This window comes from Oncorhynchus masou, chromosome 12 (genome assembly GCF_036934945.1).
Source record: "Oncorhynchus masou masou isolate Uvic2021 chromosome 12, UVic_Omas_1.1, whole genome shotgun sequence".
Lineage (NCBI taxonomy): Eukaryota > Metazoa > Chordata > Actinopteri > Salmoniformes > Salmonidae > Oncorhynchus > Oncorhynchus masou.
In genome coordinates, this window is record NC_088223.1 from 60,530,106 (window position 1) to 60,765,194 (window position 235,089).

Sequence of the window (235,089 nt, forward strand, 5' to 3'; positions counted from 1 at the left end):
GAAAAGAGATTTGCACTTGCACTACCGGAAGCCAATCAAAATCAATTTTACAGTGTATCCACATCAACAGCCTACAGTCAAAGACCCATGTGGATGTGAGTTTCTCCAATATGGGGTGAGGAGGAAAATGCCCCTGAGAATGTGCCTGTATCCGGGAGAAAAAAAAGGAACATGACTGTGGGACCAGAAAAGGCACAGGATGCAAATATGGGGGAGCAAGAGCCTGGGGAGCGATAAAACTGTGACATGATGTCAAAGGGGAGACAAATGCTTTTGCTCCATGTACTGTGAACCCAGTGGTGGCTCAGAAAGAGGAGGAATGTCCTGTTACTATGGAAATGACACTGACTCATCTGAAGCTATGTATAGATAGAATTAGGATAGAGGTAACTTCATCCGTTCTCACATGTTAATGTCCATTGGGAGCATCTGGCAATGACTAAGGCCTAATAGTCTTTAGATAGACCTGCTGTCCTCAAACTATTCTCAGTTGGCAGCAATTCACATGTTTTCATGTAATGTCAGAAAATAGACCATGTCTAGAAAATAGACCATTAAATACTTTATAATGTATCATTGTTTGTAACAGCTACCACTAGTCATCACAATCTTCCCATTGTATTTTTAAAAAATCTTGTAAAAGAGTTAAGGGGCACAAGTAAATTCCTGTAGAATCTTCACGTGTGAACTGTGAGCCTCACGGCTATCCAAGAGAAACAGATGTCTCCCCTGTGAGTATAGACCCAGTTGGATGGAAGTACTTGGGAATGTTTAAGCAATTTTGAGATTTCCATAAAAACACAAAAATCATAAATCATTGGGGTTTTCCTGGCTTTACAAAACGGTGATGCATTGCAGACCAGGGAACCAATCCCCTACAGAGATCAAAACACCAGTTTTCCTCAATATTCATAAGTACCCTCAAAGTAATTGATACATAAGCAGTTAAAGAGAACACTAACATAAGATTCTCTCTGGCCATTCTGGCATTGGAGTATATAGCATAGTAACGTGTTGAACATGTTGCAATAATCAAAACCAGGAAAGGGGATCTTATTTACCAGGGTCTAATATTCCAGTTCCTAGTGCCTCAGACTGGCCAGGGTCAGACCAGGGTCACATTCCATAAGCAACCTTCATGCTGTGTTTACGGATGGTGTATCTGGGAGGGTATCAGCTTCAGAGACCAATTAAATGGAAGCTCGCCTGGAATACGCCATGGAGCCAACAATAATTAAACACAGGATATGAAGGCACACTCACTGCAGTCTATCAAGTCCCAATGACCAGTCAAATTAGTATTCAGTAGTCCTACTACTGCGTAAATGTTTTGATATGAAAGAAAATCAAATGTCTTTCCTTTCCATACCCCTATTTTTCTTCATTTTAAACCACTTCCTCTAAACATGGACATGGTTCATAAAAATGCTGGTTTTGCCTGAATGGCAAACACTGTCGCCCTCTAGTGTTTCATACCAAATACTCCTCTTAAATCATCCACACGTCTTTACATGACTATCACAACACTTTTCCATTTGCACGGTTTCACTCGTCGGATTAAAAAGTGAGGAGAGTGGAGATCGAGAAAACTGCCTTTATTCCATATTGATTATTCTAATGAGCAAAATAAAACTTTATCATGGTGAAGATTGATATCCAACAGCTGAATTCAGGGAAGTGTTAAAACATGTTAAATTGTCAAATATGTTCTCCTATCTGTAAAATACCAAAAAAATATGAAATTACATTGATAGCTCTTTAAAAAAAATTTTTTTTTTTTTTTTTTACATTTTCAAACTGACATCAAGTACTAGGACATCATTCAAATGATTCCAACACACATACACTACATGACCAAAAGTATGCGGACACCTGCTTGTCGAACATCTCATTCCAAAATCATTCATATTGAGTTGGTCCCCTTTGCAGCCAAAACAGCCTACACTCTTCTGGGAAGGCTTTCCACTCAATGTTGGAAAATTGATGCAGGGACTTGCTTCCATTCAGCCACAAGATGTTGGGCAACTAGGCCTGGCTCACAGCCTGCATTCCAATTCATCCCAAAGGTGTTCGACGTGGTTGAAGTCAGGGCTCTGTGCAGGCCAGTCAAGTTCTTCCACACCGATCTCAACAAACTATTTCTGTATGGATCTCGCTTTGTGCACGGGGGAATTGTCATGCTGAAACAGGAAAGGGCCTTCCCCAAACTGTTGCCACAAATTTGGAGGCACAGAATTGTCTAGAATGTCATTGTATGTTGGAGCATTAAGATTTTTCACTGGAGCTAAGGGGCCTTGCCCGAACCATAAAAAACAGCCCGAGACCATTATTCCTCCTCTGCCAAACTTTACAGTTGGCACTATGCATCGGGGCAGGTAGCGTTCTCCTGGCATTCGCCAAATCCAAATGTGTCCGTGGGACTGCAAGATCACTCTTGAGAATGTCAAATCTCTGCCATGCTAGAGCTGCCCCGGTCAACTGTAAGTGCTGTTATTGTGAAGTGGAAATGTCTAGGAGCAACAACGTCTCAGCCGCCAAGTGGTGGTCCTGCTCCAGAGTTCAATGGAGGCAAGCTTTACACCACTCCAGCCGACGCTGGCATTGCGCATGTATACAGCTGCTCAGCCATGGAAACCCATTTCATTAAGCTCCCAACTAACAGTTCTTGTGCTGATGTTACTTCCAGAGGCAGTTTGGAACCCGGTCGGGAGTGTTGCAACCCAAGGAAAGGTGATTATTACGGGCTATGCGCTTCAGCACTCGGCGGTCCTGTTCTCTGAGCTTGTGTGGCCTACCACTTGGCGGCTGAGACGTTGTTGCTCCTAGACATTTCCACTTCACAATAACAGGTACTTACAGTTGACCGGGGCAGCTCTAGCATGGCATTGATTTGACGAACTGACTTGTTGGAAAGGTGGCATGCTATGAGGGTGCTATTTTGAAAGTCACTGAGCTCTTAAGTAAGGCCATTCTACTGCCAATGTTTGGCTATGGAGATTGCACGGCTGTGTGCTCAATTTTATACACCTGTCAACAACCGGTGTGGCTGAAATAGCCAAATCCACTTTTGGCCTTGTAGTGTATCAAACCAGTCAGTCCATAACATGTCCTCCAGGTGCCTCTAGTATGTGGGCATGTTGGGAAGTGTCCATCTTGCGCAAGAACTGCACACATCCATATACGTTGGGTTTTTAGAAATTAAAAAAGGTTCAACTCCAGTTCTACGGTGATATAAGGTCTTACAAATGCTATAAAAACAGGAATGCGTTTTAAAACAGCTCACTTGACAAAATGCCACATGGAAAATATTTGCATAGACTGACCTGACTAATAGGAGAAGGTAAATTCGCAAGACAGAAAAAGCGACAGCGTAGCAGTGAACTAAGTAAATGACAAGTCCCTAGTAAAAAAATAAAGAAGCCTATTAGGAATTCTTATTGTATAAATGGTCCAGTTTGGTTAGTAACGGAATTTGTTTGAGTAACTTCTTTCACAGTATAACAGTGTTAACGAGCTCCACAAATAAATCTATTCGGTGACCAGTTTATTAGGTACACCATCCAGTTCACAAAAATGGTCCGCTCTTACAGACAAGACTGCGTGGCCATGGCTCGCTATATAAAACAGGCAGTGAAGCGCTCAGTTACTGTTCGATTGAACGTTAGAATGGGCAAAACGAGTGACCGAAGCGACTTTGAGCATGGTATGATTCTAATATCTCAGAAACAGCCTATCTCCTGGGCTTTTCACAAATTACAGTGTCTAAGGTTTACCGAGAATGTTGCGACAAACAAAAAACATCACCCACATCAGTCCTGTGGGTGAAAACAGCTCGTTGATGAGAGGTTGAAGGAGAATGGCATGAATCGTGCAAGCTACCAGGCGGGCCACAAACAGGCAAATAACGACAACGTACAACAGTGGTGTGCAGAACTGCATCTCGGAACGCACAACTCGTCAGTCTTGGTCACAGATGGGCTATTACAGCAGACAACCACACCGGGTTCTACCCATCTCAGCTAATAAGAAGCGGCTCCAGTGAGCACGCGATCACCAACACTGGACAATTGAAGAGCGGAAAAACATTGCCTGGTCCTGCGAATCCCGGTTCCTGTCACGTCATGCTGATGGCAGAGTCAGGATTTGGCGCAAACAGCATGAGTCTATGGCCCCAACCTGCCTGGTGTCGGCGGTGGTGTAATGGAGTGGGGAATGTTTTCCTGGCACACGTTAGGTCCCTTGATACCAACTGAGCAACGTGTCCACACCCCGAACAATTCAGGCTGTTCTGGAGATAAAGGGTTGTCCGACCCAGTACTAGAGTGTACCTAATGAACTGACCACTGAGTAAGTATTGGTAAGTAAACCTTGTGTAGTGGCTCTGGAAGTAGGGTGTAAAGATGTCCGTTTGTGCCTGTGGATGCAGATGATGACCTGCACCCTGTTCCCTGTGGGTGTTTACATGTAAACTGCAGACCATGCAAGGAAACAGATGACTCCAGAGGTCAAAATTCCAACACACTATGGCTGCAACCTGATTCTCAATCCTCCTCCCTGACATGGATACAAATAGTTAAATCCATGACCGGTAGTATGCAACTGCACACTTGGGGAGAAGGGTGGATAATCGGGACACAGCCTGTATAGGACTAACTGTTCCCCATCACTGAGGTAAAGAGAGAAATAGGCACCTAAAAAAAGTGTTGCTTTATTATTTTTTAATTTCTGGAGATTACCCTTAACCTTCCCCTCCCTCCCACATATCCCCCACCTTCTCCTCCTGTCATTCTTCATCCACGGGTGCTGTACAGGTCCGCATCCTCAGGGCTGGCCTGGCCAAGGTCAATTAACTTAGGGTCTGGTGCAAATTTGGGTTTCCCTGGAAATACAAAAATATAATTTTATAGTGGACATCAATATCTGATAAAGAAGATTAAGCCAACTATTTAGATGAAGATATCTTCTAAGAGGCAGCTGGTAAGAGGAGCTGTAGGAGAACGAGCTCATTGTAATGGCTGTAATGGAATAAATGGAACGATATCATGCATAGAGAAACCATGTTGGACTCTGTTCCATTCAATCCATTACAATGAGCCCGTTCTCCTATTGCTCCTCCCACCAGCCTCTACTGCTTCACATTGATTTGCGTGACTCACCAGCAGTTTTTGTTACAATCCCAGATGGCTCCTCTGTTGTAGCTGGAGGAGTAGCATCGTCAACAGGAGCAGGTGCAGTCTTTTCAGCTACAGGAGGTGGGTCAACAACCCCCTCTATAGGTGCAGGGGCAGACTCTTCTGCTGCAGGGGGTGAAGGAGCAGCATCCTCCTCAACAGGTGCAGGGGGTGAAGGAGCAGCATCCTCCTCCTCAACAGGTGCATGGGGTGAAGGAGCAGCATCCTCCTCAACAGGTGCAGGGGGTGAAGGAGCAGCTTCCTCCTCAACAGGTGCAAGGGGTGGAAGCTCTGTCTCTTCAGCAGGAGGTGGGAGAGGAATAACTTCCGCTGCTGGGGGAGATACAGGGACAGCCTCAACAGGGGCAGGTGCAGGAATCTCTTCAGCAGGTTCCTCAACAGGAGGTGCAGGGGCAGGCACAAGGGCCGTCTGAACAGCCTCTTGCTCCACCACTGTGACTGCCCCAGGTTCAGCTGTAGCAGGCTCAGTGTCAATAGAACCCTCTGCAGGGGCCACCTCTGTGGTGGACTGAGGGGCAGGTTCAACCACAGATGGAGCACCCTCTACGGGGCCTGAGGCAGAACTAGGTTCAGTGGGGGAAACCTTGTCAACAGCAGGCGTGGCTGGTTCAGATGATTCAGCTTCAGGGAGGGGCTTTGCCTCTGATACGTCTGGCTCAGGGATGGTAGCTTGGGGGGCTTGCTGCTTGTAAACAGGAAAACGTTGGTCAAGTTCTGTTTAATCCATAAAAAAATGCTGTTCAAACTCAAGTTTTCAACTCCTGAGAGAGCTTTAAACAGTTTGTTAGATCTATAAATCATTGACCTACAGTGGGGAGAACAAATGCAAATGAAATGCAAATGAATTACTTAAAAATCATACAATGTGATTTTCTGGATTTATGTTTGAGATTCCGTCTCTCACAGTTGAAGTGACCCTATGATAAATATTACAGACCTCGACATGCTTTGTAAGTAGGAAAACCTGCCAAATCAGCAGTGTATCAAATACTTGTTCTCCCCACTGTAGCTAGAACGCTGGTACTCAAGTTTTCCACAGTGAAAACCATTTAAATATAAGAACAAGACTAGATGAAAAAAGCATCAGTAATGTCAATAGTCTGTTGTACCTCAAGACTGACAGTTGGGGGGGTCACTTCTTTGGGCTTTGATTTAAATATGGATGCCATAGATGTAGTGTACTGGCTTGCTGCATACATCTTCTGCCCCGTGATCTGCAGAAGAACAGAAACACATTGTTAGGCACCTATGGCATAACACAGGGAATCCACAAGTTTCAGCTTAAATTTTAGCTCATATGCACATGGATGTTACAAAAATGTACATACAGTTGAAGTCAGAAGTTTACATGCACCTTAACTGAGTTTAAATGTATTTGGCTTTCATAATTCCTGACACTTAATCCTAGTAAAAATTCCATGTCTTAGGTCAGTTAGGATGACCACTTTATCTTATTTTAAGAATGTGAAATGTCAGAATAAAAATAGAGAGAATGATTTATTTCAGCTTCCCAGTGGGTCAGAAGTTAACACACACTCAATTAGTATTTGGTAGCATTGTCTTTAAACTGTTTAACTTTGGTCAAATGTTTTGGGTAGCCTTCCACAAGCTTCCCACGATAAGTTGGGTGAATTTTGGCCCATTCCTACCTGACAGAGCTGGTGGAACTGAGTCAGGTTTGTAGGCCTCCTTGCGCACACATGCTTTTTCAGTTCTGCTCACAAAATTTCTGCGGGATTGAGGTCAGGGCTTTGTGATGGCCACTCCAATATCTTGATTTCGTTGTCCTTAAGCCATTTGGAAGACCCATTTGCGACCAAGCTTTAACTTCCTGACTGATGTCTTGAGATGTTGCTTCAATATATCCACATAATTTTCCTCCATCATGATGCCATCTATTTTGTGAAGTGCACCATTCCCTCCAGCAGCAAAGCACCCCCACAACATAATGCTGCCACCCCCGTGCTTCACTGTTTGGATGGTGTTCTTTGGCTTGCAAGCCTCCCCCTTTTTCCTCCAAACATAACGATGGTCATTATGGCCAAACAGTTCTATTTTTTTCATCAGACCAGAGGACATTTCTCCAAAAAGTACAATTTTCATCCCCATGATGTGCAGTTGCAAACCGTAGTCTGGGTTTTTGTATGGCGGTTTTGGAGCAGTGGCTTCTTCCTTGCTGAGCGGTGTTTATACTTGCGTACTATTGTTTGTACAGATGAACGTGGTACTTTCAGGCATTTGGAAATTGCTCCCAAGGATGAACCAGACTTGTGGAGGTCTGCAATTTTTCTTCTGAGGTCTTGGTTGATTTCTTTTGATTTTCCCATGATGTCAACCAAAAGAGGTGCTGAGTTTGAAGGTAGGCCTTGAAATACATCCATAGGTACACCTCCAATTGACTCAAATGAGGTCAATTAGCCTATCAGAAGCTTCTAAAGCCATGACATCATTTTCTGGAATTTACCAAGCTGTTTAAAAGGCACAGTCAACTTAGTGTATGTAAACTTCTGACCCACTGGAATTGTGATACAGTGAATTATAAGTTAAATAATCTGTCTGTGAACAATTGTTGGAAAAATTACTTGTGTCACGCACAAAGTAGATGGCCTAACCGACATGCCAAAACTATACTTTGTTTACAAGAAAGAGTGGTTGAAAAACTAGTTTTAATGACGCTAACCTAAGTGTATGTAAGCTTCCGACTTAAACTTTACATCTGCATTAAAAAAAAAAACGATATTGTGCAATAATAGAAAAGGGGTCTAAACAGTCTAAAGTATTGGATCTCATTATATTTATATAATAATGTGTAAAAAGATCTTAGTGACACTCAAAAGGAAGCTGGGGCAAAAGTGTCCCTGTACATTAATCTGTGGAATTACTATACCTTTACAACACCCACTGTCTGAGTGGGGTAGCACACGGAAGTGCCTACAGTGGCCATACCCAGTGGAACCCCCAGCCTCATCAGACGTGACCCTGCAGAGAAATAACCAGTCAGCTACTGTACATAGTGGAACATGATACCAAAGAGACATTTGGCAACCTGCTTTTTCAGACATTTTACTCCAATGTGTACATTTCAGATCTATAATAATGGTCAATAATCTGGGCCGTATTCAGTGATGTGAAACGTTCTGTACATTGCATAGATATAGAATGATCAGACACAATGCCCTATTATATCGGAGACAATCATCAGTTTTACACAACACATTTCTTTCTGAACTATCTGTAATGTCAAATCCTCCTGAGCAGTGGACTTCCCGCAATATCTTTAATGCAGCAACTCATTACCTTTCCTTGCCAGGATCAGACCCGCTAACCCAGAGACTGTGATTACACCGACCCTCGGCATAAAACCAGGAGAAGGATCTCTCAGGAACTCATATGTATCTAGGTAAAATAAAGATGGAAAAAAGGTTTTGCAGAGATAGCAGAACAGACCTACTCATGTGTCAACAGAACTCCCCCACTCCTCACCGTGTCCAGCAGTATAGACTGTTACAGCTCCGACCTTGACAGAGGTATAAGCATTCTGGAAAAACAATGGTCAGAAATTAGCACAAAATACAACTTGTTTGCAAAACAAACCAACTGAGATATTACATAAGTTATACCACAAAAGCAGCCATTTTGATAAAGTCCCTCACCTTCTATCGATCTCATGGCATCTAACACAAAATTAGAGTTCTCAGTAAGAGTCGATTTTTACAATAACTGAACTAAAGAGCCATTCCAAAATTTCCTGCAAGTCATTCTTAAAAACGTATATTGATGAATATTCAACATCAGCCAACACATCCAGTCAAGTCTAGTGAAAGAGACCATCAGAACCAGTTAGTGTTTCTATACCTTAACAGCAGTAACGTATGGTTGCAGCCCCACCCGGACCACACCCAGCCCGTTCTGCAGAGCTCCAGGCTGCTCATTCATGTAGTGCGTTGCTGGAGGGTCTGGAGCATAGATGGACAACTGAGGACAGTACAATAGATCAATAGGATCAACAAAGGTGGCAATAGTCACATACATCAGGTTTCAAGTTCATTGTCACGTGCACAAGCAGAGCGAAATGCCCTTCTTGCTTGCTCTTTCCCAACAATGTAGTTATGAATATCAGTAGTAATATAAACTATGTATAAAAAAGTAAAGTACAATAAAAACCACAAGAGAAATAGAAATAAGTAACTGTTCTTGAGTAAATTACCTCTCTAGGGGAGAGCAGCACAGTCTCTGTTTTGTACTGACTCATGGCATAAACTCGAAATGAGGCCAATCCCATTGCTGCTGGTATCACCGCCAGCTTCACTACCTGCAGAGAGACACACAAACACAGACCTTTGTCAGGATAGGCCTAAAGTGGTTTTCCAGTCTGAAATTCACATCAACAGTTATTGATGAAGCACAGTTGAATCCAGTAAAATACACCCGTTTTGTGCCAGCCAGTCCTACTTTGGACCTTATTGGAAAATATTTTACTGTAAATTATGTTGAAAAGAATAGGCCTAAAGATAATTATAATAATGAAAATGATGATACTGCATCATCATTAGTGATTAATATATCGATATTTGAATCCAATTATCGATATGTATTTTTTTTGCTACTGTAGGTAGCACTTTTATTTCCCTGACTGATCAAAACTTGTTTTCTTTCAGCAGGCATATAGTTAGCCCATTCATAGATGCTAACTACCGTATCATGCAGACCAGACCACTTGCATGCATGCATGCATGCATGCATGCATGCATGTTGATTTTGTCCACCAACACCAGACGCGATCAGGACACGCAGGTTGAAACATCAAAACAAACTCTGAACCAACTATATTAATTTGGGGACAGGTCGAAAAGCTTTAAACATTTATGGCAATTTAGCTAGCTTGCTGTTGCTAGTTAATTTGTCCTGAGATAAACATTGGGTTGTTATTTTACCTGAAATGCACAAGGTCCTCTACAACAATTAATTCACAGATTTAAAAAAAAAAAAAAAAAGGAGGGTAAAAGTTTGTTTCTAGTAATCTCTCCTCCCTCAGGCTTCGTCTTCTTCGGACTTTATATGGCGGTTGGCAACCAATTTTAAGGTGCATTACTACCACCAACTGGACCACCAACTGGACTGGAGTGTGGACCTCAGTTCATCTTTCAATCACCCACGTGGGTATATTCTCCTAAAATCCTCCTATAACCAAGTTCTATTTTAGCGTCTGACTACACAGATGCTAGCGAGCAGTGTGGGTGCAACGATTGAATAACGTGTACATTTATTTTGCAATGCTCGCGCACACAACATGGGCGGTGTGGTCAGCATGTTAGCACCTATTGACAACGACATCTTCCGGGGGACTTTTATGAAGAGCCCTGAAAGTTACCAAAGCATCGCCTGTAGTATGGTTTTGTAGAAATAAGGAACGTATCCTTCATTTCAATGAGAAATGATTTCCCCAAAACAATAGGTTCACTTACTACACACCTGTATAGGGTTAGTGTTCCCTATGGCCATATATCCATGTTACAGCGCTTGTACAGAAGACAGGGACTACCACCTATGTTAATTAGCTAGGCTATCTACATCCGGCGCCGACAGAGATGGCCGCCTCGCTTCGCGTAACTAGGAAACTATACAGTATTTTGTTTATTTCTTACATTGTTACCCCAGGAAATCTTAGGTTTTATTAAATACAGTCGGGAGGAACTATTGGATATAAGAGCATCGTCAACTCCCCAACATTACGACCAGGAGTACGACTTTCCCGAAACGGATCCTCTGTTTGGTCCACCACCCAGGACAATGGATCGGATTCCAGCCAGCGACCCAAAACAACGGCACCGCAGAAAGGGCAGACGGAGCGGTCTTCTGGTCAGGCTCCGTAGACAGGCACATCGCGCACCGCTCCCGAGCATACTACTCGCCAATGTCCAGTCTCTTGACAACAAGGTAGACGAAATCCGAGCAAGGGTTGCCTTCCAGAGAGACATCAGAGACTAAGTTTCTTTGTTTCACGGATACATGGCTCACTCGAGACACGCGATCGGAGTCGGTACAGCCACCTGGTTTCTTCACACACCGCGCCAACAGAAACTAGCATCTCTCTGGTAAGAAGAAGGGCAGGGGTGTATGCCTTGTGATTAACGAAACGTGTCGTGATCATAACAACATTCAGGAACTCAAGTCCTTTAATTCACCTGACTTAGAATTCCTCACAATCAAATGCCGACCGCATTATCTACTAGAGGTCGCCCAATTAATAGGGTCGATTTCAAGTTTTCATAACAATTGGAAATTGGTATTTTTTTTACACCTTTATTTAATCTTTATTTAACTAGGCAAGTCAGTTAAGAACAAATTCTTATTTTCAATGACGGCCTAGGAACAGTGGGTTAACTGCCTGTTCAGGGGCAGAACGACAGATTTGTCCTTGTCAGCTCGGGGGTTTGAACTTGCAACCTTATGGTTCCTAGCCCAACGCTTTCACCACTAGGCTACCCTGCTGCCCCGGTTACCCAGACTATTTGTATTGTGTGCCTCCTCCCAACCCCTATTTTACGCTGCTGCTACTCTCTGTTCATCATATATGCATAGCCACTTTAACCATACCTACATGTAAATACTACCTCAATACGCCTGACTAACCGGTGTCTGTATATAGCCTTGCTACTGTTAATTTCAAATGTCTTTTTACTGTTGTTTTATTTCTTTACTTACCCACACACACACACACACACACTATTGGTTAGAGCCTGTAAGTAAGCATTTCACTGTTGTATTCGGCACACGTGACAAAAACTTTGATTTGTTCATCGACTACAGCTCAGCATTTAATACCATAGTACCCTCCAAACTCATCAATAAGCTCGAGACCCTGGGCCTCGACCCTGCCCTGTGCAACTGGGTCCTGGACTTCCTGACAGGCCTCCCCCAGGTGGTGAGGGTAGGTAACAACATCTCCACCTCGCTGATCCTCAACACTGGGGCCCCACAAGGGTGCGTTCTCAGCCCTCTCCTGTACTCCCTGTTCACCCATGACTGCGTGGCCATGCATGTAAGTATCTTTTTTATTTGAAAGATTAATTCTCACTGATATAAGGGCTATATGTTTCAAACCAGTGACATGATGATTATTGAAGTTTCTAACAATTAAAACACAGCAACATGATTGTCGTTCACATGGAGCCAGACGCGGGAAAAGCTAACCATTGAAAACCCTACAGAGTAGTTATATAGTGAGCAATATGTTTGGAACATCAAATCACATTTAAAATATCAGTATGGAATCGGCACCCAAGTATCATGATAATAATATAAGTTTCTGGCAAGTCCCAGCCCTAATTGTCATGAATAGTATTACAGTTACCAGAACAGTATTTTCTTATTTAATCATGATTGCATGTTTTTTTTAAACCAATAATGCAATATTAATTTGATCCTCATCAGAGAGATAAGACATTGAGCTTGTTGAGCAGGATCTTCTAGAGCGAAATAATGAACGTTAAATAGATACAATTAAGCTAGCTAACAAGTTTAGGAGAGATTTCGAAGGTCACCTTAATCTTCTTTAATCATATTTAAAGAGTAGGCTACCTACAACCTTAATCCTGAAATACAGAGAAACACTGGGCTAAATTACTATACAATTTTAGATCTACTTTAAACTCCACATTCATAGATAGCTATAACATGGACATAGTTCTACCACAATAATTTGCGTTTGTACAACATGTTCTAAAAGGGGCGTGTAGCAAACTGCATGTTATACTGACGCCATTCTGGTCAATTTATACACATAGCTAAATACACAAATGTAAATGGGTAAATTATTCGACCTTTTTAAAAGACCTTAGAGTCCCAGCTCAATCTCGAGGTAAACATGTTTTAGGATAGGTTTGCATGGTAGAAAACTTACCGTGGCAGCCATGATGGTAACTCCACCTCAGAGTCTTACCGGTGCCGATAAGGAACCAACTTTATCATAGGAAAACGCGTTAAATCCTGTGAGACTGTTTCTGCCGCTAAATTGATTTTACTGGTCAGTGTATATGACCTCGAAAGTAACAATGCTATACAGAAAGCAACGTTAATAATCAGTTCTCCTCTTTATTTAAAGAGTAGTGTTTTCATTCCTTGTCCTATCATCGAAAAATCCTGCACATGTGGGTCCCTGAAGGGTTGAATAACTGCTTCAGTTCAGGGTAGCCTCATTTTGTAACGTTTTATTATCGAAATAAATACACAGAAATGCATTAATTTGTGCGGTAATTCAGTTTATTGGTTTTACAACTGAGATTTTTACAACCTTGTACTATATATATTTCTGAGAAACAAAAGCTACTTTTGATTCATAGGAAGAATAAATGTATTTCTCTTTCTCAAGAACAATGTTTTTATAAGTTAATGTACAGATAAACAGATAATAATATACTTCCAAAAAAGAGCAATATGTTCCTTTTTTAATGTCGCAGTGCAACTTACATCTTAGCTACACACCTGCGCAGTTGTACTATGAGGTGCACACCTCCAAAATAACACAGTGGAACCCTGGACAGATTGGACAGATTTCATGTAATGTTTTAAAACATTGTGAGAACAATTACATTCTGGTTAAATGAAATACATTCTACAATACATGTACTGCTCTTCATAAAATTTGAGAATTTAGAGCAACAACTGCGGACATTTTAGAAGTGTTAGTAGTATGTCTATTATGACATGTAGCCGGGCCAGTGTAGTTATACTGTATAACAAATGTACTGACACGTAAAAAGCATTTTAAGTACCAGGACACAACACTGGATGATAATTGCAGGTGAATTGAAGCAATGTCAATATCCTGCCAGGAATAGGGTACAAGTATTAAGCGGCGCAAAGAAAAACATTATCATTGAAATTTGTTAGAAGTAAAATAGAAACAAGTAAAAGAAAGTCAAGTAAATAGGCCTAGAAAAGAAACAACCAAGTGTGTCAAATATTAAAAATGTGTTATGAGTTGTTGATCATGTATTTTGCGCAGATAGAATGCAGTCACATTGAAGTACTACAGTACTACTTCTCAACCTGTAGAAATAAACAACTTAAGCAGATACATATACGTTGACAATTTCCGGGATCCTTTTTAAAATAAACCAGTACATTCACATATAAAAATCAACAGAGACACAGAAAGGGAATAGAATACATGAGCAGAACTGAATGAATCCTGAAGATTAGGAGGTCATTTCTGTAACAGCTGGAGTGAAGCAAAAACAGTCATTCAGGAGACTCAATGCTTTTTGTATTTTATATAATTTTTCTAAGAAAAATATAAGTAAAAAGATTCTGTGGTCACAGAATCTAAAGATTGCATTCACAAGTATATAGTTCACAGTTTTAAATAGAGGGTGCTGCTATGCAAACAATATAATATTTTTCTTTAACACATTTCTCAACCCCAATGGCCACATGTACATGTTAACTACCATGCAGATGTTTGATTTTAAAAAATCAATTTCACCAACAAATTCTATAATGATGGCCAAAATCATAATAGCTACAAAGATATATCAATAAATGTAAAAGTTTCATTCCGGTGAGCTGTGTTTGGCTAAACTACTTTGTTTAAATTTCAAACAAAATCTACATAATTATACATACATGTTAAACATGCAACATCCGTACATACAACAGAAATGCATTATAAAACCCTACTGAGCCTCATACACTAAAAGGCCAAATACCTCCATCTCTCTCTCTCTCTCTCTCTCTCTCTCTCCCTCACACACCCATCTTCTCTCCACACTTATACATACATACAGTACATATTTTTAAACAGATTGGGTCTTTCTTTCCGTGGGTTTCAGGGTCACACAGTACCATGGTGCCCCAGTAGGGGGTGCATTGTTGTAATCAGAATGATGCCTATTAGCCAGTCTCGACATAGCTCTCTCTTAAAGCAGCATTAAAGGTGAAATAAAAAGGAAATAAAAACTAAACTCCCTTCCTCTTAAGCAAGCAATGAAATAAGAAAAAATACAATAGAAGAAAAAAAATGCTTTTGCATCAGCCAAAAACAGTTACAACTTTTTGTTGTTAAGTTCTCTTTCAATCTATCATTTGTTGCATTTTCTGTTTTAAAGATAATGAATGATAGTTTCTCTTCAGGCATGCAGAATGGCACCCCGTGGGGGCCTTATTTTATCCAATATACAGTATATACACCAGCAGTTACTCTTATGTTTGACCTCAGTGCAGTATGTACACATATTACAGTGATTGGTTTGTCAGTTAGTTTGAAGGGAATGATGATGGTAGACCCTGGCTGCATAAACGATTGCGGGGGAAGAGATAATGGCATGATTCCACAGTGTCTCCTTGTTACTCTGTCTCTGAGTACTCGTGTCTCAAACGTGAGTTTCGATGAAGGAGTGGGTGTGCATCATCAGTGGTGGGGACAGGGGTGAGAGGTCGGATCCCTCGGGGTGGGGCTCTGTCGGGACGGAGCTGAACTCACAGATGTCCACAAACAGCTCATGGTGCTGCTGCTTCCACTGTTGGAACTTCTGGGAGTTTAGACCGGAGTCGTCCAGCACTTGGCTGATAATGGCCAGATCACCCTCTTTGGCCTGTGGGAGAACATCAGTTAGTGTTTGGCTTACATACTACCCCAATGACCCCACTCATATGCCACCTCACTCTCATCACCATAGACAGCCACCTACTGGACCTGTACCACCCTCTGTACCTCCATAAGACTCCACCCTGCCCTATGACCCATACCTGCCCTATGACTGGGCCAAAGCCTGCCCTGTGGCTGTGTCCCGCCCTCTCCGTACCTTGAGTGTGCTGCGCAGGGCACGAATGCGGTGCAGCTTGTCGTTGATGACAGGGTCGTTGCAGCGCTTGACAAAGGAGCGTCTGAAATCCTGTTTAGTGGAGGGCCTCTGCTCCCCCAGGGCAGACAGGCTGGCCCGCTCTATGGAGCGATACAGCTCCTGGAAGCCATCCACTCCCTCATGATCATGACCTCGCTCTTTAGACTGAGAATCTGAGGGGGGAAAGTAGGACAGGATTTCAAAGCTCTGTGCTAAACCTAATTCAACCATTTTAACTTGGATAAAAGCTTTACAATGTACCTTGTCATCAAATAAATATATAATCAAGGCATAACAAGGTATATGTGCAACTTGAAGTCTGAGGAGTCCTAAAGAGAAGCCTGGCGAGAGCAGGAAGTGCTAGAGTGCATCCTTACCTTGGTGTTTCTTGGAGTTGTGCTTTCTGAATGGCACCTCGTCATCCTCACTCCTCTCCTCTGAGGGTCCTGCTGAGTGCAGGCTTCCCTTGGTGCCCTGCACGTCCCTGTTCCGGGGCAGGCTCTGGCTGCGCTGCTTGTGGGCACAGTGAAGGCGCTGCTCGCGCTCCTCTATGTCCACCAATGGGAAGGGCCCATCTCTGTCGGGTTGTCGACGCCTCTGTGTGGGCAGTGTGGCCTGGCGTCGGCGCTCAGGGGACATAAGCAGCTGACCCATTCCCATGTGGCCGCTGCCGTAGCCCCCGTCACCCCTGTCACCCTCCCCCGGCACGGTCTGCAGAAAGTGGAGGCCCGAGCTGGTGAGAGGAGTCTCAATCAGGTCCTGCCAGGAGCGGCGTTGGGTGTCACGGAGGGTGGGGCGGAGGGTGGGGCGGCAGCCGGAGGACTGGGTGCTCCCAGGGACATCCGGACGGGAGTCCTCAGCTGAGGAGTGGGAGTACGTGGACTCACTGGAGAAGTGGCGCTCAGGGAACGGACTGGAGGAGTTCACCTGGAAGGGGGCCAGTGTACAGAGGTATTTAATGATATTGATAGAACCACTATGTACAGTGCCTTGCGAAATTATTCGGCCCCCTTGAACTTTGCGACCTTTTGCCACATTTCAGGCTTCAAACATAAATATATAAAACTGTATTTTCTTGTGAAGAATCAACAACAAGTGGGACACAATCATGAAGTGGAACGAAATTTTTTGGATATTTCAAACTTTTTTAACAAATCAAAAACTGAAAAATTGGGCGTGCAAAATTATTCAGCCCCCTTAAGTTAATACTTTGTAGCGCCACCTTTTGCTGCGATTACAGCTGTAAGTCGCTTGGGGTATGTCTCTATCAGTTTTGCACATCGAGAGACTGACATTTTTTCCCATTCCTCCTTGCAAAACAGCTCGAGCTCAGTGAGGTTGGATGGAGAGCATTTGTGAACAGCAGTTTTCAGTTCTTTCCACAGACTCTCGATTGGATTCAGGTCTGGACTTTGACTTGGCCATTCTAACACCTGGATATGTTTATTTTTGAACCATTCCATTGTAGATTTTGCTTTATGTTTTGGATCATTGTCTTGTTGGAAGACAAATCTCCGTCCAAGTCTCAGGTCTTTTGCAGACTCCATCAGGTTTTCTTCCAGAATGGTCCTGTATTTGGCTCCATCCATCTTCCCATCCATTTTAACCATCTTCCCTGTCCCTACTGAAGAAAAGCAGGCCCAAACCATGATGCTGCCACCACCATGTTTGACAGTGGGGATGGTGTGGTCAGGGTGATGAGCTGTGTTGCTTTTACGCCAAACATAACATTTTGCATTGTTGCCAAAAAGTTCAATTTTGGTTTCATCTGACCAGAGCACCTTCTTCCACATGTTTGGTGTGTCTCCCAGGTGGCTTGTGGCAAACTTTAAACAACATTTTTATGGATATCTTTAAGAAATGGTTTTCTTCTTGCCACTCTTCCATAAAGGCCAGATTTGTGCAATATACGACTGATTGTTGTCCTATGGACAGAGTCTCCCACCTCAGCTGTAGATCTCTGCAGTTCATCCAGAGTGATCATGGGCCTCTTGGCTGCATCTCTGATCAGTCTTCTCCTTGTATGAGCTGAAAGTTTAGAGGGACGGCCAGGTCTTGGTAGATTTGCAGTGGTCTGATACTCCTTCCATTTCAATATTATCGCTTGCACAGTGCTCCTTGGGATGTTTAAAGCTTGGGAAATCTTTTTGTATCCAAATCCGGCTTTAAACTTCTTCACAACAGTATCTCGGACAGTGCAGGTGCATTTATACGGAGACTTGATTACACACAGGTGTATTGTATTTATCATCATTAGTCATTTAGGTCAACATTGGATCATTCAGAGATCCTCACTGAACTTCTGGAGAGAGTTTGCTGCACTGAAAGTAAAGGGGCTGAATAATTTTGCACGCCCAATTTTTCAGTTTTTGATTTGTTAAAAAAGTTTGAAATATCCAATAAATGTCATTCCACTTCATGATTGCGTCCCACTTGTTGTTGATTCTTCACAAAAAAATACAGTTTTATATCTTTATGTTTGAAGCCTGAAATGTTGCAAAAGGTCACAAAGTTCAAGGGGGCCGAATACTTTCGCAAGGCACTGTATGTGTGCGTGTGCGTGTGTGTTTGTGCGTGTATGCGTGTGTACGTGCGTGCACAGTGAACGTGTACATGTGAGTGTGTGTTCCAGAGTGTGAACCAGTGGCCTGCACTCACAGATGGGGTGCGGTGGTAGGTGTCACAGCGAGATGACATGCCCTCTTGTTTCAGAGTCATAGAACCATCCATCTCATCCTGGTCACTCTCACTCCAATAATCTGAAACATCAAAGTTAAACATCAATAAACTAAACCGCTTGGGTGACCTCATCCATACCAAAACTGTATGTCTTGCACTACAGTACAATAGGCATTGATCTAATACAATTACCTAACATCTCACTTCAATGTCCTTAAATCAATTGAGTTACACATCACAACAATGTTGTTTGATGTCACTAAGTATGTAGTCAGATTGTCCTACCTTCATCGGGCCGTGGAACCTTATCGTCAGGTGTGTAGCCAATCGCCGCCAGCCCTAGCCGGTTCATCCATCTACATGGGTAACAGGACAGGGTGCAGACACACAACATGAGATGGTTAACTGACTAACTGATACCATACTGGGTGTGGTAGGAGGTTTGATGTGTTATGTAGTCTATATTTCTTAAGAATATTAATTATTAACAGTTTGCATTGAAGACAAGAAAGTATATCAATGTTATGATATGCAGTCTTTCTGAATCCTCTCAAATCCTTTATTTAGCTAATGCTACTCAATCAATAAAGGGCATTTGTGATCAACACTGCCACATAATTACACAGAAAAGAGCCAGAGATAATACCAAGTCAATCAGTCACAACCCAAGGGAAGATGAAACTGCTTCTGATAAACAAAGCAGTAGCTGCTGACCCAGAGGGGTCTTTGAAACAAGAGACTTACTGCTCTTTATCATCTTACACTATCTCGGGAGAAAAATAAACAAAAAAATAAAGTCTCAGTAGAACAACACTACCAACCTAAAGTATATTTTCTTATTCCTCATGTTTGAGAACGAAAGAAGAACTATGTCACAGCTCCAGCTATGAATTCTCTGAAACTGAGAATATTTTTAGATAATATGTAAGCTAAAGTACATGCTGTTACAATCAAGAGAGCATTTTATGAAATAAGCACACTAACTAACCCTACCATCAAAGTACAGGTAGTAATGCTAGAAAAAATAGTGTTACCTGTTCATCTCCTCCAAACAGTCTGTGGCGAAAAAGAAACTCTTGATTTTGGGATGGCAGGCTTTGAAGGCACTGCAGCAGGAGCAAAAACAACATCTAATTAGTCTGCACAGTCTTGTAGATCATCTGATTCTCAAACATCTCCATTTTGCATTACTTCATTCTGTTAGCCTGAGATCCAGACCATGTGGTACAATGGCCAGGTAGATGTACTGTATACTGTTCCTGTAGCCCTTTCCTGCAGTCAAATGACCTAGGGGCTCCCGGCACTGCATCTCGGTGCAAGAGGCATCACTGCAGTCCCTGGTTCGAATCCAGGCTGCATCACATCCGGCCGTGATTGGGAGTCCCATAGGGCGGTGCACAATTGGCCCAGCGTCGTCCGCGTTTGGCCGGGGTAGGCCATCATTGTAAATAAGAATTTGTTCTTAACGGACTTGCCAAAATTTTAAAAAGTGGCCTCATGGGTGGAATGTTTTTAATATTTTCATAATTAACACACTTTTTTTAAACCCAGAGAATCTGGTGTTTCTATGTCAAACAGTTTAATATTGGGATGCAAATTGTAATAGACTTCAACATGGTACAGGTGTCTTCTTTTTTAAAGCCCATAACCATGTGTGTGAGGTGTTTACTTTTGTTTCAAAGTAGATTTGTTTAAGACTACCAAGAAACACTGTGACCCTTCTCAGGTGGAAATAGACACCTATTATTTACTTCTGTCACTTTGTGCCACGGCTATTTAAAGCCCTCGTTATTCAAATCAAATATTTATGCCACGCAACGGCATCATCTGTTTTTGTGTTTCATTTAGACTTTTCTTTTAAATCCCCAGGTTCACTAACAGATTGAGAGACAAAAAACATTAATCACAAAATCACTCACTGTTTCCTTCTGCATTCAATTGCTCTATCTATTCGGAACTCAGGTAGGCTGATGAAACCTTCAGCCTTCTCGTCCTAGGAAGGGAGAGGTAAGGGAAATGAGAAGCAATATATTCCTGTATGTCTGTAGAGATGACACACCTCATTAAGGATATCAGACATACTTGAATGAACTGTACACTGCATGACACTAACATAAATGGTTCAGTGTCTGGAATATGGCTATGTTTGTGTGAGTTACCAAGACAACTCTGCAGATAGTGTTGGTAAACAGCAAGCCTGTTGTGGCAGATAAGAGAAAATAAAGTATTGTTTGGCATCTGTAATGTACTTGTCAGAGAGCAGCTTACATTCTGGTTGGTGTACCAGTAGAGCGAGGAGTCCTTGAGAATGAACCAGTACTTCTTCCACTTCTGGGTGAAGTAGCCCTTGGCATCCTTCTTCTTCCACAGCCAGCCCTCACAGTCCCCATGGCCCAGGTCCTTACAGGAGATACGCCTGCGACTGGCGCTAGTCAGAGAACCTGGGTGGAGAGCAGGATATCAGAGAATTCTCATAGACACATGGACACACTAAACATTCCCGGGATGATATCCACAATACTAGCATCATTTCAAACCCATCACAAATCCTAATGTAAAATGATTGACAAAGGATCACCAAAAGAATCCTCACAGTGAATGGACTTATCCCACGTCTCACCTTTGGTTCTCTTTTTGGTCTTAGTCCTTAAAGACGCATAGTGAAAGGACTGCAATGAGAGGGGAGAGGAGAGGGTTTGATTAGAACAGGTGTCTAAAGTACAGGACTCATAACAGGGGAGTAACAGTAGTATTTTTATCTTTGACTTTACCTTCCTCATGGATGAGCCTCCTTGTCTTTCAATGCCAAAACTAGCATACCTGAGGAGAGGGGAGATCAGGTTTGTAAGCCTACAATAAAATGGATGCTAATCCTCTTTATCTCGGGATGAGATCATCATGTACTGGTATCAAACTAATCTTTACATGGATATTATTCATCACAAAAAGCAGAATCGTAACTTGATTTCTACTGTATGTGAGTAAAATATTAATGTATATTCCATTGACATGAATGCATAAGTTACATGGATTACATTAAACATTGATTTGTTTGAGTCTATCTCATGCTAGAATTCATCCCAAAGAACTTAGTATCTGTATCATTCCCAGGGCTGGCCTGAATGCCCATCTGGAAATGGCTCTGACAGGTGGTACCGTGGTACCGAAACATGGACACTGACTGAAGAAATGGACATCACATGGCATTCTCAATATAGGTCTCACTACTTACTTTTGTAATACACTCAGATCCAGCTTTCCTACTGTCAATCATAGTGCATTAGGTACAGAAACATATCTTTTGGGTGTGTAACATGCAGTGAACTGGATGTCAAACACATAGCAGGTATCTGACCATCAAAATGACACGTTACCCATATACTTGGTGTACAAACTGAGCGCCAGTGCATCCATTCTACCAAAGAGAATGATCTAAACTAAAGCCTGATACATTTGGACAAGTACTGTATTGTATCCAGCAAGTGAAAGAAGTGAGCTAAACCACAGAGCAGGTGGCAGGAAATCCAATTCAGCCAGTCTCTGTGTCTCAGTAGAGCTCAGCGCAGCACAACGGAAACCGCTGAGGGGATATGCTGCGCATGTTGGCCATTTATGAACACCTTAATCAGCACTCATCACTGTCAAAATGGCTGAGAGGACTTCTCTACTGCCAGACCTACTGTACTATTTTATAACTACATGGTTGGAGCACCCACTGAACACTGACTGTGGGAAAGATGTTGAATTGGGTTGGATTGTAGCGTCAATTGGAACAAAGCACAGTGTTTCTTAAATAGAACCAGAAAATATGATTTAGGTCAGTGAAGGGTAAAGGGGAAGTATTGCCTGCTTGGTGATGTATGTATGACGTATGTTTAAATGTCATTCCCTTGAGGCCAATTCAATTAAGTCAATCAATTGTTACAACACACTGAAGACAAAAAATAATCTCAACTGGGATTATTCATATGATGGTATGCAGGATGACGGCAATTTACTTTACTCAAAAGAGTCATTGGTTGAATAAAAATTATTTGTAGAAGTGAGTAACTAATAAACTGTAAATCCAATATCAAAACATGCACAATATAAAATACTGTATATATCAGTAAAATGTTGATAGTTGATTAAAAAAAAAGCTTTCAATTTACTGATAGCAGTATGATACAAACCAAATTGGAAGGTACACAACTAGCCTCGGGGGTTGAGGCAAAAACCAAGTCCCATACATAAATTTTTTTAAATCATCAAATAAATCAATGTTCCTCACAAAATCATGCCTAGATTGTCCCCTTGACCCCATGGAGAAGAACTGCTCACTCACCTGTCCGTGTCAGCTCTCAGTGTGTCTCCAGCTCTCTGCGGAAAGGTAAAGAGCAGATTAGCGCATCAGAGAGAGAGAGAGAGAGATGAGAGAGAGATCATAGCACACTGTCATCTCAGAGGGTGGACCGTGTTTCCAGTTGTGACCAGGCAGGCAGATCAGAAGATCGGGGGCAGGAACCATGGGGTGTCTGGGGTTGTGGAAGTAGAGGTGGTATGGATGGCAGTGTGGCAAACTTGTGACTCACTTATCTAATATTGTGACCTCAAAAAGGCTTTAACCACAAAAATATCACTGCTCTGTGACGCAAATATGTTGAATCTGCATTGCCAAACCATTATGCCACTATGTCTGACTGCGTAAAAAACCATAATGTCATTCTTGATGAAGGTTGACAAATAAAAATAGTAGCTGTGATGACTCACGTGGTACATTGGCACAGTGTTGCTCTCAGGCAGTGAGAAGGACAGGCCCTCTGGGGGTCCTGAGTCCAGTCTGATGGGCGGGGCCAGCATGGATGGGCTGATAGGATAGCTGGGGCTGCTGGGGTTGTGGCTCTTCTTGCGGGAACGCCGCCCAGTGTCCCGCTTGCATTCCCTGGAAACATCTGGCTCCTCCTGGATCACCAGGATCTTGTCGTCACTCAGGTAACGTAGCAGGGAGTTGTCTGAGTCTAGCAGAGGTCAGGGAAGGAGGGAAAGAGGGGTGCAAAGTTGTGTCATTTGGAAGCCCAGAGAGGTTGTTATTTGTTCATTAGGAGTCCTAGAGTGCCTTTCACATTCAAATGCTTGATGGCAAAACAAACTCTTACCAAAGGTATCATGAAGCATCATTTGAAAGGAATATAAACATTCAGAAGATTTCTGGTTCGATACTTGCGGTCTGATGTTGAGTCAAAGTGTGAGCAGCCCCTGAGGTAATGTTTAATGTTGTTTCCATAGCTTTAGTCGATAGAGCGTCATTAACCTCACAGACCTGCATGTTTCCACAGAAACCAACCTCTGTCACGTTACCTTCCATCAGTGAGGGCAGGCCTCCAACAGTTTGTGGTTTCAGAGCAGAGGGAGGCAGATATGTTCTTTATATCGGCACTCGCTATTTATAACAAAAGTCGTGGGAGTGAGATGCTCTCACTACAGCTCACTCAACATAACTGCTATACATAGTCTCACAAAGCTAAACACCACTGAAATCAGCCATGTGCAAAACAAATATTAGGTGTTCAACTCAATTCATGCCTGACATGAACATGTCTATATATAATAGATTGAATCTCATTTTGTAAAAAAAATGGCTGAGCTTCTTGTGATGGTTTCATCTTTATACAGTACAGTTTAAAAATAGTTCTAAATGTGCATTCATTTTTCTGTCAAGATTCCCTGGTTATATGTAAAGTCTAAAGAAACCATTGTGATCTTTGTCAGTACTTGTGACAGTTCCAGTTACATGAATAAAAGGTTGCCAAAGAAGCAGATGATTAGTCATGTTGTTGACAGTGGGGACTGTGATTGGTCCTCATTAGGAGTCTGTACTTTGCAGAAGCAGTGAAACAAAAGCTACTTCCTTCTCCGAGTCAAGGCATTTAAGGGGGGTACTGAGGAGACTACCTGAACTTAAGGACCCACCTCTGCTACCTCTCTTGTACATATTTGGCTCCTTTGTCTCTGCCATCCAGTTGTAATCCGTTGGCATGGAAACTGGCCTGAGGTCACCTGGAAAGAAGTCCAAGTAGCATGTCAGCTGAGGTGTGAGTGGATGGAGAGTTAGGAGCTGAGGTGTGAGCGGAGGCAGAGTTAGGAGCTGAGGTGTGAGCGGAGGCAGAGTTAGGAGCTGAGGTGTGAGCGGAGGCAGAGTTAGGAGCTGAGGTGTGAGTGGATGGAGAGTTAGGAGCTGAGGTGTGAGCGGAGGCAGAGTTAAGAGCTGAGGTGTGAGCGGAGGCAGAGTTAGGAGCTGAGGTGTGAGCGGAGGCAGAGTTAGGAGCTGAGGTGTGAGCGGAGGCAGAGTTAGGAGCTGAGGTGTGAGCGGAGGCAGAGTTAGGAGCTGAGGTGTGAGCGGAGGCAGAGTTAGGAGCTGAGGTGTGAGCGGAGGCAGAGTTAGGAGCTGAGGTGTGAGCGGAGGCAGAGTTAGGAGCTGAGGTGTGAGCGGAGGAGAGTTAGGAGCTGAGGTGTGAGCGGAGGGAGAGTTAGGAGCTGAGGTGTGAGCGGAGGCAGAGTTAGGAGCTGAGGTGTGAGCGGAGGGAAGAGCTAGGAGCTGAGGTGTGAGCGGAGGGAAGAGCGGAGGGAGAGTTAGGAGCTGAGGTGTGAGCGGAGGGAAGAGCGGAGGGAAGAGCGGAGGGAGAGTTAGGAGCTGAGGGAAGGGCGGAGGGAGAGTTAGGAGCTGAGGGAAGAGCGGAGGGAGAGTTAGGAGCTGAGGGAAGAGCGGAGGGAGAGTTAGGAGCTGAGGGAAGAGCGGAGGGAGAGTTAGGAGCTGAGGGAAGAGCGGAGGGAGAGTTAGGAGCTGAGGGAAGAGCGGAGGGAGAGTTAGGAGCTGAGGGAAGAGCGGAGGGAGAGTTAGGAGCTGAGGGAAGAGCGGAGGGAGAATTAGGAGCTGAGGGAAGGGCGGAGGGAGAATTAGGAGCTGAGGGAAGGCCGGAGGGAAGAGCGGAGGGAAGAGCGGGGGGAAGAGCGGAGGGAAGAGCGGAGGGAGAGTTAGGAGCTGAGGGAAGGGCGGAGGGATAGTTAGGAGCTGAGGGAAGGGCGGAGGGAGAGTTAGGAGCTGAGGGAAGGGCGGAGGGAGAGTTCGGAGCTGAGGGAAGAGTGGAGGGAGAGTTAGGAGCTGAGGGAAGGCCGGAGGGAAGGCGGAGGGAAGAGCGGAGGGAGCGGGGGGAAGAGCGGGGGAAAGGCGGAGAGGAGAGTTAGGAGCTGAGGGAAGGGCGGAGGGATAGTTAGGAGCTGAGGGAAGGGCGGAGGGAGAGTTAGGAGCTGAGGGAAGAGCGGAGGGAGAGTTAGGAGCTGAGGTGTGAGCGGAGGGGGAGTTAGGAGCTGAGGGAAGAGCGGAGGGAGAGTTAGGAGCTGAGGTGTGAGCGGAGGGAGAGTTAGGAGCTGAGGTGTGAGCGGAGGGAGAGTTAGGAGCTGAGGGAAGGGCGGAGGGAGAGTTAGGAGCTGAGGGAAGAGCGGAGGGAGAGTTAGGAGCTGAGGGAAGAGCGGAGGGAGAGTTAGGAGCTGAGGGAAGAGCGGAGGGAGAGTTAGGAGCTGAGGGAAGAGCGGAGGGAGAGTTAGGAGCTGAGGTGTGAGCGGAGGGAGAGTTAGGAGCTGAGGGAAGGGCGGAGGGAGAGTTAGGAGCTGAGGGAAGAGCGGAGGGAGAGTTAGGAGCTGAGGGAAGAGCGGAGGGAGAGTTAGGAGCTGAGGGAAGTGCGGAGGGAGAATTAGGAGCTGAGGGAAGAGCGGAGGGAAGAGCGGAGGGAAGAGCGGAGGGAGAGTTAGGAGCTGAGGGAAGAGCGGAGGGAGAGCTAGGAGCTGAGGGAAGAGCGGAGGGAGAGCTAGGAGCTGAGGGAAGAGCGGAGGGAGAGCTAGGAGCTGAGAGAAGAGCATAGGGAGAGCTAGGAGCTGAGGGAAGAGCGGAGGGAGAGCTAGGAGCTGAGAGAAGAGCATAGGGAGAGCTAGGAGCTGAGGGAAGAGCGGAGTGAGAGTTTGGAGCTGAGGGAAGAGCGGAGGGAGAGTTAGGAGCTGAGGGAAGAGCGGAGGGAGAGTTAGGAGCTGAGGGAAGGGCGGAGGGAGAGTTAGGAGCTGAGGGAAGAGCGGAGGGAGAGTTAGGAGCTGAGGGAAGAGCGGAGGGAGAGTTAGGAGCTGAGGGAAGAGCATAGGGAGAGCTAGGAGCTGAGGGAAGAGCGGAGGGAGAGTTAGGAACTGAGGGAAGAGCGGAGGGAGAGCTAGGAGCTGAGGGAAGAGCAAAGGGAGAGCTAAGAGCTGAGGGAAGAGTGGGGGCTGTCTCACTGAGAGGGAGAGGAGAGGGTGAGAGTGGAGTGGCTGTGCGTGGGTGGGTGGACGTCTGCCTGACAGTGGTTAAAGTGCAGGGAAAGTAAGGGGTATAAGAGGAGTAGGTTATAACATGGGAATCCAGTTGAAAAGAAGTGAACTTTCGAGTGAAGGGGAAACGGTAGACCTGCTGCACGTGTGTGAATGTGTGAGCATGAGAGAGACTGTGATGGGCCTTATCATGACACATGGTGCCTCCACAGACTGGGATGAGCAGATCGTACCCTGCTTGGAGCCATTATGGGCTTGGAAGGAATCCACTGTCACTTCCCTGGCAGACTGTTAACATGAAAAACACTCTGTCTGGCAGAGCCAAAGGGATTTATCTCTGCACCACTACACACTGTACAATACACGGCAAACTGAGCCTCAACAGAGCCTCCACAGCCATTTCTGTCTGATGGACAGATAGAATACTGTACATTGTCAAGGGCTGGCAAAGACCTCCTTTCCTTATCCCAGTGTTTACAGACAGTATGTCACTCACTAAATATTCCAGAGTTGTCCCGTGCAGTAATGTGAACGAGCTCATCATGTAAAGTGCAGACCGGGGTGGCATGTAGAATAGTCAGGCTGATCTTAGGTGATGTCATCCTGATGCTGGCCATCCTACTGCTGCAGTGCTGAGGATGATGAAGGGGCAATGACAGGGGATGTCTGACTGTGGGCATGGGGGGTGGTGCTGGGCTGTGAGAGGGAGGGGTTTCTGTGAAACATGAATACGCTGGGGTGCATAATAATAATCTCGACTATGCATAGCAATTGCCATGGGGCTATACGTTCTCCACGTGCCATTTACAGCTGGATACACTGTAGGAGAATGATCTTAAATGAAGGCAGGAGAGGAGAGCTACCCACCTCACCTGGAATTCCACTCTTCAATGCTCTTTTAACATTACACTACTGCCCAGAGAGAAGAGGGTGGTTGGTTGGTAGTGCTACCTATCTGGGCTGGGTGACTCACCATGGGTGGGTGTCCTGTCCCTCCGCCTGACCCCGGTGGAGCGACCCCTAGTCTCGTACTCCTGCCCCAGGGCCAGACAATCCTCCTCCACCAACGTGAAGTACTTGCCCCCATCATGGTCCAGGTAGAAGCTGGGAGACTCCGAGCCCTTCATACCCATCTTCTCCATGCTGTACTTGCTGATGTCATCGCAGGACATGATTCCTATCTCGTCTCTGTGATTAACAGGTCGGGTATGGAGAAGATCAGGCAGGCGCAACCGGACTAAACAGTAGCTGTATGTATGGGTTTGGTAGGCTCACCTGTGTCCATAGAGGCCAGAGACTGGGGACAGGATGAAGACGTCATGGCCACTGTCCAGCGTAGAGGACATCCCCATGGTCCCCATACTGTTGGGCGGGGTGTTGGACTCACTGTTGGGACTGGTGGGGATGGGCTGTAGGGACAAGGGTGGACTCATGTAGACAGCAAGACTGAGCAGGATAGCAGGATGCAGAAGTATTAAACGATTTCCTAAATGCAATTATTTCTAATTCATAGCATTTTATGACATGATCCTATAGATAGTTCCCCATGTTTGAGTTACTAGAGGATTAAGGTGCAATGGTGTGAGCTTGTGTGCGAGTCAGACAGTTCCCGTAGCCCTCTACACATGTACCCATTCACAGGTTGTAAATGGCAGATTTGGGCACTGATAAACATCTAAATTGGAACACAGTGGATGTACAGTAACATGCTATTTATGACGTCAGAGCGTTGGCTTTGAGCTTCACAGTGCTGTGTGGGTTTTGACTGACAGTCATTATAAACTTGAGCACCTCGCAGCGGTGCAAAGTGACTTACCCCTCCTGCTAGTTGGGCAACTTTTGCAAATTTTTTATTGTCTAAGTGAGGGAAATGCTGTAAATGAAGGTGACTCTACGTATTTTGAAAGATGAGACTTGAGGATTATAATAAATACCGCTTTGATGTCATACAAGTAAGCCAAACACCTGTCAGTCCAAATGTGTACTTCACATTTCCATAATATAAAACTCATGTCTTATACAATGTCAATGTACAGTTACCATATGACATGGCGTCATACCCTGACCAGAATGAGCCTGTTGGTCTATTGTGTCGTCACACGCACCTGAATGCACTCATGACTCCTTATCTACGCGGACACAAATTACCATCTGTTTCTCTGAATTGCATTGTGAAAGCCTAACACCGTAATATCGTATTTAATAATTTAGCTAGTCATGTTGGCAATAGAACGCGCTTTCAATTGATGCCTACCTGACCTACATTGCGATTTATAATGGAATGTTTTTGGATTAGGTAAACAACAGTAATTGTGTGATATCAGGGATGCAGGGCTGTGTTCCAACCCAAAAAACTACAAGTGTGCTTGCTCTAGTTCCTCAGTGGCACAGCTAGGAGAGATCAAAAAGCATCTTATAGGTGAAGACTCTTCTTTGAATTTTTTTGTTTTATGTTGCACATACCCCACATTTTCCAGGAATATTCTTATGTTACTCAATGCATCCAGAGTATTTTTAGATATCTTTATCAACAAATGTGGCGAAAAGTTCAGTAAATGAGAGGTTTTTGGCAACTAATAGAGGGGATAACAACAGGACCCCTAACAACAAGGGATTCTGGGATCACGACTATATACAGTTGTCGGAAGTTTAAGTTTACATACACCTCAGCCAAATACATTTCAACTCAGTTTTTCACAATTCCTGACATTTAATCCTAGTAAAGAATCCCTGTATTAGGTCAGTTAGGATCATCACTTTATTTTAAGAATGTGAAATGTCAGAATAATAGTAGAGAGAATTATCTATTTCAGCATTTATTTATTTCATCGCATTCCCAGCGGATCAGAAGTTCACATACACTCAATTAGTTTTTGGTAGCATTGCCTTTAAATTGTTTAACTTGGGTCAAACGTTTTGGGTAGCCTTCCACAAGCTTCCCATAATAAGTTAGCTGAATTTTGGCCCATTCCTTCTGACAGAGCTGGTGTAACTGAGTCAGGTTTGTATGCCTCCTTGCTCCCACACACTTTTTCAGTTCTGCCCACAAATGTTCTATAGGATTGAGGTCAGGGCTTTGTGATGGCCGCTCCAATACCTTGACTTTGTTGTCCTTAAGCCATTTTGCCACAATTTTGGAAGTATGCTTGGGGTCATTATCCATTTGGAAGACCCATTTGCGACTAAGCTTTAACTTCCTGACTGATGTCTTGAGCTGTTGCTTCAATATATCCACATAATTTTCCTCCCTCGTGAAGCCATCTATTTTGTGAAGTGCACCAGTCCCTCCTGCAGCAAAGCACCACCACAACATGATGCTGCCACCCCCGTGCTTCACTGTTGGAATGGTGCTTTTCGGCTTGCAAGCCTCCCCCTTTTCCCTCCAAACATAATGATGGTCATTATGGCCAAACAGTTCTATTTTTGTTTCATCAGACCAGAGGACATTTCTTCAAGATGTGTCAAGTGTGGTGAGGATGAGCCATCTCTTGCCAGGAGATACACTAGGAAATCTAACCTACTATGATTACTCAACCCCGTGCCCAATAACATCTGACTGGAGATACACTAGGAAATCTAACCTACTATGATGACTCAACCCCGTGCCCAATAGCATCTGACTGGAGATACACTAGGAAATCTAACCTACTATGATTACTCAACCCCGTGCCCAATAACATCTGACTGGTTACTCAACCCCGTGCCCAATAACATCTGACTGGTTACTCAACCCCGTGCCCAATAACATCTGACTGGTTACTCAACCCCGTGCCCAATAACATCTGACTGGTTACTCAACCCCGTGCCCAATAACATCTGACTGGTTACTCAACTCCGTGCCCAATAACATCTGACTGGTTACTCAACCCCGTGCCCAATAACATCTGACTGATTACTCAACCCCGTGCCCAATAACATCTGACTGGTTACTCAACCCCGTGCCCAATAACATCTGACTGGTTACTCAACCCCGTGCCCAATAACATCTGACTGGTTACTCAACCCCTGACTGGCCCAATAACATCTGACTGGTTACTCAACCCCGTGCCCAATAACATCTGACTGGTTACTCAACCCCGTGCCCAATAACATCTGACTGGTTACTCAACCCCGTGCCCAATAACATCTGACTGGTTACTCAACCCCGTGCCCAATAACATCTGACTGGTTACTCAACCCCGTGCCCAATAACATCTGACTGGTTACTCAACCCCGTGCCCAATAACATCTGACTGGTTACTCAACCCCGTGCCCAATAACATCTGACTGGTAAAGGTCCTGTGAAAAACACATTACAACGTAAAGCAAAAAACTAAATGTTCATTATTTTCCTTTTACTCTTTCAAGTCCACTTCTACGATAAATTATCATTGCTCTGTAATTGTCCTTGAACTCCTATCAAAGAAATTAGAGCCATATTCCTTCCTGATAAGTTTGTATGACCATGGAGGCTTCGGAACATCTAGAGCTCACTCCTTCCCTTGGACTTGTGTAATTAATAATAAATACCACTCAAAATAGAAATTCATTTTATGTACTTCTTCATTATTAATACATCACTACAAGAAAAGTTAAAATGATGGTGTAAATGTGTTGGCTCAGTGCTGTCAAAAGAAAATACCCCAACTGTTAGATTTTTTATGTCTCAGACCAAAACAGGAAAAAAAATGTTTAAAAAATATGAAGCAGTGGGTTATGAATAGGTTAGGAAACAAAACAAGATCTTCTGGTCTTCTGTAGCTCAGTTGGTAAAGCATGGTGCCAGGATAGTGGGTTTGATTCCCGGGGCCTGCCATATGTAAAATGTATACATGCATTATTGTAAGTCGCGCTTTGGATAAAAGTGTCTGCTAAATGGCATTTACAGTGCAGTATTCAGACCTGTTACAGCCTGTTACAGCCTTATTCCAACATGGATTTTGATTAATTTTTTCCTTCATCAATCTACACAAAATACCACATAATGACAAAGTGAAAACAGGTTTAGATTTTTTTGCAAATACATTAAAAATTAAAAACAGAAACACCTTATTTACATAACTCTTCAGACCCTTTGCTATGAGACTCGAAAATTGAGCTCAGATGCATCCTGTTTCCATTGATCATCCTTGTGGTGTCTCCAACTTGATTGGAGTCCACGTGTGGGAAATTCAATTGATTGGATCTGATTTGGAAAGGCTCACACCTGTCTATAAAAGTTCCCACAGGTGACAGTGCATGTCAGAGCAAAAACCAAGCCATGAGGTCGAAGGAATTGTCCATAGAACTCCGAAACAGGATTGTGTCAAGGAATAGAGCTACGGAAGAGTCTAAAAAGTGTCTGCAACATTTAAGGTCCCAAAGAACACAGTGGCCTCCATCATTCTTAAATGGAAGAAGTTTGGAGTCTTCCTAGAGCAGGCCACCCGGCCAAACTGAACAATTAGAGGAGAAGGGCCTTGGTCAAGGAGGTGACCAATAACCTGATGTTATTGGTTCCTCTGTGGAGATGGGAGAATCTTACAGAAGGACAACCATCTCTGCAGCATACCACCAATCAGGCATTTATGGTAGAATTGCCAGACGGAAGCCACTTCTCAGTAAAAGGCACATGACAGCCCGCTTGGAGTTTGCCAAAAGGCACCTAAAGGACTCAAACCATGAGAAACAAGATTCCCTATGCCAAGTGTCACGTCTGGAGGAAACCTGGGACGATCCCTAAGGTGAAGCATGGTGGTGGCAGTGTCATGCTGTGGGGATGTTTTTCAGTTGCAGGGAATGGGAGATTAGTCAGGATCGAGGGAAAGATGAATGGAACAAAGTACAGAGAGATCCTTGAAGGCTCAAGGCTGTAATCGCTGAGTAAAGGCTCTGAATACTTGTCTAAATATGTTATTTCAAATTTGTATTTTAATGTGCAAAATTTTATATTATGGGGCATTGTGTGTAGATTGATGAGAATTTTAGAATAACGCTGTAATGTAAGAAAATATGGAAAACGGCAAGGAGTCTGAATACTTTCCAACTGCACTGTATTATTATAAAAAGACAACCCTGCACAAAATAATTATTACAGCTGGAAGTGCTCCCACTATGAGCAGCCACATTAACCTCGGCATTAACCTCTGTCCTTGGTTCTGTCTGTGTCCTATCTGTCTGTCCTGGGCAGCTGACTGAGAGCACTACTGTATGACACTGGATGAACAGATGGCTAGGTTCACTCTTCATTGACTCTTATCCACAATTGGAAACACTGAGTGCTTGATGGTGGTTCACTGAAGATTCATTTCAAATTCATCTCACATTGTCTTTGTCCTCTACTACCTGGATTTTCCATAGGCTCCTCTGTCATCATCTATTTGGTAAAGAGTTCATTTAATAATAGAACAGGCTACCCTTTCTCCAAGTCGTGTTGAGCTCCGGTGGTCTGACTCTTTTTGACTGACACATCCATCATAAACAGTCCTGGGAGACAAAGTCACTCTAACAGTGTTCATACCATATGTCAATGGCTCTTACAGTCATCCGGCATGCTGTCATTTAACTCTGAGGTGCTTCATTAACCAAACACTGGGTGAATTCTACTGTTCGTGACTGATTGGTAACCTTTGTGTGTATTTGTTTGTTTAACCTGTAAGACTGCCAACAATAACCTCCCTGGAAGGCAATCCAATACTCTATTTTTTAATTTTTTATTCAGCCACAATAATGAAGCATAGCTCAAGCTGAACCCTGTTCATTCCAGACTGAAATACATGCCACTGTGCCAAATAATCCATACATCATTATTTCCCTGACATGACTGCAGTGCATATGCACAACCTCATCACAGATCCATACAGGAGCAACCATTCTGGCTTCACATTTTGAGATATGATAATGATGTGCTGATTATCTGAACACATTAACTGATTTCACTGCAGATGCCAAAGACATGTAACCACAGAAACGGTTCTGGGCACCATCAAGGCAACCCATGCAGCATGAAAATGAGTAAGCCTAGTGCAGAGCTAAAAATAGCTCTCACGCAGTACAGGGCTCCCGAAGAAAAACCATCCAGGCAGTTATGAAGTAAACCCCCAACCCACTCTACCGTCATTCTCCCCAGCTAGCGTTCTGTCTTTGTTCCTCCTCCTCAGGCAGCCCCTGTTTCCCCCAGCCAGTCCCCATACTGTACTGTCTGTACTACAACCACACTGAGCAGCACATTGGATTCACTATCTCTTTCACTGACACGCCACCAATAATGTATATAAACCCTGGATTGCTGATGCTTTGTATTGGCTGATGAGAGACTTTGAAGCCACCGGTCTGCCACATTGGCTTTCCCCAGAAGAAGCAGTCCTACATAGGAATGAATGGAATTCTACAGTATTTCAATTAAATGTTTAAAGTACAAAATTACATGTACCAAAATTGAGGCGTGGGGTCTTCAAAATAGCACCCCCCTGTCAGTCATGTAGTGTATATATAAATCATTACACTCCACACAATCCAATAGAACTCAATTAAAGAGTGACCAGGTATGAGTTCTAAGTTAAGTGCTTACTCACAGACAATTACCCTTTAATTCATCAGGTATCATAATCTAATTTATTAACATTGCGGCACTCATAAGGAGCTTCTAGGCCAGTTGGTCATTATCAATAATGAGCGCTTTGTTCCTTATCGCTAAAATTAAACAGCAACCAGATGAATTGGTGAAATAATTGCTATTCATATCTACCAGAAGGAATCTTAAACAGATATTCAAACATCATAATACAATTACCTGGAGTGCAAGGGGTTTCCATCGTACATTCTTGAGCAGGGCAGGGGCAGACGTGAGAGTGTTCTGAGGTCTCTTCTTCAGGGTGAGGATGACTCCATTGGGGTCTTCTCTGAGGGCGTTCACCAGGTTCTTCAGCTGCCAGCCCACCTGCACAGGTACGCCACAGAGGAGAGAGACAATTCAACACTCTCAGTGAGGCTGAAGAAATACTCAACCAATCATGACAATAGAGCTAGTAAATTACAGTAGCTACTGTGGTTCTGAACATCTCTTCAACCAATTATGCCTAGGAGGAGCACCGGAGGTAATGATGGTGAAAACAACTACAAAACCCTTCCAATACACTACAGCCCATTCTCACAAATTACAGTGCTTGGATAAGAATGGCATTTTGCACAAAAACAGTGAACTAAACAGCATGTGCTGGAAAGGGTTGCATACAATGTAGACAAAATGTTGTTCCATTTATTTATTTTCTTGACTGAACATAACCATTTTCAAAATTCTGTCCCATCTGTTGTACAATGTTAAACAACGTTTAACAGAAGTTAAACAAACTGATAGTGCTGCTCCTCGTGCCGACCTATAATGCATCGCAAAGCATCAGCGCCAAGCCCTACTGGGCTCTGACCCGCAACAGACAGTGTGCAGCTGTGCTACAGTGAGCTTGGATCTACTGATGGCGGTGTGCTCCCAGGCAGGCTCCAGTAGAGGCAGGGGAGCAGAGAAAGCAGGTCACGTCCCCCTCCCTCCCTCCCTCCCTCACTCCCTCTCCCTTCCTCCCTCTCTACGCCACGCTGAGCACCTCTCTATACCTCTGTGCTCTGTAGAGTGCCAATGTTAATAATGCAACTTATCTGTAAACAGGTTACATTATTCAACTCAGGGACTGGCATGGCGACATAGTCAAACTATAAAAAACACACACACACACACACACTACTGTTTGGCTGAGACACTGTCTCTGTGTTCACAACAGCTATGCCGACTGGCAATGGCCCATTTCACTCCCACAAAGACGACAAACATCGCCTGTCTTAAAAAGACACAGACAGACACAATTACTGTACATACAGTACAATACACACACATACTCTATATACAGTACCAGTCAAAAGATAGGACACACCTACTCATTCATTATTTTTTTCTACATTGTAGAATAATAGTGAAGACATTAAAACTATGAAATAACACATATGGAATCATGTAGTAACCAAAAAAGTGTAAAACAAATCAAAAATACATTTTAGATTCCTCAAAGTAGCCACCCTTTGCCTTGATGACAGCTTTGCACACTCTTGAAATTCTCTCAACCAGCTTCATGAGGTAGTCACCTGGAATGCATTTCAATAAACAGATGTGCCTTGTTAAAGGTTAATTGTGGAATTTCTTTCCTTCTTATTGCGTTTGAGCCAATCAGTTGTGTTGTGACAAGGTAGGGGTGGTATACAGAAGACAGCCCTGTTTGGTAAAAGTCCATATTAAAGCAAGAACAGCTCAAATAAGCAAAGAGGAAATTACAGTCCATCATTACTTTGAGACATGAAGGTCAGTCAATCCGGAACGTTTCAAGAACTTTGAAAGTTGCTTCAGGTGCAGTCGCAAAAACCATCAAGCGCTATGATGAAACTGGCTCTCATGAGGACCGCCACAGGAAAGGAAGACCCAGAGTTACCTCTGCTGAAGAGGATAAGTTCATTAGAGTTAAAAGCCTCAGAAATTGCAGCCCAAATAAATTCACATAGTTCAAGTAACAGACACATCTCATCATCAGCTGTTCAGAGGAGACTTCATGAATCAGGCTTTCATGGTCGAATTGCTGCAAAGAAATCACTACTAAAGGACACCAATAAGAAGAAGAGACTTGCTTGGGTCAATGGACATTACACCAGTGGAAATCTGTGCTTTGGTCTAATAAGTCCAAATTTGAGATTTGTGGTTCCAACCGCCGTGTCTTTGTGAGACAGAGTACGTGAATAGATGATCTTTTCATGTGTAGTTCCCACCGTGAAGCATGGAGGAGGAGATGTGACACTACTGGTGACACTGTCAGTGATTTATTTAGAATTGAAGCACACTTAACCAGCATGGCTACCACAGCATTCTGAGCTATACGCCATCCCATCTGGTTGGCACTTAGTGGGCCTATCATTTGTTTTTCAACAGGACAATGACCCAACACACCTCCAGGCTGTGTAAGGGCTATTTCACCAAGGAGAGTGATGGAGTGCTGCATCAAATGACCTGGCCTCCACAATTACCCAACCTCAACCCAATTTACATGGTTTGGGATGAGTTGGACTGCAGTTTTTTATTTTTATTTTTAAATATGTATATTTAACATTTATTTAACCAGGTAGGCCAGTTGAGGACAAGTTCTCATTTACAACTGCGACCTGGCCAAGATAAAGCAAAGCAGTGGTACACAAACAACAACAGAGTTACACATGGAATAAACAAGCATACAGTCAATAACACAATAGAAAAGGCTATATACAGTGTGTGCAAATGAGGTAAGATATGGGAGGTAAGGCAATAAATAGGCCATAGTGGCGAAATAATTACAATTTAGCACACATTAACACTGGAGTGATAGATGTACAGAAGATGAATGTGCAAGTAGAGATACTGGGGTGCAAAGGAGAAAGAAAGAAAAAAACAGTATTGGGATGAGGTAGTTGGATGGGTTATTTACAGATGGGCTCCTCTGGAGCAGTGATCTGTGAGCTGCTCTTACAGCTGGTGCTTAAAGTTGGAGAGGGAGATATGAGTCTTCAGCTTCAGTGATTTTTGCAATTCGTTCCAGTCATTGGCAGCAGAAAACTGGAAGGAAAGGTTGCCAAAGTTGGAATTGGCTTTGGGGGTGACCAGTGAAATATACTTGCTGGAGCGCCTGCTATGTGTGGGTGCTGCTATGATGACCAGTGAGCTGACATAAGGCGGGGCTTTACCAAGCAAAGACATATAGATGAGCTGGAGCCAGTGGGTTTGGCGACGAATATGATGCGAGGGCCAGCCAACGAGAGCATACAGGTCGCAGTGGTGGGTAGTATATGGGGCTTTGGTGACAAAACGGATGGCACTGTGATAGACTTCAACCAATTTGCTGAGTAGTGTGTTGGAGGCTATTTTGTAAATGACATCGCCAAAGCCAAGGATCGGTAGAATAGTCACTTTCACGAGGGTATGTTTGGCAGCATGGGTGACGGATGCTTTGTTGCGAAATAGGAAGCCGATTCTAGATTTCATTTTGGATTGGAGATGCTTAATGTGAGTCTGGAAGGAGAGTTTACAATCTAACCAGACACCTAGGTATTTGTTGTTGTCCACATATTCTAAGTCAGAACCATCCAGAGTAGTGATGCTGGCCGGGCGGGCAGGTGCAGGCAGCAATCGGTTGAAGAGCATGCATTTAGTTTTACTTGCATTTAAGAGCAGTTGGATGCCACGGGAGGAGAGTTGTATGGCATTGAAGCTCATCTGGAGGTTAGTTAACACAGTGTCCACAGAAGGGCCAGAAGTATACACAATTGTGTCGTCTGTGTAGAGGTGGATCAGAGAATCACCAGCAGCAAGAGCGACATCATTGATGTATACAGAGAAAAGAGTCGACCCGAGAATTGAACCCTGTGGCACCCCCATAGAGACTGCCAGAGGTCCGGACAACAGGCCCACCGATTTGACACACTGAACTCTGTCTGAAAAGTAGTTGGTGAACAAGCCGAGGCAGTCATTTGAGAAACCAAGGCTGTTGAGTCTGCCGATAAGAATGTGGTGATTGACAGAGATGAAAGCCTTGGCCAGTTCGATGAATACAGCTGCACAGTATTGTCTCTTATCAATGGCGGTTATGATATCATTTAGGACCTTGAGCGTGGCTGTGGTGCACCCATGACCAGCTCGGAAACCAGATTGCATAGCGGAGAAGGTACGGTGGGATTCGAAATGGTCGGTGATCTGTTTGTTAACTTGGCTTTCGAAGACCTTAGAAAGGCAGGGTACGATAGATATAGGTCTGTAACAGTTTGGGTCTCGAGTGTCTCCCCCTTTGAAGAGGGGAATGACCGTGGCAGCTTTCCAATCCTTGGTGATCTCAGACGATATGAAAGAGGTTGAACAGGCTGGTAATAGGGATTGCAACAATTGCAATTTTAGAAAGAGAGGGTCCAGACTGTCTAGCCCGGCTGATTTGTAGGGGTCCAGATTTTGCAGCTCTTTCAGAACATTGGCTATCTGGATTTGGGTGAATGAGAAATGGGGAGGCTTGGGCAAGTTGCTGTGGGGGGTGCAGGGCTGTTGACCGGGGTAGGGGTAGTCAGGTGGAAAGCATGGCCAGTTGTAGAAAAATGCTTCTTGAAATTTTCAATTATCATGGATAATGGTGGTGACAGTGTTTCCTAGCCTCAGTGCAATGGAGAGCTGGGAGGAGGTGCTGTTATTCTCCATGGACTTTAGTGTCCCAGAACCTTTTGGAGTTTGTGCTACAGGATGCACATTTGTGTTTGAAAAAGCTAGCGTTTGCTTTCCTAACTGCCTGTGTATATTGGTTCCTAACTTACCTGAATAGTTGCATATCGCGGGGCTATTCGATGCTAATGCAGTACGCCACAGGATGTTTTTGTGCTGGTCAAGAGCAGTCAGTTCGTGAGTGAACCAAGGTTGATATCTGTTCCTGGTTCTACATTTTTGAATGGGGCATACTTATTTAAGATGGTGAGGAAAGCACTTTTAAAAGAATAACCAGACATCCTATACTGACGAAATGAGGTCAATATCCTTCCAGGATACCCAGGCCAGGTCGATTAGAAAGGCAGGAGGAAGAGTCAGTTGTAGCCCCTTCGGGCAGTTATGTTGGCAGACCAGTCGTGCTGAATCGGCAGAGCTCAGTGTAGTAAAAGGGTCCAGGCCAATTGACAAAATATGTATTGTAGCCCAAGAAAATTGGCTGTCGGGCCACTTCAGCTAACAGTCCGATATGCTCTAGACAGCGACTAGCAGGCTAGCAGATGGGCATTCAGGGGATGTCGCAATGGACGAGCCTGTTGAAAACCCCCTTGGTGCATTACGTTGGTAGACCAGTCGTGAAGGATCGGCGGGAATCCGTATTGGCAGTAAAAGGGGTCCAGGCCAATTGGCAAAATAGGTATTGTAGCCCAAGGAGTGGTTGATGGACGTCTTCAGCAAACCAGGAGATGGGCCTAGCAGACGCTAGCTCCAGGCTAATTGGTACCTACTTCAGGACAAATACGTTAGCCAGGAGTAGCGACTTGGATAGCAGTTAGAAAGCTGCGATGATCTAGGTGAAAAGGTTCAGAGCTTGCGGTAAGAATCCGGAGATGTGGGGAAAGAGTCCGGTATGCTCTGGGATGAATCGCGCTGTGCAGACTTGCAGGAGATGTCCGAGCTAAAGGTTAGCTGATGACCGCTAGCAGTGGCTAGCTAACTACTAGCTAGTTAGCTGGCTGGTTTCTGTTGGGGCTTCCGGTTCTAAAGTAAAGAAAATAGCAGATCCATACCACATTGGGTGAGGCTGGTTGCAGGAGAGAATGTTGGAGTTGAGGTTAAAAAATATATACTAAATATATGCAAAGAAAAAAGATATATACACGGGACACGACAAGATGAAGATCAGACGAAGACAAAGACGCCTGACTGCTACGCCATCTTGGAATGTTGTAACATTTACAAATGTTGTAAAAGCAGCCAACAAGTGCTCAGCATACGTTAGAACTCCTTCAAGGCAGTTGGAAAAGCATTTCAGGTGAAGCTGGTTGAGAGAATGTCAAGCATGTGCAATGCTGTCAACAAGGCAAAGAGTGGCAACTTTGAAGAATCTCAAATAAAAAACATGTTTTTGGTTACATGATTCCATATGTGTTATTTCATAGTTTTGAGGTCTTCACTATTATTCTATAATGTAAAAAAAATTACAAATAAAGAAAAGCCCTTGAATAAGCACAGTTGAAGTCGGAAGTTTACATACACCTTATCCAAATACATTTAATCTGTTTTTCACAATTCCTGACATTTAATCCAAGTAAAAATGTCCTGTTTTAGGTCAGTTAGGATCACCACTTTATTTAAGAATGTGGCATGCCAGAATAATAGTTGAGAGAAATATCTATTTCAGCTTTTGTGTCTTTCATCACATTCCCAGTGGGTCAGAAGTTTACATACACTCAATTAGAATTTGGTAGCATTGCCTTTAAATTGTTTAACTTGGGTCAAATGTTTCGGGTAGCCTTCCACAAGCTTCCCACAATAAGTTGGCTGAATTTTGGCCCATTCCTCCTGACAGAGCTGGTGTAACTGAGTCATGTTTGTAGTCCTCCTTGCTCGCACATGCTTTTTCAGTTCTGCCCATGAAATGTTCTATAGGATTGAGGTCAGGGCTTTGTGATGGCCGCTCCAATACCTTGACTTTGTTGTCCTTAAGCCATTTTGCCACAACTTTGGAAGTATGCTTGGGGTCATTGTCCATTTGGAAGACCCATTTGCGACTAAGCTTTAACTTTCTGACTGATGTCTTGAGCTGTTGCTTCAATATATCCACATAATTTTCCTCCCTCATGAAGCCATCTATTTTGTGAAGTGCACCAGTCCATCCTGCAGCAAAGCACCTCCACAACATGATGCTGCCACCCCATGCTTCATGGTTGTAATGGTGTTCTTTGGCTTGCAAGCCTCCCCCTTTCTCCTCCAAACATAACAATGGTCATTATGGCCAAACAGTTCTATATTTGTTTACACAGAGCAGAGGAATTTCTAAAAACAAAAGTATGATCTTTTGTACCTGTTTTCTCCAGCATCTTCACAAGGTCCTTTGCTGTTGTTCTGGGATTGATTTGCACTTTTCGCACCAAAGTACATTCATCTCTAGGAGACAGAACACATCTCCTTCCTGAGCAGTGTGACTGCTGTGTGGTCCCATGGTGTTTGTACTTGTGTACTATTGTTTGTACAGATTAACGTGGTACTTTCAGGCGTTTTGAAATTGCTTCCAAGGATGAACCAGACTTGTGGAAGTCTGCAATTTTTCTTCTGAGGTCTTGGTTGATTTATTTTGATTTTCCCATGATGACAAGCAAAGAGGCACTAAGTTTGAAGGTAGGCCTTGAAATACATCCACAGGTACACCTCCAATTGACTCAAATTATGTCAATTAGCCTATCAGAAGCTTCTAAAGCCATGACATAATTTTCTGGAATTGTCCAAACTGTTTAAAGTTACAGTCAACTTAGTGTATGTAAACTTCTGACCCACTGGAATTGTGATACAGTGAATTATAAGTGAAATAATCTGTCTGTAATAAAAAAATTGTTGGATAAATTACTTGTGTCATGCACAAAGTAGTTGTCCTAACCGACTTGCCAAAACTATAGTTTGTTAAAACTTCTTAGGGCTGTGATCCAGCTAACGGGATCGATATGACAACAGCCAGTGAAAGTGCAGGGCGCCAAATTCAAAACAACCCGAAATCACATAATTAAAGTTCCTCAAACACGGGTATTTCACACCATTTTAAAGATACACTTCTTGTTAATCCCACCACAGTGTCCGATTTCAAATAGGCTTCACGGCGAAAGCACCACCAATGATTATGTTCGGTCAGAGCCAAGTCACAGAAAAACACAGACATTTTTCCAGTGTCACGAACCGGCTCAAAGCCTGTAACAAAAGGGAGACAACGTGGAGATAAGGAGTAAATAAAGTAATCTAAGTACAATATACAATGGTGTGTGTAATCAGTCATCAGTAGTGTAAGTGAGTGTTTTGCATGCATGAATGTGATAATGCAGGGTGTTGAAAGGTGCCAAAGCAAACAACCAAAAACCACCAAGATACACAACAAAATCTATAAAAGTGTCTGCGTGGAGAGAGTCTCCTCCATGAATGGGGAAGTGGTGTATTTATCCTGGGAGCTGATGTAGCTGACGACCCTCCCAACTCCGCCCACCGACATCCTAATAAGGAAACAATAACAAAGAGAGAATACGGCAGACAGAGTGGGAGGGTCGTCACACCAGCCAAAGAGAGGAGTCACAAAAATCAGAAATAGAGAATCACTAACCTTTGATGATCTTCATCAGATGACACTCATAGGACTTCATGTTACACAATACATGTATGTTTTGTTTGATAAAGTTGATATTTAAAAAATATTTTATACATTGGCGCGTTATATTCAGTAGTTCCAAAAACATCCAGTGATTTTGCAGAGAGCCACATCAATTTACAGAAATACTCATCATAAATGTTGATGAAAATACAAGTGTTATACATGAAACTTTAGATACACTTCTCCTTAATGCAACCGCTGTGTCCGATTTCAAAAAAGCTTTACGGAAAAAGCAAACCATGCAATAATCTGAGTACGGCGCTCAGAGCCCAAACAAGCCAAAAAGATATCCGCCATATTGTGCAGTCAACAGAAGTCAGAAATAACATTATAAGTATTCATTTACCTTTGATGATCTTCATCAGAATGCACTCCCAGGAATCCCAGTGCCACAATAAATGTTTTGTTTTGTTCGATAATGTCCATAATTTATGTCCAAATAGCTCCTCTTTTTAGCACGTTTGGTAAACAAATCCAATCTCACGAAGCGCATTCACAAGGAGCAGACGAAAAGTCAAAAAGTTCTGTTACATTCTGTAGAAACATGTCAAACAATGTATAGAATCAATCTTTAGGATGTTTTAACATAAATCTTCAATAATGTTCCAACCAGAAAATTCCTTTGTCTGTAGAAATGCAATGAAACTCAAGCTGACTCTCACGTGAGCGAGCGTCACGAGCTCAAGGCATTCTGACAGACCTCTGACTCATTCCCCTCTCATTCGCCTCCACCTCACAGTAGAAGCATCAAACAAGGTTCTAAAAACTGTTGACATCTAGTGGAAGCCTTAGGAAGTGCAACATGACCAATATCCCACTGTAGCCTCAATAGGGAATGAGTTGAAAAACGATCAACCTCAGATTTCCCACTTCCTGGTTGGATTTTTTTCTCAGGTTTTTGCCTACCATATGAGTTCTGTTATACTCACATACATCGTTCAAACAGTTTTAGAAACATCAGAGTGTTTTCTATCCAAATATACTAATAATATGCATATATTAGAAACCAGGACTGAGTAGCAGGCAGTTTATTCACCTTATTCATTCAAGCTACTCAATACTGCCCCCAGCCAAAATACATTTGTGGAGTGGTTGAAAAACGAGATTTAATGACTCCAACCTAAGTGTATGTAAACTTCCACTTCAAATGTAGATGTCCAAACTTTTGACAGGTACTGTACATGCAGACACATCTAGAAAAAAAACACATTCGGTTCCTTAGAAGTTGTGGGAACGTGTTTATTGTTTCATATTGGTTGTGGGGAACGAAGCCATGTGTTTTTCTGACCGGTAAAACTGAACATTTTTTAAATGTTCTGAGAACAGAAGTGATCATTTCACCTATTCTGAGAGCATTTATTTTTAGGTTGAAGTGAAGTTTTACGAAAGTTTTACTCTGGTTCCTTTTAAGTTTTCCAGGGTGGTTTTATTACTATTGTAGGTAATTTTGAGTTTTTTGTATAACTTCCTTAAAACTTTCACTGAAAGTTTCAATAATACTTTTAATAACACTGCTACCTTATTTTGGGTTTACTTTTTTGAACTCCAAGCACAGATAGGACACATGGAAATTATTTTCCTTCAGCATTAATCATGCAAATACATGTATTTTTTAATGTGACTAGACAAAAGTGAGATTAAAAGAAAACCGATGCTTGCGCAACTATGGGGCAAAACTGACAGGTTTGGTTCAGATTGTTGGCAGCATTTAAAACTATACTTAATCTCCAATGTTTATTGAAAACAAATATATTTTCACAATGTGCAGTTATTGTCTATCAATTACATTGTTACAGTTATTGGTTAACTAGCTAGCGAATTTTAGTCATACTAGCATAGACATGACATGAGTCAAAAAACACACCAGAACGCACTTAACAAGATAAAGGATAGAGATAGTTTTGTTTGACGAAAGTATATGTTTTAAATAACATTCTTAGAACGTTCTCTGAACGCTACTAGTTTTCTTGCGCTATTTATGGATATTTTTTTTAATGTTCTTTGAACAATTTGAAAACATGGCTTTTAATAGAACCATGAGGAAACCTTTAGGAAACATTATGCTGAAGCACTGAAATTCCCACAGAATAAATATTTGAGAACATTCCCAATGTCAAACCAGTTGGAGAATGTTTCGAGAACATTAACAAAATTGGAATTAAATGTAACCACGGTTGAACTTTTAGGAAACATGACTTTAAATAGAACCAGGAGGAAACCTTTTGAAAACATTTTGCTGAAGTACTGAAATTCCCACATAAGAACGTTGTTTCTTAACTCTCTCTTAACTAATTGAGAACATTCCCAATGTCAAACCAGTTGGAGAACAAACCAAAATTGTTACTAAATGTAATCATGTTGTAACTTTTAGGAAATGTTCAGTTTAAAGTAACGAAACACCATAAAAAAAAGGTTTTTCGTGAAGTTCCTTTAATGTTTGGAGAATGTTCCAAAGCCAAGCAACAATACTGCACCATGCCCAGAATGTTGTGGGAAGGTTGTATGCAAAAATAACCATAGGACAACCATGTTCTTACCAAGCCTTAAGAAACATATGGTTCTCAGAAACGTATGCGCTAGCTGGGACAAAGCATGTAATAAGTTAGCTAGCCTCTGGCCCTCAGGACAAGTTTGCCAGTTGTAGGCTTCTATTGGATGTTTGCCAAGGCATGTGACCATTCAGTTAAAGGCACAATCAACTTAGCATATGTAAACTTCTGACCCAATGGAATTGTGATACAGTGAATTTTAAATGAAATAATCTGTATTTAAACCATTGTTAGAAAAATGACATGCACAAAGTAGATGTCCTTACTGACTTGCCAAAACTACAGTTTGTTAATATTATGAAAGTTAATTGGCACAACTACTGTCTCATGTTTCTGGACACAGCATCATGTCATAAAATGTATAATCTATGTGATTGGCTGATCATACAGTAAAATAGTTTTCCATACACAGTAAAATAGGCTACCGCAACCACAACGTATTAGTGTATCTTTGTTAAGGTAGGAGGAAGTGCTGTGCCCTTTACCTTTTAAAAATATATCACAAATGTGCAGTTAGGCCCACTAGAAATGGTCCCCTACCGAGCTAGGACACTGCCCCTGCTCAGTATGACAACATCACAAGTGGCCTGATTAATGCATCCACCAACCCAAATAAATTACAGAAAATGCCACAGTCCTCCCAATCCATTGTTTATATTAGTTGTTAGTTTATTATCTCCTGCCAGCTGTTTTCATACTACATCTCCAATTCCACTAGAATCATATTTACTGGACTTTAAATAGCCTGGAGGGCCTCTGCAGTAACGACAAAGAGAAACATACACAGACCTCAATGCAAAGTGACACAAACAGTAGGTCGTGACCTCTAAAGCTGCCACTGTTTCATCAGTGGATGACGTAGCTACTGTGGCTTCTGTACATGTGTGCATAAGCCACAGTAGGATAAACAAACATTTACTTCTGGCAAAAATAGAAGGAATGCTGAATGCTGCAAAGCTTTGATTTTGATCAGATTTTTCTTAGAATCCTCATCAGCCAACGCCAATGGCGACAGCTAGTCTTAACGGGGTCTGACAAATAACGAAAAATACATTACAGACAAACTACTTTACAATTTACATACATTTAAAAACATTAGCACGTAGGGTGTGTGTGTGTGTGTAGCTATCAGTTACATATACATGTCAGTACATACACACAACAAGAAGGTCACATGGGGGAGAGGAATTGTGCCGTGAGATGTTGCTTTATTTGTTTTTTGAAACCAGGTTTGCTGTTCACTTATGCTATATGAGATGGAAAGGTGTTCCATGCAATCATGGCTCTGTATAATACTGTAAGTTTCCTTGAATTTGTTCTGGACCCCGGGACTTGAAAAGACCCCTGCTGGCGTGTCTGATGGGTAAGTGTGTGTGTGTCAGTGCTGTGTGTAAGATGACTATGCAAACAATTGGGAATTTCCAACACATTCATGTTTCTTATAAAAAGAAGTGACGCAGTCAGTCTTTCCTCAACTCTTAGCCAAAGAGACTGGCATGTATAGTATTAATACAGTATTAGCCCTCTGATTACAATAAAGAGCAAATTGTCCCACTCTGTTCTGGGCCGGCTGCAGCTTAACTATGTCCTTCTTTGCAGCACATGACCATATGACTGGACAATAATCAAGATAAAACTTCTTGTGGATCTTGTGGAGTGTAGTGTCAAAAAAGCAGAGCATCTCTTTATTACGGACAGACCTCTCCCCATCTTTACAACCATTACATCAATATGTTTTGACCATGACGGTTTACAATCTAAGGTAACACCAAGTAATTTAGTCTCCTCAACTTGCTTAACAGATACACCATTCATTCCCAGATTCAGCTGAGTTATAGAACTTTTAGAATTATTTGTACTAAATACAAACCTCTTAGTTTTAGATATGTTCAGGACCAGTTTATTGCTGGCCACCCATTCTAAAACTGATGGCAACTCTTTGTTTAGGGTTGCAGTGATTTCACTAGCTGTGGTTGCTGAAGTGTACAGGGTTGAATCATCAATTTCTGCCCATCATTTATTTTGTTTTATTCCGTCACTCTTTATATCATCTTGGCTTCTTCTTCTTCTTTATGATGGGTTTAGTCACATAATTTCTCAATTTGCAGTAAGTCAGCCAGTCAGATGTGCAGCCAGACTTATTAGCAACTCCGTTTGCCCCATCACTGTCAACCATACATTTTTCCTCATCAACCCATGGAGCCTTAACAGTTCTTAACTGGTGCATGGTTTTGGAAACTTGGCTTTCCTGGATATGGCCCCTATATTGTAATCACTGCATCCAATGGGTACAGATACAGCATTAGAACAAAGTTCCACAATATTAGTAAAGACGTGATCAATACATCCAGAGGGTCTTGTTTCTGTTGTGTTTGTAAACACCCTGGTATGTTGATTAATAACCTGAACTAGATTACAGGCACTGGTTGCAGTGAGACGCTTCCTCTTGAGCGAACAACTTGATAAAAACCAGTGAATATTCAAGTCCCCAAGAAAGTAGACTTCTGTTTACATCACACACACACACACTATCAGGCATTTCACACAGATTATTTAGATACTGACTGTTAGCACTTGGTGGACTATAGCAGCACCCTAGAAGAAATAGGCTTTAGATGAGGCAGATGAACCTGCAACCACAACACTTCAATAACACTTGACATGAGATCCTCTCTAAGCATTACAGGGATATGGCTCTGAATATATACAGCAACACCTCCCCATAAGCATTCCTGTCTTTTCTATAGATGTTATATCCTTGTATTGATACTGCTGTATCAAAGGAATTATCTAAGTCTCAGAAATGGCTAATATATTGTTATCTGATGTGAAGCAAGTTATTGATTTCATTAACCTTGTTTTTTAAGGCTACATATGTTAATATGGGGCATTTTTTGCCCTTTCCTGGATAGCTTATCATAGATAGACATAATATGGAAAATAACAAACAAAGCAAGAAAAAACATTATTCAGGAGTCCATCAATCTGTTGGTGGTGTGTGTGCTGTGGGATTGAAAATATGAACCCACAGGCTTGGCTCTCACATCCTTTGTAGGCTTTTGGGAGGGAGGGTGGACAATGAGCCTGTTATAGCGGATGTAAGCAATGTCCCCATGCGCTTTGGCAGGTTTCATGGCTGGGATAAGTTCTTTCCTCTTCTGGCGCACAGCTTCAGGATAGTCCTCGTTGAGGAAGATGTACGTTCCTCTCAAGTTATTTGCTCTTTTCAGAACAGCTACCTTGTTCTTGAACATCAGGAACTTGACCACTATAGGCCTGGGTTTTCCAGTTCTGTGTACGTGCTCCACTTCAATCTTGCTGCGGGTCCATCTTCAGTTTCTCAATTATCATTTCCCTCACTTTATCCTCAGACTCCGTCCAGGTCTCGTGGAGATTCTGCGATTCCATCCACAACAGTGTTGTTCCGCCTTGATTGTCCCTCGAGATAATCGGAGTTCTCCGTCATTGTTATTATGGATTCAAATACAGAACAGATGTCCTCTCTCAATGACTTACAGATTGCTATTATCTTGCTGTTCTCCTTTTTAAACTCATCGATCTGACCTTGTGAGAACTGCAAACTGTTCTTCAGGTCCTGGACCTCTCTGGTCAGATCATTCATTATTTTCTTAGTTGACTCCAGCAGTATTTGGACACAACACTTGAAGCTTTTTCTTGTTGTTGTAACAACTGCTTGTAGAACTATTTTTGTTTGTTTAAAAGTTCCTTCACCTGTGATAGAGAGACACCACTGTCCTCAACGGTGCTCCCACCGGCTTTGGTCTTTGTCATGGTAGCAATGTAAGCTATGCTGTTACAGACCCTTGATAGCTAGCAAACGTTAGTTAGAAGCTACAGTAGGATAGCATCTGCACCAACGTGGCTACTTCTCTGGAGTGAAATAGATATGCTATTGTTCCTTGTAATACAGTGAATATCCCACACCTTAATGTGATGTTACATGTTGACAATTGTTTGAAAATAAATCAGTTAATTCATAGTTATTTTACAAAAGAAAGCCGCAAAAAAAGATGTTTCAATGTATCTACTAAAGAGGAGAAAACATTGATGTAGATAATTTGATTAACCATAACTAAGGTATCTATTGATGAATATAGAGGAGTGATTTGACTGTCCTTTTTGCTGTTTAAAGTGAGATCCGGTCAGATTAAATGAATTGTCCAGTGTTGCCAACCCATGTGCGTTAAATGAACCCACTCGGTTACATTGGGAACTAAAAGCTCATTATCAATTAATGACTATCCAGACCCCTGTATCCTTACAAGTACATTAAATCCCTAACTACCAGATACTAAATGATTAATTGAGGACTAATTAGGTACTAGGAAGAACTAAATAAGCACCTTGTACTTGGCTTCCAAAGGCAACGCATTTAGTCCCCAGACAGGCTGGGCTAGAGGAGTATAGAGTCTAGGAAAGCAGACGTTTCTCATTCATGATAGCTGACCTTTCCTGACCCAGACTGAACAGCATGTATTTCACAGACCCTGAGAGAGATCCTGTAGGACTAAATGACATAACAGTACTCAGTGCTGTACTCAGTATCCACAGTGGAACACTCAGTCTGGACTCACCACAGTTTGGTGATTGACCTGAATAACCTCGTCTCCCGCATGGATCTTCTTGCACTGGTCAGCTGGAGACTGCAGAGACAGTGACAGACAGTATCCAAGTAAGACAAGTAGAGGTTAGGACACATCGACTGTGCCATCATGGCAATATAAACAGACAGATCATTGTCATCAGAGACCTTTGTCTATGGTTTGTCAGTATAGGTCATATACTAACTACTACGTAAGTATACGCTTTGGCCAACTACTTTGAATTTATTGTCATGCCGAACATGACATAAGTGCATTTGGAAAGTTTTCAGACCCCTTGACTTTTTCCACCTTTTGTTACGTTACAGCCTGATTCTAAAATTATTATTATTTAAATGTAATCCTCACCAATCTACACAGAATACCTCATAATGACAAAGCGAAAACAGAAATACCTTATTTACATAAGTATTTAGACCCTTTGCTATGAGACTCAAAATTGAGCTCAGGTGCATCCTGCCATTGATCATCCTTGAGATATTTCTACAACTTGATTGGAGTCCACCTGTGGTAAATTCCATTAATTGGACATGATTTGGAAAGGCACACACCTGTCTATATAAGGTTCCACAGTTGACAGTGCATGTCAGAGCAAAAACCAAGCCATGAGGTCGAAGTAATTTTCTGTAGAGCTCTGCGACAGGATTGTGTCAAGGCACAGATCTGGGGAAGGGTACCAAAAAATGTCTGCAGCATTGAATGTCCCCAAGAACACAGGGCCTCCATGAGCAATCGGGGGAGAAGAACCTTGGTCAGGGAGGTGACCAAGAACCCAATGGTCACTCTGACAGAGCTATAGAGTTCCTCTGTGGAGATGGGAGAACCATCCAGAAGGACAACCATCTCCGCAGCACTCCACTTATCAGGCCTTTATGGTAGAATAGCCAGATGCAAGCCACTCCTCAGTAAAAGGCACCTGACAGCCCTGCTTGGAGTTTGTCAAAAGGTACCTAAAGACTCTCAGACCATGAGAAGCAAAATTCTCTGGTCTGATGAAACCAAGATTTAACTCGCTGGCCTGAATGCCAAGCGTCACCTCTGGAGGAAACCTGGCACCATCCATACTGTGAAGCATGTTGGTGGCAGCATCATGCTGTTGGGATGTTTTTCAGCGGCAGGGACTGGGAGACTAGTCAGGAGTGAGGCAAAGATGCACGGAGCAAAGTACAGAGAGATCCTTGATGAAAACCTGCTCCAGAGCTCTCAGGATCTGAGACTGGGGCTGAAGGTTCACCTTCCAACAGTACAACAATCCTAAGCACACATCCAAAACAATTCAGGGGTGGCTTAGGGACACGTCTCTGAATGTCCTTGATTGGCCCAGCCAGAGCCCGGACTTGAGCCTGATCCAACATCTATGGAGAGACCTGAAAATAACTTTGCAGCAATGCTTCTCATCCAACCTGACAGAGCTTGAGAGGATCTACAGAGAAGAATGGGAGAAACCCCCCAAATACAAGTGAGCTAAGCTTGTAGTCATACCCAAGAAGACTCGAGACTGTAATCACTGCCAAAGGTGCTTCAACAAAGTACTGAGTAGAGGGTCTGAATACTTATGTAAATGTGAGATTTCTGTTTTTCATGTCTGTAAACCTTGCTTTGTGGTTATTGGGTATTGTGTGTTGGTTGATGAGGGGGGAAAAAACGATTTAATCAATTGTAGAATTAGGCTGTAACTTAACAAAATGTGGAAAAAGTCAAGGGGTATGAAAACTTTCTGAATGCACTTTACATGGCATAATAATGAACAGAACAAAGGAGTTTGCTAAAGCAAAGACTGATCTGCAAGGGGAGGCTACGGTGGCACAACTTTAGAAGACAGATAAATTATGGTTTCCCCCCCAAAATGTCCAGTAACAGTCTAAAGAGTGTTACTTTTTTTAAATTTATGTTTTTAAATGTATGTAAAATGCAAAACGTATTTTGTCTGTAATGTATTTTTCATTATATGTCAGACCCCAGTAAGACTAGCTGTTGTCATTGGCGTCGACTAATGGGGATCCTTTTAAAATAAAATAAAAATATAAATCTCAGCCACCATTTAGCAGCAATTGAAAAGACCAGATGAGTTAGATCACTTGGCAGAGACATCACCAGCCTCTATACCTCCCTTCATACCGTGGTACTACGACTGCACACTTTGTACAATATCTCCAGTATTTTCCTTCCATAGGGGCTCGGAAATAACAAAAATGATCTGATCAGTCACAGTATGTGTCTGAGTAAAACTTAAACATCACATTAAACAGCAGCACCCATTCCCTCTCCATCTCCTACAGAGAGTCCTCCCCATCCCAGTCCTGCTTTGAAAGTGTTGCCAATTAGAAGAGCTGTGGTTCTCTGTGCAATACTACCATCTGTAAGCCTCTGTCACCCCTCCTCTGTTTCACCCCCAATTAAACACCCAGATGTTAATTAGGGTGTTCACTATTTGCTGCATTAATTGAACAGTTATCCCAGAGCCCCAACCAGAGGAGCTGATCTTTATAGCACTACAAGAAGCTCATGGGTCAAAGAAGCAAGCCAATGGTAGGAGACAAAAGCAAAGGTATGGTAATCTCTCATGGACAGACTACAGTACGTAAACATAAATGGTACTGTAGATCTTTCATGATACAATGGGATGCATGAGATAACGAGCAGCATTAGTTCCGGTGCTTTGGACAAATCACGATTTCACAGCTGTTAGCATCTTTTGAATTTAAGAAGGGGAGGGGACATTTGGCCCATAGAGTTGCCGGTTCCGATCTCTTCTCAACACATATGGACCCAGAACTTAATCGAGCATCTGACCAATTACGCAAGACTTTAGTTCTGGGTTAACCGAGATTAAAGGTATGGTGGCAAGAGTGGGTATGGTTAGCAGATAATGTTTAAAGTAAAACATTTGTTTTACTACAGGGTAACAGGGTCCAGAAAGTAGACTTACGTTCTCAGTGGTCCCAGTGATGACATGAAGGCCGTCGTATGTAGATTTGATGTACATTCCCTAAATGAGAGGAAAAAGGCTGAACATTATTAAACTTAAAAGCAGAATAATGTAGTAATAATGATGAGACTTACACTTCCCAATATCTTGTTATGAAACTTGTAAGCAACAGCAAACAAATTGAGCCTGTTTTCTCTGTCATAGAACTATCCTGTCAAAGACTAAGTATCTTAGACAAACTCCTTGTTCAGCTCCTGTGGAGGTATGATTGAAGGCATCTATAGTATAGTATAGAGTGAGAACTAACCAGGCCCTCGCTGGGCATGATATTGGTCAGGTGCACCACCTCCAGATGGGCCGACTGGGACACCAGTGAATCAGAGGACAGCGAGATGATGTGGTCACAGATCCCAGACAATGTTTTACACTGCAGACAGAAGAAGACAGGAAGGGATCATTCTATATGCTGCATCGCACACTGACAACTGAGTAATATGAATTACTGCCTGAATAACTATCATTCTTTGGATGCCTAAATGATACAGGTAACACCAACACAAAGTGTCTTAATAGGGTGCTGGGCCACCATGAGCTGCCAGAACGGCTTCAATGCACCTTGGCAGAACTTCATTGAGGGGATGCAAAACCATTCTTGCACAAGAAATTCTATCATTTGATGTTTTGTTGATGGTGGTGGAAAACAGTCTCAGGCGCCGCTCCAGAATCTCCCATAAGTGTTCAATTGGGTTGAGATCTGGTGACTGAGACACATTTAAAACTCCATATACTTCTTTCCCAGCTAGCACATTTGATACCTCGGAAGTTGTGGGAACTAATAATTTTGATTTCACATTGGTTGTGAGAACGAAGCCATACGTTTCCAGACCGGTAAAACTGAAAGTTTTCCAAGTGAAAATTTCACCTGTTCTGGAAACGTTTATTTTTATGTTGCAGGGAGGTTCTGAGAACGTTTTACTCTGGTTCCTTGAAAGTTTTCCTGGGAGGTTTAATTAACGCACTTTTGTAACTTCCTTAAAACTTTCACTGTTTCAATAAGTTGAAGTCAGACATTTACATACACCTTAGCCAAATACATTTAAACTCAGTTTTTCACAATTCCTGACATTTAATCCTAGTAAAAATTCCCTGTCTTAGATCAGTTAGGATCACCACTTTATTTTAAGAATGTGAAATGTCAGAATAATAGTAGAGAGAATGATTTATTTCAGCTTTAATTTCTTTCATCACATTCCCAGTGGGTCAGAAGTTTACATACTCAATTAGTATTTGGTAGCATTGCCTTTAAATTGTTTAACTTGAGGTCAAACGTTTCAGGTAGCCGTCCACAAGCTTCCCACAAGAAGTTGGGTTAATTTTGGCCTCCTAGCTTGCACACGCTTTTTCAGTTTTGCCCACAAATGTTCTATAGGATTGAGGTCAGGGCTTTGTGATGGCCGCTCCAATACCTTGACTTTGTTGTCCTTAAGCAACAACTTTGGAAGTATGCTTGGGGTCATTGTCCATTTGGAAGACCCATTTGCATCCAAGCTTTAACTTGACTACTGTCTTGAGCTGTTGTTTCAATATATCCACATAATTTTCCTCCCTCATGATGCCATCTATTTTGTGAAGTGCACCAGTCCATCCTGCAGCAAAGCACCTCCACAACATGATGCTGCCACCCCCTGTGTTTCATGGTTGTAATGTGTTCTTAGGCTTGCAAGCCTCCCCCTTTTTCCTCCAAACATAACAATGGTCATTATGGCCAAACAGTTCTATTTTTGCTTTATCAGACCAGAGGATATTTCTCCAAAAAGTACCATCTTTATCCCCATGTGCAGTTGTAATCCGTAGTCTAGTTTTTTGACGGTTTTGGAGCAGTGGTTTCTTCCTTGTTGAGTGGGCTTTCAGGTTATGTCGATATAGGACTCATTTTACTGTGGATATAGATACTTTTGTACCTGTTTCCTCCAGCATCTTCACGAGGTCCTTTGCTGTTGTTCTGGGATTGATTTGCACTTTTCGCACCAAAGTACATTCATCTCTCGGAGACAGAACGCGTCTCCTTCCTGAGCGGTATGATGGCTGCGTGGTCCCATGGTGTTTATACTTGCGTACTATTGTTTGTACAGATGAACGTGGTACTTTCAGGCGTTTGGAAATTGCTCCCAAGGATGAACCAGACTTGTGGAGGTCTACAATTCTTTTTCTGTCTTGGCTGATTTCTTTTGATTTTCCAATGATGTCAAGCAAAGAGGCACTGCGTTTGAAGGTAGGCCTTGAAATACTTCCACAGGTACACCTCCAATTGACTCAATTGAGGTCAATTAGCCTATCAGAAGCTTCTAAAGCCATGCCATCATTTTCTGGAATTGTCCAAGCTGTTTAAAGGCACAGTCAACTTAGTGTATGTAAACTTCTGACCCACTGGAATTGTCCTACTCTGAATTATAAATAAAACATTTGTTGGAAAAATGACTTGTGTCATGCACAAAGTAGATGTCCTAACCGACTTCCCAAAACTATAATTTGTTAACAGGAAACTTGTGATTGAAAAACAAGTTTTAATGACTCCAACCTAAGTGTATGTAAACTTTCGACTTGATCTGTATTTTTTAACTCCAATCACAGATAGGACATATGGAAAATGATTTCCTTAGCTATTAATCATGCCAACACATTTATTTTTCAACCTATAATCTTCTGTTCTCTATCCATGACCACACTGACCACACTTAACAATATATAAGATAGAAAGAGTTTTATTGATGCTGAGAACAGAATGTAATTATTTTTTTATAACATTACTCAACTTTACTTGTGGTTTTTATGGAAACTTTTCTTAATGTTATGAGAACAACTTGAGAACATTACTTTAAATAGAGCCTTTAAAAAAATAAAAATAAACTTTATTTAACCAGGCAAGTCACAAATTATTATTTTCAATGACAGCCTAGGAACAGTGTGTTAACTGTCTTGTTTAGGGGCAGAATGACAGATTTTTTCCTTGTCAGCTTGGAGATTCAATCTTGCAACCTTTCGGTTACTGGTCCAACACTCTAACCACTAGGCTACCTGCCACCCCAACCATGAAACCATGAGAAAATCTGTAGGAAATGATATGCTGAAGTACTGAATTTCCCACAGAAAAATGTTCCCTATTAACCTAAAGTTGATCAGCATTAAAATGAAAATCTCCATTAAAATGTATCCCATTTCAACTAGAGATATGTTTGTTGCATGCTGCGTTGATGTCGACCTTCTGCATCTGGAGGTGGCAGAGCTGCAGCAGTGTGTGTCAGACCAGGAGATTCCAAAAATTGGTCTTATCACGGAAATATCTGTAGTGTCTTCCCCTCTATGGAAAGGTGAGACTCTCACAATGGTGTTTTCCATTTAGCTCTACGAGTGTCAGGGGACTCGTCTGAAGCCAATACTGACGATCTGCCAGTAGTGTCTGAACAGTTTGGGCTACACACTAATATGACCACACCATCAAAAAGTTAGACTCTCATGTTTTGCTCTAGGATGCCCACAAGTCTCACAAGACTCATCTGAAGGTAACCCTGTACCAGATTTGTTTATTATGAAAGTACTTTAGTGCCAAAAAGGGGTTAAATATGGGTAAAAAATATAGAAAACATTTTCTGAACTTATCTCTCAGACATAGGACAGGCACTTCAAAACATAGTCCAAAAATAAATACAAATGATCTGTTTTGACATGATGAATATGTCATTCAATGTGTTTCTATACAAATTCAATATTTCATCAAATAACATTCTAAATCAAATAGCTAAATGATCCTTAGTATGACCTTCTTAAAACAATTCCATATGTTAGCGTAGTAGAAACACAGCCCCGGGACCTTAGACCTTCTATTAACATTCTTGGAACAATTTGAGAACATGACTTTAAATAGAACCATGAGCAAACTTGTAGAAAATCATTATACTAAAGTACTGAAATTCCCACAGAATATTTTTTTAACCTTCTCTGAACTATTTGAGAACATTCCCCATGACAAACCAGTTGGAGAACGTTCCTAGAACATTACCAACATTTAAATTTTAACGTTTAGGAAACATTCAGTTAAAGTAATGAAATACCAAGAAAACAATGTTTTCTTGTCATGTTCATTAAATGTGATGAGAACGTTCCAAAGCCAAGCAACTATCCTACACCATTCCAAGAAAGTTGTGGGAAGGTTATATGCAAAATAACCATAGGACACAAAAATCACCTCAGAATGTTATGTGCTAGCTGGGTTGAGACCCTTCTTTCAGAGTCACTGAGATCTCTTCTTCTCACCATGGTAGCCAAAATAATGGGCAACTGGGCATTGTTATACATGGAACCACACCTGTGTGGAAGTACCTACTTACAATATACTATGTAATCCTCATTTAATGTCATGACGTTACACTCTTTGGGTACAGTGAGCACCATCCCCCGCTCTCTGCTCCTACAACCAGACTGCTGAGGTCGGAGAGAGGTCGTAAATTCCTGAGGAGAGGATCTGGCCTCATGGCCACACAGTATAACGACAGAGTGAATTTTCATAGAGAACAAAGGAATTTCTTCCACCTCATACAACTTGGAAGGTATAAAAGATCGGGGAAGAATCCAGCTACGAACTGGTCCGTTTGTTACAACTTGGGGAAGCTCATGGGAGACGGTGTGGCCACATTACCATAATGCTGTTTATATAGTAGCCTCAGATATGAGGTTTACCTCTAATTGTTGTATAAGATGAATGAGTGAGTATGATACTGTTTGTAAAATTGTGTAATGTGATTTTGGACTGTTTAATGAAGGAAACTCCAATTCCCTTTTGAGTTGAACTAAATCAGAGGACGAAAACTTTCCAACAGAAACAAACTTTTTAACAAAGATCCCGACAAACAAAGATACGACTGAGCGTAAACATATATATTGATTGTAATTGTTCCCGAATGAGTGAGCGTTCATGTGCAAAGGATTAGCATTTCAATTGTTATAATTATCAACTTTGTTGTGTCTCATCTCAGTTGACCCCCACTTCCCCTTTTGTCCACCAAGCCGCGATACCGGTTTATCCCACTAGAGAAACTCCGTTATCATTTCCTTGTAACTATCTGCTGTTAGTTTATGCATTTCTGTGAATTACTTAGTTAGTAAATAAATTATTTAAGACAATTGATGTATGGATGACTCATAGTGAAGACTGGGTTCGTGCAGATGACCAACAATTGACGTTTGGAATGAGACTAACGTGGGGTAAAGTAAATAATTAATTAATTCGAAGACTAATTGATCAGATATAAAATATCTGAAAGGTTATATTAGGAAATTATAACTTTGTAATCTGAATATTTTCCTTGGTGCCCCGACTTCCTAGTTAATTACAGTTACATGATTAATCAGTTTGATCGCGTAATACTAATTACAGAGAATCTTTGATAAAAACTAAGTCTTCAATTTAATGATAGTAAAGACACGACAAGTGTTTCCTTTATTTTGGCAGATACCTGAAAAAGAAGCCACACAGTGTAAGGTATTACTACTACACTGTCTGCTACATTGTCTATTGTGAGCATCAGGATCGTGCATCACTTCCTGGAGTTCAACAGTATCACTTTGAAGGACAAAGAGCCAACTGGGAGCCAACTGGAGTCACTTTCATCTTCTCCTGCTTGCGTTTTTAGAGCAACAAGAATGAAGCACTGTATGCAATTATCTGAGAATCTGACCCGTTTTTTAATGAGCGATTCTTCGGTTTATTCATCATCTGAGACACACAGGGCATTCTTCAAAGGCAAGCTACGGCTCTCCTTCCCAGGTTTAACAAGTTGAGGAAAAAGGGGTCTCTTATTGGTCTATGCAGCACTGTATGAACAGTGCTGGATACTGTCATGTCCTTCAGATGTCATGTCAAATGTACTGTACATAGGTTTCTATTACTGCCAAAAGTAGCACAGTGACCAGAACTTGCTGGCAGTGAACAGCGTAGCTACATTGACACAGTCATGACCTTCCATCTATTCCCTTAGTCTTCATTTGGGCTCTCTCTCCATTGCTCTCTCTCACTTTCTCTCTTGCTCTCTCTGTCACACACACACACACACACACACACACACACACACACACACACACACACACACACACACACACACACAGACAAACAAAAACACGTCTGGCCTGTACATAGTTTGTCCTAGCTTCTCCTTTATTATTGCCTCACCATCTCTCTCCCTGTCTAATTGCTGTAGGCAGGAATGCCCGCGGGAGCAGCAGGGAGGTTCTGCATTATTCAACACAGACTGCCAACCAAAGGCCTTAAAACTGCGGCTTTTGAGAAATACACAGGCAGACTCACACACTCTTATTAATAATCTAAACCCTTTTCTTCCATAGTGCTGCCTGCCTGGTTGATGAGGAGGACGCGTGTGACTGTATTATCACATGTTCAAGTGTGGGCATGTGCCCCAATTCAAGTAGTGTGTGTGTGTGTGTGTGTGTGTGTGTGTGTGTGTGTGTGTGTGTGTGTGTGTGTGTGTGTGTGTGTGTGTGTGTGTGTGTGTGTGTGTGTGTGTGTGTGTGCGTGTGTGTGTGTGTGTGTGTAAAGATTCATGAGTGTTTTAAATCATTGTCCCATATAACGTTGGATGATTCACATGCCACTTATTGTGAAAACATTTGATAATTTTGTACTGTTTACTGACTACAGTTGCTTATGTTATGACTGTTAACTAAGATTAAGTATTAGGTGGCAGTTAATGATTGATACTAAGATTTGTAGGTCTTGTGGGCATTAAACCCCATAGAAGGAAACTCAAAACTCACCACATGAAGAATTTTGTTTTCTGTCTCATACACCGTGCAGTCCTGCAAGACAATTAAAACCAGTTAGAGAACTAATGTTTTTTTTAAACATTGAAATAAAACTGAGCTACTATCAGATGAGACAGATGCAAATATCCCAAGTGCAGTGAAATGAATTTAGTTGGCAGACAGTCTCTTGAGAGTATTTAAAACAGGAAGTTATTTTCAGTCAGCCTTCATCTTATTCCCGACAAAACTAACAGAATTATAAAATGGAGATATATAGCCAAGCGTTCTGTCGGAGACATATTGATGCTCTAACTAGTTAAATAATTCCCTAACCTTTACCCACCCCTGGACAACTCACCTGCTGTACTATGGTGGTTAACTCCAGGCACAGTTGAACAATATTGTTCTTCAGTAAGGAGTACTCTGTCACACTGACAAATGGGGATCTGGCAAGAGGGAAGAAAGTACAATATGCAGAGATCAGACATCAGAGGATATGAGAGGGCAGAGCAGTCCGTGAGATATAAAAAATAAACATCTCTGCATAAGACAGTACTTGCCTTCCCCAACAACTTTACAATGAAAGAGAACCATATATAAACTATTAGGCATACGCAAATGAAGTTCCTCTGGAGAAAATAAGATACTCTAAGTCTAACAAAACTGGGATGTTCCGATGCATCAATCTCAACCCCCGAAGCTGAGATGTAACACCCACCTGTCCAGCCAGGCCAGCAGGTTCTTGGCTGCTCCGATGAGGTCCACCACGGAGGTGAGGAAGTCATTGGGCAGCCTGCGTGAGGCCCGGCCATCATAATGGCCACCTCGACGCCTCCCTGTGATGAAGTTCTGCAGGTTCTTGGCTGAGGCATTGAGCTTGTGGGATAGGGTACGCAGGTTCTCAGTCTCCAGACCGTAGTTCTGGAACAGAGCGTACAGTACCCTTAGACCATGGTCCAGTATGCTCCCAGAAGTGTTTGACTTTAAAGTTAAAATGTGGATACATTAAGTTCACGTGGAGAAATAACAGTAACTTGCAATGACATTGTGGTGTGACTGACATATTCAGTACTTGTATTAGAAAGCTCATACAGAACAGTGCTGCAGCAAATGTATAGTGCATATAATATCTAAATGCCAGAGATATATAGAGACAAATCCTTTCAGTCACATAATCTCAGATAATCTCAGATTTCCCTCTTAATTTATCTACCAAACCAGGTGGACAGATTTATCCTTTGGATCTAGAGTTATTCAAGTAAACATAAAGGGATGCTTGCCTCATCATAGACACAATGAAGACCACTCATCTGTCATACTCGTTGTCACAATAGTATGTCTGTTAGAGATGTGTGCCTGTGTGTGAATAGTTGTCTCTGATTCTCTGTGTCTAGTCAACATTAGTCACTGTCACCATGGAGAAATATCTCCTTCCTGTCTAACCCACAACAATGTAGCTAAGCCCAGCCCAGCCCTGTTGCCATGGTGACTCCTGGCTTTGTCACTCTTAATTACAACAAGCCCAGTGTTTCCATAGCTTCTTCTTCCCTTATTGATTTTCCTCTTTCATTCAAAATATCAAAGTAATGTGCTGCTGTCTGATCAGGCTGCTCTTTATGGGGGCTTCTCCATCGCTAGTCACCTATTTACGTCAATGCAGAGGATGACAAGGGATAAAAGGTGGGGGAGAATTAAATATGTTATACTGTACATCCATGCAAATAAGCTAAGCGGCACAATAATAAGGCCTTGTTCTTGGCAGTCGACCCACTGTAGAGGAAACACGCCATTATGCTGCTAGGTGGTGGTGAGTACTGACCAGCTCAGCCATTTCCCTGCTACCTTCCTTTCAGTGAGCCATTCAGGCAGAGAGAGGCGTCACTGCATGGAAGGGACACTTTCCTCTGATGGCTGTAATGTCTTTTGTAATTTTGTGGGAGCAAAATCCCTATTACATCAACAACTCAGCAGCAGAGCCCTGTCTGTCTGTCTGTCTGTCTGTCTGTCTGTCTGTCTGTCTGTCTGTCTGTCTGGTCACTGCCGACTGATGAACAATTATCTAACTCCCAGCAACAACCAAACACTCAGTTAGATGTCAAAGTGAGTCAGCGGTCACACTGACACTAAGCCTGCATTGTCTTTCAATCCATCACACTCACATAATCAACCCAGGAAAGATAAATTAATTTCAACAATTGATCTGCAGAGAGTCTTGTCGTACACAAGCAGAGCAGAGGGACTGAGACCTATTCAGCATACATCCGTTTTGGTCAGGCCACTAATAAGGCAGTGTGTGTGTGTGCGTGACCACGTCCGTGTCCTGTCTCTCCTGTCCCCTCCACCTGTAGGTCTCCTCCAGTACAGTCATTACTCATGTCAGACTCCTCTCAGCAGAGTGACGCAATGTTCAGCTGTAGTGCACTTTGCCGGGATCAATGGGGACATGTCCCAGCATCCAATGATAATCACAGCACATCACTATAATGGAGATGGGATGCAGAACACACACTATACTGTCTTAGCACATATGCACATGTTCACAGACTCATACACACACGCTCACACAGTCGCAAACTTATACTATAGCCCCCTATGTGAACATAAAGGAGGAACATTCTGCTCAACATTCACACATATTCTCACACACACCCAGGCAGCCCCCATCAGACCATCTAATTAACAGACACAGATTACATGTGTGTGGTTGTCAGGGTGGAGATGTTGGGTCTCAGGCAGTCCAGGCACTCTAATGATGTTCTGCTGCAGGCCGCTCTGTCACAGGGAATCACACACTAACCTCAGCTAGCTCCACACACACCTCACACACAGGCAGCCTCTCACACACACACACACGCACACACACACTCCCTCCCAGCTGCTGCTGTCTAGGCCTATGGATCTATTATCAGACACTTCCTCAGCCCATCAGAGAGGACATGTGCTGTGTGGCCCCTCTCTGAATCAGTCAAGTTAATACAGAGCTCTTAGCTCGCTCTAACAGGGCTCTTCCCATGCCCACGCCTGATTCTCTCTGTATGAGTCATCATACACCAAGACTAACGACACCCATTACATGCCTCCCTTACTGATGCACACAGCACAGGCTCCTCCCGCTCCGCCTCTACTCAGCACAGGCTCCTCCCGCTCCATCTCTAATCAGCACAGGCTCCTCCTGCTCCACCTCTAATCAGCACAGGCTTCCCCAGCTCCACCTCTAATCAGCCTTGGCTCCTCCCGCTCCACCTCTATCAGCACAGGCTCCTTACACTCCACCTCTATAAGCACAGGCTCCTCCCGCTTCACCTCTAATCAGCCCAGACTCCCCCCCATCCACCTCTAATCAGCCCAGACTCCCCCCGCCCCCTCTCTAATCAGCCTTGGCTCCTCCCGCTCCACCTCTATCAACACAGTCTCCTCCCACTCCACCTCTGTCAGCACAGGCTCCTCCCGCTCCACCACTAATCAGCACAGTCTCCTTCCACTCCATCTCTATCTAGGAAAAAAGGATACAATTCACCAATGAATCTGAATTAGCCTTTAGCTCCAACGGACACAAATCATCGCCGCGACTCTGGCCCTAGCCTCAGCTCTACCTCTCTAGCCCTGGTCACTGAGCACTGCTGCTGTCTCTCTCCTCTACTCCTTGTTACTCAGCAGATAACACTGATGACGGCTGTAGATAATAAAGCAACACTTTCTACTGACCTTTTATTGTCTTCAATCTTGTCTGTCATGCCTTGTCTCTCAAACGGTGCACAAACAGATCTAGCAACTAGGCTAGCTGGACATCTCCTGCACGTCCACCGTGTTTCTCTAGTTGGAGCACTGGCTTGGTTGCACTGGACTGCACTGGCTTGGTTGCACTGGAAGGCATCGATAGTAAAGTTATTCTGTCATGTCCGCAAACAAGAGGTCTAACTCTACAGCCCTTTGCCCTGACCATCTCTCCTGACTCCAGCCCTGCATGTCTAGATGAACTCCTCACCAGGGCACAGAGTAGGTCCACAGCCTCCAGGATGAGCTCCTGGTGTCCGATGCGGGTGACCCCCAGCTCCTCCAGCTCCTGGTGGGTGATGTGGAGAAGCTGCTCCCCGTTGATCTTCTCCCTCTCAAAGTTTTTAATGTACTGCTGCAGACAGTCATCCAGGCCTGCATGGGGGACATACAATGGGGGGGGAATCTATGTTAGGCACACCTTTGTTCTAATAATATGTCTTTGTCTCCTTTATTGTCAACATCTAACTCGTTCACTAGGTGTATGGAATGCAGATTGTGCTGATTTATTTAGAATTATTTAAGTTTGAAATATACCATGAAAGCTATAAATATAACAGAGTTGTATACAGTGCTGTGTGATTGGCAGATTCAGACTAATTTCTGTAAAAAAAGAAGAAGATTTGTAAACCCTACCAGGCTACTTTGACTCTAAAAACTCATTTTCCAATTCAGTCATTTTTTGTGTTAATTCCTACATAATACCAGAAGCATGCTTTCAACCATTCACGTTTCAACTCCAGAGAACTGAACAGAACCAGTCTACCAGTTGAGCTGCTCTTTGTGTAGAGCATAACATAACGGGGGAAGAGAGAAACGGGACTAGTCTAGGAGATAAACCACTCTCACCACAGCGTATTAAAGCCATCCTTATCAGAGCACAGCAGAGCCACACAGACACACAGAGTCCACTGCAGCATTCTGTGTTGGAGCCATGTACATCGGGCCAGGCGGCACAGAGAGAGAGAGAGAGGAGCCCAGAAAGCAGCAGCGCAGACTAGCAGAGTCTCGGCTTTCAACCACAGCATCCATCCATGGCTCCCGGGAGATGACTCATCTCCAGCCACAGAGCATATTGGAGAAGAGCAGGCCACAGCACAGAGCTGACCCACATTACACACACCGGCTGGGCCATGTCAACACACCAAAGCCCAGCACACACACATCCATGGCCACAGGCATTCAACAGGGGCCAAATTAGCCAGCTTGATGTTGCCTAGGTAGATCAAAGGATGATACATTCAGAGCCATATACAGATGACTCAGGGTACATCTATTCAATACTGACCTCGATCTATACAGTCTGTATAGTCAGGCAAATCATCTGAACTATGTTCCCCATTTGTATGTGGCGAACACTTGTCTTGCCGTCTTGTGTGCTGCTGCCCCGACCTCATTCTAAGTAACAGAATCGAGGCTCAATACGGGTCCTAAGAAATGTTTCTCTGAGCACACAGTGGCCTTGACATAAAAATTGATAGCCTTGTGTGTGGGTGTGTTTGTGTCTCCACAGTACGTTCGTGGGAGTGAAATTTGTGAAAGAATGTGCGTATGTGCGTGTGTGTGGGGGGGGGGGGGTTGTTTGTGTATGCATGTGAATTTGTGTGTGTGTGGGGGGGGGGGGGTGTTTGTGTATGCATGTGCATTTGTGTGTGCGTGCGCACGTTCATGCATCCATATACAGTAATGATCATTAATGGCTGCCCTTGACACATGTCTTGTTCGCAGTTTCACATGTGGAATTCGCAGTTTCACATGTGGAATTCGCAGTTTCACATGTTAGAAGACTCCACATGTGAAAATCTCACTTTCACCTATGGAATTGCATTTTAACAAGTAGAAAAAAATCACGTGAAAATCTAATTTGTAGTTTCACATGTAAGAAACCAGCACATGTGAAAATCGAAATACCAGCACATGTGAAAAACTTACATGTGGTGTTGAAATAGTGTTACCCACCAAACATGAAAAGGTGGTGTTAACATGTTGCAGTAGCATTGTTTCCACATATGGCATTGAAATGTATGCAATGCCATTCTGTAAAAAGTTAACTTAGCCTTCCAGAGTATAACAAATGAAGTGCGTTAAAAACATGTTTTTAAAATGATTTCTGAGCCATTCATTTGGAGTGTTACTGTTGCAGCCGCAGGCCACTCTTCTTCATTCCTTGGTTAGTGACTGTTAGAGGAAGCCAAGAGAAAATAACTCCTTAATTATCCTGTTTAACCCTTTACACTCGTTGGAATTGGCCTATATGGATAGGACTAAACTGAAATGATTCTTCACAGAAGAAATCTGAAAAGCATTTGCATAAGCATGGTAGCAATAGCGGAGGTACATAAAGATGGAGGCCCACATGCATTTACCACACATTTCTTCTTAAACAAAAACTCAGTGGATACCGACATTACAAAACGTCATATCTGAATTCTGCCATCTATATCCACTTTTGCCATTGAAACGTAACAGTTTGGAGATTATAGGAAGATTATTAGACCAAATTTGAGGACACAACAGTTCACCTGACACAAGACTGAATCCAAACATTACACTGTTGATTATATTATACTGTACATTCACTCTACTTTTCGCCGCATTTGTTGTTAACGAAATCTGAAAATACTCTGGATACATGCAATAACATGATAAGAATATTCCTGGAAAATGTGGGATAGGTGCAACATAAGACAAAAAATGACAAGGGTTTGAGTGAGAGGACTAACTGGTGTCTCCAAGTGGCCACACAGCTCTCCAAAGTGTGCATAGCTCCTAAGTAATTTCAATGCACTTTAATGATTTAAAGAAGAGTCTTCAACTATACGGTTCTTTTTTGAGATCTCCTAGCTGTACCGTTGAGGAACTAGGGCAAGCACACTTGAGGTTGTTTTGTTTGGAACACAACGCTGCATGCCCGCGATCATACAATTACTTTTGTTGTTTACGCAACCCACAAATGGCCCATTATAAATCTGGGTCAAGTGGGCATCATTTGAACGCGTATTGTATTGCCAAAATGACTAGCTAAGTTATAAAATACGACCTTGCAGGGTTGTTCTTTCACAAGGCAGTTCAGAGAAATATCGTACTTTTGGTGCCTGTTGAAAAGAGTAATGAGTGAATTCATGTGTGTGTTCCTCTGCGAATGTTCTTGACAAAATACAAACATAAGCTAATTCTGTTCAAAACAAGCCAGGGTACGACGCCATGTCACCTTGTAACTTTACATCAAACATAGTGATCATAAACGTTGATCAAAAATGACATCGACATTTTACCCAAGGGAATAATCCAGTCCTCAATGCCCTCAAAAACAGGTCAGTCCCTCCCTCCCTCTTACTCTCATTGGCATTGAACCTATTCTCACACAGATAATTGTGGTTATTAAATAGATGAGGTACAGTTCAATTAGTTTGCCAATTGCCCTACCCTGGTCCACAAAGTTGGAGCGTAGTATGAATGCAAGGCATGCATTACCAAGGCAGGTTCGCTGTCCATGGTGCTAGTTTTTCATGAATGCATCAACTGGTGCATTGGTGTGTGTGCGCGTGCCATGCTGTGCCTACCTGTGTGTGTAGTGTCTAATATATAGACACTGTTCTTTGTCATAATAGCCATAATCATAGTATTACATAATCACAATGACATTAATTGAATTATATGGAAATGTGAAGTGCACATTTAGTCAGGTTTTTGGCTTGCTTGTATGACATCAAAGCGGTATTTATTATAATCCTCAACGTCTCATCTTTCAAAGTACATAGAGTTCTATTAATTTACAACATTTCCCTCACTCAGACAACAAAACATTTACTAAAGTTGCTCAATTAGCCGGACGGATGGAGGTTACTTCTTGTCGCGTGCGATGCTCAAATTCAGAACAGCTGTCAGTCAAAACCAATGATGTATATAAACCCTGGATGACTAACAGGGGGCGCTGTATTGAAATCACTGCGCAGCCACCTTGGTACTCCTACTCCATTGTAAAAAAAAAGATTTCGGAAGCTATATAAATGCATTTATGAATGTCTACATTCATTTTTGACACGTGTATTCTATTACAGAAAACGTAATGCAAACTTTTCAATTATATTATGTCAGCTAAACATTAAAACAATTAAAAAATACATACCTTCATTTTTTTTGACTACTAATGTTACTGTCCCCAGTACAGCAAATAAATACTTAAATACATGTAATTCCATTCATTCCTATGGAGGACTGCTCTTACTTGGGAATGCCAATATGGCCGAATTGTGTTTTCAGCGTCTCTCAATTGCCAATACATAGCAACGCAATCGAGGGTTCATACACATCATTAGTCAAAACCCATACAGCGCTGTGAAGTGAAGAGCTTGAACTCTGACGTAATTTAAAGCATGTTACTGTACAGCAACTGCGTTTATCAGTGCTCATACCTGCAATTTTCAACCCATATATATGTGTAAAGGGCTACCATGTTAAAACTAGTGCTATCTTGACAGTTAACTCAAGTTCACTTTTTTGTCATTTTTGCGCACTTTTTTATTGCATTGTCTGAAAGCGTTCAAAGTTCACTGAAAACATCCAAGATACATCATCTATACAACTTAAAAAAACAATGTGAGGTTAAAGAAAGTGTGTTTATAAATTTACCTGATTTTGCTTACTGTTACTTTGGACAAATATAATATGTCAATATGCAATTAGTCATGATTAATCACATCAAATACTGCAATAAACTCAATTATATTTTGTATCAATTGACAGCCCTACTTGACATTAAAATGGGAAAATGCACATGAAAGAGTAGTGGTTTATCATGGCGACTTCAATAATGGGTATTGTCCCTCTTGGTCTAATGGTCAACATGTTGGCTTCTCGCATGGGAGATCGGGGCACTAATGTCCATCCAGCTGAAAAAGAATATGTGAACTATATAATATCACAGGTCTCCCATGGGAGCAGCCAACATCCTGACCACTACAGTGCATTCAGAAAGTATTCAGACTTCTTCCCTTTTTCCACATTTTGTTACATTTACAGCCTTGTTCAGGTGCATCCTGTTTCCATTGATCATCCTTGATATGTTTCTACAACCTGATTGGAGATCACCTGTGGTAAATTCAATTGATTGGACATGATTTGGAAAGGCACACACCTGTCAATGGTCCCAGAGTTGACAGTGCATGTCAGAGCAAAAACCAAGCCATGAGGTCGAAGGAATTGTCCTTAGAGCTCCGAGACAGGATTGTGTCAAGCCACAGGTCTGGGGAAGGGTAGCAAAAAATGTCTGCAGCATTGAAAGTTCCCAAGAAAACAGTGGCCTCCATCATTCTTAAATGGATGAAGTTTGGAACCACCAAGACTCTTCCTAGAGCTGGCCGCCCGGCCAAACTTAGTAATCGGGGGAGAAGGGCCTTGGTCAGGGAGGTGACCAAGAACCCAATGGTCACTCTGACAGATCTCCAGAGTTCCTCTGTGGAGATGGAATAACCTTCCAGAAGAACAACCATCTCTGCAGCACATCACCAATCAGGCCTTTATGGTAGAGTGGCCAGACGGAAGCCATTTCTCAGTAAAAAGCACATGTGAGCCCACTTGGAATTTCCCAAAAGGCACCTAAAGGACTCTCAGACCATGAGAAACAAAATTTTCTGGTCTGATGAAACCCAAATTGAACTATTTGACCTGAATGCCAAGCGTCACATCTGGAGGAAATCTGACACCATCCCTACAGTGAAGCATGGTGGTGGCAGCATCATGCAGTGGGGATGTTTTTCAGCGACAGGGACTGGGAGACGAGTCAGGTTTGATGGAAAAATGAACAGAGCAAAGTACAGAGAGACCCTTGATGAAAACCTGCTCCAGAGTGCTCAGGATCTCAGACTGGGGTGTAGGTTCTCCTTCCAACAGGACAATGACCCTGAGCACACAGCCAAGACAATGCAGGACAGGCTTTGGGACAAGTCTCTGAATGTCCTTGAGTGGCCCAGCCAGAGCCCGGACTTGAAACTAATCGAATCATCTCTGGAGAGACCTGAAAATAGCTGTGCAGCAATGCTCCTCATCCATCCTGACAGAGCTTGAGAGGATCTGCAGAAAAGAATGTGAGAAACTCCTCAAATACAGGTGTGCCAAGCTTTTAGCATCATACTCAAGAAAATTCAAGTCTGTAATCGCTGCCAAAGGTGCTTCAACAAAGTACTGAGTAAAGGGTCTGAATACTGATGAAAATGTAATATTTCAGTTTTAGAAAAATAGAAACTGTTTTTGCTTTGTCATTATGGGGTCTTGTGTGTAGGTTAATGAGGGGGGGAAACGATTTAATCAATTTTAGAATAACAAATGTGGAAAAAGTCAAGGGGTCTGAATACTTTTCGAATGACTGTATGTGAAAGATCATACGTAGGCTATGTTTTTCCTACTTGACATTTTTTCCATGTGATCTGTTCAGGTGAAGATACATGTGAAACGTTGTTTTCCGAAAACCACGTGTCTGACTCGTGAAACTTTCACATCATTTCTCTTTCCATATGTGATTTTTTTTCATGCTTTTCTTGTAAGGGTGCTTTCATTTGATAGCTTGCCGCATGTGGAATTTCCATTCTGTTGCCTTCCTCTAGCTATCAAGGCTCCATGGCAACAGTTTCCTGGTGACCAAGAGGCAAGCCCCCTTGAAGAAGTGAATTATTCGCAGTATTTCTTCATTTTTGCCCTCAGACCTATCACAGAATGAAATACAACAGGTATATAGTATTCATTCTAAATGACATCGACATTTTACCCAAAGGAATAATCCAGAGTCCTCAATGCCCTCAAAAACAGGTCAGTCCCTCCCTCTTACTCTCATTGGCATTGAACCTACTCTCACACACAGATAATTGTGGTTATGAAATAGATGAGGTACAGTTCAATTAGTTTGCCAATAGCCCTACCATGGTCCACAAAGTTGGAATGTTGTATGAATACAAGGCATGCATTACCAAGGCAGGTTCGCTGTCCATGGTGCTAGTTTTTCATGAATGCCTCAACTGTGTGTGTGTGTGTGTGTGTGTGTGTGTGTGTGTGTGTGTGTGTGTGTGTGTGTGTGTGTGTGCCATGCTGTGCCTACTTGTGTGTGTAGTGTCTAATATATAGACAATGTTCTTTGTAACAAGGAGTGTAAAGCCCTTATTATAGAATTACATAATCACAATTATAGAATCTCTATTGCCCTAATGATTTTTTTGTTGTTGTTGGAAAATCAGGTGAGAGTTTCCCCTCATGACGGTGTCCACTGGCCACCTTTCAAAAACCACTCAAGAACAAGATATTAAAAGCAACCAATAACACACAGTTTACGGTGTGGAGAGGGTGTGGATATTCTTTGCAGCTGTGGCAGCACAAAGACATTTATCAACTTGCATATCAGCATTCTCTGTGTCTCAGATTGCACATCAGCAACCATTCTGTCTCAAATGACCTTAGGATAGATATTAGACCGGCTCTGTTCTTTATGTCAGTTGTATTCTACCAGTCTTATAGACTGTCAAGATTTTGCTGTGTATTGGCGTCATCCGTTGGCCTACAGAATTGAATATAACAGATGGCAAAGATGTCACCTTGCTTATGCACTTTCCATGGTGTTTGGGGTGGAGAATTTGAGACTGAACTGAAGTTCTTCTAGTTGTGTTGTGTATCAGCTGTACAGAAGTTGTGCCGTAGGCGAGCCCTGCCCTGCTGCGAAGGCTGTAAACACATCTGTGACAGCAGCGCCAGAAGCAAGCACGGTTATGCACTTCTGGACTGACACTTGGCTGGCAGAAACTACTGTATGTGGGAAAACATATCCCATGTCTGGGTTGACATCACAGCTTCTTTAGTTGGATGACAGTAAATCCTTGTGCCCTGGTGAGAGAGAACATGATCAGATCTATCTCACTTGGGTTTGGTTGTTACAGTAACTAAAAGGTCTTTCTTTTGATCGTCATTCAACCCTTTGGATGTATAAGCATTAAGTTACTCATGCTCACCTTTCTTTCCAATGAAGGCTTGTTGTCAATTAGCGTTTCACCTCCATAATGACAGAAGTCTGCCACTACTAACATAACAGTACACACAATCTGATTATGGCAGGTAATGTAGCGCAACAATTGTTTTGTCATCCACTTGGTCTTACATAAGGGGTACTTCAACTCAGCTGTACTCTTAGCCCATACTATATAATAAAAGCAACTATAGGTAGGTATATTTTCTCTCATAGAAATATGAATGTTAAGGCAGATAGTGGAGAACTCTTCAAAACACACTGAACATCTTAACGCCAACCATTTTGAGTTCAGTTAAGGCATATCTTAAAGGTGAAATTGACAACTGTGGTTGCAAAAGCTGTTGTCCAGTTCGATTAGCTTGCAACCTGCAATGTGTTCCTTATCACTACCCACAATGGTGGGTTTTTGTAGCAATGTAAATCATAGTCTCTGTCAACGTATTATCAAATAAGGTAGGTCTGCTGTCCATGGTGCTAGTTTTGCAAACGCCTCAATTGATGCCAACACTTATTCAATCTGTGTGTGTGTGTGTGTGTGTGTGTGTGTGTGTGTGTGTGTGTGTGTGTGTGTGTGTGTGTGTGTGTGTGTGTGTGTGTGTGTGTGTGTGTGTGTGTGTGTGTGTGTGTGTATGCGTTAGAGAGGGGGGGGCACGCAGTCTTTATGGTATGAGGTAATCTACATGTGAACCTTTTATAGGTAAACTGACTGTTGAACACCTTTACACGTAATAAGTTGGTCTGAGTATCTGGTTGGTGTTCTACAAATGCGTAACCTACATCAGGCCAGGGCGATAATTAGGAAACACTGAATAGCGCGCTTCTACATCAGGGTCGGATACACAAAATGGCACACGATCAATATTTCAATGCAAAGAAAAGCAGCGTTTTAGCTCAAATCAGCCCCAATTTATTAAACCACGTATTCAGATAAAATATAACAAATTTACACGTTAGTCGCTTCAAAATGTATTCTGTCAGTATCATGCAAATGAAAAGAAACATGTTTTATAATCATTACCTTTCATCCAATCCAGCACTTGCTTAGGTGTCCATTTGCTTATAGGTTCCATCACGAGGGCCATCATCGATGTCTTCAAATCCTTCAAACAAGGACTTGATAGAGCATGAAAATCGGGTGTCGCAAATCAGAAATGTTGCATCGGTATACCAGAGATCAAATAACATAAGTGCACCTTACTGGGTAAAGGCATGGCTGGTGACAGTATCCTGGGTACGGAATGCTATGGTGCAGTCCACGCGCTCACAGAAACGACTCAGCCGCCTCTCTCTCTCTCTCTCTCTCTCTCTCTCTCTCTCATACACACACACACACACTCAACAGTAGCCTACCTGCCGACCCCACTGTACTGTGTAGAGAAGCGAGTCTCTCTCTGAGTGAGAAAGTCTTTCAACCCCTCCCTCCCCTGCACACCGCAGCATCACATGCTTCATTCCAGAGACACAGGGAATGGTGCAATAATATATAATTACCTGATGCCTTTATAGAGAAACATTGGCAGCTGAATGTAAGGCATAAAAATTAAGAATATTCTTATATTTTTTTAACCTTTTTTATCAGGAATATGTTCAGCCCCTTAACTGTTTCCAGTTCCAACCAATATGAGTAGGAACAGAACCGAAGCCATTGTGTTTTAACCAATAGAAACCTAGTGATGCTTGCATCAATGCCTGTATGGGGCGGGGGGCATAATAAACTGGGTCACCCTGCAATTTACATTGAAGTAATGACTCAAACAAAACATGCAAGATACAATTGAATGACAGTCTTTTTTTTCAGTTAGTTACAAATATCTCAGTTACTGTAAAACCACATCATGACAAATGCTGGGGTATGTGCTTATCATTTCTTTCTGATGTTCCCATGTTTTATTATATGGAAAATACACATTTTGTAGATACTTATCGACCTATAGCCAAAATAACTACTACAACTACAATCAACTATATATGGTGTGAGCACACTACATGATTCTGTTGCACAACACATCACTACAGGCCCTCGAACTTCATTCCACTGAGTCCCACCAGGATATGGTTAATAATTCAGTCCTCACTGTGCTGGGTGATGATGACATCTTTCCCTGCTAAGCCTATTACTAACTCTTTGGAGATCTGCCCCTTTCTTGTATCTTTATTGAATTCTCCCCATACGTCTCACTATATGGTGTAAAATGGCATCGAAATTCATAAACATGAACATTTGGTTCTGGTAAATTATCAGAGGCATGGGCACCATAATCATTGACCATTACCCACTCCTATGCTGCTCTAACAGTGCCATGCTAATAGTCCTTGGCTTGGCTGGTGTATGACCCAGTGGCTCCCGACAGGGTGTGAAGTGGTGGCATTGGCACTTGCTCCCCACACACACCGGTTTACTGTTAATCCTCTCCCAAACAGCATATGCTAACCATGCTTAAAGTCACTCGATACTGGTTTTCACATGAGATACACCCATCTAAAATAAAAATGCATGCATTTCTAGCACATGGTATCATATTGTCACACTCACATAAACCTTGCCAGTCATACACCCCTGCCTTTGATGCCTAAGAGGGGGATTTCTGAAATGAAGCTACCCACCTGAGTCATGACATTCACTTGATATGATTGACAGTCATCTAGATGGATAGGCCTCCTCAGAGGTAAAATAACAACCTGTTATGGCTAAACCAGAAAGTGTCTGATATGCACCTTATGTTTAGTATACTTTTATACACTGAGTGGACAAAACATTAAGAACACCTGCTCTTTCCATGACAGACTGACCAGGTGAAAGCTATGATCCCTTATTAGTATCACCTTTTAAATCCACTTTAATCAGTGTAGATGAAGGGAAGGAGACAGGTTAAAGAATGATTTTTAAGCCTTGAGACAATTGAGACATGGCATGTGTATGTGTTCCATTCAGAGGGTGAATGGGCAAGAAGAAAGATTTTCGTGCCCTGGGACTGGGTATGGTAGTAGGTGCCAGGCGCACCTGCTTGTGTTAAGAACTGCAACACTGCTGGGTTTTTCACACTCAACAGTTTCCTGTGTGTTTCAAGAATGGTCCACCATCCAAAGGACATTCAGCCAACTTGACACAACTGTGGGAAGCATTGGAGTCAACATGGGTCAGCATCCCTGTGGAATGCATTCGACACCTTGTAGAGTCCATGCCCCTTAGGGCAAAGGGGGGTGGAGGGTGCACCTGAATAGTAGGAAGGTGTTCTTAATGTTTTGTACACTCAGTGTAGTCAATTTCACTACCCATTCAAATGGCCAGTTTATTCTCCACAAGACATGGCGGCAATAGCTTAGTGCTTTAGCATATTCATGTATTATATTCAGTCAGTTGCATCTAAGATTAAAAAGCGTTTCAAATTTGGCAGAGCTTGATATGTTGATCGGACACCGATGTGTGTAATGTGTTTACTTGTCAAAATGGTATGTGACACTTGCAGTTAACATGCAATGTTTATGTATGACAGCAGGTGTCAATATTTTCCAACTCTTTCTGACAACCAATATAGCAAAATAGCTATTTTTTTACTGTTTCGTAATAGTCTGTGGTTATGACAATATCATTTCAGATTTGCAATATCTGTGAGGAATCATTTCTCAGAAACAAGAACCAAGATGCTTACAAGGTCTAAGTTATCCCTCACCTTACAGTTTGTCTCCTCTTTGTCCTTCAAATTGAAAGCTTGGGATTGTATCAGGCTCCCAAGTATTACATTATAGGAACTGGTTGCATTTATGAAGTAGATATTATGGACATTGTGGCATTTTCTAAAGATATTTCTTCTAACAATTCAACAAAATGAAGGGATCTCCATCCCAAACTATCAATTTAATTTACCTATTGAACCGAATGCAATACAACTGGCCACCAAGTATACAGATTCAGTACAAAGAAAACGAAACTAAAACTGTAGACCATTCTCAAGTATGTTAGTTGGAGGACAAAGTGAAACTACTGTTGGTTTCAGTCAGGTGGGCTTTCTTCTAGGCTCAGGGTTGGAGATGCGCAGGTTGGGGGAGCTGAAGTGGGAGCTAGCCACGGTGTATGTGCTAAGGTAGTGGATGACGATGCTCTGGGCCGTACTGGAGTCCAGGCCGTGGTCCTGACAGAGATGCAGGCTGAGCTGCATTACTGGGGCTGGTATCAGGCCCTGGGGAGGTGTCTGGACCAGGGGAGAGCTGCCCCGGGCCAGGCTGTCCTGCATGTGCTGTCTGTACACCTCCAGCAGCTTACTCTCCAGATAGCCGTTCAGCATGGAATTGGATAGAGGCTCCCTGTTCAGGGTGATGATGCTGCTGTCCATGACTAGGCAACCCTCATCCTGCAGGGGCTGAGGCTCCACCTGCACCCTAGGCTCCACAGGCCCTGTGGGTTCCAAGGCCTCCAGCTCTCCCAGGTCCTGAGATTGAAGAAGTGGTCCTTCGAACCCCTCATTCTCCAGCCGCGGGCTCTCTGAGCTCCTGTTTCCCACATGGTCCCCTCTGAGCTGCAGGTCGGGGTAGTCTTTGCAGAAGGTGGTGCAACACCAGGAGCGATAGAGCTCCAGGTCACCATAGTCATCACAGTGGCTATTGGGGATGGTGAGGGCATCACTGAGCCTGGTTGTCACTCTAGGATCAGACTGCACCAGACCTTCCATGTTTCCTATGCAGTCAATACACCAGAAGCACATTTAAAAATATGGCAATAAAAAATGAAAACAATTATAAAACATCATACTCATCATATATGAACATTGTAAGATAAAGCATATTCTACTGATCCAGAAAGACATGCAGCATTTCAGACAAATCCCAAATGCTTACCTGACATTGAACCTGGGGTCAGAATTATATTGGGGTCAGGATTTGGTGGACGTTCCTGAGCCTTTGTGGAATGGGGGTCACAATCCTCTTCCCTGTACCTGAAGACTCTGATGAAGGCTTCTCCCAACATGACAACCACTACATAACAGTGGAAATTGTCTCAATTCAACATAGCAGTAAACCACACCAACTAGCAATTGTTCAATTCAACTAGCAATTTCAATTGTGATTGTCCATAGATTTTATTACAGGACTAGCATTAATCTGGTTCCAGGAAACCGCCCCAAATAATCATGTTAGCATGACATAGTCTATCAGGTTCGAAAGATAAATAAATATTTAGATTCTCTTGCCAGGTCACATAAAACATAAAATAGTATAAAACACATGACAGATACTGACAATATCCCTACCTCTGTTTTTATAATAGATGGTGTTCCTTTAGTCTGTCCACTAATACAAGGTTTATAAGTTAGCTACAGATTTCTCTAACTGGTGAGCAGCCACGGTAATGTGCTGTCCCTAATTGTACTGAGCTTCTGAGTAGCAAATGTCAAAAACAGGAAGCATTGTTAGAAATAAAATTAGAACACTCACTGCCCCTGCTTTTCAGCTTCTGCCTTCTGTGGTGTGACATTCCATTTAGAATGTAAGGAGAACTGAAACAATTATGTGACAACAGTATTCTTTGCCATGTTCATTTGCTAAACAAGAATAACAAGGAAACTGGGTAAGAATAAGAGAGACTGAGTAGTAAAAGTAACACTTTTATTATCAAACATGAAAAATATCTCATTGAATTAAATATTCTCATATGTGCAAAGCATGTCTTTGTCATCTACTAAATTCCTAGTATTCAGGCACTCATTCTGCCTTGATTTCAATATGATATTGAACATGGGATACTGCCCAGCATTGACTTGAACTATTGTAACAGTACAAGGTCACCACTTTAAAGACATTGTCAAAAAAACACAACATTTGGTCAATTTGATACCATTCTGATTACCTTTCACAACAAAATAAAGAGCTATGATTGGTCTGAGAAGACGTTTTCCAGACGAGCAGTGGCAAGCTGCTGTAGAGCTGAATGGAGGATGACAGGAGAGGGCACTGTGGTCTGCTAATCAAAACCATAAGGCTACTGTTGCTCCAGTCCAGCCAAGGCCTCTGCTTCCTGTGGGTGGTATGAAAACAGTGCTAAGAAAATGATGCAACACCAGGGTTGAGACCAATTGTAATTATGCTTCCACCAAAAGGTGTATGTAATTTCACAGGAACAATTTTTACAGTTGCCAACAGAACAGTCGGGACCTGCAGGTCATCCTTCATTGCCTCTGTTTGGCAACAGAGCTGTGAAATACATGGTAGTAGCGGAAACAAGCAATCATTCAAAATAGATGGACTGGTAACTTGCACATGAGTATGGTCCTCTGTGTGTGGTTTTGACAGACGTATTATGTCCATAAGGCCTTGGTCTTTACCTTGGAGCCTGGAGGGGCTGTTAGGCCCAAGAATGCATACACTGCATGCTCCTCACGGGCATCAAAGAAGGCCTCGTAATTCTGCAACGACAATACAAAAGGTAGCTGTCTCACTAAGTATGTTTCAGAAAGTTATTACAACAGAGATCATGCTCATGGACCTCAACTCCGTCATCAAGAGACTGGGTCAACTCAACATGACAATAGACGGCTGCACAATCCACTCCAACTCCACTGTCAGGAACCTTAGTGTTACATTTGACCCAACTCTGTCATTTGAACCCCACATCTGGAACATCACCAAGTCAGCCTTCTTCCACCTCAAAACATCTCACGACTCAGATCTTCTCTCACTGACCCCGCTGCTGAAACCCTCATTCACGCCTTTGATTTATCACACATGGACTACTGCAACGCCATTCAGACACCCTCCAAAACACTGGACAGACTTCAACATATTCAAAATTCAGCTGCATGAGTCCCCCCCCCCCCACCCTCATCAAACTCCACTGGCTCCCAGTTCAATATAGGATCATCTTCAAATTGCTCATGCTCACCTACAAAGCACTCAATGGACTGGCGCCAACATACATTACTGGCCTCCTGCCCCCTACACTCCCACCCAATCTGTTCACTGCGCTCCTCTGACACCGGCCTCCTCACCCTCCCTTACACCAGGCTCCGCTCCATGGGAGACCAGGATTTTAGCAGGGCAGGGCAGGGCAGCTCCCCAACTCTGGAACTCCTTCCCTCTCCATGTCAGAACCTCACAATCCATACACATATTCAAGTCCACACTAAAGACACACCTCTTCACACAGGCTTACCCGGACACTCTGTTGTCTTAGCTTTTATCCTCTGTCTAGTTCACCTCCCTGGTTAGTCTGTGCTTATGTTTAGTATACTTTTATAAACTGAGTGTACAAAACATTAAGAGTACCTACTTTTTCCATGACATAGACTGACCAGGTGAATCCAGGTGAAAGCTATGTTCCCTTATTGAGGTCACTTGCTAAATCCACTTCAATCAGTGTAGATGAATGGGAAGAGACAGGTTAAAGAAGGATTTTTAAGCCTTGAGACAATTGAGACATGGCATGTGTATGTGTTCCATTCAGAGGGTGAATCGGCAAGAAGAAATATGTAAGTGCCTTTGAAAGGGGGGTGATAGTAGGTGCCAGACACACTGGTTTGTGTCAAGAGCTGCAACCTGCTGGGTTTTTCACACTCAACAGTTTCCCATGTGTATCAAGAATGGTCCACCACCCAAAGGACATCCAGCCAACTTGACACAACTGTGGGAAGCATTAGAGTCAACATGGGCCAGCATCCCTGTGGAATACTTTCGACACCTTGTAGAGTCCGTACCCAACGAATTGAGGCTGTTCTGAGAGCAAAAAGGAGGGGGGGGGGGGTGCACCTCAATATTAGGAAGGTTTTCCTAATGTTGGGTATATTCATATTCTTAATTATTTGAATACATGATTTTATAGCTTTTTTACCCTGCTGATGTTCTTGTGTTTATAAAGTAACTTTGGGTGTCGTGAAAAGCGCTTAAAATAAAATGTATTATTATTTATCATTATTACACAAATTGCTACAAAGGTAACAGGCTGCAATATTCTCAAAGAGTACGTTGAGAATGTCTACCTTAAATTAGAACAGAAAAAATATAAACCAGGCACTTTTGCTTATCAAAGCATACTTTTCTTTACTATGCAGTTGCTAGCATACTGTCTGTCCTTTGACCTCTCATCAGCTTCAGACAGTACGCTTCACTACACTGTGAAGGCGTCAGTACAGTACAACACTCACCCCACAGTAATGTTCTTCATTAAATATCTGTGGAGGCAGGGGGACCCCCGTCATTGGTCGGAAGTCCTCAGGTACGTTCTCCCTCATCCATTTCCTGTTTTCTTCACTAGTTACGATGTCACACTCCTTAAAGTCAATCTTGTTGACAGTTAGGAAACCCATGATGTCTTGCTGCTGCTTCTTAATCTACAGGCAGAAAGGAGATGAGATATATAATTAGGTAATATAATAATTAGGGATGCATAGTTTATCAGTGAGCATATCGGAATCAGCCAATATTAGCTAAAAATGGCAACATCGGCATCAGCCCGATGTCTAGTTTAACGCTGATGTGCAAAACCAATGTCAAAGCTGGCGTGTACAACTATATAACGTAGGTAGATGACATAATGACGCCACAAAATACAGTGCTACACAGAACAAAAGCAGAAAAATACAAAAGCGCACAATTCCAACAAATAAACAAACGGCAAAATAATGGAATTCATTGCCCTTGACAATCAACCATTCTCTGTCGTGGATGTTGGCTTTCACTGACTGTTCGAACCCCGGTACGCACATTTTTTTTTAGATGTTGCTCTACCAGAGTTACACAGTATTGTTGCAGCGCACATCTATGACATACTTGCTATGGGCATCACTGCTATTAGCTTCACGACTGACATTTGGACCAGCAATGTCAGCCCCATGAGCATGCTGTGTCTGACAGCACAGTGGGTCAATAAGTATTTCGTACTGAGGAAAGCTGTATTGCATGCTCAAGAATGTGCTGGTTCTCATACCGGCGCTGTCATTTCAATGGCATTTGAGAACATGTTTGAAACTTGGAAACATGAACACTCCTAGCGCCATTCAAACAACTGACTGGAGAAATAAGCTCATCAACTGCGCCTGCAGCAGACATGATACCCTCTGTCATGGCATTGAAACGCCTGCTCAACAAAACTGCCCACACAGACCGTGGAGTTAAAACTTGCAAAAGTACTCAAGGCTTTGAACAAGTGATTCGGTGGTTTTGATGATGTTTTACTGGTAATGGGGACATACGTAAATGCCAACAAAATAACTTTTTGGTCAGTGTGGTGGGTGTGTGGGTGTGTGTAACCTTTATTTTAACTAGGCAAGTCAGTTAAGAACAAATTGTTATTTACAATGACGGCTTACCCCGGCCAAACTCGGACGACGCTGGGCCAATTGTGAGCCGCCCTATGGGACTCCCATGGATTCGAACCAGGGACTGTAGTGATAACTCTCGCACTGAGATGCAGTGCCTTAGACCTCTGCGTCCATGTGTGTGTAACTATTTAACTGTACTAGAATGCTTAAAAGACCACTAAAATTGTAAATATTGGTTATCGTTACCATTTTTTTGGCAAGGAAAATATAGGATATCGGCCAAAAATGTCATATCGGTGCATCCCTAGTAATAAACATACAATAATAATACTGTTTTGATGTGTAATAAAGGGTGGAGTATGGGGCGATAAGCCTCTATTCACTTTGCAGAGCCTCTGCAGCTGGGCTGCATTCTACAGGAGAGCCTGGGGACTGAGACGGACCCAATAAGGCCTCTGTACAACCAGGATCAGCTCAGAAGACAGGCACAGACCAAATATGGCAGTAGGAGGAGAGCCCAGTGTTCCCTTGCAACCTCTTCTGTTCTGTCTAAACTTTGCACTGCACATAGAAGCCTGTCTAGAAAATCCTGTATAGACAACATTTCTGTATAGTCATGGTTTTGACTTGCAAATTCACAGTAAGCAATAATATCCGTAGTTTCAGACCAGATATTTCAGAGGTTAGCTGAGGCAGTCGTTCTGTAGCCATTGTGCTCTTTGCCTGATTCAGCCACCCTCACCATTCTTTAGAGAGTGATGCAATTGGGTGAGGTATGAAGTTCACATGTCCAAAGACTGATCCTGTCCAGCTGTTCTGGCACAGAACACCACTGGCAAAGGTCCTTTAGTCTAGGCGTGTTGTTTTGCAGTATGTAGAGAAGGAGTGGTGGCACACAGGAAACAGGAAAATGGAGGAAGGTTGTGGTGGAGGAGTCAACATCTGATGGTATAGTCTAGTTAAGTTTGACCCCTAACCCTCACCACAAGGCCATTTGGATGAAAACAGTTGCATGAAAAAATTGGAATTTGTTTAACCAAGTGCTTTACCTAAACATTCTTGTGTCTGCATGCTTACTCATAAAAACCTTCCTACACAGATGGGGTTGAGCAGGAGTAAGAGACTGCTACTCTCACAGACAATGAATATGTGATTATGTATTTTATACTGTGCTGTAAATGCATTTTAGATACAATACAATCATATTTTTGTGTTAACACTAAATTAACAATATATACAAATGAATAGAATAATAGTCATATGACAAATCAATATCTCCCAAATTGAAGGCCCTCTTTATCAAATCATTGTTTTAGGTTAATTACAATAGCCTATGCATTGTCATGCATGAGAATACTATAGAATCGAATGTATTTGTGCAGCTGTCAGTCCCAGCTTCTACTCTATTGCTCGGGACATCCCATGCACAACTTTCAAAAGAAAGATCATTTCCATAGAGCTTAATAAATTTAATATGATAGAGTCTGCATAGCTACAACACAATAGCTCATTTGTAGGAGCCCGAAACACCTAATGCAAATACCTTGAATTTGCCAAGAAAATGAACATAAACGGTCAATATGCTATAAGGCTTACTCAATACTCAAGATTTCTTACCGCTGTCGATCCAGAGGATGATGCTATGAACACTTTAATTACCATGGCTGTTTGGTTCACTCCCCAAAACCCAAGTGAGCGAAGCACCTACGTCTCCAAATGATCTCCCTCTCTCTCTCTTTTTCTCTCTCTCTCTCTCTCGCTCTCTAACACCGTAACAACAGATGGAAGTCAGATCTCTGAAAACAATTGGGAACACTTCAAACTATATATTGTAGTGCTTTCTAAATGCATTTTCAAATACATTTGACTATGTTAATATTTTGTTATCCTATTCATATAGTCTATAAATAAGTAATAAATGCTCCTCACATATTTTTCAAGAATTTCAATTCAAATAATTGAAATAAAGCTAATAGATGTGCTCAGACACAAGGAAAATATAGTAATAGGCTCATAACCTTCTAACTACTATATACTATATACTGTCTGAAAAGAGAATAAGCCTATGAAAAATCCGGGTGATTATACCCTATGAACGTCCCGCCTACTTCCTGGTGTAAAACTGTTTTTGCATGGGCGTCATGCTTATATAATCAAATTCATGAAAATATGGTCATTTAAGATATATGTAACATGATATTCATATTCGTGGATTAATTTACATCCAATGGCTTTCACGAAGGTTTTCTATTTTGAAAACGCAATCGAAACCCTTCATTAAAAGGCATCAGGTCCACGAATTAATCCACGAATATAATTTTACAAATATCGTAAATGAACACGTTTTCATGAATTTGATTATAGAAATTTGAAGCCCGTTCAAAAACAGTACCGACTCTGCAACAGAGAGTAGGCGGGACTTTCATAGGGTATTTGGCAGCGTCATTGAGTACCACAGTATGAGTCATAATACCCATGAAACCTAGCGGAAACGGTTCCAATCGTTTTTTCACCATTCACTTGAGAGTCGGAGATTTTAGAACTACTTCATATAAGGTCTGTGTTTCATGTAGGCTTCCCCTAGCGAGACGTTTCGATAACCGTGCAAATCTCTCTCGGACAAGGTAACTTTGATCAATATTCGCCTGTAAACGAAATACCCATTAGCTGCTAATACCTGTTTAGCAAAGGTTTCAGCGAGCGATGACTTGCAGGAGCCTGCTGGGGTTTGTAGTCTTGCGTAATGTCTACTTTGCGGCGAATTATCATTTTCGAATATGAGCGCAAATGGAGCTAAATAAATAATGTGACCTTGTCCGAGAGAGATTTACATGGTTATCAAAACATCATGCCAGGGTAAGCCTATAAGAAACACAGCCCTTATTTTAATTGTTTCTAAAATCCCCTATGGGGAAAATGAATTGTGTAAAAACGACTGGAACCATTTCCCTGTTTGACCACTGGGTTTAATTGGTGTTATGACACCTCCACTGTGGGACTATTTGGTCCCGTCTTCCAATGTTTTAATGTTAAGAGCAGTGTTGTGTTCGAGACCGATTTCAAAGTGAAGAACGGAGGTGGGGCCAGAAAAATGCGAGTCCAATTGTAATTTTGTCAAATCAACACAATAAGAGTTCTGAAATATGAACATTTTGAACAACATATGGATTTTTTTAGACATTCAGAATAGTGAGGAAAATGCTGTTGAGGAAAAATAAAGCCGCTATGAATTATTACTAACCCAAACACCGTGGGGAACATTGGGGTTTCTATGCCTTCAGAGAGGGGCTAAGGATTTATAAAATGATAATTATATTATCAATGATCTGATTTAATCTCTTCAATATTTGTTGGAAAGGGTTAACACTAAAGAAGAAGAAAAAATCCTGATTGGATCTTTTCTTTCGCTGGTCTCTAGGGGGAGAAATCTAGCTAGCTAAATCAGCCATTGGCTAGGCCACCACAAGCTAGATAAAGGCATCTGCCATTCAACTGTTTTAGGGCACCTATTTGGAGTGACAGTGGGCTCAACCAATCACATTTTGACTTAATGAGTGGGACCATTTTTACAAAAACGTATCGTAACTTCTGTTGCCTTGAAGGCCAACAGGTCACAATAGAGAGCAGTATTTTTCCCCATTGTCTAGCTAGCTTTTGTTGTCGGCTAGTTTGCACTGGCTGCAGCAGGTGTTATCAGAGGATTGTTGGTAATTTGTTAGCTTTTCCCTTTTCAAGATTGACTTTCAATAAGTCCGGTTTCAAATGATCATCTGGTGAGTGGAACTGTAATTATTGCAGTGTGCTTTCTGTTAGCCATCTCTTTTAAAATAACGTGTGTGTGAAATATTGCTGTCAGTTCCACTTTAAATGCCAATCTTATTAATCTGTTCAAATACACATCCAGGAAGAATAACACTTACATTTCTGACAACCGACGACTTAGATATGGTCATTTTCACATTTCCCTAAATTCTTAGAATGTTGTGAAAAATTCTATAACAGTATAGAGTGGAAAGCAGCTGTGCGTTTGGACAATTAATTGACACTGCAGTGAATAAAACCAAACGACTGGAGTCAACACAGACTGGTGAGCTATAGCCAATCAGAGGTACAGTAGACCTTTATACAAACAAGCCATTTGCCACATGGGCCTGCCGCCATTCACTTTAAATTGGACTGTGTTTACAGTCAGTTGCAACAGCGTGACTTTAGATCATCAGAATGTGTTCGCCAAAAGCCACAAAATAAACCCGAATGGATATATGTTACATTTGGTAACTTTACAGTTCTTTTGTTCATACAACCATGCAAAGGTAGTTGCTCTCTCCCTCAGTTATGCACATCAACAACTAATGCTAGGCAGAGCAAGATTAGCTAAAATCTAAGGAAGGAACATTAGATAAACCCTCAAACTTTAAGCTAGTTTGTCAATAAAATTGCTGTAGCTTCATCTTCTTTCTGCAGCTTGCCTGCCGATGCATGCTTGTCCCAACCAAGCACCCAAGCTAACTGGCTAAAGTTGGAGAGCTTGCTACTTCCAGACACATGAGAGACCACGTCACTGACCATTTTATTTGCCGTAGCAGAGCTGGTTAGGCTGTTCACATGTTATCTAGAGGTTCTTGATTCACTTTGTCCCCTACATTTACTGACCTGTTATTCAGCAGGTGTTGCATGTTCGTAAATGAATCAGTTCTGTGCTCCAGCACACACAGACGAGAGTGCTCTGAAATCGGAGTAGATAGCCAGAGGAAATTTGCGAATGCTAGAGATATGCTACCTGTATAACAGTCGTTCAAGTTCTTGCTAGCTAACAAAATCACATCTGCATTTCTAGCTTTGTATATGTAGCCGATGTGAAATGGCTAGCTAGTTAGCGGTGGTGCGCGCTCATGGCGGTTTAATCAGTGACGTCACTTGCTCTGAGACCTTGAAGTAGTGGTTCCCCTTGCTCTGGGTAACGATACTTCGAGGATGACTGTTGACGTGTGCAGAGCCTCCCTGGTTCGCGCCCAGGGCGGGGCGAGGGGACGGACGTAAAGTCTATACTGTTACTTATAGCCACCGAAAAACGATGAGGGGAAGTCATTAACACCCACTCCTCTAATGGCATGAAATGACATCTTCCTAGCAGCTATCTAACGTTCTGTGTTGGGCTATCATAAATAGATTTGCGCTCTCAAAATCACACCTTTTGTTGAGGAAAAACAAAAACAAACAAATCAATCTGGTCGTCCTGTCCTGGCTCCCCAGTGGGCCTCTGTCCACCCAGGCCCATCCATGTCCAAAACATTGATGCAAACAAGCATAATGACAATTGCGCATCACAAATAGCCTACTAACCAACAATTAAACTTTTTCAATACCTGGTTTGCATACCCATTGTTGCTTTAGTTAGCATTTACTGGTAGATATCATAAGTTGAAACGTCTTTCGTACCCTACCTGCTACGGACGTCATTCATCTGTCAGCCGCTCCATTCCAAAACCAGCTGAGAGCTGCACACTTGCTCCTGGCAGATGATATTCCGTTAAAACTAGACTGTGCCCAGCGCGAATGTGAATATATTTTACGTGCTTTGCGATTTTGTAGGCTACTTTGTGAATGATTTCTCTCTTGTACGATATAATTGATAAATCGTATACCAACACTACGTTGATACACATTAATAGGGATTAAGAAGTAAGTATAAGCAATGCCCACTGGAGAAGAAAACAATGGTATAGGTTTATACCTGCGTATACCCTCCACTACACCACTGGCCCTTTGTGTTTTACCAAAAGTCCACTATTCTACTTGAGTACGCTGGTGTTACGGTTGCTGTCCTAACAGAATCACGAACCTGTCAATTCAAGGGGCTTTATTGGCATGGGAAACATGTGTTAACATTGCCAAAGCAAGTGAGGTAGGTAATATACAAAAGTGAAATAAACAATCAAAATTAACAGTAAACATTACACGTACAGACGTTTCAAAACAATAAAGACATTACAAATGTCATTATGTATATGTACAGTGTTGTAACAATGTATAAATGTTTAAAGTACACAAGGGAAAATAAACAAGCATAAGTATGGGTTGTATTTACAATGGTGTTTTTTCTTCACTGGTTGCCCTTGTGGCAGCAGGTCACTAATCTTGCTGCTGTGATGGCACACTGTGGTATTTTGCCCAGTAGATATGGGAGTTTATCAAAATTGGGTTTGTTTTCGATTTCTTTGTGGATCTGTGTAATCCGAGGGAAATATGTGTCTCTAATATGGTCATACATTGGGCAGGAGGATAGGAAGTGCAGCTCAGTTTCCACCTCATTTTGTGGGCAGTGTGCACATAGCCTGTCTTTTCTCTTGAGAGCCATGTCTGCCTACAGCGGCCTTTCTCAATAGAAAGGCTATGCTCACTGAGTCTGTACATGTTCAAAGCTTTCCTTAAGTTTGGGTCAGTCACAGTGGTCAGGTATTCTGCCACTGTGTACTCTCTGTTTAGGGCCAAATAGCATTCTAGTTTGCTATGTTGTTTTGTTAATTCTTTCCAATGTGTCAAGTAATTATCATGATTTGCTTGGGTCTAATTGTGCTGCTGTCCTGGGGCTCTGGGGTGTGTTTGTTTGTGAACAGAGCCCCAGGACCAGCTTGTTTTAGGGGACTCTTCTCCAGGCTCTTCTCTCTGTTGGTGATGGCTTTGTTATGGAAGGTTTGGGAATCGCTTCCTTTTAGGAGGTTGTAGAGTTTAACAGCTCTTTTCTGGATTTTGATAATTAGTGGGTATCGGCCTAATTCTGCTCTGCATGCATTATTTGGTGTTGTACATGGAGGATATTTTTGCAGAATTCTGCATGCAGAGTTTCAATTTGGTGTTTGTCACACACTGAAGGCCTATAGGTTCGCCACAGCGCAAACATGTCTATAATAGATAAAGGCTGTTAAGATATTAACCTTTCGAGAAAGGAGTGTATATATTAGGCCGGGCGAAGCGGTTTATGCGCTGGTTGAATAGAAGCGGATACGTTTTTTACTCGGCTGGTCGCGGCAAGAAATTACGTGTCCGATACCGAGTCAAGACCGAGTACAACTGTATCCAAGACCGAGACACTCAATATGTGGTCTCGAGTACTACAACACTGGTTAAGCGCACGAATGCTTGCACAATTGCAACATTATAACGTATGTCATGCGCCAGTCAGTGGATACTGTTACAAAACATGAATACATCATTCACGTTCACTAGGAATTTGGCGCGTAAATTAACTACGTTAAAAATCTTTATTTTTGGGACACCTTATGCCATCCTTTGATTGGCCAAGCATAACATCAGTCACCATTTAACCGCACCTATCCCCACCCCCATCCAACCACTGGGTTTAATGTGCTATATGTTTACTACAGTATTAGTAATAAGAGAACGTCACTCTCTACAAACTGTGAACTCAATCACAAAATATAGGTCTTTAGTTTCATTGAAGAAGAGAACCTACATTCCAACATGCCCAAGAGAAAGGTATGTAGAGCTTAGATTAGTGTGCGGATATACTTTTTGCCCGTATAAATCAGTGATATTATGAAGCCTACGAATTTGTTCACTCTTGTAAAAAAAAAAACTATTTGAAATAATTATTCGATTTTTTTTGGTTTGCAAATATCGCCGTATTTTCCAGAATTTAGAATGTATTTTGTAATTTATTTAAGAGGCGTAAACAATCTTGTCTGAAGCCAGACTGGATCTCCATGCTATTGAAACCACAAGCAGCCATGCTTTGCAGTTCCCATCTCGAACACAGCGAAACAAAACGGATGCCTTTTGACAGTTAGAGCGTGTAAATCTGCACGGAGGGGGGTATAGTTTTTACTTAATAAAATGAAATTATCGAGGATTGTTTTTTAAGACCTTCGCAAATGTTAATTATTTGAATGATTTCTTTGTTCATCGCGTTAAATGGGTGCTATTCCCCCTTATCACCAGATGGCGGAACACAATTGATTCTGCCCCTCCCCTTATACATTTGGCGAAAACCGATGAAGACTAATGCCCCACTTAAAAAAGTAATGGTGCAACTGCTTCTGCTACTCAACGCATATAATTTGAAGCGCTTGTCTAGAATGAGTAGAGGCTGTCTGTTTGGGCAAAGTGGAAGCTATTGCCTATGTTTGCAAGGGGCTAAGTAAGTTTATCAACTTGCAGTTACTCATTTTAGACAATGGGTAAATATTCAGCGATATTGTGTTGGGAAACAAAAGCATGCATATCTATCATCTTAAATAATGTATTTTTCATAAATTTTGCAGGGAGCTGATGGCGATGTCAAGGAGGAGGTAAGTTATACACACACTGAATATCACCCTTGTTGAATAGGCTACAGGTTGTAATCTTCACCATGATTAAAATCCTCAATGGTGATCACTGGTGATTTTATCAAATTATTTGAGAAAATACTCCCAATAGTTAAAAGATAATGCATTCTTGAAATGGGGAAATATTCAATTGTCTGCATTATGAAAATACATCAAGCATCCTCATTCAATTTCTTTAGAAATGTTGTCACACACCTTTGAGTAGTATTGTTATTTTTCGTTACATTAGCCTTCAAGGAGATCTGCACGGTTGTCATCGGTGAGTAAATTATTTTTTATTTTTTAAATTTTTTACAGCTTCCTTTTGGAATTGTGATTCTTTGATAAAGGGCATAAGCACAACTTTTTTTAAATCTATAATGTGTTTTATGTCCTGTTTCATGGTATGCAATTCATTGCTTTGAAAACCAATATAGTCTGTATTTTTCAGAAACCAGTACCTTCAAAACCATCACCAAATCCAAAAAAGCCAGCTAAGGTAATATTTACCTGCTTTCAATATCTACTCATTTACATTATTAAGTATAATTATGCCTATCATGTGTTTAATATGTCATTGTGCTCTTTCTGGCACATTCCCATATTAAATGTTTAGACAATTTCTTGATTCCGAGGTGCCAGGCAGAGACAATTTGACATATATGCATGTATATTGACCCCACAGAAAGAAAAAGAAGTAAATAACAAGAAGAAGGCGAAGGCAGCAGCGGTCGAGGAGCCTAAGGAGGAGACCCAGACTGAAAATGGCGAGATCAAGACAGATGAAGTACGTCATGCCATATCAGTGATACACGGTCTCATTTCTTTTACCAAGGTTGATGTTTTTAGTTAGTTGTTGTATCTTACTATTTCTGTAGGCATATCCATCTAAAAGCATTAATCATTCAGGATTCTCAGTGTATCACAGTAAATGGCTCTTTTGTCACCTTACAGGTAGAGACTCCAGAAGAGAAGACTGAGTAGCACTACTCCCGTCCATCTAATCCCCTCCCCTGTATGGCCCCCAAGTCTCATATGTTATCCCTAAAACATCCATTACCTTAACAGAGGAATATTTTTATCAACAATTTTGTAATTATTGGTACAGGGTTTTAGCTCAAAACACAGCTAAATATGGAGGATTGTTCTGTTGTGCAGTGGTCATAAAGTGTTTTTAAGCAAACATAATTACGGTTTTGTTTATTTATTAGTTTTGGTACCTTGTTGGGACTTTAAAAAATAATGCTGGATGGCAGACTAATTACAGGTGGTATAGTGTCACATTGTAGGTTCGCCAACTCAGAACATTTCACTTTTGTAGGTGGTTGTATTTTTATTCTTTATGTACAGTGTTTTTTCTTTGGGAGGTGTTTACTTATTTTCAATTTGATTGTCTGTAAGCAATTTTGGAAACATTTGAAACATTCCAGGCTTAAAGGACAATTTCACAATTTTTCAACTTCATATTCATAATCTGGAGGACCACCGCAACAACATGTAAAAATTGCTAGTTTGTTTTGTTGTTAAAAAATAGGAATATTTTCAATGACGCCATCAGTGTGCATGGTGTGATTTTAACAAATGAGTTACCATCATTAGCTACTAATTGGACACTTCCTCAGTTTTTTTATCACAAAACATAGAAACCCCACATTTTCACATTTTGATGTTGTGCTGGAGATTATGCAGAACATTTTTTACATTTCACTAATGTGGGCATACCTGCTTTTTAAATAATCTTGCTCTGAATTATTTTGACACAAATTATTTAAACAGAGGAAGAGGCTTGTTGGAAGTTGATTATACTTTTTGAAACAAATGTTGGGATTTTAACACTGAAAATTAATTATTGAAATATGCAGCTGTGTTCCCACTGAAGTTCTGGATATTTAATTGGAATTTAATAAAATAGTAATTTCTCATGAGGTTGTGCAAGGTCTCATGACTTTACGTGTCATTATTACTGTATCATTACCATATCTAAACTCAATAGTAGATCATCTAGCCAACCAGTTGTTCTGATTGTTATTGTGGTATGTATATTATTGTAATACTGATATATAGTTAACATTCTTATAACAGATTCTGGTCAAAGGTAGCATTTTACAACCTACTGGATTTGGCGACATGTCGCAGTCACTATTTGCTGACCATAATAAAAAATGAGACTGAAAGGACCCTAGGTATCGTGCCAGCACAAATAACCACAAAGACATTATCTGTCTTCCAAAAGCATTACACTTTTCAATTCTATACATTATGATTGTTTGACATGCAAATTTGTAATCATGCTCCAACTAGTAGCTTTATGGTAAGTTTTGTGCTTGTCTGAAAAGAACCCTGTACTGCTGCTTGGAAGTTACAACTATTTTAATATTTTGAGGTATATGCTAAACTAGTTCAGCTTGTGTCATGTAGTGAAGGCAAGAAAATGGAACTCACTCATCACAAGAAAAGTATAATAGCCTTACTTGTCTGTTTATTTGAAATTATACTGAACAAAAATACAGTGCATTCGGAAAGTATTCAGACCCCTTGACTTTTTCTATATCCTTCTTTTAAATTCCCTCTATATACACGTAATCTCGCATAATGACAAAGCAAAAAGAGGTATAGAAATGTCAGCTGACTCATAGCAAAGGGTCTGAATACTTATATACATTTGCTGACATTTCTATACCTCTTTTTGCTTTGTCATTATGCGAGATTACGTGTATATAGAGGGAATTTAAAAGAAGGATATAGAAAAAGTCAAGGGGTCTGAATACTTTCCGAATGCACTGTATTTTTGTTCAGTATAATTTCAAATAAACAGACAAGTAAGGCTATTATACTTTTCTTGTGATGAGTGAGTTCCATTTTCTTGCCTTCACTAGAGCTCAGGTGCATCCTGTTTCCATTGATCATCCTTGATATGTTTCTACAACTTGGAGTCCACTTGTGGTCAAGTGATTGGATGTCAATCAAATTTATTTATAAAGACCTTTTTACATCAGCCGATGTCACAAAGTGCTATTCAGAAACACAGCCGAAAACCCCAAACAGCAAGCAATGCAGATGTAGAAGCATGGTGGCTAGGAAAAACTCCCTAGAAAGGCAGAAACTGAGAGAGGAACCAGAGGTGGCCAGTCCTCTTCTGGCTGTGCCAGTATATGTAACAGTATATGGCCAAGATGTTCATAGATGGCCAGCAGGGTCAAATAATAATCACAGGTTGAGGTTCTAGAGGTTGCAACAGGTCAGTACCTCAGGAGTAAATGTCAGTTGGCTTTACAAAGCCAAGCATTCATAGTTAGAGACAGCGGGTGCGGTACAGAGAGTCGAAAACAGCAGGTACGGGACATGATTTGGAAAGGCACACACCTGTCTATATAAAGGTCCCACAGTTGACAGCGCATGTCAGAGCAAAAACCAAGCCATGAGGTCGAAGGAATTGTCCGTAGAGCTCTGAGACAGGATTGTGTCGAGGCACAGATCTGGGGAAGGGTACCAAAAAATGTCTCAAGCATTGAAGGTTCCCAAGAACACAGTAACCTCCATCATTCGTCAATGGAAGAAGTGTGGAACCGCCAAGACTCTTCATAGAGCTGGCCGCCTGGCCAAACTGAGCAATCGGGGGAGAAGGGCCATGGTCAGGGAGGTGACCAAGAACCTGATGGTCACTGACAGCTCTCCAGAGTGGCTCTGTGGAGATGTGAGAATTTTCTCAAAGGACAACTATTTCTGCAGCACTCCAATCAGGCCTTTATGGTAGAGTGGCTAGACGGAAGCCACTCCTCAGTTAAAGGCACATGACAGCCCCCTTGGACTTTGCCAAAAGGCACCTAAAGGACTCTCCACACTATAAGAAACAAGATTTTCTGGTCTGATGAAACCAAAATTGAACTTTTTGACCTGAATGCCAAGCGTCACATCTGGGGGAAACCTGACACCATCCCTATGGTGAAGCATGGTGGTGGCATCACCATGCTGTGGGGATGTTTTTCAGCGGCAGGGACTGTAAGACCAGTCAGGATCGAGGGAAAGATAAACAGAAAAATCATTGATGAAAACCTGCTCCAGAGTGCTCAGGACCTCAGACCGGGGCAAAGGTTCACCTTCCAACAGTACAACTACCCTAAGCACACAGCCAAGACAACTCAGGAGTGGCTTCGGGACAAGTCTCTGAATGTCCTTGAGTGGTCCAGGCAGAGCCCAGAGATGAACCTGATCGAAAATAGCTGTGCAGCGAAGCTCCCCATCCAGCATGAAGCTTGCGAGGATCCGCAAAGAATGGGAGAAACTCCTCAAATATAAGTGTGTCAAGCTTGTAGCGTCATACCCAAAAAGACTTGAGGCTGTAATCGCTGCCAAAGGTGCTTCAACAAAGTACTGAGTAAAGGGTCTGAATACTTAGGTAAATGTATTTCTGTTCTTTATTTTTAATACATTTGCAAACATTTCTAAGACCCTGTTTTTGCTTTTCATTATGAGGTATTGTGTGTAGATTGAGGGGGAAAAAACAATGTAATCAATTTTAGAATAAGGCTATAACTTAACAAAAGGTGGAAAACGTCAACGGGTCTGAATACTTTCCAAATGCACTGTATAAACGCAACATGTAAAGTGTTGATTTCATGAGCTGAAGTAAAAGATCCCAGTTCCATATGCACAAAAAGCGTATTTCTCTCAAATGATGTGCACAAATTTGTCTATATCACTGTTAGTGAGCATTTCTCCTTTGCCAAGATAATCCATCCACCTGACAAGTGTGGCATATCAAGAGGCTGATTAAACAGCATGATCATTACACAGGTGCACCTTGTGCTGGGGACAATAAAAGGCCACTAAAATGTGCAATTTTTCACAACACAATGCCACAGATGATTCAAGTTGAGGGAGCCCACAATTGGCATACTGATTGCAGGAATGTCCACCAGAGCTGTTGCCAGATAATTGAATGTTCATGTCTCTGCCATAAGTCCCTCCAACGGCGTTTTAGAGAATTTGGCAGTATGTCCAACCGGCCTCACAACCGCAGACCACATGTAACAACTCCAGGAATTCCACATCCGGCTTCTTCATCTGCAGGATCATCTGAGACCACCCACCCGGACAGCTGATGAAACTGTGGGTAACCGTCTCAGAGAAGATTAGCTGTGTGCTTCCCCATGGTGACGGTGGGGTTATGGTGTGGGCAGGCATAAGCTACGGACAACGAACACAATTGCATTTTATCAATGGCAATTTGAATGCACAGACGTACCGTGACGAGATCCTGAGGCCCATTGTCGTCCCATTCATCCACCACCATCACCTCATGTTTCAGCATGATAATGCACAGACCCATGTCGCAAGAATCTGTACACAATTCCTGGAAGCTGAAAATGTCCCAGTTCTTTCATGGCCTGAATACTCACCATGACATGTCACCCATTGAGCACGTTTGGGATGCTCTGGATCGACGTGTAAGACAGCGTGTTCCAGTACCAACTATATGTCCAGCAACTTCGCACTGCCATTGAAGAGTGGGACAACATTCAACAGACCACAATCAACAGCCTGATCAACTCTATGCGAAGGAGATGTGTCACCCTGCATGAGGCAAATGGTGGTCACACCAGGTACTGACTGGTTTTCTAATCCACACCCTACTAGTTGTTTTTTAAGGTATCTGTGACCAACATATATATATATATATATATATCTGTATTCCCAGTAATGTGAAATACATAGATTAGGGCCTAATTAAATTGTTTCATTTGACTGATTTCCTTAAATGAACTGTATGTAACTCAGTAAAATCTTAGACATTTCTGCATACCACAAGCAATGCGTGTTAATGTTCAGAATGAGCGGCGGGGCTCTTAACGAAACTCCCCCATAGAGAAGAGGCCTTCTTCCAATGATTTTAAATCTTATATGTCATGTAATGGAACTGAGAGTAATCATGATCAAGGGCTCAGTACTGTATGACCTGCCCTCCAAAACCAGGTGGTATGGACACCAAGTGGCGCGTGCTGGAATTGCAGATTTGCTCTCATTGGTCGCGGGAGGGCGCTAACAAAGCACAAGGCGGTGAGATACAGCTAGCTAGCTAGCTTGAGAAAGGAAAAGGCCGAACGCTGCTGAGGAAATAATTATTGTGGCTATTCTACAAATACACATTAATGAATCAAATGTCGGTGTTCTTATCAAGTGATGGCAGAAGAACAGTGTTCAGAAATCGAAGCTGGTGGGTGCTGAGTGTTTATTTCTCTATTAAAATATGAACGCAAACACTGTTTAGGGCTTATATTAGTTACCCTAGCTAACTAGTTAGCTAATGTTAGCTGGCTAGTTAGCTACCTGGATAGCGTAGCTATTGAATGGCTAATTAATGCGCCTCTGCATTTTCAGAATTGTATTACCTCATTGCTAGATTTCTCCAGTCGGGACCGTGTAAAAAGTCGGCACAGGTACGAATGTCAAGTTATATCAAGAACTTTGATAGCTACAATTGCTAACGAGCTAAATAGGACTGAATGTGTGATAAATACTAGCAACTGTCTCTCCATAGATACTGGTTGAGGAACTAGAAGAGTATGAGGTAAGCTGCGCCGCTCTCGTCTGTATTAGCTTGTTCTCACGTCTCGTTTCCGCGATATTGACTGCTTTCTATTTTTGTTGGCATGGTATACTTTTATTGATAGAGGCATTAACAGTATATCAAATACATTATTGTATTTGTGGTTTGATGCAATTATTTAACCGCGTGTCTCCCTTCTAGTTGATCCCGAAACGATGGAGTTGGGACGGCAAACAATACAAACGAAACTTCCAAGACTGGGTGAGTGTTATTATAATAAGTTCTTAACCTTATCAGTCCAGTAACCGTTTTCAATAATATAGGTACGTTTTTATATCAATATTTCCCGGCTTTTAAATCTTTGGATTTAATTGATGGATGATAGTGTGTTATTTTCACACCAACTGTGCATTGTAGTAATAGCCGGCATTTGATTACTTAATTTCTGACAAAATATATCAATTTTATTGCCGTTTTGTGTGTTCAAAGAGGAGGGGTTAAACGAGGGCAAACAGAACGAGGCTATACAAAGGCTTGGAGAACGTCAATCTTCGCATACAGCCAATGAAATCGCAGTTACTATTTGAGCCAGCCGGGGAGAAGAGAAGGAGGGTGATTCTGATTGGCCTTGGCTCACTTTGTCTGACTGTGTGTACTAACTAAATTCATACAGGCAACAACTACCTGTTTACAACTGTATGACTTGTTATAGAGGGCATATTAATGTCATGTTTCACCCCAGGATTTTTTCGCATTCTTTGGGGTGAACCCTGAATCCAAAAGGTGAAAACAACTGCACTTTTGAAGTCAAGATCAGATCAAATTGTATTTGTCACATGCACCGAATACAACCAGTGTAGTAGACCTTACAGTGAAATGCTTACTACAAGCCCTTAACCAACAATGCAGTTAAGGAATTGAGTTAAGAAAACATTTACTAAATAAACTAAAGTAAAAAAACTTTTTTATTTATTTAAGTAACACGATACAATAACAGAGGCTATATACAGGGGTTACATTTACATTTTACATTTAAGTCATTTAGCAGACGCTCTTATCCAGAGCGACTTACAAATTGGTGAATTCACCTTCTGACATCCAGTGGAACAGCCACTTTACAATAGTGCATCTAAATCATTAAGGGGGAGGGGGGGGGGGGGGTGAGAAGGATTACTTATCCTATCCTAGGTATTCCTTGAAGAGGTGGGGTTTCAGGTGTCTCCAGAAGGTGGTGATTGACTCCGCTGTCCTGGCGTCGTGAGGGAGTTTGTTCCACCATTGGGGGGCCAGAGCAGCGAACAGTTTTGACTGGGCTGAGCGGGAACTGTACTTCCTCAGTGGTAGGGAGGCGAGCAGGCCAGAGGTGGATGAACGCAGTGCCCTTGCTTGGGTGTAGGGCCTGATCAGAGCCTGGAGGTACTGCGGTGCCGTTCCCCTCCGGGCTCCGTAGGCAAGCACCATGGTCTTGTAGCGGATGCGAGCTTCAAATTGAAACCAGTGGAGAGAGCGGAGGAGCGGGGTGACGTGAGAGAACTTGGGAAGGTTGAACACCAGACGGGCTGCGGCGTTCTGGATGAGTTGTAGGGGTTTAATGGCACAGGCAGGGAGCCCAGCCAACAGCGAGTTGCAGTAATCCAGACGGGAGATGACAAGTGCCTGGATTAGGACCTGCGCCGCTTCCTGTGTGAGGCAGGGTTGTACTCTGCGGATGTTGTAGAGCATGAACCTACAGGAACGGGCCACCGCCATGATGTTGGTTGAGAACGACAGGGTGTTGTCCAGGATCACGCCAAGGTTCTTAGCGCTCTGGGAGGAGGACACAATGGAGTTGTCTACCGTGATGGCGAGATCATGGAACGGGCAGTCCTTCCCCGGGAGGAAGAGCAGCTCCGTCTTGCCGAGGTTCAGCTTGAGGTGGTGATCCGTCATCCACACTGATATGTCTGCCAGACATGCAGAGATGCGAGTAATGAGTTACCAGTAATGAGTCAATGTGTGGGGGTACAGGTTAGGCAAGGTAATTTGTACATGTAGGTAGGGGTAAAGTGACTATACATAGATAATTCACAGTGAGTAGCAGCAGTGTAAAAACCAAGGGGGGGTTGTCAATGTAAACAGTCCAGGTGGCCATTTGATGAATTGTTCAGCAGATCGATCTCTTTTCAACATCAGATGTTCAACTTTTCTGTTTACACTATCCTTACGTTAGCTAAGTTAGCCTTTGATGTGGTGTGACCAAAGCCGCATTCCTGGGGTGCATTCAATACATTCAATGTTGCGGGCGATTCCCTGATCCACCTCTACGCAGACGACACCATTCTATATACTTCCGGCCCGTCCTTGGACACTGTGCTATCTAACCTCAAAACGAGCTTCAATGCCATACAACACTCCTTCCGTGGCCTCCAACTGCTCTTAAACGCTAGTAAAACCAAATGCATGCTTTTCAACCGATCGCTGCCTTGCACCCGCATGCCCGACGAGCATCACCACCCTGGATGGTTCCGACCTTGAATATGTGGACATCTATAAGTACCTAGGTGTCTGGCTAGACTGTAAACTCTCCTTCCAGGCTCATATCAAACATCTCCAATCGAAAATCAAATCAAGAGTCGGCTTTCTATTCCGCAACAAAGCCTCCTTCACTCACGCCGCCAAACTTACCATAGTAAAACTGACTATCCTACCGATCCTCGACTTCGGCGATGTCATCTACAAAATTGCTTCCAACACTCTACTCAGCAAACTGGATGCAGTTTACCACAGTGCCATCCGTTTGGTCACTAAAGCACCTTATACCACCCACCACTGCGACTTGTATGCTCTAGTCAGCTGGCCCTCGCTACATATTCGTCGCCAGACCCACTGGCTCCAGGTCATCTACAAGTCCATGCTAGGTAAAGCTCCGCCTTATCTCAGTTCACTGGTCAGGATGGCAACACCCAACCGTAGCACGCGCTCCAGCAGGTGTATCTCACTGATCTTCCCTAAAGCCAACACCTCATTTGGCCGCCTTTCGTTCCAGTACTCTGCTGCCTGTGACTGGAACGAATTGCAAAAATCCCTGAAGTTGGAGACTTTTATCTCCCTCACCAACTTCAAACATCTGCTATCTGAGCAGCTAACCGATCGCTGCAGCTGTACATAGTCTACTGGTAAATAGCCCACCCATTTTCACCTACCTCATCCCCATACTGTTTTTATTTATTTACTTTTCTGCTCTTTTGCACACCAATATCTCTACCTGTACATGACCATCTGATCATTTATCACTCCAGTGTTAATCTGCAAAATTGTAATTATTCGCCTACCTCCTCATGCCTTTTGCACACAATGTATATAGACTCCCCTTTTTTTCTACTGTGTTATTGACTTGTTAATTGTTTACTCCATGTGTAACTCTGTGTTGTCTGTTCACACTGCTATGCTTTATCTTGGCCAGGTCGCAGTTGCAAATGAGAACTTGTTCTCAACTAGCCTACCTGGTTAAATAAAGATTTAAAAAAATAAAAAACGAAATGGGGTTGATTGTTTAATTCAATGGAAACGGTACTGAACGACCAGTTGAGCGGTGCAATTATGGTTGCACGAGTTTTGCGATTTCAATGGTCACATCCATATTGAGCAGGCCACACCCACCAAACAGAAGCAAATGTACCTCAAGAAGGCTGTTGAAGAATGATGCGCACCGTCTTGGGGAAACATTGTGTTCAGTACAAACATTCACGCAATGTAGCAAATGTTGAATTGAACTATACTCAACAAAAATATAAATGCAATGATTTCACAGAGTTACAGTTCATATAAGGACATCAGTCAATTGAAATAAATTAATTTGGCCCTAATCTATAGAGTTCACATGACTGGGCAGGAGCGCAGCCATGGGTGGGCCTGGAAGGGTATATGCCCACTCACTAGGGATTATTATTACAGACAGAAATACTCCTCAGTTTCATCAACTATCCGGGTGACTGGTCTCAGACGATCCTGCAGGTGAAGAAGCTGGATGTGGAGGTCCTGGGCTGGTGTGGTTACATGTGGTTCTGAGGCGAGTTGGACGTACTGCCAAATTCTCTAAAACAATGTTGGAGGTGGCTTATGGTAGAGAAACTATCATTAAATTATCTGGCAACACCTCTGGTGAACATCCGTTCAGTCAGCATGCCAATTGCACATCTGTGGTGTTGTGGCAAACCTGCACATTTATAGTGGCCTTTTAATGTCCCCAGCACAAGGTGCACTTGTGTAATGATCATGCTGTTTAATCAGCTTCTTGATATGCCACACCTGTCAGGTGGATGGATTATCTTGGAAAATGAGAAATGCTCACTAACAGGGATGTAAACATTTGTGCACAACATTTTAGAGAAATAAAAACATGGGACCAACACTTTACATGTTGTGTGTGCACCTATTAGCGTACCGTAAATACCACAGTATATAGACAAACAAAATAAGGATAGACATTCAAACTATAAAGTTAATTCTTGCAGGGACATGGTGAGGGAAAACCATTGCCTTTACACTATACAACTCATGGGGTGGGTATATGGTGTAGATGCCCGGAGGTAGTATGGGAGACATCTCTCGAGATTTGAATTTAACTCTGTCTCTTTACACTACGAAAGTATCTTTCCTGGAACTAGTATGTGTCATCAAAGTTGTGAAGTGTAAAGCAGGACTAGGGTCCATTCGAAGGCAGGAAGTTATTTTAATTTTAAAATCCAAAATTGAAAACCTTTTGAAATAAATGGCTTTTACTCCTCCATTTATTGAAGTAATTTAAAATAGATGGTGCTTTTTTGCATTTTGAATTATTTAAGTTTACTTCCTTAAAATTGACTGCTTTCCATTTCGAATTGACCCCAGCCACGGTGTAGGGAGGCCTTAATTTGGAGTTGCATATTTTGTGCTCACACTGCACTTTCTGACCAACCGTGTGAATGTTTTACTGACAGAACATAACATCTAACTTATGATGAGTCTTCACTGTATAGGTTCTAAATGTAAGATATCTAAGTGCCTAGGGATATGGTCCCATTCCGGTATATTGATGTTGCTTTGATGACGTTTCACTACTGATTCCACTCACACAGGTCTATCTGATGACTGTTTTCCCTCATGTGTCCACAGGTGATCTTGAACCAGCACATCCCTGCAGACTACCTGCTGAGAGTATGCCAGCAGATAGGTCCTCTCATAGACAAGGAGGCCCCACCTAGTGTCCCTGGGGTCCAAACCCTCCTGGGTTTGGGAAGGCAGTCTTTGCTTCGCACAGCTAAAAGTGAGCCCCCGTCTCTTCACTGTTTCTCTCTCTCATCATCAAAGACTAACTAATGTCATAATCCCTACATAGGTATTTGGTTACACAGATGCAGAATAAATGTCCCAGGTCATACAGTCTGTAATGCATTAGAATCATGCCTTTTTTGTCTGTTAGGTTGTAGCCACACAGAATGGAGCGGAACTGCTGTTGCTGCGCTCCACCGGGGTCGACCCCCAGAACCCCCAGTCAGCTTTGGGAAGCCCCCCAGCATCGGTAAGCTGTGCTTTCTAAAGGAAAATTGCGAAATTCTGGCAATTAAGTCTGAATCAGGTGAACTCGTGGACACCATTTTTATGGCTCTGCGTGCAGTATGAAGGAAGTTGGAGGTTGTTTCGCGAGCCAATGCTAACTAGCGTTAGCACAATGACTAGAAGTCTACAGGTACGCCAGCAAAGGTACTCTCTAACTTCCTTCATACTTCACACCAAGGCAAAATTAGTGTCCATGAGTTCATCTGACTCTGAGTAAGTAGATTAATTGAATCTCACAGTATCCCATTAATAAACATATATCCCTGAAACAAGTAAACTATTGGTAACACTACAGAACAATACATATTTAAGTGTTTGTAAGTCAACTGACCTTTACTCTCTCGCCGTCTAGTGTCCATCATGGGTGCTCGCCAGGCTACTGGCACTGCCCGCTTCGGCCATGCTCTGCCATCCTACACCTATCAGCATGTGAAGATGCACAGGCGCATCCTGGGCCACCTGTCCTCTGTATACTGTGTGGCTTTCGACCGCAGTGGCAGACGGATATTTACAGTAAGAGTCTGACAAAAGAGGAGAGAAGGAATACCAAAGACAGTTGTTGTCAGTTCTCTCTGAAGTGTGTCATTCTCTATGTTGGCGGTGTCTCATTGTGACCCCTCTCCTTCCAGGGTTCTGATGACTGTCTGGTAAAGATATGGTCCACAGATGATGGCCGGCTGCTGTCCACCCTGCGTGGCCATGCGGCCGAGATCTCCGACATGGCGGTGAATTACGACAACACGCTAATCGCCTCAGCCAGCTGTGACAAGGTCATCAGAGTGTGGTGCCTGCGCACCTGCGCCCCCATCACTGTGCTGCAGGGCCATGCAGCCTCCATCACCTCCATACAGGTCAGGACAGCCCTCAGGACTAAGCAATAAGAACCTAGTTCCTCCTTTCAATATTCAGGAATGTACCTTCTGCCAAGTAAAATATCTTGTATGAAACCTGTTGGTTTTTGACAATGTCATTTTGTGACCCTTTCTGCTTGAGAAATGGGTCTGACACCCCTTGTCTTCCTCAGTTTTGTCCGGCGGTTAAAGGACCAATGCGGTACCTGGCCTCCACCGGAGCAGACGGCATGGTGTGTTTCTGGCAATGGCACTCGCTCAGCATGAAGTTCGTGTAAGTGTTGGACAGCAGAGTTTGTCTGAGGCAAAACGATGGGATGAGAATGTAATGTTTTTTTTAAATTTTCAACCGATCAGTTGTATTGTGGTTTAGGTGAACCTAACCTGTATTGCGTTCTGATTCATCCTCAGTGACCGGCCAGTCAAGTTCATTGAGCGGTCAAGGCCTGGGGTCCAGATCTCCACCTCCTCCTTCAGCTGTGGTAGGTGGCCATTAATAAACAACATGCTTTGCATTACATTTATTCCACTTCACCTTTTCACTGAATTATGGAGTTAATTACTGAATTCAAATGACTATTTGATCAAGGAAAGTTTTCACAAAGCCACAGAACTAGTTCTGTTTGTTAGTTTAATTTACTTACGTGTTGTTCCCTCGCTCTTTGAATCAGGTGGGATGTTCTTGGCCACAGGCAGCACGGATCATGTAATAAGGGTGTATTACCTTGGCTCTGAAACACCCATGAAGCTCTCTGAGTTGGACTCTCACATGGTAAGACACAGAGCAGAGAAGAACAGAGATGGAGAACGACAGACATAAGAGCGAGAGAGGATCAATAGAGCTAGATCACAGAGCACTTGCACTGTTCATAGTTTGTTTCTCACTACTCATTTTGTTAACTCCTACCTCTTCCTCCAGGACAAAGTTGTGGTGGTCCAGTTTTGTAACAACAGTTACAGGTTAGTGTGTGCAATTGTCTCTTTATTTAGATAAAAACAATTTTGATTTGTTGCTGTGTGGCTTCTAACTGCTGTGTCTGGTCCCAGCCTGAGGTTTGTGAGTGGTAGTCGTGACGGCACAGTCAGGATATGGCATTACCAGCAGCAGGAGTGGAAGAGCATTACTCTGGACATAGCCACTAGACTGCCAGGGTAAGACAATGCTGTCCAGCTGCAATAGTGTCCAGAATTGACATCTGTGCAGCAGCATTTAATTCTGTGCGGCAGCAAATGGGTTTATGTTTTTGTCTCATTAGTAAGTGGTTAGCATGTATTTAACATATGTGATTGTCACAGGACTGCTGTTGTGAATGGCGAGGACAAGACCAAGCTGGTGCCGACAATGGTGGCCTGGGACCGTGGTGACCGCACGGTTGTCACAGCGGTCTCTAACTACCTGCTCAAAGTGTGGAGCTCCACCACGGGCCAGCTTCTGCATGTGCTATCTGTGAGTAGATGTCGATCTCCTGTTTTTACTATTTCCTACATTGTAGAATAATAGTGAAGACATCAAAACTATGAAATAACACAGAATCATGTAGTAAGTAAAAAAGTGTTCAACAGATTCTTCAAAACAGCCACCCTTTGCCTTGATGACAGCTTTGCACACTCTTGGCATTTTCTCAACCAGCTTCACAAGGAATGCTTTTCCAACAGTCTTAAAGGAGTTCCCACATATGCTGAGCACTTTTTGGCTGCTTTTATTTCCCTCTGCCGTCCAACTCATCCCAAACCAAAAAGTGTTAAACAAATCAAAACATATTTTAGATTTTTCAAAGTAGCCACACTGGAATGCTTTTCCAACAGAGTTCCCACATATGCTGAGCAATTGTTGGCCGCTTTTCCTTCACTCTGTGGTCCGACTCATCCCAAACATCTCAATTTGGTTGAGGTTGGGGGATTGTGGAGGCCAGGTCATCTGATGCAGATCACTCTCCATCTTGGTAAAATGGACCTTACACAGCCTGGAGGTGTGTTGGGTCATTGTCTTGTTGAAAAACAAATGATAGTCCCACTAAGCCCAAACCAGCTGGGATGGCGTATTGCTGCAGAATGCTGTGGTAGCCATGCTGGTTAAGTGTGCCTTGAATTCTAAGTAAATCACAGACGGTGTCATCAGCAAAGCACCCCCACACCATAACATCTCCTCCTCCATGCTTTAGGGTGGGAAATACACATGCGGAGATCATTCGTTCACACACATCAAATCTCACAAAGACACAGCGGTTGGAACCAAAAATCTCCAATTTGGACTCCAGATTTCCACTGGTCTAATGTCCATTGCTGGTGTTTCTTGGCCCAAGCAAGGCTCTTCTTATTATTCATGTCCTTTAGTAGTGGTTTGCAGCAATTCAACCATGAAGGCCTGATTTATACGGAATTCTTGTTAACGGATATGCACAAAAACACAAGAACGAGAGCTCAACATTACATTTAAACTGCTCAATCAGTATGAGGAGTGAAGTCTCTGATGGACATTGACTAGAGCAGTGAAGTCAGGCATAGTTTAGTTTAGTTTACGTCAGTCTGGGGTTATGCCTCGTAAGAATATTGACAACTGCACCGTGTCACGTGCATCACTGCTCTCATCCAGGGCCAAGGAGAAATAAGGTAAAGGATTTCACCTGTTTTTCAATTGTTGTTCTATTGCGATGTCCTCGACACGCTGTGTCACTGTTCGTCTTGACGGGAAACATTTTCAAATAGCACTTTCTTGTCGGGAGAAGTGTTGCTGCAGAGTCAATTAAACATTCTTTGGTGAATTCGCCCTCATCAAATGGCTTGCTATGTTGAGCAATTTTGTGGGACAGTACATAGCTAGCTCTTGCAATTCTGTCGTTTGCTGAATGCAGTTTTGTAAAAAGTCTTTGCTGCTTTTGCAACTGAGAAAGCAACTCTTTCGATGCACTTGCCCTCTGCTTAGAAGACATATTTCTCTGCATGCTTCGTCTGGAAGTGTCGGGACAAGTTATGGTCTTTCAAGACAGCGATGCTCTCTTTGCACACTAAGCACACAGCTTTCCCTCATACACCAATAAAGAAATATTTCAATGTCCAGCCTACATTCATTGTCTGCTTTCCTTTTCTCTGAAAAACTAACTTTTGTGCAATTTCTAGCTAGCTACTATTTGTAACTGTGACGTGTGTGTCAGCCTGTCAGCCGCTGTCTGTCCTCGTGCAGTTGTTATTTATACGTGTCTTCAAAATAAATCCCATACAAGCGGTGGGAGTTAAATCATGACACAAAGGCGAGTATTCATTGTGCTTTTAATTGGAATAACAAATATGTTTTTCTAAACTAAATTCTTTGATCTGAGTATGATTCCACGGGTCATATTGAATCAGGCCGCGTACGGCCCCCGGGCCGGGCTTTAAAGGTCGGTAAATCCGGAACATTTCAAGAACTGAAAGTTTCTTCAAGTGCAGTCGCAAAAGCCATCAAGCGTTATGATGAAACTGTCTCTCATGACGACCGCCACAGGAAAGGAAGACCCAGAGTTACCTCTGCTGCACATGATAAGTTCATTAGAGTTACAAGCCTCATAAATTGCAGCCCAAATAAATGCTTCACAGAGTTCAAGTAACAGGCACATCTCAACATCAACTGTTCAGAGGAGACTGTGTGAATCAGGCCTTCATGGTTGAATTGCTGCAAAGAAACCACTACTAAAGGACACCAATAATAAGAAGAGACTTGCTTGGGCCAAGAAACATCTGTCCTTTTTGGTTTGATGAGTCCAAATGTGAGATTTTTGGTTCCAACTGCCGTGTCTTTGTGACACGCAGGGTAGGTGAACAGATCTCTGCATGTGTGGTTCCCACGGTGAAGCATGGAGGAGGAGGTGTGAGGGTGCTTTGCTGGTGACACGGTCAGTGATTTATTTAGAATTCAAGACACACGTAACCAGCATGGCTTACCACTATCATTTGTTTAACAACAGGAAAATTACCCAACACACCTCCAGGCGGTGTAAAGGCTATATGACCAAGAAGGAGAGTGATGGAGTGCTTTATCAGATGACCTGGCCTCCACAATCACCTGACATTAACCCAATTGAGATGGTTTGGAATGCGTTGGACCGCAGAGTGAAGGAAAAGCAGCCAACAAGTGCTCAGCATATGTGGGAACTCCTTCAAGACTGTTGGAAAAGCCTTCCAGATGAAGCTGATTGAGAGAATGCCAAGAGTTTGCAAAGCTGTCATCGAGGCAAAGTGTGGCTACTTTGAAGAATCTAAAAATACATTTTGATTTGTTCAACACTTTTTGGTTACTATATATGAGTTATTTCATAGTTTTGATGTCTTCGGTATTATTCTACAATGTAGAAAATAGTTTGCATGAGTAGGTGTGTAAAAACCTTTGACTGGTACTGTACATACTAGATACAGGTAACTGCCAAAATAAAGGAAACACTAACAAAGTATCTTAATAGGGCGTTGGGCCACCATGTGCTGCCACAACACCTTCAGTGAGCCTTGGCATAGATTCTACAAGTGTCTGGAACTTAATTAAAAAGAATACTACACTCTTCTTCCACAAGAAATTTCATAATTTGGTGTTTCGTTAATGGTGGTAGAAAACATTGTCTCAGGCGCCACTCCAGAATCTCTTTCAAAGTCACTGAGATCTCTTCTAGCCATGGTAGCCAAAATAATGGTTAACTGGGATTTTTATCACATAACCATAAGCATGATGGGATGTTCATAGCTTATTTAACTAAGGAACCACACCTGTTTGGAAGCACCTGCTTTCAATATACTTTGTATCCCTCATTTACTCAAGTATTTATTTTGTTTTGGCAGTTACCTGTATGTTTCTGGTCTCTTCAGTGAGTGAGACCTGTTACGACTGAATGTGCTGTTCCTCCTCCAGGGTCATGATGATGAGGTGTTTGTCCTGGAGGCCCACCCCTTTGACCACCGCATCATGCTCTCTGCCGGCCACGACGGCAACATCTACATGTGGGACCTCTCCAAGGGATCCAAGATCCGCAACTTCTTCAACATGGTGGAGATTGATTACATGGTGACTGTGTTGGTGGCTGTGTTTTACCATGGCAGACATTCATACAAGCCTTTCTCTCTCTGTCTCAGATTGAGGGCCAAGGTCACGGAGCTGTATTTGACTGTAAGTTCTCAGCTGATGGACAACATTTTGCCTGCACTGACTCCCATGGCCACCTGCTCATCTTTGGCTTTGGCTGCAGCAGACGCTATGAGAAGGTGAGACCCTGGCCTCTCCATGTGGCTCATTTGGAGAAAGATGTGTAAGTTACATGTTATCGTATCACTTGTAAAGAGAAAATGTTACACAGAATAACAAATCTCCTCTTCCTCCATATCCTTCCTCTAGATTCCTGACCAAATGTTCTTCCACACTGACTTCAGGCCGCTAATCCGAGACGCCAATAACTTTGTCCTGGACGAGCAGACCCAGCAGGCGCCCCACCTTATGCCCCCTCCCTTCCTTGTGGATGTGGACGGTAACCCCCACCCCACCCACTACCAGCGCCTGGTGCCCGGCAGGGAGAGCTGCAAGGATGAGCATCTGGTGCCCCAGCTTGGCTACATGGCGAATGGTAAACCTCTTTACCAATGCTTCTTAGTGGTTTCAACAATAATTCTTTACTAGGCTCTGGAATCAAAATGTGAGTAACATTGGGATTTCTAACCTACTTCTCTGTTGCTTAGGTGATGGTGAGGTGGTTGAGCAGGTGATCGGCCAGCAAACAGCAGAGGATGGTCACGGAGAAAGCCCTTTGGATGTCCTGATCAGAGAGTTGCAGAACCAACCAGATGAGAGGCGGGACCAAGATGGAGTGCCTGAAGGAGAGGGTGGTACGTGTCAGTCTAATGTACTATTTATACTGAACAAAAATAGAAACATAAAGTGTTGGTCCCATATTTCATGAGCTGAAATAAAATATGCACAAAAAGCTTATTTCTCTCAAATTTTGGCCACAAATTTGTTTACCTCCCTGTTTGTGCTGGGGACAATAAAACACCACTCCAAAATGTGCAGTTTTGTCACACTACACAATGCCACAGATGTCTCAAGTTTTGAGGGAGCATGCAATTGCCATGCTGACTGCAGGACTGCTGTTTCCAGGATTGCTGTTGTCAGAGAATTGAATGTTCATTAGCCTACCATAAGCCACCTCCAACGTTGTTTTAGAGAATTTGGCAGTACGTTCAACTGGCCTCACAAATGCAGACCACGTGTACCCACGCCAAGCCAGGACCTCCACATCCGGCTTCTTTACCTGCGGGAGAGTCAATTGATTTATTTCCTTATATGACCTGTAACTCAGTAAAATCTTTGAAATTGTTACATTTTGTATTTTTGTTTTTGTTCAAGGGATGCCCCTTGAATCTTCTTATTGGATTGAATCTGCATATTGGATTTCAGATGTTGTAGTCATGAATTCTAGTTGAATGCTTTCCCTCATTTGCAGCTGTTGAGGGAGCAGAGGTAGTGGGATCGCCCCCTAACGTGGGCCTGAGGAGGAGTGGTCAGGTGGAGGGGGTGCGTCAAATGCACCACAACGCCCCTCGCAGTCAGATGGCCACGGAGAGGGACCTGCTGGCCTGGAGCAGGAGGGTGGTTGTCAACGAAGTCCAGCAAGGCGTCCTCCGGTGAGACTGGCTAACTAACCAGAGGGCCTATTTGAGATGGCCTTGAACCTTCTTTTCTAACCATTCCTGTCCATCCTCTTAAATTTGTGCCTCGGACTGTTTGTAAGATTTCCTAGGTAGATATCCCCCAGTGGCTGACTGAAGCTGTGTGTTTGTGTTGTTTAGGGTGATGGAGGAGACCAGGCGGGCCAAAGGTGAGGTGGAGTGTTCCCTCTACAACACAGAGAGGAGGAGGAAACCTGTACTCGGTGATCCTAAGGTGAGTCTCTACACTACTGTCCCACAGCTCTCAAATTTCCCCCTTCCCTTTGTTGATTTATACCAGTTATTCCCAAATGGGTACGCCAAATAAAAATGTCATTCACATATATTTTTTTAGAATAATATAAAATAATATTAAATGTCACATTCTCAATCAGTCCAAAGGGGCTATACATTTAGGTGAGTTTCAATGTCAAAAATAAAATTAAACCATCTAGTGTTCAGCGAAATAACAACACATTGTCAAATACAGGTAGCCTAGTCAAATAATTAACATCCAATCACATTAACCGTTACTCTCTTCTAGGGAATTCCTCGAACGGTCCATATACATTTACATTTAAGTCATTTAGCAGACGCTCTTATCCAAGCGACTTACATATGTAGCCAAACGTAGCTGCTGCTCATTCTGCAGTACTGCACCTGTTGACGACACAAGTTGTTCTGCTGCCACGAGCACATCCAATGTTAGCATCAGTAATTCCACGTTTGTTGTTAGCCCAGCTAGCATAGACACGGACATTTGTGAATCTGATGCTGCCGAATAGCTACTGACCCCTTACCCGGGAAAGCAACGAACAACAGACTGGGACGGTGGACTTTCGAAGAGGCGCAAATATGATTTGAACTACTACTACTATTGATTTGGGGTTCACTTATATTGGAAGTAGTGCCTTTTCTCAGCCACAGTGTGTTATATGTGCAAAAGTACTATCTCACAACTCGATGAAACCTTCACTCTTGCGCAGTCATATAGAAACAACATGCCAAATTGAAAAATAAGCCACAGAAGTTTTTTGAGTGAGAATTGAAAACTTTCGAGTAGTAATACATGTATAAAAGCAACAGACACCATTTAATAAGAAGGGGCGAGAAACGTCTTATATGATGAGCTACCAAGTGGCTAGATCAGGCAAGCCCCATACTATTGGACTTAACACAAACAACTGGATTAGTTATCCCTTTCATGCCCTGCCTCCAGTCCACTTACCGATATCTGAACAAGAGAGCCTCATCGATATTGCAACAAGCAGTTCTGTGAAAATGTTATCAGAAGCCACTGCCGGATTTCTAGATAGGGCTGCGCTCAGAGTATCCTGCCTTGGCAAATCGCACTGTTAAGACACTGATTCCCTTTGCAACCACGTACCTATGTGAGAGTGGATTCTCAGCCCCCACTAGCATGAAAACTACATACAGCCACAGACTGTGTGTGGAAAATGATTTATGACTGAGACTCTCTCTAATACAACCCAACATTGCAGAGTTATGTGCATCCTTTCAAGCACACCCTTTTCATTAAACTGAGTTATTCACAATTTCAATGAACAAATAAAGTGTTATATGTAAGATGGATAAATAAAGAGCAAAATAATTGATTATTATTATTTTGTGCCCTGGTCCTATAAGAGCTCTTTGTCACTTCCCACGAGCCGGGTTGTGACAAACTCAGACTCATTCTTATGTTTATTAAATATATTGTTTATTTTTTATCATTTAACAACTTCTCACCCCTTCCCACCCTGTAGACTGAGGAGCAGGCTCCATGCAAGCGCTCCTTGCGGCGAACCCAGAGGAAGAAGAAGAAGCAGACCAGACCTGCACCAGCGTACCAGACCCGCTCAGCACGAGATCGCCGCCCTGTGGATAGGCGGAGGAACTCTGACAGCCAGATGGACTCAGACAGCGATGGAGAGGTGGGGGGGTTGTAGTCTGTTGTTCTTGGAAGTAGCAGAGGCCTTGGTCTTGTCATGTTAGAGGAGGTCTAATCATGTTTCCATGTGTCTACAGGCAGAGGAGCAGGCAGAGGCCAGCAATGCTTCCTCTGATGGGGAAGCACAGTGGCAGAGTGACAGCAGTTCCAGGTAAATGTCTATCATCGCCTAAACACTCAAAGTTTAATCATGAACACTTTCCCAGATGTTTCTTTAGATAACAGCAAATACTAGCCAGTTATGCTACCGTTAGCTAGCTATTTAACTAAATGAGAATGTGTAGAATTCCATGGCTGAGTGCCTCTACTCTAGATTCAACACAATATAATAATTCCAATTAGCTACTGTTTTTGTTGTAGTTCTTAGGTCAAAAGATTAAAGCAAATTATCCCAATTCTAGTACAGCAGCAGCTTGTGACTAGTTCATGTTGAACATGTATTAGAAGTAGGCTAGATCTGATAGCTGTATGATTTTTTTTTACGTGAACTTTAATATCCGAGCTGGCTGAGATGTTATTGTCTCAGTTTATTTTGTGTTTTCTTCCCCTCTAATCAAAATATGTTATACCTACAACCAAATGGAATGGGTTTTAAATTGAAACATCTTTAATTAGAGTCAAATTTGAACAATTTCTAAATTTTAGATTTATCTCCTCTTCTCCCATCAGTGTCTCCTCCAGTGACTACTCTGATTGGACAGCTGATGCGGGGATCAACCTCCAGCCCCCCAAGCGTACCAGCAGAAGGCAGGTGCGGCCGCCCGGTGGCTCCAGCAGCTCGGAGGAGGCGGAGGGCCAGGGAGAGGAGGCCAGGAGGAAGCAGGCGGAGGAGAAGAAGCCAAAGCAGACCAAACAGAAGGTGAGCTCACAGAATCTACAGTAGAGACATGGGCATTGGGCAGGGAATGGTGCAGCCAACGGGCTGCTTGAAAATGGTATATCTCAGTTACTGGCTATACAGACTATAGTGCTTGTAGCTAGTTTATGTGATGAGGCCTAATGAGAGGGAAAGTTTCATTACCTTAGCATGTGTGATATTGCGGACTGTTTAACCCAGTCTCTTTGTGCTCAGAAACCCAGTTCGTCTCTGTCTCTGGCTGGCTGTGACGCGGAGGAATGGCTTCCCCCGTCCTGGATCATGGAGACCATCCCCCGACGCTCACCTTTTGTGCCACAGATGGGTGATGAGGTAAGGAACCTGCATGATGGGCCATATGAGGTTCAGCCGTGTACCCCACAAAATATCTTTACATTTTGACATTTGCGCTTAATCTCTACCGCATTTTATACGATAGTGCAAGGTTTGTGTCCTAGTTGATAGACATTGTGGCCTGTATGATGACCCTTCTCTTCCTATTACTCACCAGCTGATGTACTTCAGGCAGGGCCACCAGGCCTATGTCAGGGCGGTGCGCAGGGCCAAGGCCTACAGCATCAACCCTCAGAAACAGTCCTGGAACAAGCTCAACCTCAGGGTGAGACCAACCCTCAACACTGACTCACACTGCTTCCTTTGTCTACTATATGTTATTTTATGTATTTTGTGTGTCCTTCATGGATTCCATATCTTTAATGTGGCCTAGTGTTTTATTCCTCTTATCACCCCCTCTCTCTTTGTCTGTTTTCTCGTCATTCAGGACCAAGAGTCTGTGAAGGTAGTTGGTATCAAGTATGAAGTGGGCCCCCCCACCCTCTGTTGTCTAAAACTGGCCTTCCTGCACCCCATCTCAGGCAAAATGACCAATGAGTCGTTCTCCCTAAAGTAAGTCATCCATCTTATTCTTTTGTGTGAAACGAATATGGCAATGAATGACATGTCCTTGTTCTCTCAGGTACCATGACATGCCGGATGTCATCGATTTCCTGGTGCTTCAGCAGTTCTATGACGAAGCCAAAGAGCACAACTGGCAGACAGGTTAGTGTTGCTTCCCTCTGCCAGCCTCTCTCCAGCATGCAGAACACAAGCCTGTCAGAGGATGTACCCAGTTCACTCCCCTACCTGTTTATCTCCTACACTCCTCTTTGTTTGTGTGCCATGTAAGAAATGTGGTGCAGTCTTTCACATGTTTGTGTTCTGTGAGATGTATCGTTTCAGTTCATGCTCCCATACATCCTTGTGGTGATTCACGGACCAGCATGTACTGAAACGAGCATGAATTGTCCTTGCTAGGTATGCGCTTCCGGAGCATCATCGATGACGCCTGGTGGTTTGGCTCAGTGGAGGACCAACAGCCACTCCAGCCAGAGTACCCAGACAGCCTGTTTCAGTGCTACACTGTCAAGTGAGTCAATGTGTACCCTGCATCTCACTGGGTTAAATAGATGAGATGATACTGTAGACCTCCGCTTATACAGTCTGGAGGGGTATGTCAGTGTTTGCCTCAATAGCTCATACTGTAGCTTACACCCAATAGGAGGAAAATATTAATATCTTATGATACTGAATGTTAAGTTGCGATTTCTCTTGACTAGGTGGGATAATAGCGAGAGGGAGAAGATGAGCCCTTGGGACATGGAGCCCATTCCTGATGAAGGTCAGTATCACTGCTTCTATCAGTGGCTTCTCAACCATCTCAGATCATCTACTGGATAATGCAGTTTGAGTTTGCAACCAGAATTTTACACATTCAAATATCTCTCTAGCTAGCACACTCAATCACTTAACATAACATATGCAGTCTCTGTATTTAGTATGATAATTAAGATCAGGTTATTGATAGTGAGACTGAGCAGCCAGCCAATGACGCAATATGGTCTCTCTGACTGACATTGTGTTCCTCCCCCAGCGGAGTTGCCAGAGGATGTTGGTGACGGGGTGGTGGTGACGGAGGAGGAGGTGAAGGCTCGCCTCTACAGCCCCCAGGAGGGGGAGTGGGGGGCTCACACACGGGACGAGGACTGCCAGAGGGTCATCTTTGGCATCGACGAGCTGCTCACGCTGGGTATGTCAACGGTACCACACAGGAAGTCCTGCTTGTCATATTGGATGAATTGAGCCAAGGGTGACCCTGATTTTTAAGTCTCGGTCGATTGTATTCGGAAGTGGTCTTGGATATGGCGTGGTATTGATTAATGGGGTGTGTTGTGTTTGGGTAGACCTGGCCAAGGCATTTGCGTCACCAGTGGACCTGCGGGACTACCCTCTCTACTGCACTGTGGTGGCCTACCCCACTGACCTCAGCACCATCCGCAGACGGCTGGAGAACCGCTTCTACAGGTCAGCACTGGCCTTTCAGCCTGCACCCTGACACCCTGCAGTACTTCAGAACATGCTCAGACCAACCACTCACACTGGAATAATCCTTCAAGCCAATTTTAGTTGTTGCTAATCCTCCAGTCAGCCCCATTGTATCTCAGCTGTAATTTGGACTTGGTATGTTCCAGTTTAAGGAGATCAGTGACTCTCACTCAGCTTATTCCCTCGGGATGTTCATCTCTCCTAGGAGGATCTCGGCTCTAATGTGGGAGGTGCGCTACATCGAGCACAACGCCCGCACTTTCAACGAGCCCCAGAGCCCCATCGTGACAGCAGCCAAGGTGGTGACTGACGTGCTCCTCCGCTACATCGGGTATGAACGGTGTAGATTTCCCCTTTGTGAAATGGTGACTCAATAAGAACCTAGTTTTGACTGTAAATAAGACCAGCTGTTTTGTTGTGTGTTTTTGTCAGGGACCAGAGCTGCACAGACATCTTAGATCTGTACCACAAGGTGAAGACGGAGCTGAGCAGTGGAGAGGATGAGGTGAAACATGAAGATGTGTGTGTGTACACCTCGAGTTCATAGTGATATTTGAATTGTCTTGGTGGTGTATTACGCAGTACTAAGAGTACATGTGTCTGTGTGTTGGTGTGCAGACTGCTGAGGTGGACATGGACTCTGACACTCCAGGGACCTCCACAGGACAACAGGTAAGGGAAGGATTCATCTCAAACATGGAATATCCGTTGCTGTTGCAATGACTGGGATTCCTGTTCCCCATTATCTCACTTTTCCAATGTTTTTCTGTATCAACCTAACTGGACACCTTCACGCTCTCCCACTATCAGCGGGCCAATCCCAGTCCTAAGAAGCGTGGGGTGGTGTTAGATGTGCGTGCTTGGCGGGGCCAGTGTCGGGAACTGCTGCGGCGTATGATGGACGGCCCAGACTCTGAGCCCTTCAGACAGCCTGTGGACCTCTTCACCTACCAAGTAAGGCTCCTCCTCCCCTCCTTGTTATCATAATCCTTACCAATTATATAACCCCTCACACACAGAAAGGATAACAGCCTGCTACAGGATTAGTGCCTTAGGATCTGAGTGCTTAACAATCTGACATGTTCCCCCACAGTGACATGTTAAAGCTGGAGTCAGTAATGGTGTAACTGACACGTTTGTCATATAACAACAACAAAGATATTACTTTAAACAATGTTTTTTTCCCCCTTGGAAATCATTGCACATCATTGTATGTGCAATAGAACAGTAGAGTATGTATTACAATTTTTTGCAAGGTGCTGGAGGCTCTACCATTTCATAAACAAAAACAATAAGAAATGGGCTGGGGGCGAAGTTTCTTCTAATGTGGATTCTAACATTAAAGGAAAATTCCACCCAAAAACAATCTTTTGGTATAGTCCATCGTTGATAGTCCCAAAGTGTTTTGCATGTCAGCGATGGCGTTTTATATATACACTGCTCAAAAAAATAAAAGGAACACTAAAATTAACACATCCTAGATCTGAATGAATGAAATATTCTTATTAAATACTTTTTTCTTTACATAGTTGAATGTGCTGACAACAAAATCACACAAAAATGATCAATGGAAATCAAATTTATCAACCCATGGAGGTCTGGATTTGGAGTCACACTTAAAATTAAAGTGGAAAACCACACTACAGGCTGATCCAACTTTGATGTAATGTCCTTAAAACAAGTCAAAATGAGGCTCAGTAGTGTGTGTGACCTCCCGACAACACCTGGGCATGCTCCTGATGAGGTGGCGGATGGTCTCCTGAGGGATCTCCTCCCAGACCTGGACTAAAGCATCCGCCAACTCCTGGACAGTCTGGTGCAACGTGGCGTTGGTGGATGGAGCGAGACATGATGTCCCAGATGTGCTCAATTGGATTCAGGTCTGGGGAACGGGCGGGTCAGTCCAAAGCATCAATGCCTTCCTCTTGCAGGAACTGCTGACACACTCCAGCCACATTAGGTCTAGCATTATCTTGCATTAGGAGGAACCCAGGGCCAACCGCACCAGCATATGGTCTCACAAGGGGTCTGAGGATCTCAACTCGGTACCTAATGGCAGTCAGGCTACTTCTGGCGAGCACATGGAGGTGCGGCCCCCCAAAGAAATGCCACCCCACACCATGACTGACCCACCGCCAAACCGGTCATGCTGGAGGATGTTGCAGGCAGCAGAACGTTCTCCAGGGCGTCTCCAGACTGTCACGTCTGTCACGTGCTCAGTGTGAACTTGCTTTCATCTGTGAAGAGCACAGGGCGCCAGTGGCAAATTTGCCAATCTTGGTGTTCTCTGGCAAATGCCAAACGTCCTGCATAGTGTTGGGCTGTAAGTACAACCCCCACCTGTGGACGTCGGGCCCTCATACCACCCTCATGGAGTCTGTTTCTGACCGTTTGAGCAGACACATGCACATTTGTGGCCTGCTGGAGGTCATTTTGCAGGGCTCTGGCAGTGCCCCTCCTTGCACACAAGCAAAATAAAACCTGCTCCTGGACTAAAAAGCAACGGTGCTTCTCCTCTGAAGATACGATTTACTCCAGGATTAGGCTCAATCTGTGTCTGGGAAACCAGTCCACTGTTTCATTTCCATAAGAGAAACTGAGGGTCTCATCAGTCTGACTAGTGGTTCAGAAGTATTACAAACTACCTGTCCTCAATTCTGAGTTAGTAACTGTCCAGTGAACATGTCACCTTTAAAAGTTAATATCCTGCTAACTGATACCCAAATAATGTTGTTGACTCGTATTTGTGGTCAAACCCCACCTACAACAACTTGTATCTCAAACAGTTGCAAAAATGCTTGCTGTTTCCTCATAGAACATGATGTCATGTTGGCTGAACTGGCCAATCAGTGGTCTACTTGCATTAATATTTTTAATGACCAGTAGATGCCCACATCATTATGTTGTTGGACTGTGCCCACATCATTCCAACACAGAAAATCATATTTTTTAATTAACATCCTTAATCACCATTTTTGGAAGGAAGACTTTCACTCTTATTGTAATTAATTCTAGGCAAATATCAGCCCCCACAGAGAAGCACGAGATTGAACTTCACTCAACTTTGTAGAGTCTTTTCCCCTTAGTTAACACTATCAATGTTTCCCTTTACTGTAGAAATTGTGATCGAATCAATGCAATAATCCACGTTCAATGCAACATACTGAAACAAAACGAACGGAAGCAAGACTTAATATGCAAAACTGTGTAAGCTATTTTGTTGTGGGCAGAACGCATCAGAGTAGGATTCCATTGCATTGACACTCATGACTCAGCCCGTACTCTACACAGGCCAGTGCGCCATAACCACTCAGAACTCAAGTAGGCCTATTTTTACATTTACCACACTTATCCAGAGATACTTAGTGCATTCATCTTAAGATGGCTAGGTGGGACGACCACATATCACGGGCATAGAAACTACATTTTTCCTCAATGTAGTTATTAATAGAGTCAGAGCTGTGCAAGTGCATATTTGGGGGTGTGTGTATGTCGGGGTGAGGAGGAAGATTATTGAAGATACTGTTTGAAAAGGTAGGGTTTCAGATGTTTTGGGAAGATTGGCAGGGACTCTGCTGTCCTAGCTTTAGGGGGAAGCTGGTTCCACCATTGGGGTGCCAGAACAGAGAAGAGCTTGAACTGGGCTGAGCGGGAGCTGCCCTCCCGTAGGGGTGGGAGGGCCAAGAGACCTGAGGTGGCAGAATAAAGGGTTCGAGTTGGGGTGTAGGTTTTGAGCATAGCCTGAAGGTAGGGAGGGGCAATTCCTCTTGCTGTTCCGTAGGTAAGCACCATGGTCTTGTAGTGGATGCGAGCTTTGACTGGAAGCCAGTGGAGTGTGCGGAGGAGTGAGGTGACAACCAGACGGGCTGCAGCGTTCTGGATAAGTTTTAGGGCTTTGATGGCACAAGTGGGGAGCCGAGCCAACAGCGAGTTGCAGTCGTCCAGACGGGAGAGGACAAGTGCCTGGATTGGGACCTGCGCTGCTTCCTGCGTGAGGTGGGGTTGTAATCTATGGATGTTGTAGAGCAGGAGCGCTTGACTGCTTTGATGTTTACAGAGAATGACAGGGTGTTGTCCAGGGTCACGCCAAGGTCCTTTGCACTCTGGGAGGGCAACACAGGAGTTGTCAACCTTGATGGAGATGTCTTTGAGCATGCAGGCCTTCCCGAGGAGCAAGTGCAGTTCCATCTTGTTGAGCTTGAGGTGGTGGGCCGACATCCCGGTTGAGATATCCCAGCAGCATACCACCCTGCATACCACTGCTGGCTTGCTTCTGAAGCTAAGCAGGGTTGGTCCTGGTCAGTTCCTGGATGGGAGAGCAGATGCTGCTGGAAGTGGTGTTGGAGGGCCAGTAGGAGGCACTCTTTCCTCCCCTAAAAAATATCCCAATTCCCCAGGGCAGTGATTGGGGACACTGCCCTGTGTAGGGTGCCGTCTTTCGGATGGGACGTTAAATGGGTGTCCTACTCTCTGGGGTCATTAAAGATCCCATGGCACTTATCGTAAGAGTAGGAGTGTTAACCCCGGTATCCTGGATAAATTCCCAATCTGGCCCTCAAACCATCATGGTCACCTAATAATCCCCAGTTTACAATTGGCTCATTAATCCCCCTCCTCTCCCCTGTAATTATTCCCCAGGTCGTTGCTGCAAATGAGAACGTGTTCTCAGTCAACTTACCTGGTAAAATAACAGATAAATAAAAAATAAAAATATCTGCCAGGCACACGGAGTTGCGTGTTGCCAGCTGGGTGCCGGGGGGGGGGGTAAATGGGTGTCATCCGCATAGCAATGTCAGGAGAGTACGTGGTGCTACACCAGTGCAGACTGATCCTCTCCGCGTCACCTGGTTGGAGCGGCCTGCCACGTAGGATGCAATCCTAAGGGATACAGGTCTATAGTTTTTCACGTCAGATGAGTCGAGTGTTGGTTTCTTGAGGAGGGGAGCAACTCTGGACAATTTAAAGTCGAGGGGGTTGCACCTAGTGGTCAGGGGTGAGTTGATGAAGGAAGTGAGAAGTTCAAGAGATGTCGCAGGATGTCACCTGGAGAGAGCGGGGAGAAGAGGTCAAGGCGTAGGGGTTGTTCTGTGTGAGTAAGACCAGTGGACTCAATAGGCTGAGTGAATGAGTAGAGAATGTCGTCAACCTTTTTTCAAAGTGGTTGACAAAGTCATCCGCAGAGAGGGTGGAAAAGAGTTTCCTAGGTTTAGTCAGAAGCTTGGAATTTTGTGGTAGAAAGTGACTTTAGCAGCAGATACAGAGGGAAGGAGTGAAAGGATGATAGTTTTTGCTCAGCTGCCCGTAGCTCTGTTCTGTAAGCTCGCAATGAGTCACTCAGCCACAGAGCAGGATGGGAGAGCTGTCTTGGAAGAAAGGGGACAGTGCGAGTCATATGATGCGGAAAGGGAGGAGAGGCAGAATCAGAAGGGAGATATGATGGGAGAGAGCGAAGATTGAGACGGCGCATGACCCTCTGGTTAGGGGCTAAGTGGGTAGGGTTGGAGAAGAGGGAGACAGAAAAAGGAAACAGTAGTGATCAGAGACCTGGAGGGGGGTTGCAGTGAGATTAGTAGGCAAACAGCCTCTAGTAAAGGTGAGGTTGAGTATATTACCTGCCTTGTGAGTTGGAGTTGATTGGGGAAGGGTGAGGTCAAGAGGCAAGGAGGTGAATGAGAGTTGGAAAGAAAATAAGGGCAGACGTCAGGGGGTTGAAGTCGCCATGTACAAAGAGTGGTGAGCCATCGTCCAGTGACGGCATGCAATTCAAATGAGGAGCTGGACAGGTGAGAGAGAAAAGAGAATCTCCACTTAAGATAAATGAGTAGACCTGTGCCACCACCGCAACGACCAGATGCTCTTGGACAATGAGAGAAAACAGTCAGATGATGAGAGCTGCTGGAGTAGCAGTGTTCTCTGGGGTGATCCATGGCGCCCATCAGGGCCAAAAAGTAAAGGGACTGAAGAGCAGCATAGGCTGAGATGAACTCTGTGTTCTTGACCGCAGTTCCAAACGACCTGGAATTCCACATGGGTTGTGCTCACCTCCCTGTACTAATTGCTGATTGCCTAGGAGAACAATTATACTTATCACTCCTGGAGAAATCAGGACTCCTGTAGCTATATGCAAATATACCATTGCCATATATAGATCTGTGCCATTCACTTTGAACTGGACTGTGTTTACAGCATGACCGGTCTTGAGTAGGTGCGCCTGTTTTGAGATCAAAGTGAGGGCTGCATGTAGCCAAATTGTGCACATTTGTTCATATCCTTTGCTAGTTAGTGAGTTATTAGCCCAGTTCTATATAATTTGTAGTCAGCAATGGGGGAGTGATTGCTTCCTACAAGAGCACAAAATGTGTACATTTCTACATCTTTGAAAAGTGAGTCAGGTAAAGAGCATTTTCTTGTCTTAAAGGGGCAGTGTTGTATTTTGAGACCGGTAGCCAATAGGCAGAGGCTAACATAATTTGTCTTATTCTCTGTAATAATGGTATGGGAATAATAATGCATTTTATTTTGTAAAGTGGTTTCTTACATCAAACAACACAACGTTTTCAGTCACCTTGTCCGAAGGACAAGTGGATTAACAGGTTAACGTCAAGCCTTGCATATTTTTTTCCCTAAAATCTCATGGAATGTAGGCCTACATTGAACACCAGACATTGGATGCTACTGTAGGCTGAATGATAGAACAGCTAGCCGGAAAAAAATAACTTGGGTGAACATTGCTTATAGGTCATATTTCATAGAAATCTGGAAACACTGGACAGTTACTTTGTGGTTTCAGATGTCCTAAACACTGCACTTTCTCCCTCCTCTCCAAGGATTATCGAGACATCATAGACACTCCCATGGACCTGGGGACTGTAACAGAGACTCTGATCATCGGGAACTACGAGAACCCCATGGAGTTTGCCAAAGATGTCCGCCTAATTTTCAGCAACTCCAAGGCCTACACGCCCAACAAGAAGTCACAGGTTAGTGTACTGATTCTGACAAGATTTTCAGTGAGGATACATTTTTTGGGTTGCACCTCAACTAACGTTGATTGGATGAGTGCCCTTGAGTTCTTTACAAGATTCAAGGGGGGAAAGAAATGCGGTGGGTCAACTATATCTCAACAATTTATAACCCTGACCCTTATACAGTGCCTTCAGAAAGTATTCACACCCCTTAACTTTTTCCACATGTTTTTGTTACAGCCTGAATTTAAATTGATACAATTGAGATGTCACTGGCCTACACACAATACCCCATAATGTCAAAGTAGAATTAGGTTTTTATACATTTTTACAAACTAATTAAAAATGAAAAGATGAAATGTCTTGAGTCAATAAGCATTCAACACTTTTGCATCGCAGTGCTAGCTGTGCCACTAGAGATTCTGGGTTCGATTCCAGGCTCTGTTGCAGCTGGCCGCGACCGGGAGACCCATGGGGCGCAAACAATTGGTCCAGCATCTTCAAGGTTAAGGGAGGGGTTGGCCGGCAGGGATATTCTTGTTCCATCGCGCACTGCGACTCCGGTGGCGGGCCTGGGAGCAGTGCACGCTGACACGGTCACCAGGTGCGCTGTGTTTTCTCTGACACATTGGTGCGGCTGGCTTCCAGGTTAAGGGACGCACGGCTCTCGCCCTTCACCTCTCCCGAGTCCGTACGGGAGTTGCAGCGACGAGACTGTAACTACCAATTGGATGCCACGAAATTGGGGAGAAAACGGGGGTAATTAAAAATGTATTAAATAACAAAATAAATAAAAGCTTTTTTTTTCTTTATTTAAAAAAAAAAAGAAGTATTATTTAACCCCTTTTGTTATGGCTGAACCAGACTTGTGGAGGTCTACATTTTGTTTTCTGAGGTCTTGGCTGATTTCTTTAGATTTCCCCATGATGGCAAGCAAAGAGGCACTGAGTTTGAAGGTAGGCCTTGAAATACATCCACAGGTACACCTCCAATTGACTCATTATGTCAATTAGCCTATCGGAAGCTTCTAAAGCCACAATCATTTTCTGGAAATTCCTCATGCTTTTCAAAGGCACCGTCAACTTAGTGTATGTAAACTTCTGACTCACTGGAATTGTGATACTGTGAAATAAGTGAAATAGTCTGTCTGTAAACAATTGTTGGAAAAATGACTTGTGTCATGCACAAAGGAGATGTCCTAACCGACTTGCCAAAACTATGGTTTGTTAACAAGAAACTTGTGGTTGATTAACAAGTTTTAATGACTCCATCCTAAGTGTATGTAAACTTCCGACTTCAACTGTACATACTCAGAAAGGTGATTCTGACATGTATTGACTCAGGGGTGTGAATACTTATGTAAATTAGATTCCTGCATTTCCTTTTCAATACATTTGCAAAATTTCTCAAAACATGTATTTGCTTTGTCATCATGGGGTATTGTGTATAGAATTTTGAATTCAGGCTGTAACAAAATGTGGAATAATTAATACTTTCTGAAGGCACAATGTTTTTTGTGCGAGAATGGTATTTTTGATCTTCATTGTTTCATCTCCAGATCTACACCATGACCCTGAGCCTATCAGCCTTCTTTGAAAGACAAATCATCTCCATCATCTCGGATTACAAGTCTGCAGTCCAGAACCAGCGGAGGAAGAGTCGCCAGAGTGTCAGCTACAGGAAGAGACTGCACAGCGGAGGCAGCTCCCCTCCCACCAGCCGACCCTCCAGGTACTGGCCTGGCTGGAACCCTTCTCTACAACTCTTAAATCCACTGCAATAACCCCAACTATTATGTTCCACTCCTTGTAGGATCTATTCAGATTCCACCTAAAACACTATGTCTTGGTGTCTCTTTAACTCTAGTCCTAAAGGGAAGCATAAGTCAAGGAAGAAACCAACACCAAAAGAATTACAGACCTCATCCAAGAAGCGGCCTCGCAGGCCATCTCAAGGTAACACTCTTGTCGTGAGTGTATGTTTGTGTCGCTGTGTGGCGGAATGTGTTTTAGAGAAGTGTGAACTGTGGGTTGGGTGGTTACGTGACGTGCTGCTGTTGTTGCAATGTCAGAGACGAGCAGTGTGATGGTGGATGAGGACAGCCAACCCTCATCATCGTCTAACTCCGGGACAGGAAGCCACAGTGGGGGTCCAGGGGCCGACCGTGTCACCCGCAGCCAAACCACTCCCGTCAAGAACTCCGGTATTACTACACAGGGTAACCAACTCCAGCAGGCAGTGGATCAATAGTCCTTCATAGAGCTGTTTCACCACGCTATCTAGACAAATGTATGATTTTGCCAACTGCTTGAATGTTTGGAGTCAGCCTGGTTAAATCGCTGCTGTTAATGACATCATTACTATGTTTTCACTGCTGCCAAAATCACACAATTAGAAAGGGTTATCATGTAAGTCTACTTGGCAGCAGTTACTGGAGGCTACTTTAGTAGGTGTTGCCGTGCTATGTTTAACAGGGAGGCGTTGTGTGCCCCTCTCTCTCTCTCCCCCCCAGAGGGTAACAGACCTCTCACTAACGGCACCAGACAGAGCCACAGGAGACGAGTGCTGCAGGAGGAAGAGGGAGAGGGATCTGGAGGATCTAATAGCTCATCTTCGTCTTCCTCGTCTTCCTCATCATCATCCTCCTCTTCATCAGACAGTGAGTCGGACAGTGAGTCGGAGGTTGGAAAGTTTGTGGACGGGGGAGATCACGACTACAGCAAAGCTCCCCGCTTAAAAACGGGCCACAAAGTAAAGGGCAAGATGGCCGTCTCTGGGAAAAGGATGCTGGAAGAAGAGGAGGCTCCAGAAAGAGCCAAGAGAGCACGAGTCCAGGCAGAGGAGCAGGAAGAGGAGGATGAAGACGAACAAGGTGAAGATGAGGAGGAGGAAGAGGGGGAGCAGCCACCGCAGCAAGAGGAAGGGGGGGAGCCTGAGGACGAAGAGGAGGAGCCAGAGGACGAAGAGGAGCCTGAGGAAATGGAGGAATCAGAAGAGGAGGAGGACTCAGAGCAGGGTGAGGGTGGGGCAGAGGGCGGTCAGAAAAGCAGCAGTCGCAGTAAGTCTGGTCAGGTGAACACTCGGAACCAGGGCCGCAGGACAGTGTTGTACAACGACGAGTCAGATGATGAGTCAGGGACCGCAGAGGACCCACTCAACCTAGGCATGTCCCGCTCAGGACGGCTACGCCGCATGACTGAAAAGGCCCGGGTCAGCCACCTTATGGGCTGGAACCACTGACTCACACAACCCCCTCAAACCACCTTAAACTGGGCCTTCTACCAACCACCTATCTACCTTACCCACCAGGCGTGAGACTGGAGACTGTACAATTGACTAAATTAATACTTCAGGGATTTTGCTTTAATTTTTTTATTGATTTTTGTATCATTTTGCTTTGTGTACGAGACTGTTTACGACTCTACTGGCAGTGGTGCTCCTTATCTTGCCAAGGAATCTCCCTCCCTGGTCTTCAAAGCTACTCATCAACATGGACCCACAAGTCAACTCACTCACCTCCGCCTTACTTACTGCTCTCCTGGGCCTTAAAGACTCCCCTTACTCCTCTTCTTCTATCAACTCATAACTCTTCTCCTTCTCATCCTCAGTTTTCCTCCCCCATCTTTCTCTTACCCTCCTTCTCACCTCTGATCTTCCTGATCATACAGCAACAAAGGTTCAAGAGATGCCAAAAACTGGTGCTCATATGTTATAGCTCAAGGAGACTAAGCTCTGCTGTCCTCTACATCTGGATGACAGACAGACTGATGCACCCTTTCCTTCTCTCTGTTTGTGTTCTGTCTGAACAGTACAGTACATCTCTCCCTAAATTACCCTCTTCCACATGACCCCCTCTCAGTGTTGGGTTGTCTGATTGACGCTAACCCTCCCACTATGCTTCATCCTCCCCAACCCCCATCCTTCACTTTGGGAGGTCAACTCTGGTGTGCTCATTCACCGCATTAATTAATCTATTTTTAGGCATCCAGGCTAGGTCTTAGAGGACTGCTGTGTCTGTGGGTTTTAATTCTCAGACTATCTTTGCGTGGGAACGTATTGATTCTAATTAGTTGAGGTGGTGACTTCTTTCATCATTAATTATGTCTACTAATAAAATGATGCATGCCTACAGTACAATGTTCTGCCATTGAATCAAAGGCAGACCTCCTTAGTTAACTCCTGGGCCACTGAATGTTTTCAATGCTATATCCCCCGTAATCCTTATCAATTCTGTAGAGTTTGTATATTTGCACATACAATAGGTTAAGAGGCTTTGCCGTATCCTCTTCCTGTAGCGTGTGGTTGAGTGATGTCTAGTGTGGTAGCTAGTGTAGTGAACGTGTGGGTAATTGGAAAGGAGAAATGCAAAGCGATTGTATAAGGGTCTACCATTGAGTTCTATTTCTGTTGGTCGGAACATACTTTCATTGATCTAAATCAAATGCACACATTAATTTATAACTTCCAGGGCACTGTCCTTCAACCCAGCATGTTCAAACAAACCAAAGTGCATCATGGTACTTTGGGGAGAGGCTCGCCCATAGCCACCACTCACTTCCACCTCATACTGAAAAGGACATTTTTTTTACTACAGAAATATTTATATTTTTTCACTGTATTATACACTTTGCAATTATTCCTTAGCTAATATTAATGATGGTGAAATGTTTGCACATGTATCTATTGTATGTGGCAGCTGAATTTGAGATTGCTTTTGTTGGGCTGAGTATGCTATCCTGCCCTCTGATTTTACACCTAATCACAATATTGGATGACCAGACAAGCCACAAAGAGCAAAGAACAGATTTCGCTCCATGCAGTTCTAAACAACGAAGGACTTTTTATTTGTGTGTACAAAGCGCAGATAAATTGTGCCAATAATATTCAACACATTTGCATACAAATACACCTTTTCTGGGCTGTTCTGTGATATTGTTTTGTTGTGAGCATTATTGAACCAGAGGGTTGTGTTTGCTTGGTCAAAGGTCGGAGGGTCCGACACAGCTGAGCCACTTGGCAACGTTGCCTAAGAAACAGAAACCAAGGCTACAGACAGCGAGGTTCTCTTCACTCCTTCGACTTCCTAACATAAGGTGCTCTGTGTGTGTCATACGCTAAGTGTTCCAGGACTCAGCCCTCCTGTGCTCCCCATGCCCCCAGGATCCACCCGGCTCCACTACCCCATGAATCAGCCTACTACACTGGTTTAGGGTCTCTGAAATACCCCTTAGGTGTCATCTGATGGGCCATGCTACTGCTAGTCATGTTGCCACACTAGGGAAAGAGATGGGACTGCAAAATCAATCAAGGTTTTCGTTAGTTAATCGTGAGACAGCAGTAACTGTCGTCTGCAAACTGTGGGTATAGTTTGAAAACACATCACTTGGGCCAATGGATAAATCCCTACTCAATAATTTGTGAACATGTTCTCTTAATATAATAGATGGTAAATGGACTTGCCTTTAAGCAGCAGATTAGTAGTTTCTGAATCCAGCAATGATGACATTCTAGGTGTAATAATAAACGTGACTTTTTTTCTACACAATATTTTTGATTGTGTGTTTTGTTTTTTAAATAAAGGAGCAACATAGATTTTCTCCCAACTTGGTGCCCCTGGTATTTGGCTCATTCTGTCACATTCTCTAAACACAATACAAACATGCCCACTTTAATCACATGAAACATAAAACATGATATGGTGGGGAGAACAATTATTTGATACACACCCCCGAATTTGCAGGTTTTCCTACTTACAAAGCATGTAGAGGTCTAATTTTTTATCATAGGTACACTTCAACTGAGAGATGGAATCTAAAACAAAAATCCAGAAAATCACGTATGATTTTTAAGTAATTAATTTGCATTTTATGCCTCCCGGATGGCGCAGTGGTTAAGGGCGCTGTACTGCAGCGCCAGCTGTGCCATCAGAGACTCTGGGTTCGCGCCCAGACTCTGTCGTAACCGGCCGTGACTGGGAGGTCCGTGGGGAGACGCACAATTGGCCTAGCATCGTCCGGTTTAGGGAGGGCTTGGTCGGTAGGGATGTCCTTGTCTCATCGCGCACCAGCGACTCCTGTGGCGGGACGGGCGCAGTGCGCGCTAACCAAGGTTGCCAGGTACACAGTGTTTCCTCCGGCACATTGGGTTGGATGTGCGCTGTGTTAAGAAGCAGTGCGGCTGGTTGGGTTGTGTATCGGAGGACGCATGACTTTCAACTTTCGTCTCTCCCGAGCCCGTACGGGAGTTGTAGAGATAAGACAAGATAGTAGCTACTACAACAATTGGATACCACGAAATTGGGGAGAAAAAGGGGTAAAAAAAAATGCATTTTATTGCATGACATAAGTATTTGATACATCAGAAAAGCATACAGACCTTCTCCAGATCCTTCAGGTTTTGGGGCTGTCGCTGGGCAATACAGGCTTTCAGCTCCCTCCAAAGATGTTCTATTGGGTTCAGGTCTGGAGACTGGCTAGGCCACTCCAGGACCTTGAGATGCTTCTTATGGCGCCACTCCTTAGTTGCCCTGGTTGTGTGTTTTGGGTCGTCATGCTGGAAGACCCAGCCACGACCCATCTTCAATGCTCTTACTGAGGGAAGGAGGTTGTTGGCCAAGATCCCGCGATACATGGCCCCATCCATCCTGCCCTCAATACGGTGCAGTCGTCCTGTCCCCTTTGCAGAAAAGCATCACCAAAGAATGATGTTTCCACTTCCATGCTTCATGTTTGGGATGGTGTTCTTGGGGTTGTACTCATCCTTCTTCCTCCAAACACGGCGAGTGGGGTTTAGACCAAAATGCTCTATTTTTGTCTCATCAGACCACATGACCTTCTCCCATTCCTCCTCTGGATCATCCAGATGGTCATTGGCAAACTTCAGACGGGCCTGGACATGTGCCTTGAGCAGGGGGACCTTGCGTGCGCTGCAGGATTTGAATCCATAACGGCGTAGTCATTGACCAGGTCCTGCCGTGTAGTTCTGGGCTGATCCCTCACCTTCAACATGATCATTAATGCACCACGAGGTGAGATCTTGCATGGAGCCCCAGACCGAGGGTGATTTGACCGTCATCTTGAACTTTTTCTAATAATTGCGCCAACAGTTGTTGCCTTCTCACCAAGCTGCTTGCCTATTGACCTGTAGCCCATCCCAGCCTTGTACAGGTCTACAATTTTATCCCTGATGTCCTTACACAGCTCTCTGGTCTTGGCCATTGTGGAGAGGTTGGAGTCTGTTTGATTGAGTGTGTGCACAGGTGTCTTTTATACAGGTAATGAGTTCAAACAGGTGCAGTTAATACAGGTAATGAGTGGAGAACAGGAGGGCTTCTTAAAGAAAAACTAACAGGTCTGTGAGAGCCAGAATTCTTGCTGGTTGGTAGGTGATCAAATACTTATGTCATGCAAATGAATTACTTACAAATCAGACTGATTTTCTGGATTTTTGTTTTAGATTCCGTCTCTCACAGTTGAAGTGTACCTATGATAAAAAAAATTACAGACCTCTACATGCTTTGTAAGTAGGAAAACCTGCAGTGTATCAAATACTTTCTCCCCACTGTATATAATGTTATGTCACTACTCATGGCAAAATGGTACTGTGAATTCACACTTCCTCTATGTGTTCCAGCCATTTTCTCCTGTACCTCATTTGTTTTCCCAGGCCCCATGCTGTTGACGTGTTATTGTTTGAGTCATCACGGCAGGATTTTCACATCCTGCCAGTCAACACACTTGGCACAAGCTGAGCTGCCACTCTTCACCAGGCCCTGTGTATTCCACAATAGCCACTCTTGTCTGGCTGTTTAAAACCCATCCCTGGCTTGGTGAGTCATCTCTGGCTGCCCCCTCAAAGAGCCATGATGATGAGTCATAAAGATGCACCATGGGCCATATCTCTGCAGTGATGTCAGTCCCACCCCGCCTCTGCCCCTGACTACCCCACACCACTGCCCCACAGTTACCTGCTCTATCTCAGAGAGAGTGAGGAGGAGGAGGAGTAGCAGCCTATGTGTTGGATAGGGTATGGAAGCTAAGAGGAGAGTGGACAAGTCTGGTGGTATGGTTGGTTGGTTTTCAGCCAGTTAGCCTTGTGATGGAGGTACCTCCACTAGATAATGCACTGAAGACTGGAGAGATGAGTCAGACACTCAGCTAGCAACAATACTTAACACTCCTCTGACGCATGGCGCTTCAGCACGCCCAGAAAGACTGCAGTGATGTTGAGGGTCTCTGGATGGAAACAGGCAAATGTATCAATTTGCACTGTTATAAAACTGTAAAAAATAAAAAAATTTTTACGTGTGTTACTTCCTTTGGAATGCTGAAGTCACCTCCTGTCAGAAAGCCATGATAATTACATTCAGCATCAGCCAGATACTTTTCACTCCAGTGCAATCAGCATCACTGTCTAGAGGCTGTATGCAAGTAATCTGAGGATGTTTAAATGTATGAGGTTTATTATCAAAATGACCATACAAATTGAGCAAATATTTGAATATGAATGGGGATACAGAGATCATGAAAATGCATGATGTTTCTCTACCGATACATGACAGTAGCTCCAGATAAAGTTCAGATAATGAGACAAAATGATTATACCTAAAGAATCCCAACATAGATTACTGTATTACAATTTACAATCAACGCTATGGTTTATGAGAAGTACCAGATTACTGCACAGTTACATTTACATTAGACTTTCATCTATATTGAATTGGTGAATCACACATACATCCGATACATCTATAGTTCACTAATTAACAACAAGGTTTGCGTACGTTTACATTGTGCTTCAGATTCAATAGCCCGTCAGGGTAACTCACCTACCGCCACACCTGTGCTGAAAATACATTTTGTATTTTTTTTTTTTTTTTACATATGACCTCTTGGGTGTCTTTTACAATGAAATGGCACACAGAAATAAGTAACTGTGAATCTATGTTTGGTGTGAGTGTCATTCTGTCTCACAGTTACAACTTAGATCTCTAAATCTTACTTCTAAATACTACCACATAACGAAACTGAGGGGTGATAGTTTAAAACACTTTGGAATCTGTCTTATCTTAACAACCCTGATTTCGCCCTGATAAATTCATGTAGTCACTCATTAGACACTCAAACATTTACCAAGGATGCAGTCAGACATTAACAGCCAGAAAACAAATCAATATGTACTCTACGCCACATTTTCCCAAGACCTAAGCACAGCTGATGATGTCATATCAAGATTTGTGATGTTACAATACAATATTAAAGGTAGATTCAGCGATATGACAGCATAGTGGGGAAAGCGCGAGGCTCAACTTCTCTGGTTTTTCAGTGCCCTGGCTACAATGCTGTGAACAGCTTAAAGCAAACCTGTGCAGATACTGTGTGTGACTGGTCTTGCATCTCAATTATTATTTGGGGACAATGTTTTAAATTGAACCTTTATTTAAATAGGCAAGTCAGTTAAGAACAAATTCTTATTTACAATGACGGCCTACCAGGGAACAATGGGTTAACTGTCTTGTTCAGGGGCAGAACGACAGATTTCTACCTTGTCAACTCAGGGAATCGATCCAGCAACCTTTCAGTTACTGGCCCAACGCTCTAACCACTAGGCTACCTGCTGTCCCTGTGGTGTTGCTCGTGGCAATGTCATTTTGCTGAGTCTACCTTTAAACACAAGTGTGATCACTTCAAGAAAGCTCATTCACTTACATTCGTGAAGAACAACTCATCAGATTCTCTAAAACACAGTGCAGTTTTTTGGCTTGATCAGATACTGTCTAATTTCAACATAATGTCTTGTGATTTTTGTCTAAATCAACTATGGTATGTCTAATTATTTTAAAGTGTTTATAACTTCATCCACTGCAGCATACTTGCCCGTCCTCTACCTCACTATAGTATATGATAAGAAACGTTCAGTCAACTGTTCATACAGTATTTCTGTCATGTTTGAACAACTTTGTCATTAATTGACAGTACAGGATCCCCGCGTCACAGGAAGGTAACAAAGACAAAGCCTAGCCTGCTGCTGCAGCTGAAACAGCCACGTAAACTGTCATTTCCTTCTGTGACATTTTCCCTTGCAGCTTGCTCTCAGTGAGTAATCAGCTATTCTCTCTCCCAATCAAAACATTTTTCATTTGAAAAGAGTGACGTGGTGGCCTTTATCCAAAGATAAAGCTCCAACTCTCCCCATTTTGTGTCCGCTGTCTCACGTCATAGGCAGCGTCTTTTCAAAGCATTGAACAAATTGCGCTCATGCCTCTTCTTTTTAAAATCAATTTTGTGCCTCTGGTTACAGAGTAGAACCATATAGAATGCAGCCCGCATGCTCTCCCCCACTCACATGCTGGGGCTACACCAGGCCGGTCTGCATGTGGACATGTAAAGGGTAGGGGTGGTAAAGCAGAGGTGGCTGTGCTGCCTGGGGAATGTAGTAGCTGCTGAATATGGGGTCAGCCATGTATGGCGCAGGCTGGTAGAAGCAGGTGACGTTGGCAGTGTTGGGGATGGCGTTCTGTTCCCCCAGTACCCTCAGGGCCAAGACAGTGATCATATTGAGTGTCTGTCTCCTCTCATGTCCCATCAAACACACTGTACTCTCATCTATCACCCGACGCAAGGTCATCAGATAGTCATACTTGCTAGTCTCCTCGTCGCCAACAAAGTGGCAGCGCAGGTAGGCCTCGATCTTGCGCTGCTGCTCGCTAACGTCAGGAAAGTCAATAAAGAAGCGGGAGCACATGTAGCGCTCTAGGGACTTGATCTCTGTCTCGCTGGCTGGCCTGAAGTTCCTCACCAGCAGGTCACTATACTTCAGAAGCCCACCTCCTCTGATCTCCTCTGGGTTATGGGTGGCAATCAGTCGGAAACGCAGATGATCCATGGCTTGCTCAAAGTCCCCGTACATGCACTCTGCTACCACAGTGATGCTGGCCTTGTCCCTTGGGGCCGAACTTGCCCCTGCCCGTGGACAGACCGTGGTTGTCTCTAGTGGCGCAAGTTCCTGAGTAGCAGCAGGTTCAGTCTCTGGGACTTGGTTCCCTGTTGTTTGAAGGGACAATGATTCCTCAGACGCTTCTGAGTCTGGAGGCTTTTTTGAATATTTCACCCTGACTATTTGTTCTACGGTACGGGGTGAGATGTTTTTATCCTGGGAAGAAACGGCTGGAGTAAGGTGGTCTGTGAATGTTTTAGTGCCCTCTGAGTTCCTCTGTCTGGACCCTGAGGAGGATGAATAATGGCATTGATCAGTGTCTAATAAAGAGTGATTTGGTTGAGGTGTTGGAAGTATTTCTATAGGCTCAAACAGCTGTGTTGTCAGATCTGACAAATCTTTTAACAAAGACCATTTTTCAGGGAGTGATGAGATGCTGCTCATCTTCCGTGACATCTTCCTTGGTGGTTTAGGTGAGGGGCAATAGTCAGGGACAATTCCCTGGGATGTGTTACAGGTTTTCTTGGCTGGCGGAGGGAATAAATTTTCAAGATGTACGTTTTGTGTGACAGCAGTGCAGGCTTGGGATGTGGATTGAGGCATCACGTGAAGTTGCTCTTGCACTGAGTTCTCTGTGAGCAACACTGGGGATGGCTTGATGTCTTTTGACTCCGAGATCAGTGACTCCTCTATGTTACTTTGAGGGTTTACAGATATATTTGACACCAGAGGTTCCATCACGTCTGGCAATATTTTGGAGGAGGATATAAGTGAGGGATAATCTGTATTCTGAACAAATGGCATTTTTTCCTCTACTCTTATCTCGAGTACTGTATCAACCTTTACCACCCCCTCCTCTTCTACCTCTTCCTCATTCTCCAGAGTCCCCAGGTCTAGCTCTGCTCTCTCTATCTCAAACACTTCCAGTGGCTCTTGTTTTCCAGTTGCATGCACATTCATTGGATGCGATGATTCTTCCTCTTGAACAACAACCTGTTCACTGTGGCACGGACTGTCAGCGAAGCGAGTCATCATTGGATCTTTGTCTTTATCCTCTTTTAGATTCTCAGAGGTGGAAGAATACTGGGGTACCATTATGGCTTTCTCTGCCCCTCTATCTGGATGTAACACAATGCCATTGTGTGACTCCAATCCCTCACACTGAATTTCTTGCCTCCTCTCAGTCTCCCAGTATGACTCCAGCATACGGTCCAATATAATCTGGAAGGAGTCCACACTGAACTCAAACTGGCGTCGCAGGGAACTTACAAACCTGAGCCCCACTGTTTTACCCCTGTTATTGGACAGTGAGATAAGGCTCCAGCGGTCGTGCTCATTGAAGACCTTGACCATCTTCTGCACATAGGCCTCCTTCATGGTGAGGCAGGTGATCTTGCGTCTGTTAACCCCACGGGGAAGGAGGTCACGCAGGCTGCCCAGCACCACCTCCTTGATGACCTGGAAGTCCTCCTGTCTGGGCAGCTCCACTCCAAAGATGATGTCCAGGTCTCTGTAGCCCGTGCCGTTGTCCCTGACCATCACATGGCTGGCGGTGGAACCATTGAGGCGGATGTCCCTGACCCTGATCTCCCTCTCCAACAGCCGGTCCTTCACTACATGGATGATGTCCTTGGGTCTCACCTCCAGGGTGGGGAAGTTCCCTCTGCCGTGGATGGGGATCACCTCTGTCAACACCTGGTCCAGAGTCTGGACTTGCTCCAGAGTCAAGTTGTGGAATCTTCTATCCATTTGGAGATCAATTATCTTGGGTTTAACTGCAAAAGGAGACAATATTGTATTTGGAAGAAGCTGGGTAATTTCATGCAACAAAATGTGTGTTCAATGGGAAACATTCTGTGTTTTATGACAAGGGAAGAAACACTACTAAGTAATTCATAGTATCATTCATTCACATTGAGTTCATGGGTGTCTGAAACACAAGAGACACCAAAGGCGCAGATTGCACAATTAAAAACAAAAAAATATGTGTTGTTACTACTAAGCATAAGAGCAGTACACACACAAAGATACACACAACACATGCACACAGGGGGGTGGAAGATGTCAAATAAAATATTCAACAGGAAGGTGACCAGCTTGGAACTTTCTCTTAGAGGATAAGTAATATGACTGAGCATACCTTGACCTTGTTTGCACTTGATCCTGTGATTTGAGGTTATAATGGTTTTATTGTCAACTTAGTAATTGATAAATGAACTCATTATTGAATAATACTCTTGTGTATAAACAAATCAATAAGGCTATGTAAACATTTTAAGAAGATATCCCACAAATCAGGTTAGCTTACTTTTACAGATTTAACTTGAACAGTGGTGGGAGGTCAACACTTGGGGTATGTATAGTCTACTTTCCCTCATGTTCCAAAAGTTTGCACGGACAGTTCTTATGGAATCCATCATGTACTAGAATAATAGTCGCATGCTGCAGAATTTTGGTCTCATATGCAACCCCATCTCGCCCGCCCGCCCGCCCGCCTGCTCCCACTCTTTAGATAAGACCGTATGAGTCATACAGTCACTGAATAAAGCACCTCTCGCTGCGTCTTCTCTTGGATTTTCTGCATGCGTGTAAAAGAAACAATCGCCACTTCTCACATATTCACAATTTCTCGTTGCTGTATATTTGAGACATTTGCTTTACAAATATTGTATAAAGGCTAAAGCCGGGAGTGTTGTTCCTGATAAACAGATTCGATCTAGTAAAAAATGGTGTAGGCTAGCCTATCAATCAGTTTTCTTTGAGTTTTTATCTTATTTTACAGTCATTTTTAGCCTATACTCATCGAAATGATAATGCATGTGCACAGTCTATGCAATTTACCAAAATAATATTTACAAAGCCGTTATTAGTCTAGCAAACACTCACAGACCACGTAGGCTATATAAAAATTATTAACAACACATATTTTATTAAACAGAAACTAATAAAATTGCCTATTTAAAATAAAAAAATAAAACATGTTGAATTTAGCCTACACCTATTCTTCCACGTCTTCATCTGATGCAATATTGTAAGGTATAATTTACACACTGGCCAACACTGTTTGCTATTGTTTAATCAATCCGTGAGCAATGCATTTCATTAGCCTACCAAATGTGCATTTGATTGATATTGACATAAAGAAATAATAAAGCACAAACCTTATGCATTTCGAAATGATTCCTGTATCAAATGTAGCATGACAATGATCATACAATTAAATAATATACTTTAGCCTACTCACCTGACTGCTGAGGAAAGGGTAGAACTTAGCCAAAGTATAGTAAGCAAAACAACAATAAGTGATATCCAACAGGTTAAATTGGGATTTCCGACCCGTAGACACCGTGCACAATGCGCTATTATCTTTAGAAGATGTAGGTTCGTTCTTGATCGCTGTCCAACCCAACACGACAGTGGCGCTTAAGGAAACAAACTGAAGTTCTACAGCGCACTGTTTTCTCTCAGCTGCGAGCGTAGTCTAGTTTCCATGGCAATCTGGCGTCACGACTTTAAGGTAACTCACGAAGCTCTGTTTGTTCATTATGGGATTATCTATCTATCAGATATCTACACAATGTATACAGAAGTATATGGACACGCTTCAAATTAGTGGATTTGGCTATATCAGCCACACTTTGCTGACAGGTATGTAAAATCGAGCACACAGCCATGCAATCTCCATAGACAAACATTGGCAGTAGAATGGCCTTACTGAAGAGCTCAGTGAGTGACTTTCAATGTGGTACCGTCATACAATGCCACCTTTCCAACAAGTTAGTTTGTCAAATTTCTGCCCTGCTAGAGCAGCCCCGGTCAACTGTAAGTGCCTGTTATTGTGAAGTGGATGCTTCTAGGAGCAACAAACAGTGCTGAAGCATGTAGCGTGTAAAAATGATCTGTCCTCGGATGCAACACTCACTACTGAGTTCCAAACTGGCTCTGGAAGCAATGTCAGCACAATAACTGTTCATTGGTAGTTTCATGAAATGGGTTTCCATGGCTGAGCAGCTGCACATGTAACGGATGTGAAACGGCTAACTAGTTAGTGGTGGTGCGCGCTAAATAGCGTTTCAATCGGTGATGTCACTTGCTCTGAGACCTTGAAGTAGTGGTTCCCCTTGCTCTGCAAGGGCTGCGGCTTTTGTGGAGCGATGGGTAAAGATGCTTCATGGGTGACTGTTGTTGATGTGTGCAGAGGGTCCCTGGTTCGCGCCCGGGTATAGGCGAGGGGATGGTCAAAAGTTATACTGTTACACACACAAGCCTAAAATCACCATTCACAATGCCAAGTGTTGGCTTGAGGGGTGTAAAGCTTGCCCTTACTGGACTCTGGAGCAGTGGAAATGCATTCTCTGAAGTGATGAATCACGGGTCACCATCTGACGAATCTGGGTTTGGTGGAAGCCAGGAGAAAACGCTCCCTGCCTGAATGCATAGTGCTAGCTGTAAAGTTTGGTGGTGAAATAATGGTCTGGGGCAGTTTTTCATGTTTTTTTCTGGGCCCCTTAGTTCTAGTGATGGGAAATCTTAACGCTGTGATTTCCCATCACTAGAACTAAGAACAACAGTTTGGGGAAGGCCCTTTCCTGTTTCAGCATGACAATGCCCCCATTTACAAAGCGAGGTCCATACCGAAATTGTTTGTTGAGATCAGTGTGGAAGAACTTGACTGGCCTGCACAGAGCCCTGACTTCAAATCCATCGAACACCTTTGGGATGAATTGGAACGCCGACTGCAACCACGCCTAATTGCCCAACATCAGTGCCTGACCTCACTCATTTTCTTGTGGCTGAATGGAAGCAAGTCCCCACAGCAATGTTCCAACATCTAGTGGAAAACCTTCCCAGAAGAGCAGAGGCTGTTATAGCAGCAAAGAGGGTACTAACTCCATATTAATGTTCATGATTTTGGAATGAGATGTTCGAGGAACAGGTGTCCACATACTTTTGGTGATGTAGTGTATCTATCTATCTCGTCTGTCTGTCAAGTGATTAGTGATGCACTGGTGTGACATTTATATTAGACAGATACACAGATTCAAAGAAATGTAAACTGTGTAGGTAGCCCTATCCACACCACAAAGAATAATTATGTTTGCAATGTTTTCAACATTTGTAAATAGATGTGCTCTAAAGGCTAATGTGAAGGGCTGAAACGATGTGCAAGTAGTCTACAACTCCACTCAGATGACAATTAGAAAATTATTGTAGGAGTCTAGGATAGTGTTATAAGAGGGTTTGTGCCTGTTCTAGGTCAAATCATGACCTTTGTGATCTTCAGGTCGGAAAGTCGGAACACTAGAAAGATGCCTGAGTTCCCAACTTGGAATTCTGAGTTGGATGACCATTCAAAACTTTTTTCCCAGTCAGAGCTCATTTTCTCCCCAAGTTCCCAGTTGTCTTGAACGCACTGAAGTCTGAGATTTCCGAGTTCCCAGTTGTTTTGAAAGCAGCATAAGTATCATTTAGGGGTGATTGAGCAGACCTTTACAAAGCACTGCAGGAGGAGCTTGGGAGGTATGCACTGGCTGAGCTGCTGCAAAGAGGGTGAATATCATATCAGACAGAGGGTGAGTCATCCTCTCGCTCACTGCCGTGATCCAGAGACGCAAACCTTAACATCAATCAAGCTCGCTCACCGCCCACACCTCAGTTACGCCACCGCCTGTCTGACGAGAACCCCCAGCCCCCAACCTGATTGGATTGTCTCTGCACTGACATACCACCAGAGATAAGGGATGGGGGGAGGGATATTCCTATATAAACTGTACACATAATATATTGTAGAAAATGTAACAATCCATCTTTAGTATTCAATGTCAGAACTTTACACGTCCATTCAGTCATCCACTGACAAAAATAAGGTTGTTAGTGACGTCAATTGGAACGCATAGAACGCACCCTTGAACATGTGACCGTGACGTATTTATATTTGGGTAGTGTAGCCGGAAGTATCAAGGAGAGGAATATCTGAAGAAGAAAAGCTTTTGGATTAGTCTAAATCGAGAAGAAAAACAATAAAAATACATTAATTCTCGGACCATCAAGGAGTCTACCAGCATGTCGAATATGGAGAGTATCCTTTCGGAAATGTTTGCTAGCTACTAGATGCATTAAATTGCCACCAGGAAATTTAGACAAAGTGAAAGGCCTGTTGTTTTAGTCCGTGACTCGTCTGAATATGAATTTCAAAAGCCATATCAGGTTTCGATTCGTATTTATGCTTATAGTCTATACTTGGATGGCTTGGTGACAAAGATAAATGCTTGTTTGCTGTTATTGGTATTGTGTATCTGCCATGGGCATAACAGTCAGTACAACACGTTTAGTAAACAAGTTTACTTTCGTCTGAAGACACCCATTGCCTGGTAGCATGGCTGGCATTTAAATTTTATTCACATGATTACATCACAGGTATTTTAGTTCTGTGGTGGGAGCACACCATCGATTAAAGTTTGTAAAGAGTGCCAATAAGGGGAACAAATACTGGAAGCTTCAGTTATGGAGCTATGGCATTTTTGAAACCGTATTAAAATACGCAATCAGCAGTCGCTACATACATTTGTGGACTTATAAATAAATATGTACCCATTGATTATTGAAGAATATAACATAAATGCCTCATGAGCTGAGTTCAACATTCCTACCCCATCAGAACCAAAAATATATCATTGTTTTACTCCAATGTTTGTAAACAAACACGGTAAAGCCTCAACATGGTTAAAACAATAATTTTGATATGGATGGTCAGTCCTAGCATCCATGGCTATGTCTTTACATTTTAGTGGTTACATTTCTCCAAGACCATCCCTCAGCTTTTTACCAAAACAATGGCGGAGCAGCTTTTGTTATTTTTGAACTGTTGATTGGCCCTTTAACTTCCCATCCCAGAGCATCTCTTTAATCTCAAGTTTGCAGCCAAAGAACTGCAACGAAGCTCTAAGAAATGTGACAAAGAGGAAAAGGCAGAGAAGGCCAAAGTCAAAAAAGTAAGTAGGCCTTTTACCTCATTAGTCAATCGTCCAATCACCTCATCATAGCTCTGAACATTCTCAACTGAGAATGTAGTGACTGAACCTTTATCCTCACCGTAGGCTATCCAAAAAGGAAATGTGGAAGTGGCACGGATCCATGCGGAAAACGCCATCAGACAGAAGAACCAGTCGGTCAACTTCCTAAGGATGAGTGCTAGGATTGATGCAGTGGCCGCCAGGGTCCAAACAGCAGTCACAATGAACAAGGTGCAGTTGATTTACATACCTACGTCCTACAAGACTTCATAAAACGACATTCTTGGTTTGAGACATTGATTCTGCTTAAGATGGGCTCACTTTTACTTGGGATGGAAATTGTGGTGCAATATCTGTAAAAGAGTGCTAGGTTACTACTGCTGATTCCAACCACACAGCAAGGTACCTTTCTATTTTAGTAACGTTCGTTCATTCTACAGGTCACGAAATCTATGGCTGGAGTGGTGAAAGGCATGGATGCCACACTGAAGAGTATGAACCTGGAGAAGGTAGTGTGTGTGTGAGAGCTTGCTCCTAGTCAAATACATCAATTTGATAGTTGTCACACTTATGACGGTATATATGTTATGTTCTTCACCATCTGAGAGGGAAATGTGTTAATGAATGTCTCATCTCTCTAGATCTCAGGGCTCATGGACAAGTTTGAGCATCAATTTGAGACGTTAGATGTACAGACCGCTCAAATGGAGGACACCATGAGTAGCACAACCACACTAACCACCCCACAGGTAATGATTATTTTCTGGGCTCCTGCTAGACAGACCTTTGGTCTTTGACCAGATCTGTGGCCTTTGATCTTCAAGTCTGTAACAGTAAATGCATATAAGTGCAGATCATGACAAGATACATTTATTGAGATTAGTTTATTCTGCTCTGTTCACAATCAATGGAGACTAACAGTCAGCGATGTGTGTTTCAGAATCAAGTGGATTCACTGATGCACGAATTGGCTGATGAAGCAGGGTAAGAATTCCTTATTTTGTGGTTCTATTGTTGAAAAAAAAATGTCTTTAAAAGTGAGAATTAATGCACATCAATTTGTGTGTAGGTTGGACCTGAACATGGAACTCCCACAGGGACAGACTGGATCAGTGGGCACCAGTGTAGCGTCAGCAGAGCAGGTACAGGAACAGGCCCCGAACAAGAGCTATTATAAACCCTACCACACTTTCAATTGTCTACTTAACACGATCTTTCAAATAAATGATTGGGATAATAGAGCAATGATAACAATGCTGATATGATTATAATAGCTGTGTCTCAGGCTTGCAAAAAAAAAAATGGTCCTTAGCCCCTTTTCATACAAGAATGAAAATGTTACGTTTTTAGAGATCTGCAACATTGCCTGTTATCTTGTGTTCTCAGGATGAGCTGTCTTCAAGGCTTGCCAAACTCCGAGACCAAATGTAAAGGAAGAACTCAGTCTGAGACCTCAAGTGCAGAGCTTCAGGTTACAAGACCTGCTCTGTTCTTTTCATAATGTCTTCGTCTCACTCCTTTAGTTTTTCTCTTTGATGATCCTACTGTATCCTGTTTGAGAGGCTTGCCCTTGGGTCCTTATTGGTGTTCTTAATTTACTGTTGTATATAGAGAGTATCAAGTTACAGGAATATTAGCCACCCGCCTACGAACACTAAAGCAAAGACTTACTGGTTATGGAAAATGAATTCAATCTTTGAAATAATATATATTATAACTGGGATGGTTGCGTCTGCGACTGATGCTTTTTGTACGTCCATTTTTTGTGTGTAGTAGTTTGGCAGGCCTCTTGTCTTAAGAGGAAACTGCAATGTTATATTTGTTTCTTTCTGGTGTCCCTCCTTTTTAGACATTTTCTCATACAATAATTTATTCACGTGAAATATTATGTTTCAAAAATCTCATCCTGTATCAGAACGGCATTGTTTTAAGGAGAGGTTGGTTGGTTGATTCTTACATTTGATTGATAACTCAGTCTTTGGATGTCATTTTTTTGTCCACCCTGATTAGGTTATTAGATAATACAATTTTATAACACTTTTAACCTCTTGTACCATTATCTTTTTCAAACTCATTTCCATGTGTCTCACCCTATGTGTGTATGCAACCAATGTTGAAAATAATAGGGTTTAAAGATGAAAGTATTGAATGCATGTCAACATTGCATACATTACAAAAACCATCCCCTAGATTTGACACTGGAACTGACTGGAACACACCCACTTTTCCCCCTATGGCATCTTTCACCCACGCGTTTCCATTGCTTGGGTTGAATTCTATTGACCTCTTTATTGCATCTATTCTTGGGCACGTGAAGTGGCCCCTCCCCGCTGGTAGTCACGTGAAATATGTCGACGAAGCTTTAGCAAAACGGTACAATATAAAGATAGGCATAAACTGCTTCTCAAAAAAAAATCCCAGATCAAGCTTGTAGGTGACGTTGGCTAGCTAAGCACATGTGCATTAACGTCATCGGGTCTAACGTGCGTATGGCGCCGAACTGTACATGTGCAGGCCGTCAAAACACACTCCTTTGTTATTGATGAAATAAAAACGTGTCAATTTGTCACTTTTACAAGGTTGGAGTAATAACATGTACAACTACTTAAGACATTGGCGCGAATCTAGGTTGTGCCAACTAAAAAATAATTGGTTACTTCTTTCATTGACTTCTCAAACCCCAGCCTGCTTCACAAGCATTCCCCGGAAGTCTCGCGATGTTTGCAAATTGTTACAGCAATTGTACGAGCCTCGAACAGTCCTTTCAGGTGATAATGCATCAGATGGACCCGTCGGTTGTATAATTAAGGAATAAGGCCCAAGGGGTTGAATGCTGATTGGCTGACCGCCATGGTATATCAGACTGTATACCATGTGTATGACAAACATGTATTTTTACTGCTCTAATTACGTTGGTAACCAGTTTATAATAGCAACAAGGCACCTTGGGGATTTGTGGTATATGGCCAATATACCACGGCTAAGGGCTGCATCCAGGCACTCTGCATTGCGTTCGGCTTAAGAACAGCTGTTCTTCTTATTATTATTAAGAATAAGCTGTTCTTATTGGCCGTATATCACAACACCTCCTACCTTATTGCTTAATTATACCGCAGTGTGGCATATTAACGCTTATTGTGTATGTTGTCCATGCAACGTCAATGGGCCGCGTGGTGCATTCTGGGTGATTGTGGGACATTAGCATGAATTTCGTCAACAAGAAGTACAACAAAAATACAGAGCTGCTATATAATTCACTTGTTCTCTGAAATATGGTAAAGCTTTGTAATCGTGACATTGTGTACTTTTAAGGAAAACGGGCAGGTTTCTTGACACATTACACTTTTAAAACAACTGGGAAATCTCAGACTTCAGTGCCTTCAAGAGTCAAGACAACTGGGAACTCTGACAGTCTGGGGAAGGTGAACTGAGCAAGTTGAGCCTGCTCTGAGGTTGCCCAGGTGTAAAAATCCCCATTGTTTAAGTGACATGTGTTAAACACAAGGATACATTTCTATCAGGCAGCAAGCACTGCCAACTGTCTGTGTGCCAAATGGCAGCACGGTTGCCACACATGCCCCTCCTCCCAGACCCACACACATGAGCCAGCCAGTGTGCAGTTCATATCATTACTAATGACACTGACCGAATCTGACCAGCTAAATGTCATTACTAAGTTTAATTTCTGTGTGAATAAAGGATTCGCTAGCATAAATGACACTAGGGCACACGCAAGTATTAAGGAGTCGTAAATTGTCATCTACTTTATGAAATTACAGCCTAAATTCAGCCTGAATTCAATGTGGCTTTCACTCGCCGTGGACTGAAAGTGCACAGACAAGCCACAGTCCTAGGTTTCTAAAGCTTGACAATGAATAACCAAAATAACAAACCTACAACCAAAAACCATTGCGAAGGAGAAACATGTCGGCCTATTACAGCAACATTTGAGCAGTAGCCGGCTGACTACTCAACTGCAACAAGTTGAGCTCACCATACAGCAGTGCTGCATTCAAGCACACCATGATCCATGCAGTGCAAAAAAACAATTAAAACATGCTTTAAGTTAATGTTATAACAATCGAGCTATGTTTTTATTTGGAATCTTCAAATACATTTTGAGAAGGGTCGCAGTATATTATGCAAAGCTAATATTTGTCCAACCTTTGCAGCTAATCTTTTTTTTTAAATGTTAAAATGCTATATACAGTGTCCTATGTACGTTTATAAGACAATGTAAACAGTACACTGTCCTGAACCTTATTCGCTGTTACTAGCCAGTTACCTCCCGGTACTCAACCCTGCTCCTTAGACTGCTTTGCCCTATTTATATAGTCATTGAACACTGGTCACTTTTAATAATGTTTACATTTTTACCCACTTCATATGTATATACTGTATTCTAGTCATGGCTCATCCTATATACAGTGGGGCAAAAAAGCTCTTTGGTCTTGGCCATAGTGGACTTTGGAGTGTGACTGTTTGAGGTTGTGGACAGGTGTCTTTTATACTGATAACAAGTTCAAACAGGTGCCATTAATACAGGTAACGAGTGGAGGACAGAGGAGCCTCTTAAAGAAGAAGTTACAGGTCTGTGAGAGCCAGAAATCTTGCTTGTCTGTAGGTGACCAAATACATATTTTCCACCATAATTTGCAAATAAATTAATTAAAAATCCTACATGTGATTTTCTGGATTTTTTTCTTCTCATTTTGTCTGTCATAGTTGAAGTGTACCTATGATGAAAATTATAGGCCTCTCATCTTTTTAAGTGGGAGAACTTGCACAATTGGTGGCTGACTAAATACTTTTTTGCCCCACTGTATGTGAGAATGCTATTCATTGATTACAGCTCACCGTTCAACACCATAGTGCCCTAAAATCTCATCACTAAGCTAAGATCAAATCAAATTTATTTATATAGCCCTTCGTACATCAGCTGATATCTCAAAGTGCTGTACAGAAACCCAGCCTAAAACCCCAAACAGCAAGCAATGCAGGTGTAGAAGCACGGTGGTTAGGAACAACTCCCTAGAAAGGCCAAAACCTAGGAAGAAACCTAGAGAGGAACCAGGCTATGTGGGGTGGCCAGTCCTCTTCTGGCTGTGCCGGGTAGAGATTATAACAGAACATGGCCAAGATGTTCAAATGTTCATAAATGACCAGCATGGTCAAATAATAATAAGGCAGAACAGTTGAAACTGGAGCAGCAGCACGGCCAGGTGGACTGGGGACAGCAAGGAGTCATCATGTCAGGTAGTCCTGGGGCATGGTCCTAGGGCTCAGGTCCTCCGAGAGAGAGAAAGAAAGAGAATTAGAGAGAGCATATGTGGGGTGGCCAGTCCTCTTCCGGCTGTGCCGGGTGGAGATTATAACAGAACATGGCCAAGATGTTCAAATGTTCATAAATGACCAGCATGGTAGAATAATAATAAGGTAGAACAGTTGAAACTGGAGCAGCAGCACGGCCAGGTGGACTGGGGACAGCAAGGAGTCATCATGTCAGGTAGTCCTGGGGCATGGTCCTAGGGCTCAGGTCCTCCGAGAGAGAGAAGGAGAAAATTAGAGAACGCACACTTAGATTCACACAGGACACCGAATTGGACAGGAGAAGTACTCCAGATATAACAAACTGACCCCAGCCCCCCGACACATAAACTACTGCAGCATAAATACTGGAGGCTGAGACAGGAGGGGTCAGGAGACACTGTGGCCCCACCCGAGTACACCCCTGGACAGGGCCAAACAGGAAGGATATAACCCCACCCACTTTGCCAAAGCACAGCCCCCACACCACTAGAGGGATATCTTCAACCACCAACTTACCATCCTGAGACAAAGCTGAGTATAGCCCGCAAAGATCTCCGCCATGGCACAACCCAAGGGGGGGGTGCCAACCCAGACAGGATGACCACATCAGTGAATCAACCCACTCAGGTGACGCACCCCTTCCAGGGACGGCATGAGAGAGCCCCAGTAAGCCAGTGACTCAGCCCCTGTAATAGGGTTAGAGGCAGAGAATCCCAGTGGAAAGAGGGGAACCGGCCAGGCAGAGACAGCAAGGGTGGTTCGTTGCTCCAGAGCCTGTCCGTTCACCTTCCCACTCCTGGGCCAGACTACACTCAATCATATGACCCACTGAAGAGATGAGTCTTCAGTAAAGACTTAAAGGTTGAGACCGAGTTTGCGTCTCTGACATGGGTAGGCAGACCGTTCCATAAAAATTGAGCTCTATATGAGAAAGCCCTGCCTCCAGCTGTTTGCTTAGAAATTCTAGGGACAATTAGGAGGCCTGCGTCTTGTGACCGTAGCGTACGTGTAGGTATGTACGGCAGGACCAAATCAGAGAGATAGGTAGGAGCAAGCCCATGTAATGCTTTGTAGGTTAGCAGTAAAACCTTGAAATCAGCCCTTGCTTTGACAGGAAGCCAGTGTAGGGAGGCTAGCACTGGAGTAATATGATCACATTTTTTGGTTCTAGTCAGGATTCTAGCAGCCGTATTTAGCACTAACTGAAGTTTATTTAGTGCTTTATCTGGGTAGCCGGAAAGTAGAGCATTGCAGTAGTCTAACCTAGAAGTGACAAAAGCATAGATACATTTTTCTGCATCATTTTTGGACAGAAAGTTTCTGATTTTTGCAATGTTACGTAGATGGAAAAAAGCTGTCCTTGAAATCATCTTGATATGTTCTTCAAAAGAGAGATCAGGGTCCAGAGTAACGCTGAGGTCCTTCACAGTTTTATTTGAGACGACTGTACAACCATTAAGATTAATTGTCAGATTCAACAGAAGATCTCTTTGTTTCTTGGGACCTAGAACAAGCATCTCTGTTTTGTCCGAGTTTAAAAGTAGAAAGTTTGCAGCCATCCACTTCCTTATGTCTGAAACACGTGCTTCTAGCAAGGGCAATTTTGGGGCTTCACCATGTTTCATTGAAATGTACAGCTGTGTGTCATCCGCATAGCAGTGAAAGTTAACATTATGTTTTCGAATAACATCCCCAAGAGGTAAAATATATAGTGAAAACAATAGTGGTCCTAAAACAGAACCTTGAGGAACACCGAAATTTACAGTTGATTTGTCAGAGGACAAACCATTCACAGAGACAAACTGATATCTTTCCGACAGATAAGATCTAAACCAGGCCAGAACTTGTCCGTGTAGACCAATTTGGGTTTCCAATCTCTCCAAAAGAATGTGGTGATCGATGGTATCAAAAGCAGCACTAAGGTCTAGGAGCACGAGGACAGATGCAGAGCCTCGGTCCGATGCCATTAAAATGTCATTTACCACCTTCACAAGTGCCGTCTCAGTGCTATGATGGGGTCTAAAACCAGACTGAAGCATTTCGTATACATTGTTTGTCTTCAGGAAGGCAGTGAGTTGCTGCGCAACAGCCTTTTCTAAGATTTTTGAGAGGAATGGAAGATTCGATATAGGCCGATAGTTTTTTATATTTTCTGGGTCAAGGTTTGGCTTTTTCAAGAGAGGCTTTATTACTGCCACTTTTAGTGAGTTCAGGAATTGTGTACAAATCCTAGCGACATGGGGCCATGCATTATCATGCTGAAACATGAGGTGATAGCGGCGGATGAATGGCACGACAATGGGTCTCATTATTTCATTGAGGTATCTCTGTGCATTCTAATTGCCATCGATAAAATGCAATTGTGTTAGTTGTCCGTAGCTTATGCCTGCCCATAACATAACCCCCCAGCCACCATGGGGGACGGTTGGAAGCACTGCCAAATTCTCTAAAACGATGTGAGAAATAAGCATTTCATTATCTGATAACAGCTCTGGTGGACATTCCAGCAGTCAGCATGCCATTTGCATGCTCCCTCAACTTGAGGCATCTCTGGCATTATATTCTGTGACAAAACTGCACATTTTACAGTGGCCTTTTATTGCCCCAGCACAAGGGGCACCTGTGTAATGATCATAATGTTTAATCAGCTTCTTGATATGCCACAAGGGGCGGGTGGATGAATTATCTTGGCAGAGGATAAAATTCTCCTGAACAGGGATGTAAACCAATTTATGCACAACATGTGAGAAAACATTTCTGGTGTCTTTTACTTCAGCTCATGAAATATGGGACCAAAACATTACATGTTGCATTTATATTTTTGTTCAGTGTAGATAATTGACTGGTATCATATAGCTAATATCATGTTTGCTACCTTACTGTTTGGTTTGGGTGATATTTACTAGCTACTCCGGCTAATAATAAACGTTCCCACAAAACTAACGTTTTCCTAGGAATGTTCATTTGACCTACTCTCTTTCAAGAGATCATCCCCTTAATGTCAAATAGAATTTACCCCGAACATGACTACCATGTTCTCAGAATTTAAGATACGAATGTTCTAGACAATTTTCATGGGAAAGTTGCAAGAACATTCATATGCCCAGTTTTCTGTGGGTTAGAAGAATATTCCATCAATGTCACACTAAACAAACACATAACATGGTTGCCATGTTCTCAGAATATAAAATATGAATAACCTAGTCCAGTGGCCACCAATGGGGTTGGGCGGAATGACACATCGTCCCATCGACCTGTCCAAACATAGTTAATATAAGACTGAATCATCTTATTATTATTTTTACCTGGGGCAGGGGGATCGCGTCGTTGAGTTGCCTAGCAATGCAGTAAACAATCTGTAATGCAGCCTGTGTCTCGCACAGTGTCAACCCATCATTCAGGGCCTCATTTGAGCCGCAGCTGTTTAGCAAAAGAAATACATTATATATATTCATATATATATATTTATAAATAATAAATAAATATTTGAGTATATCTTTTCATGAAGAAATTACACTTTGCTACAATGTAAAGTAGTGAGTGTACAGCTTGTATAACTCACACAGCCATTATTGTCTAAACCGCTGGCAACAAAAGTGAGTACACCCCAAAGTGAAAATGTCCAAATTGGGCCCAATTAGCCATTTTCCCTCCCCAGTGTCATGTTACTCGTTAGTGTTACAAGGTCTCAGGTGTGAATGGGGAGCAGGTGTGTTAAATTTGGTGTCATCGCTCTCACACTCCCTCATACTGACTGGTCACTGGAAGTTCCTCATGGCAAATACCTCATGGCAAAGAACTCTCTGAGGATCTGAAAAAAAGAATTGTTGCTCTACATAAAGATGGCTTGGGCTATAAGAAGATTGCCAAGACCCTGAAACTGAGCTGCAGCACGGTGGCCAAGACCATACAGCGGTTTAACTGGACATGTTTCACTCAGAACAGGCCTCGCCATGGTCAACCAAAGAAGTTGAGTGCACGTGCTCAGCGTCATATCCAGAGGTTGTCTTTGGAAAATAGACGTATGAGTGCTGCCAGCATTGCTGCAGAGGTTGAAGGGGTGGGTGGTCAGCCTATCAGTGCTCAGATCATACGCCGTACACTGCATCAAATTGGTCTGCATGGCTGTCATCCCAGAAGGAAGCCTCTTCTAAAGATGATGCACAAGCAAACCCGCAAACAGTTTGCTGAAGATGAGCAGACTATGGACATGGATTACTGGAACCATGTCCTGTGGTCTGATGAGACCAAGGTAAACTTATTTGTGTCACGCCCTGGTCGAAGTATATTGTGTTTGTCTTCATTTATTTGGTCAGGCCAGGGTGTGACGTGGGTTTATTGTGGTGTGTTTTGTCTTGGGGTTTTGTTAGGTATTAGGTTTGTGGCTTAGTGGGGGTATCTAGCATAGTCTATGGCTGTCTGGAGGGGTTCTCAATCAGAGGCAGGTGTTTATCGTTGTCTCTGATTGGGAACCATATTTAGGCAGTCATATTCTTTGAGTGTTTCGTGGGTGATTGTTCCTGTCTCTGTGTTTGTTATCACCAGATAGGCTGTTTGTATTGTTCGTGTTTATTCGTTCATTAAACATGTATGAAAATTACCACGCTGCATTTTGGTTCGATCCTTGCTACACCTCTTCGTCAGAGGAGGAGAAGAAAACCGTAACAATTTGGTTCAGATGGTGTCAAGCTTGTGTGGTGGCAACCAGGTGAGGAGTAAAAAGACAAGTGTGTCTTGCCTACAGTCAAGCATGGTGGTGGGAGTGTGGGGCTGCATGAGTGCTGCCGGCACTGGGGAGCTACAGTTCATTGAGGGGAACCATGAATGCCAACATGTACTGTGACATACTGAAGCAGAGCATGATCCCCTCAGTATTCCAACATGATAACGACCCCAAACACACCTCCAAGATGACCACTGCCTTGCTAAAGAAGCTGAGGGTAAAGGTGATGGACTGGCCAAGCATATCTCCAGACCTAAACCCTATTGAGCAACTGTGGGGCATTCTCAAACTGAAGGTGGAGGAGTGCAAGGTCTCTAACAACCACCAGCTCCATGATGTCGTCATTGAGGAGTGGAAGAGGACTCCAGTGGCAACCTGTGAAGTTCTGGTGAACTCCATGCCCAAGAGGGTTAAGGCAGTGCTGGAAAATGATGGTGGCCACACAAAATATTGACACTTTGGGCCCAATTTGGACATTTTCACTTAGGGGTGTACTCACTTTTGTTGCCAGCGGTTTAGACATTAATGGCTGAGTGTTGAATTATTTTGAGGGAACAGCAAATTTACACTGTTATACAAGCTGTACACTCACTACTTTACATTGTAGCAAAATGTCATTTCTATAGTGTTGTCAAATGAAAAGATATACTCATATTTACAAAAATGTGAGGGGTGTACTCACTTTTGTGATATACTGTATATATAATACACAATACCAGTCAAAGGTTTGGACACACCTACTCATTCAAGGGATTTTCGTGATTTTTTACTATTCTCTACATTGTAGAATAATAGTGAAGACATCAAAACTATGAAATAACATATATGGACTCATGTAGTAACCAAGATTTTATTTTATTTTACCTTTATTTAACTAAGCAAGTCAGTTAAGAACAAATTCTTATTTTCAATGACAGCCTAGGAACAGTGGGTTTAACTGCCTGTTCAGGGGCAGAACGACAGATTTGTACCTTGCCAGCTCGGGGATTCAACCTTCGGGTTACGAGTCCAACGCTCTAACCACTAGGCTACCTTGCTGCCCCTGTGTTAAACAAATCAAAATATATTTGAGATTGTTCAAAGTAGCCACCCTTTGCCTTGATCACAGCTTTGCACACTCTTGGCACTCTCAACCAGCTTCGCGAGGTAGTTATGTGGAATGCTTTCAAATTAACAGGTGTGCCTTGTTTAATTTGTGCAATTTCTTTCCTCCTTAAAGTGTTTGAGCCAATCACTTGTGTTCTGACAAGGTAGGGGTGGTATACAGAAGATGGCTGTATTTGGTAAAAGACCAAGTCCATATTATGGCAAGAACAGCTCAAATAAGCAAAAAGGACTGACAGTCCATTACTTTGAGACATAAAGGTCAATCAATTCATAACATTTCAAGAACTTTGAAAGTTTCTTCAAGTGCAATCGCAAAGACCAAGTGCTATGATGAAACTGGCTCTCATGAGGACCGCCACAGGAAAGGAAGAACCAGAGTTACCTCTGCTGCAGAGGATAAGTTCATTAGAGTTAACTGCACCTCAGATTGCAGCCCAAAGGAATGCTTCACAGAGTTCAAGTAACAGACATATCTCAACATCAACTGTTCAGAGGAGACTACGTGAATCAGGCCTTTGTGGTCAAAATGCTGCAAAGAAACCACTACTAAAGCACACCAATAAAACGAAGAGACTTGCTTGGGGCAAGAAACACAAGCAATGGACATTAGACCAGTGGAAATCTGTCCTTTGGTCTGATGAGACCGCCATGTCTTTGTGAGAAGCAGAGTAGGTGAAAGGATCATCTCCGTGTGGTCCCCACCGAGAAGCATGGAGGAGGAGGTGTGATGGTGTGGGGGTGTGGGGGTGTGGGGGTGCTTTGCTGTTGACACTGATTTTATTTATAAAATAAAAACCATTGAATGAGTAGGTGTGTCCAAACTTTTGACTGGGACTGCACATATGTTTTGGGGAGGGGGGCCTATTTTGCATTAATACGTGTCACATATGAGTTTGAAAAGAACGTAAAAAATATATCATTGAGTTAATACAGCCACATACAAACATGGTCTCTTTTTTGCTTTCTTGAGTAAGGCAGCTCCAAAATGTAGGTGTTTTAGCCTAGCTCAGTGGTTTCTATGGTGGTCTTCTCTAGTTGTGCTGTGATTGGCACAATGTTCTGTCACTCATGACACTACTTCCATAGTTACATTAGAGGTGCCCATCCAAGAAAGATCAAGGTCATTGGCCACAAATAAAATGACATCAAATCACGTTATATCTACCGTAGCTTTGATTGGACTGATCATGTCAACAAGATACTTTCAAAATCTTAGCTAGCAAGCTAGCAGTCATCATCATGAATCAAGTCGACAATCTACTGGCTAATCCTTTTCAATCCATGTCATATGAAGATCAATTGAGGAGAAATTTTAGATAAAGCGTATCGGTGCTCATCGGCCATTGAACATAAACATTACACAACAAGTTAGAAATCGCAAATTCAACAATGAGTGGTTTCGAAGGAATCAGTAGCTAACTGCAAGCATTGCAAAGCAATCACTAGCCTGCTATTCAGTGGAGTGGGTTTGTGCTCCAATTATAGGCTTGAGTCTCTATTCCAGGCTTAAAAGGTTGAACATTCAACATTGACCATGCTGTCAATATAGCATGACTTCTGCCCCATTCAAAACAACTTGAAACTCGGATCTGGGAAATCTCAGACCTCAGTGTATTCAAGACAACTGAGAATTCCAAGTCGGGAACTCGGGCCTCTTTCTAGAGCTCCGACCTGAAGATCACTGATGTCATGATTAAACTTTTTTATTTTTTTCTCGAGTTCCCAGTGCTCTTGAAAGCACCATAAATCCAGAGAATGCCAGACTTTGATGGCAAAGATTGTGCACAAAGAACCACCGTGCCACCTTCCTGTTCACATGAGCAAAGCACAACAAGGTGAGTCCAAAAATGTATTGTATGCTGCTGCATAAATTATGTAATATCCCCGGGATGTATAAGAAAGTAATATGCTGAGTGTATGTTTAGTAAGCTGTTGGTGTTGCACATGTAGCCTATATCCTGTTTTAGAGAAATTACATCAGCAAATATTATAAGAACTTTCATTGTCTGCTTATATGTCCCCTTTATTTATCATATGGTTCTGACTTGGTGTACAGGGAGAATCCTGTAACAACAGCCCATGTTCTGAATTATGTCACTGTATCTTTCAAAAGTGCTGAACAAATAGTTACATTGACTACATCTGTCTTAGCTCGCTCATTAATGCCTTTATCAAAATTACGAATAGTTAGTCATCACCTTATGGCATAGTTTGTACATCTCAATTGTCAGTAGAAACCACATTTGTTTAAGGACTTTTTTTAAATGCAGTAAATGAGGCTGAATGAACTGTTTACCTGCCAGATAAGGCTCCGCTGATAGCCAGGTGTAGCAGTGGTAATTATTCACTCCATGGTGCTGAAAAGAGAACTCTGCTGTTGAGACATCTTTTTGCAGGCCCTAACAGTTTGTGGGTACCGTTTGTTACCGTTGTAGTGCAATTCATGTATTGTTTAGTGTTGTGTTGTGTAGTGCAGTGGCTTTGCTGGCATCCATCCCCCATTTTTATTATTTTTGCCCCAGCAGGATTTACAAGCTAAAATAGCCACTGGTCATGCGAAAACCACAGATTTAAAGTCTAATCATTAGGGTACAATATGGAAATCATCTTACCAATATTGTACTTTCAAATGGTGATATGCGGTACTGATAACTTTGTATGGTGCTTTGGAACCAAACCTTGTATGCCTACAATGTGATATGAGACCCTTTTAACTTCCGGTTCCGGTTGGAGCGAGCGGTCGCATCTACACTTCGGTCCGCAGGTAGTATAACTTTTCATTACATTTCGTTATAGTACAACGGTTTGATTTGTCTAATCTTAGCAATTTCTTCTTAGCTAGCTAGCCGTCTTTGTATCAAAGATAATTGCATAATTATCGTATTTCGTCGTCCTAACGTATCTGCCCAGCAGCTAGCTAAGCAGCTAGCTAACATCCACTGTCCACCAGCACTGTAGAAACTATTACACTCAACTGAACGACTCGATTAGCGTAGTGTCAGCTAGCTACATAGTTGTCTTCGCTGTCTTCGTATCCAAGATAATTGTGCAGTTTAGAGTGTGTAGACTTAGAGTGATTATCTTAATTTACCGAGGTTAGCTAGCCAGCTATTTGTCATCCTTAACGTAGGAGATGCTGCTAGCTAGCTAGCCAACAGCTAGCCAACCTCTACCGAATTGAACTCCAACTACCCGGTCAACATTCCGCGTCGCTCCACAGGTAGTATCACATTTTCATTTCACTTCATTACAGTACAACGGTTTGATTTGTTTGATCGTAGCTAGCCAGCTACATAGCCGTCTTTGTATCTAAGACAATTGTGTAGTCTAGAGCGATTTTCTAGGTTAGCTGGCCAGCTATTGTCGTTCTTTTAACGTAGCTAGCCAGCTAGCCCCGAATAGCAGCACTGTAGTAACTATTACAGTACAATGGTTTGTTTTGTTTGATCGTAGCTAGCTAGCTACATAGCCGTCTTTGTATCTAAGACAATTGTGTAGCCTAGAGCGATTTTCTAGGTTAGCTGGCCAGCTATTGTCGTTCTTTTAACGTAGCTAGCCAGCTAGCCCCGAATAGCAGCACTGTAGTAACTATTACAGTACAACGGTTTGTTTTGTTTGATCGTAGCTAGCTAGCTACATAGCCATCTTTGTATCTAAGACAATTGTGTAGCCTAGAGCGATTTTCTAGGTTAGCTAGCCAGCTATTGTCGTTCTTTTAAGGTAACGTAACGTAATCAACCTGCTAGCTAGCCAGCTAGCCCCCGAATAGCAGCACTGTAGAAACTATTACACTCGACGGAACGACTTGATTAGTGTAGTGTCAACATCGCAGCCACTACCAGCTAGCCTACTCCAGCAGTACTGTATCATTTCAATCATTTTAGTCAATAAGATTCTTGCTACGTAAGCTTAACTTTCTGAACATTCGAGACGTGTAGTCCACTTGTCATTCCAATCTCCTTTGCATTAGCGTAGCCTCTTCTGTACCCTGTCAACTATGTGTCTATCTATCCCTGTTCTCTCCTCTCTGCACAGACCATACAAACGCTCCACACCGCGTGGCCGCGGCCACCCTAATCTGGTGGTCCCAGCGCGCATGACCCACGTGGAGTTCCTGGTCTCCGGTAGCCTCTGGAACTGCCGATCTGCGGCCAACAAGGCAGAGTTCATCTCAGCCTATGCCTCCCTCCAGTCCCTCGACTTCCTGGCACTGACGGAAACATGGATCACCACAGATAACACTGCTACTCCTACTGCTCTCTCTTCGTCCGCCCACGTGTTCTCGCACACCCCGAGAGCTTCTGGTCAGCGGGGTGGTGGCACCGGGATCCTCATCTCTCCCAAGTGGTCATTCTCTCTCTCTCCCCTTACCCATCTATCTATCGCCTCCTTTGAATTCCATGCTGTCACAGTTACCAGCCCTTTCAAGCTTAACATCCTTATCATTTATCGCCCTCCAGGTTCCCTCGGAGAGTTCATCAATGAGCTTGATGCCTTGATAAGCTCCTTTCCTGAGGACGGCTCACCTCTCACAGTCCTGGGCGACTTTAACCTCCCCACGTCTACCTTTGACTCATTCCTCTCTGCCTCCTTCTTTCCACTCCTCTCCTCTTTTGACCTCACCCTCTCACCTTCCCCCCTACTCACAAGGCAGGCAATACGCTCGACCTCATCTTTACTAGATGCTGTTCTTCCACTAACCTCATTGCAACTCCCCTCCAAGTCTCCGACCACTACCTTGTATCCTTTTCCCTCTCGCTCTCATCCAACACTTCCCACACTGCCCCTACTCGGATGGTATCGCGCCGTCCCAACCTTCGCTCTCTCTCCCCGCTACTCTCTCCTCTTCCATCCTATCATCTCTTCCCTCTGCTCATACCTTCTCCAACCTTTCTCCTGATTCTGCCTCCTCAACCCTCCTCTCTTCCCTTTCTGCATCCTTTGACTCTCTATGTCCCCTATCCTCCAGGCCGGCTCGGTCTTCCCCTCCCGCTCCGTGGCTCGATGACTCATTGCGAGCTCACAGAACAGAGCTCCGGGCAGCCGAGCGGAAATGGAGGAAAACTCGCCTCCCTGCGGACCTGGCATCCTTTCACTCCCTCCTCTCTACATTTTCCTCCTCTGTCTCTGCTGCTAAAGCCACTTTCTACCACTCTAAATTCCAAGCATCTGCCTCTAACCCTAGGAAGCTCTTTGCCACCTTCTCCTCCCTCCTGAATCCTCCTCCCCCTCCCCCCTCCTCCCTCTCTGCAGATGACTTCGTCAACCATTTTGAAAAGAAGGTCGACGACATCCGATCCTCGTTTGCTAAGTCAAACGACACCGCTGGTTCTGCTCACACTGCCCTACCCTGTGCTCTGACCTCTTTCTCCCCTCTCTCTCCAGATGAAATCTCGCTTCTTGTGACGGCCGGCCGCCCAACAACCTGCCCGCTTGACCCTATCCCCTCCTCTCTTCTCCAGACCATTTCCGGAGACCTTCTCCCTTACCTCACCTCGCTCATCAACTCATCCCTGACCGCTGGCTACGTCCCTTCCGTCTTCAAGAGAGCGAGAGTTGCACCCCTTCTGAAAAAACCTACACTCGATCCCTCCGATGTCAACAACTACAGACCAGTATCCCTTCTTTCTTTTCTCTCCAAAACTCTTGAACGTGCCGTCCTTGGCCAGCTCTCCCGCTATCTCTCTCAGAATGACCTTCTTGATCCAAATCAGTCAGGTTTCAAGACTAGTCATTCAACTGAGACTGCTCTTCTCTGTATCACGGAGGCGCTCCGCACTGCTAAAGCTAACTCTCTCTCCTCTGCTCTCATCCTTCTAGACCTATCGGCTGCCTTCGATACTGTGAACCATCAGATCCTCCTCTCCACCCTCTCCGAGTTGGGCATCTCCGGCGCGGCCCACGCTTGGATTGCGTCCTACCTGACAGGTCGCTCCTACCAGGTGGCGTGGCGAGAATCTGTCTCCTCGCCACGCGCTCTCACCACTGGTGTCCCCCAGGGCTCTGTTCTAGGCCCTCTCCTATTCTCGCTATACACCAAGTCACTTGGCTCTGTCATAACCTCACATGGTCTCTCCTATCATTGCTATGCAGACGACACACAATTAATCTTCTCCTTTCCCCCTTCTGATGACCAGGTGGCGAATCGCATCTCTGCATGTCTGGCAGACATATCAGTGTGGATGACGGATCACCACCTCAAGCTGAACCTCGGCAAGATGGAGCTGCTCTTCCTCCCGGGGAAGGACTGCCCGTTCCATGATCTCGCCATCACGGTTGACAACTCCATTGTGTCCTCCTCCCAGAGCGCTAAGAACCTTGGCGTGATCCTGGACAACACCCTGTCGTTCTCAACCAACATCATGGCGGTGGCCCGTTCCTGTAGGTTCATGCTCTACAACATCCGCAGAGTACGACCCTGCCTCACACAGGAAGCGGCGCAGGTCCTAATCCAGGCACTTGTCATCTCCCGTCTGGATTACTGCAACTCGCTGTTGGCTGGGCTCCCTGCCTGTGCCATTAAACCCCTACAACTCATCCAGAACGCCGCAGCCCGTCTGGTGTTCAACCTTCCCAAGTTCTCTCACGTCACCCCGCTCCTCCGCTCTCTCCACTGGCTTCCAGTTGAAGCTCGCATCCGCTACAAGACCATGGTGCTTGCCTACGGAGCTGTGAGGGGAACGGCACCGCAGTACCTCCAGGCTCTGATCAGGCCCTACACCCAAGCAAGGGCACTGCGTTCATCCACCTCTGGCCTGCTCGCCTCCCTACCATTGAGGAAGTACAGTTCCCGCTCAGCCCAGTCAAAACTGTTCGCTGCTCTGGCCCCCAATGGTGGAACAAACTCCCTCACGACGCCAGGACAGCGGAGTCAATCACCACCTTCCGGAGACACCTGAAACCCCACCTCTTCAAGGAATACCTAGGATAGGATAAGTAATCCTTCTCACCACCCCCCCTTAATGATTTAGATGCACTATTGTAAAGTGGCTGTTCCACTGGATGTCAGAAGGTGAATTCACCAATTTGTAAGTCGCTCTGGATAAGAGCGTCTGCTAAATGACTTAAATGTAAATGTAATGTAATGTGATTTCGGACAATTTCATCTATGATCGAGTGTGCTTGTTCACCATAGAAGACGTCACTGGGTGGTCTTCTTGGGAGAGCTAACCAAACAGTCACAATCAGTGCACAACAGCTGGCCAGCGCAGAGCTCTCTTCCATTCCATCTGAACGTGTCTTCAGTAGGCCTACAGCAGGCAATATTCTTTCCCCACCCTGCAGTCTATTAAAGCCAGAAAAGGCGAACATGCTTGTGTTCCTTGCCAGAAACCTTTAGGTTCTTCACTGCACTTTTTATTTGTTTAATTTTCAAAGCCTGTATTCACAGATGCATCTTAACCAAAATAAATGTAGCCTAGGCTAGAATATTATGTTGTGTGCCTTAAATGTATTTGCACTGTAGTTTATTTGGTTAATATCGTACTTATTTGTTTACTTTATTTATTTTGTCATTTGTAGCCTTTCCAGGTTTGTTTAAACTTCCCATTTGATTATTCTATCTTGAAATTGTTGGCTCGCTCTCTCTTGCTCTCTCATTAATTTGAAGGTTGATCATGAAAGATATGCTTAGACCAACAAGTCACTTGAGAAATCAAGTGAAATAGATAAACAAAAGTGAAATAAACAATAAAACATTTACAGTAAACATTACACTCACAAAAGTTCCATAATGACATTTCAAATACAGAGTTGTAATGGTGTGCAAGTAGTTACAAGTACAAAACTGAACATCAAGGAGAGATGGTATATGAAAAAGCAGAGGTTACCGATGAATTCAACTCTTAAATTATTATTTTTTTTTACTTCTGTTGCCCGCAAGCTGGTTAGCAAGCTGCCCACCAGTTATGGTTTGTATGGAAGCAACCAAGTCAACAAGTATTATGTAGAGTTAGGGGTTCAGCCAAACTCTCTTTTTCTTTTGCAAAGGTAGCAACAGCCAAAATAGTCAGTTGGCTGGCAGAGCTTAAATGTGCCAAAGTCACAGGCCTGGATAATATTCTTGCAAGGTTTCTTATAGATTCCGCTGAGCAAATTGTCCCTTGTACTACGCATATCATTAATCTATCTCTTGAACAAGGTACCTTTCCCAGGAACATGAAACAAGCTAAAGTGATACCTCTGTATAAGAAGGTGATAAAGTCGGACCCTGGGAATTATAGGCCTGTATCTATCCTCTGTGTAGCATCAAAGATCCTGGAGAGAGTTGTACATGAGTGAATGTATGAATATGTTAACAAACAGGCTCCAATGTATGATTTTCAGTTGGGGTTTAGAAAAACATACTCCACTGATTCATGTTTACTTTACTTGACTGACTTCATCAGGAAAGAGATTGAGGGAAATGTGTGGAATTGTACTGCTTGATCTACAGAAGGCCTTTCGATACAGTTAACCACTGCCACCTAACTGGAGGCACTGGGGTTAAGCAGTATCCGTCTAGGCTGGGTAAAGCACTATTTATCAGGAAGGGAGCAAGTAGTAGAGGTTAATGGTTCACTGTCTCGGGCAAAATCAATGAGTTGTGGCGTTCCGCAGGGGAGCGTGCTTGGGCCTCTGCTGTTTTTATTGTATATTAACGATATGAAAGATGCTCGTTCTTCCCATCTTTTTTCTTTATGCGGATGACTCTACACTTCTGGTGTCACACAAAAGTAAAACTGTGTTGGAGAGCATACTTAGCACAGAGTTTACTAACATTGGCAAATGGCTTGGAGATAAGCTATTTCTGCACTTAAGGAAAACTGAAGTAATTATTTTTGGATCCAGACCTAAATTGTGTAGGTCGTCTGAAATCAGAGTGGAGTTAGGGGGTGAGGTGCTGACTACTAAAACCTCTGTTAGCTACTTGGGATGTATCATTGATGGAAGCTTGGGAGGTGTGAGCATGGCCAGTAAAGTGCTAGGGAAGATTAATGCCAGGACTAAGTCTTTGGCTAGAAAGTCCAAGCTGCTTCATAAGGAAAGTGCTAGCTACTGCCCTCATTCAATGCAATTTTGACTATGCTAGTACTTCCTGGTTTGGGGGCTTATCTAAACTTAAAGGGAAGCTCCAGATAGCCCAGAATAAGCTGACCAGGGTAGTATTGAAGGTGAGTCCACGTACTCACATAGGCAGGAGCTGCTTTCAGGACCTAAACTGGCTGCCTGTTGAGGCTAGGGTGTCCCAGATTAGACTAGGTTTGGTTTACATGAGTATTTATGGTCCTGCACCCAGATATCTAAGCGATTACTTTCCTCATGTTAGGGATGCACACAATCACAGCACCAGATCAGGTGTTGCTGATGTGTGCTTATACAGGTTCAGGAGGAATGCTGGGAAAGGTACTTTCTTGTATACTGGAGCCTCAGAATGGAATGAGTTGCCTCTGCCCATAAAAACAGCGTCCTCTCTGGGCAGCTTTAAACATAAAGTAAAAATGTTTGATGTCTTCCTTGCCCATATGAATAACCCCTATGATGTAACTGGAATGATGTGTTCTTCCTCTGTTTTTGTTTTATTATTTCACTGCCATACTGTGTTCGGTCTTGTCTAGCCATCTTGTCTCAAGAGGACTACAATGGAAATAAGTCCAAGACTGTGTTATGCTCAATTATGTTATTAATGTGCATATGGCTTTTTCAAGTTTTATTTGCGCTCGTTTTTTTAAAATGGTTGAATTAATAAACCAATTTTTTTTAAAGGGGAAAAGAAACATAATTATGGGTTGTATTTACGATGGGTGTTTGCTTTACTGGTTGCCCTTTCCTTGTGGCAAAAGGTCACAAATCTTGCTGTGATGGCACACTAGTATTTCACCCAATAGATATGGGATTTGTTTTCAAATTCTTTGTGGGTCTGTGTAATCTGAGGGAAATATGTGTTTCTGATATGGTAATACATTTGGCAGGAGGTTGGGAAGTGCAGCTCAGTTTCCACCTCATTGTGGTTAGTCTTCTCTTGATAGCGAGGTCTGCCTATGGCGGCCTCTCTCAATAGCAAGCCATGCTCACTGTATAGTCAAAGCGTTACTTAATTCTGGGTTTGTCACAGTGGTCAGGTATTCTACCACTGTACTCTGTTTAGGGCAAAATAGTGTTCTAGTTTGATTTTTTTGTGTTAATTCTTTCCAACGTTAAGTAATTATATTTTTGTTCTCATTTTTTGGTTCGGTCTAAATGCTGTCTTGGAGCTGTTTGTGAATAGAGACTCAGGACCAGCTTGCTTAGCAGATTCTTCTCCCTGTAGGTGATGGCTTTGCTATGGAAGGTTTGGGAATCTCTTCCTTTTAAGTGGTTGTAGAATTTAACGGCTCTTTTCTGAATTTTGATAATTAGCGAGTACAGGCCGAATTCTGCTCTGTATGCATTATTTGGTGTTTTGCGTTGTACACATGATTTTTTTGCAGAATTCTGCATGCATATACCATTTTGTGAATTCTTGGTTGGTGAGCGGACCACAGACCTCACAACCATAAAGGGCAATGGGTTCTATAACTGATTCAAGTATTTTTTGCCAGATCCTAATTGGTATGTCGAATTTTATGTTCCTTCTGATGGCGTAGAAGGCCCTTTTTGCAGGCCGTCACAGTCCGGCTCATAGCCTGTGGCAAAAATGAGGGGACACGAACAGGTATAGGCCAATCAAAAAGGTTCTTTATTATAAACCAAAAACTATTAACTTTAAACAAAGAAAAAAGGTGTGAAAGTATCTTAATGTAGGGTGCATGTAAAGTGCAGGGATGCGTGAATATGACTGAGTGAAAACTACGTAAAACTACAAAGGAACAAACAAAACAGGATCATACCTGGAGGAGGAGAGACGAGTGGTTAGTGAAGCAGTTTAAATACCCTGAGTCCAGGTGGCTCCAATCACTAACGACCCTCCTCTGCCTGCAGAAGGAACCGCCTCTGCAATGCAGAGGTTGCGACTTCAAACCCCCGAGCTGACAAGGTACAAATCTGTCGTTCTGCCCCTGAACAGGCAGTTAACCCACTGTTCCCAGGCCATCATTGAAAATAAGAATTTGTTCTTAACTGACTTGCCTGATTAAATGAAGGTAAAATTAAAATGAGGGTCCCACCCTCATCCCAAATTTCAGCCCAACATATTCAAAACAATCCAAAGTCGCCCAAAAATAAAAAATAAAAGGACAACAGTCCCAGCTCCTAGCAAGCCCCGTGTCCCCCAGCTGACTGTCCGCCCCTCAAACTTGGCAGCCCTGGTACCTAGGGAGCAATTTAAGAGGAAAGAGGAGCAGACAGCCCATAGGGGTCAGCAGAGAGAAGATACAAACTCGGTTAAAGGTACACAGGACAGAGCATCAGCAATGATATTATCCTTACCACTAGTGTCTAATATCAAGGTTGAATGGTTGCTAAAACATAGCCAAATGCATCAGGCGCTGTTTGGGATTTTGCCAAGGTCTCAGAAAAATAAGTGGGTTGTGGTCAGTGAACACAGTTAAAGGGGTCAAACCAGAACCAACATAGACTTCGAAGTGCTGTAAAGCCCAAATGAGACCTAAAGCCTCCTTTTCAATTACAGAATAGTTTTGCTGATACTTATTACATTTCCGGGAGAAGAAACTGACTGGACACTCAACATATTTATCATTCTCCTGGAGAAGCACAGCCCCAGCGCCGATTTGTCTGGCGTCTACCTGCAATTTGAAAGGTTTCCCAAAATTTGGTGCTGCCAACACAGGTGCCAAACACAAGAGCCTTAACTGCATCAAATGCCTATTGACACTGGGTGGACCAGAAAAATTCAGCCTTGGCCTTCAACAGATTGGTCAGTGGGGACACTACTACCAAAAAGTTTACAGAAAGCATGGTAGTACCTCGCCATTCCCAAGAAGCGCATCAGTTCTCTTTGTGGAGGACTGTGGGAACTGCTTCACAGCCTGGACCTTGGCTTCCACGGGACAGACAAAACCCTGACCAACAACCTTGCCTAGGTATATGACTGTAGCTTTGGCAAACTCACATTTTGCCAAATTGATAGTCAACCTGGCTCACACCAGTCTTTCGAACAGGGCTTGCACTCCCCAAACATGCTTCTCCCAGGAGTCTGAGTAGACGACCATGTTGTCCAAATACACGGCCCACCCGATTCATTAGCCTCTGGAAGGTGGTTAAAGCGTTCCACAAGCCGAAAGGCATCACTGTATGAGAGAACAAACTAGATGGAGTTATAAAGGCAGCAATCGCACAAGCTCTTTTGGGGTACTTGCCAATATCCCTTTAAAAGATCAAATTTGCTAACATACTTTGCTGACCCAACTTGATCAATACAATCCTCCATCCTAGGAAGAGGGTAAAGGTCTGCCTTAGTAACATTGTTCACTTTTCTAGAATCAGTGCAAGGTCTGAAAGTGGAATTAGACTTTTTGACCAAAAGACAGGGTGAAGCCCAATTTGAACAACATGGCTCCGCAATACCATTGTCCAACATATACTGCAACGCTGTTTCAAATTGCAGTCTCTTCTCAGATACACAATAAAATGTGTTAGGCTTGGCATCTCCGATGTCTGTATCATGCTCAATTAAGTGGGTTTGCGATAGTGTGTCAGAAAACAAAACAGGGTAGTTTCTAATAAGAGCTACCAATTCGTCACGTTTCTCGGAGTCTAAATGATCGACCAAAACCCCAAGGTTTTGCAAAGTCTGGGAGTTTTTCAACCGACCTTGTAAGACCTCATCCGAAACACTAACTACCTCCTCCCCCCTCCACCAAATTAAAGCCACAAGATGCAGTGACTGGAGCAGCAGTCAACGCTGACCTCACCGCTGGAGTGCCTTCAACTTTGCTTAGATCACAGGAGTGATAACATTTTAACAGGTTCACATGGCATAATTTAGAGGACTTCCTATGACTAGGGGTTTCAATAAGATAGTTAAACTCTGACACTTTACGCAACAGTGAAAGGACCACAGTATTTGCCTGAAAAGGGGAACTTACAAGATGCAGAAGAGCAAGTACCTGATCACCGGGACTAAACTCATGCAGCTCAGTCTGTCTATAATTTCAGTTTCGTTTTTCTGTTGAGAACATTTTAGTTTCTTTCACCAGTTCACAAGCCCTACACAACTTCAACCTAAAACCATTTACATAGTAAGGTTCCGAGGTGGTTCCTCAGGCAAACCACCATCCTGCAACACTGCTAAAGGCCCACGCACCTTATGACCAAACCCTAAGTCATTTGGGCTAAACCCTATGCTTTTCTGCACTATTTCATGAGCAGCTTGTAACAACCAAGGTAACCCCTCCTCCCAATCTGCAGACAGTTCTGTACAGTATGCACAAAGCAAGGTTTTTAAAGTTTGATGAAAACGTTCCAAAGCTCCCTGGCTCTGGGCATGGAATGCAGTAGACTTGTGTTTAACTTTAAGCTGTTTGAGAGTCCCTGGGTTCGCGCCTAGGCTCTGTCGTAACCGGCCGCGACCGGGAGGTCCGTGGGGCGACGCACAATTGGCCTAGCGTCGTCCGGGTTAGGCAGGGCTTGGTCGGTAGGGATGTCCTTGTCTCATCGCGCACCAGCGACTCCTGTGGCGGGCCGGGCGCAGTGCGCGCTAACCAAGGTTGCCAGGTGCACGGTGTTTCCTCCGACACGTTGGTGCGGCTGGCTTCCGGGTTGGATGCACGCTGTGTTAAGAAGCAGTACGGCTGGTTGGGTTGTGTATCGGAGGACGCAGGACATTCAACCTTCGTCTCTCCCGAGCCCGTACGGAAGTTGTAGCGATGAGACAAGATAGTAGCTTCTACAACAATTGGATACCACGAAATTGGGGAGAAAAAGGGGTAAAATTCACAAAAAAACAATGATTTCCATAAATTTGTAGAGCAGACCCTCATGCCAAATAGATTTTTTTTTAATCAAAGCATAAGAAGACTTTGCCTTTGTTTTGGTTTGTTTGTCAATTAAGGTGTGCAGGGTGAATACGTGGTAAAAAGTCTGCGGTTAATGATAATGCATAGGATTTTCCCAAGATTGCCGTTGACGCATAATACATGGTAGTTATTGGGGTCAAATTAGTCTCCACTTTTGATTGGCTCTTTCCTTCTTTTCCTACAGTGACTGACCTGAGGCGACAAGTCTTCCACCTGATGGCAAAACTCGAGTTGCGCCACATCTGCCTAACGCACATATTAATTTTGCTCCTATGACCAGAGGAAGTGAAATATTCCTTGATATTTAAATAATGTTACAAGCTGCTAATCATAAAAACACTGGACTATAAATACACTTGGCTACTCATTCATTTCAGCGCAAGTATAAGTTGGGAGAAGCGTGTTTAATGTTTTGTAATAGGGTTGACAGTGCTGAATAAAAACTAAGACGTGAACCCTCATAAAGAATACAGCAAATAGCTGCTGTTTTTGACAGTCTCTGGTCATGGTTTTGAAAGCTATGAAATCTCACATAGGCTAGTATCAAACAGCTGTTGCCGAGGCCGTGATTTGAGCTAACCAATTGGTCAGCCCAGTAGGCACACTCGATTTAGCAACAGATCTCCCGGTCCACCAGATAGACGGAGTTTGAATTTGCAGACAAATTAAATGGTTAAAAATGGGAACACTTTGCCTATCCGGTGCGCTGGGCTTCTGAATCAAATGCACCTACCACCAACAGTGCAACACCAATATTAAAAAAGGAGTGCAGGCCTTTATTAGTTAGCTTTTCTACAGAAATGTTAGGTGATTAACTAGAAATGCCTTGAAGATCGACCAGTTGTTTGCAATCGACCAGTTGGTGACTGTTCTAGACAAATTTCATGGGAACAGACATGCATTACTACCAATTCTGTCTGGAGGGGATCCTCCAGAACTACTGACACCAAGGTCTGCTGCATGGTGCACTAAATGGATCTGGTTCAGGAGGGCCAGAACGACCTGGTGAGCTGGGGTTCACACGAATAACATGCAAATTGGACACAACATTTTAGTGCATATACTCAGACACGCATTGCATTTTAAGACAAATTGTTATTGTCCCCACTAAAACAAATACTTAACATGTAATCTTTGAAACATTGAATTACTGTAGAATTCTATTCCTTCCTATGGAAGACTGCCAATATGGCCACCAGTGCATAGCATCAGCAATCCAGAGTGTATATAGATCATTGGTCTTCCCCTGACCAACGCATACAAGCAGCACTGCTACCCTGTATAACACATTTTCTTACAGAATAACCAATTTTCCTTAAGACTGACAGTTGTCTGATTTTAAAAAGATATAGAAAAATCTATGAAATGCTCATTTTACTGTTAAGGGGCACCAACACCATTTTTTTTGTCACAAAATGATATGCACTGTATTTTTATTAGGAAAGAAACAAATTATGTTCTGCTTTGCATAGTCACTAACAAGCTTTACAATGACCTGCTGTTGTCTGTCGGGGCTAGTGTACGTTTCTATATGGATATGGAGTAAATGTAGTCAAGGCTTTGAGGCTGAATTCTATAAATGCTATGGAGGTGATAACTGGTGGGGGAGGGATATGGTCAAAACTCAACAAATACAGTGTCTCACACTGAACAAGACATGGAATTGTACATTCATTCGTTTTTTTTTGAACTGCCAAATATATACATCTAGTGTTGTGTTCAGCAACACGTTGGTTAATTGAAGCTCAATTTAATCCGTAGCACTAAAGACCTGCGCTACAGTGGTCGCAGAGACTGCGTTGACTCAATCTGAAATTACCCTTACCTTTCTACAGCGCTGAGCTTAAATTTTACAGAATAAATCGAGCCCTAAAGCATATGAGCACAATATGTGCCAAATTGTTCCTTTACTCATAGAATGTATTATTTGCCCATCACCGGTGTGGAAGTTCATATCCAAAACCCTAACTTAGAGTATAAAAAAAAAATACAAAAATCACAATTGATGCATTAAGCACATCATCATAACTCCTCTCAAAAATATCTTCATTGCATTAAAAACTAGCCTAAAGCACATTCACATTATTTTGAGACATAACAATTCTCTAGGTTAACCAAATGTTATGCGAAGAGTCTTCTCCTGCTCTTTGCGTCGGTTGTCGCAGAGTTTAGACACATCCTCCACCCTTCTCTGTAGAAGCACTGAGGAAAGACAAGGAGATATTACAGAGTTAATATCAATTGAAGGAAGTCTTGACTCCGTATCAGAAAGGTAAAATCAAATCAAATTTTATTTGTCACATACATGGTTAGCAGATGTTAATGCGAGTGTAGCGAAATGCTTGTGCTTCTAGTTCCGACAATGCAGTAATAACCAACAAGTAATCTAACTAACAATTCCAAAACTACTGTCTTATACACACACACAAGTGTAGGGGGATAAAGAATATGTACATAAAGATATGAATGAGTGATGATACAGAGCGGCATAGGCAAGATACAGTAGATGGTATCGAGTACAGTATATACATATGAGATGAGTATGTAAACAAAGTGGCATAGTTAAAGTCAATATTTTCTTATGGCTAGTGATACATGTATCACATAAAGATGCACCATCAGCCTATATTTTCTATTTTAGATGATATAGAGAACAGTATATACGTATACATATGAGATGAATAATGTAGGGTATGTAAACATATTAGGTAGCATTGTTTAAAGTGCTAGTGATATATTTTACATAATTTCCCATCAATTCCCATTCTTAAAGTGGCTGGAGTTGGCAGCAGCCACTCAATGTTAGTGGTGGCTGTTTAACAGTCTGATGGCCTTGAGATAGAAGCTGTTTTTCAGTCTCTCGGTCCCAGCTTCAATGCACCTGTACTGACCTCGCTTTCTGGATGATAGCGGGGTGAACAGGCAGTGGCTCGGGTGGTTGTTGTCCTTGATGATCTTTATGGCCTTCCTGTAACATCGGGTGGTGTAGGTGTCCTGGAGGGCAGGTAGTTTTCCCCCGGTGATGCGTTGTGCAGACCTCACTACCCTCTGGAGAGCCTTACGGTTGTGGGCGGAGCAGTTGCCGTACCAGGCGGTGATACAGCCCGCCAGGATGCTCTCGATTGTGCATCTGTAGAAGTTTGTGAGTGCTTTTGGTGACAAGCCGAATTTCTTCAGCCTCCTGAGGTTGAAGAGGCGCTGCTGCGCCTTCTTCACGATGCTGTCTGTGTGAGTGGACCAATTCAGTTTGTCTGTGATGTGTATGCCGAGGAACTTAAAACTTACTACCCTCTCCACTACTGTTCCATCTGCTGTTTCCTGAAGTCCACAATCATCTCCTTAGTTTTGTTGACGTTGAGTGTGAGGTTATTTTCCTGACACCACACTCCTAGGGCCCTCAGCTCCTCCCTGTAGGCCGTCTCGTCAATGTTGGTAATCAAGCCTACCACTGTTGTGTCGTTCGCAAACTTGATGATTGAGTTGGAGGCGTGCGTGGCCACGCAGTCGTGGGTGAACAGGGAGTACAGGAGAGGGCACAGAACGCACCCTTGTGGGGCCCCAGTGTTGAGGATCAGCGGGGAGGAGATGTTGTTGCCAACCCTCACCACCTGGGGGCGGCCCGTCAGGAAGTCCAGTACCCAGTTGCACAGGGCGGGGTCGAGACCCAGGGTCTCAAGCTTGATGACGAGCTTGGAGGGTACTATGGTGAGCTGTAGTCGATGAACAGCATTCTCACATAGGTATTCCTTTTGTCCAGATGGGTTAGGGCAGTGTGCAGTGTGGTTGAGATTGCATCGTCTGTGGACCTATTTGGGCGGTAAGCAAATTGGAGTGGGACTAGGGTGTCAGGTAGGTTGAAGGTGATATGGTCCTTGACTAGTCTCTCAAAGCACTTCATGATGACGGAAGTGAGTGCTACGGAGCGGTAGTCGTTTAGCTCAGTTACCTTAGCCTTCTTGGGAACAGGAACAATGGTGGCCCTCTTGAAGCATGTGGGAACAGCAGACTGGGATAGGGATTGATTGAATATGTCCGTAAACACACCAGCCAGCTGGTCTGCGCATACTCTTGAGGGCGCGGCTGGGGATGCCGTCTGGGCCTGCAGCCTTGCGAGGGTTAACACGTTTAAATGTTTTACTCACCTCGGCTGCAATGAAGGAGAGGCCACATGTTTGGTTGCAGGCCGTGTCAGTGGCACTGTATTGTCCTCAAAGCGGGCAAAAAAGTTATTTAGTCTGCCTGGGAGCAAGACATCCTGGTCTGTGACGGGGCTGGTTTTCTTTTTGTAATCCGTAATTGACTGTAGACCCTGCCACATACCTCTTGTGTCTGAGCCATTGAATTGAGATTCTACTTTGTCTCTATACTGACGCTTAGCTTGTTTGATTGCCTTGCGGAGGGAATAGCTACACTGTTTGTATTCGGTCATGTTTCCGGTCACCTTGCCCTGATTAAAAGCAGTGGTTCGCGCTTTCAATTTCACGCGAATGCTGCCATCAATCCACGGTTTCTGGTTTGGGAATGTTTTAATCGTTGCTATGGGAATGACATCTTCAACGCACGTTCTAATGAACTCGCACACCGAATCAGCGTATTCGTCAATGTTGTCTGACACAATACGAAACATATCCCAGTCCACGTGACGGAAGCAGTCTTGGAGTGTGGAATCAGCTTGGTCAGACCAGCATTGGACAGACCTCAGCGTGGGAGCTTCTTGTTTTAGTTTCTGTCTGTAGGCAGGGATCAACAAAATGGAGTCGTGGTCAGCTTTTCCGAAAGGAGGGCGGGGCAGGGCCTTATATGCGTTGCGGAAGTCAGAATACCAATGATCCAAGGTTTTGCCAGCCCTGGTTGTGCAATCGATATGCTGATACAATTTAGGGAGTCTTGTTTTCAGATTAACCTTGTTAAAATCCCCAGCTACAATGAGTGCAGCCTCAGGATGTATGGATTCCAGTTTGCAAAGAGTCAAATAAAGTTCATTCAGAGCCATCGATGTGTCTGCTTGGGGGGGAATATATACGGCTGTGATTATAATCGAAGAGAATTCCCTTGGTAGATAATGCAGTCGACATTTGATTGTGAGGAATTCTAAATCAGGTGAACAGAAGGACTTGAGTTCCTGTATGTTTTTGTGACAACACCACGTCTCGTTAGCCATAAGGCATACGCCCCTGCCCCTCTTCTTACCAGAAAGATGTTTGCTTGTCGGCGCGATGCGTGGAGAAACCAGCTGGCTGCACCGACTCCGATAGCATCTCTCCAGTGAGCCATGTTTCCGTGAAGCAAAGAACGTTACAGTTTCTGATGTCCTTCTGGAATGCTACCCTTGCTCGGATTTCATCAACCTTGTTGTCAAGAGACTGGACATTGGCGAGAAGTATACTAGGGAGTGGTGCACGATGTGTCCGTCTCCGGAGTCTGACCAGAAGACCGCTTCGTTTCCCTCTTTTACGAAGTCGTTTTTTTGGGTCGCCGGCTGGGATCCATTCCGTTGTCCTGGGTGAAAGGCAGAACACAGGATCCGCTTCGCGAAAGTCATATTCTTGGTCGTAATGATGGCTAGTTGATGCTGCTCTTATATTCAATAGTTCTTCTCGACTGTATGTAATGAAACCTAAGATGACCTGGGGTACTAATGTAAGAAATAACACGTAAAAAAAAACAAAAAACTGCATAGTTTCCTAGGAACGCGAAGCGAGGCGGCCATCTCTGTCGGCGCAAGTTAGTTGTGGAAGTAGTTTACTAAAGCTTCTCTAGACCATAGGTTAAATACTGACCCGAGTTCTGGTCAATCCACTGAAGAGAGTCCATGTGGGCATTGAGAATTTTACAGATCTGCTGAAGCTAAAAGAGGAAAAAAAAAAAAAAAGTGTCAGCATAACTAATTATTCAATTCCTCCTCCCTAAAAATTTAAAAATAAAATAAAAACTATACAAGGGTGTATTCATTACAGGTAAAAAAACAGTTATGAAAAATGCTGTTTTTGCCAATAAAAAAATTATTCCTAGTTATACAGTATGTACAGATCTACTTAAATTACATACCTCTGCACATCGACTGTATTAATGAGCACATTGTACTGGTACCCCTTGTATAGTCAAGTCACCATTACTTATTGTGTATTATTACATGTTTTACATATTGAGTATTATTACATGTTTTACTTATTGAGTATTATTACATGTTTTACTTATTGAGTATTATTACATATTTTACTTTTCTATTATTTCTCCATTTTCTTTCTCTGCATTGTTGAAGGGCACATAAGTAAGCATTTCTCTGTAACTCCACACCTGTTTACAAAGTATGTGACATAACATTTGATTTAGAATAACTGTAGCAATATAGACGCAGCCAGGTATTCAAGTAGACCATCTGTTTTTCTTTCTCACCGGGTCACTGGTATCAGCTGGCCCACAGGATGTGTTCAGGTGTTCAATTATTTCCTTTAGATCTTGGGACATCCTCTTCAGCTGGGCGTCCACGTTCTCTGCAAGCTTGTACCTTCAGAAAGAGAATGCATAAATATGAAATATCACAACCATATAGTCATGAATCAGTTCTCACTGTGCATTGGTTCTCACTCAAAGCCCTTTGTCAAAACCTTACGTTCTCTCGCGTTCCTCATCGGCATTCTGCATGTAGATGGTTCCACTCTGTTCTTTGACAGACTCCTCCAGTGGGGACAGCAGGTCCTCCAGTTCCTTCTGTTGTGACAGGATGAAGTCCAGGTACTGGTCCAGCCTGGGATGGGTTAGAGAGCAAAAACACAAGGTCATCCAATAACTGACACAATAGTAACACAATGACTACTTCTCACAAATAAAGGACAGAATTCAGAATCTGGTGTACTCAAATACTCTATTAGACATAAACCAGTTAACTCCCACCTTCTTTGGTCCAGTTTCACCTTCTCCATCTCCCTGTGCAGTGATGTGATCTGTAACAATGAGATGAACATCCTCTTAAAATCTGCCATGAAGACACCAAAGTTCAATTGAAGGCCATTTCATGAGATTAAAACAAATAGCATGGCCTAGATTCTAGTGGTGCAGTTACCCCGAGAAGTGCCATGTCTGTTTACCTTCTCTCCATTCTCCACCAGTGTGCGGTCCCAGGCGTTGACCTGGGTAGCCTGCTGCAAGAAGTGCCTCTCCTGGTCCTCCAGCTCAAGACTCCACTTGTTGATGAGACCCTCTAGTTGGGTGTAGGACATCACTGGAGGAGCACTGCAGAGGGGGAGTAAATGGACAGGATCACATTGAAACGACTAGGGCTAAGAGTGGATAAGGATGTATTTAGAGAGAAGTAAAAAAAAGTTGAGTACCGAAGCAGTGAGAGACGTAATGAACTTGGCTGGCTAAACCCTGCAGTACCTTGCTGTAACAGTAGTGATGGTTGTGGCTATTCCAGTGATTGGGACCGTTGAGCCGATGCCAGTGGCACCCGCAGGTTTCATACCCAGTGAAAAACCTGTTGTAGAGCCAGTGGTAGCGAAAACATAAAATCCACTACAGTGATGAATTCCTCACTATGACCAGAATTAATCAACGACAAACAAGCCCAGTTACAGAATTTTGCATAAACAAGCAACAATATCAAGCTTTAGTTATTCCAATAACCCTGTATGACGGTACGGTACCTGTGCCAGCTGATGCTGTGGTGGTGGCAGTGACTGCTCCCATGGGTTTGAGCATGAAGCCCAGGGTATTTCCTGCTGCCGATGTGGCAGCCGGGGCAGCTGAGGTGGGGGCAGCACCCACTGATCAGGAGAGAGTACGGGTAACAGACAAGAAAATTAATACCACCACAGAATGCCAGAAAGACCATTTAACTTTAGTTATGAGTTATTTGCTCTCTCAGGCAAGAGTTAGAGGATAAAACTCACGAAAACCTGTGACTGCTGCCGTTAATGCTGGTACTGCAAAGAGAGAAGAACCTAATGAAGCCTGGGTAGCCGTGGCAGTTACAGCAGGGGCTGAAGTACCTTTAGAGAAAGAAAAATAGATAAACTTGATATCAGTTGAAAAACAGGCACACACATGTCGATTCAAAGATAAAACATTTTCTGAGACAGATTCAAACATCTATTTTTCTCCGATTTGTCAGCTATTTATTTGAATGACATATGCCAAAATGTCTCAGACTCCCCCATTTACCTGAAGGTTTGACACCAAAAGCAAATCCTCCACCCTGGGTTGTGGTTGGTGCAGCTGTTGAGGCCGGGGCCACAGAGTTCAGACCTGAGGGAAATAAAATGCACTCATTCAGGATGCACAAAACACGCTAATGTAATCATGTCATATACTGTACATTAACCATGATCTGATCAACTGAGCTGACTAGAAGCTCAGAAAACTCACCTGTGGACTGGTTCCCCAGGGAGAGGGTGGCAGGGGCGCTGTTCCCAAATGAGAAGCCCCCTCCTGCGGTCACGGTAGGGGCTGCCTGGACCTTGGCGGCACCAAAACTAAACCCACCTCCCATCATTTGAGTGGTTGCAGCAGGAGTTCCTAAAGAGAGCCCACCAGCTGCTGCTGGTTGAGCCGGGGTTTGGGCAACAGGGGCTCCAAGCCCCCCTGCGGTCCCAAAGCTGAACCCCCCTCCTGTGGGAACAGCAGTGGTTTGTGTGGCGAAACCCCCGCCAAGTCCAAAGCCTGCCCCAGAGGTGGGGGTTGCCATCCCCATAGTTATCCCTGTCAGTGCTGGTTGAGAGGCAGCAGGTGTGCCCAGATTGAGTTTAGCAGTGGGAGTCCTAGAGATAAAAGAGCACATCTACATTACAAATTCTACTAAAAGTTTGCCTTGCTAACCAGACTCCTTTGTTCCAGCCAAACGCTACGCCCATGGATGTCAGTTTCTTCTCCGCAATGAGTCGATCTGAGACCCTCCCAGAATCTTCATTGAATGCGAACACATTCAGGGCAGTCTGAATGGTCCAAAAACCACCTTTAATTGGTTAGCGACGAGACAAACACTGGTAACTGTTTTGTTTAACACCCCTTGTTCGCCTCGTCCCCCAAAATGACTTTAATGATGGCAGTCTCAGACTAAAAGTATGAGCAGGCGAAGAATTGTGTGAGTCGTCAGGCTAACTAAAAGCTAAAATGGGTAACAACCTACCCAAGATTAATATAAGTGCTATAACTATCCAAACATTCATGTAAATTACATAATCCAATGCACCCACCCAATAGAGAAGCCTCCACTTGCTGGAGTACTGTTCTGTGTAGGGTTCCCAAAGCTGAATCCTCCAGTTGAGTTTGTACTGTTTGGGGGCTGGGCAGGATTGGGGGGTCCAAAAGAGAAACCACCACCTGAAGTTGTAGGTGCAGCACTTGCAATCCCAAAGCCTGTGGCTGGCGCAGCTGTGGTTTTGGGAGCTCCAAAGCTGAATCCAGTATTGGACGCTTGTCCAAAGTTGAATCCTCCACTCATTGTCCTATCTAGGTAGGAGGACACAAGGTAGAGATGAATACAATGACATTACATCGTACCGATGTCATAGTCCCTTCAACGTCTTCACCCACTTGCACAATTTAGCTAGCCACATAATAAGATATGCAGATTTATACTGGTCAACCCCATGTCACTTCTTTGACTTATCTATTTTTTACACTGAAAATATTTATAAATAAACATTCTGGGAGAACGGTTGCTATACTATAGCAAGTTGGCGTACTTACTTGGTTAGTGTTCTAGCTGGTAAGTTAGTTACTTAACGTTAGCTAGCTCGCTACTAAAATACGAACGTGTTAGCAAGTGAACAAAACGCCATATATTAACGTTGTATTGCAATACCACCAGCTAAACAACAATATACATGTTCGTTCACTGACAAGGAACAAATCCTGTCAATTGATAAAATTACCATACCTCCCCTCTTCTTCCAACAAGAGATGAAATTGAACAATTTCTATCTGCGCGCACTATGAACGCTTTTGAATGCGGTAACGACATCGCTATGTAACTAAGTGCTTCCGGGACAATGATTTTTGGAATCCTTCATAAGAGTCTCGTCCTGCATACTTTGTAAATGAAATAGGGCGAAAATGGAAAACGTAAAGGTAGATAAGGGAGTGAAGAATGGTTAAGTTTGGTTGTTTGCTATTCGAAAACGCGCCTTACAGATCCGACTTGATAACCTACAGCTGTAAACTTCACAACTCTTTAAAACATCAATGGAGCCACAACCAATGGTTTAGATCATTGGTTGCAACAACGCTGCCCTTAAAAAAGGATGGCCATTTTGAAAGCTGCAGTATATATTTTGGACACAGTAATTGCAATATTACTGCAGTAAAATTGTGTTATTTTGGACAGTACCTGCTGCCTACTGCAGTTATACTCGTGTACTGTGGTTACACTGCATTCAACAAGTTGAAGTATCATTTTATTTTGTAGTAGTACATGCAGTGGATTATTTATGGTTTCAAACAAGTAAATAAGTACAGAAGGGCATTAAAATAAGAATTTATTTGAGCAAACAAGATTCTAGAAAAGACCCCTTCAATTTAGACTTTTACAGATGGAGAAAAATTGAATGTCAGAAAATGCAGGTACTAAGGTTCAAGGCCCCCACACAGACAACGTTTTCAAAATGTAGTTTCTTTATTTCGTTCAAGGACTAAAGAGTGAACACATTTAAAAACCCAGATACATAAACAAGAACAGTCAATCCTGGTAGAAGACACAATTGCACTGCATTGAGTCCATTTGGGGATTGGTCACTGCCGCACAGTTGCTGGACTCCATTGCACGCCACATTAGCACAGGCCACAATGAGGGGGAGAACAGAGCAAGGGTGAGGGGATCATTCTCACGGAGCATCTCAAAATCACTCACATGGGTTCAGAAAGTTGTTTCATATCTGGGAAATTGTGTGCATTAGTGAGCTCCTCCAATGCAGTTTTCAAACACTACTGATCATTTCAAAGTAACATTATGTGATCAATGACTTCTGAAGCTCCTGCTGCCTCTTGTTCTTCTATATAATGGCGGTCCGCAAACAAACAAAGGTGCATGCCGCTACCTACTGTGCGGTCAATCACAGTTTATAACATTATCTACCCATTTCTAAATCCTCCTACCTAACTCAGTACTTCTGAGAAAATAAGAGCCACATCCCATAGGCCACTATAATGTTAGCTACCTCACGGAGCGAACAACCATCTGAGTCACTGTAGACACAGACCGACCTGGCATTTCTCTATCTGAAAATTACATCTTACAACGACAGCAATTATTCTCTGATTTATGTTCAAGATAGCATTGTAGCTATCTTCAGCTGCCTCTAGATCCAGTTCACTTTTAATAGTCTCAAATTGTTTGCCATGCTGTCACTAGCTACATATATTTAGCAAAAAAGACTATGAAATTGATTGTTTTCTTTGTGACTTGCTTATATACACACACTACAGTAGACTAGTACATGGGCGAGCTACATTACACCTTTACTGAATGACAACAATGTAGCCTGAACACTTCTGTCTAGCTAGTTGGCTTTAGACATTGATAAATTAACATACGGAGGGATAACAAATTCATGTAGCTGTGGTCTTGTCACTTGTTCAGCCATTTACCTTCTTTAAAAAATATATATATATATATTTTCTTTTAAAGAGTGAAAGTACTCAGCCTTCAGCCATGCCAGCAGGTCTCCCATGAAAAAGTGATGTTGACTTCAGTGGGATAACCAGGTAATTAAAGCTAAAATGTTCTGTTCCCTCAATAAATAGAAGTGTGTGTGGTTCAGTGGCAGATTTTCCTAAAGAAAATAGACCAAGATAGTATCAGCAGTTCTCAATCAGATGACACACCTGGTCTCATTCATTTATAGATGTTACTTATATTGAGAATGATTTTCATATCTGATATTGTTCCTGGTGTAACTATGTGCTATTTTTTTTAAACATGCAGTAAACAAAATGCTGCCACCATTGTGGGTGCCATATAATTTGTGTGCATATCTTTAAGTTATGCACATTTCATGTTAATATTCCATTACCCTAAGTCCTCCATTCTCGAACATGAAGCTGCCTGACCCTAGCCGGAATGACCAGAGAAGTGTTAGCTTAAGGTATGAATTCATATTGAGTCAAATTAAGTTCACTCAAGTTCTTATTTAGTGACTGACATGAATTGGAGCATGAACAGGCTTAGTCTACACTCCAGTGGAACAACAGCCATGTAATCCATTTGTCAACAACGATTCTGCCAATTAATGCATATCACAACTGTCAAGAGGTGTGCACACACTAAGCCTTAGAGGTTTTGTAACGTCACATGATTAGGCCTATGTAAATACAGATCTGAATGTTTGATATCTTTTCTACTGTAAACAGTTGATTGTAGTTGATGCCAAAGCTAATCATTTAATATTCTACTACAAGGACTGACAGCTTTTAGATGTGTGCATTGTTAGATACTACAGTACTGTTGGAGCTAGGAACACAAGCCTTTCACTACACTGGCAATAACATCTGTTAAATATGTGTATGTGACCAATAAAATGTCATGAGACTGAAAAGTAGAGATGGATGCTGGAGAAGGGGGAGTGACTACAGACAGAAATAAGTGCTGAAAATCTATTTCCTTTGATGGAATTAGTTTGGACTCATTTTATGTATATTTATTTCGCAGGTACTGTGCATCCATTATTGTTCATTACTATTATGTTAATGTGGTGAATGTCTTTTATTAAACCAACTTCGATAGTAGGTTTGTTGTACAAAGGATTGTGCTCCAACAATCATAAATATGGCTTTGATTTCATTATAGTAAATCTCAATGTAAAGCAATCTGTTTAATGTATTGTCTTTATATGCATTACAATGGCAAATGAAATGTCCTCCAGATGCAAGACGTTCTCCAGCAATGGCTGAAATGTTACTTTTGAAAAGCAACATCCCAACCACAAGCACAGTACACACACTGAAGGATAAAAAAAACACATTAACAAGTGATTTTTAGACAACTTTGTAGGCATTCAAGACATTGGTCTGATAGGAATGGGATGTCATCATGCTTGAGGAACAATACAGAACAAGAAGAGGAAAGCCCCCACTTGTGCAATGTTATGACAACTGGACCACCTATTGAGATGTGCCTCTTGTTAAAGTAAATCAGGTGTTACATTAGGTGAAAGGAGACAAGAAAATAAAAAGCAGTGTATTTACATACTGTTTCCACTAAACAGACCTAAAACATCTGGGTTTGTTGCATGAAGAAATTAATAAATAGCTGTTGATGATTTAGAATGTAACTGCCGAGGTAGAATATTGAGAGTCAAACATTCTATTTGTGTGTTAAGATTAAGATTCTTCTTCTTTTAAAAAAAATTTCACAGGATATGCCTTGCTCTAAAGAAACACTCAGTTAATCACAGTGGGTTCTCTCCTCTCCTGTAAAACGATTTGGTCTGAAGGAATAAAAGCTATTATAATAAAGACAAATTCCATAAACTGATTTTTTTTTAAATTATGCTACGGCTGTACACGACTGACCCCATCAACCCCTACCTACATGCACATATCTACCTAGCACCTCTGCACGTCACCGTGTATATAGCCAGGTTATTATTCATTGTGTATTTATTCCGTGTTATTTTTTCTATAGTTTCTCTGCATTGTTGGGAAGGGCCTGTAAATAAGCAGTTCACTGGTAGTACACCCGTTGTTTACAAAGCATGTGACAAATACAATTTGATCTGTATAATACAATTCTCCTCATGGTGCAAAATGTAACTTCTGGACTTAGGGTTTTTACTACTGTTGGTTATGGTCATTATGTAACACAATTAGATGAATCATTTGGAACAGCATTGTATACACCTTTCTCCATGTAAAAAAGTATGCAAACATCTTGCAGATTCACACCAAAACAAACCTTTAGTTGCAGTTTTAGAAGATGCTGCTTCAAACACTTAAGGAGAAATGTCAGAGACTCATTATCGCCAGACTCGCCAGAACTAAAACATTCGCATGGAATTTACCACACCCTTTGTGATAAGCCATATCTAAATTGCAGTAGTCGAACAAACAATCAAACAAACTCCCATTTGCATTTATAGGTGACAAAATAATGGTCTTCCCTCTTCATCAATTGTCTTTTTCTCCACATGGATTGAAATTGGTTGTGCTCTGTGTTAATCACCATAGGCTACCCATACTAATAAGGCAATCAGGTCAATCAGGTGACCGAGGTAAAGACAGTTTCAAGTTGGATATTCAACGGATATTCGCGCTTTCAAACCACTTGAGCCAAATAAGTGTCATTATGTTGGAAAAATTGCCTACAACATTGCACAGGTCTTACTTTCACGATTTGGACATTAATTCGCTTTCCAAAGCGAATAAACATGTGTAAATGTGAGCACCATTTTGTATTCCTAGTTGAATTAGTAAACAAAGTACAAGCATTTTTTACATTCAAATGTCAATAGCTCCTTGGTCATGTGACCTACTTGACTCAAACAAGGTCCAGAATGTCCACTGACTACCCTTCTATATTGCACACCCTTTAGTTAGTCCACTTTCATCTCACAAGATTTTACATAAATCTTTCAAAATGTAAAATTTCAATAGCTCCTTGGTCATGTGACCTAGGGACTTCAAACAAGGTTCAGAATGTCCACTGACTATACCTTCAAATCGCACACTCGGATGTTTGTCTACTTTCATCTCATGCTATTAGACTTAAATCTGTAAGCTTTGCAGGCCCTCATTTCACATGGGTGTTAAAAAAATATTTTGAAGTTAACAAATGTTCCAGCCTTGGAATAACTATCTTTCACATGGACACTGGAAAGATCCACAAATGAATGTATGTGGTATGGATCAAGGACATGAGAGGTGTTCGAACAGAGTTGCTTAAAGGAAGGAGCACAGGTAGGCCTCATGAAAAACAATGTTTTATATGCTCTTTTTAATCACAGTAATAGGCAGTGATCTGTCAATCAGAGTGAGCTTGATAGGTTGAAATAATCATTCTCATAGCATCACTTTCATATACTGTACATTAAGACAAATCCTTCAATGTTGAGGATTAGAACGCAGTTTCCATAACCATAATGACTTGATATTTGAGTGCATTCACAACCAGCCATCTGCAGACAACTTACAAAATGCAATAGCGCATTTGAGGGTTAGTTTTTCTGATGAAAATAGTTATTTGATGCATGGCCTACTATTTCTAACTGGAAAAATACATTCTTACGTCTTTTGTGAGTAAAATCCTTTTTCCAAAATTGATTTAGGTACTTTTTTGTGAAGAGGTATGAGGGTTGTGATATGGGTCATTTAATAGTAAAATCATTTAAGGGATCAATACATGTCTATATTTCTTCCCCAGTATCTGCATGAATCATCAGGCCAAGTGTTTTTGGTTGACCCTGCTGGACAGAAAGAGAAGGAGGAATCGTAACACGCTGCATTCAAATTCAGGTCTTAGTTATTCCATTGTACTGGATCTAATACATATTAGCATTTTACCTACATTCATAAGTGTAATACATTTTTATGACAAAATGTGAAAAACTCTCTTGACTGCTGGCTCTGTCACTTTCAGACATGCACAGAACAGACTGAAAGGGGAAGGGGAGCTCTTGACTTGAACCACAGGGGTTCTCTGTAAAGATAGAGTAATCCAAAAGGCACAGACACACCCCTTGACTTTCAATTGGCACCGTTGACCTGTATGTATTCTCTCCTGATTGGCTCTGTGGTGCACAGTCTGGCAGTCTGACTAAAGTGCCAGAGGTATGAGGAGAGACATCCTCCTTTGTATTTATGGGAACAAATATTTCCTAACACTTTGGATCCTATTTTTGGACAGTTAGAAGACAATGCATCAATGCAAAAAAAAGACTACTGTCCATGAGTAACCTCAACCTTGTGGGTCTGTGGGTGTTTGGGACAATAAAGTACCAACTCAATTCTACCACTGACGAGTCTCTCACGCCCCTATGAACGGGGACTCAGGGCAATAGTTTTAATCTAAACCAGACCTTTTTTACTGGAGTACACTAGCCCCTAATTGGGTCTCTTTTCTTGACACATAGTAGCAGTTTACCAGATAAGAAGTCAAGAAGATCAAGGAGTAGATTGTTGTATGGGTGTATTTTGTCCTGTGCTGGCCCCATTGTCATATACATTATGGATTCTGAGTGGTAAAATCATAGCTGAAAAATACCTCTATGTACAGTGAGGGAAAAAAGTATTTGATCCCCTGCGGACGACACAACAGTCGCGGCCGGTTAAGACAGAGCCTGGACGCGAAGACTGATCATTTCTTTGTCAGTGGGCAAACATACAACATCAGCAGGGGATCAAATACTTTTTTCCCTCACTGTATGTGTATACATTTTCCCCCAGTCATTCTACTGCAGAGTTCTGTCATGCTATCCAGGTCTGTGCCCAAACAGTTCGAGCTTCTACTTTTAAAAATCCACCCTTCCAGAAACAAGTACTGTTGCCGCCTGTTACAGACCCCCTCAGCCCACAGCTGCGCCCTGGACACCATATGTGAATTAATTGCCCCCCAATTATCTTCAGAGTGTGTACTGTTAGGTGACCTAAACTGGGATATGCTTAACACCCCGGCCGTCCTACAATCTAAGCTAGATGCCCTCAATCTCACCCAAATTATCAATGAACCTACCAGGTATAACCCCAAATCCGGAAACTTGGGTACCCTCATAGATATCATCCTGACCAACCTGTCCTTTAAATACAGCTCTGCTGTCTTCAACCAGGATCTCAGCGATCACTGCCTCATTGCCTGCATCCGTAATGGGTCCGCAGTCAAAAGACCAACCCTCATCACAGTCAAACGCTCCCTAAAACACTTAAGCGAGTAGGCCTTTCTAATTGACCTAGCCTGGGTATCCTGGAAAGATATTGACCTCATTCCATCAGTAGAGGATGCCTGGTCATTCTTTCAAAGTGCTTTCCTCGCCATCTTAAATAAGCATGCCCCATTCAAAAAATGTAGAACCAGGAACCGATATAGCACTTGGTTCACTCCAGACCTGACTGCCCTTGACCAGCACAAAAATTTCAAATCAAATCAAATTTTATTTGTCACATACACATGGTTAGCAGATGTTAATGCGAGTGTAGCGAAATGCTTGTGCTTCTAGTTCCGACAATGCAGTAATAACCAACAAGTAATCTAACTAACAATTCCTAATCTACTGTCTTATACACAGTGTAAGGGGATGAAGAATATGTACATAAGGATATATGAATGAGTGATGGTACAGAGCAGCATAGGCAAGATACAGTAGATGGTATCGAGTACAGTATATACATGTGAGATGAGTATGTAAACAAAGTGGCATAGTTAAAGTGGCTAGTGATACATGTATTACATAAGGATGCAGTCGATGATATAGAGTACAGTATATACAGTGCCTTGCGAAAGTATTCGGCCCCCTTGAACTTTGCAACCTTTTGCCACATTTCAGGCTTCAAACATAAAGATATAAAACTGTATTTTTTTGTGAAGAATCAACAACAAGTGGGACACAATCATGAAGTGGAACGACATTTATTGGATATTTCAAACTTTTTTAACAAATCAAAAACTTAAAAATTGGGCGTGCAAAATTATTCAGCCCCCTTAAGTTAATACTTTGTAGCGCCACCTTTTGCTGCGATTACAGCTGTAAGTCGCTTGGGGTATGTCTCTATCAGTTTTGCACATCGAGAGACTGAAATGTTTTCCCATTCCTCCTTGCAAAACAGCTCGAGCTCGGTGAGGTTGGATGGAGAGCATTTGCGAACAGCAGTTTTCAGTTCTTTCCACAGATTCTCGATTGGATTCAGGTCTGGACTTTGACTTGGCCATTCTAACACCTGGATATGTTTATTTTTGAACCATTCAATTGTAGATAATGCTTTATGTTTTGGATCATTGTCTTGTTGGAAGACAAATCTCCGTCCCAGTCTCAGGTCTTTTGCAGACTCCATCAGGTTTTCTTCCAGAATGGTCCTGTATTTGGCTCCATCCATCTTCCCATCAATTTTAACCATCTTCCCTGTCCCTGCTGAAGAAAAGCAGGCCCAAACCATGATGCTGCCACCACCATGTTTGACAGTGGGGATGGTGTGTTCAGTGTGATGAGCTGTGTTGCTTTTACGCCAAACATAACGTTTTGCAATGTTGCCAAAAAGTTCAATTTTGGTTTCATCTGACCAGAGCACCTTCTTCCACATGTTTGGTGTGGCTCCCAGGTGGCTTGGGGCAAACTTTAAACAACACTTTTTATGGATATCTTTCAGAAATGGCTTTCTTCTTGCCACTCTTCCATAAAGGCCAGATTTGTGCAATATACGACTGATTGTTGTCCTATGGACAGAGTCTCCCACCTCAGCTGTAGATCTCTGCAGTTCATCCAGAGTGATCATGGGCCTCTTGGCTGCATCTCTGATCAGTCTTCTCCTTGTATGAGCTGAAGGTTTAGAGGGACGGCCAGGTCTTAGTAGATTTGCAGTGGTCTGATACTCCTTCCATTTCAATAGTATTGCTTGCACAGTGCTCCTTGGGATGTTTAAAGCTTGGGAAATCTTTTTGTATCCAAATCCGGCTTTAAACTTCTTCACAACAGTATCTCGGACCTGCCTGGTGTGTTCCTTGTTCTTCATGATGCTCTCTGCGCTTTTAACGGACCTCTGAGACTATCACAGTGCAGGTGCATTTATACGGAGACTTGATTACACACAGGTGGATTGTATTTATCATCATTAGTCATTTAGGTCAACATTGGATCATTCAGAGATCCTCACTGAACTTCTGGAGAGAGTTTGCTGCACTGAAAGTAAAGGGGCTGAATAATTTTGCACGCCCAATTTTTCAGTTTTTGATTTGTTAAAAAAGTTTGAAATATCCATTAAATGTCGTTCCACTTCATGATTGTGTCCCACTTGTTGTTGATTCTTCACAAAAAAATACAGTTATATATCTTTATGTTTGAAGCCTGAAATGTGGCAAAAGGTCGCAAAGTTCAAGGGGGCCGAATACTTTCGCAAGGCACTGTACGTATGCATATGAGATGAATAATGTAGGGTAAGTAACGTTATATAAGGTAGCATTGTTTAAAGTGGCTAGTGATATATTTACATCATTTCCCATCAATTCCCATTATTAAAGTGGCTGGAGTTGAGTCAGTGTCAGTGTGTAGGCAGCAGCCACTCAATGTTAGTGGTGGCTGTTTAACAGTCTGATGGCCTTGAGATAGAAGCTGTTTTTCAGTCTCTCGGTCCCAGCTTTGATGCACCTGTACTGACCTCGCCTTCTGGATGATAGCGGGGTGAACAGGCAGTGGCTCGGGTGGTAGATGTCCTTGATGATCTTTATGGCCTTCCTGTAACATCGGGTGGTGTAGGTGTCCTGGAGGGCAGGTAGTTTGCCCCCGATGATGCGTTGTGCAGACCTCACTACCCTCTGGAGAGCCTTACGGTTGAGGGCGGAGCAGTTGCCGTACCAGGCGGTGATACAGCCCGCCAGGATGCTCTCGATTGTGCATCTGTAGAAGTTTGTGAGTGCTTTTGGTGACAAGCCGAATTTCTTCAGCCTCCTGAGGTTGAAGAGGCGCTGCTGCGCCTTCTTCACGATGCTGTCTGTGTGAGTGGACCAATTCAGTTTGTCTGTGATGTGTATGCCGAGGAACTTAAAACTTGCTACTCTCTCCACTACTGTTCCATCGATGTGGATAGGGGGGTGTTCCCTCTGCTGTTTCCTGAATTCCACAATCATCTCCTTAGTTTTGTTGACGTTGAGTGTGAGGTTATTTTCCTGACACCACACTCCGAGGGCCCTCACCTCCTCCCTGTAGGCCGTCTCGTCGTTGTTGGTAATCAAGCCTACCACTGTTGTGTCGTCCGCAAACTTGATGATTGAGTTGGAGGCGTGCGTGGCTACGCAGTCGTGGGTGAACAGGGAGTACAGGAGAGGGCTCAGAACGCACCATTGTGGGGCCCCAGTGTTGAGGATCAGCGGGGAGGAGATGTTGTTACCTACCCTCACCACCTGGGGGCGGCCCGTCAGGAAGTCCAGTACCCAGTTGCACAGGGCGGGGTCGAGACCCAGGGTCTCGAGCTTGATGACGAGCTTGGAGGGTACTATGGTGTTGAATGCCGAGCTGTAGTCGATGAACAGCATTCTCACATAGGTATTCCTCTTGTCCAGATGGGTTAGGGCAGTGTGCAGTGTGGTTGAGATTGCATCGTCTGTGGACCTATTTGAGCGGTAAGCAAATTGGAGTGGGTCTAGGGTGTCAGGTAGGGTGGAGGTGATATGGTCCTTGACTAGTCTCTCAAAGCACTTCATGATGACGGAAGTGAGTGCTACGGGGCGGTAGTCGTTTAGCTCAGTTACCTTAGCTTTCTTGGGAACAGGAACGATGGTGGCCCTCTTGAAGCATGTGGGAACAACAGACTGGTATAGGGATTGATTGAATATGTCCGTAAACACACCAGCCAGCTGGTCTGCGCATGCTCTGAGGGCGCGGCTGGGGATGCCGTCTGGGCCTGCAGCCTTGCGAGGGTTAACACGTTTAAATGTTTTACTCACCTCGGCTGCAGTGAAGGAGAGACCGCATTTTTCCGTTGCAGGCAGTGTCAGTGGCACTGTATTGTCCTCAAAGCGGGCAAAAAATTTATTTAGTCTGCCTGGGAGCAAGACATCCTGGTCCGTGACTGGGCTGGATTTCTTCCTGTAGTCCGTGATTGACTGTAGACCCTGCCACATGCCTCTTGTGTCTGAGCCGTTGAATTGGGATTCTACTTTGTCTCTGTACTGACGCTTAGCTTGTTTGATAGCCTTACGAAGGGAATAGCTGCATTGTTTGTATTCAGTCATGTTACCAGACACCTTGCCCTGATTGAAAGCAGTGGTTCGCGCTTTCAGTTTCACACGAATGCTGCCATCAATCCAAGGTTCCTGGTTAGGGAATGTTTTAATCGTTGCTATGGGAACGACATCTTCAACGCACGTTCTAATGAACTCGCACACCGAATCAGCGTATTCGTCAATGTTGTTATTTGACGCAATACGAAACATGTCCCAGTCCACGTGATGGAAGCAGTCTTGGAGTGTGGAGTCAGCTTGGTCGGACCAGCGTTGGACAGACCTCAGCGTGGGAGCTTCTTTTTTAGCTTTTGTCTGTAGGCAGGTATCAGCAAAATGGAGTCGTGGTCAGCTTTTCCGAAAGGGGGCGGGGCAGGGCCTTATATGCGTCGCGGAAGTTAGAGTAACAGTGATCCAAGGTTTTTCCGCCCCTGGTTGCGCAATCGATATGCTGATAAAATTTAGGGAGTCTTGTTTTCAGATTAGCCTTGTTAAAATCCCCAACAACGATGAATGCAGCCTCCGGATAAATGGTTTCCAGTTTGCAAAGAGTTAAATAAAATTCGTTCAGAGCCATCGATGTGTCTGCTTGGGGGGGATATATACGGCTGTGATTATAATGGAAGAGAATTCTCTTGGTAGGTAATGCGGTCTACATTTGATTGTGAGGAATTCTAAATCAGGTGAACAGAAGGATTTGAGTTCCTGTATGTTTCTTTCATCGCACCATGCCTCGTTAGCCATAAGGCATACACCCCCACCCCTCTTCTTACCAGAAAGGTGTTTGTTTCTGTCGGCGCGATGCGTGGAGAAACCCGTTGGCTGCACCGCATCGGATAGCGTCTCTCCAGTGAGCCATGTTTCCGTGAAGCACAGAATGTTACAGTCTCTGATGTCCCTCTGGAATGCTACCCTTGCTCGGATTTCATCAACCTTGTTGTCAAGAGACTGGACATTGGCAAGAAGAATGCTAGGAAGTGGGGCACGATGTGCCCGTCTCCGTAGTCTGACCAGAAGACCGCTCCGTTTCCCTCTTTTTCGGAGTCGTTTTTGGGGTCGCTGCATGCGATCCATTCCGTTGTCCTGTTTGTAAGGCAGAACACAGGATCCGCGTCTCGAAAAACATATTCTTGGTCGTACTGATGGTAAGTTGACGCTGATCTTATATAGAGTAGTTCTTCTCGGCTGTATGTAATGAAACCTAAGATGACCTGGGGTACTAATGTAAGAAATAACACATAAAAAAAACAAAAAACTGCATAGTTTCCTAGGAACGCGAAGCGAGGCGGCCATCTCTGTCGGCGCCGGAAGTAAAAAAACAAAAAACTTTTTTCCTGTGGCGTACTGCATTAGCATCGAATAGTCCCTGCGATATGTAACTTTTCAGGGAAGTTAGGAATTTATCGGGAGACTCAACAGCCTTGGTTTCTCAAATGACTGCCTCGCCCGGTTCACCAACTAACTTCTCAGATAGAGTTCAGTGTGTCAAATCGGAGGGCCTGTTGCCCGGACCTCTGGCAGTCTCTATGGGGGTGCCACAGGGTTCAATTCTTGGGTCAACTCTTTTCTCAAGATACATCAATGATGTTGCTCTTGCGGCTGGTGATTCTCTGATCCACTTTTACGCAGACAACACCATTCTGTATACATCTGGCCCTTCTTTGGACACTGTGTTAACTAACCACACAACTCTCCTTCCGTGGCCTCCAACTGCTCTTAAATGCAAGTAAAACTAAATGCATGCTCTTCAATCGATCGTTGCCCACATCTGCCCGCCCGCCTAGCATCACTACTCTGGACGGTTCTGACTTAGAATATGTGGACAACTACAAACACCTAGGTGTCTGGCTAGACTGTAAACTCTCATTCCAGACTCATATTATGCATCTCCAATCCAAAATTAAATCTAGAATTGGATTCCTATTTCGCAACTGTTACGGATACAAGTATCCTGTGTGTGTATTTGTTTTCTCTCCTTCTGCCCTAGTCACAGGTGTCGCCAATCAGTCACCACTGAAGACACCTGCTCCTTTCCCCTTACCCAATCACATCCCCTTTCCCTTGGTTTAAAAACCCAGTCAGTTGGTTTCCCAAAGTCTCTTTTCACCATTTGTATGGAGCAATCTCTCTTTTGTTTTGGTGCCTACATCTCATTTTGTCTGTAATAATGTGAGTATGTATTGTTGTGGTTCATGACTGTTTGTTTGTTGGTGGGAAAAGGGGGGACAAAGCCAAGTCGCCCATGGGCATACATTACCTGTTGGAATACTTTGTCTAAGTGCCCTAGTTAGAACTGGGCGAACCACCCACTGTATTTTATTGGTTAGTTAGCTAGCTGTTATTGAGGCAAGTAAGACTAGCTTAGGGGTTTTTGGATATGTATTATTTCTTTCCTTGGGTCCAGCTCACATTACCGTGTGTTTAAAATAAACCCAGTGTTTGATGGTAGGTTTAGTTGTCTGGATTTCTTTTAGTTCTCACTGTTCCTTTTCACTGTTATAATTTGCATGAGATGTTGCGGGTCTCGTTTCCATCCCCCCTAGACTCCAGGGCCAAAGGGATTCGTAACACAACAAAGCATCCTTCACTCATGCTGCCAAACACCCTTGTAAAACTGACTATCCTACCGATCCTTGACTTCGGTGATATCATTTACAAAATAGCCTCCAACACTCTATTCAGACTGCATCCAATTTGCTATCACAGTGCCATTCGTTTCATCACCAAAGCCCCATATACTACCCACCACTGCGACCTGTATGCTCTTGTTGGCTAGCCCTCGCTTCATATTCGTCGCCAAACCAACTGGCTCCAGGTCATCTATAAGTCCTTGCTAGGTAAAGCCCCGCCTTATCGCAGCTCACTGGTCACCATAGCAGCACCCACCCGTAGCACACACTCCAGCAGGTATATTTCACTGGTCACCCCCAAAGCCAATTCCTATTTGGCCGCCTTTCCTTCGAGTTCTCTGCTGCCAATGACTGGAACAAATTGCATAAATCACTGAAGCTGGAGACTCCGATCTCCCTCACTATCTGTAATCATCAGCTATCAGAGCATGTAAAAACATGTGCGATGAAAATGAACAAACTAAAGGGTGTGCAATGTGTAGGCCCACATGACCAAGGAGCTATTGAAATTCAAAAATGTAAATAAATTATTTAAAATAGTGCGAGATGTAAAAAACAAATACATGTGTGCAATGGTTGTCTGTCATCGGGTTAGCTAGAACCAGTTTTGAAAGTCTTAGGAGTAATGGATAAATAGCTATTGAAATGTGAAAAATGTGATTTGTTACTGTTGACAGTCCCTAACTGCTGTTGGTGGACATAAGGAAGACTAAAGGCGAATATCTGTCAAATATCCAACCTGAAACTGTCTTTACCTCGGTAATCAGGCGCAGCTGTCAGACAATGTTGTGAACAGGTTGACAAGAACCCTTTAACTAGCGTGGCAACACTTTATGCAATGTAAATCACAAAACATCATGTGGCAACTTAGCCCTATAAACAGAATGCCAAATTCATGACATTAATATAAACATTTGGATATTGTCTTATCCATATATATATATATATATATATATATATATATATATATATTATGAATAACATTTCTAAAATACAATATTCAGGTAAAAGTTTATTAATAGAATTTATTTGGCGTCCTATTTTTAGGGCTAATGGGAACTACTTCTAAACTTCTAAAGATCAATTATGAATGAATGATAGTATACCTAGCTACACGTTGAAATTATGGTGTCTATTGGCCAAATCAGATGTCAATGTACTACCATGAATGTAGCCTACATAAACACAACCTCATTCCAAATTTACTTTTGCATAGCTTGTGTAAAACAAGTAAGAGTTACATTCAACTATTCAATGTAATTACGGTAGAGAGCATAGCTAAGGAAATGAGTATGGATCAGAATCCGTGGTTCTGGTCCAAACACTTAAAAGCCACACCCTCGTCCACTTAATAACCTCGCCTTATGCCTTTGGGGGAATCCCCTTTCAGGGGAATCTTGGTGGGTGGTCCAAATGATTAGCCAAGCAAGGGAAGTTTTCAACGTAAGCCCCTCAGCCCTCGTTTTTAGTCGAGTTTGCGAGTGTACAATTATGTTCACTTCGGGGCCTGAAACATCCCATAATTCAATTTGCGATGAAAGTACATCCGCAAAGAAAAGTCAGCGAGAACTTAAAAACAACATCAATGTAGAAGCCAACATACAAGTGTTGCACATGACAGCACAAACACGTCTCGTAAAAAGTAAATACAATTTTGGAAACAAAACATTTCCCTTCTTCTAAAGTTCCAGCTGGGCAGGCTAATATTATTTAGTCATCACTCGTTCTGCGATGATTGTGTTTTCAGCCACCGGTAGCTTGTGGGTGCTTTATATGCACTACAGTCAATTATAAGTGCATGTCTACTTATTTTAAATATATAATTATTAATATACGCCTACAGTATGATAGCTAGAAAATTAATTAGCTAAATAACATTAGCCTGCCTAGCTGGAACTTCTGAAGAAGGAAATGTTTAATTTCTACAATTTCCAAAAGTAAACATCATTACTTTTACGAGACGTATTTGTGCCGTCATGTGCATCAGTAGCACAATTTCTAATTTATTAAAATTAGTTTTTACTTACACTTGTATGTTGGCTCCATACTGACGTTGAGGTTTTAATTTTTCGCTGACCTTTTTTAGCGGATGTACAATCATCACAAAATGAATTATGGGGAGTTTTAGGCCCCTAAGTGAACATAATTGCAAACTGGACTAAAAACGAGGGTTGAGGGGCTTACCTTGCAAACTTCCCTTGCTTAGCTAATCATTTGGACCGCCCTCCAAGATGGTGTGGGGATTCCCCCAAGGACATAAGGCGAGGGTAAGGGGACGTGGATGTGTCTTTTATCAGACCCAAACCATTCACATGCTTGCCAACCAGATGTAATGACGAGTCAATGTACAATGTCCTAAGCGCAATCAAGCAAACACCATCTCTTCATTCCTAATCTGACATTTGAATCTTGGTCCACCGACCTTTCTTTGGAGGGCATATAAATGCCGGCCCTTGGGCTCAGAGTCCTATCTTTTCTGACACACATCTATCAAAATGGCTCTGATCTTACGTTTGGCCTTACTTCTACATAGTGGAAGATTAATATAAATGATATCTAGTTTTAAAGCTCTTTTGGCTATCTGGTCTACAATTTCATTCCCTTCCACACCTGAATGGGCTGGTCATGGCTCACATCAACACCATTATCCCAGAAACCCTAGACCCAGAAACCCTCAACCCACTCAATTTGCATACTGCCCCAACAGATCCACAGATGCAATCTCTATTGCACTCCACACTGCCCTTTCACACCTGGACAAAAGGAACACCTATGTGCGAATGCTATTCATTGACTACAGCTCAATGTTCAACACCATAGTGCCCTTAAAGATCATCACTAAGCTAAGGACCCTGGGACTTAACACCTCCCTCTGCAACTGGATTCTGGACTTCCTGACTGACCACCCCCCAGGTGATAAGAGTAGGTAACAACACATCCGCCATGCTGATCCTCAACACGGGGGCCCCACAGGGGTGCGTGCTCAGTCCCATCCTGTACTCCCTGTTCAATCATGACTGCATGGCATGACAGCCTATAGGGAGGAGGTCAGAGACCTGACCGTGTGGTGCAAGGACAACAACCTCTCCCTCAACGTGATCAAGACAAAGGAGATAATTGTGAACTACAGGAAAAGAAGGACGGAGCACGCCCCCATTCTCATCGACAGGGTTTTAGTGGAACATGTTGAGAGCTTCAAGTTCGCGTTCACATCACCAACAAACTAACATGGTCCAAGCACACCAAGATAGTCGTGAAGAGGGCACAACAAAATATATTCCCCCTCAGGAGACTGAAAATATTTGGAATGGGTCCTCAGATCCTCAAAAGGTTCTACAGCTGCACCATCGAGAGCATCCTGACAGGTTGCATAACTGCCTGGTTTGGCAACTGCTCAGCCTCCGACCACAAGGCACTACAGAGGGTAGTGCGTACTGCCCAGTACATCACTGGGGCCAAGCTTCCTGCCATCCAGGACCTCTATACCAGGCGGTGTCAGAGGAAGGTCCTAGAAAGTGTCAAAGACTTCAGCCACCCTAGTCATAGACTGTTTTCTCTGCTACCGCACGGCAAGCGGTACCGGAGCGCCAAGTGTAGGTTCAAAATGCTTCTAAACAGCTTCTACCCCCAAGCCATAAGACTCCCGAACATCTAATCAAATGTCTACACAGACTATTTGCATTCTCCCCCTCTTTTACGCTGCTGCTACTCTCTTTTATTATCCATGCATAGTCACTTTAATAACTCTACCTACATGTACATATTACCTCAATTATCTCAACTAACCGGTGACCCTGCACATTGACTCTGTACCAGTACCCCCTGTATATAGCCATGCTATTGTTATTTTACTGGTGCTCTTTATTTGTTACTTTTATTTATTTTCTTTTTTTAGGTATTTTTCTTAAAACTGCATTGTTGGTTAAGGGCTTGTAAGTAAGCATTTCACTGTAAGGTCTACACCTGTTGTATTCAGCGCATGTGATTTTGATCCAGCAGAATCTCACTACTACACCCAGACTATCAATTCTCCATAATAACATTAATACCTCCAATAGTAGGTTACTCCTATTAGATTAACCAGATAATGAACTATTTAATACAGACAGAGAATCTGAGCATACTATAATTCTAACAGGTTGTATGTCCCCCAGCCACTGGAGGGCAACTATTATCGCCAACAGTTCAACTGAGTATACTGACAGTTCATTTGTTAGTTTTCTACATATCTGCACATCAAATTCAGGAACGTAAATGACTGCTCCTGTGTGCCCACTCTGGGTCCTTCGATCCATCTGTGAAAAGAGGTTAAAAAAAGCATAAAAACTTCTATCAATGGAATTGTCAACCAGTTTCCCTATATCACTGACTTCAGACCAATACTCACTCTCACTGTATTACATTACCCCTCATACACCAGTAGGAGTCACTGTTTAGGCAGGAATTGTTGGACTACGGCTTCAGATGTTATTTAAATATAGGTATCTCTTTATTTAGGTTGATGGCATGACATTGAAACAATGACGTTGAATCAACATACCATTTTATTATCAACTTTGAAACAAGGTAAAAAATATATTTTTAATCAAATATGAAATTCAACATAATTTCAACCACCCAATTGAATATAGGATGAAAAACAGACATTGATTAAATAGTAAGAATATGCAAAAATGTTGACTTTATGTGAGATTTTTAACCATTCTGAGAGGAATATTCAACACAATTTCAACGTATAGATAGTTTTGATGATTATGTTGAAATTAGATTGATGTAACAACCTGTTAGTCAGGTTAAGTCATTGTATTTAAGTTTTACCATAATCTCTATGTTTGCAATGCTGGTTGAATTGATAAGAAAACAGTACTGGTTGATGGCTTTTTGCAAATCCAGATGTTTCAAACATAGATTCAACGGCACAATACGTTGACAAATTATGTTGAAACAACGTTGATTCAACCAGATTGTGTCCAGTGGGTTATGAGTAACCTTAGAGTAAGCCCTGTTGGGCTGCAAACATTTAAATTCACATTAGAACACATATGCCATGAATTAGTTAAATGTGTTCAAAGACTTGGTAGGTCATACAACTATTAGCTGCAAAGACAATATCTCATGATTACTAAACACATTACAAGCCACAGTATGGTAATCAAATTGTGTCAAAATACCAAATGTTTTCAAGGTATACAACAAATCTCCAAGACCATGAAATACACCAGATACTGTTCTAGGGACTGCTGATTGCTCTGTTGTTGGCCCACTTCATCATTAGGTAAGAGTTATATGAGGTTGGTTGAGGGCACTCTCCAGTATCTGTCTTACCCTTTGTGCTGCTTATCTGTTCTCATTTAACCTACCTTTGGGGTTAAGAATGTGGAAAATGACTGCATGTGACTTGTGTGTATACGCCTGCAACTCATTGCTCTACTCTATATTCTTCTTATTATTATTCTGCTTAAACAACTCTACATCTTATCTTGGCATTGAACTCAAAGAAAACACTTGATATTCACAGTTATGTTTGTTACAACTGTCACGACTTCCAACGAAGTCGGCTCCTCTTCTTGTTTCACCGGCTTTCTAGCCATCGCCGCTCCATTTTTCATATATCCATTTGTCTTGTCTTGTTTTCATACACACCTGGTTTTCATTTCCCCAATCAATCTAATTGTATTTAACCCTCTGTTTCCCATCATGTGATGTGTGTAATTGTTTTCATGTCAAGCGATGTTCTTTAGCGCTTTACTTTATTGTTCCGTTTTTTTGAGCACGTTTGTTTTGTTGTGCTCCCGGTTTAGAACTATAGTAAAGTGCACTTAATTTAACATACTCTGCTCTCCTGCACCTGACTTCGCCTTTATACACACCTTGACCGAATTACACACCGAGAATATGGAGTCAGCAGGAACAGGTACCCAGTTAGAGGAGTCCAGGAACGCGTCCAGGAACATTCGGCCATGCTACATCCTCTTGGTGCCATGATGGGTCGCGTTGTCCAGACCATGGACCACTGGGAGAGACAGGAGGTCTCTCCAGTGCCTCGACCAGCACAACCGGGGTTGTCTCCACCCGTTCCATCCAGAGGGAATTCTGGGGGGATGCATCTCTCCCTTCCCAGGGAGTATGATGGAACGGCAGCACAGTGCCAGGGATTCTTGCTACAACTGGACCTCTACCTGGCCACTGTGCACCCAGATCCCTCGGGAGGGGAGAGAGTGGCCGCTCTCGTCTCCTGCCTCACAGGAAGAGCGCTGGAGAGGGCAAACGCCGTTTGGAGAGAATGCTCCAGACCACTTTCACCCGTCGGTTCCGGGCCGACTTCGACCACCCACCTGAGTGCAGAGTGGCAGGGGGAGAGGCTCTTTCATTTGAGGCAGGGGACGAGGAGCGCCCAGGACTTCGCCCTTGAATTCCAAATCTTGGCCGCCAGGGGGCTGGAACGACAGAGCCCTCATTGACCACTATAGATGCAGCCTACGAGAGGACGTCCGACGTGAGCTGGCCTGCAGGGATCCCACCATTACCTTTGACCAACTGGTGGATTTGTCCATCCGGTTGGATAACCTTCTGGTCACCCGAGGATGTCCAGAGGGGGCCCTGTTGGTTCCATCATCCAGTAACCCCACTCCGGTGCCCATGGAGTTAGGAGGTGCGGCGCATAGGGAGACGGGAGGAGGAGTCATCACGTGCGCCATCTGTGGCCGCAGAGGAAACACTGCCGGTCGGTGCCGTGTTGGTTCCTCTGGAAGTCGAGGCAACAGGCAGGGCACTCTGGCATCACCCCAGGTGAGTTTGCACTACACTCCAGAGGCCTCTGTTGATCAACTATTTGTGCCTGTTTGTTTTCCCTACATTCCCAGCATAAGGCGCTCTTCAATTCAGTCGCAGCTGGGAATTTTATCGACAGAGTATTAGCCATTCGGTTAGGGATCCCCATTTTTCCTATAGTTAGACCTTTCCCGGTACATGCTCTAGATAGTTGACCATTAGGGTCCGGGCTAATCAGCGAGGCCACCATCTCCTTGTCCATGGTTATGCAGGGGAATCATGAGGAGAGAATCAATCTCTTTCTCATTGATCGATCAGCCTTATCTCAAGTTTTCACCCCGAAAGTAACGGGCAGGTAGAGAGAGTCAACCAGGATGTGGGCAGGTTTCTGCAGTCCTGAGGACCAGCTGGGGGAGTGGGCAGCGTTCATGCCCTGGGCCGAGATGGCACAGAACTCGCTTCGCCACTCCTCCACTAACCTCTCCCCCTGTCAGTGTGCATTGGGGTACCAGCCGGTTCTGGCACCATGGCATCAGGATCAGACCGATACTCCTGCGGTGGACGACTGGTTTGGGCGCTCGGAGGAGACATGGGAGGCCGTTCGTGTCCATCTCCAGCGAGCCGCGCGTCGTCAGAAAACAAGTGCGGTCCGTCACCGCAGTGAGACCCCTGTGTTCGCACCGGGGGACCGGGTCTGGCTCTCGACCCGTAACCTGCCCCTCCGCCTGCCCTGCCGGAAGCTGGGTCCACGGTTTTTTGGGGCCATTTAAAGTCCTGAGGAGGGTGAACGAAGTAGGTTACAGATTACAACTACCCTCTTATTATCGTATTAACCTCTCGTTCCATGTGTCTCTCCTCAGGCCGGTGGTGGCTGGTCCGCTCCAGGAATCTGAGGTGCGGGAGGTCCCTCCGCCCCCCTGTAGGTCCCTCCGCCCCGTCATACATCGTTCGTTCCATCCTGGATTCGAGGCGTCGGGTGGGGGGCCTTCAGTACCTCGTGGAGTGGGAGGGGTACGGACCGGAGGAGAGGTGCTGGGTTCCGGTTGCAGATATTTTGGATCCCGAACTACTGTGGGATTTTCACCGTCGCCGGTCGGATCGCCCTGCACCTCGTCCTCTGGGTCGTCCTCGAGGCCGGTGTAGGAGCCTCGCGTCAAGGGGGGGGGGTACTGTCACGACTTCCACCGAAGTCAGCTCCTCTCCTTGTTCGTTCGGCGATCGACGTCACCTGCTTTCTAGCCATCGCCGCTCCATTTTTCACATATCCATTTGTCTTGTCTTGTTTTCATACACACCTGGTTTTCATTTCCCCAATCAATCTAATTGTATTTAACCCTCTGTTTCCCATCATGTTTTGTGTGTAATTGAGCTTTACTTTATTGTTCCGTTTTTTGAGCGCGTTTGTTTTGTTGTGCTCCCGGTTTGGAACTATAGTAAACTGAGCTTAATTTATCATACTCTGCTCTCCTGCACCTGACTTCGCCTTTATACAAACCTTGACACATACAGAGCCTTCAGAAAGTGTTCATACCCATTGACTTATTCCACATTTTGTTGTGTTACAGGCTGAATTCAAAATAGATTAAGTCGTTTTTTTCTCTCAATGATCTGCACACAATACCACGTAATGACAAAGTCAACATATTTTTAGAATATTTTGCAAATTTATTGAAAATGAGACATTTGTCTTGCCATAGATTTTCAAGCCAATTTAAATCAGAACTATAACTAGATGACTCAGGAACATTCAATATTGTCTTGGTAAGCAACTCCAGTGTATATTTGGCCTTGTGTTTTAGGTCATTGTCCTGCTGAAATGTGAATTTGTCTCAGTGCCTGTTGAAAAGCAGACTGAACCACGTTTTCCTCTAGGATTGTGCTTAGCTCCATTCTGTTTCTTTTTATCCTAAAAAAAACTCCCTAGTCATTGCTGATGACAGACATTACGCATAACATGATGCAGCCACCACCATGATTGAAAATATGAAGAGTGGTAACTCAGTGACGTGTTGGATTTGCCCCAAATATAACGCTTTGTATTCAGGACATAAAGTTAATTTGTTTGCCACGTCTTTTGCAGTTTTACATTGGTTTCTTATTGCAAACAGGATGCATGTTTTGTAATTGTTTTATTCTGTACAGGTTTCCTCTTCACTTTGTCATTTAGGTTAGTATTGTGGCATAGCTACATTGTTGTTGATCCATCCTCAGTTTCTGCCCATCACAGCCATTAAACTCTGTAACTGTTTTAAAGTAACCATTGGCCTCATGGTGAAATCCCTGAGTGGTTTCCTTCCTCTACATCAAATGAGTTAGGAAGGACGCCTGTATCTTTGTAGTGACTGGGTGTATTGATACACCATCCAAAGTGTAATTAATAACTTCACCATACTCAAAGCAATATGCAATGTCTGTTTTTAATGTTATTTATCTACCAATAGGAGCCCTTTTCGAGGCATTGGAAAACCTCCTTGGTCTTTGTGGATGAATCTGTGTTTGAAAAATCACTGCTCGACTGACGGACCTTACAGATAATTGTATGTGTGGGATACAGAGATGAGGTAGTCATTCAAAAATCATGTTAATCACTATTATTACACACACAGTGAGTCCATGCACATTTTTCCTCCTGAACCTATTTAGGTTTGTCATAACAAAGGGGTTGAATACTTACTGACTCAAGACATTTTAGCTTTTCATTTTTAATTGATTTGCAAAATTGCAAAAAAACTATTCCAGTTTGTCATTATGGGGTATTGTGTGTAGGCCAGTGACACAAAATCTAAATGTAATATTCAGGCTGTAACAAAACAAAATATGGAACAGGTCAAGGGGTGTGAATAGTTTCTGAAGGCACTGTACTCTTAATGCAACAGTCATAAAGTTAATATGAAAATGATTTTCTTATTAGGAAGGAAGTTTATTGTACATTTGTGCATACCCTTGTGAATTTGAAAGTGCTTGAAAACTGCTAGGCCTAGAGCCATGGTCTCATGCAGCTTTCAAGTTTGAACAGTGGATTCAGTCGGCTCATCATTTCCATGGTCACCCTGCTCAACGGTATTGGCAGCGGCCAAAGTGTCTGCCTCAGCCTCAGAAGCTGAGTCTTCGTCAGAGAGGTCTGCGTCTGAGAGGATCCCGCAGCCCGTGTGGCACAGCTGGCGCTCCAGGTTGGTGATGCGCCGCTTCAGCCGCTGCTGTGTGGCCGTGTACTCGCTGAGCAGGCGGGCGAAGCGCGTCTGCAGGGTGTCCAGAGAGGACTCCAGCCTCTCCACCTTCTCCTCAGTGTCCTCTCCACCTAGTCTGCCAGCCTCTGCATTCTCATCCAGGAGGCCCTCCTTCATAAGGATCTCCTTCCCCCTCTCCTCCAGCACCTTCTTAGCATCAGGGTACTCGGTCACTGCTTCCATCAGGTCATCCTTAGAGAGGCAGAAGAGGTCAGAATAGCCGATACTGCGGATATTGGCCGTCCTGCGGTTTCCCATTTTGCTGCCCTGGATGTTGAGGATACTTATCTCCCCAAAGCAGCTGCCGGCGGTGAGGAGGGCGTACTGTGTGACCCCGTCATTTGCCACCACTGCCAGCTTCCCCTCTTTGATGATGTACATCTCCTTCCCTATGTCCCCTTTGCGGCAGATGTAGTCCCCTGGGCTATAGACCTGTGGCCGGAGTTTCAGGACCAGCTCCACCAACAGTCCAGCCTCACAGTCCTGAAAGATACGCACTTTCTTCAGGGTCTCGAGGTGCACATTGATGGCGATCTCAGCCCGCAATTTGTTAGGCAAGTTCTTCAATACCTCCTGCTCATCCACTGCTTTCTTATTAGTCCAGAGGTAGTCAAACCACTTAATGACGCGTGCTTCCAGCTCCTTGCTGACCCGGCGGAAGTGCATGTAGTGTTTGATGGCATCAATACGGGCCTGAAACTCTGCACGTGTGGCATTCATGTTGGAAATCATGGAGCCAACATTACCCACAATCGTGGCAAAGATCAGCACCCCAACGAGGAAGTCAAAGACCACAAAAAGATACTCCTCATCCCGTACAGGTGCAGGCATCTCTCCAATAGTGGTGAGGGTGAGGGTGGACCAGTACAGGCAGTAGACATAGCCCCGGGTTAGGGAGCCATACTCGGGGTTGGAGATGTTGGGGTACACCCAGGTATCAGAGCCAAACCCTAGAGATTTGGAAATAGCAAAGTAGATGCAGGCATTCCAGTGGATGATGACCAGGATGTAGAGCACCAAGTTGCAGATGCGGAAGATGTTGGGGTAGTTTGTGCGTGTCTCAGTGCGGTCAAAGAACTCAAACATGCGTGGGAAGCGCAGCAGGCGATTGAATCTGAGCTCTGGGGTGTGGATTCCTGTGGATATGTAGGCCAGATCAGTGGGTAGGATGGACACAACATCCAGCTTGAACTGAAATGTGCGGACATAGCTGTCTCTCAGCTTGGAGAGGTCCTTCACCAGTAGACCCTGCTCCAGAAACCCTGTGGTATAAAGAAGGTGTTGCCATTAGCACAAAAATATCTACCCAGGTTATCAATTATCTCTCACATCTCTTTGTTTGGATCAGTAAATAATAAATGCAGCTATACATAATATAACAAAAGTGTGTTTAGCCTCAAGCTAGGACCTGGTTTAAGGGTGTATATGATGTGATGTACCTGTGCGGAGTCGGACACATGTGTCCAGGATGTACAAAGCGTCTGAAAGGTAGTCCAGCACCAACCAGCAGATGTAATTGCTTGTCTGCAGTTTGTCAAAGCATGCCCTACACATAGAAGAGAAAAAGAGAATACTTAACTCCAGCATCAAACTTCCATCTATCAGTCCCACATTATATTGTTTCATTTTACTGATGAATAAACATCCCCTCTGGTGTTGTGCTATGTGTGGACTGTGGACCAAACAGAAAATGCCTGTGTTCTCAACTACCTAGCCACAATGAGGATCCAGTTGTAGAGCACAGCTATAGCAATAACAAACAGCCAACGGTAGTACTTGTCGTCTGATGGGGACACAACGAACACACCCCATTTTTTCCTGAGAAATAAAAGAGAATGGTTATTGTCAAATAAGGTTACACAGCCTTTTTTGTTTCTGCAGGTTGACATGGGTGGGTCTGATCTTCAAGGGCCATGTGTCTGAAAGACTAACCACTGAACATATATCAGCTTTAATAATGATTACATTATTATGATGAAGCTGTAGACTGTATCAAATGGGGTCCATTTAAGGTAGTAAACCAGACGATGGATTTTTATTAAACTGAGGTAGATACATGTTGCATTGTAATTCAGAACAGTTTATAGCGTATTTAGAGAATCATCACAGGGACAGACATACCTAAATCTCCCTTTGATATTGTTGCCATTGGCATCAGGCTGCGTATTGCTGATGCGACTAGGGGCAGTCCTTAGCTCAGGGCCACGGAAGCGTTCCAAGAAAGAGTCTGGCCGCTCCTCCTCCTCTACAAGGCTCTTGTGTGCCCACTCCCTCAGAATCACCACCAAATTCACTAATCTGAGAGAGAGAAAGAGAGAGAGGAAGAGAGCGAGAGAGAGGGAAGGGAGAGAGAGAGACAGAGCTATTCAGAGATACATGTAAAGAGTAGCAGAGTTTGTATAAAATAACTGTATTAAGCAGAGTAAATTGGGACAGATTAGCAATTTCAACATCACACTATCTATCAGTTGTGAGCTTTGGAAACTACCATTGCTGAGGTACCAGAATTTACCTAGACAGAGCTCCCCGTCCTTGAAAAGAGTTCCTTGAGTTGTTTCCACCATCGAGAGCGGCCACCCGTGCCAGCTCTGAGGATGTGTCATCATTATCATGATCACATTCTGATGGCACTCTAGGAGAAGAGCAGACAGAGGCAGACACAGAGAAGATGCACTCTTGAGCAGGGGTAGGTATACATTTGGATGCACAAACAATGACCATTTGAGACTCTGATTAGCAGTTGAAAAAGGGAGGCAGGGTCAAATACTGTACATGGTGGTACATTGTGTAAAACAGGAAGAGTTGTATATAAGCATAAAGGATGCATGCAGCAAAGAAATATAATTCTAGACCTAGAACCCTATGCAGGCCTCTCTGTGTAACCCACCTGCTGAGAGTACTCTCAGCTCTCTCCCTCTCTGGCTCCTCCTCCACAGTGGTCTTCACTGAGAGACGATGGGGGGACAAGTCTCTGTCGGCCACCTGGCCTGTCATCTTCAGCTGAAATGAGCTTTCAATTCATACAGAGAAACATTAAGAGTCTTTCCATTCCATCTGATTTGATATGCCCAAAAACTGACCACTACTTGACCATAATTATGAGCTTTTCATACAGTATGTAACTAACATCTGCATGGCACCATGGTATTTAGTCATATAATCATGAAATGTGGCTGGTGTTTTGCCATGGTCAGGGCCGGATTAATGCAGGAGCTTAACGGGGCTGAAGCCCTTGGGCCCAGCCCCTTGGGGGGCCCAAGAGGAAGCAAAATGTTTTTAATAAAATCATACACTGAGTACAGTCGTGGCCAAAAGTTTTGAGAATGACACAAATAATAATTTTCACAAAGTCTGCTGCCTCAGTGTCTAGATATTTTTGTCAGATGTTACTATGGAACACTGAAATATAATTACAAGCATTTCACAACGGCTTTTATTGATAATTACATGAGTCAATACTTGCAGTGTCGACTCTTCTTTTTCAAGACCTCTGCAATCCGCCACCTGGCATGCTGCCAATTAACTTCTGGGCCACATCCTGACTGATGGCAGCCCATTCTTGCATAATCAATGCTTGGACTGTGTCAGAATTTGTGGGTTTTTGTTTGTCCACACAACTCTTGAGGATTGACCACAAGGTCTCAATGGGATTAAGGTCTGGGGAGTTTCCTGGCCATATACCCAAAATATCGATGTTTTGTTCCCTGAGCCACTTAGTGATCACTTTTGCCTTATGGCAAGGTGCTCCATCATGCTGGAAAAGGCATTGTTCATCACCAAGCTGTTCCTGGATGGTTGGGAGAAGTTGCTCTCGGAGGATGTGTTGGTAGCATTCTTTATTCATGGCTGTGTTCTTAGGAAAGATTGTGAGTGAGCCCACTCCCTTGGCTGAGAAGCAACCCTACACATGAATGGTCTCGGGATGCTGTTGGCATGACACAGGACTGATGGTGGCACTCACCTTGGCTTCTCCGGACAAGCTTTTTAACGGATGCCCCAAACAATCGGAAAGGGGATTCATCAGAGAAAATGACTTTACCCCAGTCCTCAGCAGTCCAATCCCTGTACCTTTTGCAGAATATCAGTCTGTCTCTGATGTTTTTCCTGGAGAGAAGTGGCTTCTTTGCTGCCCTTCTTGACACCAGGCCATCCTCCAAAAGTCTTCGTCTCACTGTTTGTACAGATGCACTCACACCTGCCTGCTGCCATTCCTGAGCAAGCTCTGTACTGGTGGTGCCCCGATCCCGCAGCTAAATCAACTTTAGGAGACGGTACTGGCGCTTGCTGGACTTTCTTGGGTGCCCTGAAGTCTTCTTCACAACAATTGAACCCCTCTCCTTGAAGTTTTTGATGAACTGATAAATGGTTGATTTAGGTGCAATCTTACTGGCAGCAATCTCCTTGCATGTGAAGCCCTTTTTGTGCAAAGCAATGATGACGGCACGTGTTTCCTTGCAGGTAACCATGGATGACAGAGGAAGAACAATGATTCCAAGCACCACCCTCCTTTTGAAGCTTCCAGTCTGTTATTCAAACTCAATCAGCATGACAGAGTGATCTCCAGCCTTGTCCTCGTCAACACTCACACCTGTGTTAATGAGAGAATCACTGAGATGATGTCAACTGGTCCTTTTGTGGCAGAGCTGAAATGCAGTGGAAATGTTTTTGGGGATTCAGTTCATTTGCATAGCAAGAGGGACTTTGCAATTAATTGCAATTCATCTGATCACTCTTCATAACATTCTGGAGTATATGCAAATTACCATCATACAAACTGAGGCAGCAGACTTTGTGAAAATGTATATTTGTGTCATTCTCAAAATGTTTGGCCACGACTGTACAAAACATTAAGGAAAACCTTTCCATGACATAGACTGACCAGGTGAATCTAGGTGAAAGCTATGATGCCTTATTGATGTCACTTGTTAAATCCACTTCAATCAGTGTAGACGAAGGGGAGGAGACAGGTTAAAGAAGGATTTTTAAGCCTTGAGACAATTTAGACATGGATTGTGTATGTGTGCCATTCAGAGGGGGAATGACATAATATGGGGGGCCAAGACAAAATATTTAAGTGCCTTTGAATGGTAGTAGGTGCTAGGCACACAGGTTTGTGTCAAGAACTGCAACACTGCAGGATTTTTCACGCTCAACAGTTTCCCTTATTTATCAAGAGTGGTCTACCACCCAAAGGACATCCAAACAACTTGACACAAATGTGGGAAGCATTTGGAGTCAACATGGGCCAGCCTCCCTGTGGAACGCTTTCGACACCTTGTAGAGTCCATGCCCCGACGAACTGAGGCTGTTCTGAGGGCAAAGGAGGGGGGGTGCAACTCAATATTAGAAAGTTTCCTTAATGTGGAATTGACAGCATTTTAGCAACATGAAATCTCATTCAAATCTGATCATATACACCCACAGGAAGAATATGACAAAACATTTTTTTAACCATTTCTGACAAGCGAGCACTTTGATATGGTCATTTTCAAATGTTCATAAATGTTTTAAATGGTTGGGAATTACGTATACTAAGGCATTTGTGAAAATTCTATAGCAATATACAGTGGGAAAGTGGCAGTGCGTTTAGACAATTAATAGACACTGCAGTAAATAAAATCTAACAAAAAAAATGTCTCATCCAGGACCAGAGTCTTATGCAGACCTTAAGCCAATCAGAGTTACAGTAGGCCTTTATGCAAACAAGCCATTTGCCACATGAGCCTGCCATCATTAATTTGAATTGGACTGTGCTACAAGCAGTAGCACCAGTGCGTCTTTAGATCATTAGAATGCATTTGGCAAAAGCCAAAAAATACACCTGAATTTGGATGGATTTCTGCAAATATGTAAATACATTGGGAGTCTTCTTACATTTGGAAACTTTACAGTCCTATTGATCACACAACCATGAATAGGTAGGCTGTATTTCCCTATACATCAACAAGATCACCATCTAAAGCTAGCCAGAGTAAGCTGAGCTCAAATCTAACAAAGGAACATTGGATAAACCCTCTCAAACTGTTTCAGCTAGTTGGCCGTAAGTAGCCTGCTCGTCCTTCTGCAGCTTGCCTGCCAATGCATCCTTGTCCCAACCAAGCACCTAAGCTAACTGGCTAAAGTTGGCTAGCTTGCTACCTCCAAACACAGATAAGAACACACCTCTCACTCTGACCATTTTACTCGCCATAGCAGAGCTGGTTAGGCTGTTTACATGCTATCTAGCGCGTTCGTGACTAACATACTTCTTTGCTGACGTTTACTGATACCTGTCATATTCAGCAGGTGTTGCGTGTTCGTAATTTCATCAGTCATTCTGCACTCTGGCACACTCAGATGAGAGTGCTCTGAAATCATAGTAGATAGCCAGAGTGAATTTGCAAACGCAAGAGATATGCTAACTGTATAACAGTTGTTCAAGTTCAGCATAGCTAGCAAAGCGATTCACATTTCTTGCTAGCTAACCAATAGACACCTGACTCTCTGGCTGTGTAGCCACTTAAAAACAATATGAGGGAAAAGGCAGTCACTCACTAACTCCTTCAATGACATGACATCCTCCTACCAACTCACTATCTAGCTAACGTTAGGCTCTGTGATTTTAGCTATCCACATAAATAGATGCCACGTTATAACTGACTTGTGATAATTTGTATAACTGACTTGTGATAATTTCCCTTTCTAGTTTGATTGTATTGACATTCCTAGCCTCAGTTGCAGTCGGCCGTTTTTGTCAGAAATATTTAGTAATTTAAAATGAAACAGTGCATCCCGAATGGAGGCAGCAAACAATGTACCAGGCCAGCTGTGATTTACAACCTGATAGCAATATCTTTTGGACAAACAACAAATGTATTGGTGAATTATATTAATCATGCATTGAACTGTATCCATCTATTCTGCCAACAATGCCTGGAATGTTAAGTCAAATATAACCTATTTTTAAAACCTTTAAAGTTAGTTTTGTAGCATAAACTGGGAATTTGATATTTTTGACTGATATTATGATTGTCTGTTTGATTCATATCTGCAAAGTAGTTAAAACACTATCAGTTCGACTTTAATGTTTTGTACACTCAATGTACACAACATTAAAGCAGTATAAACAGTATACACTCAATGTACAAAACATTAAAACAGTATAAACAGTATACACTGAACATGGACTCTACAAGGTTTTGAAAGTGTTCCAGAGGGATGCTGGGCCATGTTGACTCTAATGCTTCCTACAGTTGTCAAGTAGCCTGGATGTCCTTTGGGTGGTGGACCATTCTTGATACACACGGGAAACTGTTGAGTTGAAAAACAAAGCAGCGTTGCAGTTCTCGACACACTCAAACCAGTGCGCCTGGCATCTACTACCATACTCTGTCAAAGGCACTTAAATAATTTGTCTTGCCCATTCACCCTATGAATGACACACATACACAAATCAATGTCTCAATTTTCTCAAGGCTTAAAAATCCTTCTTTAACCTGTCTCCTCCCCTTCATCTACACTGATTGAAGTGGATTTAACAAGTTACATATATAAGGTATCATAGCTTTCACCTGGATTCACTTGGTCAGTCTACGTCATGGAAAGAGTTCTTAATGCTTTGTACACTAAGCATATATTATACAGTTTACATAGTATATATATATATATATATATATATATATATTTACTGCAACCGCCAACCACAGGCGGATTCAGGAGCCCGCTCTCAGTGAGTGTACAGTAGACAGCCTGCTTGCGGTCTGCTGCTACTCTGCTAATCGTCAGATCGGGAGGAGAGAGGGAGGGGGCCCACCTGGGTAACTGGGGGGCCCTGTCTTGGTTAATAAAAATACAAAAAATGAACTACATAATAAATAAATGTGACTGGTCAATTGTGTGAGTCAGGGGCTGGCCCAAGCCCATAGTGGGTGCATGAGGCAAAAAAAACAACAACAAAAAACTATTCCGTTATTGTTTTTATTATTTTATTGTTTTTTATCCAACCACAGGCACCCGCTCTCAATGTTCAAAATACACCAGAGAGCATAATTTAGACACAGAGGACCAATAGTAATACAATTTAAAAAACCTGTGGATTACATTTTATCACAAGCACATACAGGTAATAACCAAAATAAAGGAAACACCAACATAAAGTATCTTAAAATGGTGTTGGGCCACCACGAGCTGCCAGAACAGCTTCAATGCGCCTTGGAATAGATTCTTCAAGTGAACCTAAATCATGCCAGGAAAATATACCCCACACCATAACATAAACGTTGTATCCCTCATTTACTAAAGTGTTTCCTTCATTTTGTCAGTTGCAGGTTGCCTATTGTTGGGAAGGCCGCAATTTGGGCAGTTTGGACACCAAATATACAGCTTGTTGAGTTGTCGCCATAGACACACTACCGGTCAAAAGTTTTAGAACACCTACTCATTCAAGGGTTTTCCTTTATTTTAACTATTTTCTACATTGTCAAATAATAGTGAAGACATCAAAACTATTAAATAACACGTATGGAATCATGTAGTAACCAAAAAAGTGTTAAACAAATCAAAATATATTTTATATTTGAGATTCTTCAAGTAGCCACCCTTTGCCTTGATGACAGCTTTGCACACACTTGGCATTCTCTCAACCAGCTTCATGAGGTAGTCACCTGGAATGCATTTCAATTAACAGTTGTGCCTTCTTAAAAGTAAATTTGTGGAATTTCTTTCCTTCTTAGTGTTTGAGCCAATCAGTTATCCCGTGACAAGGTAGGGGGTTATACAGAAGATCCATATAAATCCATATTATGGCAGGAACAGCTCAAATAAGCAAAGAGAAATGACAGTGCCAAAATAGTCATTGTAAAATATATTTGTTTAACACTTTTTTGGTTACTACATGCTTCCATATGTGTTATTTCATAGTTCTACAATGTAGAAAATAGAAAAAATAAAGAAAAACCCTTGAATGAGTAGGTGTTCTAAAACTTTTGACCAGTAGTGTTTAATCCGTAGAAGGGCTTCAGAACCTCTCACCCTGGAAATTATAGTGTTAAACTCATGGATACCCTAGCAATGGCTGCCAGTCCTGACTTGAATGGGAATTATATTTCTATGGTTGGTTGCGGCTGTCTGTTTGCCTTTTGCCATTAAAAAATAGAATCGCAGGAAAAACTTAGTTTGGAAAGCAAATGCCTACCGCTGAAAAGAGAAGACTAATCTGTCTGTAAAACCAACATAAACAAGTTTTCTTATAAAAAAAAACAACGCCACGGGGCCTAGGATTTCTTAATTCGTCCCTGGCCATGTTTCAGGGGTGTACTGTATGTGGAAGATAAGGGCTATAGTCATGGTTTGGTACAGATGTAGGATCTTCATTTGAGCCAGTCTGCTACAGCAGGAAAATTATCCTTCAGCAACAGGAAATGTTAATTATTAGTCAATGCGGATTATACTTAATGGACATTTTTGTAGGGGTTGATACATTTTTCATAAGGGAAAATAGTCTGAAATGGAAATGACAAACTTCAGAAGCCTTTTAAAACCTCAAATACACTACAAGTTTTACATTTCCTGCATTGTCCTGCAAAAGGTTGATCAAATTAAGATCCTACATCTGTAACTCTCTCTTCAGTGTTTAGGGAGTGTGTGACAGATAGAGCAGAGGGACAGAAGACGACTGGGACTGCCAGCCACATTCCCTCATCTGGGGCCTCCGAAACAGGCTGTTGTCACCGTGGTGACTATTTTGGCATCCACAGCAACCAGGGTTGTCAGCCAATACTACCTCCTGCTCCTCTCACCCGTCAGGGGTTGGGAAAATATGTATAGTCTATTATAAAGGGTGTATGTTGACGGTATATGAGGATAAACATTGTTTGAGAACAATGATACGGTATGGTGACACTGTATGATTCTTCTAACCCCACTATACTGTGTGAAATATGGTCTCTAAGTTGTAGGCTTCTGAGTAAACATCCTAGCCACAGCCTTCTGTTCTGAGAAATATACTTTTTTTTCTGAGAAAGAGAAATGTGGTAGCCTAAACCATATTGAGCATAATCCTTTAATGTTTCACTAACTATAGATTGCAGTGGCATAACTATCTGTCTGATCTGGTAGAAGTTCACTAAACAAAGATTTACAAACTGACCACACTTGCGTAGCACACCTCCCCGCAGCCCCCACAAGCTTTGGGGTCCCCCCGCGACCTCCAGGTAGCATATGTACGTCATAAACCACTATTTTGGGGTACATTTTTTTATTTTACCTTTATTTAACCAGGCAAGTCAGTTAAGAACAAATTCTTATTTTCAATGACGGCCTAGGAACAGTGGGTTAACTGCCTGTTCAGGGGCAGAACGACAGATTTGTACCTTGTCAGCTCGGGCTTAATTTGACCTTTCGGTTACTAGTCCAACGCTCTAACCACTAGGCTACCCTGCCGCTTCAACAAAGTACTGAGTAAAGGGTCTGAATAGTGATGTAAATGTGATATTTTAATAATTTTGGGGGGTAGAAAGTAGCAAAAATGTCAGAAAACCTACTTTTGCTTTGTCATAATGGGGTATTGTGTGTAGATTGATGAGCAAAAAAAAGCTATTTAATCAACTTTAGAATAAAGCTGTAACCTAACAAAATTTGGAATACGTCAAGGGGTCTGAACACTTTCCGAAGGCACTGTATATATAAGTTTGGAGATTTGTATGACACATTTGAATAATATAATGTTAGAATTAAACAATCAAGGACTTCAAACACCTATTCGACAATAATTCTAAAAATTAAATGCATTTTTATAGTGTCTGACGGAGTTGACATAAATCCAGTTAGTGAGCATTTTATGAATAAAATTTAAATAAATAGGTTGTTCCTTTACATGCTGTGATAGCTGATACTTAGTCTATCAAAATATATATTTAACCTTTTCGTTAATATATATATTTTTAAAGTGAGATGGTCCCGTCTTTCAAGAACCCTGAGCTCGAAAATAGCAACATTTTCTCTCAGCCTCATGGCAAAATTTGTAAATTAGAACAAGATTAGCTATACAACTGCACATATTTCTCTCTGGCCTTTGCTCGGAACTTACGGGGGCTCCGCAAAACTGTGCTATGCCACTGACCTACCTCTAAATTGCCATTACATTCTGACACATGGAAGCACTGAAAGTATTGAGAAGGGTGGTGTTAGGGCCATGACTGGCTCATGGAAGTTGAAGCAGACAAATGATCATGGTGTTTAGACAACTGTTTCCAATATTTTACTAATTGGTGGATCATTAGGGGAAACAGTCAGCCTGAGTCACAGTACTCTGCTCAGTGAGCCAATCTAACTGCTCCCACAAGACCAAGCTCTCCACATCATAGCTGACAACAGGTGCGTTTCATCACTTGAGGCAGCGAAGGTAGTGACTGTCTATATGCCCAGTATATCATGTGTCTCATGACCGTGACTAAGTTGCTACAGTAACATAGTGATAAATGCAGGCAACAAGTGTCTGTTGACCATATGTCATTTCCAATGGCAATGGGAAAGTGCCTCATGCTACATAAGAACACAGACCAAAATAACAAAAATAACAATGAATGCAATACACACATAGTATAAACACATAGTACAGTGCCGTTTCGCTAAAAGATAAATGTTTTTAGGGAGGTGATCACTCACCAGCTTGTTTCTATACCCTACTTGCCTCCAATCACTCCCGTAAAATCCTTATGGCCATTTCAAAGACAACCAGAGTTCCTTTCCAGCTATTGTTTCCATTGCGGAGAAGATGGAACTGCAGGAGCATGCATTACTGAAGGAGCACCAAGCCAACACATTTCATACCTCTTCCTTGCTTCGTCAACATGTCACGTCCTCTAATTGTGTCAGGTTTTTGAAGTGGTTCCTCTTTCTTCCTCTGGGGTCTCCTCCTTTCTTCACTTGTGGAAAGCATAGGCACTTCTTGTCAACATGTCTAAGTCAACAGGACTTCCAATAGACTGACTGTAGGCAGAGCAGGATGGGTGGAGGGGAAGAGGAGGGCCGAGAGAAAAAGAGGGCGGGGACGTGGAGAGCTTTCAGGGGTTAAAATGAGTGCTTAGCCTCTCTGTCATAATGAGAAGAACAAGCACCAAGAGAGTAAAGTCCGATCAGCAAGTCACATCAAGTGGGTGACAGACACTTCATCCCCCGTGTATAGAATTGACTCTGGTTAGCTTCTGTCCTGTTAATTCAGTCACTAATGAACACTAACAGAGAAAAAAAGTAGACACTCCCCAAAGCAGCATTCAGTGCCTGTAAATCCAGATAATGAAGCCCATGAGAGCCAAAGCAGTCTGTCATCTCATCTCGTCTTTCACCCTCATAGAGCTCTCTGACAGACTGTGGCAGACAGTCTCCACTTAGCAAACAGTATGCGACAGAGAGGACTTAGAAAGCCTGAGGGGGCTTGTGGTTTAGAGCAGTCTCAGCATCTGTTCAGGATTCAGACCAGTGAACAACGTCCAACGATCTGCTATCTGAGTTCCCCATGGTTTAATCACTACTCCACCGAAACTAAAGAACCTCTATATGGACAAGAGAACACATACATCCAACAAACACTGAAGTTAGTGCCATTGTGTACCTGAGTTTACAGAGTTGCACTTAAGTACAGCAGCCTACTGTTACTTTATGGATTGAAACTGTTGTGAATGTAAACAAGTAGAGCACACAGGTTTCTGGAGAAAATAAACAATGCATTTGGGTAAATAGGTAAAATGCACTGTAGTGTAAAGCCTAGGGCGGAGCAACCACATCACCTGTTCCCTCCACAGACTGTAGAGATCAACCTGCAGGCAGACAGTCCACAGAGCATCCGTCCCTTCAGACCTCCCACAGCACACAATGAATACAGGGAAACACCAATCGCTATGCATACCTTTTGTTGTCTGCTTGCCAAAGGGCAGAAAATACTAAATGACCAGGGCTGAGATAAAGTTCCACAATGTATTGTATATGTCGGCCTACGTATAAATAACAAGCAGATTCTTACGCATTGTTCATTTTCTTATTTATTATTTGTATAAAGCACTTCAGAGTAAACATATACACATGAGACCAAAATGCAATGGTACGGTAACTATGGAATATAATGAAGCTATCTGCAAGGCAGAAATAGTTTAGGCTATTTTTTTGGTAATGTTGAATACAAAAGAAAAGAGGAAACAAATGCGCATCAGAAGTTGGCATTAAAAGATACTGCACAACCAGGGAAACCGAACTGTCAAGTGAGCTCCCTTGGTTTCTTCCAGAGTAATAAGACATACAAATAGCACAATAGAAAAAAGCCAGACAGACACCCAGCTGCTCTCAGTTTACTAGCTATCTAACATAATCCCCCAAAAATAAAGTAAATACAGGAATACAGAGAATACCCTTCAGGTTTGGTCATTACTAAGGTTTGACCTTATGGCTTCCGTAGATATGCAGCTGTTGACAAGACTAGCTATTAAGATATGCATGCATTTCAATAAGGGAGAGGAGAAAGTTCAGGTGCAACACCTAAACCGCCACCATTTCAGTTTGTCCAAGTTAAATATTGTTATCCACTGTGTAAGGGATGATATGATTATGTATTATATAGTGTACACATCAAGGATATAATTGTAACATAATCAACCAGAGTAGAACTACTCAGAAACACAACCTGTTAACTGGAAAAATACATACATACTTATACCATACAGCATTCTGAAACATGAATTGAGATAGTGTTGCATATCGAAAAGTAACATAGGAAGTTGTCCTCTGTAACATGAGGCATAGTGTTCTTCAGTAACTTTATGTTATGGGCTTACCGCAAATAAGACTGCACAATATTTTGTAGTATACATACCTCCGTTCAAAACAAGGTTGAAATTTTAGGTTTTTGATTGCAGTGTTAGTTTTTTTTCAATCACTTTGGTGCAATTTTCACAAGTATGTGATACATTTTCACAACGCTTAGTACAAAACAGATGATCAAAAAGGCAGTTTCTAAACTATGCACAAATTCAATTGACTAAGTACAACACACATTCACCTTTTCATAAAACTTAAGTCAGTGTTTCATCTAGAAATAAATAAGTCTTACATTGCAATACGTTCAAATAAAGTGAATTCTTTTCACAATACAATGCTCACGTTACTTTTGATATGATTGTATTTTTTACTCTTACCTAATCCGAATGGTCTCAATTGATAATCACTTAACCATTTGGTAAATCTGCCTGTAGATGTTAAACTGGTTTGTCTACTACAGATTGAGAACTACACCATGAAAATGTTTGTAAAGTATGAACATAAAGTATGATATATAATGTATTATAAACTGGGTGGTTCGAGTCCTGAATGTTGATTGGCTGACAGCCGTGGTATCAGACCGCATACCACAAGTATGAAAAAACATTTATTGTTACTGCTCTAAAATACGTTGGTAACCAGTTTATAATGGCAACAAGGCTCGGGGCTGTGTCCAGGCACTCCGCGATGGGTTGTGCATAAGAACAGCCCTTAGCTGTGGTATACTGGCCATATACCACACCTGTTCATGCCTTATTGCTTAAATATATTATGATGGTGACCCTTTATTTTACTTCACAGTACGTAAAAAACAGATATACCAGACCAGATATGTACTGTTTGTAACAATTGAATCCCCTAAATGATTGTCCCGGGGGCCATATTGAGATTTTCTTTAATTCAGCGGAATGCCACAGATTTTCCCCCGGGAACTATTTTTTTGTCGAAAGCTATTTGCCGGCCAGAAAAGGGTCCTTTATTTCCCACAGGCCGTATGTTGCTCACCACTGCCCTGAACATGTACCCAAAATTACAGGGGTCTTTTTGATTTGGGGGGGGGGTTACACTGCTTTACTCTAATTGCATTGGTCAATACAATACTAATTCATAATATGCTATTTATGTAGAGCAGGCACTTTTATCCAAAGTGGTAACAGTGAGTCAACACATTTTCCTGTGACCCCAGTAGGAATTGAACCAAAAACTCTGCGGTGTTGCTAGTGCCATGCTCTTACTGATCCACATAGGGCCAATAGAACACATAAGCACAATACAATATTAGAATACAGGTGGAAGGTGTATGATTGCCATCCCCATGAGTGTGCCACCCTCCTTCAGGCCATGAATGAAGCATGCAATGACATCAATCCAGATCTATGTCAGGCTTGGATTCACCATGTCAACAGGTTTCTCCCCCAGGTGCATGAACAATGAGGACATTTACTGTGTTGATGAGAACCTATGGTCAACGGTTTAAAACTGGTTTGATGCAAACTCGTGCCTGCAAAACATTATGTTTCTTACATTAATTTAATTTATTTGATTTGATTACAGTACACCTAGTGTAATGGATTAACTGGTTGTTAAAATAACTAAAGTTGAGAAGATATCATGATGCTGTGTTTAGAGTTTTGTACAGTTTTGTACAAAAAGTTGTGAAAATGCACCACACACACGTGAAAAAAGCACAGAACCGATTGAAAAAAAAAAAAAACTAAATGTCTATTGGTAACAATTTTCTTCCACATGTCTTTCTTCATTCCCGGGTGGCCCTTAATAAAGCAAAAGGCTTGTGGGTAGTTGTGTGGGAATGCCAAAGTGGCACAACCAGTCCGTTAAGCCCTCTTCATCCCCCGGCCCATCAAGCAGGCGAACACGGTCATCACCATCTTGGGCTTGACCTCCACCAGGTCGTCTGGGAGAGCGTAGACACGTGCGCCGATCTTCCTCGCCATGGAGACGGCATATCTAAGAAGGGAAATGGGTGGTTTAATTTAATATTGATCAGCACTTTCTTCTATGACTCGACATCTCGGACACATTCCTATTTGTTTAATATTCATTCTTATGACTTCTGAATATATACACTTCACAACCCCTCCATATTTCAAATTTTTAACAGATAGTATAGCAAAAAACAGGAAGTAATTGAAGCTTGAGTTCTTCTTACAGGTCAATATCAATGATCATCAGGACAGGTAGATCAGTGGAAGACTTACTTGGCGTTCTCCAGCTTGTCCTCAGCTGAGAGACTACCAGTCTTGACCAGGTCGTAGCTGATGCTTCCAGGTTGGATGGCATCAATCAGGTCCACTACTGGTAAACTGGTGCTGATCTCCTTGTCCTGACAATCAAGGGCAGAGGACACAGTCAAATACTTGCTTCACAAATCAGCTCAAGTACAGTGTCAGAATTTGTGGCATGCCAGATTAGGTCTGCTGATTGGAGGATTCAATGTAGTGACTGCATTATCACTACAGAACATAGTTGTATGACAAATGTTGTATGCATCTAACAAAGATATAAACAAATGTATTAAAAACAAACAACCTAAATAAATTAATAAAGCTTTACAAACCTTGAAGCTTGAGATCTTGGTTGTTTTCCCTGCCTCTGACAAGGTTGTATTGACCCATTTAACAATGATGTCATCATTAGCTTTTTGTCCATCTCCTAAATCCTCCAGTACATTCAGCGTATATCTAGGAGATGTCAAGGGTTAGCTCACATATTGGTCAGTTTCTTGGGCACTCGGCAGTATGCAATGGTCAGCATGTAATCATTGAAGGCCAGTCAAAAGTAAAGTTATCAAGTTCTGCTTAAGAATTAACAATCCACTGTTTAAATATTCCAGTGCAGGTTTACAAAACATTTGCCCCTATGCTGCCTTACCTCTTCTTTTACGACCCTGATTTAAATAGAAATAATCGTGTGAGAGCATGTCATAAATATTGCAGACAGTGACGCCACAGATACTAGCACTGCACCAGGACTAACTGGCAATTCTAGTTAGTCTACACGCACCACCCACTTCAACACCTGGCCCCACCTAGCAGAAGCATTGAGACAACAACTGGTTGGTATTTAAGTAACAATGCAAAGCTACATTGGAGCTGCATATTTTGAGTTTCAGGAAACAACAAATAAGATAAGATTGTCAAAATATATTTTGTCAGAATATGAAAACAAGACAATTGCCCCTTTGCGAAGTCCTGCCCCCAGATCGCACCAAAGGATAGCAATTGTCGTTGAGTCTGAACACCTCGGACAAGCTCATGATTCAAACACATGAAAGCCAATGCGAGCTATGGCAAAACAGAGTTTATCAAAAAAGTGGCTAAATAACAGTGCACGAGGGGAACTTGCTACTGATTTCTGAAATGCAGAGCCTGTTGAAGTATTTTTAGAATCTGAAATTAGACTTTTGTTACTTTGTTTGCTAGCTCAGCTGGTTAGCTAGTGCTTTCTCAATGACCACCAAACCTTGCTAAAGCTAGCTAGCCAGTTAGCAAAACATTTTCTCAAAATGTATGTAAGCTAGCTAAGTTAACTATATTATGAACACAACCATCATCTGTCGATATCAGGATACCACTTGAGAGTACTAATTAGCTCCAAGTGGTTAGTAGTAACGTTGACTGCGTGCATTCAGAGCCATCCAGTGGCTAGCCACACTACAAACTTCATCTTAACAGGTTCCCCTGAAGCAATTGTAATGGACGGTCCACCACAACATACCCAATAGTATCCTAATTATCAAGGGATAGTCTGAGTTTAATTTTATTGTGTTGTAAAAACAGTTTGGCCTCCCGAGTAGCGCAGTGATCAAGGTGCTGCATCGCAGTGCTAGCTGTGCCACTAGAGATTCTGGGTTCGAGTCCAGGCTCTGTCAGAGCCTGCCACAACTTGGCCGGCACGGGGTCGGCGCACAATTAGCCCAGCGTCGTCCGGGTTAGGGGAGGGTTTGGCCGGCAGGGATGTCCTTGTCCCATCGCACACTAGCGACTCCTGTGGAAGACCCGGGCGCACCAGGTGCAGTGTTTCCTGCAACACATTGGAGCGGCTGACTTCCAGGTTAAGTGGGCATTATGTCAAGAAGCAGTGCGGCTTGGTTGGGTTGTGTTTTCAGAGGACGCTCGGCTCTCGACCTACGCCTCTTCCGAGTCCGTACCGGAGTTGCAGCGACGAGACTAACTACCAATTGTGTACCACGCAATTGTGGAGAAAACAGGGCAAAAAAAAGTTTGAGATTGTTGTGAGGGGTTTTCTCCAGAAGTTTGAATGGGGAATGGAGCTTCCTGGGAAAATGTTGTCTGAGTGGGGCGGTGGTCAGCGAAGAATAAATTGGAGTCAAATTTCCTTTCAGCGCTTATCCCCTCTTTATTTACCTGTGCGCTCATATATGTTTTTCCATAAACATCAAAGTAACAGCAACATATTTTGCAGTGGTGAAAACAGAAAATGTGTCCCTGGTTATGAAAGTATGTTACATATTGATCTAAGCATGTGCCAGGACTCACCTCCTCATCAGCTGCCACACCAGGGCTAGCGTCAGGGTGGCATTGCCATCGTTCAGGTCCTGCCCACCGATGCCAACGAGAGAGAACTTCGCCGTCGTCTTCCCCAGCTCCACCGCATAGTTGCAGTTCTCCAACTGAGCAGAGAAAGCATAGCAGTTGTCAAGAGAAACACACCTTTAGTCTCTCTCCAGAACTGGAGCTGTGTTCTTTTGATCTGTGAGCTTCTGAATAGTTGTAGACAGAAACAGTAAATTCTGCCATTTGATCATTATTTAGCATTTTTTCAAAGTAAAAATTATAGGAGGAACATACATTTTATTTGAGAATATAGTTTACCTTTTTCATGTTGGTACCAATCTTGGGATATGGTGGTTTGTTGACTTTGTTGGTCCAGTCGACGGGCACTTTGATCTTTTCATAAAGTTGGAGGATGACCAAGGCGTCCGCTAGGTCTCTATAGAGGAAAGATAATCGTTATATAGGTTACCTGACCATGTGTATGAATACCACTGGTAGGGAGCAGTAAGGTATTGACATGTTAATTTTCAATGTAAATAATTACTTGCATTTGGTACATACCCATACAGATGATTGACATGTGGGTTTACACCCAGGGAATTCATCCAGTTCCGGAATGTTCGTTCTTCTCGTGTCTCACCTAAACAGAAAAGATGTTGGGTGATTTTATGTTCTCAGGGAGTACAATGTACACTGGACAAAATCCACCCAGCAATCATAACCAACAGATGTCTAGCTCAGCACCCACCTTCCAGCAGCCCCCAGTCGATGTCCTCTCCCTCAGGCTTGGTGAGAGATGGGTACTTGTTGAAGAGATTGGCCACAAAGGCCAGGTTGAGTTTGGGGTTGCCGGCGACGACATCAGCTGGGGTGACAAACTGTCGACAGCCCAGCCTGTCAGCCTGCTGAAGCATGTTCTCTGCCCTTTTCAGGTCATCCTTCTCCTGCAGGTCATAGACACACCACAGGTTCATACCGGGGACGTATTTTATTTATCCTTCTGAATGTACGTATATTAACTGAAAACAATTGATTCTCTGTATATGAAATGTGTATATTCTCCGTTAAGGTGCTTACACTGAAGCCTGCCATGCTGATGTCTATGCGTGGTTGATCTTCCTCTGTGCCTTTGGGGGAGATTTGGTTGAGAAGGTGGAAATAGGCTCTGGAGTCCTGAAACAGAGACCGACATCTCGTTTGAACCTCAGCATTGGAAAGATATACAAGTACACTGGGATACAAGGTTGTGCAGGCCACATGGGAACAAGACGACACAGGACACAATGGATAGGTATGCAATGACCATGACGAACAATGGAAATATTAATACTGTACAATGATCTTGATGACACATGTATGAAGCTATTGTCAATTCCTATACATTATGGAAATTGATCTATGAAGTACCTTTACAGGTTGAAAGGTCTGTCAGCTGAAGAAAAGATACAGTCAGTCAGAAATATCAAAGCACAGGCATAAAAACCAAAGATATCATCAGAGCAAAGAATTGTTTGCTTTGAAAGAATAGAATTAAGAGTCCAGATTTGGTTGAAGCCTTGATTGTCTAATCAATTTTATTAAGCCATAGTTCCACTTCTTTCTGAGGACAACATAAAACTATTTCACCTTCATTAACCATACAGATACAGTGAATACGAACCAAACATACATGGACCGTACATCCCTACCTTAATGTCGGAGCTGAAGTTATTGATCTTCTGCCAACCAGCGTTCTCCAGGTGAAAGTTAGCCCAGCGCAACAGCAGCTCCTCTGGAGACAGCTTCATCAGGTCCTCCAGGGTCTCTCCATCTCTCAGCAGAGCAGCCAAGGCTGGGGGGGGGTTCACAGGACATTCGCTCAGCCACAGCACCTCAACACTCACTGACCAAAGAGTTCTTTAACCAGGAAAAGCCACTCCAACACCGAGGACAAACTGGCTGGACGTCAATGTTGTAATGGGTAAATGTACCATGATGAGGAATAACACGACGGTTAGATACAGGTTCATGAGTCGCCAAGACAGTGATTGTGCTGTGAAAGTTCCTCACCTTCATTTCTGCTGAGCTCAATGTCAGCAAAAAGGCCGATCTTGATGATCTGCCACAGCAGGCCCAGTACCAAATGGGGCTTCCCCTCCCTTAGGTCCAGAGCCCCGATGTTCACCACGTGGCAGCCAATAGCAGAGGCCGAGTTCAGAGCCAGGTTCAGATTCTCCTGTAGGATGAAGAAACAAAAAGCTTTGAAGTCCCTTGCAGGAAAGAGAGAAAAACAAACAGGTCCTCCCACATTCATACATGAAACATAAATAGAGATGACAAACTTTATCTATTGGCTAAATCGCTAACAAATCACTATTTTTCCCCCACAAATTGGTCTTTTGACCAATCACATGATATTTTTCAGCGCTGATCTGATTGGTCAAAAGACCAATTAGTGATAGAAATATCAGAATTGGGCTGTTTCTAGGCAGCCTAAGAATGTGTATGTAACCAGTCTGGTTGAGTTTGTACAGACCTGTATTGTGAACGGTGTCAACTTCTTCTTGTTTATGGTCCTCTCGTCAATCGTGTCTGGCACCGACAGGTTGATCATTTTACTACAGGAGCACATACACAGCTGGTTTATGAGGGGTCCTAATGTTGGGAGATGCAGATATGCCCCATTTCAACCAACCAGGTGTAAGGAAAAGTAGCTGTGTTAAGGGCTATAAAGACAGAATTACACAGAACATAGCGATTTATATAATTATGTCTCACCAGAGAACGATGCCGTCGCCCATGGCCTTGAAGAGGGAATCTGAGTTGGGGTCCATGGGCAGGGCGTGCTTGCAGTCAGGGTCATTCTCCAGCGCTGTGTTGAGCCAGTTAACAAACGCGTACCGCTCCTCCTCTGCACAGGGCAGCACAGGGAAACTTTCAGCCAACACAACCAGCACCACTTCATACACCTTCTCTCACTACATGGGAATAATGTTATGTTTCACATCCAAGGAAACCCAGTTATTGGTTTCGATTGACTAGGGCCCCTAGTGTAGAGTAGGTAATCAATCCACTATGAGATGAGAGACAGAGAGCATCTACCAAAACTCATGAGAAAGGTTCCCTTAAATTAGATCAAAAGGCCTATACACTGAGTAAACAAAACATTAGGAACACGTTCCTAATATTGAGTTGCACCCCCTCAGAACAGCCTCAATTCGTCAGGGCATGGACTCTACAAGGTGTTGAAAGCATTCGACAGGGAGGCTGACCCATGTTGACTCCAATGCTTCCCACAGTTGTGTCAAGTCAGCTGGATGTCCTTTGGGTGGTGGACCATTGTTGATATATACAGAAAACTATTGAGCACAAAAAACCCAGCAGTGTTGCAGTTCTTAAATATTTAGTCTTGGCCATTCACTCTATGAATGGCACACATACACAATCCTCATCTACACTGATTGAAGTGGATTTAACAAGTAACATCAATAGGGGATCATACCTTTAACCTGTATTCACCTGGTCAGTCTCATGAAGAGCACGTGTTCTTAATATTTTGTACACTGTGTATATACACAGTACAGCATACTGTAATGCAATCCCCTCAACATTAGTAGAAGGAGACTGAGCAGCTCACCAGAGAAGGAGTGTTGCGTGCCCTCACTGGACTGCGTAGATGTACCCCCAATGGCCAGGATCCCCTCCTTCCTGTTAATGGCCTTGCGGAAGCTTTTGGCAATGTCACTGCTCTTCAACTCCTGGAATATCTGCAGTAGAAGGGGCAAAGTGCATTTTAGCTTCAACGGCCAACCTCTTCAAGATCCTAATACATTTCTGCTTACATTATGCTCAGTTATTATCATAAGCATTATTACAAGATAAATCAGTGTAAGCCTGCAATGGTGTTGCAGGCTTAGCAACAAAAACACAGGTGTTTAGCAGGAAGCCAAGCGCCTCTGTGAACCAAACGTTTTTATCCTCTTTTCTAATTCAACATGTTACAGGACACTGTACGAAGTCTACACCAGACCACAAACATAGGATCAAGTGGTGTTAGCCTACACTGCCCATGCACTGTAGATAGAGGTCCATGGAAAAGACAACAGTAGGCATTTTTTTATTATTTAACTACGCAAGTCTGTAAATAAGAATGTGTTCTTAACTATTACAGCCTACACCGGCCAAACCAGGACGACGCTGGGCCAACTGTGCGCCGTCCTATGGGACTCCCAATCACCGCTGGTTGTGATACAGCCTGGATTCGGACCAGGGTGTCTGTAGTGACACCTCTTGCACTGAGATGCAGTGCCTTAGACCGCTGCGCCACTTGGGAACCCAAAATGTACCTTCATAAGTAATGACTGTGTTATTTAATTTACTAATTTATTTTTTTATATGATTTACAATTATCTTAATCTCATACTGTACCCACCATATTTTAAATGAAAACAACCCCCCCCCCACACACACAAAAAAGTTCCTCTCGTCAGTGAGCTATGAGAAATGGCCTAAAATAGAGAGATTAGTAATAATTATTTTATTTTTGGATCCCATTGGTCAAATTATTACTCTAAATAGAGACTGGCACAGGCCAATAAATTACTGTTCTCTCATCATGGGTGAAACGAAATACAGGAACTCTCACCATCTGACCTCATTTCCTCATTCCTGTGTGTGCTTTAGTGGACACTCAATTGACACGTTAAAGAGATAGTTCACAAGAATTTCAAAGGGGAACTTGATTTCACAAAGGAGACAAAAGATGGTCCCCTTAGTCAGACAGGGATAGGCAGAACTCCCAACAACAAATCCCTCATTAACTGGAACAAACTCGCCAAACCTGACTCGCTGACACCAACTCCCTGAGGATGACTGGCCAAACCTGCCTTGCTGAAACCCGACTCCCTTAGGATGACTAACACACAACTGTCAAACATGACTAACACACAACTGTCAAACATGACTCACCGACAGAAACTCATCAAAGCTGATCTTGTTGTCCTTGTTGCGATCCAGCTTCTGAATGATCTCCCTGACTTTGTAGCCAGGCAGGGGAAGGTTGGCCTCCTTGAACAGTTCATGGAGCTCATAGTCACAGATGGATCCATTGCCATCGAGGTCTACAAAAGCACAAACGGACCGCAGTTTGAGCATATTTTCTAAATACGTTTCAGCTAACACACAATACTTTTTTGCTTGAATCCTTGGGTTGGTTCACAAACAATAGAAAAAAATGCAGGCAAGGGACATGTAAGTGAAAGTCAATAACTAAAAAGTCGGGGACAGTACAATGAAGCAGTTGTAGACTTGTAGCCTATGTAACAAACATTTACTATGAAACAAGCCATACTGGTCGTACTAATGTAGCAAATCAAATCAATCAACTGTAAAATCACAGATGTAGCCAACTCACCAATTTTGCCAAACGCCTCTCGCAGCTCCTCCAGCTCGTCTTTGGAGATCTTTCCTGCCATGTTGATGGAAATGACTGAAGGTGGTCAGTCAAGAGAGGTGGGTCCTGTGCAGACAAACAGGTCGGTAAATCAGAGAGAGACGGGGAACAGAAGTCCTGAACCGGTCAGATCATGAGCGGCAGAAGGGGAAATGACAGTAAGGGGATACCATTACATTACTTCCCTTACGAGCAACCCTCTCTGTAACAATATGACCCTCCATGACCTCTTAGCGGGTCTGGAGGAGAAGAGGACACCAGTATTAGTCCTGTCTACTGAGCATTTGAATCCTTGTTGCAGTGGGAGGGAACGGAAGATAGTGTCACTTTAGCATGACAGATGACTTATTCTGTGGCTCACTTGGCTGGAACCTGAGCTCACAGAGACAGAGACACTAGAGCACTGCTGCCTCACTGACCACTCCACATCAGCACAGCACGTGTCTAATTGGATATTAGGTTACTACAGTATGTTCATATAAATGATAGATAACCCCACTTGAAGGATGTCACTATTGGTAGGCCTATACAGAGTCAGATTAAGTGCAGTTAGAAGGGGGGGGTGAAAGGAATAGCGGTGAGAGGTCACAACTCGGGAATGAGCCAGCCGTAAGTATTTTGGCGATAGTCACCCTTCACATTGAAATATTCAAGGGCAACAACAAATACCAACCAGAGATAACAGAATACAATCCATTCCACACGCTTTCATGTTTCTTTCACCAACGTTTGCTGATTTGTAGGCCCTAGTGATCTCCATTCTTCTCATGGATAAGTACTTCGTTGAGGCACCGCCACCCCTCCCATGTTGAAGGGGTATAGAAATGCAGTAAACAGGTCTGTCTATAAAAATAGGCTACATCAGCTGCATACATGTACATTTTTGTCATTTAGCAGACACTCCTATCCAGAGTAACTTACAGCATCAATTAGGTTTATGTGCCTTGCTCAAGGACACAGACAGGATTTCCACCTTGTAGGCTTGGGGATTTGACCCAGCGATCTTTCAGTTACTGGCCTAACTCTCTTAACCGCTAGGCTACCTGCCGCCCTGTACTGTTCACACTCTGCGCCATCCAAAGCTAAACCGGAATAAGCACATTCTCCTTTCATAAAGAGTTCACCCATGAAGGCTTGCACTGACAAAATACTCACAAGTATGAATGCAATTACAATGTTCTTTTTTAACAAATTACTCCTCCCTGAAGACATAGGCTTGGGAATCTGGATTCCTCACAATCATGCTTTCAGAACATAATTAATAGGCTTGGGTAGTATACCGTTTATACTTTGGGAAAAGCCACAGGATGGCTCTTCAATACCCCAGTGTGCTGAAGCATGTAAAAATCGTATGTCCTCGGTTGCAACACTCACTACCTAGTTCCAAACTGCCTCTGAAGCACCGTCAGCACAATAACTGTTCGATGGGAGCTTCATGAAATGGGTTTCCGTGGCCGAGCAGCCGCACACAAGGCTAAGATCACCATGTGCAATGCCAAGCATTGGCTGAAGTGGTGTAAAGCTTGTCGCCATTGGACTCCGGAGCAGTGGAAAGAGTTCTCTGGAGTGATGAATCATTCTTCCCCATCAGGCAGTCCAATGGACAAATCTTGGCGGATGCCAAGAGAACGCTACCTGCCCCATGCATAGTGCCAACTGTAAAGTTTTGTGGAGGAGGAATAAATGGTATGGGGCTTCAAAAAAAAAAAACTTCTCTTCATGGTTTGGCCTAGGCCCCTTAGTTCCAGTGAAGGGAAACACTACAGCATACAATGATATTCTAAACAATTCTGTGCTTCCAACTTAGGGGCAAAAGTTTGGGAAGACCCTTTCCTGTTTCAGCATGACTTATTTACAGTGCAGTGAAGTGCACAGAGCAAGGTCCATACAGAAATGGTTTGTCGAGATCGGTGTGAAAGAACATGACTGGCCAACACAGAGCCCTGACCTCAACCCCATTGGGATGAATTGGAACGCCGACTAAATCGCCCAACATCAGTGCCAGACCTCATTAATGCTCGTGGCTGAATGGAAGCAAGTCCCTGCAGCAATGTTCCAACATCTAGAGGAAAGCCTTCTCAGAAGAGTGGAGGCTGTCGTAGCAGTAAAGGGGGACCAACTCCATTAATGCCCATGAGTTTTGAATGAGATGTTCGACAAGCAGGTGTCCACATACACTACATGACCAAAAGTATCAAGATCAAGCAGCAGAGACAATCCTCTCCTGGATTAAGATCCCTGCTGCCGAATATTTGTTTTGTCTGTGCTGCAAGCTATGTTTTGAGATACATTCATAACTTCATGGGATGGGCTGTCTGTCCTAGAGGTAAATGTTTGCATGTACTCGTTAGCATTTACCTAGCATGCAATATGAGAAGTCCTTAGTACTTGTTAGCATTCTGGTAAGTGTTGGTTTTTGGCCTTTTATTATAAAAAAAAAGAATCATAAATTACGCCCCTTGTGTGTACTACTGATAAAACTGTATATCCCGGGATGGCACAGGCACGGTACGGAGATCTGGATACAGCACAACCCTAAAAACTAACATGTCGAATGGCCTATACAATACAGTGAGTCAGTGCATAACAAAATGTCCTTGCTAAATATAAGTCCTGGGTATGAAGAAATTATATATGATAATAGATCAATTGATTAGAGGCCTAAATCATGAGTCATGACCATAAATAAGATGGCAATATCAGTCAGTTCAGTTCCTCCAATGGGACCAATTTCTCCTAATCTGCATCTGGCATCACAGGCACACATTCAACAGGACGAACAAAGGACAAAAGACAAGACAGAATGTGTAATCACTGCCATGAATGAAGATCATTGATTGCCTTGACACTCACATAAACTAAGGGGGCAAAGAGGTGCTTTGGTTTCTGCTTATGACACACACACACTCCTTATCAAGCAGCTGGAAATGAAATTCAGTCAAAACCATACAAGGCAATCGTTTTCCCCCCAGAGAGTAGCAATTTCCTATGTGAGTCATGTAGGGGCATTTCCCCAATAATCAAACCATCTCATTCTGCAAGTTGAAATTCAAAATTACAGGGCGCAAAACTGCTAGAATAGTCCTACAACATGAGGGGGGTAAATTTAGCTTAGCCTGATCAAAATTCACACATCCTCACACCCATACCTCTTGTTTATTTTGTATTGTTTAGCCATTGTAAGACTATACAACGAGAGAAAACATACAACCCTAAGTAAACCTTTGTATTATCATTAGGAAAATTACCAACCATGTGAATGACTATTACTGTGTAACTGTATTTGAGCCTCGCCTGGATGTGAAATGAGGCCACTGGAGTCAGACCAGCCATAATAAGGGACTCCAAACATTACCTCATATGCCAACCCCTGTCACACCCCAGACAGAAAGAGAGAGGGAGAGAAAGCAAACGAATGAGAGAGAGGGGGTGGGGGTTACATACACAGAGCAAAAATGGAGGCGGTAGAGAAGTAGTGTGCGCACTGTAGAGTATAATCATTACTGGTATAGAAGAATAAGGACATTGTAATGTGAACCATCATGTCTAGACATGGGGATAAACGTTAAGAATAACATCTCTGTCAACACCTAAAAATAGCAGGCCTCAATGGCAGTTGACAGAACAAGCTGTTTTTGGACGGGTGACAAAGTTAAATACATTGGACGGATACAGGTAACAATGTTCTCTGAATAGAAGTACATTTGCATAATAGCATGATCACAGAATGTGATATGATTCAAATGCATTATTCAAATTGACAATGCTTTGCTTAGCAGCAACTCAACGCAACAATTTACACATAATTATAACATCTTGACATATGGCTAGGCACTCAAGACTAGTACAAGACCAGAGGATTTAAAGAAAAGTTATTCTGCGACTAATACTAGCCCCACCTCCACGGCAATTAGACACTTTGCAGCAGCCGGCGACAGCTGTTAATTGCCACAGCATAAAAAACATTTACAAGTTTGAACTGATCTTTGACAGTTGAGTCAGATCAGGGGAGGGTTCCCAGATGGTAGAGACAACAGGGTAGAGCCAAGACCACACCTTGCCAGTGCTTCACCCGTGACATGGGAAATGTAAGGCACATAAATAGAATGGGCACCCCTCCCAAGTGTGGTCAAGTTCATGTGCACACACCCAGCGAGCTCCTACAGGAACATGAGGATTTTCTGCACCGTCAGCTTTCCACTTACATGTGATATCTTGAGCCTATTCTAAACTACATGTTCTTTATGACATTACAGCTCAACTTCCTGTCAGCTTGTGTGGGTACAAGATAAGCATAATTATGTTTACTGACAGGTGACTCACTGACAGATCCTAAAGATCAACAAACCACAGTGTGACCTATTCCAACATGGTTAGAAAGAACAGCTTTCTGCCCGTGAAAAACAGCTGACACATTGCTGATGTGCCAATGCTAAAACCAAACTTTGGGCTTAAAGCTGCACTATGCAGAAATTGCTCCGCCATTTCCTTGTTGCAAAAATTCTAAATAAATGTCAGTTTATGTGAAAAAACAAGCACGTATAGTGTAGATAATCATTGTACCATCTAAACCGCTGTGAAATATATTTTTCATAACCAAATATATTGTATTTTCAGCTGTTTAAAGCTGGTAAACATAAAAAACAAAACTTAACAGGAAGCAGACATAGCCCACACAGAACAGATATACCGCTTCTTAGACTTGCTTTCAATGTGAATGACCGATCTATAACTAACATTTCTATGTGAATTTGGAAGAGTAGCCCAAAAATTTACTTATTGCAGCTTTAACCGGCCAAGGCAAAGCTATGCGATTACTCATTTTATGAATAAGGACAACAAAAATCAGACCATACTAAGACAGAAGAATGAGCCAGCTATAATGCATTCACTCACAGAGAAAGGAACTAGACTAGCCAGGAAAAGATCTTAACCAAAGATTATTTATATACACTACTAGACTTCACCTCTTCCTCACGGTCTTCACTGCACTATAAATAGGTCTAAACATGTTGTGCCTTTACTACACCACAAAATGAACACATTTATACAACTGTATGCACAAAGTATTGTCTATAGGGGTTGTTACTAGCAAATGGATATAAAATATGCACTGTGGAATGACTGCCCTTGCATCCTTAGCTATGTCTCGGAATGTGAGTCACTAGCCTACATTTATTTCCCTGACTCCATCCCTCTGCTTCATACTAAAAGTGCTGAGGATGACTTGGGCTTAAACACAATCCCAAGATTGTGGCTTTAACACACACACACACACACACACACACACACACACACACGCATTGGGTGAAAAAAAAATGTATGAACCGTGTGGCATTATCTCCCACAAAGTAAAAAAAAAAGTAGGCAACAGGTATCAGGCAACAGGTATCCTGCATGCATGGAAAGAATGTCATCAGACTGGTGACTGAATTCTTGAAGCAGCCAGTTATTTGGTCTACGCATAGCAAGCAGCAAGACATCACCATGGTTGAGAATGCTGCCTACATGGGAGAGAGGATATGTATGATTGCATTAAAAGTCAGTAATGTAACAATGATGTCCTCGTTCTTTTACATTCCTAACCAGCATCAGTCAGCACTAATATTTAGGACATTTTTCAAATCCACTATAATATTGAAACATTGCTTCAAAATAAATAGTATAGGTCATAGTGTAATATTTCTGAGGATAATAGTTATTTCGAATGTAATTCAAAACATTGCCAATAGAGTCTGGCTGGTATGTACTTATTTGGGTAGGCTACGAACAAAAAAAGTAAGTTTTTGAGGGCGCAGTAGACTATGTGGCACGAGTCTACTCCCTGTTTGACTTTACGGCAGGCTACTAGGTTAGGTCGTACAAACATATCGGCACTTTAATAGGCGCGGGATAGAAGAATACTCATCAAATATCATGTTATGTTGGCAGAAAACAACCAACTGCAGACGCAATTAACGTTAGCTAGCTAACGCTACTGATTGTTCTTCCAGGTGCAATGAGTGGGTGGTAAAATGGATGCAAAATGGTATTCCCCGTCGTCCTTTCCTAACATATTTTTATTAATATATCGCAATTTTAAAGATCTTAACGTAACCAATCACGTATTCACCCTTAAAAAAGCTATTTCCTCAAGTAAAGTTGGGACAATGAACGAATAACGTAGCTGGCTAGCTTGGGTTGCTAGCTAAATGGCTAACAGATGCGAACGTACTGCAAGCTAAAAAATAAAAAGCAAACAGGCAAACTAATACTGTAATGGATGATCAATTCTTACGTTTTTAACAAGTTTCAACAAACCATGATGTACTTTTTGAATCTTAAGAATAACTTACTTTAGCTAACTAGATGCCCCCAAATTCCACAAAACGTCCAGCTCGAGCCCAGAGACTTCCTCCCTCATCCAGCAAGGCACGGAAAAGTGAGCGGGTGGAATGTTATCCCCGCCCGCTGACGACCCATTAGGTGTTCAGAGTAGCCAGAACATTCCAACCCTACCGTTACACTTGTTTACACTGGGCTGCACTGGGGTCGGAACGCCATCATGGTTAGATTAAGAGAGCTGAGCCAGCATGAGATATTGTTCGGAAAACGTTCCTCAGTGCAGGGATGTGATATGCTACTGTACTCCAAATATTTACCTTTATCCAAACTGATACATTGAGAAGATTGAAATATTGCTTATTTTTCAAGAAAATTGTTGTTTTTGTCCTCATGCTAGCTATTAGCAGCAACCGCAGCCATTTTGGAATGGCTGTGTCAGCCAATTAGCTATTTTGTTGTTTAGCACAACATGCTATTCGATAATAGAGTCCCACAGTGAAGGTGTCATAATACCCATCAAACAGAGGTCAAACAGGGAAATGTGTCAGACAAAGCAAGAGCTGATGCTGGAGCATTTTGTGGGGCTTTCAAGGCAACTGGGAACCCTGAAAAATACGAGGTCAAATCATGACGTCGGTGATCTTTAGGTCAAAAAGTTGGTGCTCTAGAAAGAGTCAGAGATTTCCGAGTTCCCAGTTGTTAACTCAGCATCAAACGGCAACGGAAGGAAGACTTCATCAGCGTGTCACACACCACTTTGCAATGAGCTGGAGGCAGTACTCATTTTGAAAACACATAATTTATTGTTTGAAACCTGAACGTTTGAATACATATTATGAGGCATGTCTTACCTTGCTTCAAAGTAGCCTATTAGAACTCCTCTCTTTCTAAATTTCTAACAGTTATTTGATTCCCCACATGGCAGCTTGTTGTTATTAGCTAGGATTCCATCCAATTGGCGGCAGATATTCATACAAATATTCTAAAATGTGCAGAAATATGCACATATTCCAATTTGTAAGTCGCTCTGGATAAGAGCGTCTGCTAAATGACTTAAATGTAAATTTTCCCACCAGTGGTGTTTCCACCAAATGGTCTTGGTGCAGATAAAAATGCCTGATGACATTATGCACACAAAAAGTCATTTTCATGTACCAAATAAAAATCTAAAGTTTAATGTGTTTCCATCGCATGTCTATCTAGCGATAATTTTGTCTCAAAAACTGTTTCATTAAATAGCAAATGTGCCTACCCTGGTCTTGACATGTGCGCTTCAGCCAACAGCTCGCAGATACAGCGTGGGTAGGCTAGTCTACATGATGAGATTATTATGGGTATTTGTCAAACCGCAGTCAAGCATCGATCCTCATGCCACTGTAAACCGATGTGAAATGGCGAGCTAGCGGGGTGCGCGCTAATAGCGTTTCGATCGGTGACTTCACTCGCTCTTAGACCTTGAAGTAGTGGTTCCCCTTGCTCTGCAAGGGCCGCGGCTTTTGTAGAGCGATGGTTAACGATGCTTCGTGGGTGCCTGTTGTTTATGTGTGCAGAGGGTCCCTGGTTCGCGCCCGGGTTGGGGCGAGGAGAGGGGCGGAAGCTCGACTGTCACACCGCCAAAAACAGACCCTCGATATTTATTGGAATGGAGCATCAAGATCACTGTGCACGTTCATCACCCTGTGAAATTCATCATAAATTATTTAGTCTGTAGCCTAATTAATTGCATGGTTTCTCGAGTGGTAGTGGGAGGACCACACTATATCATCGCGTGACTCGAAGTTTAATTCGATATGATGGTTGCGCATAAAGGCGTTTCCACCAACATTTCTGTAATTGTTAATTTTATCGACACAAAAAGATCCCGCCATGTCGAACGAACAAATTATCTTTAGGTATTTAGACAATTGTACCGAAACAGTTTCCATAACTGCTGTCGTGATTTTTCTTTCATACGGTATGACTTTACTCGCATAAAAACTGGATGGAAACGTGGTTAGAGTTGCTAGCTATCTGGCCATCCTGAATCCCAACAACACATGGACTTCTGCCCTATTGAATCGTGCGCCTCGTTTTCGTGACATTGTCAGCTAACTAATATTGCAGCTGGGTCTGGGCTACTACCTCACTGACTTGAATTGAACCAGAAAAAAAACAAAGTGGGATGTCTCGCTTCCTCTTCCGTCTGTCCCAAGGTGTAACATTAGTCATACAAATATATATATATATATATATATTCTGTATTTGGAAGAGATGCCTGCCCTTAGTGACTCAGTTCCACTGCTCCTGCCACCGCTGCACCACCACTGTCCATACCAGGCAAGCCTCTGCCTTGCTCATGGAAACCGCAACATCGTACTCCCCATCGCTAACGGCCCGCTTCGATAGTACATCAGATCTGCCTCATTTCACTCCGCCCCACATGAGCTGGGATCAAAGTAAATCTATTAGTCGACCATGGATTAGGATAATCTCATATTCTGTCTGCTACGGTTCTGTCTGCGACGTGATCTAAATGGTAACTACTCTGTTTGGCTTGACTTCCTCCACCCACTGTCAAAACCAACCGTATGGCCATCAACTCAGTCGTGTATACAGCGAGGAGTTATGTCATACCCCAGTCAATACGGTGGGTTCGGAACTATTCCGTTTGAGACCCGGGGGACTCGGCATCGATTCGACTCGGGGATGGGGCTTCATACGGGCGGAGCTCTTCCCGAGTCCGGTAGATTCATATTACTCTGGGTTCCGGCTAATGGTACTTGTCCCGTTTATTTTTTTCAGAAGTAGGCCATATGAGGTTTTTTTATTTGGCAGGTGATTGAAGAATAAAAAAACGAATTAATGTAATAATTTCACCTCTAAAATCAAAAATTGGTCCCATTAGGCTATTAGATGGAGAAGAACCCTAGAGAATCTATGCTATAAATTAATTAGATTTTACTACATATTTTTTGGGGAACCCCACCCACACTAATTCTATTCATTTCAGTGCTTTGGCCTTGGCTTAATATAATATTATTAGCGATATTTAGGCATATGCTGGTGGCTATGTTAATTAAAAGACGATTTGGAATAGATGATCCACGATAAACAGCACATCTCAGTGTCATAGGCCTATTTTTCTAAGGTAGACCTATCTATAAATGACGATACATCATAACAAAATACACCATATGAGTGGCCTAATGTAATTTGGACCTTCTAAACTGATACAAATGGTTGTATTAACGGGGCTTTATTTCGGCGTGAAACAAATAAGGCCGTTTTAGTGGATGTGGATACATACTGCATGCATACTGTCGCTTAGGATAAAAGCGTCTGTTGATGTCACATTTATTATTTTGCACACCTCATACTTGTGATGCATCGAACATTTACCTGCATGGAACTTCTGACATTCTGCGCATTCTGAAATGAGAAATTATCATGTATTGTTTATCTCTATGTTGTTCATAGTTCGGTTGATAGCTGCAATATTACTACCTACGTTTAATATAATATTACTACCTACATTTAATATTCTTTTTTTTTGGGGGGGGGGGGGGGTGCATTGCTGGACTGATGCTGTCCCTTTGCTGTGAGCTTTGGCTCAGTTCAGGCTGCCAGATCCGGGCCAAATCTGTACCATATTTAATTTCGGACTCGGGCTGGCAGTTTTAGATCTGGCATGCCGGAATCAGGCCAGGTGGGGGCCAGACTTTTTGTGCTACCTGGGACATTTCCTGACTGCAACCCCACTTTCCTAAACAAAAAAATGCTATCCCAGTCCGACCTGTCCTTGGGTCTTTTGATCCATCTGTGTATATGGGCATAAAATCCTGATATACAGTATCCAGTCATCTTTTAAATAACTTGGATGGATCAAACCCCTCCCAGTCTTTCGGTAATCTCTCCAACACTTGTAAATCAACTACTGGAGGTGGGAGTAGCCATGGTGGTGGACTCACAGGGATAGGTACCATGGTGGTGGACTCACAGGGATAGGTACCATGGTGGTGGACTCACAGGGATAGGTACCATGGGGGTGAACTCCCTGCCAAACAGTCCCATCTGCCTTGCCTGGGTATCAGCCACCCATGCAAAGCTTGTATTCTGTCCATAACCCATGTCTCTGTAAGTTGCCCCAATAGTTAATTGCCAGCTGTTGTTTTCTAATATGTAATGGTGTCTCCCCCATCCCCACCTGTAGAGCTGACTCTGGAGAGGTCTGAAAGGCCTCACTACATATTCTGAATCCTTGCGTCTGTATGACATCAAGCCTTTTCAGTGATGTCCAGGCTGCCGAATCATACACTATACTTCGTTAGTCTATTACAGATTGAATCAAAGCAACATACATGGTCCTCAGTGAGAAATGCACAGCCACTAACTCCACCCCTGTCAGACAGTGCATCACATTTAGAATAAAAAAACAACAACATTTTCCTACTACTCCCTCAATAAGTTCTAGGTCCCGGTTTCCCGATAGCGATGGAATTCAGGCTTGAGTGTTTTAAAGAGGTATATGTAACAGTATAACTTTGCACGTCCCCTCGCCAATACCCGGGCGCGAACCAGGGACCCTCTACACACATCAACAACAGCCACCCACGAAGCATCGTTACCCATCGCTGCACAAAAGCCAGGGCTCTTGCATTGCAAAGGGAACCACTACTTCAAGGTCTTAGAGCAAGTGACGTCACCGATTGAAACGCTATTTTGCGCGCTAACTAGCTAGCCGTTTCACATCCGTTACACATATTTCCTACAACTGCTGAAGACATAACATGCATTTATGTCCCAAAACACCACACAGAGCAGCCTGGTCTCATAGACTAGATGTAACATAGTAGATGTAAATCCAAGACAATCATATTAGTATGATATGTTAAGTTTGGGATGGTTACATAAAACAGAGATTTACTAGTTCCTGGGGTTGGGTGTATAACTAATGCGAATGTCCAGCAATCCAAAAGTTGTGAGTTCAAATCTCATCATTAACAACTTTAGCATTTTAGCTAATAAGCAACTTTTCAACTACTAAGCATGTTAGCTAACCCTTCCCCTAACTCCTAAACTCAACCCTAACTTTAACCCCTAACCCGAACCTCTAGCCTTGCTAACGTTAGCCAGCTAGCTAGAATTCATAACATATATGTTTTGCAAATTCGTAACATATAGTACATTTTGCACATTCATATCATACGAAATGAGTGATGAACATCCGCAAATGAATACATACCAGACGAAACACAACATACAAAATGGAGTGTCATGGATTTACATACAGAATAATTCGAAATGCTCTGAGACCATTGTACATTTTGTTAATTCAAAACATATAATACGAATTGTAATTTGTAACATATTATTCAAAAAATGGTTGATGGACAACCACAAATTAATAAATACCAATAAGAAACGCAACATATCATTCTAAATGATGGATCTCTGATTTATGTGCAGAATGATAGGAAATGCTCTGAGACCAGTGTTGTGCAGAGATAACGTTCGCTAAGTGCGTCGTTGAGGGATGATGTGTCGATACTGATAGGATCGAAAGAAAGGCAGCTCTGGTCTCAGCTTTCTCCTTTCAAAATTTACTTAACATTAGAATTATTCCACAATACTGACGGCGGATCAGCGCCGACCTTGAGAGATATTATCACCTATGGCTGCAAATATTGTGACAGCTTATTCTATTGCTTACTCTATAATAATGCACTAAATCGAGGTTTAGCACATCATTGCGCCGACTTTTTTCACCAATATCGTTTTTTGGTGGCTACAGCAAAGATGCAGATGTCATTTGGTTAGCTAGCAAGAAATGTAAATCATTTTGATAGCTAGCTATGCTGAACTTCGATCGACTATCCACAGTTAGCGTATTTCTTGTTTGTCAATCAAATGTATTTGGCATCGATGAAATGGCTGTTCAGGCAGGCAAGTTCCTACTCCATTGTCAAAACCTGGGTTGGGAAAAACATGCATTGGCATGCAAGCTGCAGAAGGGTGAACAGGCTACTATTCCCCATCGTCTATCTGTGCAATTTTGATAGCTAACTTCAAACTGAAAAAGTTTGAGAGGGTTTATCTACTGTTCCCTCATTCGATTACTGTGGTCAAGCCACCCACTATGACGTTTACTTCTGAATTTTATTTATTTTCTTTCTTTCTTTTTCTTCTTCTGAATTTAGTGAGCGAATACACAATACCTTACGGTATCGCGTGTTTTCCTGTAGGGAAACTGAGTCAGATGCACGCAGAGATAGAGTAGAGAAGACAGCTACAAATCATGCAAACAGTTTGAATCACACTTATTCAATAATCCATAATAAAAAGTATACCAAAACGTTTATTTCAGCCTAACGGGTGTGCCTTTTAGCAAATGTTAAATTGTTAAAGCAAGATGTAAATGCAGCCATGACCTACAAACAGCACACAAAGTAGATTTGTTTAATACTACGAAAAAACACGGTGTGACCCTGATTTAGCCCACTGCAGTAAAAAGGTAATGGATTTAATTGTCATTGTTTGTCAACACTCTACACTTCAAAAATCTTCAAACTCTGTCAAATTAAGGAGGGATGTCTTGGGGGATGTCTTTCGGATGTGAAGTTAAATGGGTTTCCTGACTGTGGTCGCTAAAGATCCCATGTCACTTATTGTAAGAATAGAGATGTTAACCTTGGTGTCCTGGCTAAATTCCTAATCTGTCCCTCATACCATCATGGCCACCTAATCATCCCCAGCTTCCAATTGGCTCATTCATCATTGTAACTATTCCCCAGGTCATTGCTATAAATTAGATTGTGCTCAGTCAACTTACCTGGTAAAAAAAAATGGTCGTTGTTCATGGCTAGACAACCATTTTCAAGTCTTGCATAGATTTTCAAGCAAATTTAAGTCAAAACTGTAACTCAGCCACCACTATGCTTGAAAATGTGTTGTATTTGATTTGCCCCAAACATAACACTTGTATCAAGACAAAAGTTAATTGCAGTATTATTATCAATCACATTTATTTACATCAGCCGATGTCACAAAGTGCTGTATAGAAACCCAGCATAAAACCCCAAACAGCAAGCAATGCAGAAGTAGAAACACAGTGGATAGGAAAAACTCCCAAGGAAGGCTGAAACCTAGGAAGAAACCTAGAGAGGAAGCAGGCTCTGAGGGGTGGCCAGTCCTCTCCGGCTGTGCCAGGTTGATATTATAACAGTACATGGCCAAGATGTTCAAACGTTCATCGATGACCAGCAGGGTAACATAATAATAATCCCAGTGGTTGTAGAGGGTGCAACAGGTCAGCACCTCATGAGTAAATGTCCATTGGTTTTTCATAGCCAAGCATTCAGAGTTAGAGACAGCAGGTGCGGCAGAGAGTTTGCCTTGTTGCAAACAGGATGCATGTTTTGTAATATTTTTATTCTGTACAGGCTTCCTTCTGTTCACTCTGTCAATTAGGTTAGTATTGTGGAGTAACTACAATGTTGTTGATCCATCCTCAGTTTTCTTCTATCACAGACATGAATCTCTGTAACTGTTTTAAAG

At 42.9% G+C, this 235,089-nt stretch overlaps 11 protein-coding genes across 14 annotated transcripts; 3 read left to right on the forward strand and 8 right to left on the reverse strand.

Moving 5' to 3' along the window:
- Window positions 1-1,580: 1,580 nt before the first annotated feature.
- apool (apolipoprotein O-like) lies at window positions 1,581-13,139 on the reverse strand. Of its 2 annotated transcripts, XM_064981455.1 has the most exons (10): window positions 13,096-13,139; window positions 9,400-9,504; window positions 9,048-9,167; window positions 8,676-8,730; window positions 8,490-8,588; window positions 8,080-8,171; window positions 6,302-6,406; window positions 5,409-5,874; window positions 5,157-5,372; window positions 1,581-4,879 (listed from the first exon to the last, which is right to left on the reverse strand). In XM_064981455.1, exons 1-10 carry the CDS (start codon window positions 13,105-13,107, stop codon window positions 4,791-4,793), a joined length of 1,359 nt encoding a protein of 452 aa, XP_064837527.1. In that variant the 5' UTR covers window positions 13,108-13,139; the 3' UTR covers window positions 1,581-4,790. The 2 variants fall into 2 exon arrangements, with proteins under 2 accessions (XP_064837527.1, XP_064837526.1); XM_064981454.1 differs by having other exon boundaries at window positions 5,157-5,874.
- Window positions 13,140-14,452: 1,313 nt separating this feature from the next.
- On the reverse strand, window positions 14,453-72,911 carry LOC135550536 (connector enhancer of kinase suppressor of ras 2-like). The gene is made up of 24 exons (XM_064981456.1): window positions 72,629-72,911; window positions 63,814-63,977; window positions 60,547-60,749; window positions 60,187-60,274; window positions 59,841-59,882; window positions 53,323-53,442; window positions 53,016-53,075; window positions 50,060-50,128; window positions 34,794-34,940; window positions 28,319-28,452; window positions 28,017-28,231; window positions 24,665-24,751; window positions 23,472-23,712; window positions 23,040-23,072; window positions 21,487-21,535; window positions 21,336-21,384; window positions 20,984-21,156; window positions 20,635-20,708; window positions 19,750-19,821; window positions 19,001-19,071; window positions 18,695-18,795; window positions 16,414-16,963; window positions 15,998-16,209; window positions 14,453-15,787 (listed from the first exon to the last, which is right to left on the reverse strand). Exons 1-24 carry the CDS (start codon window positions 72,693-72,695, stop codon window positions 15,566-15,568), a joined length of 3,243 nt encoding a protein of 1,080 aa, XP_064837528.1. The 5' UTR covers window positions 72,696-72,911; the 3' UTR covers window positions 14,453-15,565.
- A 2,536-nt stretch (window positions 72,912-75,447) lies between these two features.
- si:dkey-237j10.2 (uncharacterized protein LOC568721 homolog) lies at window positions 75,448-76,573 on the reverse strand. Its single transcript, XM_064979360.1, has 2 exons — window positions 76,444-76,573; window positions 75,448-76,282 (listed from the first exon to the last, which is right to left on the reverse strand). The coding sequence occupies exons 1-2, from the start codon at window positions 76,571-76,573 to the stop codon at window positions 75,606-75,608; spliced, it is 807 nt and encodes a 268-aa protein (XP_064835432.1). The 3' UTR covers window positions 75,448-75,605.
- Window positions 76,574-77,194: 621 nt separating this feature from the next.
- LOC135550537 (adapter SH3BGRL-like) lies at window positions 77,195-82,933 on the reverse strand. 2 transcript variants are annotated; one of them, XM_064981459.1, is made up of 4 exons: window positions 82,455-82,933; window positions 79,743-79,928; window positions 77,928-78,008; window positions 77,195-77,620 (listed from the first exon to the last, which is right to left on the reverse strand). In XM_064981459.1, exons 2-4 carry the CDS (start codon window positions 79,902-79,904, stop codon window positions 77,585-77,587), a joined length of 279 nt encoding a protein of 92 aa, XP_064837531.1. In that variant the 5' UTR covers window positions 79,905-79,928; window positions 82,455-82,933; the 3' UTR covers window positions 77,195-77,584. The 2 variants fall into 2 exon arrangements, with proteins under 2 accessions (XP_064837531.1, XP_064837529.1); XM_064981457.1 differs by having other exon boundaries at window positions 82,476-82,923.
- A 5,201-nt stretch (window positions 82,934-88,134) lies between these two features.
- LOC135550538 (non-histone chromosomal protein HMG-14A-like) lies at window positions 88,135-91,107 on the forward strand. The gene is made up of 6 exons (XM_064981460.1): window positions 88,135-88,355; window positions 89,141-89,167; window positions 89,436-89,465; window positions 89,637-89,684; window positions 89,871-89,972; window positions 90,140-91,107. Exons 1-6 carry the CDS (start codon window positions 88,341-88,343, stop codon window positions 90,167-90,169), a joined length of 252 nt encoding a protein of 83 aa, XP_064837532.1. The 5' UTR covers window positions 88,135-88,340; the 3' UTR covers window positions 90,170-91,107.
- Window positions 91,108-95,214: 4,107 nt separating this feature from the next.
- LOC135550539 (bromodomain and WD repeat-containing protein 3-like) lies at window positions 95,215-126,577 on the forward strand. 2 transcript variants are annotated; one of them, XM_064981461.1, is made up of 40 exons: window positions 95,215-95,399; window positions 95,564-95,622; window positions 95,724-95,753; window positions 95,934-95,993; window positions 100,866-101,016; window positions 101,173-101,271; window positions 101,662-101,822; window positions 101,939-102,160; window positions 102,334-102,434; window positions 102,572-102,642; window positions 102,832-102,932; window positions 103,080-103,120; window positions 103,208-103,312; window positions 103,457-103,607; window positions 107,034-107,168; window positions 107,255-107,383; window positions 107,514-107,739; window positions 107,852-107,998; window positions 108,616-108,796; window positions 108,962-109,055; window positions 110,587-110,754; window positions 110,849-110,922; window positions 111,441-111,630; window positions 111,844-111,960; window positions 112,139-112,246; window positions 112,409-112,533; window positions 112,604-112,686; window positions 112,942-113,053; window positions 113,244-113,305; window positions 113,558-113,713; window positions 113,868-113,988; window positions 114,215-114,340; window positions 114,442-114,529; window positions 114,628-114,681; window positions 114,820-114,963; window positions 120,837-120,989; window positions 122,533-122,705; window positions 122,841-122,929; window positions 123,046-123,177; window positions 123,487-126,577. In XM_064981461.1, exons 1-40 carry the CDS (start codon window positions 95,366-95,368, stop codon window positions 124,212-124,214), a joined length of 5,301 nt encoding a protein of 1,766 aa, XP_064837533.1. In that variant the 5' UTR covers window positions 95,215-95,365; the 3' UTR covers window positions 124,215-126,577. The 2 variants fall into 2 exon arrangements, with proteins under 2 accessions (XP_064837533.1, XP_064837534.1); XM_064981462.1 differs by having other exon boundaries at window positions 114,442-114,514.
- A 3,252-nt stretch (window positions 126,578-129,829) lies between these two features.
- LOC135550541 (uncharacterized) lies at window positions 129,830-135,359 on the reverse strand. The gene is made up of 2 exons (XM_064981463.1): window positions 135,154-135,359; window positions 129,830-133,684 (listed from the first exon to the last, which is right to left on the reverse strand). The coding sequence occupies exon 2, from the start codon at window positions 133,656-133,658 to the stop codon at window positions 131,328-131,330; it is 2,331 nt and encodes a 776-aa protein (XP_064837535.1). The 5' UTR covers window positions 133,659-133,684; window positions 135,154-135,359; the 3' UTR covers window positions 129,830-131,327.
- A 2,472-nt stretch (window positions 135,360-137,831) lies between these two features.
- Window positions 137,832-140,966, forward strand: LOC135550542 (charged multivesicular body protein 1b). The gene is made up of 8 exons (XM_064981464.1): window positions 137,832-137,988; window positions 138,804-138,901; window positions 139,007-139,153; window positions 139,363-139,431; window positions 139,564-139,671; window positions 139,863-139,906; window positions 139,992-140,064; window positions 140,309-140,966. The coding sequence occupies exons 1-8, from the start codon at window positions 137,973-137,975 to the stop codon at window positions 140,351-140,353; spliced, it is 600 nt and encodes a 199-aa protein (XP_064837536.1). The 5' UTR covers window positions 137,832-137,972; the 3' UTR covers window positions 140,354-140,966.
- Window positions 140,967-165,412: 24,446 nt separating this feature from the next.
- LOC135550543 (nuclear pore glycoprotein p62-like) lies at window positions 165,413-174,172 on the reverse strand. Its single transcript, XM_064981465.1, has 13 exons — window positions 173,877-174,172; window positions 173,191-173,446; window positions 172,364-172,755; window positions 172,160-172,243; window positions 171,889-171,987; window positions 171,643-171,762; window positions 171,377-171,473; window positions 171,085-171,229; window positions 170,891-170,940; window positions 170,610-170,744; window positions 170,393-170,504; window positions 169,777-169,843; window positions 165,413-166,198 (listed from the first exon to the last, which is right to left on the reverse strand). Exons 2-13 carry the CDS (start codon window positions 173,436-173,438, stop codon window positions 166,107-166,109), a joined length of 1,641 nt encoding a protein of 546 aa, XP_064837537.1. The 5' UTR covers window positions 173,439-173,446; window positions 173,877-174,172; the 3' UTR covers window positions 165,413-166,106.
- A 22,835-nt stretch (window positions 174,173-197,007) lies between these two features.
- Window positions 197,008-200,482, reverse strand: LOC135549178 (cyclic nucleotide-gated cation channel-like). The gene is made up of 6 exons (XM_064979218.1): window positions 200,366-200,482; window positions 199,991-200,110; window positions 199,600-199,776; window positions 199,189-199,296; window positions 198,918-199,024; window positions 197,008-198,740 (listed from the first exon to the last, which is right to left on the reverse strand). Exons 1-6 carry the CDS (start codon window positions 200,470-200,472, stop codon window positions 197,254-197,256), a joined length of 2,106 nt encoding a protein of 701 aa, XP_064835290.1. The 5' UTR covers window positions 200,473-200,482; the 3' UTR covers window positions 197,008-197,253.
- Window positions 200,483-210,476: 9,994 nt separating this feature from the next.
- Window positions 210,477-227,675, reverse strand: LOC135550545 (plastin-3). The gene is made up of 16 exons (XM_064981466.1): window positions 227,568-227,675; window positions 221,194-221,298; window positions 220,749-220,900; window positions 219,418-219,547; window positions 218,559-218,691; window positions 218,317-218,398; window positions 217,851-218,016; window positions 217,490-217,632; window positions 216,879-216,974; window positions 216,550-216,745; window positions 216,363-216,441; window positions 216,120-216,237; window positions 215,784-215,917; window positions 213,842-213,965; window positions 213,483-213,607; window positions 210,477-213,231 (listed from the first exon to the last, which is right to left on the reverse strand). Exons 2-16 carry the CDS (start codon window positions 221,252-221,254, stop codon window positions 213,099-213,101), a joined length of 1,872 nt encoding a protein of 623 aa, XP_064837538.1. The 5' UTR covers window positions 221,255-221,298; window positions 227,568-227,675; the 3' UTR covers window positions 210,477-213,098.
- Between the last annotated feature and the right edge of the window lie 7,414 nt (window positions 227,676-235,089).

Coding starts and splice junctions, on each gene's coding strand:
- apool (XM_064981454.1), bottom strand. Junction 8,589..8,675: donor AGTCTATACTGCTGGACACG/GTGAGGAGTGGG, acceptor TATTTTACCTAG/ATACATATGAGTTCCTGAGA. Junction 6,407..8,079: donor AGACAGTGGGTGTTGTAAAG/GTATAGTAATTC, acceptor GTTCTTCTGCAG/ATCACGGGGCAGAAGATGTA.
- LOC135550536 (XM_064981456.1), bottom strand. CDS start 72,695: ATGATGGCCCTCGTGATGGAACCTATAAGCAAATGGACACCTAAGCAA. Junction 23,073..23,471: donor GAGAGCAACACTGTGCCAAT/GTACCACGTGAG, acceptor CTTTCCGCAGAG/AGCTGGAGACACACTGAGAG. Junction 16,210..16,413: donor CAACTCCAAGAAACACCAAG/GTAAGGATGCAC, acceptor TTCCCCCCTCAG/ATTCTCAGTCTAAAGAGCGA.
- si:dkey-237j10.2 (XM_064979360.1), bottom strand. CDS start 76,573: ATGTTGGGAGAAGCCTTCATCAGAGTCTTCAGGTACAGGGAAGAGGAT. Junction 76,283..76,443: donor GACCCCAGGTTCAATGTCAG/GTAAGCATTTGG, acceptor TTGACTGCATAG/GAAACATGGAAGGTCTGGTG.
- LOC135550537 (XM_064981457.1), bottom strand. CDS start 82,520: ATGGTAATTAAAGTGTTCATAGCATCATCCTCTGGATCGACAGCG. Junction 78,009..79,742: donor ATGAAGAACATTACTGTGGG/GTGAGTGTTGTA, acceptor TTGTCGTTGCAG/AATTACGAGGCCTTCTTTGA. Junction 77,621..77,927: donor CAGCCCCTCCAGGCTCCAAG/GTAAAGACCAAG, acceptor TACCACCCACAG/GAAGCAGAGGCCTTGGCTGG.
- LOC135550538 (XM_064981460.1), top strand. Junction 89,168..89,435: donor ATGGCGATGTCAAGGAGGAG/GTAAGTTATACA, acceptor TCGTTACATTAG/CCTTCAAGGAGATCTGCACG. Junction 89,685..89,870: donor ATCCAAAAAAGCCAGCTAAG/GTAATATTTACC, acceptor TTGACCCCACAG/AAAGAAAAAGAAGTAAATAA.
- LOC135550539 (XM_064981461.1), top strand. CDS start 95,366: ATGGCAGAAGAACAGTGTTCAGAAATCGAAGCTG. Junction 101,823..101,938: donor GTGGCAGACGGATATTTACA/GTAAGAGTCTGA, acceptor CTCTCCTTCCAG/GGTTCTGATGACTGTCTGGT. Junction 114,682..114,819: donor GGACCTCCACAGGACAACAG/GTAAGGGAAGGA, acceptor TCCCACTATCAG/CGGGCCAATCCCAGTCCTAA.
- LOC135550541 (XM_064981463.1), bottom strand. CDS start 133,658: ATGGATAGAAGATTCCACAACTTGACTCTGGAGCAAGTCCAGACTCTG.
- LOC135550542 (XM_064981464.1), top strand. Junction 139,672..139,862: donor CCACACTAACCACCCCACAG/GTAATGATTATT, acceptor TGTGTGTTTCAG/AATCAAGTGGATTCACTGAT. Junction 139,907..139,991: donor GAATTGGCTGATGAAGCAGG/GTAAGAATTCCT, acceptor ATTTGTGTGTAG/GTTGGACCTGAACATGGAAC.
- LOC135550543 (XM_064981465.1), bottom strand. CDS start 173,438: ATGAGTGGAGGATTCAACTTTGGACAAGCGTCCAATACTGGATTCAGC. Junction 172,244..172,363: donor CCTGGGGAACCAGTCCACAG/GTGAGTTTTCTG, acceptor TATTTCCCTCAG/GTCTGAACTCTGTGGCCCCG. Junction 166,199..169,776: donor GTGGATTGACCAGAACTCGG/GTCAGTATTTAA, acceptor GTCTTTCCTCAG/TGCTTCTACAGAGAAGGGTG.
- LOC135549178 (XM_064979218.1), bottom strand. CDS start 200,472: ATGACAGGCCAGGTGGCCGACAGAGACTTGTCCCCCCATCGTCTCTCA. Junction 199,777..199,990: donor GGACGGGGAGCTCTGTCTAG/GTAAATTCTGGT, acceptor TCTCTCTCTCAG/ATTAGTGAATTTGGTGGTGA. Junction 199,025..199,188: donor TGGATCCTCATTGTGGCTAG/GTAGTTGAGAAC, acceptor TTCTATGTGTAG/GGCATGCTTTGACAAACTGC.
- LOC135550545 (XM_064981466.1), bottom strand. CDS start 221,254: ATGGCAGGAAAGATCTCCAAAGACGAGCTGGAGGAGCTGCGAGAGGCG. Junction 216,238..216,362: donor CATGTCAATCATCTGTATGG/GTATGTACCAAA, acceptor TTTCCTCTATAG/AGACCTAGCGGACGCCTTGG. Junction 215,918..216,119: donor TTGGTACCAACATGAAAAAG/GTAAACTATATT, acceptor TTCTCTGCTCAG/TTGGAGAACTGCAACTATGC.